This window comes from Pan paniscus, chromosome 16, assembly GCF_029289425.2.
Source record: "Pan paniscus chromosome 16, NHGRI_mPanPan1-v2.0_pri, whole genome shotgun sequence".
Taxonomy (NCBI): Eukaryota; Metazoa; Chordata; class Mammalia; order Primates; family Hominidae; genus Pan; species Pan paniscus.
In genome coordinates this window covers 63,984,404-64,219,006 of record NC_073265.2, presented here as the reverse complement: position 1 = coordinate 64,219,006, position 234,603 = coordinate 63,984,404, and the positions used below count along the sequence as shown (strand labels likewise).

General features: G+C 51.2%; 10 protein-coding genes across 22 annotated transcripts in view; 5 read left to right on the top strand and 5 right to left on the bottom strand.

Annotated features, from left to right (window-relative positions):
* The first annotated feature begins 33,350 nt into the window (after positions 1 to 33,350).
* On the top strand, positions 33,351 to 38,227 carry RPP25 (ribonuclease P and MRP subunit p25). The gene has a single exon (XM_063597126.1). It carries the CDS (start codon positions 36,058 to 36,060, stop codon positions 36,655 to 36,657), a length of 600 nt encoding a protein of 199 aa, XP_063453196.1. The 5' UTR covers positions 33,351 to 36,057; the 3' UTR covers positions 36,658 to 38,227.
* A 16,748-nt stretch (positions 38,228 to 54,975) lies between these two features.
* On the top strand, positions 54,976 to 73,051 carry LOC100988094 (cytochrome c oxidase subunit 5A, mitochondrial). Of its 2 annotated transcripts, XM_034938335.4 has the most exons (5): positions 54,976 to 55,306; positions 64,054 to 64,170; positions 66,414 to 66,535; positions 69,540 to 69,662; positions 72,884 to 73,051. In XM_034938335.4, exons 1-4 carry the CDS (start codon positions 55,207 to 55,209, stop codon positions 69,651 to 69,653), a joined length of 453 nt encoding a protein of 150 aa, XP_034794226.4. In that variant the 5' UTR covers positions 54,976 to 55,206; the 3' UTR covers positions 69,654 to 69,662; positions 72,884 to 73,051.
* Positions 73,052 to 86,373: 13,322 nt separating this feature from the next.
* Positions 86,374 to 93,264, top strand: FAM219B (family with sequence similarity 219 member B). Of its 4 annotated transcripts, none has more exons than XR_010109959.1 (7): positions 86,389 to 86,673; positions 86,895 to 86,982; positions 88,033 to 88,110; positions 88,552 to 88,600; positions 90,471 to 90,650; positions 91,191 to 91,304; positions 93,119 to 93,264. XR_010109959.1 is itself a non-coding variant. In XM_008963461.4 (6 exons), exons 1-5 carry the CDS (start codon positions 86,460 to 86,462, stop codon positions 90,633 to 90,635), a joined length of 597 nt encoding a protein of 198 aa, XP_008961709.1. In that variant the 5' UTR covers positions 86,392 to 86,459; the 3' UTR covers positions 90,636 to 90,650; positions 93,119 to 93,264. The 4 variants fall into 4 exon arrangements, 2 of the variants coding, with proteins under 2 accessions (XP_063452862.1, XP_008961709.1); XR_610569.4 differs by having other exon boundaries at positions 86,392 to 86,673; positions 90,468 to 90,650; XM_008963461.4 differs by lacking the exon at positions 91,191 to 91,304 and having other exon boundaries at positions 86,392 to 86,673; positions 90,468 to 90,650.
* Positions 93,265 to 95,030: 1,766 nt separating this feature from the next.
* MPI (mannose phosphate isomerase) lies at positions 95,031 to 101,771 on the bottom strand. 4 transcript variants are annotated; one of them, XM_003811086.5, is made up of 8 exons: positions 101,561 to 101,771; positions 100,996 to 101,123; positions 100,071 to 100,271; positions 98,842 to 98,983; positions 98,324 to 98,506; positions 96,934 to 97,107; positions 96,040 to 96,248; positions 95,031 to 95,747 (listed from the first exon to the last, which is right to left on the bottom strand). In XM_003811086.5, exons 1-8 carry the CDS (start codon positions 101,574 to 101,576, stop codon positions 95,529 to 95,531), a joined length of 1,272 nt encoding a protein of 423 aa, XP_003811134.1. In that variant the 5' UTR covers positions 101,577 to 101,771; the 3' UTR covers positions 95,031 to 95,528. The 4 variants fall into 4 exon arrangements, with proteins under 4 accessions (XP_003811134.1, XP_008961711.1, XP_034795036.1 ...); XM_008963463.5 differs by having other exon boundaries at positions 100,996 to 101,212; positions 101,561 to 101,622; XM_034939145.3 differs by having other exon boundaries at positions 101,449 to 101,589.
* Positions 101,772 to 117,532: 15,761 nt separating this feature from the next.
* Positions 117,533 to 147,495, top strand: SCAMP2 (secretory carrier membrane protein 2). 2 transcript variants are annotated; one of them, XM_055099077.2, is made up of 10 exons: positions 117,533 to 117,742; positions 136,590 to 136,658; positions 137,120 to 137,218; positions 137,744 to 137,872; positions 139,052 to 139,169; positions 139,757 to 139,885; positions 140,560 to 140,719; positions 142,529 to 142,630; positions 145,640 to 145,760; positions 146,016 to 147,495. In XM_055099077.2, the coding sequence occupies exons 1-10, from the start codon at positions 117,686 to 117,688 to the stop codon at positions 146,148 to 146,150; spliced, it is 1,119 nt and encodes a 372-aa protein (XP_054955052.1). In that variant the 5' UTR covers positions 117,533 to 117,685; the 3' UTR covers positions 146,151 to 147,495. The 2 variants fall into 2 exon arrangements, with proteins under 2 accessions (XP_054955052.1, XP_003811141.1); XM_003811093.4 differs by lacking the exon at positions 137,744 to 137,872.
* Positions 147,496 to 148,027: 532 nt separating this feature from the next.
* Positions 148,028 to 155,131, top strand: ULK3 (unc-51 like kinase 3). 5 transcript variants are annotated; one of them, XM_003811090.5, is made up of 16 exons: positions 148,028 to 148,221; positions 148,825 to 148,965; positions 149,050 to 149,170; positions 149,736 to 149,840; positions 150,602 to 150,745; positions 150,929 to 151,011; positions 151,532 to 151,687; positions 151,872 to 151,977; positions 152,195 to 152,235; positions 152,501 to 152,603; positions 152,742 to 152,806; positions 152,902 to 152,980; positions 153,054 to 153,094; positions 153,448 to 153,495; positions 153,815 to 153,881; positions 154,006 to 155,131. In XM_003811090.5, exons 1-16 carry the CDS (start codon positions 148,120 to 148,122, stop codon positions 154,020 to 154,022), a joined length of 1,419 nt encoding a protein of 472 aa, XP_003811138.1. In that variant the 5' UTR covers positions 148,028 to 148,119; the 3' UTR covers positions 154,023 to 155,131. The 5 variants fall into 5 exon arrangements, 4 of the variants coding, with proteins under 4 accessions (XP_003811138.1, XP_008961712.1, XP_063452859.1 ...); XR_004666589.4 differs by having other exon boundaries at positions 148,045 to 148,221; positions 152,902 to 152,976; positions 154,006 to 154,039; XM_008963464.6 differs by having other exon boundaries at positions 148,069 to 148,706.
* A 4,886-nt stretch (positions 155,132 to 160,017) lies between these two features.
* CPLX3 (complexin 3) lies at positions 160,018 to 164,677 on the bottom strand. Its single transcript, XM_008963468.4, has 3 exons — positions 164,376 to 164,677; positions 163,121 to 163,208; positions 160,018 to 161,123 (listed from the first exon to the last, which is right to left on the bottom strand). The coding sequence occupies exons 1-3, from the start codon at positions 164,537 to 164,539 to the stop codon at positions 160,899 to 160,901; spliced, it is 477 nt and encodes a 158-aa protein (XP_008961716.1). The 5' UTR covers positions 164,540 to 164,677; the 3' UTR covers positions 160,018 to 160,898.
* Positions 164,678 to 165,488: 811 nt separating this feature from the next.
* Positions 165,489 to 187,927, bottom strand: LMAN1L (lectin, mannose binding 1 like). Its single transcript, XM_003811094.5, has 14 exons — positions 178,206 to 187,927; positions 174,926 to 175,080; positions 174,703 to 174,810; positions 174,547 to 174,605; positions 172,425 to 172,524; positions 171,970 to 172,090; positions 171,143 to 171,198; positions 170,475 to 170,607; positions 170,016 to 170,167; positions 169,342 to 169,413; positions 168,535 to 168,602; positions 167,563 to 167,686; positions 166,765 to 166,892; positions 165,489 to 165,767 (listed from the first exon to the last, which is right to left on the bottom strand). Exons 1-14 carry the CDS (start codon positions 178,417 to 178,419, stop codon positions 165,638 to 165,640), a joined length of 1,620 nt encoding a protein of 539 aa, XP_003811142.2. The 5' UTR covers positions 178,420 to 187,927; the 3' UTR covers positions 165,489 to 165,637.
* Positions 187,928 to 188,070: 143 nt separating this feature from the next.
* On the bottom strand, positions 188,071 to 208,982 carry CSK (C-terminal Src kinase). Its single transcript, XM_003811096.6, has 13 exons — positions 208,333 to 208,982; positions 192,951 to 193,030; positions 192,535 to 192,648; positions 192,325 to 192,437; positions 191,772 to 191,991; positions 190,744 to 190,837; positions 190,502 to 190,567; positions 190,326 to 190,425; positions 190,146 to 190,236; positions 189,648 to 189,721; positions 189,353 to 189,548; positions 189,159 to 189,245; positions 188,071 to 188,911 (listed from the first exon to the last, which is right to left on the bottom strand). The coding sequence occupies exons 2-13, from the start codon at positions 192,963 to 192,965 to the stop codon at positions 188,729 to 188,731; spliced, it is 1,353 nt and encodes a 450-aa protein (XP_003811144.1). The 5' UTR covers positions 192,966 to 193,030; positions 208,333 to 208,982; the 3' UTR covers positions 188,071 to 188,728.
* A 24,171-nt stretch (positions 208,983 to 233,153) lies between these two features.
* Positions 233,154 to 234,603, bottom strand: part of CYP1A2 (cytochrome P450 family 1 subfamily A member 2) — a 7,749-nt gene continuing 6,299 nt past the window's right edge. Inside the window, exon 7 of the mRNA XM_003811098.5 lies at positions 233,154 to 234,603. This exon is cut by the window's right edge and continues 364 nt beyond it. The gene's annotated coding sequence lies outside the window, so the exon portion shown is untranslated.

The following is a 234,603-nucleotide window of genomic DNA, read 5'->3' as shown; positions in this document are numbered from 1 at the left end:
TAATACATGCAGACACATGTAACATATGGGACTGCCTGGTACACAGTAAGTATTTAATGATCTGTAAATAGATGGATAAAACAATTTTTAAAAATTAAAAATAAAGTATTTAAGCCAGGCACGGTGGCTCACGCCTATAATCCCAGCACTTTGGGAGGCCAAGGCAGGCGAATCACTTGAGGTCAGGAGTTCAAGACCAGCCTGGCCAACATGGTGAAACTTCATCTCTGCTAAAAATACAGAAATAGCCAGCCATGGTGGCGTGCACCTGTAATCCCAGCTACTCAGGAGGCTGAGGCACAAGAATCCCTTGAACCCAGGAGATGGAGGTTGCAGTGAGCCTAGATCACGCCACTGCACTCCAGCCTAGGCGACAGACCAAGACTTCCTCTCAAAAAAATAAATAAATAAAGTATTTAAAGGTGCTAGCTCAAACTGCGTGGCAGGCACTGGAGACATGTCTTTGTTGTAGTGGAGGGCAGGGGTGAGAGAGCCTGTGCCAAACCATGCAGTAACACATTTCAAGCTTCTTTGCAGATGTGGAGAATGTCACATCTGCTCATATGCCATTACTCAAAGCAAGTCACATGGGTAAGCCCAAAATTAATTCATGGGGGTCAGGGAGGTATGCTACCCATACAGGATGCCAGATAAGTCAGATGACAAATGGTGGGGACATTTAATCCCATTGCAGAGGGAGCAAGTAACTGGGAACAGGAACCCAATCAATCAGTGTCCCACAGGGCCAGCTCCAGGCTGCTTATCTTTCCCTGCCTAGCTATGCCTGAATGAGGCATGTCCATCCAAGAGTCTCTGGGAGAATATTTATGTTACAGGCCAGTAAACGAATAAAAATAGAAGTATTTACTGAACTTTTAATGTCTGAGTGAAATGCTAAACTGCATGACCATCCTAAGAAATAAGTGCTATTGGGCCGGGCGCAGTGGCTCACACCTGTAATCCCAGCACTTTGGGAGGCCAAGGCGGGTGGATCACAAGGTCAAGAGATCGAGACTATCCTGGCTAATACGGTGAAACCCGGTCTCTACTGAAAATACAAAAAATTAGCCGAGCAGCGTGTGCCTGTAGTCCCAGCTGCTGGGAGGCTGAGGCAGGAGAATGGCATGAACCCAGGAGGCGGAGCTTGCAGTGAGCCGAGATCCCGCCACTGCACTCCAGCCTGGGCGACAGAGCAAGACTCGGTCTCAAAAAAAAAAAAAAAAAAAGAAAGAAAGAAATAAGTGATACTATCCATATTCTATAGATGAGCCAAGTGAAATTCAGAGAGGTAAAGTGATCTGCCCAAGGAAATTGGATGGATAGATCTAAGAAATAAAAGAACCACTATCTTTAGGCTGGGTATCCCCAGAGGCAGACACTGAGATAAGGATGTTCATATAAATGGTCCATTTGAGAGATGATTCCGTGGAGCACTAGTAGGAGAGAGGGGGAGTGAAACAAACAAATGAAGAAAAGCAATATAGGGTGCAATAATTAGCAGATTACCACTGTGGACAAATGGGGCTTGCTTGTATTGGGCATCTCTGGGAGAGTGAAGAAGACAAGGTACTCATCCCACTGAAGGAGTGATGACACTGATGGTTTCTTCATTAGTTGAGAGCTGTTCCTGGCACCTCCAGCCTGCCGGAGTGCCTTCTGAGCAGAGAGCACCCTCAGGCAGAAAATCCCAGGGGCTTATAGTAAAAAAACATCAGGAGTGGCTAAGGGGGTATGGGAAGGGCACTGTGTCGTGACATCTACCACAGCCAGGACCTAAACCCATCAGCCTGGCTCCTGAGCCATCTTATGTCACCTCCATGATAATCCTGTTAATCACGTTATTATCCATGCTGTTAGTCCTGTGGAAGTTTACAATATGGAGTCTTCTTTCTTAACAAAGAGCCTCCCCTGACTGGCGCGGTGGCTCATGCCTGTAATCCCAACATTTTGGGAAGCCAAGGTGGGTGGATCACCTGAGGTCAGGAGTTCGAGACCAGCCTGGCCAACATGGTAAAACCCCGTCTCTACTAAAGATACAAAAATTAGCCGGGTGTGGTGGCGGGCGCCTGTAATCCCAGCTACTTGGGAGGCTGAAGCAGGGAAATCGCTTGAACCCGGAAAGCAGAGGTTGCAGTGAGCCGAGATTGTGCCATTGCACTCCAGCCTGGGGTACAAGAGTGAGACTTCATCTCAAAGAAAAAAAAAAGTTTTTTAAATTAGCTTGACATGGTAGCATGCTCCTGTAGTCTTGGTTACTTGGGAGGCTGAGGTGGAAGGACCACATTAAGCCTGAGATATTGAGGCTACAGTAAACCATGTTCTTCAACCACTGCACTCCAGCCTGGGCAACAAAGTGAGACCCTGCCTCAAAAAAAAAAAAAAAAAGAAAGAAAGAAAGAAAGAAAAAGAAAAAAAGAAAGAAAGAAGAGAAAGAACTTCCTGCTTCCCCCAGTCTCCCCCATGCTCCTGGTCTTGTGAGATGCCACCTCCCTGACACTTAGCATGTATGCTTGATTGCACAGCACCGAGCATACAGGGACACACATACTTGCTACAGAGCCACAGAAATGTCAGATCAGCTCATCCAGCAGTGAGCAACCCTGAGGCTCAGAGAGCTCACCCTAGACCTCCCTGAACAGTGCTTCTCCTCCTTACACTGCTCCACACTGCCCTGTCCCTGTGTTTGTCCCTTCTCGCCCAAACAGACTGGAAGCTCCCCAAGACAATCCACAGATTGCAAGAAGATACTTGCAAATCATATATATGAAAAGAGACTTGCGCCCAGAATATATGAAGAATTCTTACAACTCAATAATAAAAAGACAAATAACCCACTTAAAAATGTACAAAAGATCTGAAAAGAAATTTCTCCAAAGAAGATTTACAAATGGCCAATAATCACGTGAAAACATGTTCAACATTATTAGTCATCAGGGAAATGCAAATCAAAACCACAATGAGATACCACTCTATATGTACTAGGATTACTATAATTTAAAAGATAGATAATAATAAATATTTGCAGGGATGTAGGGAAATCAGAACTTTCATACACTGCTGGTAGAAAGTAAGATAGTGCAGCCACTTGGGAAAACATTTTGGCAGTTGCTAAAAAATTTAAACTTTTTTTTTTTTGAGATGGAGTCTCGCTCTGTCGCCCAGGCTGGAGTACAGTGGTGCTATCTCGGCTCATTGCAACCTCCGCCTCCCAGGTTCGCGCCATTCTGCTGCCTCAGCCTCCTGAGTAGCTGGGACTACAGGCGCCCACCACCATGCCTGGCTAATTTTTTGTATTTTTAGTAGAGACGGGGTTTCTCCGTGTTAGCCAGGATGGTCTCGATCTCCTGACCTCGTGATCCGCCCGCCTCAGCCTCCCAAAGGGCTGGGATTACAGGAGTGAGCCACCACGCCCGGCCAGAATTTAAACATTTTTAAACAAGTTATCATTTGACCCTGCAATTCTACTCCTAGGTATATACCCAAGAGAAATGAAAACATATTCACAAAATGGCCAAGAATATTTATTATGATTTTATTCCTAGTAGCTAAAAACTGGAAACAACCATCAACAAGAGAATGAATAGACAAATCATTGCATATTCATACAATGGAATATGACAACAATTAAAATGAATAAACTGCTGATACAGCACATGGATAAATCTCAAAAACATTATGTTGAGCAAAATAAGCCAGACCAAAAAAATGCAAACTATATGATTCCACTTATATAAAGTTCAAGAACAGGAAAATTAATGTGATGGAAGTCAGAATAGTGGTTGCTGGTTGGGGAGGTGTGTGGATTGAATGGAAAGGGGCAAAAATAAAAGTTGTGGGGAGAGTGGGGGGTGATAGAAATATTCTTGATCTTGGCTGGGTGCGGTGGCTCACGCCTGTAATCCCAACATTGTGGGAGGCCGAGGCAGACTGATTGCTTGAGGCTAGGAGTTTGAGACCAGCCTGGCTAACATGGTGAAACCCCATCTGTACTGAAAATACAAAAATTAGCCAGGTGTGGTGACATGCACCTGTACTCCCAGCTACTTGGGAGACTGAGAGGGACCACTTGAACCTGGGAGGCAGAGGTCGCAGTGAGCTGAGATCGTGCCACTGCACTCCAGCCTGGGTGACAGAGCGAGACTCCGTCTCAAAAAAAAAAAAATTCTAGATCTTGTTTAGGGTGATAGTTACAAATGTATGAAATTATCAGAACTCAGCTGGGCATGGTGGCTCATGCCTGTAATCCCAGCACTTTGGGAGGCCGAGGCAGGTGGATCACCTGAGGTCAGGAGTTCGAGAGAAGCTTGACCAACATGGTGAAACCCTATCTCTACTACAAATACAAAAATTAGCTGGCTGTGGTGGCAGGCACCTGTAATCCCAGCTATTTGGGAGGCTGAGGCAAGAGAATTGTTTGAACCCAGGAGGCAGAGGTTGTGGTGAGCCAAGATCGTACCACTGCACTCTAGCCTAGGTGACAGAGCAAGACTCGGCTCAAAAAAAAAAACAAAAAAAAAAAACAGAACTCATCAAACTGAAAACTTAAGATAGGTGCAATTTATTGTATGTGAACTAGAACTCAGTAAAGTAATGTCATTTTTAAAAACTGGGGGGAGGCCAGGTGATGTGGCTCATGCCTGAAACCCCAGCACTTTGGGAGGTTGAGGCAAGCAGATCACTTGAGCCCAAGAATTCAAGATGAGCCTGGGCAACATGGTGAAACCCTGCCTCTACAAAAAAAAAAAAAAAAAAATCATTCTGGCATGGTGCCACATGCTGGTACTCCCAGCTACTGGGAAGCTGAGGTGGGAGGATCGCTTGAGCCCCAGCAGTCAAGGCTGCAGTGAGCTGTGATGACACCACCGCACTCCAGCCTGGGTGATAGAGTGAGACCCTGTCTCAAAATATATATATAAGGATCCCTGGGGCAGCCTGAGTCTAGGGAATAAGGACCCCACCTTCTACCTCTTGCAATATATCTAAAAAAAGACTTGCATTTAGAATATACGAAGAATTCTTACAACTCAATAATAAAAAGACAAATAATCCACTTAAAAATGCACAAAGGATCTGAATAGAAATTTCTCCAAAGATTTACAAATGGCCACCCTTCACTGCTTCCCTTCCAACAGCAGGGCCTCCAATTGAACACCTGGGGGCACCCACACCCACAGAGTTAGTTCTCCACCAGCTAGGTGGCTCTGTCCACAGCTGGAAGTGCTGGGGCCTAGGCAGCCTGCTGGCCTGCACACAAGCCAATTTCATTGTCACCTCTTGCAGCTTAGCCAGGAGTTCTTAACACAGAATCCAGAACACTGCCCACTTCTCACTGGTTGAGTTAAATCAGAAGTAGTGAGCTGGGCTCAGTGGCTCACACCTGTAATCCCAGGACTTTGGGAGGCCTAGGTTGGTGGATCACTTGAGCCCAGGAGTTTGAGACCAGCCTGGGCAACATGGCAAACCCCATCTCTACTAAAAATACAAAAATTAGCTGGGTGTGGTGGTGCACACCTGTAGTCCCAGCTACTCGGGAGGCTGAAGGGGGAGGATCACTTGAGCCAGGGAGGTCAAGGGTGCAGTGAGCCATGATCGTGCACTGCACTCAAGCCTGGGCAACAGAGTAAGACCCTGTCTTAAAAAAACAAACAACAGCAACAAAAACAAAAACAAAAACAAAAAAACCACACACACACAAAGGAACAGTGCGGCCAGGAGTGCCCATCCAAATCTGCTCCAAGTAACTGCCCAGAAAGAAAAAATGCCCTCCACAAGTCCCAGCCTGGGCCTGGCCCTGGTGAGCACTAACCCCAGCACTGGCCAAGCCTCTGGATGCCAAATCCACAGGACACATTCCCATCCTCGCCCACCTGACCACTTGGATACAATGCAAAGCCAGTCTTGCTTCCACTTCCACTGTTTCTCTTCCTTCTGACACCCTCTGCCCTGGCAACCTTGCCCCCTCCCAAGTCCTCAGCTACCTCCGTGGTGCTGAGTGTTCCCAAAGCCATGTCTCTGATCTGGATTCTCTTCTGCACTCCAGCCCCATCCCAAACCAGAACACTAGGTCTTTTCCCTATAAGTGTACCTCCTTCTGTGACCCTGCCCCCAAAGATGACTCTATCATCAGTAATAAGACATGGGTATATAATGTACCTCCTGGTAGGATTCACTGATCTGTGTGATATTTGTGCATAAAATGTGTAACCTCAATCTTTTTTTTTTTTTTTTGACAGAGTCTCACTTTGTCATCAGACTGGAGTGCAGTGGCATAATCTTGGCTCACTGCAACCTCCACCTCCTGGGTTCAAGTGATTCTCCTGCCTCAGCCTCCCAAGTACCTGGGATTATAGGTACCCACCACCATGCCCAGCTAATTTTTGTATTTTTAGTAGAGATGGGGTTTCACCACGTTGGCCAGGCTGGTCTCGAACTTCTGACCTCAAGTGATCTGCCCTCCTCGGCCTCCCACAGTGTTGGGATTAAAGGCGTGAGCCACCATGCCTGGCCAACCTCAGTCCAATCATGAGAAAACATCAGACAAACTCCAGTGGAGGGACACTCTACAAAATAACGGATCAGTGCTCTTCGAAAACGACTGCATCAGCCCTCAATCACCCATGCCAGACTCCTGGAAGTTAAGTCCTTTCAATTCCGCTCCCCCATATCTTTGGCATCAATTTTCCTTTTTTCCTTCTCCACATCCACTACCTTATTTCATCATCTCTCACCTACGTGACTGCAGTATCTTCCCAAAAGTATCACATCCTCCAGTCTTTCCCTACCTGACACCCACTGAAGCCATTCTCCTTCAAGCAGCCGTGGGGATCTTAATCATGTCACTCCCTACTCAGGCCCCTCCTAAGGCTCCCCACAGCTCCTAAGAACTCACACCCTCTCTCGGGCTTGGCTCTCAGTCCTCCTGGCCTCAGCCACGGCCACTTCTCCAGCCTTGTCTTTTGCACACTCTCCCCGACAGGCACTCCAGCCACCCAGAACTGCCTGCAGATCTATGTATTCAGATTCTCTTTCACCTCCTTGCTTTTGCTCATGTGGTTCCTTCTGCCTAGAATACCCTCTCTTCCCATCACCTGACTCCCATCTTTGTCCCTTTGTCCAGAAATGTTTACTCTTCTTAGATCGAGGGTTCAGAAAACCCTTTCCAGTACAGGCTGCTCTTTCTCCACTCTCCAGGTGCTCCAGGAGGAGCACCCCATGGCCACTGCCCTCAGGCACATCATAACCTGTTGTGGGTTTTTTGTTTTGTTTTGTTTTTGGTTTGTTTTTGTTTTTGTTTTTGTTTTTGAGATGGAGGCTCGCTCTGTTGCCCAGACTGGAGTGCAGTGATGTGATCTTGGCTCACTGCAGCCTCTGCCTCCTGGGTTCAAGTGAATCTCGTGCCTCAGCCTCCCGAGTAGATGGAATTACAGGCGTGCACTACCATGCCTGGCTAATTTTTGTGTTAATAGTAGAGACAGCATTTTGCCATGTTGACCAGGCTTGTCTTGAACTCCTGACCTTTGGTGATCCACCTGCCTCAGTTCCCAAAGTGCTGCGATTACAGGCGTGAACCACCGCACCCGGCCTGCCTCCCATTGTTTCTGACGACAGCTGGGCCTTTGCTCATGTTTTTCCTTTGGCTGGCTGATTCCTACTCATCCTTTGAGTGCCTACATAAATCTCACTTGCTTTGAACACCTCCCTACCTCTACTTGGTCTCAGTTCCTTCCCTCCCTGCCACCCAGTGCTGTATTGTTACCTCGGTTCCTGACTCCCCATGAGACTGTGAGCTCAGGGGCAGGAGGGAGAGTCAGCCCCACCATGATGGTATTGCTTACCATCACCCCAATGCCAGTCTCCGGGAAAGGAGTCCTTGGCTGAGCGATGTGTTCGTAAATGTTTAACAACCAGCTCTTTAGGGAAAAATGTGTGTGTGTATGTGTGTGTGTGTGTGTGTGTGTGTATTTACATATATATGTGTATATATATAATGTGCAAATATATTTACTATAAATTTTACTGATAGAAAGGATGCTTAACACAGAACTTACACATAATATACAACTCCCTTTATTGTAAATTCCATATAACCAATTGATTCTCACAGAATGCTGTCGTTTTTTGCTGAACTCATATCTATGATTGCAGTTGATGAATGAGTATAGGTATTTCACAAAACAATAACTCAGTGGGCTGGGCACAGTGGCTCATGCCTGTAATCCCAGCACTATGGGAAGCCGAGGCAGATGGATCATGAGGTCAGGAGATCCAGACCATCCTGGCTAACACGGTGAAACCTCGTCTCTACTAAAAATACAAAAAAATTAGCCGGGCATGGTGGTGCACGCCTATAGTCCCAGCTACTAAGGAAGCTGAAGCAGGAGAATCACTTGAACCCAGGAGGTGGAGGTTTCAGTGAGCTGAGATTGCGCCACTGCACTCCAACTTGGACGACAGAGCGAGACTCTGTCTCAAAAAAAAAAAAAAAAAAACTCAGTAACTCAAGCTCTGTATCTGTAGTGTTGGCTAATTTCCATGGCGTAAATATTTCCACCGGAGCTGATTTTGAGTTAATAACACGATGCCACTGAATGCAGAGTTGGGCAGAGATGCACCATAGCACACCATTATGCAGTATTTCCATCATACAGATGCAAGAAGCAGAAATTAACTCCAAGAGCATGAATAGTAGTAAGATGTAGGAAAGTTATTAGAAAGTAATGAGTTTTGAATTTTCATTACCTTTGTTTTAATATACTTTACTTAATTGTAAGTTTATATAATTACTTTTTTTTTTTTGAGACAGGGTCTCACTTTGTTACCCAAGTTGGAGGGCAGTGATGTGATCTCAGTTCACTGCAAACTCCGCCTCCCAGGCTAAAGCGATCCTCCCACCTCAACCTCCTGAGTAGCTGGGATTACAGTGCCCACCACCGCATTCGGCTAATTTTGGGTTTTTTTTGTTTTGTTTTGGTGGTTGCTGTTGTTGTTGTAGAGGTTGGGTTTCACTATGTTGCCCAGGCTGGTCTCAAACTCGTGGGCTCAAGCGATCTGCTTGCCTTGGCCTCTCAAAGTGCCAGGATTACAGGCATGAACCATTGCACCTGGCCTTTATAATTATATTTTAATAATGGCAATGTGTAACAACCAGCCCACAAAATTGAAAATTTAACAGTTGGTTTTCCTGAGCCTATACGAGCTGCTTCTAGCACACTACTGCTTGGACACCTGCCCCCAATTTCCTCTCCAAGCCCAATCTTGCTGCCAGTCTAGTAGACTTCTGAGTTCATAGGATGACTCACCCAATACCTGGGGTTTGTGATTCCTCCTCAACTCCAGTGACCTTTGTCTCTCCTTCAGTCACCCACCTGCTCCCCTGGCCTCACCAGAGGTTTTGTCATCACCAAAAACTGTTTCACCCACTGAATCACAGTTTCCTCTCTTGCTTCTTGACTACAGCCTCCTCTTGTTCCAGCCCTCTCAATACCCCCGTGCATGTCCTTCCACCTTGAAGAACACCGGTCTCCAACCCCTCACTTAGTCTCTGTTTATTATTGACTTCCTCCTGATACCTGGAACGTCCCTCCTCCCTGCCTTTCTTCTACTGGATTGACACTTGACACTCGAGACTTTCAGCCATGTGTATAGTAATTACACAATAAAGCAATTCACACTTACTATTATTTCAGTAGAAGCTTTCTTATTTGATGCAATTGAGACCAGAAGTTGGTCAATTAAACAAACAAAAAAAAACCAGTAAGTTTAAAAGGATCATTAAAAATGATATGTGAGTCCGAGGCAGGCGGATCACGAGGTCAGGAGATTGAGACCATCCTGGCTAACACAGTGAAACCCCCGTCTCTTACTAAAAATACAAAAAATTAGCCGGGCGTGGTGGCAGGCGCCTGTAGTCCCAGCTACTCGGGAGGCTGAGGCAGGAGAACCCGGGAGGCGGAGCTTGCAGTGAGCAGAGAACAAGCCACTGAACTCCAGCCTGGGCGACAGAGTGAGACACTGTTTCAACAACAACAAAAAAGATATGTGGGCTGGTCCGAGTGCAGTGGTGTTTACAAGTATTTGATTATAACTAGTTACAGATTTCTTTGTTTCCTTCTCCACTCCCACTGCCTCACTTGACTGGCCTAAAAAAAAAGTGATACGTATTTGTACATTTTGCTTTAAGGTAAAACATATAAATATATACTAACTCGCCAATCTTTTGATGTAACGCCAAGGCTTTTTCTTTGAGTACGGGTTTGCTGATTGGAATTCCATATTTCTTTCTTTCTTTCTTTCTTTTTTTTTTTTTGAGAGGGTCTCCCTCTGTTGCCCAGGCTGGAGTGGCAGGACCATGGCTCACTGGAGCCTCGAACTCCCAGGCTCAAGCAATCCTCCCACCTCAGCATCCTGAGTAGCTGAGCCTAGGGGTGCCGCCACCATGCCTGACCAAGTTTTTATTTTTTGTAGAGAGGGGGTCTCACCCCAGTGTCTTGAACTACTGGGCTCAAGCAATTCTACGGCCTTGGCCTCCCAAAGTGCTGAAATTACAGACATGAGCCACTGCACTTGTCTTTTTTTTTTTTTTTTTTTTTTTGAGACGGAGTTTCGCTCTTGTCGCCCAGGCTGGAGTCTCCGCCTCCCAGGTTCAAGCGATTCTCCTGCCTCAGCCTCCTGCGTGGCTGGGATTACAGGCATGCGGCACTATGCCCGGCTAATTTTGTGTTTTTAGTAGAGACAGGGTTTCTCCATGTTGGTCAGGCTGTTCTCAAACTCCCGACCTCAGGTGATCCACCCGCCTCGGCCTCCCAAAGTGCTGGGATTACAAGCATGAGCCACCACATCTGGCCCTTTTATTTATTTATTTATTTTTCTTGAGATGGGGTCTTGTTCTGTCATCCAGGCTGGAGGGCAGTGGTGCAATCATAGCTCACTGCAGTCTCAAACTCCTAGGTTCAAGTAATCCCCCTGCCTCGGCCTCCTGGCGTATTTCTTTTCTTGCATAACAATACCCATGACAAATTGTCTAGACTTCCACATCCTATAAAGTGCCTAAGTGCTTTAGGATGCTTGCAAAGCAAGATTGAGAATGGCCTTGAAGAACACCATTTCTCAATCCTCAAATGGTCTCTTTATCAGCTTCCTCCTGATCCCTGGAACATCCCTCTACCCTGCCTTCCTTTTCCTTCTACTGGATCTACGCTCGAGATCCAGTGTGAGTGCAGACTATAGCGTTTCCCCAACCTTTTCCGGTAGTCTTTCCAAATCAAACAGCTACTTTGTAAGTTTTTATGTTTTACTTTTTTTTTTTTTTTTTTTGAGATGGAGTCTCGCTCTGTCGCCCAGGCTGCTGGAGTGCAGTGGTGTAATCTTGGCTCAGTGCAACCTCTACCTCCTGAGTTCAAGCGATGCTCCTACCTCGGCCTCTTGAGTAGATGGGATTACAGTCACGTGCCACCACACCCAGCTAATTTTTGTTTTTTGTTTGTTTGTTTGAGATGGAGTCTCACTCTGTCTCCCAGGCTGGAGTACAGTGGCGCAATCTCGGCTAACTGCAAGCTCCGCCTCCCGGGTTCACGCCATTCTCCTGCCACAGCCTCCCCAGTAGTTGGGACTGCAGGCGCACACCACCACGCCTGGCTAAATTTTTGTATTTTTAGTGGAGATGGGGTTTTACCATGTTAGCCAAGATGGTCTCGATCTCCTGACCTCGTGATCTGCCTGCCTAGGCCTCCCAAAGTGCCGGGATTACAGGCGTGAGCCACCGCACCCGGCCTGTTTTTGTTTTTTGAGATGCAGTCTTGCTCTGTCGCCCAGGCTGGAGTGCAGTGGCGCCATCTTGGCTCACTGCAACCTCCACCTCCCGGGTTCAAGCGATTCTCCAGCCTCAGCCTCCCAAGTAGCTGGGATTACAGGCACCCACCACCACACCTGGCAAATTTTTGTATTTTCAGTAGAGATGGGGTTTCACCATGTTGGGCAGGCTGGTCTCAAACTCCTGACCTCAGGTGATCTGCCTGCCTCGGCCTCCCAAAGTGCTGGGATTACAGGCATGAGCCACCGCGCCCAGCCTATTTTTATTTTATTTTATTTTAAAGACAGGGTCTTGCTCTTGTTGCCCAGGCTGGAGTGTAGAGGCATTATCATGGCTCACTGCAGGTTGCCCAGGCTGGTCTCAAACTCCTGAGCTCCTGCCTTATCCTTCCAAAGTGCTGAGATTACAGGTGTGCCAAACGTACCATCTTAACCATTTTTAAGTGTATGGTTCAGCAGTATTAAGTATATTCACATTGTTTTACAACAGATCTCCACAACTTTTTCATCCTGCAAAACTGAAACTCCATATCCATTAAACAACTCCCATTTCTCCCTCCCTCCAGTCCCTTGCACTGTGGCCCAGGCTGGAGTGCAGTAGCACAATCACGGCTCACTGCAGCTGAAATCTCCTGGGCTCAAGCGATCCTCACACCCCAGCCTCCTGAGTAGCTGGGACTACATTCTCGCTCCACCACACCCAGCAAATTTTTGTATTTTTGTGGAGATGGGGTTTCGCCATGTTGCCCAGGCTGGTCTTGAACTCCTTAGCTTAAATGATCTGCCCGCCTCAGCCTCCCAAAGTCTTAGGATTACAGGCATGAGCCACCACACCCTTATTTGTCTTTTTGTAAAAAGACCTCGTTTGTCTTTTTGTGAACAGCTTTTTTTTTTCTTTTAAGCAAATACCCTTTTCAAAACTTTCTAAAGCAGTCTACTTGGTTTTCATAGAAATAACAACTCACTTTCCTTCTGTGTCCATATTTCTATGGTTTAGTTATGGCTTAGTTAAATTATGTAATTACAGTAGCACCTGCAACAGGCATAAACAGATTTGGGGATGTGTTAGTCCAGGTCCTCAGAGAAGGTGGGATCCCAGGATAAAATTAAATATGCAAGATATTTATTAGGAAACCAACTGTTAGAGAAAATGAGGAGGGGCTGGGCATGGTGGCTCATACTTGTATTCCCAACACTGACAGGCTGAGGCAGGATTGCTTGAGGCAGGAGTTCCATAGTAGCCTGGGCAAGATCCAATCTCTATTTAGCCATAGCAAGATCCAATCTCTATTTTATTTATTTTATTTTATTGTAATTTATTTTATTTTATTTATTTTGAGACAAAGTCTCACTCTCTCATCCAGGCTAGAGTGCACTGGCGTGATCTCAGCTCACTGCAACCTCCGCCTTTTGGGTTCAAGCGATTCTCGTTCCCCAGCCTCCCGAGTTGCTGGGATTACAGGCGAGCCCCACCATGCCCAGCTAATTTTTGTATTTTTAGTAGAGATGGGGTTTTGCCATGTTGGCCAGGCTGGTCTTGAACTCCGGGCTTCAAGTGATCCACCCAACTCGGCTTCCCAAAGTGCCCATCTCTATTTTAAAAAGAGAGAGAGAATGAGGAGGGAGCTAAGAAAGGTTGGGAGAGACATCAGAGCATGATAGAAGTCTGACTCTTGAGTGCAGAAGAGAGGGAAGGAAAGAAGTTAATGGACACCTCTTAAACTGCAGTGCAGCTCTAAGGAAAGTTTTCAGCAAGTCCACTGCGGCATCCTTCACTTAAAGTCACCCAACTTTCACCCTTCTCCCAAGAATGAGACTGCCTTAGTATCCCATCCATGCTCAGTCATTAGCCGGGAGCAGTCCATGGAAAATCTGGCCTTGGCATAAATGCAGTGATGCATTTCAGAGGCAGCAGCTGGAGTCCTTGGTTAATTATACTTCCTGCAGTCAGAGATTTGAGAATCCATTCTCATGGCTGCCACAGGTAACAAACACGGCTGATTCTTTGCATATCAAGTATGGCTTAAGCTTGGCTGCATATAACAGAAAATGCAAATATTAAATAGCAATGCCTTAAACAAGATACCTCTGCTTATTCTCACACAATGAGAAATCCAAATAGGTGACTTGGCTCAGTGACTTTAAGATACAGGGTAGAGGTCTCTGAAATTCTCTTGGCCTTTTCCTGAGAAGTTTTTTTTTGGGGGGCAGCGGGGGCACAGGGAGACAGAGTGTCACTCTGTCATCCAGGCTGGAGTGCAGTGGCATGATCTCGGCTCACTGCAACCTCCACCTCCCAGGCATCAAGCAATTCTTCCACCTCAACACCCCAAGTAGCTGGGACTACATGCTCATGCCACCAAGCTCGGCTAATTTTTGTATTTTTTGTAGAGACCGGGTTTCACCATTTTGCCCAGGATGGTCTCAGACTCCTGAGCTCAAGCAATCAGCTTGCCACGGCCTCCCAAAGCACTGGGATTACAGGTGTGAGCCACTGTGCCCAGCTGCCCTCAAGAGTTTTGAGAGGGCTTCTCAACTCCAGCCATCATGGCTGCATTGCAAGAAGCTGGAATAAGGAAGGGCAAAGGGACAATGGGCATGCCAGCCAAGTCTGCATCCCCATTTAATTAGCTCCAAAAAGCCCTATCCAACCATTTCTGTTTATCTCCCATTGGCCTAAACTGTCATACAGTCACTCCTATTTGGCATGGAAGGCTGGAAAATACCTTTTAGCTGGGCACATTGCCTCTGCCAATAAAATCAGGGTTGTATTAGTAAGGAAGAAAAGGAGAATGGATGCTGAGTAGGGCACCAGTGGTGTCTGCCACACTAGGGCGCTCCCTAGTTACCTGTTACCAAGTGAGTGCTTTCAAGTGGCTTTGAGCTGCATTTCATGTGCTGGCTGTAGAGGCAACGGAGAGTTCAGCTCCCCCGGTGACTCAGTGCCACGGTGGGGGAGGGGGGGCAGGGATGCACACACACACTTTGTTGTTTTCGTCTCACTGAAATGTGACCTCCACAAGCAGAAACAACTTTTGTGCTGTTCACTGCCATATCCCCAGCACCCACAACAATGCCTGTCATGTGATACAGACAATTAATATTTTGAATGAATTAATATAGAAAATTAAGCTCAGGGCTTTAAAACAAACAAAATAAATGAATAATGATTCATTATTGTATTCCACATTGTACCCTATGCATCCTCTTAATAAACTCCTATCACCTGTTGTCCTTCAATGTGGAACCTGCAAAAAGCCCGCTAGGGATAATTCTTCCCCAGTATTGCCCATTCTGTTCAGTCTCTGCAGGCAACCTCAACCTCTTCAGGGAGATGCATTTACTAATGTACTCCTGTATCCCTTCCTCCTTCCTACCTGTCTCAGAGGAAGAGATGTCTCCCCTCCCTCCTCACAGGCTCAGGCCAGCCCCACAACTGTGCTCTGATTCTCATCACTTCTTATCTCCTCAGGGGTTTTGATCTATCAATTACCCTTTTTCCAAGGTGCTATCAACTTCTCCTTGTTTCTTTTATTTATCCTTCAAGCATCTCCCAATAGAAACACAAAGAACTGTTATCCCTCTATTCACCCAAGTCATTCTTTAACTCCTATGTCTGGAATATTTCAGCCATTCCCAAGGCAGTAAGTACCCACCATGTGCTAAAGATTGTTTGATAAATCAGAGTTCTTGGTTATTAAATGTGAAGAAGCCACCTCTAGCTAACGTGAGCAGAAATGGTATTTAGAAAATATAAAACTAGCTCTCCCATTCTGACTCAAGATCCATTAGTCATAACTCTGGTCGTTACGTGGCCTCCCATGGCCCTTGCCTAGGTCTGTAATCACTCAGAGGATGTGATTGCCAGGCCCTTTAACAGTTTGTGTCTGGTTTATCCATCTGTCTCTTGTGCGCTAATTGGCTATACATCAGCCTCTGTTTTGTGAGTTGTTAATTTTGTGACCTTCATACTTTAATAAGAAAAAAAAATTACTTTCCCTGCTTGGCTTTCAATTTTAGAAACTGAAGCTAATATTCACCAGTGTTATGTTTTTCATTTTTTTATTTCAAGGATCTGGATGCTGTATTCTATTATTATTACATGCAACTTACTCTTTGAATATGTGTTCTTGTGGGGGAGAAAGATATATATAACAATATAACATATTATATATGTTATATATTATATAACATATATAATGTGTTATATTGTTATATATATTATATGTTATATATAATATTATATATTATATATATATATTTATAAAGTTTGCTCAAAGCCTTCAGTCCTTTGCAGAGCAGCAAGCTGGATGCCACTGTGGGGCTCTAAGAGTCCTGAATTCTTACTGGGTTGATGAAGATTCCACATAAACATTTTTTGATGTTATCCTCATTGATCCATTCCATAAAGCTATCAGAAGAAATCTTGACACCCAGTGGATCACCAAACCCGTCCACAAGCCCAGGGAAATGTGTGGGCTGACACCTGCAGGCTGAAAGAGCCATGGCCTTGGAAAGGGCCATAAGTTCCACCACACTATTGGTGGTTCTTCCCCTGAAGCTTGGAGAAGGCACAATACTCTCCAGCTCCACCGTTACCACTGGTATAACTAAAGTTTATAAAATTCATACCTAATAAACAATCTAGGACAGTCAAAAAATAAAAATAAAACAACAAACAGTCAATATTAAACATGACTGTTCCTGGAGCATTTTTGATCATCTCTGAACCCAGAGATTGCTGCACTGATATTATTCCTCAATGAGTGCACAGGCATCATGTTGTTGGACTCCTTTGCATACATCAACTCTTCCCTGGGTCTGAGTCTCTCAGCCTCCTTTCAATCCTCACCTCTTTTATATATATATATTTTAGACAGAGTCTCACTCTACTGCCCAGGCTGGAATAGCATGATCTGAGCTCACTGCAACCTCTGCCTCCCAGGTTCAAGCGATTCTCCCACTTCAGCCTTCCAAGTAGCTGGGACCACAGGCGCATGCCACCATATCCAGCTAATTTCTGATTTTTTGCAGAGATGGGATCTTATCATGTTGCCCAGGCTGGTCTTGAACTCCTGGGCTCAAATGATCCTCCCACCTCAGCCTCCCGAGTACCTAGGACTACAGACCCATATCACCGTGCCTGGGAAATTTTTTTTTTTTTTTTTGAGACAGGGTCTTGCTCTGTCACCCAGGTTGGAGTGCAGTGGCGTGATCTCGGCTCACTGCAACCTCTGCCTCCAGAGTTAAAGTGATTCTCAGGCTTCAGCCTTCCAAGCAGCTGGGAACTATAGGCATGTGCCACCACACCCAGCTAATTTTTGCATTTTTTATAGAGACAGGGTTTCACCATGTTGCCCAGGCTGGTCTTGAACCCCTGGGCTCAAGCAATCCACCTACCTCAGTCTCCCAAAGTTCTGGGATTACAGGCATGAACCACTGTGCCTGGCCAATTTTTTTATTTTTTATAGAGAGGGGGTCTCACTATGCTGCCTGGCTGATCTTGAACTCCTGGCTTCAATCAGACCTCCTGCCTCAGCCTCCCAAAGTGCTAGGACTACAGGTGTGAGCCACCACCCCGCAGAAATATTTATTATTAATTCATACATTTTTGTTTTGTTTTTTTGGAGGTTTTTTTTTCTTTTTCTTTTCTTTCTTTCTTTTTTTTTTTTTTTTTTTTGAGACAGGGTCTTGCTCTGTTGCCCAGGCTGGCTGGAGTACAGTGACATGATCACGGCTCACTGCAGCCTTGATCTTCTGGGTTCAAGCAATCCTCCCACTTCAGCCTTCCTAGTAGCTTGGACCACAGGCGTGCACCATCACACTCGGTTAATTTTTGTATTTTTTTGTAGAGACGAGGTCTTACTTTGTCGCCCAGGCTGCTCTTTAACTCCTGGCCTCAAGCATCTGCCTGCCTCAGCCTCCCAAAGTGCTAGGATTACAAGCATGAGCCACCACACCCAGGGAAAACATTTATTATTAATTCATTTTTTAAAATTAATAAACTCAGCCAGGTGAGGTGGCCCATAATCTCAGCATTTTGGGAAGCCGAGGCAGGCGGATCACTTGAGGTCAGGAGCTTGAGACCAGCCTGGGCAACATGGTGAAACCCTATCTCTACTAAAAATACAAAAATCAGCTGGGTGTGGTGGTGCACCCCTCTAAGCCCAGTTACTCGGGAGGCTAAGGCAGGAGAATCGCTTGAACCAAGGAGGTGGAGGTTTCAGTGAGCTGAGATCATGCCACTGCAATCTAGCCTAGGCAACAGAGTAAGACTCTGTCTCCAAAAAAAACCAAACAAACAAACAAAAAAATTAATAAACTCATTACACGTTAACATAAAAAACATTTTATTTAAATTAGTTACATTAAAAAAAAACAGTGAGAAGAGTGGCATCATTTTATAATTTTGCAGATCTCTTTAATGTCTGGCTTAATAGAAGACAGCTGGATTCCCATATCTGCTCCTTTCCTTTCCCTCCTTTCCTTTCTGCCTCTCTCCTCTTCTCCCTCCCTTCTTCTCCCCCCCTTCCCTCCCTTCCTTTTCTTTTCCTTTCTTTGTTTAATAAAAGAGATGAGCTGGGGCGCAGTGGCTCATGCCTGTAATCCCAGCACTTTGGGAGGCCAAGCTGGGTGGATCACCTGAGGTCAGGACTTCAAGACCAGCCTGACCAACAAGGTGAAACCCTGTCTCTACTAAAAGTATAAAAATTAGCTGGGGGTGGTGGCAGGCACCTGTAGTCCCAGCTACTCAGGAGGCTGAAACTGAAGAATTGCTTAAACCCGGGAGGCGGAGTTTGCAGTGAGCCGAGATCACGACACTGCACTCCAGCCTGGGTGATGGAGTGAGACTTCATCTCAAAAAATAAAAATAAAAATAAAAGAGATGAAGTTCTGCTATGTTGCCCAACTGAATTGAACTCCTGGACTCAAGCAATCCTCCCATCTCAGCCTCCCAAAGTGCTGGGATTATAGGCATGAACCACTGTGCCTGGACCATATCTGCTTCTGCATTCGATCTGTTGAAACATCACATGCTCTACAGCCTTTGAAAAACTCCACAGTACACTCATGAAAAAATAAGAATGAAAAAGGCAAATGATATTTCCGTATATTTATAAAAATAGTCTTGACCCACTTTGGGAGGCTGAGGCAGGTGGATCACCTGAGGTCAGGAGTTCAAGATCAGCCTGACCAACATGGAGAAACCCCGTCTCTACTAAAAATACAAAATTAGCCAGGCATGGTGGTACATGCCTGTAGTCCCAGCTACTCGGGAGGCTGAGACAAGAGAATTGCTTGAACCCAGGAGGTGGAGGTTGTGGTGAGCCAAGATTCTGCCATTGCACTCCAGCCTGGGCAAGAAGAGCAAGACCCCATCTCAAAAAAAAAAAAAAAAAAAAAATAGTTTTGACCTTGCAGATCCTCTCACACAAAAGGGTCTTGGGGACCCTCAAAGATCCTGGATCACACTTGAAGGACCACACTTTATAACCACTGTTCTAGATCATGTCCTAGGCATGGGTTACTGACTTTTCTCACCCAAAGAAGCCTATCCTTCGTTCACTCCACAAACATTGATTTGAGCACTTACTGAGTGCCAGACACGTTCTAGGTGCTGGAAATGAAGCTAGGAACAAAACAAGGTCTCTATCCTCCTGGACAGCTGACATTCTAGTGGGAGGAGACAGATAATAAACAATAAGCAATTACAGTTATGCCAGATGATGGTAAATGCCATGAAGAAAAAGAAAACCAAAGAAAGGAAAAGAGATGGAAGGAGGGGACTGTTATATTAGGATGGTTGGGTGGGCTCTCTGAGCAGGAGACATCTGAGCAGAGACTGAAGGCTACAAGGGAGACAGTCAGGGAAATACCAGGGGGACCCACATTCCTAGTGGAAGGAGCAGCCAGCGCAAAGGCCCTGCAGAAGCGTGTTCATCACGTTTGAGGGAACGCAAGGAAGCTGGTGCAGCTCAGGCAGAATGGAAGACGGGAAAGGTGTGGGGAATGAGGCCGGAGGAGGGAGGAGTGCTCAAGTTCTGGGTATACTTTGAAAGGCTATTGATGATTTCATTGAATTAATGCTTCTCTTTATTATTACTTTTTTTTTTTTTTGAGACAGAGTCTTGCTGTGTCACCCAGGCTAGAGTGCAGTGGCACGATCTTGGCTAACTGCAACCTCTGTCTCTTGGATTCAAGTGATTCTCCCACCTTAGCCTCCTGAGTAGCTGGGATTACAGGCGTGCACCACCACACCTGGCTGGTTTTTGTATTTTTTATAGAGATGGTGCTTCACCATGTTGCTCAGGCTAGTCTTAAACTGAGCTCAAGTAATCTGCCCACTTTGGCCTCCCAAATGCTGGGATTGCAGGCATGAGCTACCATGCCCAGCATTAAATCATTAATAATAATAATAATAATAATAATAATAATAATAGGCTGAGTGTGGTGGCTCACAGCTGTAATCCTAGCACTTGGGACCATTGCTGTGGTCATTTAAAAAAATTTTTTTAACTTTTATTTTTTTTAGAGATAAGGTTTTGCCATTAATTCAGCCTCAGCATTCAAGCTGAAACCTCAGACATTATTGAGAAGAAACAAAGCCATCTCCAATGTGCCCTGCCTAAATTCCTGACCCACAGAATCTGTGAGCATAATAAATAATTGTTTTGGCTGGGCGTGGTGGCTCACACCTGTAATCCCAGCACTTGGGAGGCCGAGGTGGGTGGATCACCTGAGGTCAGGAGCTTGAGACCAGCCTGGCCAACATAGTGAAACCCCATTTCTACCAAAAATACAAAAAAATTAACCAGGCGTTCTGGCACAGACCTGTAATCCCAGCTACACGGGAAGCCGAGGCAGGAGAATTGCTTGAACCCGGGAGATGGAGGTTGCAGTGAGCCGAGATCGTGTCATTGCACTCCAGCCTGCGCAACAAGAGCGAACCTCTGTCTCAATAAATAAATAAATAATAAATAAATAAATAAATAAATGTTTTACACAACTAGATTTTTGATAATTTGTTACGCAGCGGTTGATAACTGGAACAAAGGCCCCTTAGCAACCTATGTGAACATTCTGAAGTACTAATCTAATCAAGATAGGCCTGATTAAAATCCTGCAATGACTCCTCAGGCTAAAGTCAAAGCTGGTGAGCACTACAGGATATTAAAAGAGATCTTAGGGGCCGGGCGCGGTGGCTCACACCTGTAATCCCAGAACTTTGGGAGGCCGAGGCAGGCGGATCACGAGGTCAGGAGATCGAGACCATCCTGGCTAACACGGTGAAACCGTCTCTACTAAGAAAATACAAAAAAATTTAGCTGGGCGTGGTGGCGGGTGCCTGTAGTCCCAGCTACTAGGGAGGCTGAGGCAGGAGAATGGCGTGAACCCGGGAGGCTGAGCTTGCAGTGAGCCAAGATGGTGCCACTGCACTTCAGCCTGGGCAACAGAGCGAGACTCCGTCTCAAAAAAAAAAAAAAAAAAAGAGATCTCAGGGCCAGGTGTGGTGGGTCACGCCAGTAATCCCATCACTTTGGGAGGCCAAGGTGGGCAGATCACCTGAGGTCAGGAGTTCGAGACTAGCCTGGCCAACATGGTGAAACCCCGTCTCTACCAAAAATACAAAAATAAGCCAGCTGGACATGGTGGCACACACCTGTAATCCCAGCTACTCAGGGGGCTGAGGCAGGAGAATCACTTGAACCCAGGAAGCGGAGGTTGCAGTGAGCTGAGATTGTACCACTGCACTCCAGCCTGGGCAACAGAGCAAGACTCTGTCTCAAAAAAATAATAAATAAATAAATAAATAAAAGAGATTTCAGACCAAGCACAGTGCCTCACAGCTATAATTCCAGAGCTTTAGGAAGCCAAGGTGGGAGAATCACTTGAGGCCAAAAGTTCGATACCAGCCTGGGCAACATAGCAAGCCCCTGTCTCTATAAAAAAATTCAAAAATTAGCCAGCATGGTGGCTCATAATTGTAGTCCCAGTTACTCAGGAGGCTGAGTCAGGAGGATCCCTTGAGCCCAGGCAATCAAGGCTGCAGTGAGCTATGATTGTGCCACTGCACATCACCGTGGGCAACAGAGTGAGACTCTTTGTCTCCAAAAAATAAAATAGGCGGGGCGTGGTGGGTCACGCCTGTAATCCCAGCACTTTGGGAGGCAGAGGAGGGCAGATCACTTGAGGTCAGGAGTTCAAGACCAGTCTGGCCAACATGGTGAAACCCTGTCTCTACTAAAAATACAAAAAAGGTAGCCATGCGTGGCGGCATGTGCCCGTAATCCCAGCTACTTGGGAAGCTGAGGCAGGGGAATTGCTTGAACCAGGGAGGTGGAGGTTGCAGTGAGCTGAGATCACGCCACTGTATTCCAGCCTGGGCAACTGAGCAAGACTCTGTCTCAAAAAAATAAAATAAAATAAAATAAAATAGGCCAGGCACGGTGCTCACGCCTGTATTCCCAGCACTTTGGGAGGCCGAGGAGGGCAGATCACTTGAGGTCAGAAGTTTGAGACCAGCCTGGCCAACATGGGGAAACCCTGTCTCTACTAAAAGGGTGTGGTGGCATGCGCCTGTAATCCCAGCTACTAGGGAGGCTGTGGCAGAAGAATCAGTTGAACCCAGGAGGCAGAGGTTGCAGTGAGCCGAGATTGCACCACTGCACTCCAGCCTGGGTGACAAAGTGAGACTCCCTCTAAAAATAAAATAAAGAGATCTCATTAATCACCTGGTCTTCTTTTCCGGCTAATTTTTTTATTATTAGTAGTAGAGATGGGGGTTTCACCATGTTGGCCAGGCTGGTCTCAAACTCCTGACCTCAGGTGATCCGCCTGCCTTGGCCTCCCAAAGTGCTGGGATTACAGGTGTGAGCCACTGCACCCAGCCAATCACCTGGCCTTCTTCCCTTCAGGTTAGGAACTAGGCAGCTTTGGGATTCAGGCTGATGGGTGGAAACAATCCCAAAGTAGGATCACCTGAGGTCAAGAGGTCGAGACCAGCCTGGCCAACATGGTGAAACCTCGTCTCTACTAAAAATACAAAATTAGCCAGGCATGGTGGTGCACACCTATAGTCCCAGCTACTTGGGAGGCTGAGGCAGGAGAATCGCTTGAACCTGGGAGGCAGAGGTTTCAGTGAGCCAAGATCACACCACCGCACTCCAGCCTGGGCAGCAAAGTGAGACTCTGTCTCAAAAAAAAAAAAGCCCCTGCATTTCCAGGTGAATTCCTTGAAAGTTTCAAGTAGAAGTTGCAACCTTGGCCCAGAGCAGTGGCTCACGCCTGTAATCCCAACACTTTAAGAGACCGAGGGAAGGAGTATTGCTTGAGCCCAGGAGTTCCAGACCAGCCTGGGCAACATAGTAAGACCCCTATCCCTACAAAAAAAAAAAAAATCTAAAAATGAGGTGGGAGGATCACCTGAGCCTGAGAGGTTGAGTCTGCAATGAGCTGTGATAGTGCCACTGCACACCTGCCTGGGTGACAGCAGTGAGACCTTGTCTTAAAAAAAAAAAAAAGTTGTGCTGGGCATGGTTACTCATGCCTGTAATCCCAACACTTTGGGAGGCTGAGGCGGGTGGATCACTTGAGGCCAGGAGTTTGTGACCAGACTGGTCAACATGGCAAAACCCCGTCTCTACAAACAAAACACAACAATTAGTTGGGCATGGCCGGGCACAGTGGCTCACACCTGTAATCCCAGCACTTTGGGAGGCCGAGGCGGGCAAATCTCCTGAGGTCAGGAGTTCGAGACCAGCCTGGCCAACATGGTAAAACCCCTACTCTACTAAAAAAAAAAAAAAAAAATACAAAAAATACAAAAAATTAGCCGGTGTGGTGGTGGGCACCTGCAATCCCAGTTACTCGGGAGGCTGAGACAGGAGAATTGCTTGAACTCAGGAGGCAGAGTTTGCAGTGAGCCCTGATTGCTCCACTACACTCCAGCCTGGGCGTCACAGCAAGATTCTGTCTCAAAAAAATAAAATTTAAATTAAAAAAATAAAAGGAGGCTGGGTGTGGTGGCTCACGCCTGTAATCCCAGCACTTTGGGAGGCTGAGGCGGGTGGATCACAAGGTCAGGAGTTCAAGACCAGCCTGGCCAAGATGGTGAAACCCCGTCTCTACTAAAAAATATATATATACAAAAATTAGCCAGGCATGGTGGTGGGCGCCTGTAATCCTAGCTACTTGGGAGGCTGAGGCAGGGAATTGCTTGAACCCAGGAGATGGAAGTTGCAGTGAGCCGAGATCACGTCACTGCACTCCAGGCTGGCGACAGAGAGGTACTCTGTCTCAAAATAAAAAAAGGAAGTTGCAACCTTGGGCTAAACTGACCTACAGATACGTTGTTTAAAAGCATGAGCTAGGCCAGGCACAGTGTCTCACGCCTGTAATCCCAGCACTTTGGGAGGCTGAGGCCGGCAGATCACAAGGTCAGGCATTTGAGACCAGCCTGGCCAACATAATGAAACCCCGTCTCTACTAAAAATACCAAAAAAAATTAGCCGGGCGTGGTGGCAGGCACCTGTAGTTCCAGCTACTCTGGAGGCTGAGGCAGGAGAATGGCGTGAATCCAGGAGGCGGAGCTTGCAGTGAGCCAAGATTGCGCCACTGCACTCCAGCCTGGGCGACAGAGCAAGACTCCGTCTCAAAAAAATTAAAAAAATAAAAAAAATTAAAAAAAATTAGCCGGGCGTGGTGGCGGGCACCTGCAATCTCAGCTCCTTGGGAGGCTGAGGAAGAAGAATCGCTTGAACCTGGGAGGCGGAGGTTGCAGTGAGCCGAAATCGTGCCATTGCACTCCAACCTAGGCGACAGGGCGAGACTCCATCTCAAAAACAAAAAACAAAAACACATGAGTTAGTTCATGTGGTAGATTGTCTGCAGAGATGGCTGTCAACAGTTCCTCCCATTCCTGTACATACATGTCAGGCCTTTCACCAAGAGGCACAGTTTGTTTCCTTATCCCTTGAATCTGGTCTAGACATGTATCTTGGTTTGACCAATGGAATGTAGACGACATGATAATGTGTGACATCTAGGTCTAGGCCTTACAAAGCCTGACAGCTCCCATTTTCATTGTTTTGGGATCAAGCCACTCAAGAAAGAAGCTTAGGCTAGAGTCCATGAAAAGAGAGGCCCAGCCAGCACCCCCAGCCTTCCAGCCACCCCAGCAGAGGCACTAGACATATGAATGAAGCCATCTTGAGTGTTCTGACCTCTGTCAAGCTCCCAGCTGAATGAAGCCATGTGAGTGACCACAGCCAGTATTAAGTGGAGCAGAAGAACTAACTGCCCAGCTGAACCCAGCCAAAACAGTCATTAGAAATAATACATCATTGGCTGGACATGGTGCGTCATGCCTATAATCTCAGCTCTTTGGGAGGCATAGGTGGGCAGATCACTTGAGCCCAGGAGTTCAAGACCAGCCTCGGCAACATAGTGAGACCCCATCTCTTTTTTGTGTGTGAGATGGAGTCTTGCTCTGCTGCCCAGGCTACACTGATCTCAGCCCACTGGAACCTCCGCCTCCTGGGTTCAAGCAATTCTCCTGCCTCAGCCTCCCGAGTAGCTGGGATTACAGGTACCCACCACCATGCCTGGCTAATTTTGTGTTTTTAGTAGAGACAGGGTTTCACTATGCTGACCAGGCTGGTCTAGAACTCCTGACCTTAGGAGATCTACCCTCCTTGGCCTCCCAAAGTGCTGGGATTATAGGCGTGAGCCACTGCACCCAGCCCATCTCTATTTTTAAAAAATATATAATAGTAAAAAAAATAAATAATACATCATTGCTATTTTAGCCACTAATTAAGGTGATGTGTGATTTTGTGTGTGTGTGTGTGTGTGATGGGAGTCTCGCTGTGTTGCCCAGGCTGGAGGGCAATGGCGCAATCTCCACTCACTGCAAGCTCCGCCTCCTGGGTTCACACCATTCTCCTGCCTCAGCCTCCTGAGTAGCTGGGACTACAGGCACCGGCCACCACCACGCCCGGCTAATTTTTTGTATTTTTAGTAGAGACGGGGTTTCACTGTGTTAGCCAGGATGGTCTCAATCTCCTGACCTCGTGATCCGCCCGCCTCAGCCTCCCAAAGTGCTGGGATTGCAGGCGTGAGCCACCGCGCCTGGCCTGGTGATTTGTGATTTTAAGGTGATTTGTTACTCAGCAATAGGTAACTGAAACAGTCGACAACATTTAAAAACCTGAAACTGGCCCACATGGCATGTGCCTGCGAATCCCTTGAGCCCAGGGGTTCAGGTCTGCAGTGAGCTATGACTGCACCAGTGCACTCCAGCTCTGGTCAACAAAATGAGACCTTGTCTCTAAAAGAAATTTAAAAATAAAAAATAGGCTGGGCGCAGTGGCTCACTCCTGTAATCCCAGCACTTTGGGAGGCCGAGGTGGGCGGATCACAAGGTCAAGAGATGGAGACCATCCTGGTGAAACCGCATCTTTACTAAAAACACAAAAATCAGCAGGGCATGGTGGCATAAGCCTGTAGTCCCAGCTACTCGGGAGGCTGAGGCAGGAGAATCGCCTGAACCCAGGAGGCGGAGAGGTTGCAGTGAGCCAAGGTCGTGCCATTGCCCTCCAGCCTGGGCAACAGAGTGAGACTCTGTCTAAAAAAAATAAAAAATAAAAAAATAAAAACCTGAAACTGTCACATAAAAACATGAGTTTGGGGACTTCTTTTTTGAAAACACTGGACCTGTGTAGCTCACTTGGACTTCAGGGCAGAATCTTTTTCTTTTCCTTTTTTTTTTTTTTTTGAGACAGAATCTGGCTCTGTCGCCCAGGCTGGAGTACAGTGGCGTGATCTCGGCTCACTGCAAGCTCCGCCTCCCGGGTTCACGCCATTCTTCTGCCTCAGCCTCCTGAGCAACTGGGACTACAGGCGCCCGCCACCAGGCCCGGCTAATTTTTTGTGCTTTTAGTAGAGACGGGGTTTCACCATGTTAGCCAGGATGGTCTCGATCTCCTGACCTCGTGATCCACCCGCCTCGGCCTCCCAAAGTGCTGGGATTACAGGCGTGAGCCACCGCGCCCGGCGCAGGGCAGAATCTTAAAGGTGTGCCCACAACCCCAGTGAACGAAGAAGATCTGTGGTTACAAGAAGACAACTGCTTCATCAGAGGGAAGAGTTCTGCCTGCTCCTGTGACTTCTCCCACAGCAGAAATGATGAGAGCTGGTGACATCCAATCATAACTCTATTATCTTTCCCAAGGCAGGTTCATCAGGCAGGTCATTCATCAGCAGGTACACATAATTTCTGGGCAGAGAGAGATAGAGAGTTCTCCCAGGAATTTTGCAAACAAAATATGTTCTCTTTCCTTGTTGAAATGTATAAAATTTATCTTCTGGGAGAATACATACAGGGTGCTTTGTGATTTACTTCAGAGTAGAAGGCAGGCACACTTGATTTACTTCATCGTTGGTTCAAGAGAAGGAAGACAATTATCTGGTTGTAATTATCCTCGTGGCCATAAAGGGAATTTGACTAAGTGTCTCCTGGAATTGAGAGGAACCCCAATTCATCCAGCTTGATTTGGGGGCTCTGTTCCAGGCTGGCAGGCTGGGGGATGGAGGTGTCAAGGGTAGCATGTGAAAAATGCTGTTTCCACTCTCACCACCATGGGAAGGTGGGAAAGGAACAACTGTCAGGAAGAGAGGTGACCCAGGAAAAAGGGAATAATTTCCTGGCTTCTTCCCAGTACTCCAGACCCTAGGGGACTCTACAGCAAGGAAATTACATTGTTTGTCATGAGCCTGACTCAACCGGATGTGAAGGAAGAAGGGTTCTATCTATGTAACATTCAGAAAAGCTGACACAGACAACTCTCATTGAAATGAAGCAGAAAATGTTCAATCACACACAATCAAAATAAAACCACTGGGCCTGCAGTCCTGCCTGTCAATGAACAGCTGAGGCCCAGCAGTGCTGGCTGCCACATGGAAGTCAACATCCCCCTTCTGCCTCCCTGTGTTTTTTTACCCCATCCCCCCACCACCACGGGTTTCCCTACAAGCTTTAATGCTCAGTAGCTGAATCTATAGACAAGGGATTTAGCCTGTCTCTGAAATCTGGGGTGACAACTCCATGGAAGTACTGGGGTATAACCTAAGACAATCATTTTTTTGTTTTTTGTTTTTCGGTTTTTTGTTTTGTTTTGTTTCTGCTCTGTCTCGCTCTGTCACCCAGGTGACACTACACTTGCTCTGGAGTATAGTGGCCCAATCTCGGCTCACTGCAAACTCTGCCTCCCAGGTTTAAGCGATTCTGCTGCCTCAGCCTCCGGAGTAGCTGGGATTACAGGTATGCGCCATCATGCCCAGCTAATTTTTATATTTTTAGTAGAGATGGGGTTTCACCATGTTGGCCAGACCCGTCTCAAACTTCTGACCTCAAGTGATCTGTCCGCCTCGGCCTCCCGAAGTGCTGGGATTACAGGCATAAGCCACCACGCCCGGCCTAACTTGAGCCAATTCTAAGAGATAAATACTATTGTCATTGTTTCTATTTCACAGGGAAAGAAATCGAGGCACAGAGACGTTCCATAGCTTGACCAAGGGCACAGCTAGTAAGTGGCAGACCTGGGATTCCAACACAGGCAGTGGAGCTCTAGAGTCCAAACTCGTAACCACTCCATTAGCTGCTTCTGGGTGTCAGATGGGCAAGCATTTTCTGAGTTGTAAACAAAAACCTCGGTCGGGCGAAGTGGCTCACACCTGTAATCCCAGCACTTTGGGAGGCCGAGGCAGGTGGATCACGAGATCAAGAGATGGAGACCATCCTGGCCAACATGGTGAAACCCCATCTCTACTAAAAATACAAAAATTAGCTGGGTGTGGTGGCATGCGCCTGTAGTCCCAGCTACTGAGGAGGCTGAGGCAGGAGAATCACTTGAACCCAGGAGGTGGAGGTTGCAGTGAGCAGAGATCACACCACTGCACTCCAGCCTGGTGACAGAGCGAAACTCCGTCTCAAAAACAGACAAACAAACTTCAGTGCACCCTGAAGGGCATATGATATGTTTCTAGGGAAGCAGACCCAACCAAGCTCCCTATCTCTGCCCCAGGTCAGTGCTGGAGAAGGACCAGCCCTGATGCCTTCCACACCAGGCAAATGCAAAGCAGAACACGCCCTGGAGTGCTGTGCCCTTCATTATGGATAGCCAGGGAGGTCTTGATAGCTAGTGGCTTTCTGCCCTGCCTTCCCTTCCTCCTGCAATGGTCTAGTGCCATGGTTAAGAGCAGACACTGGAGCCAGACCATTTGTCTCTGGATCTGGCTCTAATTTACGTATGAAGTGGGTAGCAGCTACCTCACAGTGCTTGTTGTATGTGATGAGTTTGTACATGTAAAGTGCTTAGGATAGTGTCTGGCACATAGTACGTGCTAACTAAATGTCAGCTGTAATTGATAATGATTCCTCACTTTATCAGCTCTATATCTTCCTCCCATCCCAAGGTTCTCAAGCATCCTGATTATTTTGTTTTGACCAATTCCCATTTTGGAGGGACCTTATCTTCAGAGGACAAAACTGATCCTAAGGAGGGAAGCAATAATGGAGGATTCTGGGCATCACAGCAGGCTCTTGGGAAGTCTTTCAGGAATAGGAGCTCTCCTGGGAAGACTAAAGTTGCCCAGGTGAGTGGCTTTTTGCTGCACTTGCCTCTAGAGTCTGGAAGGAAGATAGGGGAACTAGTGGCAGCATCCCGTCTTAAGGAGAATGAGAAGGAGGTCCCATGGATGCTTTTGCCTCTCCTCTCCTTTCCCCTTCCATAGACACCTCTCCTCATTCATTCTAGGCCCCACACACCCCTCTTCCTCTCAGGACTCCGGTGACTTGGCCTATCTGCTAGGAGAGCAATTGAATTTCATGCAAGATTAATGGTTCTTGTCCTCAAATGGCATCACTCACTGGGTCTGCAATGCAAACCCCCGTTCCCCATCTGTGGGGCCAGAGCCAGCACAAGAGGTAGAGTGGCCTGAAGGCGAGAGGCTTGGCCAATGGTAAGTCTCCTGGGTCCTGTCCTGACTGGCTGAAGGAGAAAAGCAATACCTAGAGCTGAGCCATGGTGAGGAGGTTGGACTGAGGGTGAGATAGAGAGCTGAGAAGGAGAGCTGGAATCAGAGCACTACCCCAGGGCCTGGGACTCAGTCTGACAGAAGAGATGCCTGGCCTGGGCAGAGGCTCTTGTATGGCAGAGCCCTCTCCCTGTCTCCCAGACCACATTCACTTCCAGGCATCATCACCCAGCACTATTACATTTACAGAGAGCTCTGATACCCATATCCCACTCAATCCTCAGGACAGCATGTGGGGTGGTAACTGCTATTATGTCTGTGAAAACAATCTCAGAAAAGTTGTCAATCATGCATTCACTTAAACATCTATTAAGTGCTTGCTGTATGCCGGGAAATAAACCTAGCTCTCCTGATTTAAGGTCAGTGCTCTTTCCACGTGTTTGCTTCAATATGTTGATTCCTTCTTCCGTCTCCTCCTAAATTTGCCTCCCAAACTCTCCCCTTCTGTTGCGATTATTTTTTTTGAGACAGAGTCTCATTCTGTCGCCCAGGCTAAAGTGCAGTGGCGCAATCTCGGCTCACTGCAACCTCTGCCTTCCGGGTTCATGCCATTCTCCTGCCTCAGCTTCCCAAGTAGCTGGAACTACAAGCACTCGCCACCATGCCCGGCTAATTTTTTATATTTTTAGTACAGACCGGGTTTCACCGTGTTAGCCAGGATGGTCTCGATCTCCTGACCTTGTGATCCATCCGCCTTAGCCTCCCAAAGTTCTGGGATTACAGGCGTGAGCCACCGCGCCCGGCTCTGTTGTGATTTTTGAAATGCCTACAGTTCTTTGATACCCTTCCCTTCAGGAAATGGAGTCTGAAACCCCTCCTTTTGAATGTAGGCTGGGCTACCTTCCAACTAATATAATAAACTGGAAATGATGGCGTGCAACTTCAGAGGAGGCTGGCCCATAACAGGCACTGCAGCTTCCTGCTTATTTTCTCTGTCCCTCTCTTTCTTTGTCTCTTTCTGATCACTTGCTCTAGGGGAAGCCAGCTGCCAGGTCATGATCAGACCAGTAGAGAAACAGAGGCCTCTGACCAACAGACATGTGAAGTAAGTTTGGGAGTAGATCCTCCATGCCCAGCTGACATCTTGACTGCAGCCTCATGACAGGCCCTGAGCTAGATGAGACCTCTTTAAGCTGTTCTTGGATTTCTGACCCTCAGAAATTGTGTGATCTCACAATAATAAATGATTGTTGTTGGGTTTTTTTTGTTTGTTTGTTTTGAGACAGTGTCTCGCTCTGTTGCCCAGGCTGGAATGCAGTGGTGCAATCACAGCTTACTGCAGTCTAAACTTCCTGGAGCCACTGCACCTGGCCAAATGTTTGCTGTTTTAAGCTGCTGAGCTGTGGGGTAATTTTTATGCAGCAATAGATCACCAACACATCTTTTCCACTATGGGAACACCCTCATCTCCCAAAGCTAACCCCTTTGGGAAGTTTGAGTCATTTAAAAGTTTATTTTTCTCATACATTCAGCTGAGATAGTAAAGGGAGTCAGAATTCTGGGTTCAAACATCTGTGGTTGCTTCTTTCTAGCTGTGGTACATAAGGCAAGTTATTTAACCTTTCTGGGTCTCAGTTTCACATCTGTCAAACAATGATGATACCTTCCCGGAAAGGAAGAGTGTGGAGATTAAACACATCTGACCCAGTGCTGGGCACTCGGTGGGTGCCTGCTAAATCTGAGTTCCCTCTGGCCCTGCTAATTTTCTTTTTTGTTGTTGTTGTTTTTGTTTTGTTTTGTTTTGTTTTTGAGACGGAGTCTCGCTCTGTCGCCCAGGCTGGGGTGCAGTGGCACAATCTCGGCTCACTGTAAGCTCCGCCTCCCAGGTTCAGGCCATTCTCCTGCCTCAGCCTCCTGAGTAGCCGGGACTACAGGCGCCTGCCACCACACCCAGCTAATTTTTTGTATTTTTAGTAGAGACGGGGTTTCACTGTGTTAGCCAGGATGGTCTCAATCTCCTGACCTCGTGATCCGCCCGCCTCTGCCTCCCAAAGTGCTGGGATTACAGGCGTGAGCCACTGCGCCCGGCCTGGCCCTGCTAACTTTCTAATTCCTGACTCTACTTGCATGCTCCCAAGACCCTGCCCAAAGAGGCTGGGACTAGGATCAGGGGTTTTAAGAGCTCCTCATCCTCCTCCTGCAACAAGAGACAGAGGAGAGGGGCTGTACCAGCGATCCCCCTCCAGTGTGAACTTGAGAGATTTGTCCACAGGAAGTAGGGTGTGCTGCTGGAAAGGTCCCAGGGAACCTTAACAGATATGTATTGGCTAGGCTTGGCCTCTAGCCCAACTACCCCAACACCTCCTCCCAGGGTGAAAGGAGTCTAGCTTGCCACTCACCAGTTCACTGTGAGTGAAAACTGCTATTATTTCTGAGTCTTTCCCAATTTCTTTTCCTTTTCACCAGTTTTCTTTCCCCTAATCCCTTTAAAATTTTTTTAAATTCACAAATAATATATGAAAAATAATAACAGCCAACATTTCCTGAGAACTTAGCAGCCAAGGTTCCAAGACGGCTGTGTCTCATAATCATTCTGTGAGGTAGATTACTATAATTAGCCCCATTTTACAGATGACAAAGCCAAGGCAAATGGGTTAAGTAAATTGTCCAAGGTCACACAGAGGCAGAAAGAAGCTAATAGAAGCTGAAGCTTCAGGGTCAGTAGCTCATTTATACAAGCTGCTCCAAGAGTCTGTATTCATATTTAATTGTCCTTTTCTTAAAGAAGGTAATGAAAACTTCATGCGGTAACAAGAGGTCAGTGTGCTGTTTTCTTGCAGATACTTTAAAAATACATTTACATCTATAAACACACACGGAAATAAATGTGCCCCTACTCTGTGTATGGCTGGCACCCAGCTCCTTTAACACAATGTCTTCACTCACTCCACTTTTCTAACCATTGTGTGGTGTGCACCACTGATGCTCTACTTTATTTACCAGCCTTTCTGAAGTTGAGCCCTGTGCTCCCCTCCTCTGACTCTGGCCCCTCCCTGGGGTTCCCACCCTCTTCGCAGCTTTTTCTCCCTTCGCCCTGTCCCCTACGCTGTTTCCCCCCTCATACAGCCCCTTTCCCTGTGTCCTCACTACTTCATGCCCCAATTCCTTCCTGCCTCCCGCGTTTCTCCTCTCTCCTCGCCACCCCGCCCCGTCCTTCACCGCCCACCCTGTTTTCCCCGCTCGCTGCCCGCTCTCTCCCACACCAGCTTCCTCCAGGCCTGCCACATTACCCTAATTCACAGCACCCCATCCTTCCGCCCTCACTCCCCGCATCTCCTGCCCCCACCCCCTACACCCCTCCACGGCCAGGAGGGAGCGCACAGCCGGCGGGCTGCGACGCGCGCTGACAGTGTAATGAATGGCTTCAGCTGTAATTAGCGACCCCGCGGCTAATCACGATGTACATTTACATTTTAAGTGCTGCAGAGGGAGCGCGGGAAGGGGAGGGGACCGGCAGGAGGGGATGCGGCCCGTTTCGGCGTTCTCCCTTCACCGACTGTGGAGAGCAGTGAATGCGAGGCTTCTACATCCGACAGCAGTTTAGGAGGTTGGGGACGGCTGGGTCCTCGAGGGCCAACCTGGCCGGACGCAGAACCGCCCCGTCCTCGCCCTACACAAACCTGAAGCTCCCAGGACCCTTTCTCCAAATGACAGAACTCCGCCCAATCCCTTCCAAGTGATTGTGCAGCCCAAACTTGCATACTCCCGGGGACGGAGAGCTCGCTCCTTCCACAACCAGCCCGTTCCAACGTAACTTCCAGCCTTTCGGGGGCTTTTTCTCAGGGCCTGACCTTACACAACCCTCGGTTCTCCACGCCCCGCTACGCGCTGCGGACAGTCTTTGTTTCTTCCCAAGGCTGCTGTGCCTCTAGCCCCCACCGCTGTGTGGGGCCCATGGAGACTGGAGCGAGACCGAAGTCCCGGTTCGGAGCATACCCCGAGGGTTCCTGATCCCACCAGGAGACGGGGAGGGGGTCAGCCATTCACACATTGCGGTGCCAAGGTCCAGGCGCCGCAGCCACTCCCAGGAAGTGGTAAGAGGGTAAACCCTGGTTCTGAACAGCAGGGACCGAGGGCCGCTCCCAAGAAGTGATAAGGGGGTAAACCCTGGTTTTGAACAGCAGGGACCGAGAGCTGCTGCAGATGCCCAGAGGGCGAGAACAGCGGGAGGAGGGAGAAGAGCGTCTGGCAGCCCCATCTCCAACTGAGGCCCAGCAATCCAAGGCACCGTCATGCCCCCAGCACTTTCCCGGTTGCCCGCCCGCCCCAGCTCTCTGTGTCCCTCCCCGCCACGCCCCGTCACAGTCCCCTGGCTAGGACCAGATCTGCCGCCCTCCCTCAGTCCTGACTGCGTAGGGCGGGTGGAAGGAGGACGGGCGAATCCCGAGAGCAGTTTTAGGGAGGGTCGGGCCCCTTCTCAGACCCCCTCCCTTCCATCAGTAGTCCTGACAGCCCCCAATCTCATCTTTCTCTAATGCTTCTCTCACCCGGCAGGAGACCCCGGGCCTCTCTTTCGGTCCCGTGGAGTTTCCGCCGGAGAGGCATCCAGTAGTTCCATAATGCCCCCAGGGCTTCAACTCCCCACCTTCCTCCCTTCTTTCTCTCTTTTATTTTTTTTTTTAAGTCTTTTTAATTTTTGTGGGTACATAATAGGTGTCTATATTTAGAGGGTACATGAGACGTTTTGATAAAGGCATGCAATGCATAATAATCACATCCTGGAGAATGGGGTATCCCTCCCTTCTCTTTTGTATTTTATTTAATTAATTAATTAATTAATTTTTTGAGACAGAGTTTTGCTCTGTCGCCCCGGCTGGAGTGCAGTGGCGTGATCTCGGCTCACTGCAGCCTTCAGCTCCCGGGTTCAAGCGCTTCTCCTGCCTCAGCCTCCCGAGCAGCTAGGATTACAGGAGCGCGCCGCAACGCCGAGCTGATTTTTGTACGTTTAATGGAGACGGGGTTTCACCATGTTGACCAGGCTGGTCTCGAACTCCTGACCTCAAGTAATCCGCCCACCTCTGCCGCCCAAAGTGCTGGGATTAAAAGCGTGAGACACCGCGCCCGGCCCCTCCCTTCTCTTTTTTAAAACCTGCGTTCACCTAGCCTCCTTTCGAAAAGGACCCCACTGGATCTCAAGGGGCCAGTGTTGCCTGAGCGAATTCCGCCTGGGAGGAAGGGGGCGGCCACGTTGGCAAGGCATCGTGCCTGGCTCACCCTAAAGCGCGCAGCTCTAAGGGTGGGCTCTTGGGCCTGGGTGGAGCGAGCCTACCGCCTTTTCAGAAGAGGTCACGCCCGCTTCCCCACGCGCCTCGGGGAACAGCCTGGCCCAAAGCCTCACTCTTCACGTCGCAGGGGTGGGCGGGGGTCCGGGAGCCTCGAGCTCCGGGCAGGCGTGGCGAGGCTGAAGTCTGGGTCTCCCGCGCCCCGCGAGGACCACGCCGCGACGTAATCGCCCGCGGGGAGGCGCGGAGTGGAGCCGCAGCCAGCTCCTCCCGCACTCTGCTGACCGCGCACTAGCTGTCCTTGAGGCAAGAATACTTGGGAGCGGAAAAAAGGTGGGGGTGTTCCCCGGGGCTGGGGAGGAGGGGCGAGGCCCCAGCAAGCCTCTTGGAAATCTCTCCCTGGGAGGGGACGAGGGGCGGCCTTCAGTTGCAAATGGGAAGGGCTCGGATACCGGATTTGAAGCAGTGTTTGCACCGCAAGCGCAGCTTTTATTTAGACTGCCGGTTTGTGAGGGTTGGCTCTCAGAGCGCTGATGGCGATTATAGTGGAACTTCACCTTCACCTGCTTATGCGCCCGGCAGCGCGCCCGCTCCCACGCCCGCGTAGCTGAGGACCCAGACTCGCCAGGAAAGGCTAGTGAGGCTGGGGCCCGGGCGGGCCGGGCCGGGCCGGGTCAGGGGAGGGGCCTGGCGGCAGGGGCGGGGCCTCAGCTAAAGGCGCGGAGCACCGGGCGCCGAGAGCGCTGAGTAGAGCGGCGCCCGCTCGGGAGAAGTGGGGCCGAGATCGCGCCGTCCCAGCCCGCCCGCCGGCGTCTGCGCTGCTCCGGCGCCCTTACCCCTGCTGGCCCTTGCAAGACGCGACCGGCGGCCATGCAGCCCCGGGGCTGAGGCCGCCCCATGGCAAAGCCGGCGGTCCCGGCGACGACGGCGCATGGAGAACTTCCGTAAGGTGCGCTCCGAAGAGGCGCCAGCGGGGGGCGGGGCCGAGGGAGGTGGCCCGGGCTCCGGCCCCTTCGCAGACCTGGCGCCGGGCGCGGTGCACATGCGGGTCAAGGAAGGCAGCAAGATCCGGAACCTGATGGCCTTCGCCACCGCCAGCATGGCGCAGCCAGCCACGCGCGCCATCGTCTTCAGCGGCTGCGGCCGGGCCACCACCAAAACCGTCACGTGCGCCGAGATCCTCAAGCGCCGCCTGGCGGGCCTGCACCAGGTCACGCGGCTGCGTTACCGGAGCGTGCGCGAGGTGTGGCAGAGCCTCCCGCCTGGGCCCACGCAGGGTCAGACGCCTGGCGAGCCGGCCGCTAGTCTCAGCGTACTTAAGAACGTGCCCGGCCTCGCCATCCTACTTTCCAAGGACGCGCTGGATCCGCGACAGCCCGGCTACCAGCCCCCGAATCCCCATCCTGGTCCCTCGTCCCCGCCAGCCGCGCCAACGTCCAAGAGGAGCCTAGGGGAACCCGCAGCTGGAGAAGGCTCCGCGAAGCGATCGCAACCCGAGCCAGGGGCTACGGACGAGGATCAGACGGCCTGAAACTCCGGACTGTGGGCCACCTAATCCGGCAGGATCTTCCGCCAGCGCCTCCACCTTCAGATGTACCTCCAGCCTTTCACTCCTCGGTCCTCCGGAGCCCACAACCTGGACACAGCTCCTCAAGACAGGTAGCATGGACCTTAAGGCGACAAGAGAGGGGCCCCAGAAGTGGCAGGAGAGGATCCCCGACCACCCTAGGGAAACTTCGTGCGATGATTGCCGCTTATGCCCGTGTTGCGTGAAGACACGGAACTTCACCTTTTCTGGGACCTTCTTTGGGGAAGAATGGTGGACAGTGGGATTCTGGAAACTTGTTTGGGACCCCCAAGGGTTAAAGCCACCCAGCATTCACGAAGAGCACCTGAAGTATGGAAGCTGAGAAGAGTTATTGGAATCACCCCCACCGTTGACAGAGAAAGGCAGGGGGTGAGAATTAACTGCTTGAGGGTAGGAGAGTCTGAGATGTGGGGGCCCTATTCCGCTCCCCGCCCTGGGACAGTTTTCCTTTCTAGTTTTCTTTCCCCTGCTTCAGAGGAGCATCTCTGAGGGTTCTAGCTCTTTTAACACCCCTTTTCCCCCTGCTGGCCCAGAGGGAGACCCAGGACTGAACTCTCCAGGCCTCCTCCCCTGAGCCCTGCAGCTGGCTGGAGTCTTGCTTCCAATAAAACAAGCACAAAAATGGCTCTGTCCCCCATTTTTTTTCTAACCACCCGCCTGTGCAGAGACAGCTCTCGCCTGGCCCCTTGTGTCTCCCCTCCCCTCCAGCCTTGCGTCCTGAGTCTTTGGAGTCTTCAGGGTCAGGCACAGAGACTGAACAGCTTCAAAATGGTGCAAGACACTGCCCAGTCCCTGGCTTCTTCCTCTCTCCTCCCCCACTCCGCCCTCCCGGGCTGTCCCTGGCCTCAGGGGCTGTTGCAAATGGGGGCCCGTGTCCCCCTGTATGTACATCGCCACTAAGGGACAGGGAGCGGCACATTGTTTTTCTGGGAGGGGAAGGAAGGAGTGGAAGGAGAGCATCGATGAACTCTCCTGGAGGTCACTGCAAAGGGTGGCAGACCCTGCTGAGGTCCCTGAATCTGCAGCCTCCAGACAATAAACTGAACCTTACCCAGAAGGCTGGCACAAAGCCCCCAGCTCTGTGGGTAGGATCTCCCCTTCACTGCCCTCTCTCTGAGAAAGGACAGCACACCCTTGGGAAAGGGGGAGGAGAGAGACTGAGCACAAATCCACTGCTGGAAATTACTATTCAGCAGAGAAGCTGGGTCTTGGGCTGTGAATCACTGCAGGCCTCCTGATAAGCTGCTGCCTCCAGCCCTGCACAGCTGTCTGTTGAGAGATAACAGCCTCATAAGCTTCTCTGCCCAACTCCAAGCCAGCTGGGGGGTGGGGGTGCTGCTGTGTGCTGGAAGAGCTCTGGTGAGTTGGGGGTGGCATACAGCCCCAGGATCTCAGAAGCAGATCTCATCCCATGCAACTCAGCAGCACCCCTGGAAAGGGGGAGATGCGGAAGAATGTATTTATAAGTCATTTTGCTGGCAGAACCCTGAAATAAATCCTGCTGGTGACAAGAGATACGTTCTGTGGCTGACTGGAGGGGCTCTTAGGGAGGTTTCCCTCCCCTGCAGTATCTCTGCTTGAGCTTTGGAGTGAGCTTTGTCATCCAGACTTTGTCCCTCATTGCTCTCTCCAAATTCCTGCTCTTGATGAGTCCCTGGAGAGGGCCAAGGGGTTTGGGTTTGCTTGTCTGACCCTCTCAGGGGTGGCCCAAGAAGCATGGAAGGAATGTAAACTGTCCTGACAAGATGGCCTAGCTTCTCCTGGACTTCAGCATCTAAAGGCAGTGATAAAACTTGGACAAGGTCCTGCATGGTAGAAGCTTAAGGGAGACTGGTCTTGGTTCTGAAAAGGGTCCAACTTTCCAAGACAACAAGTGACTGATTGCCGGGTTACCAGGACTATGAAAGCAGGGCCTGAGGCCGGGCATGGTGGTTCATGTCTGTAATCCTGTAATCCCAGCACTTTGGGGGGCCAAGGCGGGCAAATCACGAGGTCAGGAGTTTGAGACCAGCCTGGCCAACATGGTGAGACCCCTTCTCTACTAAAAATACAAAAACTAGCCGAGTGTGGGGATACACGCCTGTAATCCCAGCTACTCGGGAGGCTGAGGCAGGAGAATCGCTTGAACCCGGGAGGCGGAGGTTGCAGTGAGCTGAGATTGCATCACTGCACTCCAGCCTGGGCGACAGTGTGAGACTCCGTCTCGAAAAAAAAAAAGAAAGCAGGGTCTGCTAGTCTTGTCACGGAGATAAGGCTGCAATGGATTTCTTTTTTTATTTTTATTTTTTTTGAAACGGAGTCTCTCTCTGTCGCCCGGGCTGGAGTGCTGTGGTGCGATCTTGGCTCACTGCAACCTCTGCCTCCTGGGTTCAAGCGATTCTCCTGCCTCAGCCTCCTGAGTAGCTAGGATTACAGGCGTGTATCCCCACACTCGGCTAGTTTTTGTATTTTTAGTAGAGAAGGGGTCTCACCATGTTGGCCAGGCTGGTCTCAAACACCTGATCTCAGGTGATCCACCCGCCTCGGCCTCCCACAGTGCTGGGATTACAGGCGTGAGCCACCACGCCCAGCCTCTCTTTTTATTTTTTTTTAAATTTTTATTATTATTATTATTTTTTTTTTGAGAAGGAGTCTTGCTCTGTCACTAGGCTGGAGTGCAGTGGTGCAATCTCAGCTCACTGCAACCTCCACCTCCTGGGTTTAAGCGATTCTTCTGCCTCAGCCTCCCAAGTAGCTGGGATTACAGGCATGTGCCACCACGCCCAGCTAATTTTTGTATTTTTAGTAGAGACGGCATTTCACCATGTTGGCCAGGATGGTCTCAATCTCTTGACCTTGTGATCCGCCTGCCTTGGCTTCCCAAAGTGCTGGGATTAGAGGTGTGAGCCACCACGATTTTATATATATATGTATTTTTTTTTTTCGCCCGGCTGTAGTGTAATGGCACGATCTCAGCTCACTGCAACCTCTGCCTCCCAGGTTCAAGTGATTCTCCTGCCTCAGCCTCCGGAGTAGCTGGGATTATAGGTGTGCACTACCATGCCTGGCTATTTTTTTTTTTATTAGTAGAGATGGGGTTTCACCATATTGGCCAGGCTGGTCTCAAACTCCTGACCTCAGGTGATCCACCCGCCTCAGCCTCCTAGAGTGCTGGGATTACAGGCATGAGTCACTGCTCCCGGACTTTTTTTATTTTATTTTTTATTTTGAGACAGAGTCTCACTCTGTTGCCCAGGCTGGAGTGCAGTGGCACAGTCTTGGCTCACTGCCACCTCCGCCTCCCAGGTTCAAGCAATCCTCCAGCCTTAGCCTCCTGAGTAGCTGGGATTACAGGCGTGGGCAACCATGAGCAGCTAATTTTTGTATTTTTATTAGAAACGGGGTTTCACCGTGTTAGCCAGGCTGGTCTTGAATTCCTGGCCTCAAATGATCCACCCGCCTCGGCCTCCCAAAGTGCTGGGATTATAGGGGTGAGCCACCGCCCCCGGCCTGCAGTGGATTTCTCTTGATGGGTCAGAAAAGTTCCCTTCCAGCCCAGAAACCTATCCTGGGGGGTAGAGAAGAGAGGAACATGTTTATCCAGCATCAGAGCATTAACCTTCCCCCAAGCAGGTCATGAAACACTTTCTTTTCTGCACTCCCGCCCCACCCCGGCAAGTTTGGTTCCCAGGCTTTCAGTAGGTGTGCTGACTCACCAATGGAACCCAGCACGCATGAGCACCCCATCTCTGCCCTACTGATTTCTGGCCCCACTGACCTAGGAGCAGGCTCCAAAAGAAGGTGACAGATGTTCCTCTACCCGCCCCCTCCACCAAGGCTGAAGTGGGAACCTCAGAAGTCCTGGGATAAAGGGAGGGGTGGCTAGGGGAGCACCTCAGAGACAAGGCCCACTTCAGGAGCCGACTAGTGGCAGAGTGGGAGAGTCCCTCTTGTGAAACCCCATTTTTCCAATAGTGGTCTCTACCCAGGAGCTTCCTGGACCCAGCCTGGTGCTTGCCTTGGCCCTGCCTTGGGACACTTCCAGACTAGGAGTGGCAGTGAAGTCTCACACCTAGAAAACTTAGGTCACAAAAACAAAATCCATTTGGAAACTTAAAAGTATATAATGCAAGGCCCAGAGCTCATGGTCGAATGGGTGATGGACTTCCACCTGAGCCTTCATTCGTTCAACAAGTGTTCATTGTTGTACCAGGACCCAGTCTAGGAATGGGCTGGGGCTGGGTGTAGAATCACAGCATAATCAGACATTGTACCTCAAAGAGGGCCGAGTCTTGGCCAGGTGTGGTGACTCACGCCTGTAATCCCAGCACTTTGGGAGGCAGAGACTGGGGGAGGGGGGGGGTCACCTGAGGTCAGGAGCTTGAGACCAGCCTGACCAATATGATGAATACAAAATTAGCCGGGCATGGTGGTGGGCGCCTGTGATCCCACCTACTTGGGAGGCTGAGGCAGAAGAATCGCTTGAACCCAGGAGGTGGAGGTTGCAGTGAGCTGAGATGCACCATTGCACTCCAGCCTGGGCCCATCTAGCACAGTGTGATGATAGAAGATGGGAGCTCTGAGAAGGGGAAATTACCTTGCCCAGAGGTGCTGATGGAGCTGGTTCTCCAAGGATCAGGAGTTAGCCAGCTGACCAAGACTGGACAGGGAGCTCCAGGCAGAGCATAGAGAGCGGGTATGTATGATGCTGAGGCTGCCACAGGTGTCTGATGGATAGAGGAGATGGCAGAGGGTAACGTGTAGAGATGCAGGTGAACTAGAGTGCTAGGTGGGAGCCAGGTCACAGGGAAGTGAGGGAGCCACTGGGAGCCAGGGAGTGCTCTGAGCCCAGATCTGACTGGTATTTGAGAAGGATCCCTCTGACACCTGTGTAAGTGGGAGTGGATTGGAAGGGGGTCTGATTAGACCCTAGAGACAATGCAGGGATAAGAGATGAGACATCGGCAATGCGGAGGGAGATGGGAGCAGATGTGAGAGCTACCCAGGCTAGGTAGGATTTCACTGCTATTACAGCCAGGAAATGGGAGGGTTCTCCTTGAGCATTAACCCTGCCTGGCCAGGACTTGGTCTGCCTTTCTGACACCCCAGGGGACGTGCTATGTCAGGACCAAACAATGGAGTGATTATTTTTTGTGGGAGGTGGGGGTACCCAGCTTCAAATTGGTAAATCTTTAAGAGCTGTTGTCCATTGCCATGAATCTGCCAGAGTGTATTCACTGCACTGTTAGGGGCATACCTGGGCCAGACACACACACTGCCCACCCCCACCACCCCTTGCCCTTCATCTCCCAAGCTGATTAGTTCAGTTTTGGTCATTGCTATGCCCACACTGACCACTAGGTGATGCTCTCGTCCCTCTATTTCACTGAGATGTTGAAACACTCGCAGGTCTCCAAGAGAATAGTAGTTAGAAAGGCAAAGGAAAGGAAGGAAGGGAAGGAGAATGAAAGAGGAGGAAAATGCAGCCACAGGAGGGTCTCCTCGAAGGCATCAAGTTTCTTCCTTTCAGAGCACAGATACTGGTTTATAAGTGTGTCCTCATTAGTCTTATCTTTTGGCTATTGGTCACCCTACTAACCCATGAGCCCGTGATTGACTGGATCCTGCCTGCCTTGCTCCTTGCCCAGCTCCTGGCACATGAGAAGCTCTTAGAGAGTTGTTGATTGAATGGACTTGCTGTTGGCCAGGCACAGTGGGTCATGCCTGTAATCTCAGCATTTTGGTAGGCCAAGGTAGGAGCGCTGATCACTTGAGCCCAGGAGTTCCGAGTCTAGCCCTGGCAACATAGTGAGATACCATCTCTACAAAAAAAAAAAAAAAAATTTAAATAGTTGGATGTAGTGGTGTGTGCCTGCAGTTCAGTTACTCAGGAGACTGAGGTGGGAGGATTGCTTGAGTCTGGGAGGTCCAGTCTGCAGTGAGCCATGATCACTCCACTGTTTCAAAGCAACAAAAGACTTTCTGAGCCAGGTTTCTGAACTGTTCTGATGTCACATTACAATGCTTAACCATCCAACCAATGGCCAAAGCTGCCCCTATCTCTTCCACAGCTTCTCATCCCATCTGAGCCCTTGGGTACCCCTGTCTTTGGAGAAGCTAGGGTCACCATGGCAATTGGGTTTGAATATTCAGCTTGAGGATTCCAGTGTTGTTTCTGACACCTGAATATTATAGGTGCTATGAATTGAATTGCATGCCCCCCCACCAAGACATGTTGAAGTCCTAATCCCTGATACCTTATTTGGAAACTCTGGCTTGGCATGGTGGCCCATGCCTGTAATCAATCCCAGCACTTTGGAAGGCCGAGGCAGGTGGATCACCTGAGGTCAGGAGTTTGAGACCAAACTGGCCAACACTGTGAAACCCCATCTCTTCAAAAATACAAAAATTGGCCAGGCGTGGTAACTTATGCCTGTAATCCCAGCTATTCAAGAGGCTGAGGCAGGAGAATGACTTGAACCCAGGAGGTGGAAGTTGCAGTGAGCCACCAGATTGTGCTACTGCACTCCAGCCTGGGTGACAGAGTGAGACTCTGTCTCGAAAAAAAAAAAAGAAAGAAAAAAGGCTGGGCACGGTGGCTCACGCCTGTAATCCTAGCACTTTGGGAGGCCGAGGCGGGTGGATCACCTGAGGCTGGGAGTTCGAGACCCGCCTAACCAACATGGAGAACCCCTGTCTCTACTAAAAATACAAAATTAACCGGGCATGGTGGCGCATGCCTGTAATTCCAGCTACTCGGGAAGCTGAGGCAGGAGAATCCCTTGAACCTGGGAGGTGGAGGTTGCGGTGAGCCAAGGTCAAGCCATTGCACTCCAGCCTGGGGAACAAGAGCGAAATTCTGTCTCAAAAAAAGAAAAGAGATTCAGCAGATTTAATAAAGATCTCAATTAAGAAATTAGAATGAGGTCATATTAAGTAAAATGGGCCCTTAATCCAATACAATTTAATTCAATGAGGAGTCCTTATAAAATAGAGAAGAGACAGAGATTGATTACACAGAGGGAAGAATACCATGTGAATATGGAGGCAGAGGTTGGATTTATACACCTGCAAGCCAAGGAAGGTTGCAAATGACAGAAGCTAAGAGAAAGGCATGGAACAGATACTTCCCTAGAGTCTTCAGAGAGCATGGCCCTGCCCCACTTGATCTCAGACTTCTAATCTCCAGAACTGTTGGAGAATAATTTTTTTTCTCTAGGCTTTTTTCTTTTCTTTTCTTTTTTCTGCGATGGAGTTTCGCTTTTGTTGCCCAGGCTGGAGTAAAATGGCGCGATCTTGGTTCACTGCAACCTCCACTCCCAGGTTCAGGTGATTCTCCTGCCTCAGCCTCCTGAGTAGCTGGGATTACAGGCACCTGCCACCATGCCCAGCTAATTTTTGTATTTTTAGTAGAGATGGGGTTTCACCATGTTGGCCAGGCTGGTCTCAAACTCCTGACCTGAGGTGATCTGCCCACCTCGGCCTCCCAAAGTGCTGGGATTACAGGTGTGAGCCACCGCGCCCGGCCTCCTCTGGGTTTTAAGCCACCCAGCCTGTAGTACTTCATTATGGCAGCTAGGACTCTAATCCAACAAGTGTTCTCACAGCCTTCAGTGGGAATAGGGAAGAGGAATGTGGGGTGTTTGCCAAGGCCACTGTTACCAGAATTTCCAGCCCTGCGTGGTGGGAAGGTCTCTACTTTGCAGCCTTGTGCCAACAAACGTTATGTCTGATGTTGTATGGAAGAGATCATAGGCTTTGGAGGAAGTCAGTATGACTGAGGCTTTGGGCAAGTTAATTCTTCTCTGAGCCTCAGTTTTCTTGTTTGCGAAATAAACCAGATTGCTGTGGAGAAAAGGGAGATAATACTACCGGAACTCTCAACCTTGGCTCATTGTCAGAATCGCTTTGGACAGTTGTTAAAAATACAGATTACTATCACTTCTCCACCTTTTGGCTAAAATCAAGTGTAAAAATACGGATTACTGGCCGAGCTTGGTGGCTCATGCCTGTAATCCCAGCACTTTGGGAGGCCAAGGTGGGCGGATCACTTGAGGTCAGGAGTTCAACCTGGCCAACGTGGTGAAAACCCATCATTACTAAAAATACAAAAATTAGCTGGGACTTGGTGGCGTGGGCCTGTAATCCCAGCTACTCAGGAGGCTGAGGTGGGAGGATTGCTTGAACCCAGGAGGTAGAGGGTGCAGTAGGCTGAGATCGCGCCACTGCACTCCAGCCTGGGCAACAGAGTGAGACTCCATGTTAAAAAAAAAAAACAAAAAAAACAGATTACGGATTTCAAAAATTAACTGGGCATAGTGGTATGCACCTGTAGTCTCAGCTACTGGGAAGGCTGAGACAGGAGGACTTCTTGAGCCCAGGGGTTAAAGGCTGCAGTGAGCCATGTTCACACTACTGCACTCCAGTCTAGGTGACAGAACAAGACCATGTCAAAAAAAAAAAAAAAAAAAAAAAAGCCAGCACAATGGCTCACGCCTGTAATCCCAATACTTTGGGAGGCCGAGGTAGGCAGATCACCTGAGGCTAGGAGTTTGAGAGCAGCCTGGCTAACATGATGAAACCCTATCTCTACTAAAAAAAAAAAAAAAAAAAAAAAAAAAAATTAGCTGGGCATGGTGGCCAGTGTCTGTAGTCCCAACTACTTGGGAGGCTGAGACAGGAGAATCACTTGAACCCGGGAGGCAGAGGTTGCAGTGAGCCAAGATCGTGCCACTGCACTCCAGCCTGGGCACAAAACTAGACTCCGTCTCAAAAAAACAAAAACAAGCCAGGTGCGGTAGCTCACGCCTAAAATCTCAGAACTTTGGGAGGCCAAGGTGGGCGAATCACTTGAGGTCAGGAGTGAGAGACCAGCCTGGCCAACATGGCGAAATTCTGACTCTACTAAAAATACAAAAATTAGCCGGGTGTGCTGGCAGCCGCCTGTAGTCCCAGCTACTTGGGAGGTTGAGGCAGGAGAATCGTTTGAACCAGGGAGGCGGAGGTTGCAGTGAGCAGAGATCATGCCACCCCAGTCCAGCCTGGGCAACAGAGGGAAACTCCATCTCAAAAACAAAACAAAAACAAAAAAACAAAAAAGAAAACGAAACAAACAAACAAAAAACAGATTACCTGGGCTAAACTCTAAACCAACAGGATCAGATTCTCCCAGGAGGGACCTGGGAATACACATTGTAATAAGATCTTCAGCTGATTTTGATGGTTCATCAAGATTGTTTATTCTCTGAGATGTTATGTAGCCACATTTACAGTGGTAAGAGAGACACAAAATTAAATCCCCTTCTCTTGCTTTTCACCTTCAGTAATGGTTTGAACATGTTTCTGGAGAGAAACACTGTTAAATAACTGCCACAGCCTGGGTTGGTGGCGCAACCTGTAGTCCCAGCTACTGGGGAGGCTGAGGCAGGAGGATCACTTGAGTCCAGGAGTTCAACACCAGCCTGGGCAAAACAGCCAGACCTAGTCTCTTAAAAAATAAAAAGCAAAACAAAACAAAACTGCTGGGAGCTGCCTGCTAGAGGTCGTGCTGGGAAATAGAGGCTCTAGCTCTGGGCTCAGGGAGCTGGCAGGGAAAGGAGGGAGAACCTTTTAGGAGAGCAACTAGTGGACTCCAAGCATAAAGCTACCCCACCCTGAGCCCTGGTTCTCAGTGGAGCCTTAATGGGAGCCTGTAGCTCAAACAGCTACAAAGACCTAACTTGCTTTGTTAAGTGTGTGTGTGTGTGTGTGTGTGTATATATATATACACACACACATATATGTATATGTGTATATATATACACATATATGTATATGTGTGTATATATACATATATGTATATGTATGTATATATATACATATATATGTGTGTATATATATATATATATACACACACACACACACACACTTAACAAATCCTGGTAACAGGGGTCTTGGCAAACACCCCACATTCCTCTTCCCTATTCCCACTGAAGGCTATGAGAATACCTATTGTATTAGAGTCCTAGCTGCCATAACAAAGTACCACAGGCCGGGTGGCTTAAAAGCCAGAGGGGCCTGGCGCGGTGGCTCACGCCTGTAATCCCAGCACTTTGGGAGGCCGAGGCAGGCGGATCACGAGGTCAGGAGATCGAGACCATCCTGGCTAACACGGTGAAACCCCGTCTCTATTAAAAATACAAAAAAATTAGCCGGGCGTGGTGGCGGGCGCCTGTAGTCCCAGCTACTTGGGAGGCTGAGGCAGGAGAATGGCGTGAACCCAGGAGGCGGAGCTTGCAGTGAGCTGAGATCGTGCCACTGCACTCCAGCTTGGGCGACAGAGTGAGACTCCATCTCAAGAAAAAAAAAGGCATTAGGATATAGGATACAGACGTGTTCACACAGACGAAAGACCATGTGAAAACAGGGAAAAAAGATGTCCATTTATAAGCCACTCACAAGAAACAACTGGGCTGGATGTGGTCCATAATCCCAGCACTTTGGGAGACTGAGGTGGGAGGATTGCTTGAGCCCAGAAGTCCAAGGTCGGCCTAGGCAACATAGTGAGACCCTGTCCCAAAAATTGTCCAGGTGTAGTAGTGTTCACCTGTAGTCCCAGCTACTTAGGAGGCTGAGGCAGGAGGATCACTTAAGCCCAGGAGTTCGAAGCTGCAGTGACCTATGGTCATGTCACTACACTCCAGCCTGGGCAACAGAGTGAGACCCTGTCTCTAAAAAAAACAAGACAAAGAAACAAAAAATCAAACTAATCTCGAAATTTAATTGTCATTGTGTTGGTGTTGGGAGGTGGAACCCTTAAGAGGTTTTTAGGTCATGAGGGCTCTACCCTCATGAATGGACCAGTGCCATTATTGCAAGAATGAGTTCTTGGCCAGACGCGGTGGCTCATGCCTGTAATCCCAGCACTTTGGGAGGCCAAGGTGGGCGGATCACCTGAGGTCGGGAGTTTGAGACGAGCCTGGCCAACATAGAGAAACACCGTGTCTGCTACAAATACAAAATTAGCTGGTCATGGTGGCAGATGCCTGTAATCCCAGCTACTTGGGAGGCTGAGGCAGGAGAATTGCTTGAACCCAGGAGGTGGGGGTTGTGGTGAACCGAGGTCGAGTCATTGCACTCCAGCCTGGGGGGGGAAAAAAAAAGAATGATTTGTTCATCAAGGGAGTGGGTTCACCCCCTCTTGCATTCTCTGCCCTTCCACCATGTGATGCCTTCTGCCATGGGATGATGCAGCAAGAAGGCCCTCACAAGATGCCAGCACTTTGATATTGGACTTCTCAGCCTCCAGAAATATAAGCCAATACATTTCTGCTCATTATAAATTACCTGTACAAAAATTAGCTGGGTGAGGTGGCACATGCCTGTGGTCCTAGCTACTCAGGAGGCTGAGATGGGAGGATTGCTTGAGCACAGGAGGTCAAGGCTGCAGTGAGCCGAGATCACACCACTGCACTCCAGCCTGGGTGAGCCTGTCTCAATAAATAAATAAATAAATAAATTACCAAGTCTCAGGTATTCTGTTATAGCAACACAAAACAGACTAAAACATCCCCATCTCACAACTTGCCCTGCCCCGCTACAATTTTACAACAAGAAAATGCTCTTTTAGAGAGCAACAGTAAGCATTTATTGAGCTGTTACTGTATACCAGCCAGGACATAGTGTTTTATGTGCATTTTCTGAGGTAATCGTCCCAACAATCTATTAACCTATTAGGTAGGTTCCATTATTATCTAATTTTTTATTTGTTTTGTTTTTTGTTTTTTTGGAGATGGAGTCTTGCTCTGTTGCCTACGCTGAAGTGCAGTGGCGTGATCTCGGCTCACTGCAACCCTGCCTCCCAGGTTCAAGCGATTCTCCTGTCTCAGCCTCCCAAGTAGCTGGGACTAAAGGCGCGTGCCACCACGCCTGGCTAATTTTTTGTTGTTGTTGTTGCCCAGGCTGGAGTGCAATGATGCAATCTTGGCTCACCACAACCTCCACCTCTCAGATTCAAGCAATTCGCCTGCCTCAGCCTCCCCAGTAGCTGGAATTACAGGCATGCTGGCATACTTGGGAGGCTGAGGTAGGAGAATCGCTTGAAGCCGTGAGGCGGATTTTGTATTTTTAGTAGAGACAGGGTTCTCCATGTTGGTTAGGCTGGTCTTGAACTCCCAACCTCAGGTGATCCTCCTGCCTCAGCCTCCCAAAGTGCTGGGATTACAGGCGTGAGCTGCCACACCCGGCTATTCCCATTTTTTAGACAAGGAAACAGTGGTTCAGGGAATTGGAATAATTTTCCCAAGGGCATAAGGCAGAACTATAGTTTAATAGCGGTGAGGGTGTCATTCTCTTGGGTGACTTTTTTCATTAGGCTCTGTTTTCGAAGCAGTCTAGTATTGAGATCCCGTTCACTGGAGATGCTCCTCAAGTAGGGGCCTGAGGAAATGGAAACCATGTAGACTCAGTAGACTAATGGCCTCGGGGGCCACTTTCAGTCTTTTTTTTTTTTTGAGACGGAGTCTCACTCTGTCGCCCAGGCTGGAGTGCAGTGGTGCTATCTCGGCTCACTGCAAGCTCCGCCTCCCGGGTTCACGCCATTCTCATGCCTCAGCCTCCCAAGTAGCTGGGACTACAGGCGCCCGCCACCACACCCGGCTAATTTTTTGTACTTTTAGTAGAGATGGGGTTTCACTGTGTTAGCCAGGATGGTCTCGATCTCCTGACCTCGTGATCCGCCCGGCTCGGCCTCCCAAAGTGCCGGGATTACAGGCTTGAGCCACCATGCCCGGCCCCCACTTTCAGTCTTAAAATGGTAGGATTCTTTCATTTTTTCCCCCTTTTACCTGAGCACATGCTTAATTCCCACCAGAGAAACTAAGAGCTTTTCTAGCCTGGTGCGGTGGCTCATGCCTATAATCCCGGCAATTTGAGGGACCGAGGCAGGAGGATTGCTTGAAGCTAGGAGTTTGAGACCAGCCTGGGCAACATAACAAGACCCTATCTCAACAAAAATGTTAAAAAAATTAGCCGGGAATGGTAGTGCGTACCTGTAGTCCCAGCTACTTGGGAGGCTGAGGGGGGAAGATTCCTTTAGCCTAGGAGGTCAAAGCTGCAGTGAGCCATAATTCTGTCACTGCACTGTAGCCTGGGTGACAGAGCATGACCCTATCTCAAAAAAATAAAAAAGAAAAGAAAAAGAAAAGAGAAGAAAAAACAAAAAAAAAGAGCTTTTCTTGCACGTGAACTTAACCGTTACTAGAAATTCACATGGTGGAACAGTGTCTTTATCCTCACAAACTCCTCAGTAATGTCATTCCATCCCCCACACACATCAGAGGGACTGCCTTATCACAACTTTTCCAGAATGAAGGCCCTGAGCTGTAGCAGAAAGCTGATAGGCTGATCCACTGGTGATGATGACATTTCTGAGCCATCAGAAGTCCAGCTGTTGTGTTTTAAAAAAAGAAGAAGCAAAAGTCCAGGTGTGGCTTCTCCAGAGGGACAGCGAAGGATTTCAAGGTAGGAAATGGCAGGAAGAGATAAAAGACCCTGAAGACCTTGAGTAAGAACCAGGATGTCTGCTCTGAGCCCATCAGGGAAGGGGTACCCTCCAGAAGCAATGGGATGGGCTTCAACCTGTGGACACATCTGGGGGCCAACTAGGAAACAAGCAAGGGCCCCCGTGCCTTAGTGATATGGTAGGCTGAATTCAAAGATAGCCCCAGGATTCATGCCCCCTGTGTACATGCCCTTGTACAATCTCTTCCTCTTGAGTAGGGGGCAGAATCTGTGAATTTCTTTAGATATCATTCCCAAGACTAGTTTACTAGTCAGTCTACTTTGAGTGAATCAAAAAGTTACCCTGGTGGGCTTGACCTAATCAGGTGAGGTCCTTTTTTTTTTTCTTTTGACTGAGTCTTCTGTCCCCCTGGCTGGAGTGCAATGGTGAGATCTTGGCTCACTGCAACCTCTGCCTCCCGGGTTCAAGCGATTCTCCTGCCTCAGCCTCCCAAGTAGCTGAGATTACAGGTGCCCACCACCACGCCCTGCTAATTTTTGTATTTTTAGTAGAGACGGGGTTTCACCATGTTGGCCAGGTTGGTCTCGAGCTCCTGACCTCAAGTGATCCGCCCACCTTGAGATGAGGTCTTTAAAAGCAGGTAAAGTGTCAGAGAGACACTTTCCTGCTGCTTGGAATAAATAAGCTCCAGGATTGTAAGAAGGGCCTATGGAGGGAGCCACGTGGAGAGGACATCAGGGCACTCTCTAGGAGTTGAGAGTGTCCTTGGCTGACAGCTACCGAGAAGAAATGAGGACCTTGTCCCACCACTGCAATGAAATCAATTCTGCCAACAACCTGAATGACCTTAGAAGAGGCCTCTGAGCTCCAGATGAGATGTCTAACCTAGCCGTGATCTTGATTTCAGTCTTGTGATAACCAGTAGAGAATTCAGTTATGCTATACCTGATAAATTGTTAGGCAGCAACAAAAAATGAACGCAGGCAATTAGGGCTGTGGACTGCTCTCAAGGTAGCAGAGAATTCAGAACTGACTGAAAGATAAGCAAAACCTACCTTCAGCAGTGGTGGGGAAAGAACAATTTCTGGAGTCAGACAAGTGGGGACTAAAACCTAAGTACCACTATTTGTTAGCTGTATGATTTTTGGCAAGTATCCTTTAAGTCTATTCCTTTATCAATAAATTAGGGCTAGGCCGGGCATAGTGGCTCATGCCTGTAATCCCAACATTTTGGGAGGCCAAGGTGAGAGGATCACCTGAGGTCAGGAGTTCAAGACCAGCCTGGCCAACATGGTGAAACACCGTCTCTACCAAAAATACAAAAATTAGACGGGCATGGTGGCGAGCACCTGTAGTCCCAGCTACTCGGGAGGCTGACGCAGGAGAATCACTTGAACCTGGCAGGCGGAGGTTGCAGTAAGCCAGGATCACACCACTGCACTCCAGCCTGAGCGACGGGCGAGACTCCACCTCAAAAAATAATAAAATAAAATAAATTTTAAAAATATATTAGGGATAAAAACTTATCTCACAAGGTTGTTATGAGGCATAAATGGGATAATAGTTTGTGGCATGTAGTGGCACATTGTAAATTATAGTCATAATTGTATTTTAAAAAGAAAAAAAACACTTCAGCAGCCAATCTAAGTGACTGTAGGCAAAGTGGAGGGATTCTGACAGCAGGGAGACCAGCTGGGATTCAAGCAATATAGCCCAGTGCTTTCTTACTTGCTTTTCTTACTTTTCTTACTTTCTTACCCTGACCTCATCTTAAGCTTCCAGCCTTGGAGATTTGATGAACACTAATTGAACTGCACAGAGGTCAAAGGTTTCCCCGTTGCCCTTTGGCCAGTGTAGGGGCAGAAAGGGGTGATCCTTTTCCTCACCATCATAAGGGTCATGGCTGACACTCCCATAACAAAAGACAGGTTAAAAAGAAAAAACCATAACAAGTTTACTTGATCATAGTTTTATGTGACATGGGAGGCTTCAGATTGAAGACCCATAGATACAAGGAAAATCGTCCTTTATGCTTAGGTTCAATAAAGCATATGTAGAATTGTGATTGGACAAAAAGGGTCCAAGCTAATGGAAATGGATTGAGTGGGAAAACCCAGCAAAGCCTGTCTGTTCAAATCCTTCTGGCCTCTCTTTTGTAGCATTTCTTCCTCCCTGTCCTCCCTACTACTGGAACGAGTGTCTTAATTTCTCTTCTTTTCTTTCTTTTTCTTTTCTTTTTTTCTTTTTTTTTTTTTTTTTGGAGATAGAGTTTCACTCTTGTTGCCCAAGTTGGAGTGCAGTGGCAAGATCTCGGCTCACTGCAACCTCCACCTCCCAGGTTCAAGCAATTCTACTGTTTCAGCTTCCTGAGTAGCTGGGATTGCAGGCATGCACCACCATGCCCGGCTAATTTTGTATTTGCAGTAGAGACGGGGTTTCTTCACGTTGGTCAAGCTGGTCTCAAACTCCAGACCTCAGGTGATCCCCCCACCTCAGCCTCCCAAATTGCTGGGATTATAGGCATGAGCCATCGCGCCCAGCCTTAACTTCTTTTTTTCTTTTTTTGAGACGGAGTCGCGCTGTGTCACCCAGGCTGGAGTACAGTTGTGCGATCTCGGCTCACTGCAACCTCCACCTCGCGGGTCCAAGTGATTCTCCTGCCTCAGCCTCCAGAGTAGCGTGCGCCACCACACCCAGCTAATTTTTGTATTTTTCGTAGAGACGGGGTTTCACCATGTTGGCCAGGATGGTCTCGAACTCCTGACCTCAGGTGATCTTCCCGCCTCAGCCTCCCAAAGTGCTGGGATTACAGGCATGAGCCACCATACCTGGCCATGTTTCCTTTTCTCCTTATTTTATTTTATTTTATTTTTGAGACGGAGTCTAGCTCTGTCACCCAGGCTGGAGTGCAGTGGTGTGATCTCGCCTCACCGCAACCTCCACCTCCTGGGTTCAAGTGATTTCTGGCTAATGTTAGTAATTTTAATAGAGATGGGGTTTCACCATGTTGGCCAGGCTGGTCTCAAACTCCTGACCTCAAGTGATCTCCTGGCCTTGGCGGCTCAAAGTGCTAGGATTGTGAACCTCCGAGCTCGGCCTTAATTTCTTTATGGCCAGCTGTTACATAGAAAGGCAAAGAGAAAGGTTAGAGTAATATTTTTAGGCTTTATGGCTGGCTTTGGGGCAAAGGGGTTCTACTTTCTAGACCCCCTCTTGGGGAGGAGGGATTCTAGTTTCTGTGGCATGCCTGGAGGGAGAGTAAGGGGCAAGAGACAAGAGGGCAGAAGGTCAGAGAGAAACTGCTTCGTAGGCCTTCACTTTGTGGTATTGTTTTCTAAGCCCCAACACTAGGTTGGTGGGAAACGGTGAGGGCAGGTGCTTTGAAAACATTTTAAAAATCCTTTTCCCCGCCAGGTTCCTACCCACTGAAGCCACACTGCTAGGGAGGAAAAAGAGAAGGGCAGATGCTGAGGCCCTGGAGAGTCGGCCTGAAGTGAGGAAGTGGCACATGAATGGCCACCTTTTCTTTCCTCAGTGTGCCCAGGGATAGAGAATGGGAGACAGCAAGACAGAATACAATGTCTCATTAACTCTGGGCAGCATCCAGATACTTCAGGCCTGGGAGAGGTGTCCTTGACTGCCCAGGGGCTCAAAGTTAGGATGTAGCTAGTGAGATAAGATGCAACAACAGTGGAACTTGATCAACCCTATTTCAGAGCCATCGTGGATTCAGGAGCCCTCCTGTAGGAGATGGGAAACATTCAGGTGAGAGTCCTCAGAACTGGGGATGTGGCGAAAAGATCCTTGACTGCCAGCAGCAACCTAATTTCTGAGCCTCTTTCCTAATCTGTGAAATGAAGTAGTTTAACTCATTTTTTATGCAAGCTGGTTTGTGATATAAGAATATGTACTAATAAAATCCCTTACGCATAGGCCTTTTTTTTTTTTTTTTTTTTTTTTTGAGATGGAGTTTTGATCTTGTTGCCCAGGCTGGAGTGCAATGGTGCGATCTCAACTCACTGCAACCTCTGCCTCCTGGGTTCCAGCAATTCTCCTGCCTCGGCCTCCCAAATAGCTGGGATTACAGGCATGCGCCACCACGCCTGGCTAATTTTGCATTTTTAGTAGAGACAGGGGTTTCTCCATGTTGGTCAGGCTGGTCTCGAACTCCCGACCTCAGGTGATCCGCCCGCCTTGGGCTCCCAAAGTGCTAGGACTACAGGCGTGAGCAACCGCGTCCAGCGGCATTCTTTCCCCCATTCGCTGTTTTATTTTATGCCACAATGAGAAGGCGGGGCTAAGCAAAGTAGGTTTTTGTTTTGTTTGGTTTTTTTGAGACGGAGTTTCGCTCTTGTTGCCCAGGCTGGAGTGCAATGGCACCATCTCGGCTCACCGCAACCTCCTCCTCCTGGGTTCAAGCGATTCTCCTGCCTCAGCCTCCCGAGTAGGTGGGATTGCGGGCATGCGTTGCGCCACCACGCCTGGCTAATTTTGTATTTTTAGTAGAGACGGGGGGGTTCCTCCATGTTGCCCAGGCTGGTCTTGAACTCCCGACCGCAGGTGATCCGCCTGCCTCGGCCTCCCAAAAGTGCTGGGATTACAGGCGTGAGCCACAGCGCCCGGGCGCAAAGTACGTATTTTTTATTATAGTTTGTTGTTATTGCTGTCATTCCTATTTTGAGGTGATTAAGTACCCTCCTGGGCCTGACTCGAACAAGATCACGGTCGGTTGCTCCTCCCTCGCCTCCATTCCTACTTACAGGATGGCAACTGCGCGTCACCTGACCAGAGACAAGGCGGGACGCGAGGCTAACAGTTTGTCCTCAGCGCGCCGCCGTAGCCCCCGCCGCCGGCCGCGCGGTGGCCCCTCCCGCCCACGCGCCAGAGTCGCAGTGGGCGGGCCTACGTGCTCCGCCCGCTGTGAGCCTGTCCGGCCCCCGCCCGCTCCGGAGCAACCCGCGAGCTTACACCGGCTTCTCTCTGTCCTCAGCCTGCGCGCCGCCATCGCCGTCATGCTGGGCGCCGCTCTCCGCCGCTGCGCTGTGGCCGCAACCACCCGGGCCGGCCCTCGAGGCCTCCTGCACTCCGCCCGGACCCCCGGCCCCGCCGCGGGTAAGGCCCCTGCTTGCCACTGCCCGCGCCCTCGTGTCCTTGCGGTGACCTGGGTCCCCGCCGCCACTCCGGGGCGGGCTCTCCCCGGCCTAGCCCTTGCCCTACCCTGGTTACTGAACCCGGTGACCGCGGGCCGCCCTGCCCGCCGCCTCGAGTAGTGGAGGACCTGAGAGCGCGCCCCCGGGGCCTCCCCCCGCGCAACTTCCTGGCTGTGCCACCGCGGACAGGTCAGATGTGGACCTGCTGTGGGCACCGAGGAGGGGACGCAGCGCTCCCCTTCGGTTCCCGGGCCATGACCCTGCCCCGGCGCCGACCCTGCGGCCACCTGACCGAGAGTGGCCGCCGCCGGCCTGCAGCGCCTCGGCGAAGGTGACATTGAGCCTCCGGGCACGCCGCTTGGGGTCCGAGGACACAATATGCTTCCGTATGGGACACACGATTATACTTTTCAATCAGGCATTTCTCGGTTAGCGATTAGTGTGTCACCTTCACAGCCTTTTCCGTCATTTTTAGGGTCTGCTGTGCCACGTTCTAATTCTTCCACGTTTAAAATAGATGGAAGTGTGTGGTTGTTTCCTGATCTCCGGAAGATAGCCAGAGTTTTGATAGGGCTTATGATAAAAATATCACTCTTTTGAAAATTGAATGTCACAGACACAGGAATACTGGGTTTTACAAGCATAGGAACGCTTCGTGTTTTTTCCCTTTTGTAATAGAAGCCTGATTGCTGGAGTATGAGACGTGCTTCTGATTTTTGTCTATTTTCCTTCCCTTTATATGTGTGCTGGGAGGTTTTGAGTCCACCACCATAGAATAATTACAGTAATTGCACTTCGATCTTGGTCCGTGATGATTATATAAGCTACATTTTGAAATTTAGCTTCTATGCATGCATATTATATTTTATTTTTGAACCTGCATCACTGGCAACTATGCATGCGTATTTAAACATAAGAACTCAGAAACTCGTTTCAGGGTATGCTGAAGTTAAAAATTAAAAAAAGAACTCAGCCGGGCGCGGTGGCTCATGCCTGTAATCCCAGCACTTTGGTAGGCCGAGGCGGGCGGATCACCTGAGGTCAGGAGTTCAAGAGCAGCCTGGCCAACATGGTGAAACCCTGTCTGTACTAAAAATACAAAAAATTTAGCTGGGTGTGGTGGTGGGCGCCTGTAATCCCAGCTACTCGGGAGGCTGAAGCACAAGAATCGCTTGAACCTGAGAGATGGAGGTTGCAGTGAGCCGAAATCGCGCCATTGCACTCCAGCCTGGCCGACAGAGCAAGACTCCGTCTCAAAAAAAAAAAAAAAGAACTCAGAAACTCAAAACTAATAAGGTTGTTGCCTTGACTAAGTGTTTTAACACTTCAGAACCTAAAGAATATGTTTTGCTTCATTCATTTTAGACTTTTATCATTTGTCGTAGAACCATAAGGCTGGAGGGTACTTTATTTTTGTTTATTTATTTATTTTTAAATTAGAGACGGAGTGTCTCTATGTTGCCCAGGCTGGGCTTGAACTCCTGGGCTCAGGTGATCCTCCCACCTCAGCCTCCCAAAGTTTGGGATTATAGGCATGAGCCACTGCAGCCAACCTAGAGTGTACTTTAGAGATCGTGGAAGCCATTTTATTTTATAGAAAAGGAAACCAAAGTCCATCTTGGGAAACTGACTCCTTGTTTTTGTTTTGTTTTGTTTTGTTTTTTGTTTTTTTGGTTTTTTTTTCTTGAGACAAGAGTTTCGTTCTTGTTGCCCAGGCTGGAGTGCAATAGCACGGTCTTGGCTCAAGCGATTCTCCTGCCTCAGCCTCCGGAGTAGCTGGGGTTACAGGCACCTGCCACCACGCCCGGCTACTTTTTGTGTTTTTAGTAGAGATGGGGTTTCACCATGTTGGCCATGCTGGTTTCGAGCTCGTGAGGTCAGGTGATCCGTCTGCCTCAGCCTCCCAAAGTGCTGGGATTACAGACGTGAGACACCACACCTGGCCGAAACTGACTCCTTTTTAATGGTGGAACCATTTTTGTTTCTTATAGTTATGTTTGGGCCATCCTGATGTTTGTTTAGATTTTGTGTTTTGCTAAAGTAACAGTACAATTTACATTTTTCAGCCGGACACGGTGGCTCGCGCCTGTAATCCCAGCACTTTGGGAGGTTGTGGCGGGTAGATTACCTGAGATCAGAAGTTCCAGACCAGCCTGAACATGGCGAAACCCAGTATCTACTAAAAATACAAAAATTAGCCAGGTGTGGTGGCACGCACACGTGGTCCCAGCTTCTTGGGAGGCTGAGGCATTAGAATTGCTTGAACCCGGGAGGCAGAGGTTTGCAGTGAGCCGAGATCATGCCATCTCAAAAAAAATTTTTTTTTTAATTTTTTTTTTTTTTGGTGATAGTCTCACTGTGTTGCCTAGGCTGGAGTGCAGTGGCACCATCACAGCTCACTGCAGCCTTGACCTCCTGGGACTCAACTGATCCTCCTGCCTCCGCCTTCCAAGTAGCTGGGACCACAAGAGTGTGCCACCAGTTTTATTTTCCGTAGAAACAGGCTGGTCTGGGGACTCCTGGGTTCAGGAGTGCCTCCCTCCTCCCACCTTCCAAAGTGCTGGGATTACAGGTGTGAGCCACCATGCCCAGCCAAATTTTTCTTTTTCTTCTTCTGTTGTTTTGGTTTTGTTTTGTTTTTGTTTTTGTTTTTGAGACAGGGTCTCGCTCTGTCATGCAGGCTGCAGTGCAGTTGGCACAGCTCACTGCAGCCTTAACCTCCTGGGCTCAAGCCATCCTTCCACCTCAGCCTCCCAAAGTGCTGGGATTACAAGCGAGAGCCACTGCACCCGGCCTCAGTAACTCGTTAATGTGCCCTCATTCCTACAGTTACCACCACCAAAGTGTTCATTCTTTGGGCCTGTCAGGGTTGATTATTTATTAAATGGAAAACTATCCGATTTAACTAAATTTAAACCCAAAGGATCAATGAGCCCTTTTATTTTTCTATATATGTTAGCCTTTTTTGTTTTTAAATGGAGTGCTTAACTGAATGCCAAAAAGCAGTGTTAGAAATAGCTTTTTAGGATGAAGCCCTAAAAATGTCCTCATTTTTCACAGCTGCTGCTTTTTTCTTACTTTGGGACTTTCAGGTTACGTAAAAGCTCTGAGTAATTGTTTTCCAAAATAATTTGCCTTTCAAGCTTCAATACTAGGTGGAGATCCTGTTCTTAAGTGGGGTGGGGTGTGTGGGGCAGAGAATGCTAGTATAGTTTACCTAAAAAAAGTTAAGCATGTGGGGGATGTGTCCATAGCTAATAGAATAGATCCTGCTTTACCCATTATTGGATTTAACAATATAATTTAAATCATGGCCGGGCATGGTGGCTCACGCCTGTAATCCCAGCACTTTGGTAGGCTGAGGCGGGCGGATCACAATGTCAGGAGATCGAGACCATCCTGGCTAACACGGTGAAACCCCGTCTCTACTAAAAATACAAAAAAATTAGCCGGGCGTGGTGGCGAGTGCCTGTAGTCCCAGCTGCTGGGGAGGCTGAGATAGGAGAATGGCGTAAACCTGGGAGGCGGAGCTTGCAGTGAGCTGAGATTGCGCCACTGCACTCCCGCCTGGGCGACAGAGTGAGACTCCATCTCAAAAAAAAAAAAAAATTTAAATCACGTGGGGAGAGTCTGTTTTAGCCCTTCAGAAAGGGATGTATGGGTTTTTAAATTTTTATTTAATTTGTTTGATATAGAGTATTGCTCTATCACCTAGGCTAGAGTGCAGTGGCGCAGTCATAGCTCACTGCAGCCTTGTTGCCCTGGGCTCAAGGGATCCTCCCGCCTCAGCCTCCTGAGTAGCTGGGACCACCAAACCCCGCTAATTTTTTAAGTTTTTTGTAGAGAATGGAGGTCTGTCTTTGTTGCCCAAGCTGGTCTCTCAGTCCTGGCATCAAGCGATCCTGCCTTGGCCTCTCAAAGTTCTAGTTCTGTTTTATAAAAGACTTTTTGGAATACAACCAGTTTGTAATTTGGCTTCCAGAAGACATATGATCAAATCCTTGAAGGTGGTGATCTCCTTGACTTGGATTTGCTGTTGCTGGTCATCTTATTCACAGTTAGGAAACAAAGCGTAGCACTCATGTAGTCAAATCCATGCCCAGCAGTGAACAAAAGGAATTGCTTATCATGAAGCACTGTTGTGGATGGGACAGGTAATTACCTCTGGGGAAGGAGTACATAGACCTTTCATTGGGTAAATACTTAGGAGTGGAATTACTGTGTTATATGGTAGGTTTGTGTTTAACTTGATAAGAAACTGCTTAAACCGTCTTCCAAAGTGATTGTATCATTTTATACTTGCACTTTCAGTATTCAGTTAAGGCTAGCTTTAGTTTTTGAAGAGGTAGCTTATAATTTTTTCTTTTTTGAGACAGGGTCTCACTCTGTCGCCCAGGCTAGTGCCACTGCATCTGGCCCTAAGTTCTTGATAATAGTGCATTAGATGGTTGTTCTAATCTATGTTTTTACATAGATAGATAGATAGATAGATAGATAGATAGATAGATAGATAGATAGATAGATTTTTTTTTTTTTGAGACGGAGTCTTGCTCTGTCGCCCAGGCTGGAATGCAGTGGCACGATCTTGGCTCACTGCAACCTCCCTGGGTTCAAGCTGTTCTCCTCCTTCAGCATTCCAAGTAGCTGGGACTACAGGGGTGTGCCACCACGCCTGGCTAATTTTTTGTATTTTAGTAGAGACAGGGTTTCACCATGTTGGCCAGGCTGGTCTTGAACTCCTGGCCTCAAGTGATCTGCCTGCCTCAGCCTCCCAAAGTGCTGGGATTACAGGTGTGAGCCACCGCACCTGGCCTTGTTTTCTGATATATTAAATTTGAATATTAGTCTTGTAAGACTTATTAAATATCCATGTAGTTTTGATTAAATGTTTGTACTTACCAGACATATTTAGGTGTAGAGATCCATTTTTTTCTTGTTGTAGAAATTAAGGCTGGGAACCGTGGCTCATGCCTGTTATCCCAGCACTTTGGGAGGCTGAGGCAGGCAGATCATGAGGTCAAGAGTTCGAGACCAGCCTGACTAACATGGTGAAACTTTGTGTCTACTAAAGATACAAAAAATTAGCCTGACATGGTGGCGCATGCCTGTAATCCCAGCTACTTGGGAGGCTAAGGCAGGAGAATCACTTGAACCCGGGAGATGGAGGTTGCAGTGAGCCGAAATCGTGCCATTGCACTCCAGCCTGGGCGACAGGGTGAGACTCTGTCTCAAAAAAAAAAAAAAAAGAAATTAAAACGTGTTCACTTCTAGTCCATTTATGTACATGTTCCACTTCATTCTGGGCTTGGATTATGTAGGTAATTTAGGTTTCTGGGAAGATCTTTTCTGCTTCGTTTTTTTGCTACTCTTCCTCCTGCCAGTTACTGCATTAAAGACATATAGGATATTACTAATGTTTAAATTTCAGAGTGTTCTTAGAACAACAATGTTGAGAGGTTTCTGGGTGAAGTTTTTAAAAATATATATATATGTATGTTAAGGCTGGGTATGGTGGCTCACACCTGTAATTCTAGTATTTTGGGAGTGGTAGGATTGCTTGAGGCTAGGAGTTTAAGACCACCCTGGGCAACATATCAAGACCCCCATCTCTAAAAGTAAATAAATAAAAATATGTTAAGCCTTAAACAACTGGAAGTTACACCACACTTATCTAATACAGGTAGTAGGAAATGTGATTTGAGATAGGTTTCATCTCTTTAAGTTATGATTTCTATAAATAGACAACTAAGACGTTTTTAGATAAGGGTTAGTTTATAGCTACCATTTGTTTAATACTTACCAGTGCATAGTGTTAACCTACCTGTTTTCACATTTAATCTTCATAATCTGCTAAGGGGGGTAGCGTCCCCATTTTACAGATAAGGAAAATGAAACTTAAGTTAATTTTCCAGGGTCAAACAGAGAGAGCGAAGAGCCTAGAGGTATCTAAGTGCTAGGTTGTGCTGCATTCAATACCCAAAGATAAAATTTTCTGCCTCCGCCTATCCCCCTACCTGTTCCAGAGGCTGTTCAGAAGGAATTCAGATTTCCAGACTCAATTCAGTGTCCATTTGACAAGAAGAAAGAAAAAATGGGGCTGGGTGCAGTGGCTTGCGTCTGTAATCCCAGCACTTTGGGAGGCTGAGGTGGGCAGATCACTGGAGGTCAGGAGTTCGAGACCAGCCTGGGCAATGTGGTGAAATCCCGTCTCTACTCAAAATACAAAACTTAGCCAAGCTTAGTGGCGCTCGCCTGTAGTCTCAGCTACTCAGAAGGCTGAGGCAGGAGAATCACTTGAATCCAGGAGGCAGAGGTTGCAGTGAGCTGAGATTGTTCCACTGCATTTCAGCCTGGGTGACAGAGTGAGACTCGATCTCAAAAAAAAAAAAAAAAAATGGAAATGCTTTTCATACAGTACTCTATGTAAACATCATTTCTTTTTTTCTTTGAGACAGAGTCTTGCTGTGTCGCCCAGGCTGGAGTACAATGGCATCATCTCACCTCACCTCAACCTCCGCCTCCTGGGTTCGAGTGATTCTCCTGCCTCAGTCTCTCGCGTAGCTGAGATTACAGGCGCCCGTCATCACGCCCAGCTAATTTTTGTATTTTTAGTAGAGACGGAGTTTCACAATGTTGATCAGGCTGGTCACAAACTCCTGAACTCAGGTGATCCACCAGTCTCAGCCTCCCAAAGTGCTGGAATTACAGGTGTGAGCCACTGCGCCCAGCCCAAAATATTCCTAGTAAAACAGTATTATTTTGCATTAGGTATAGATTAGAGTGTACGTTCCCTTAGGGGATTTATCAGAATATTTTGGGAAGGGGCTGTAGTTTGATAAAGCAATTTGTATGTGTAATTTGTCAGGATGTGTAATTTATTTTGGAATATAATAACATGAGAATTTTTTTTTTTTTTTTTTTTTTTTTTTTGAGACAGAGTCTCGCTCTGTTGCCCAGGCTGGAGTGCAGTGGCGTGATCTCTGCTCACTGCAAGCTCTGCCTCCTGGGTTCACGCCATTCTCCTGCCTCAGCCTCCCAACTAGGTGGGACCACAGGCGCCCGCCACCACACCCGGCTAATTTTTTGTATTTTTAGTAGAGACGGGGTTTCACCGTGTTAGCCAGGATGGTTTCGATATCCTGACCTCGTGGTCCGCCCATCTCAGCCTCCCAAAGTGCTGGGATTACAGGCGTGAGCCACCAAGCCCGGCCCGAGATTTTTTTTTTTTTAATGTGTGAATGAAGTATATAAGTTTACTTAAGAACTTGAATGGTGCCAGGGCTGGTGGCTCACACCTGTAATCCCAGCACTTTGGGAGGCAAGGGAGGAAGGAATGCTTGAGCCCAAAGAGTTCGAGGCTGCAGTGAGCTGTGATCGCGCCACTACACTCCAGCCTAGGCAACAACAGAGCGAGAGCCTGTCTCAAAAAAAAGAACTTGAATGGACATTAGTATTGCTCTTAGTTTTTTTTTTGTTGCTTTTTTGTTTTTTGTTGTTGTTGTTGTTTATTGTCTTTTTTTTTTTTTTTTTTGAGGCAGAGTCTCGCTCTGTCGCCAGGCTGGAGTGCAGTGGCGCAATCTCGGCTCACTGCAACCTCCGCCTCCTGGGTTCAAGCAATTCCCCTGCTTCATCCTCCCGAGTTGCTGGGACTACAGGCACGCGCCACCACACCCAGCTAATTTTTATACTTTTGGTAGAGATGGGGTGTCACCATGTTGGCCAGGATGGCCTTGATCTCTTGACCTCTTGATCCACCCGCCTCAGCCTCCCAAAGTGCTGGGATTACAGGCGTGAGCCACTGCGCCCGGCCTAGTCTTAGTTTTTTAGTTTTAGTTTTTGTTTTTGTTTTTTTGTTTGTTTTTTGAGTCAGAGTCTTGCTCTGTCGCCCAGGCTGGAGTGCAGTGGTGTGATCTCAGCTCACTGCAACCTCCGCCGTCCAGGTTCACGCCATTCTCCTGCCTCAGCCTCCCGAGTAGCTGGGACTACAGCCGCCCGCCACCACACCTGGCTAATTTTTTGTATTTTTAGTAGAGACGGGGTTTCACCGTGTTAGCCAGGATGGTCTTGATCTCCTGACCTCGTGATGCGCCTGCCTCGGCCTCCCAAAGTGCTGGGATTACAGGCGTGAGCCACTGCGCCTGGCCTATTCTTAGTTTTTAGAAGTGGGGTGTCGCTGTGTTGCCCAGGCTGGAATGCAATGGCTATTTTATCAGGTTCTGTCATATTGTTAGCACCCTACGACCTTGAACTCCTGGGCTCGGGTAATCTTCCTGCCTCAGCCTCTGAGTAGCTGGCACTACAGGTGTGTGCCCCACTATGCCCACCTGGGACATTTTTACTTAGGAATTAATACTCTGGTTATGTGTAAACATTCAAACAATATGGAAGTATATAAAGTAGTTTTTACGTCCCATGATAATCACTGTTAATTTAAAATCAGAGGGAACCACTGTTAATAATTTCAAGCGAGTATTATACATTAGGGAGAAAAGTATAAACATGCCTATGTAATACTTTTTGTTCTACTTGATTTTATTTGCTTAATTTAAAATATATCTTTCTGTATCAATGTATACGATGTATTTCATTTGACCTGTTCAATATTTTTGCTGCCGCAACATATATAGTCAACTCAAAATTTAATGCATTAAACAAGATATATCAAGTACTATTTGTGTACATTGAAGTTATGGTTCTTTCACATTGTAGCTATCCAGTCAGTTCGCTGCTATTCCCATGGGTCACAGGAGACAGATGAGGAGTTTGATGCTCGCTGGGTAACATACTTCAACAAGCCAGATATAGATGCCTGGGAATTGCGTAAAGGTAATTGGAACATAAACATATTTGTCTATTTTGGTGTGTAAATATGAACTGCTTCTGCTCCTTTATTGAGAGCAACTGTTTCGAAAACATGCGTTGTTTAAACTGGTTACTTCATGCAACTTGCAGTTAGGAAAGTTTATGGCTACCTATAAAGCAGGATTTTAAGGCAGGCACTATTGACATTTTGGGCCAGATAATTCTTTGTTGTAGGGGACTGTCCTTTACACTGTAGGGTGTTTAGCATCACCTTTGGCCTCTACCTGCTAGGAGCCAGTATGCACACATTCGTACCATGTGACAACCAAAAATGTTTCTAGGCATTACCCAGTGTCTCCTGAGGGATGAAGTCACCCTTAATTGAAAACCACTGCTATAGCAATAAGGCTAGATGAGCAAAAGGTAACAGTTTTGTACATTTCAAACAATTTACACAGGACGGGCGCGGTGGCTAACGCCTGTAATCCCAGAACTTTGGGAGGCCAAGGCGGGCGGATCACGAGGTCAGGAGATCAAGACCATCCTGGCTAACATGGTGAAACCCCGTCTCTACTAAAAATACCAAAAAAATTAGCCAGACGTGGTGGCGGGTGCCTATAGTCCCAGCTACTCGGGAGGCTGAGGCAGGAGAATGGCGTGAACCCAGGAGGCAGAGCTTACAGTGAGCCGAGATCGCGCCACTGCACTCCAGCCTGGGCAACAGAGTGAGACTCTGTCTCAGAAAAAAAAAAAAAAAAAAAAAAAAAAAGAATTTACACAAAGCAGTCATTTGGTTCCCTTCCCCTTTGGGTGATGGTTTGGGTTTTTTGTTATTTTTGCATTGTTTTGCCCTGAATAAGTAAGTAAGTTAGAACTTGTCTTTCCTAAATTTGCAGATGCACACTTAACATGAAAAAATAGAATTAGGTGTAGGGTAATTTATCTCATACCAAAAATTCAATCTCAATGACTGCATCGTATTCACTGGTATACTTTGTTTAAATATTTTAAAGTAATAAAAGCAAGAAACCTAAGTGCTTTAAACTTCTCTGCAGAAATGTAATGATTCCCTTTTGCTACAACCAGTAGAATTCTTACTGAACAATCTGGAGTAGAAGTAATAAAAAGAACAATTATGTATTCCCATTAAGAGAATCTTAAATTTTATGATGTGTCATTTTGTGCAGATCTGAAAGTAATCATGCCCAATCATTTTCTGGTTGAATGTTTATGAGTCTGTGTACTAATGTTTCTCTATAATATCTCCTTAATGTCCTCATTTAGGCTTCATTAACTCTACGCATTTCTCTGGCTGTTTTTAGGCTGTTTTCCAGTTGAATCTCTTTTATTTTGGTTTTTTTGTTTGTTTGTTTTGTTTTGTTTGAGATGGAGTTTCTCTCTTATTGCCCAGGCTAGAGTGCAATGGTGCGATCTCAGTTCACTGCAACCTCCACCACCTGGGTTCAAGTGATTCTCCTGCCTCAGCTTCGAGAGTAGCTGGGATTACAGGCATGTGCCACCACGCCCGGCTAATTTTGTATCTTTAATAGAGACAGGGTTTCTCCATGTTGACCAGGCTGGTCTTGAACTCCTGACCTCAGGTGATCCACCTGAGCCCAGCCTTGAATCTCTTTTAAAGCATCCAAAATGTGTTCATTCTACTAAGAGTTAAAGATAGGAGGGCCGGATGTGGTGGCTCATGCCTGTAATCCCAGCACTTTGGGAGGCCGCGGCGGGTGGATCACGAGGTCAGGAGTTCAAGACCAGCCAGGCCAAGATGCTGAAACCCCGTCTCTACTAAAAATACTAAAATTAGCCGGGCTTGGTGGCACCCGCCTGTAATCCCAGCTACTTGGTAGGCTGAGGCAGGAGAATCACTTGAACCCAGGTGGCAGCGGTTGCAGTAAGCTGAGGTGGCACCACTGTACTCCAGCCTGGGTGACAGAGCAAGACTCCATCTCCAAAAAAAAAGTTAGGAGTTGAAAATGACCCTCTTGTTCTCAAAGGGGAAAAAAAAACTCAGGATTTTTTCCTTCAATCTGCGTGCTGTTGCATAGTTCTTTCTTTCCACTGATTCACTAAGGGAGATCCACTGTGATCTTATTATCTAGAATTTGTTAAAGGTAGATTTCTCTCATTTTATAGGTAAGAGAATGGAGACCCAGACAGATAAGATCATACATCAGTGATTCAGTAAAAATATAAATAACTCATAGTTTAAGTGAGGCTCTTCGAGGTTGACATAGCCCTTCTTTTTAATTTTGCAGGGATAAACACACTTGTTACCTATGATATGGTTCCAGAGCCCAAAATCATTGATGCTGCTTTGCGGGCATGCAGACGGTTAAATGATTTTGCTAGTACAGTTCGTATCCTAGAGGCTGTTAAGGTCAGTGAAATAATAATGCTAAAATTGTTCTGTAAATGAGTGGGCTATTGCTGAGGTATCAGAATATTCTATATTTTTGAATTTGTTAAAATGCCTAAAATGAGTCCTTATATAACTAGAAGGAATGTACATTGCAGTTAAAATCTTTCTAGAGGCTACTTTGGCAGCATTTATTCAAGGCCTTACAAATTGTACATGATACACTTTTGTTCAGCAATTCCATTTAAGAATTTATCTTTTTTCTTTTTTCTCTCTGTTTTTTTTTTTTTTCTTTCTTTTTTAAGAATTTATCTTGGCCGTGTGTGATGGCTCATGCCTGTAATCCCAGCACTTTGGGAGGCTAAGGCGGGTGGATCATGCGATGTCAGGAGTTTGAGAACAGCCTGGCCAACATGGTGAAACCCTGTCTCTACTAAAAATATAAAAATTAGGCCAGGCGCGGTGGCTCACGCCTGTAATCCCAGCTCTTTGGGAGGCCGAGGCGGGCGGATCACGAGGTCAGGAGATCGAAACCATCCTGGCTAACACGGTGAAACCCTGTCTCTACTAAAAATACAAAAAAATTAGCCGGGTGTGGTGGCAGGTGCCTGTAGTCCCAGCTACTTGGGAGGCTGAGGCGGGAGAATGGCGTGAACCCGGGAGGCAAAGCTTGCAGTGAGCCAAGATAGCGCCACTGCACTCCAGCCTGGGTGACAGAGCAAGACTCTGTCTCAAAAAAAAAAAAAAAAAAAAAAAATTAGCTGGGCATGGTGGCACATGCATGTAATCCCAGCTACTCGGGAGGCCCAGGCAGGAGAATTGCTTGAACCCGGGAGGCGGAGGTAGCAGTGAGCTGAGATCGCACCATTGCACTCCAGCCTGGGCAACAAGAGAGAAACTCCGTCTCTAAAAAAAAAAAGAAAGGAATTTATCAAGGAAATAATAAAGGATATATAAAGATTTAACTACAAAGTGTATTCATCTTCTTGCTATTTGTCATACGAAATGTTAGGAATTCTTGAGAGGGAGCTTCCCAGAACTGGTTATACTACACAACTGTTGATACTGTAGAAATGTGTTTGACTTTAAACATATTTGCGTTGGCTGGGCACGGTGGCTCACGCCTGTAATCCCAGCACTTTGGGAGACTGAGGCGGGTGGATCACCTGAGGTCAAGAGTTCGAGACCAGCCTGACCAAGATGGAGAAACCCCATCTCTACTGAAAATAAAAAATTAGCCCGGCGTGGGGGTGCATGCCTGTAATCCCAGCTAGTCGGGAGGCTGAGGCAGGGGAATTGCTTGAACCCGGGAGGCAGAGGTTACAGTGAGCCAAGATGGCACCATTGCACTCCAGCCTGGGCAACAAGAGAGAGGAACTCCATCTCAAAAAAATATATATACATTATATGAAAACATAGGAGGATATATACTAATTTTCCTCCCTCTTATTTGGTCATAATTTCTGAGTTTATTTATTTTTTCGAGATAGAGTCTCACTCTGTCGCCCAAGCTGGAGTGCAATGGCGTGATCTCAGCTCACTGCAACCTCCGAGGTCTCCTGGGTTCAAGCGATTCTTCTGCCTCAGCCTCCCGAGTAGCTGGGATTACAGGCTAATTTTGTATTTTAAGAGACGGGGTTTCTCCATGTTGGTCAGGCTGATCTCAAACTCCTGACCTCAGTTGATCCACCCGCCTCAGCCTCCCAAAGTGCTGGGATTACAGGGGTGAGCCACCACGCCCGGCCGGCACTTTCTTAGTTCTTTTGACTTCTTATTCGTTCCTAAGGAACCTTGTGACAGCACAGGTGTAACTATATATTACAGTGAAAAGTCTCCAGCCCTGGACATATGTATTCTCAAAGTACAGCTCTCCATGAAAAGATACTGTGGTCTGTAAGAAAGAAACTTAAGGTCCGTTAACAGCAGAAGTGTGACATTACTTTATCTATAATGGGTAAGATAATTAAGGGTTCTGTAGGCTATCAATCCATTCAGCACTGGTAGTTAATTCAGTTAGGGTCTCAAATTGGAGGCAAATGAAAAAACTTTTCCCGTTAACTTAATTATTCATGTTGCCTGCTGGGCATGTCTAATTGCCTTCACAAAATTCTGTCATCACTACCTTCTTTTCCAGTAATTCTAGACTTTAAGATTTTTTTCTGGATTTAGTCCAATTGCAGTTATTCTCAAGGTATTTCAAAAGCCTACCTTGAACAGTACATATATAAGTTGCCCTCTTTATTTTTATTTAATTTTTTTTTTTTTTTTTTTGAGACGGAGTCTCGCTCTGTCGCCTAGGCTGGAGTGTAGTGTCATGATCTCAGCTCACTGCAACCTCCGCCTCCCTGGTTCAAGCATTCCCAAGTAGCTGGGATTACAGGGGCGTGCCACCACACCCGGCAAATTTTTGTATTTTTAGTAGAGACGGGGTTTCACCATGTTGGTCAGGATGGTCTCGAACTCCTGACCTTGTGGCCACCCGCCTTGGCCTCCCAAAGTGCTGGAATTACAGGCATGAGCCACGGCACCCAGCAAGTTGCCCTATTTACTGAACAAATGTGTTAACTTAAAAGTAGATGACCTGTTTTGTTTTGTTTTGTTTTGTTTTGTTTTTTGAGATAGAATCTTATTCTGTCACCCAGGCTGGAGTGCAGTGGCGTGATCTTGGCTCACTGCAACCTCCGCCTCCCGGGTTCAAGCCAGTTCTCCTGCCTCAGCCTCCCGAGTAGCTGAGATTACAGGCATGTGCCACTACACCTGGCTGATTTTTGTATTTTTAGTAGAGATGGGATTTCACCATGTTGTCCAGGCTGGTCTCGAACTCCTGACCTCAAGTGATCCGCCCGCCTCGGCCTCCCAAAGTGCTGGGATTACAGGTGTGAGCCACCGTGCCCAGCTGATCACCTGTATTATTCTGTCCTACCTGCCTCTGCATAAGTAATTAAAGGCATTTTTAAGTTCATTTCATGAATTAATAGACATGGCTTTTGAGAAAGTTAAATGTGAATATTCTCTTTGCCATCAGGACAAAGCAGGACCTCATAAGGAAATCTACCCCTATGTCATCCAGGAACTTAGACCAACTTTAAATGAACTGGGAATCTCCACTCCAGAGGAACTGGGCCTTGACAAAGTGTAAACCCCATGGGTAAGCGACAAACCACTGAAGAAGGCAGGAAAACAATCCAGAGAGGTGTGGGTGGATGACATTTCAGTGTGCTATAGTAAGACCTTTCAGTGTTCTTGTTAGAGATAATGGCCGTGAGCATGAAGAGATTTTGAGAATACCAGTAATGGTAAATTTAAAGAACTGAAATGATTTCTAGTTGTTATCATTATTTTCTTTCTTTCTTTCTTTTCTTTCTTTCGTCTTTTTTTTTTTTTTGAGATGGAGTCTTATTCTGTTGCCCAGGCTGGAGTGCAGTGGTGCAATCTAGGCTCACTGCAGCCTCCGCATCCTGGATTCAAGCCTCAGCCTCCCAAGTAGCTGGGACTACAGGCCACATGCCACCATAACTGGCTAATTTTTGTATTTTTAGTAAAGACGGGATTTCATTATGTCGGCCAGGCTGGTCTCAAACCCCGACCTCATGATCCACCTGCGTTGGCCTCCCAAAGTGCTGGGATTACAGGCTTGAGCCACCGCGCCCGGCATCATTATTTTCTTACTGGTAGAAAGACAAATAAAAGCCACCTTAATTAAAGAAAAATCTTTATACAATATTCTAGGCATAAACAGTAGCATAGATGATAATATAGTGAGTCTGTGTACACATATCCAGATTTTCAGATACTTTTATTGTTGCCACATTTGCTTTGGTGTGTTTAAAGTATTTCTATTTGGGCTGGGCACAGTGGCTCACGCCTGTAATCCCAGCACTTTGGGAGGCCGAGGCGGGTGGATCACAAGGTCAGGAGTTCGAGACCAGCATGGTGAAACCTTGTCTCTACTAAAAATACAAAAATTAGCTGGGTGTGGTGGCATGTGCCTGTAGTCCCAGCTACTCGGGAGGCCGAGGCGGGAGAATCACTTGAACCCAGGAGGCGGAGGTTGCAGTGAGCCGAGACTGTGTCACTGTACTCCAGCCTGGGTGACAGAGTGAGACTCTGTCTCAAAAAAAAAAAAAAAAAAAAAGACTCAGAACTTGGCTGGCAGCAATGGCTCATGCCTGTAAGCTCAGCACTTTGGGAGGCTAAGGTGGGAGGATTGCTTGAGTTCAGGAGTATCAGGAGTTTGAGACTGGCTTGAGCAACATAGTGAGACCCTGTCTCCTTTAGTTAATTAAATACATACATACATAGAAAGAAAAATATTCAGAATTCAAGGAATTTTTATATTCAGTCTTCCTGTTGAGAAACTGAACAGAAAATGCTGAAAACTTTGTAATCTACTTTTAAGATTTTTTTTTTTTTTTTTTGAGACGGAGTCTCACTCTGTCACCTAGGCTGGAGTGCAATGGCATGATCTCGGCTCACTGAACCTCCGCCTCCCGGGTTCAAGCCGATTCTTGTACCTCAGGCTCCTAAGTAGCTGAGATTACAGGCATGCACCACCATGCCCGGCTAATTTTTGTATTTTTAGTAGAGACGGGGTTTCACCATGTTGGCCAGGCTGGTCTTGAACTCCTGATTTCAGGTGATCCACCCGCCTCAGCCTCCCAAAGTGCTGGGATTACAGGCATGAGCCACCACGCCCAGGTGGGCTCTCGTTTTAAAGCTTGCTTTAACGGAGTGGTCGTTTTGTTTGTTTTTGTTTAATTTATTTGTTTTAAATTTTGTTATAGAGTCAGGGTCTCACTATGTTGCCCAGGCTGTTCTTGAACTCCTGGGCTCAAGTGATCCTTCCACCTTGGCCTTCCAAATTATTTGGGTTTCAGGTGTGAGCCAAAAGCAATGGTCTTTTCATTTTATCTTTGTCCACCCTCTCACCAGCACAGCCTCCCTGAAGTAGCTCATCTTTATAATATATGCAATGGTTTTGACTTCTGTGAGTACTTAAAGAAAACTAGTTGTTCAGAATGGAAATTTTCCTAGTTATACTTTTGAAGCTCTTGTTTGTTTGTTTTTTGTTGTTGTTTTGAGACGGAGTCTCACTCTGTCGCCCAGGCTGGAGTACAGTGGCACGACCTCTGCTCACTGTAACCTCTGCCTGTCGGGTTCAAACAATTCTCATGCCTCAGCCTCCCTAGTAGCTGGGATTACAAGTGCCCACCACCATGCCCGGTTCATTTTTGTATTTTTAGTAGAGACCGGGTTTCGCCATGTTGGCCAGGCTGGTCTTGAACTCCTTACCTCAGGTGATCCACCTGCCTCAGCCTCCCAAAGTGCTGGGCTTACAGGTGTGAGCCACCGCGTCTGGCCCTGTGATTGATATTCTTTTTCTTTTTCTTTTTTTTTTTTGAGACGGAGTCTGGCTCTGTCACCCAGGCTGGAGTGCAGTGGCATGATCTCGGCTCGCTGCAAGCTCCGTTTTCCAGGTTCACGCCATTCTTCTGCCTCAGCCTCCTGAGTAGCTGGGACTACAGGCACCCGCCACCATGCCCGGCTAATTTTTTGTATTTTTAGTAGAGACGGGGTTTCACCGTGTTAGCCAGGATGGTCTCAAATCTCCTGACTTCGCGATCTGCCTGCCTCGGCCTCCCAAAGTGCTGGGATTACAGGCGTGAGCCACTGCGCCCAGCCCTGTGGTTCATATTCTATAATGAACTCCTAAAAGATGGTTTTAGTTTTCATTTTATCAAGTATTATTCCAAGGGGTCCAGAAGATCTTTTTTATGTAGGATATATTCTAGCTATACTAACTTTTTTTCTTTTTCTTTTTCTTTTTTTTGTTGGGAGACAGAGTCTTGCTCTGTCATCCATGCTGAAGTGCAATGAAGCGATCTCGGCCCACTCCAGCCTCCGCCTCCCGGTTGAAGAGATTCTCGTGCCTTAGCCTCCCGAGTAGCTGGGACTGCAGGCGTGGGCCACCACACCAGGCTAATTTTTTGTATTTTAGTGGAGACGGAGTTTCACTGTGTTGCCCAGGGTGGCCTTGAACTTCTATGCTCAGGCAATCCATTCGCCTCGGCTTCCCAAAGGGCTAGCGTTACGGGCATGAGTCACCGTGTCCGGCCCCAAAAAATTTTTTTTTGTTAAATGGCAGCTACTGGACACTTTTCTGATTGGGAAGGAAGTACCAGTGTATAAACAACAAAAAAGCCACAAAGCTAGTCGCTTGTGGGTTGACAGTAGGCAGGATTAAGTAAGAGCAGTAAAGGGTAGAGAGAGACAGTGATTTCCCTGGTTGTAGCACTAAGGGTTATTTTTAAAAGATTTCTACTTTTTCTTTATTCTTTCCTGGCTAATTCTTTGTGTTTTCTCTTACAGATGGGCTTCCCCAAGGATTTATTGACATTGCTACTTGAGTGTGAACAGTTACCTGGAAATACTGATGATAACATATTACCTTATTTGAACAAGTTTTCCTTTATTGAGTACCAAGCCATGTAATGGTAACTTGGACTTTAATAAAAGGGAAATGAGTTTGAACTGAAATTAGGTATTTGTTTCATGTGTTTGCATTAATAAGCAGAAAATTAAGTGCTGTATTGGTTTCACGGTTTTGCTGCCCTCTTACATGCTGAGAGAACTGTGTTAATTCTCTGGAAACCATCTGACATGAAAATCAGCTTCATTAATATGTTTGGGTGCCCTAGCTTGTAAATTAGCTGAAGGCTAGAAGTCATTTATATAGAATTTTCTTGTTGACACCCTAGGCTTAGGGGACTGGTTGTCTGTGGGGATAGATCAAATTGTGTACCTTTCCAAAACAGGTTTTAATGATGTTTAAAAGTGGTCACTGAGATAGTCTTGAGGATGTGCTATGCAGTAGCCAAGCCCTCTTACGGTGTGTTCCTCTCTTAGTGCCCCTTTCCTTTCCTACCTGTTCTTCCCTTGCAGTGGTGTATTAGCCTTGGACATTAAAACATTTGCTTTGTAAATTTGGAGGCATTCTGATTAAACAGCTGAGTAAAACAAATCCTGCTTGTCTTAGAAGCACCATAATACTAGAACCAGCTGCTGGATAAAGAGGTTCTAGATCTGGGTGACTTCTAGTATAGCCAGTCCAGACTGCAGTATCAGGGAAATTGAATTAATACTAGCTTGAAATTTAGATGTCTTCTCTCCTAGAGCCATGTAAGGGATTGTTATTAAAATCAGTTTTGGTGAAGTTCTAATACTAGTGAGACCTTTTATAAAGGCTGATCCGCTACCAGAAAACCCCCTGCCCAGTTTTTAGGAAGTAGAAATGTGAAACTAAAATGGCACATATTTTTAATGTATAGTTGGTAGGCCATGGTTCTTAGGTTTGATCCCACTGTGGGCCAGCGCTTTCCTCCTCACTACCATAAAAATGGTCTCGTTCCTCATGTCATGGGAGGAGCAGAGGAAGGAACATAGGGTCACAGTTATCTATGAGGGTGAGATAAATGCTGTGATGGTCTTCATGCTACAAAAATTTGTCGAACACCTACTGTATAACAAACATGCCAGGCACTGAAGGTAAAGCAGTGAACAGGAGAGACAGTGAATATTGGAACCTGGAGACACTGGAGGTAGGGATAAAAGTTAGGCACAGTGTGGTTATAACTTAATGGGGATTTTGAATTAGGGTAGTAGCCATAGGAATGGAAAGGGATGAATTTTGAGAATCACATTATTGAGGTGTAGTTAATAAGTAATTCGATGAGGGGAAATGAGAACTCTGGGAAGGCCATTTTTGAGATTTGAGTGGTGATGCCATTCATACAGGAGTCAGCAAAAGGAGGACCTTGGTGCAGAGTGGAGAAATTGCTACATTTGATTCTGGATCTGTTAAATTTCAGGCATCCGTGGGCTAGTTACGACAAGAGCTCTGAAAAGAGACTGAGACTAGAGAAAAGAATTTAAGGTTTGAAACAGCAAAAAGTAAGACTTCCAAGGAGGCTGTTTGGAGGCAGATGTGAACTACGTTGAAGGCCGAAATTGTGGAAGCAGGTACATTTAGAGGGAAAGAAGAGAGCAACTTTAGTAAGGTATAACTTACATGCAGCCAAGTGTGCAAATCTTAAAGTATGTAGCTTGAGCTTTTACATGTGTATACCTGTGAAATGCTGAATGGAGGACTTTTAAGAGCCATTTTTGTCAGGATTAAATGACACTAAGTGAAGCAAGTAAGCATATACAGATGCTCAGCAAAATTTTTTTTTTTTTTTTTTTTAAGACAGAGTCTCACTCTGTTGCCCAGGTTGGAGTGCACAATTGCGGCTCACTACAACCTCCCCCTCCCGGGTTCAAGCGATTCTTCTGCCTCAGTCTCCCAAGTAGCTGGGATTACAGGCATGCACCACCATGCCCTGCTAGTTTTTGTAATTTTAGTAGAGATGGGGTTTCACCATGTTGGCCAGGCTGGTCTCGAACTCCTGACCTCTCAGGTGATCTGCCTGCCTCAGCCTCCCAAAGTGTTGGGATTACAGGCGTGAGCCACCGCGCCCAGCCAGATGCTCAAGAAATTTTAATTTCTTGGCCATGTTTTTGTGGGCGGTTGAGGCCAAATTGCAGGAGGCGAAGGAGTGATCTTAGGCAATGAGAGTGATTTGAAAGATGGTGAGGGTTGAGGCATTGGCTTTTCTTTTACAAGCAGAAGATTTATTTGTAGCTGGATAGAACTAGTAGATGGAAAGTGATTCTTGTTGCCTTTGCTTTTTTTTTTTTTTTAAATGTGTTTTTGTTTTGTTTTGAGACTGTCTTGCTCTGACACAGGCTGGAGTGCAGTGATGTGATCATGACTCACTATAGCCTCGACTTCCCGGGCTCCAACAATCCTTCCATCTCAGCCTCCAGAGTAGCTGGGACCACGGGCGTGCACCTCCACACATGGCTAATTTTTGTGGTTTTGGTCTCATGTTGCCCAGGCTGGTGTCAAATTCCTGAGTTCAAGCTCTCTGCCTGTCTTGGCTTCCCAGAGTGCTAGGATTACAGGCGTGAGCCACCACAGCTGGCCTCCTTTGTATCTTAGGTAAGGTTGAGATTTCAACATTTTATTTTATCTGATTCACTCATGTATACCCTTAGAAGGAAACGGGTACTCTGGTAAGTTTTTGTTTGTTTGTTTGTTTTTCTAAGACGGAGTCTTGCTCTGTCGCCCAGGCTGGAGTCCAGTGGCACAATCTCGGCTCACTGCAACCTCTGCCTCCCAGGTTCAAGCGATTCTCCTTCCTTAGCCTCCTGAGTAGCTGGGATCATAGGCATGTGCCACCACGCCTGGCTGATTTATTGTAGCTTTAGCAGAGATGGGGTTTCACCATGTTGGCTGGACTGGTCTTGAACTCCTAGCCTGAAGTGATCCGCCCACCTCACCCTCCAAAGTGCTGGGATTACAAGCGTGAGCTACTGCACCTGGGGTGCTCTAGGAATTTTTACTTTTTTTTTTTTTTTTCGAGACAGGGTCTTGCTCTGTCACCCAGGCTGGAGTACAGTGGTGTGGTATCAGCTCACTGCAACCTCTGCCTCCTGGGCTCAAGCAAGCCCTCCTATCTCAGCCTCTGAGGAGCTGGTACTACAGATGCATGCTACCACACCCAGCTAATTTTTGTATTTTTTTGTAGACCATGTTGCCCAGGCTGGTATGGTTTTTTGTGTTTTGTTTTTCTTTTGAGACAGAGTTTTGCTCTGTCGCCCAGGCTAGAGTACAGTGGCACGATCTCGGCTCACTGCAAGCTCTGCCTCCCAGGTTCATGCCATTCTCCTGCCTCAGCCTCCCAAGTAGCTGGGACTACAGGTGCCCGCCACCACGCCCGGCTTATTTTTTGTATTTTTAGTAGAGACGGGGTTTCACTGTGTTAGCCAGGATGGTGTCAAACTCCTGGACTCAAACGATCCACCTGCCTCGGCCTCCCAAAGTGCTGGGATTACAGGCGTGAGCCACCGTGCCTGGCCTGGTATGTTTTTAAATGGTTGAAAAATCAATGAAAAATATTTCGGCCAGGCGCGGTGGCTCACGCCTGTAATCCCAGCACTTTGGGAGGCTGAGGCGGATGGATCACAAGGTCAGGAGTTCGAGACCAGCCTGGCCAATATGGTGACACCACGTCTCTACTAAAAATATAAAAATTAGCTGGGCATGGTGGCACGCACCTATAGTCCCAGCTACATGGGAAGCTGAGGCAGAAGAATCGTTTGAACCTGAGATGTGGAGGTTGCAGTGAGCCGAGATCATGCTGCTGTACTCCAGGCTGGGCGACAGAGCGAGACTCTGACTCAAAAAAAAAAAATTTTCATAATATATAAAAACTGTATGAAATTCAGAATATGGGCCGGGCATGGTGGCTCATGCCTGTAATCCCAGCACTTTGGGAGGCCAAGGTGGGCGGATCACAAGGTAGGAGATCAAGACCATCCTGGCTAACATGGTGAAACCCCGTCTCTACTAAAAATACAAAAAATTAGCCGGGCGTGGTGGCGGGCACCTGTGGTCCCCACTACTCCGGAGGCTGAGGCAGGAGAATGGCATGAACCTGGGAGGCGGAGGTTGCAGTGAGCCGAGATCATGCCTCTGCACTCCAGCCTGGGCGACAGAGCGAGACTCCGTCTCAAAAAATAATAAATTCAAATATGGTGTCCATAAATAAGGTTTTATTGGAACACAGTCACACGCCCTCATTCATTTACATATTATCTGTGGCTTATTTTTTTGCTTTTTAGTAAATTATGGTAAGATCATACATAAAATTTACCATCTTGACCTTTTTTTTTTTTTGAGATGGAGTCTCGCTCTGTCACCCAGGCTGGAGTGCAGTGGCGCGATCTCGGCTTACTGCAACCTCTGCCTCCCAGGTTCACGCCATTCTCCTGCCTCAGCCTCCCGAGTAGCTGGGACCACAGGCATCAGCCACCATGCCCGGCTAATTTTTTGTATTAGTAGAGACGGGGTTTCACCGTGTTAGCCAGGATGGTCTCAATCTCCTGACCTCGTGATCCGCCCACCTGGGCCTCCCGAAGTGCTGGGATTACAGGCATGAGCCACTGCACCTGGTCTCATCTTGACCATTTTTGAGTTTACAGTACAGTGGCATTATCTATAGCTGCTTTTGCATTAAAATGACATAGTGAGTAGTTGGACCAGAGAGTACTATTTGCCTGTTTACAGAAAGTTTGCCCACCTTTACTCTAAAATAATAGAAATAATTTTCACAAGAAGCAAACTTATAAAAATCACAAGGCATGTTACTAGAAGGCAAAAGTGACTAGATAAATTCAATCTACTGGTGAATTTGTCTCATCAAACTTTCTTCACACACACACCCATTAGGCAAATTGAATCAACTTCTTTGTTGTGCTGGAAAAAGTAGGTACATCTTGGCCAGGCGCGGTGGCTCACGCCTGTAATCCCAGCACTTGGGGAGGCTGAGGTGAGTGGATCACCTGAGGTCAGAAGTTTGAGACCAGCCGGCCAACACAGTGAAACGCTATCTCTACTAAAAATACAAAAAATTTACTGGGCATGGTGGCAAGCGCCTGTAATCCCAGCAGGAGGCTAAGGCAGAAGAATCGCTTGAACCTGGGAGGCGGAGGTTGCGGTGAGCCGAGATCATGCCATTGCACTCCAGCCTGGGTAACAAGAATGAAACTCCATCTCAAAAAAAAAAAAGTAGGTACATCTTTTAGCCTGATGGATCCTAGCTCTACTTAAAGAAGTAGATGGGCTGGGCGCAGTGGCTCACGCCTCTAATCCCAGCACTTTGGGAGGCTGAAGCGGGCGGATCATGAGGTCAGGAGTTCAAGACCAGCCTTCCCAACATGGTGAAACCCCGTCTCTGCAAAAATTAGCTGGGCATGGTGGTGCACGTCTGTAGTCCCAGCCACTCAGGAGGCTGAGGCAGGAGAATTGTTTGAACCTGGGAGGCGTAGGTTGCAGAGAGCCGAGATCGTGCCACTGCACTCCAGCCTGGCGACAGATCAAGACTCTGTCTCAAACAAACAAAAGAAGTAGATGGTAAATATGAGGATCCTTCCACAGCTTGACTTGGATGGACAGGGCTTCTACCCTAGCAGGATGGGTCTCTAGCCTTTTTCTTTCCTACAGTTTGTTTTAATTAAGTTTCAAAGCAGGCCAGGTGCGGTGGCTCACGCCTGTAATCCCAGCACTTTGGGAAGCCGAGGCGGGTGGATCACGAAGTCAGGAGATCAAGACCATCCTGGCTAACACGGTGAAATCCCATCTCTACTAAAAATACAAAAAATTAGCCGGGCGAGGTGGCGGGCACCGGTAGTCCCAGCTACTCGGGAGGCTAAGGCAGGAGAATGGCATGAACCCGGGAGGCGGAGCTTGCAGTGAGCCGAGATGGCGCCACTGCACTCTAGCCTGGGCGACAGAGCCAGACTCCGTCTCAAAAAAAAAAAAAGAAAGAAAGAAAATAAATTTCAAAGCAATTAATAGTTTGTCACATTTGTTTATATATCTACACACATCACTTCACCCCTGAATACTTCAGCAAAAATCTGAGAAAAAGGACTTTTGCCTCCTACATAAACACAATTCTGTTCTATTTCAAGAAGTTTAGCATCAGGCTGGGCGCAGTGGGTCACGCCTATAACCCTGGCACTTTGGGAGGCCGAGGCGGGTGGATCACCTGAGGTCAGAAGTTCGAGACCAGGCTGACCAACACTGAGACACCCTGTCTCTATTAAAACTACAGAAATTAGCTGGGCGTGGTGGCTCATGCCTGTAATCCCAGCTATTCAGGAGGCTGAGGCAGGAGAATCGCTTGAACCTGGAAGATGGAGGTTGCAGTGAGCCAAGATTGGCCATTGCACTCCAGCCTAGGCAACAAGAGTGAAACTCCGTCTCAAAATAAAAAAAAAAAAAAAATAAGTTTAGCATCAAATACATACAGTTCATATTTCTGAGGAGTCCAGGCCAGTTGTAGAATGTCCTGTAATCTGCCTGTGTCTGTTTCCTAATTATTCAAATCCAGCTAAACACTTTTGGCAAAAATACTATGTGAAATTCCAATTGTATCCCCTCAGGAGGGACATGATGTCAGTTTGTCTTCATGTCTTTTTATTACATACACCTACCAGCTGATGGAAGGCAGCATAATGTAGCAGTAAGATGAGAAAATGGGGTTTGGGTTCAGACTTGGGTATAAATCCCAGTCTACTGTATAACAGTCATATGACTGTGTATATGTTGCCTACACTTCTGTCCTTTTGTTTCCTTATCTGAAAATAGGAGCCACCTCACAAGGATATAACAAGAATGAAAGGTTAGCAGATTATGTTCTATTTGTTATAACCATTTTTTTGGTTGTGCTTGGGAAAATGGCTTAAGCCTAGTCATTCTCTCCTAAGTTTTGCTAACTATCACTTCAGTTTGTTTAACTGGATGCCAGAGAGCTTGTCCTTAGTAGCAGAGTCTATTAGTCTATAGTCACATTTTGCAGTAACATTGTTTAGTTTGCCATTTTGCTGCATTGGAGAAGTTTGGTTGAAAGCCAAGTGAGATGACTCTGTGCTGGGCTTGGCCTTTGTCTTATATGGGTTTAGTGTGTTGCTGTAAAGGGATACCTGAGGCTGGGTAACTTTTTTTTGTTTGTTTTGTTTGAGACTGAGACGGCGTCTCGCTCTGTTGCCCAGGCTGGAGTGCGATGGCGTGATCTCTGCTCACTGCAACCTCCGCCTCCCGAGTTCAAGCGATTCTCCTGCCTCAGCCTCCCGAGTAGCTGGGACTACAGGTGCCTGCCCCCACGCTCAGCTAATTTTTATACTTTTAATAGAGACGGGGTTTCACCATGTTGGCCAGGTTGGTCTTGATCTCTTGACCTTGTGATCCACCCGCCTTGGCCTCCCAAAGTGCTGGGATTACAGGCGTGAGCCACTGCACCCGGCCTGGGGCTGGGTAATTTTTAAAGTAAAGGGGCTCATGTCTGTAATCCCAGTGCCTTGGGAGGCCAAGGCAGGAGGATTACTTGAGGCCAGGAGTTCGAGACCAGCCTGGGCCACATAGTGAGACCCCCCCCCCCCATCTCTACCAAAAAAATTTTAAAAACTAGCCAGGTACAGTGGTATGTACCTATAGTCCCAGCTACTCAGAAAGCTGAGATGGGATGATTGCTTGGGCCCAGGAGTTCAAGGATACAGTGAGCTATGATCACAGCACTGCACTCCAGCTTGGGCAACAAGGCAAGACCCCATCTCTTAACAAAAAATGTTTATTAGGCCGGGCACAGTGGCTCACGCCTGTAATCCCAACACTTTGGGAGGCTGAGGCGGGCGGATCACCTGAGGTCAGGAGTTCAAGACCAGCCTGACCAACATGGAGAAACCCCATTTCTACTAGAAATACAAAATTACAGGTGTGGTGGCACATGCCTGTAATCCCAGCTACTCGGGAGGCTGAGCCAGGAGAATCGCCTGAACTGGGGAAGTGGAGGTTGGGGTGAGCCGAGATCGTGCCACTGCACTCCAGCCTGGGCAATAATAGTGAAACTTGGTCTAAAAAAAAAAAAAAGTTTATTAGCTCATGGTTGTTTTGGTTGTACAAGAAGCATGGAACTGGCATCTACTTAGCTTCTGGTGAGGGCCTCAGGCTGCTTCCACTCATGGCGGAAGGCAGAGGGGAGCAGGCTTGAGCAGAAATCACTTGGTGAGCGAGGAAGCAAGAGGAAGGGGAGATACCAGGCTCTTTAATATCTAACTCTCTTGAGATGATGGGGCCACCTTTTCCTGGCCAGTTTATCCTGACCTATTCTGAATCCACCAAGGCCCTGAATCTCAGCTCCATCTCCTCCTCTGCCTCCCACTATACCCCACAGACAAAGTGGTCATTCCTTTCTGAAGAACAGGCTGAGACTTTTCTGGGACCTGCTCTTTCTGGAGCCTCTGATGTTCCCTGTCTGGGTCTCCACGTGCCTCCTTCGTGGTTCTTTGAGGAATCAGCTTCAATGTCACCTCCAAGTGTGATCTTCACTGATGACACACCTCAGCACAGACCTGCCTGCTTCTCATTTATCTCAAGTAATTAACCAACCTACACCACGTGGCTGAATTCCCTCTCTCTGCACGTGTGTTTGTGTGTGTGTGTGGTCACACCATCTTATGTGACATTAATACCTAGTTATCTATACAGATAATATATATTCACACATAAATATATATCTAAGACTATCCCTATAACTAGTAAATTTCCACTGCTATGTTTTTATGTTTTTTGGCTCCTTGGCTAAATCCACACTTCAAGAAAGCAGAGATAGTTTTTGTTTGTTTGTTTGTTTGTTTTGAGATGGAGTCTCGCTCTGTTGCCCAGGCTGGAGTGCAGTGGCACGATCTCGGCTCCCTGCAACCTCCACCTCCTGGGTTCAAGCAATTCTCCTGCCTCAGCCTCCTGAGTAGCTGGAATTACAGGCGCACCCCACCATGCCCGGCTAATTTTGTATTTTTAGTAGAGATGGGGTTTCACCACGTTGGTCAGGCTGGTCTCAAACTCCTGACCTTCTGATCCGCCTGCCTTGGCCTCCCAAAATGCTGGGATTACAGGCGTGAGCCACTGCGCCTGGCCGCAGAGATAGTTTTTATGGCCCACTATATATATATAATTGATATTTTTTTAAAAACCCAGCTCTCTCAGGAACTTATAGAATAAGAACTTACCACCTTCAGAGAGAGCATTAATGTATTCATGAGGGATCCACCCCCATGACCCAGATACCTCCTATTAGGCCCCACCTCCAACACTGGGGATCAAATTTAAACATGGGGTTTGGTGGCGACAAGCCACAGCAGCCCGCCACAGCTGTGGCCATACCTTTGCATATAACTGTGAGGACAATGGTGGGTCTGGTAACGTGGGAACCCAGAAAGACCTGCAGATTCATAGGTCCTATCTAGTTATCTGTACTCTACCAATAATGAGAGAAGTTCCTTGGGCTAGAAGCCACAACCTGGTGAGACAGTGGCTTCTGAGATGGAAGAGAGCTTGAAAGGGAAGTAGCAGGATAAAAAAAAAATCTCTGTCCTCCATCCCTTTTAATGTTTAACCCCAGATACTTGCCTGTATGAAGGAATTCAGCTCCAGTCAACAGCAGAACCAGAATTCTCAACTGATGATGGAGATGTATCTGTCCCAGGACCAAGAAAATTTAGGGAATAACTTAGATTTAGAGCCAGGGATAAAGAGTAACTGCCCAATGAGGGTTCCAAAAGCCAGGGTAGTAGTCCTTGCTCCTAACAGCCAATAATCTCTCCCCGAGGATTCACTACCCCCCAATAACAAAGAAGACTGGGAACTGGGAGATACCTTATTTGTCATCATTAGGTTTGCAGGAGCCAGCATAGCACCTGTGACACAGTAGGAGATGAATAAAGCTATGCTAAATTGAGAAGCCCCAGGCCCAGCAAGGCAGGCGGCACAAGCACTGGGTTAAGGTCTGAGTAGTAGGGGCAAGGAAGAGGGGCTTTGCGCCCTTTCTGCTATGGCAATTCTTGCTCTGGAGACTCATCCCCTTGCAACCTAGAGTTGGTTGGGGGTATTTTTGGTGATGGGGTGGGTATTTATTTGTCTTAGGTTCCTAGTGAACATAATTTTTTTTTAAATTGTAAGTTATTTATTTTTTGAGACAGGGCCTCATTGTCATCTAAGCTGGAGTGCAGTGGTGCGATCACAGCTCACTGCAGCTCCACCTCCTGTCAGATCAGCCTCAACTGCCTGGGCTCAGGTGATCCTACCACCTCAGACTCCCAAGTAGCTGAGACCACAGGCACACACCACCATGCCCAGCTACTTTTTCTATTTTTTTTGTGGAGACGGGGCTTTGCCATGTTGCCCAGGCTGCTCTTGAACTCCTGGCCTCAAGCGATCCACTTGTCTTGGCCTCTCAAAGTGCTGGGATGACAGGCGTGAGCCCTAGTGAACATAATTTCTTAAGTGGAAAAGGGAACTTCCCACATCCAGGCCAGGATCATTGAGTACAACTATCACAAGACCACAATTTCTTCATTAATAATGACTTTATATAATCTCTAAGAGCTCTTCCAGGCCGGGTGCGGTGGCTCACACCTGTAATCCCAGCACTTTGGGAGGCTGAGGAGGGCGGATCACGAGGTCAGGAGATCGAACCATCCTGGCTAATATGGTGAGACCCCGTCTCTACTAAAAATACAAAAAAAAATTAGCCGGGTGTGGTGGCGGGCGCATGTAGTCCCAGCTACTCAGGAGGCTGAGGCAGGAGAACGGTGTGAACCTGGGAGGTAGGGCATGCAGTGAGCCAAGATCGCGCCACTGCACTCCAGCCTGGGTGACAGAGCAAGACTCTGTCTCAAAAAAAAAAAAAAAAAAAAAAAAAAAGATCTCTTCCAGCCCCAAAGTTCTATGATACTAGTTAACTAAAAGAGGGGAAATAGGATATTAATTCAACAAATACTTATTACTATAACCTTATGCTAAAAAGTGAATAAGGTCTGCCCTTGGGGAGTGTAAAGTCAAATGAGAGAATAAACACTAAATCCTTGTAATGCTGTATAAGGGTTGTGTAAATAATAGCATATATTTCTTGAACACTTACTATTTGCCAGGTGTCATTCTAAACACTTTACAACTGAACTTCACAATTCCACTTCCATTAGATGGGTTTTCTTATCTCCACTTAGCTAAAGAAACTGAGACATAAAGAGGTTTAATAATTTGCCAGTAGGTAACAGAGCAAATAATTTGGCTTCAGGGTCTATGTTCAGTCAGTCAGCAGTTAACAGCATTATTGATGGAAGATTGGGAGGAGCGTGCATGAAGGCTGTCACACTTTTGCTACAAGTTCCTAGTGATCTTGTGACATTAAGTGGGTTTAGGTCGGGGTTCCCAAGCCCCAGGCCATGGATGGATACTGGTCCATGAGTGAGCAAAGCTTCATCTGTATTTACAGTGGCTCCCCATTGCTCACATTACCACCTGAGCTCTGTCCGCCTCCTGTCAGATAAGCCGTGGCATTAGAGTCTTATAGCAGCATGAACCCTATTGTGAACCGCACATGCGAGGGATCTAGGTTGTGAGCTCCTTATGAGAATCTAATGCCTGATGATCTGTCATTGTCTCCCATCACACCCAGATGGGACCGTCTAGTTGCAGGAAAACAAGCTTGGGGCTCCTACTGATTCTAAGTTGAGTTGTATAATTATTTCATTATATATTGTAATGTAATAATAAAGTGCACAATAAATGTGCTTGAATCATCCCAAAACCAGCCCCCGCATTTCCACCCCATGGAAAAACTGTCTTCCACAAAACCACCCCTAGTGCCAAAAAAGCTGGAGACTGCTGGTTTAAATCACATTTTCTTTGGCCCTTGGTGAAGTCCCCATCAGCATAACCAGGAGAAAACCACTTCGTTGTTTTTTTTTTTTTTTTGGCTGGGGGGTGGTTGGTTGGTTGTTTTTGAGACAGCATCTTGCTCTGTTGCCTAGGCTGGAGTGCAGTGGCCTGATCTCGGCTCACTGCAACCTCCGCCTCCTGGGTTCAAGCGATTCTCGTGCCTCAGCCTCCTGAATAGCTAGAATTATAGGCACCCGCCACCACGCCCGGCTAATTTTGTATTTTCAGTAGAGATGGGGTTTCACCATGTTGGCCAAGCTGGTCTTGAACTCCCTACCTCGGGTGATCCGCCTGCCTCAGCCTCCCAAAGTGCTGGGATTACAGATGTGAGCCACTGTGCCCAGCCAGAAAACTACTTCTTTGGAGTCCACAGGCAACTGGGTACAAATTCCAGGTTTATCACTTAACTGGTAAACTTCACCAAGTCTAAGCTTCATTTGTTTAACAAGAATAACTATTGGCTTCATTGGGAGGTTATAACCATTAAATACTAAGTTGAGCTATATGAACCTGCTGTTTCTGGAGGCAAAAACAGTCTAACATCATGGGGAGTGGGGGGAATCTACCAAAATGGTAAGGATTCCTTTGTGCTTTTGATTTTTGAAAACTTCAGCCCTAAATTCTTCCTTTTCATCTCTCTTGCCCAAGGCATAGTGCCACCCAACGGTCTGCGTGGCCCTGGGAGCTTGGAGGTTGCACACTGTTGACCTACCCTATTGAAGCCAGTAAGTTAGTCAAGGGACAGCCTCATGAGATTTGGGAGTTCTACAAGGATCTGGAGTTTCTTTCCAGCCAGTCACAAGCACATCCCTTGGGGGCTAGAGAAGTCAAGAGCCCTGACACATAGCCTACCACACACAGACTCAGAGTGCACTTTCACCCTTCTTTTCAACGCCTATTTGCCTCACTGTACAATGAGTAGTGACATTGGCTCTATTTTTAAATGTGGAAACTGAGGCCTAGAGAGGGTCAGGTCCTGTCCAATGTCACAGGCACCAATTGGTGTTGGAAAGAAGGTGGGGTTTGGCGTCAGATGGATCAGCGCAAGCACTGCCTCTAGATGTGTCACATTCACAAGGTTCTTTAACTTCTGGGGCCTGTTTCTTTTGCTAGAAAAGGTCGCTGATAACGCTTGTCCTCATATGACTCTTCAACCCATGTCTGCTCTCTGGCAGCCCCATATGGGGGGAGACCCCCAAGGAGACACTGCAAGAAGCACAGAGTGCGGCGCGCCAGGACTCAAACCGTGGGCGCCCGACCGACGCACACGCGCAGCCCCACAACAGTATCAGTATTTAATTTCCACTAGAGACAGAACTAAGCCTAACCATCACTAGGCTCAAGCCGCCTACCCCAAAACCGAGAACGGAACTGCCTGGTACCCCCCGAAAAGAAGGGCGGAACATTTCGGCCAAGTCCTCAGACTACCGAACCGGAGAGCTCCGAAAGGGGACTACCTGCGCCTGCGCACCGCCATCTTGTTAAAAGAGCCCGCCTCTCCCTCAGCCGGTCACTCTTTCGCCACGGGCGGGGTTGCACCATCCGGCAGGGCGGGGCCCGGCCATGGCGACCGCGGAGCCCAGCGGGCGCGCGTTGCGGTTGTCTACCCCGGGACCCCGGCCCAGCGGGGCTCGGGACCGCGCGCCGGGAGCTGCGGGGCCACCCTCCGGGCAGATCGGTAATAGAGCCCTCCGTCTGGGGGAGCGCACCCCCGCGGCCGTGGAAAAGCGGGGGCCATACATGGTGACGCGCGCACCCTCCATTCAAGCCAAGCTGCGTGAGTGTGGCCCGATGGTCGGGGGAGGTCTCTCCCTGGGCGGGCGGCCGCGTCCCCAGGGCGGGTTCCGGAGCTCCGCTGGGCCTCGGCCCCGGAGGGAAGGGGTTAGCTGCAGCCTGCTCTCGCCCCTCAAAATCCGTTCGGAAAGAGCGGCCTCCCAGCCTTCGGGAGACGCGGCGGAGTGGGGAAGACCCGGCTGACCCGGGTCCTTTAACTTCCAGAGAAGCACCGGGACCTGGCCAAGGCCGTTCTGCGGAGAAAAGGCATGCTGGGGGCCTCGCCGAACCGCCCAGACTCTTCAGGGAAAAGGTCTCAGCAGGCGCCACCTCCTCTGTGCCAGCAGCTTTAGAGAAGGCTTTAATCCCCAGGATGGAGGCAGGGTGCTCTGGTTTAAGGCCGAGCTAGCGATTCCCCTGATGCAACCTGTCAGGTTCACTATCTTTAAAATGGGAAGAGGAACAATCTCTCTTTTCCTTTAAGGATGTGATAGGATCAGATAAAGGGCTTCGGAATAAGGGAGTTCTGTGAGTGCACAGGCTCATTCACTATCATTCTCCTCCTCTGTTAGGGAGGAGAATGGTGGCTGGAGTCCCCAGCAATGAGGACGAAGAGCAGTGTGGGAATGGCTAGACCTGTTTTTGTTTGTTTGTTTGTTTTTAATAGAATAGTAAACTCGGAGCTGCATAGAACCTTATTCAGTGCCTCCTTTTACAGATGAGGGTTGAAACTCGGAGAAGTGAAGGTTAACCCTAACCTTTTACCCAAAGACTTGCAGTTTTTGTGTCCTCTGATTAAATAAGTGGGGAGAGGGTGCTTTTCTTAGATCAGGCAAGGGGAGGTGTGCTTTTTTCCAAGACCTATGGGAGGAGTAGAATACAGGCCGGGCGTGGTGGCTCACGACTGTAATTCCAGCACTTTGGGAAGCCGAGGCGGGTGGATCACTTGAAGTCAGGAGTTCGAGACCAGCCTGGCCAACATGGTGAAAGCCCGTCTCTATTAAAAATACAAAATTAGCTGGGCACGCCTGTAGTCCCAGCTACTCAAGAGGCTGAGGCAGGAAAATCACTTGAGCATGGTAGGCGGAGATTGCAGTGAGCCGAGATCGCGCCACTGCACTGCAGCCTGGGTGACAGGGCCAGACTCTGTCTCCAAAAAAAGAAAAAAAGAATGAGGACATACACATTCTGAGGCACTGTAGCCAGGTACATGGAGCTGCAGGCAGTGGTGGCTGTGACCAGGGAGAAGGCAAGTCAGTAGTGCAGTCAATTCTTTCTCCTTCAGGGCGAGGACTCTGCCTATCCCTGTGAAATGCCTATGCTTTCATCTATGTTTGGTCTCTTCTCCCCCGTCTCCCCTCAGGTCAGTGAAGTTTAACAAGGGCTATACTGCTCTTAGCCAGAGTCCAGATGAAAACCTGGTGTCCCTCGACTCTGACAGGTGAGTGCTCCCCTTGGAAATACCCCCTTGGGAAGCAACTTGGCTGGGACTGAAGATCGCCTGATGCCTTTGCTTGTTCCCTGTCTCCTCCAAGGCCCTTCATGTATATTCCAGGGCCGTTCTCTTCTGAACAATATCCCTTCCCAGGATGGCTTGGTTAGAAGACTCATAGGTAATCATGCTGCTCTAGAATTCGGAGCACCAATGTCCGGGGGATCATCCTGCCCTGTTATGTTTGCATTGTTAGTGAGAGTGACCCTGTCCCTGCCAGAACCAACTGAGGGAACCAGTATTACTCAAGGCCTATTCGGACTTGAGTTCTGTTGTGTGTGGCCTTTGCTTCCAAAGTCTTCCAGATGCCCTTGCATGCTCTCCGCCTGATGATTTACAGCTGTGCGCCACAGGTACCTCCCGGAACTGACTGTTTTCTTCTTCTCCTAGTGATGGGGAGCTGGAATCCAGATACTCCTCCGGGTATTCATCTGCAGAGGCAAGTCCAGAACACCTTTCTGCGCAGGGCCAGGCTGCAGGCAGCATTACCACCACTGCCAAATGCTTGTTTGGTGCCCGCTGTGAGCACAGCACTGTGCCAGACTTCTGGTCTGTTCTACGATCTTCCACTCTGCCCTCTTCCCCCGGTGGAGGTATAGGTGACCAAGGAGGGCTGTTGAGAATCGAGGAGACCATTTAGACTCAGGGCTAGAAATGATCTCAGAAGTCATGTAAGCTGGGCATGGTGGTACATGCCTGTAGTCCCAGCTACTAGGGAGGCTGAGGCAGGAGGATTGCTTGAGCCCAGGAGTTCCAAGACCAGCCTGGACAATATAGCAAGACCCTGTCTCTAAAATAAGACTCTAAAATAAAAGTCTTCTAGGCCACAGCTTAGAAAAGGAACCCTTTTGATAGGTCCCAGCTAAGTGTTTACTAGTCTGTGCTTACTTGAATGCTTTTTGTAATTGGGTACTGACCACCTCCAAGGAGCCTTGCTACCCACCCTTCCCTCAACACACACAGAATTTTTTCTTTGAGTAGCTGTTAGAGAAATCTTCCTTATTAATCTGAATGGGTCCATTGGTCCTTGACCTGCTTTCCAGTGTCACACAGCAACTCTAGTTTCTCTGAGATCAGCATTTCCATCTCTCCCCTGCCCATCTTTCACCAAGCTTGCTTTCTTCCAGACCAAACAACTTCTGTTTCTTCAGTTGTTCCATCTATGAAAACTCAGGCTAAAACACTCCTAGGATAGCCATGTGGACATTTTTCTAGAGTGACTGTCCCAGATAGAAAAACAGGGATGTAAAATCCTGGCAAGTGAAGCTCATTCCCTTTGACAGAGGTGAAGTGCTGGGGACCTGACTCTACACCACTTGCTTTTCTTACTCTCCTGGAAATCTTGGCTAATCTCTGAGTTTCTGTCACAGAGAATAGAGCAGTTTGCAAATTTTGTCCTCCTGAAATGTCTGAGTGTCAAAGATTTTGTGTAAGAGGAAGTCTTACACTTTCCCCAGCCTCATATATTTTTCTTTTTCTTTTTTATTTTTTTGAGACGGAGTCTCACTCTGTGGCCCAGGCTGGAGTGCAGTGGCATGATCTCAGCTCACTGGAAGCTCCGCCTCCCAGGTTCACGCCATTCTCCTGCCTCAGCCTCCCGAGTAGCTGGGACTACAGGCGGCCGCCATCATGCCTGGCTAATTTTTTCTATTTTTTAGTAGAGATGGAGTTTCACCATGTTAGCCAGGGTGGTCTCGATCTCCTGACCTCATGATCCACCCGCCTCGGCCTCCCAAAATGCTGAGATTACAGGCGTGAGCCACCACGCCCAGCCTTATTTTTCTTATGTTCAGTGAACTGATGAAACCAACCAACAAATTCCACTTTGCAGGAACCCAGCTCTGTTGGCATCAAAGGATAAGTCTAACCAGCAGTGTGTAGACAAAGCTGCTCACCACCCCCTTCCACTGTAACCCATGCTCTACTACGCTAGCCCATTGTTCTGTTATTATCCCATATTCTTCAGCCTTGATAGGGACTAGTCTGGGCTCCCAGTGGGAACTGTCAGAGCACTGATTTTCAAACATATTGGGAACTTGATATTTACATGAATGCCTCAGGATTTAGTGAGAACAGATCCCTGGGGGTCAGTGACAGTGAAGTCTGGACAGTACTAAGGCTTACTGCTGGCTGAGGCACAAGTAGGAGAAGGTGGTACTTCCTCCTGTAGTCCAGGGATGTGTGGGGTTGGCCTGGGGTGGGACATGGACAGGAAGCCCTGGTAACGGAATGTGGTTCTGTCTTTTGGGTAGCAGTTATTTCTGCTTTGCATCTTGGCCTATAGTTCCCTCCTCTCCTTCTCTTAGCAGGTGAACCAGGATGTGAGCCGGCAGCTGCTTCAGGATGGGTATCACCTGGATGAGATTCCAGATGACGAGGACTTGGACCTCATCCCCCCTAAGCCCATGGCATCTTCAACATGCTCCTGCTGCTGGTGCTGTCTTGGGGACTCTTCTTCCTGTACCCTCCAGTAGACATTACCCTCCAAGGTGGGCCCTGCTCACCATGAGGCCTACAGAGCCCTGTTGGCCACTCATAGCTCACACAGTGCAGTGAGCACTGAAGTCACTGACCCCTAGAAAGTGACCTGCAGGTAGCCCTTACCTGTTGCTTCTCAGGCCAGGGGCCCCCATCTGGGCTGTGGGCTGATAGGTAGAATTCTGTAGTTTTCCTCTGCTGTTGGAGCAGAGTTTGGAGAAGTCATTTTAATAAGGGCAGGACAGAGAATTCTGGTTCTTATGGTGGGTGACAAAGGTGGCTAAGGAAAACACTTGCAGACAGCTTGATTGGTATTTGTCATAGTGCTTCAGGGAGGCAAAAAGGGAGCTCTTGTGCCCAGGCTGTGCTAGATAGTGTTGAATGGAGGCAGAAAATAGCACTTTATGGTTTACTATAGCTGGCAATCCAAAAAAGAAATTGTTTGAGACCAGTTCAAGAAATTCCATTTGCTCTATTCTTCCTAGCTCTAAGATGGTTTGCAGGCTTGACCTTCAAGACAGCATAAAGTGAGTCCTTTTGTCCCTCTTCAGGTTGCACCTGTCTAACTATGACAGGGATCATAGCAGGTTGCTTAATGATACAGCAGGATCCTGGCTTCCAGAATCCCTGGACCTGGGGCATCCCCAACTGGTCCAACCGTCCGGGTGAGTTTAGTGATTCTGGTTTGCCCTTCCCTAGTTAGAGAAAAACTGCTCTGACATGTTCATATTTATTTATTTGTATTTCCTTGGTCTGGGTGAGTTTGTTCACCCAGTCTTTGAGCTAAAGATTAGGTCGAAGGTACTGGGGCTGGCCCCAGAAGCCTGCAGTTTTTATTATTACCAGCAGAGGGAGCTACAGGGAGCAGTCCGGTGCCTTCCTATTTGTTTACTTTTTAAACTTTTGAGAAGTAGCAATGGACTCCTGAGAGTGGGTATACATCTGTGTGGGCTTTGTCCTAGACTGAGGCTTACAGACAGGAAGGGTAAGAGAGACCTAAGCCAGCTCCTAGACCCTTGCCTGAGGAAATCAGTCCACCAGTGTAGAGGGCCTCCCTTCACTCCAGCATGGACCATTCTATTGCCAGATTCTTCTGGTCACAGCATAGGCCTTACTGGATACTCAGGATTGGGCTTTAAGCAGACCTCTGGGTGTGACACAGCCTCTTTCAGCCCCCAGCCCAAACAGCAGAAATAGGCATAATTTCTGCTGTGACACCCCCTACCCGCAAATTGGAGAGTATATCTTGCTATACTCTATACCAAGCCTCTTTCTAGAATTTTTCCAACAGGTTTTGTTTTGTTTTTTGGCTTAACTCAGAACCATGGTGAGCGTTCTGCTTTGTTTTGTTGGAGACAGGGTCTCTGTCACCCAGGCTAGAGTGCAGTGGTGTAATCACAGCTCACTGCAGCCTCAACCTCCCAGGCCCAAGCAGTCCTCCCACATGGTGAGCTTTGAATGGGCATAGACAGGGTTCCCAGCCCAATAGTCGGGATTGGGGTATAGGTTCTACATGGGAAAGTATCCAGTCTCTTGCTTTACTTAGTGTCCTGTGACCGCTAGAGGCATGAGAGGGACAACACACTCTTTTCGCTCTACCACAAGGGGTGACTAGAAGATGAGCAAGTCTAATAAAAAGATACGGCCTTATTTGTTATTTGTCTGACAACCATCCTTACGATGGTAATCCTGTGAGTGCTTGATGGACATCTATCTTTGTGTTTTTCTCAAACCATGGAAGGTTGAGAGGAATATATAGTATCTGGGGGCTGACTTACTCTACTAGCTAGCAGCATCACAGCAGAGAGATAGGACAGAGACCAGAGTCATGCCAGCTTGGGGTCTTGGGAAGAGAGGCAGATGGTTACTCTGTTCTGGAATGGGACTCTGCAGCTCTATGCAGGTGGCCAACATTCTGAGCACTTTGTGCAAATGCTTGTAGAGCTCAAGAACATCTCCATCCAGAACCCCTTCCCCATCTGCAGAGACCATGTCCAGGCCTTTCTTGTGTCTGCAGAGGTGAAGTGCACATGTGGAAAGGGATCAAATGTAGCACAGTGTAAAGAAAGACAGCAACACAGGTAGAGGGACCCAGTGTGTGCTGGGAGGTGGCTGTGGAAGGTAAGTATAGACCTACATCTCTGTTGGGGAGGTGGTCAGGGCAGAATGGCCTGGGTGTTTAGCAGCTTCTAGGGGTGAGGGTGGCAGGACCCCAAAACCAAGGCCCTCTGCATAGTTGCTGTAATAATCAGCTCTGGCATATTCAGCTGCAACTGTCCCTGAAGAAGAGGTTTCTGAGCTGGCTGACCCCATGTAGGAGGGTGTTACCTTTTAGAAAAAGCTGGAGGGACCTGGTGGGACAGTGCAGTGAGGCAGGGTAGAAATGGTCAGTTGTTTAGGGCCAGTGGCCACATACCAAAATACCACCAATGTGCCCAGGGCCAAACTGCCTTAATTCTGAGTGCTGTGTGTTCTGCAGGTGACAGTTTCCTGAGGAGAGGGGTGTATCCAGGCTTACCTCCCAGCAGGAGTGGTACCATATGGTGTTTATGTACTACTCTATAGAACTCTTGGCTTGCACTTCTACAGCTCTGTACATTTATAAGAATAAATGCAATCACACTAGTTGAGCTGTGTCTGTGTTGCAGTGGATTTTAAAGGCCTTGGCCAGGCACAATGGCTCATGCTTGTAATCCCAGCACCTTCAGAGGCTGAGGCAAGCAAATCACAAGGTCAGGAGTTTGAGACCAACCTGACCTGACCTGCAATTGTAGATCCTGTCACCCCGTCTCTACTGAAACCCCGTCTCTACTAAAAATACAAAAACTTAGCTGGGTGTGGTGGCAGGCGCCTGTAGTCCCAGCTACTCAGGAGGCTGAGGCAGAAGAATCGCTTGAACCCAGTGGGCGGAGGTTGCAGTGAGCTATCGCGCCACTGCACTCCAGCCCGGGAGACAGTGCGAGACTCCGTCTCAAAAAAATAAAAGTTAAGAATATCCTGGATATCCTGAAATGAAGAAATAGCTTAACAGCTGACTACAGCAATTCCTTCTGGAAACTCCCTCCCCTTTCTGCTGTTCCCACTGGGCACCACTTTCGGGCCTGTTTCACTGGACAGCATGAGTGAAATAGGCTCTTGCAAGTCACTTCTGTAGAATGGGTTCCCTTTAGCAGACCTTTTCTTTCCAGCTCATCTTTATTGTTTTTTAGCTGAAGAAAATTTGGAGGCAAGAAAACCCAGGAGATTTTTGAAGGTGGTTTCCTGGAACTCCATTGTACAGGGGCTCTAGTGTGGGCAGAAGCCCAGAAAGATTCTTTTGCATGAATTTAAACCTTTATCCCACAGGAAGGAGCCAGTGGACTCAGTAATTAGTCTGTGTTGACAGGATCTACGATTGCAGGTCAGAAACCTCAGCAGCAGCAGACAGCCGACAGCCTCTTGCAGGTGTGTGCCACCCCTGGAGCAGGGCATCAGGAGATTCCCTCCTTCACACTTCCTGCCCGTTTAGGAAAGCTAACTGGGCTTCTCCTCGCCATGAAAATTGTCTAATTCGGTTCCTGAGTCCCTGTAATCTGCAACGGTTGAGTATGTTGTAGAGAAGTGGTTGACAGTCAATGGTTTCAGTTTTGCAGGCCGTACAGTCTAGTGCAACTCTTCAACTTTGCCACTGTGGCTTGAAAGCAGCCAGACAGTAAGGAAATGAACAGGTATGGCCAGAACTGGCCTGCCAGCCTGGTTTGCGGACCCCTCCTCTAGGGCCAGTTGAAAAACAGGAGCCGGGCCAGGCGTGGTGGCTCACGCCTGTAATCCCAGCACTTTGGGAGGCTGAGGTAGGCGGATCATGAGGTCAGAAGATCGAGACCATCCTGGCTAACACAGTGAAACCCCATCTCTACTAAAAATACCAAAAAAATTGGCCAGGCGTGGTGGTGGGCGCCTGTGGTCCCAGCTACTTGGGAGGCTGAGGCAGAAGAGTGGTGTGAACCCGGGAGGCGGAGCTTGCAATGAGCCGAGATCGTGCCACTGCACTCCAGCCTGGGCTACAGAGCGAGACTCTGTCTCAAAAAAAAAAAAAAAAGAGAAAAACAGGAGCAAAGAGTCTTGCACTGGTGACTGGTGTATCCTTTGAGTCACCTTCTCTGTAGGGCTGCTTGCAAGCTGTGCCTCTGGGCAGACCCAAGGCCTGCTTGCAAGCTGTGCCTCTGAGGCCAAAGCTGGCTTCCTCTCCCACTCCTTCCCATACCAGTGTTCTGGAATGTAGCCTGCCCACCCCCCCGAGAAGCTGTATGAAATAGGAATAAAGCAAAAACTGGGGCATCATGTAGGGAGGGCTCTTTTGGCCCACTTTAGGAACAGGTACCCCAAAGGCTGAGTGCTCATTACCCCACAGCCTCAACACAAGTGATCTTTAATTGCTTTGACAGAACAAGGGTGTAAACAGCGTTAGTCTACAGGCCTACCCTTTCCCTTTCCTCCTCTGCAGCTGAGGAAATGGGCAGTCCCAGCGCTAGAACCCTGTTCTTAGAAATTACCTGGTCTCTTGCTCTGACAGATGCTGAGCTAATGCTGGGTCACATATTTAACAGCTAGCCTAAAGCCATAGGCTGGAACACAGTTGGCAAGAGCCTGGCTCAGGTGTAGCGAGGAGTACAGAGGGAAGACAAAGGGAGTATCAGACCCCTCACACGGGCCTCTCCTCCCCAAAGATGGTTCCACCTGGGTGTGTTCAGGAGTCACTACCTTCACGCTCCCTCCTCCCCCACCCCAGCTCTTCCAGGGTATACCTAAGGGGTCCAGAGCAAGGAAGGGGGCTTGAGCTGGGCCCGAGGAGGTGAGGTTGGCTGGAATTTAGGGTGGCTGGCAGAGAAGAACTGGGGAGGCTGCAGCCTTTACAGCAGACAGCAGGCACGGAATATCAGCAGGTCCTTCGGCTCAGTAAGCTTCAGTGAGACACTCTCATTGGCCCCAATGAAGAGCACGCCACCACGTTGCAGAGGGATTGGTGTCTGGGTTGTGGGTGTGCTGGCTATTACTGTCCCCTGTACCATCAGGAGGATGCTGGCAGAGTCCAGTGCCAAGACCTTGTATTCAGTGACAGAGCCAGGGACCTGGGCAGGAAGAAACGATAAGGCAGTGCAGCTCAGACTCTGCTCTCATCAGCTCATGGGCCCAGGACAGTCCCCAGGGCACGAGGGAGAGCTCTGCCACCTTCTCCCACAACCCAGGCTCAGTCAGCATAGAGGCCTGGTCCCTGGTACAGGAAGGAATGGGCAGGCCCTGGGGCCACCCTCCACCAAGTGGGCTTCACAGGAAACCCAGCCCCAGGTGTCCTCCACATCGTGACCCTTGCCAGAGATTTTCATGGCACACGAAGGACACCCATCATAGCCCCTCACTCACCTCCGTCTTCATAATGGTGAAGTCTGGTACAGGGGGGTCATAGATTGAGAGGTAGGGGTCTTCCCGACTCCGTGTTGGGAGAAAGAGCCTGTCCTTGCTGGAGCTAGGGGTATAGCTGAGCATTTCACACAGGGTTGGCACATCAATGAACTTGGGTGTCAGGCCAGCACGAACTGTGTTGTCTGAACACGCCATGCACTCCACGCAGTCTGGAGAGACAGTCATCATGTGCTAAGCTGATGAAGTATGCCTTAGCTCTCCAGTTCTGGGCCTCCTAACCTGAGCTCCATGAACCCCATGCCAAGTTAGGTAAAAATTTCCATGAATTGTATTCTCTGGGAGAATGGGGTTAAGATATCAAATACCAAAAACAGGTGACAGGTCACCCATTATTGTCAGAGGGGAGTCATGTTAACCCCTGGCGGTTGGGGAGCCCCAACTCTGTAGTCTCCCACTTCTACCCCAGAATCCTGTGCATGAGGCATGTGTGGATAAGCAGCCAACAGTCGAAAGGTGGCATCCTTCCATGGCAACATGCATATTTTAGTGTAAAAATCCCTGGTAGGTAGGACAGACATACAAAGGCTGTGACAGAACAACAGCTTTGATCCAATATAGCCTGCGTTCAAATTGTGGTTCCCACACTGACTGGCAGGACTTAAAATCAGAGTAGCATGGCATCACAGGGTTGGTGTCAGGATTCAAGGCGTGTTCAATGCTAAATGCATTCATCATCCCTACCAGCTGTTGCTTGCTGAGCCCAGGAACCCTCAGAGGTCAGAGCTGCAAGGTCCTTGGGGGTCTCCTTGACCACCCTTCTCCTTCTTTTGTCCAGATAGGGAAACAGGGCCCAGCAGGGATGGCAGTGGGGCTCACTGCTGAAATGTGGCTCACCTCCTTTCAGGTAGGCATGGGGTACGTTGGCCTCCAGAAACATGGCCTCCCCAGGCTTCAGGGTAAGCAGGTTCAGGAAGTAGATGGCAAAGCAGCCGATATCACCTGGGTACTGCTGGTGCAGCTGTAGCAAAAGCTCCCCAAAGATGTCCTCCATGTTGTTTCCGGCAGCCGCTGAGGGTCACAGAGCACCCCAAGGTCACTTAGGGGGATACTCAGTGCTGTTCATAGCCCCACATTGGCCAGGGAGTCCTAGGAAAAGGTCCCTGCCACAGGAATCCAGAAGCCAAAGTGGCCCTGTCCTTCTGGCCATGCCTCCAGCCCTTTGGGGGTCGAGCCTTGCTTGATACTCCAGTCCATACAAATACCATCTTTCATCATATCTTGACTATTCATATGCCCAGGACTATACTAGCCACTAAAAGAGCTAGAGTATGGTCCTTTCAGGATGGGATTTCTCAGCCTTGGCGCTACTGACATTCGGGCTAGGTAATTCTTTATTGTGGGGGCTGTCCTGTGTACTGATGGATGTGTAGCAGCTTCCCTGGCCTCCACCCACAAGATGCCACTAGCAACCCCTCTCTGGGTTTTGACAATCAAAAATGGCTCCAGACAACAGCCAAATGTCCCCTGTATGAGAACCACTGCCCTTGGAGCTCAAAATCTAGGGAGATAACTCAAAAGAGTTTCATGAAGGGTAACCAACATGCCCGAGCTTTCCCTTTTTTTTTTTTTTTGAGACAGGGTCTCGCTGTCACCCAGGCTGGAGCCACCTAGAGAAGGGGCTGTGGCTGCCAGGCTAAGAAGCTGAGATCTCATCGCCTGCACCACATAAGCTCATTGCTGGGAGTCTGTTCTGTTTTGGGTTTCTTACTGCTTGTGTTGACTCCCCACCTTTGGGGTGACAGTGACCACACCCATCACAGTCATTCCTGAACTCTTCTTAGCACAAGGTTGGGCACACAGAAGGTAAAGGAAAGATCAAATGACTGAGTGCTGGAGGCATCAGGCCTTTCCAGGAGAGGGAGGATGCTCGTGTCCCCTTCCTGCCTCTTTAGCCCCGAGATACAAGTCCATCCATGGAGGGCAGCTGCAGGGCTAGGGAAAATCTCAGAATGCCTAGGTGGAAGGCATCCTAAGAGTCCTCTATGCCAGTCTGCCTCCAACCATCTGGAGAAGATGACCAGTTGGGAAGCAGCACTCAACTAAGAAGGGCCCTGCTCCACAAAGACTAGGCAAGCAATGCTAAGTTGCCAACAGGTCATCTAAGTGGGGCCCCTTTTAGTGTTCCACTTGGGCAAGGGGGTTGAGAACTGTCCCCAGAGTCTGGTGTCTGCTGGGAAGCCCAGGCCAGAGCATTGCACCCAACCAGGAATATAACCATGCCCACCTTGCTGGGAGATCCGCTTCACCAACAGGTTGAGCTGTTCCACCACCACCTTCTTCTCACTCTTCATCAGGTGGGAGAAACAGCTCTGCAGAGAGGAGGCCACAGCCTGGGAGTCATGGCTCATGGTCTGCTTCAGATGTGTTGCTGCCTCATCTCCAATCAGGAACTGAAACTCAGGCACCTCTACAGGAAGGCCAGGCCCAGGGCCCATATCAGGAATGGTAAGATGGAACCCACACAAGTGGGGAGTTGGAGGACACCTTTCCATCCCAGCCCTAACCAAAGAGCCGGCAATGCTAAGTAAACTTTGCAGTGGAAACCAATCACTCACCACCAGCCCTTGACAACCACACCTGAGCCTGGTCTCACTGGCCTGGCTCACTGGCTCCAAAAACTGCTTCATGAGGCCCTTCAGTTCCTGTGACATGTGACCCGTTTTCAGCCACTGTTCCTATCATCTTGGTTCCCCAGGTATCCCTGGCCCAATACTCATGCCTTCAGCATTCTGTCCAACTTACTCTTTAGAAAGGTTACAATCTCCTCAACTGGCCGGAAGCCACACAAGCCCTGGAAGGGGGTGAGGGCAATGGCCATCTCTGGCTTGTGGTTGGCATCGGGGTAGTGCTGCGGAGCCTGGAGGTGCAGCTTCTCTGCCAGCTCCTATGGGGTGGCCAGGGGAAGAGGTGGATGGTGAGGGTACAGCCATTACCTAGCAGGGACACCAGTGCCACCTAGCCCCTGCTGTCCACCCTCCCCAGTTGCAGGATGGCAGTGACTACCTACCTCTGGCAAGGAGCCCAGTCGAAGCATGTTGCAGAAACTTGGGGCTCAGCCAACCCAGGGCAGGGGCAAATCAGGGGCAACCCCAGGGCAAATCAGGGAAAAGCTGGGGCAGACTTTAAGAGGCTTGGCCTGTGAATCAGGAAACCCAAATACCAGACCAAGCTCTGACACTAACAAGCTGTGTGGCTTTGGGTAAATCCCTCCCTTCTCTGGGTCTTACTTTGTGTATCTAGAAATAAGGAGTTTTGGCTGGGCATGGTGGCTCACACCTGTAATCCCAGCACTTTGGGAGGCTGAGGCGAGCGGATTACGAGGGCAGGAGTTCAAGACCAGCCTGGCCAACATGGTGAAACCCCATCTCTACTAAAAATACAAAAATTAGCTGGGTGTGGTGGCGCGTGCCTGTAGTCCCAGCTATTTGGGAGGCTGAAGCAGGAGAATTGCTTGAATTGGGAGGAGGAGGTTGCAGTGAGCCGAGATCGCGCCACTGCACTCCAGCCTGGGCGACAGAGCAAGACTCAAGTCTCAAAAAAAAAAAAAAAAAAAAGGAGTTTTGATCCACAGTTGCTTAGGATGGGACTCAGGCTTGTGTAGGGAGACTCCATGGGGGTGGGGCTGAGGGTACCTGCCCTGCCTTGCAAGTTGAACTCTTCCTGAAAGCAGATGAGTAAATGGCAGATATGAATAGACATGGGTTGGATGAGGGAAGACCAGGAACAAGCCCCTTGGAATGAGCTTAGAGAAACTCCCCTGGCACAGGCCGGTGAGCTGTTTGCTTAGACTTAGTTGCTACATGTGTCACTACCATCTGGCTTTGCAGAGCTAAATTGGGAGTTGTCAGCCTGGATTTGGCCTTGGGCAGGAGCCTGGCATGGGTGGGGTAAAAGTGGCAGTAAAAGTCATGGGAGGGCCTTAGCATAAGCCCTTCTGTACCCTGACCTCTGCACTGCACTCTGTCCTTTACCTTGTTAGGGTGTGCCTGGATGGACAGGGGTGTTTCAACTGAGAGCACTTTGAAGAGGAAGGGCAGGTTGCCATTAAAGGTGTCCTTGACCTTTGAGCCCAAGCTGTCCTGGTTCTCAGCAATCCACTGGCTTAGGGTCTTCTGTGAGATGCGGTTGTCAAGGATCTTGGCATCCCCTCGGGGGTGAGTCCCCATCCACAACTGGAAAGACAGGAAACTTGGGAGGGGAAGGGGGAAGAAACCTGCCACCCTGAGTTGGCCTGTCCCAATCCGTTATGCTGTGCTCCCCACAGGGCAACTGAGTCCTGGGAAAGGCCTCCCAGGTCTGGATACAAATGTTCATGCCATCATGGACATACAGGGAGGCAGTAGACCCAGGCCCTTGTCCAGACTCGGCCTCTAGCCATCTATGAAGACTTGGACTAGTTATTTCCCTTCTTTAGATGTATCTTCTTTGTCTGTCCAAAGAGGAGAATGACATCTGCACTGTCAAGGTAGCAGAAAAACTATGACTCGTAAATGATTCTTTCAGGGGTTAACATACATCTTCCAGTTTCAGAAGCAGAGGCAAAAGCCTTCCTATGCTTTGGCTTTTTCTCCACTAAATAGGCAGGAGAAATATTTTAGGTTAATAAAAATGCAAAAAAATAGTCAAAGTAAAAAAACTTAATTGTCAAAGAGGGCTGAATTAAAATTCACTAAGTGCTAAGAGTGGTTGGGGGAAGGAGAGTGCTGGAAATCCCAGCCTATTATGACAAAACCTCTCTTCTTTTTGATAACACTATCTAGTCCATTAGCCTGAAGAGCCAAGTGGGTCTCCTCCCTCCTTGCTGCCTCACCCTTCCCAGCTGATTCTTATGACTTGCCTCAGGCCCTTTCTCCTGACCTGCGGGTAAAGTGGGCTGAAATACAGCCCGGGGCTCACCTCTGCATAGGGCTTGTCCTCTGCGATCTGGGCCAGTGGATCACTGCTGGCCAACAGCCGCGCCACTTCGCTGTTGGAACCCATCTTCCCCCAGGCATACTGCTGCACCGCACAGGAAAGTGGGAATACTAGGGGCACAGACAGGGTCAGCTGCCACTCCACTCCTCAGGCCCCACCCTAGTGTCCCGGGAAACCAGGCAAGAGCTGGGGGTGCTCACTGAGGACAGAGTCAAATAAGGGTTTTGTAGGCTGTTGGATGAGACCCCCCTCCGCTGCAGGCCTCGATGTTCCCAACTGTCAGATGGGCAGCAGTAAGGACCTTGTGCTGATCTGAGGCAGGGTGGCGGGGAGGGAGCAGAAGGTACCTATCCCACGGCACGACGTCTAGAAGGGCCCCCTCCCCTCGGAGGTCAATCCCCATCGCAGGTGGCCACACCTCTGCCCGGCACCCACCCATCTTTCCGCGGAATGCCAGGAGCGGACTCAACCTGGCCGATCATGCCGGGAGTCGTCCCCAGGACGCGCCCCACCAACACACTCGCCGACACCCCGGCCAATGGCTCACCTCGCGGAGCGGCCATGCTCGCCCCCTGCACCAGGATTAAGCACGTATGCCTTTCCCGGCAGCCCCCGCGGCCCTCTGCGCCCAGAGCTTCACGGGAAATGTAGTTCCCTGAGCGTTCCGCCAGGCTCCGGGGCACCCGTGCCCAGAGGCTTACGGCCGCGATCTTCGGTCTCACTATTCATTCTTTCCATCGCCGGGCACAGATGTACTGAAAACCTGCTAAGTACCACGGACTGTTCTAAGGGCTGGAGGATACATCAGAGAGCAAGATAGCCTTCCCTCTGCCTTTGTAGAGCGCTTACATTCTGGTGAAGGCAAGACAGACAAGTATTGTAAGCAAATCATGTAGTATGTTGAAAGGTCAAGGCCACAAAAAGTAAGGGGGCAGGTGGCAGTGGGAGGCAGTTTGCAGAGTATAAAAGGCGGTCTGGGCAAGCCTCTTGAGGAGGTGAGGTTTGAGTCCAGACTTGGCGGTGAGGAAGGCAGGAGTGTTCTGCGGGGAGGAAACAGCCACAGCGGAAGCCAGAGCAAGGCGGGAATGTGGGACTGTGCCGGGCGTGTTGGGGAGGGAACTGCTAGCAAGGAGGCCACTGTGGCTGGAGCAGAGTGAGTAAGACAGGGGCAGTGAGGAGGTCAGAGAAGAGAGGAGGGGGGCAGAGCTTTGCAGGCTATTGCTATTGTGAAGACTTTGGGTTTTACTTCGAGTCTCTCAGCAATTAGAGATTTGAGCAAAGAATTGCTGTGATGTGAGTAGGGACATACTAGTGATGATGATGGTAAATGTCACATGCAAGGCCCTTCACTGCTCTGAGCTTTGTAGAATGGGGTGAATAATGCCAGCCTGACACGCTTGTTGGAGGGTCAGATGGGATGACGTGGGACACCTATAAGGCAGTCAGCTCCCTGTGCTCCTCTGATCCTTCCCGTCCCAGGTGCTGTAGAAAGTCAGAACCCCAACTCCTACTCCAGGCTGAGCTGCTTACAAGTTGCACACACAGAAGTCAGGGGAATTACGAAGAGCTGTGCATAGGGAAGGATGGCCTTGGGCCTTGGCTCTGCAGTAATCTTGGCTATATCCTGTGGTGAAAGGCTTTGACATCCAGACCTTCTCAGTCAACAGCCTCCTAGGAGGAGGACAGTCAGTGGCTCAGGCCTGTAATCCTAGCACCTTAGGAGGCGGAGGCAGAAGGATTGCTTGAGGCTAGGAGCACAACAGTCAAAGCTCCGGGGAACCTGGAATGAGGAGTTACAGTCCTGACTCTACCCTCATCACCCCTGCAATACCCTCATTCCCACAGCCTCTACCACATGTGCCCAGGGGAAAGAGTGGGTGCCGTTTTCCCTGTAATCCTCTGCCCAGGTGTGGGTATCTATCTCACCTCCCCTGGGGTCCTCTGGCTCAGATAAATCAGCTTGCATTTTAAAGGAAGCTTTACCATGCACTAAGGAATAATAAAATGGATAATACAAGACTCATGAAACAACGTACTCAATACCTCCTGCTTTGGAATACCACTCCTTTCCCTCATCTCCACTACCCAAGTGATATGATTTGGCTCTGTGTCCCCACCCAAATCTCATCTCGAATTGTAATCCCCACATGTTGAGGGAGGGACCTGGTGGGAGGTGATTGGATCATGGGGGTGGTTTCCCCCATGCTGTTCTCATGATAGTGAGTGAGTTCTCCCGAGAGCTGATGGTTTTAAAGTGTGGCACTTTCTCGCTCTCTCTCCTACTGCCATCTAAGATGTGCCTCGCTTCCCCTTTGCCTTCTGTCATGATTATAAGCTCCTGAGGCCTCCCCAGCCATGTAGAACTGTGAGTCAATTAAACCTCCTTTTTTTTTATTTTTTCTTTTTGAGTATTGAGTCTTGCTCCGTTGCCCAGGCTGGAGTGCAGTGGCGTGATCTCAGCTCACTGCAAGCTCTGTTTCCCAGGTTCAAGTGATTCTCCTGCCTCAGCCACCCAAGTAGCTGGGTGCACACCACCATGCCTGGCTAATTTTTGTATTTTTAGTAGAGGCGAGGTTTCACCATTTTGCCCAGGCTGGTCTCGAACTCCTCACCTCAGGTGATCCACCTGCCTTGACTTCCCAAAGTGCTGAGATTACAGGCATGAGCCACCGCGTCAGGCCAAATCTCCTTTTTTTTTTTTTTTTTTTTGAGATGGAGTCTCACTCTGTCACCCAGACTAGGGTGCAGTGGCACGATCTTGGCTCACTGCAACCTCTGCCTCCCGGGTTCAAGCGATTCTCCTGTCTCAGCCTCCCAAATAGCTGGGACTACAGGCACGTGCCATCATGCCCGGCTAATTTTTGTATTTTTAGTAGAGACGGGGTTTCACCATGTTGGCCAGGCTGGTCTCAAAATCCTGACTGCAGGTGATCCACCCACCTCAGCCTCCCAAAGTGCTGGGGTTACTACAGGCATGAGCCACCATGCCTGGCCCAAACCTCCTTTCTTTATAAATTACCCAATTCAGGTAGTATCTTTAGAGCAGCATGAAAACAGACTAATACACCAAGCAATAGGAACCTTCTCAGATAAGAACGAGGGACTAATGAGGCTCAAGGAGTTCTTGGAGCACTCCCCACTACCACTACCACAGAAAACAGAGTCAGGGTTACTTGCTCATAGTATCCCTGCAAAGTGAAGGAAGAACTTAGATTGTTGGGAGACACAGACCACCCCCCAACCCCATGCCACCCTCCCCCAATACAGAAAAACTTATCTGTAAGGGAAACTAGGGTGTTTGGAGAACCTAGAACCTTCTACTTCTTCCCTCTTGCTGGTCTATCTTGAGAAAAGAGATTTTATCTGAGGAATGTGCATCCTTTTATATTATCAGGCCCAGAGAGACATTGATATGGAGGACAGACCCTTCTTAGGTGCCCGTCTGGCCCGCAAGTATGGAGATAAAGGGAAAATTTTGAGTCCCTTCAAGGGAGATTTCAGGAACTAGCTAGCCCTGCACCCAGCAATTAGGGAAGTAAATGAATAACCCACTAAGGAAGAAGGTAATAGTAACTTAAGCAGCCACCCAAGTAAGCCAGAGTCACAAGATGCTTAGTTCTCTATAAAAACTAAAGATAGGGGCTGGGCGTGGTGGCTCATGCCTGTAATCCCAGCACTTTGGGAGGCCAAGATGGGCAGATCATGAGATCGAGTTCAGGAGATCGAGACCATCCTGGTTAACACGGTGAAACCCCGTCTCTACTAAAAATACAAAAAATTAGCCGGGCGTGGTGGCAGGCGCCTGTAGTCCCAGCTACTCGGGAGGCTGAGGCAGGAGAATGGCAGTGAGTGGAGATCGTGCCACTGCACCCCAGCCTGGGCGACAGAGCAAGGCTCCGTCTCAAAAAAAAAACAACAACTAAAGATAGAGTGCAGCGGCTCAGGCCTGTAATCCTAGCAGTTTAGGAGGCAGAGGTAGAAGGATGGCTTGAGGCCAGGAGTTCAAGACCAACCTGGCCAACATAGCAAGATCTCATTACTATTTTTAAAAAAATGAAAATAATATCTTGGCCAGGTGCAGTGGCTCACACCTGTAATTCCAACACGTTGGGAGGCCAAAGTGGAGGATAACTTGTGTCCAGGAATTCAAGACCAGCCTGGGCAACATAGCAAGACCCTGTCTCTAAACATACTTTAAAAATTAGCTGAGGGTGGTAGCACATGCCGGTAGTCCCAGCTGCTCTGGAGGCTGAGGTGGGAGGATTGCTTGAGCCTGGAAAGTCGAGGCTGCAGTGAACTGTGATTGTACCACTGCACTCCAGCCTGGGTGACAGAGTGAGACTGCATCTCTAAAAACAAATAACACCTTGACATGTCTTCTGGTTTTGTTTTTTTTTCAGAGATGGGTTCTCTCTGTGTCATCCAGGCCTACTGCAGCCTCGAACTCCTGGGCTCAAGCTATCCTTTCATCTCAACCTCCTGAGTAGCTAGGACTATAAGCACATGCCACCACACCTGACTAATTTTAAAATTTTTTGTAAAGACGGGGGGTTCTTGCTATGTTGCCTAGGCTGGTCTTGAACTCCTGGGCTCAAGCTTTTCTTCTGCCTCAGTCTCCCAAAGTGCTGGGATTCCAGACTCCTACCAGATAGAAAATGCCCACTGCTGTCACATTGACCTCAGATAAGGGGGAACTGAAGACTGAACTCTGACCACCATCCTTTTTTCCAAATTATTCCTGAGGGATGTGGAGAGAGTCACACCCACGGGCCAAACCTTAGCATTCCTTTCTGCTGACACCAAGTTTTTAGACAAAGCCTTGCTTCCTTAGCCAATTACAAATCAAAGAATCTCTGAATTCACATGAGCCCCTGCTTCAAGATATCCCACTTTTTCAGGGCAAACCAATGTGTAACCTCTATGTATCGATTTACAATTTTGCTTTCCTGAAATGTGCCCCTTCTTTTAAAAACCCTTGCTTGTAAGCCATTGTGGAGTTCAGGTCTTAAGCATTAGCTGCCTGATTCTCCTTGCTTGGCACCTGCAATAAATTATCTCACTTTCTTTTGCTGCAAGTCCCGGTGTCACTGTTTGGCATTTTTGTTTTGTTTTTTTTGTTTTTACTTTGAGACAGAGTCTTGCTCTGTTGCCCAGGCTGGAGTGCAGTGGCACAGTTACAGCTCACTGCAGCCTCTACTTCCAAGACTCAAGTGATCCTCCCACCTCAGCCTCTTGAGTAGCTGAGATTATAGGCACATGCCATCACGCCCTGCTAATTTTTTATTTTTTATTTTAAGAGATTGGGTCTCACTATGTGGCCAGGCTGGTCTTGAACTCCTGGCCTCAAGTGATCCTCCTGTCTCAGCCACCCAAAGTGCTGGAAGTATAGGCATGAACCACTGTGCCTGGCCAGTGTTTGGCTTTTTCTGCACACTAGGAAAGCAGACCCAAGGTCAATTCAGTAACAACATTAAAATGAGACAGCAACCACATTCTACTTCCTTCCTTTTGAGCTATTTATTTATCTCTTGAAACTGCTTGCTATTGCCACAACTAGGTATAAATTAACCTAATAATACCACAATGGACACTGTAACCCATACCCTACAGCTTAACAATGTATCGCCAATCACTAATCGGTGCTAATTCAGTAAACCAATGAGAATTCCTGACAAAAGACTGTATCAGCCCACTCCTTGTCCCTGCATTTTACCTTTAAAAACATACTTGTGGCTGGGCACTGTGGCTCATGCCTGTAATCCCAGCACTTTGGGAGGCCAAGGCAGGAGGATTACGAGGTCAGGAGAGCGAGACTAGCCTGGCCAACATGGTGAAACCCTGTCTCTACTAAAAATACAAAAAAATTAGCTGGGCGTGGTGGTGCATGCCTGGAGTCCCAGCTACTCAGGAAGCTGAGGCAGGAGAATCGCTTGAACCCAGGAGGCAGAGGTTTCAGTGAGCTGAGATTGCACCACTGCACTCCAGCCTGGGCGACAGAGCAAGACTCCATCTCGGAAAAACAAACAAACAAACAAACAGAAAAAAAAACTTGAAACAAAGGCCTAACAGAGCTCATATCCAAGGTTACTTGGGTCTGAGTCTTATGGACAGCTGTCTCACTGTGAATCAAGTAACTTTAATTTTGTGACTCAGCCTCTTCCTTTTAGGTTAACAATCTCTAGTAGAACTGATCACACTCTATTATCTAGTGACAATACACTTTCCTCTCTCTCTTCCCTTCTAGACCATATGTCTAATTCAGCTTCACATTTCTGCCAGTGCCCAGCTGAGGGTTCAAGCTATAATAGCAGCATTTTTATTTGAGACAGTCTCCCAGACTGGAGTGCAGTGGCAAGGTCACATCTCACTGCAACCTCCACCTCCTGAGCTCAAGTGATCTTCCCACCTTAGCCTCCTCAGTAGCTGGCACTACAGGCACACACCACCACACTTGGCTAATTTTTGTATTTTTTATAGAGACGGGGTTTTGCCATGTAGCCCAGCTGGTCTCGAATTCCTGAGCCCAAGGAGTCCACTGGCCTCAGCCTCCCAAAGTGCTGGGATTACAGGTGTAAGCCACCGCACCTGGCTGCAGCTAACTTTTATTGTTATGATAGTGGCAGGAGGCAGACAAATCCTAGGCAGACAGGGACGGGTCCCCGGTGAAAACCAACCTTCAAACCAAAGACAGTTTAAAGCCTGAAAGCCAAGCTACAAGTCCTGGGTAAATCCACGGACTGGAGTGAGAACCTGTCTTCCACTTTGGTGCACTTTCCTCTGATTGATCCCCACCCCTCACCTATTTTACATATACCTACCCTTCCCTAATTGGTTTCTTACACTGTTGTGCCCACCTTTGAGTGATGCCTTTGTTTTAGCCTTTTTTGCATACTCACAAACCAATCAGCATGTACTCTGCCATTCTGAGCCTATAAAAGCCGCAGACGCAGCCACACCGAGTAAGAGACCACCCAACTTCAGGTGGGGGAAGCCCTCACATCCTCCTCTCCACTGAGATCTGTTTTGTCACTCAGTAAAGCTCTTTGTCCCCCTCACCCTTCAATCGTCAACATAACCTCATTCTTCTTGGACATGGGACAAGAACTTGGGACTACCGAACGTAGGTAAAAAGAGGCTGTAACACTGGTCCTCTGCCTTCCACTGGCTGAGGTCAGGTGCCTCATGTGATGGGAAGGAGTGGCAGGGCCAAGCCAGTACTGGAGCCATAGGCTGGAATGGGGCAATGGGACTGACAGAGCTGTTAACACATCAGCCGCTGTCCATCAGGCTGCAGACAGTGGGACCAAAAGAGCTATTAGCATGCTGTAATACCCACTCTGGGGCTTTGGGGTCATAGGCATCCCTGTTCATACACCACCACTTTCCCCTCAGTGCAACATGCCTGGTCCAGCCTCAAGCCCTGCATGGAACCCACTCCTGTGTCTGTGCTTGGTGTGGTGGCCAGACTCCACACTTGCTCACACCTCCTCCCTCCAGGGGCTGAGTGCAGGGATCTGCATTGGAGTGGAAGCCAGGCGTGGCCCAGTGACCTGAGTAGACGGGGCATCTCCTGCAGCAAGCCCAGGCCTGAGCAAGGCCCGGGCAGGGGTGTCGCCAGCTGAAGACCTCTGGCTGACAAAGGGGCTGAGAAAAATCCTGCCTCAGTTATACACTGGGTAAGGCCAGAGTTCAGTCCTCAGTTCCCCCTTATCTGGGGTCTATGTGACAGCAGTGGGTGTTTTCCATCTGCTAGGGGTCTGGGTTTCTGGAAGACAACTCAAGGGCATATGTCAGCCAGGTGCGGTAACTCACGCCTGTAATCTCAGCACTTTGGGAGGCTGAGGTGGGTAGATCACTAGAGCTCAGGAGTTCAAGACCAGCCTGGGCTACATGGTGAAACCCCAGCTCTACAAAAAAATACAACAATTAACTGGACATGGTGGCACATGCCTGTAGTCCTAGCTACTCAGGAAGCTGAGGTGGGAGTTTAGTCTGAGCCCAGGAAGGTTGAGGCTGCAGTGAGCCATGTCCCTGCCACTGCACTCCAGCCTGGACGACAAAGCAGACCCTGTCTCAAAAAAAAAAAAAAAAAAAAACCACCAAGGCTGGACGTGGTAGCTCACGCCTGTAATCCCTGTAATCCCAGCACTTTGGGAGTCTGAGGCAGATGGATCACTTGAGGTCAGGAGTTCGAGAGCAGCCTGGCCAACATGGTGAAACCCCATCTCTACTAAAATATTAAAAAAAGTAGCTGTGTGTGGTGGTGCGTGCCTGCAATTCCAGCTACTCGGGAAGCTGAGGCAGGAGAATCGCTTGAACCCAGAATGAGACTCCGTCTCAAAAAAAAAAAAAAGCTTCCAGATAGCTGAACACATGGTCCCTGGAGGTCACTGGAGGGTGGTCCTCCAGAAAGGGCATGGAAACACCACATCCCTTCCCACGGGTCTTGCTCCATGCATCTCTTCCATCTGGCTATCTGTATCATTTGTAATATCTTTTGTTGACCTAAAGAGAAAAGAAACTTAGACAAATTTAATATAAGTAGTGTTTATTTGGGCCAAATTTGAGGCCTGTGATCAGGAGCATGGATTCAAGTTGCCCTTAATATATGCTCCAATTAGCAACAGTTACTAATGGTTTTGTTTTTTTTTTTTTTGAGACAGAGTCTTACTCTGTTGCCCAGGCTGGAGTGCAGTGGTGCCATCTCGGCTCACTGCAACCTCCGCCTTCCAGGTTCAAGTGATCCTCCTGCCTCAGCCGCCCTAGTAGCTGGGATTATGGGCACACACCACCATGCCCAGCTAATTTTTGTATTTTTAGTAGAGATAGGGTTTTGCCATGTTGGCCAGGCTGGTCTCGAACTCCTGACCTCAGGTGATCTACCTACCTCAGCCTCCCAAAGTGCAGGGATTACAGGCGTGAGCCACCGCACCCAGCCACTAATGGGTTTTTAAAGGAAAAGAAGAGGCAGTTCCTATGTTGTTTACCAAGAATTTGCATTAGGCGGGGCATGGTGGCTCACGCCTGTAATCCCAGCACTTTGGTAGGCCAAGGTGGGTGGATCACCTGAGGTCAGGAGTTTGAGACCAGCCTGGCCAACCTGGTGAAACCCCGTCTCTACTAAAAATACAAAAATTAGCTGGGTGTGGTGGCGTGTGCCTGTAATCCCAGCTACTCGGGAGGCTGAGGCAGGTGAATTGCTTGAACCCGGGAAGTGGAGGTTGCAGTGAGCCACGATTGCACCATTGCACTCCAGCTGGGGCGATAGAGTGAGACTCCGTCTCAAAAAAAAAAAAAAAGAAGACAAGTATATTTAAAATTAAGCATTAATCAGGCTGGGCCGGGTGCGGTGGCTCACGCCTGTAATCCCAGCATTTTGGGAAACCAAGGCAGGTAGATCATGAGGTCAAGAGATTGAGACCATCCTGGCCAACATGGTGAAACCCTGTCTCTACTAAAAATATAAAAATTAGCTGGGCGTGGTGTTGCACGCCTGTAGTCCCAGCTACTTGGGAGGCTGTGGCAGGAGAATCACTTGAACCCGGGAGGCGGAGGTTGCAGTGAGCTGAGATCACGCCACTGCACTCCAGCCTGGTGACAGAGCGAGACTCCGTTTCAAAATAAATAAATAAATAAAGTAAAATAAAATTAAGCATTACTCAGGCTGCACTTAGGTCCACCTCCCTGTAACCAAAAGTCACTGTAGCCCTAGATACTGACCATCTGCATCCACACTGTTCCTATAAATAGGATGTCTGACATTAGAATCATAAAGCTTTTGTTTAAGAATTGCTTAAGATGGGCCAGGCGCGGTGGCTCATGCCTGTAATCCCAGCACTTTGGGAGGCCGAGGTGGGTGGATCACGAGGTCAGGAGATGGAGACCATCCTGGCTAATACGGTGAAACCCCATCTCTACTAAAAAATACAAAAAAATTATCCAGGTGTGGTGGTGGGCACCTGTAGTCCCAGCTACTTGGGAGGCTGAGGCAGGACAATGGCGTGAACCTGGGAGGTGGAGCTTGCAGTGAGCCGAGATCGTGCCACTGCACTCCAGCCTGGGCGTCTCAAAAAAAAAAAAAAAAAAAAAAGAATTGCTTAAGATGTTTTTCAGATCCTTAATTCTGGGGGAACAAGTGATGCCAAACAGTTTAAAGACTCCTGACCAGGTACAGTGGCTCACGCACCTTGGGAGGCTGAGGAAGGAGGAACGCTTGAGCCCAGGAGCTTGAGACCAGCCTGGGCAACATGGCGGAACCCCATCTCTACAAAAAATACAAAAATTAGCCACGCATGGTGGGCGTTCTCTTGTGGTTCCAGCTACTCGGGAGTCTGAGGTGGGAGGATCGCTTGAGCCTGTGAGGTTGAAGCTGCAGATTGCTTCACTGCACTCCAGCCTAGGCCAGAAAGCAAGAAAGACCCTGTCTCAAAAAAAAACAGAAAACAAACCAAGCCAGGCACAGTGGCTCACACCTATAATCCCAGCACTTTGGGAGGCCGAGGCGGGCGGATCACGAGGTCAGGAGTTTGAGACCAGCCTCCTGGCCAACATAGTGAAACCCCGTCTCTACTAAAAATACAAAAAATTAGCTGGGCCTGGTGGCGGGCGCCTATAATCCCAGCTACTTGGGAGGCTGAGGCAGGAGAATCGCTCGAAGCCGGGAGGCAGAGGTTGCAGTGAGCTGAGATCGCGACACTGCACTCCAGCCCAGGTGACAATGTGAGACTCTGTCTCAAAAAAAAAAAAAAAAACTTTAAAATCCCTAACCCGGTCGGGCACGGTGGCTCATGCCTATAATCCCAGCACTTTGGGAGGCCGAGGCAGGCGGATCACCTAAGGTTAGGAGTTCAAGACCAGCCTGGCCATCATGATGAAACCCCATCTCTGCTAAAAGTACAAAAGGTAGCCAGGCATGGTGGCAGGTGCCTGTAATCCCAGCTACTCAGGAGGCTGAGGCAGGAGAATGGCTTGAACCTGAGGGAGGCAGAGGTTGCAGTGAGTCGAGATCACGCCCCTGGGCAACAGAGTGAGACTCCATCTAAAAAAAAAGAAATCCCTAACCCTAAACACCTTGGGGAAATAGATTTGGGGTTTTCTCCCATCCCCTCTTTAGGTCGCCCTACAATTAAACCTTTTTCTTTGCTGCAACCCGGTGCCTCAGCGTATTGATTTGCACATCTGGCAATGAACTTACTGCAGTTACAATCTGACACTATCTCCAGGTAGAAAGTGTTAGAATTAAATTAAATTGAAGGACACCCAGTTAGTGTCTGCTGCAGAATTGCTTGATGTGTGGAGAAACAACCCACACACGTCAGGTATCAGAAGTATTGTGTTGAATGACGGTTAAGGGAGTCTGTAGTTGTGAGGGAGAAAAAAACACTGCTTTTTTCATCAATTCTCAAGACAACCCTGTGAGATTGTAACCACCTAACAGCTTCACCTTGCCTGCTGCCTAGACAGAGCCAATTTATCAAGACAGGGGAATTGCAATGGAGAAAGAGTAAATTCATGCAGCGCCAGCTGTGCAGAAAACCAGAGTTTTATTATTACCCAAATCAGTCGTCCTGAGCATTCAGGGATCAGAGTTTTTATTTTAATTTATTTGTTTATTTTTGAGACAGAGTCTTACACTGTTGCCTGGGCTAGAGTGCAATGGTGTGATCTCGGCTTACTGCAACCTCTGCCTCCCGGGTTCAGTCGATTCTCCTGCCTCAGCCTCCGGAGTAGGTGGGATTACAGGCGCCCGCCACCATGCCCAGCTTATTTTTTGTATTTTTAGTATATAGACACGGTTTCACTATGTTAGCCAGGCTGGTCTTGAATTCCTGACCTCATAATCCACCCGCCTCGGCCTCTCAAAGTGCTGGGATTACAGGCGTGAGCCACCGCGCCCGGCCTATTTATTTATTTATTTTAGACGGAGTCTTGCTCTGTCTCCTGTGCTGGAGTGCAATGGCACGATCTCAGCTCACTGCAACCTCCACCTCCCGGGTTCAAGCAATTATCTGCCTCAGCCTCCCGAGTAGCTGGGATTACAGGCGACTGCCACCATGCCCAGCAATTTTTTTTGTATTTTTTAGTAGAGATGAGGCTTCACCATCTTGGCCAGGCTGGTCTTGAACTCCTGACCTTATGATCCACCTGCCTTGGCCTCCAAAAATGCTGGGATTACAGGTGTGAGCCACTGCGCCCGGCCTCTGGGATCAGAGTTTTTAAAGATAATTTGGCCGGGTGTGGTGGCTCATGCCTGTAATCCCAGCACTTTGGGAAGCCGAGGCGGGCAGATCACGAGGTCAGGAGATCGAGACCATCCTGGCCAACATAGTGAAACCCCATCTCTACTAAAAATACAAAAATTAGCCGGGCATGGTGTCGCATGCCTGTAATCCCAGCTACTTGGGAGGCAGAGGCAGGAGAATCCCTTGAACCAGGGAGTTGGAGGTTGCAGTGACCCGAGATTGTGCCACAGCACTCTAGCCTGGTGACAGAGCAAGACTCCGTCTCAAAAAAAAAAAAAAAGAGAGAAAAAAAAAGATAATTTGGCTGGTAGGGGCTAGGCAAGTAGGGAGTGCTGATTGGTCGGGTTGGAGATGGAATCATAGGGGGTCGAAGTGAGTTCTTCTTGCTGTCTTCTGTTCCTGAGTGGGATGGCAGAACTGTCTGAGCTACATTACTGTTGGAGGTGGTGTCAGCTGATCCATCAAGTGCAGGGTCTGCAAAATATCTCAAGCACTGATCTTAGGTTTTACAATAGTGATGTTATTCTCAGGAGCAATCTGGGGAGGTTCAGACTCACAGCTGAAGGCTGCATGGTCCCTAAACCATAGTTTCTAATCTTGTAGCTAATTTATTAGTCCAGAAAGGCAGACTGGTCCCCAGGCAAGAAGGGATTTTTTTTTTGGAAAAGGGCTATAATCAATTTTGTTTCAGAGTTAAACTATAAATTCCTTCCCAAGGTTAGTTCAGCCTACACCCAGGAATGAACAAGGACCACTTAAAGGTCAGAAGCAAGATGGAGTAGGTTAGGTCTAATCTCTTCCACTGTCATAATTTCCTCAGTTATAATTTTTGCAAACGTGGTTTCAAGATCAAGATGAGAAAAATGGGTCTTGGAGAGGTGAAATAACTGGTTCAAAAGCAAAGAGCTGCATTCTCTATACCTCCTCTCTTGTAGAATAAATGAATGATGTCTCTCTTAGGGACAGACAGGGAATTAGACAGATAGATGGGCAGCCACCACATTGGTTGTAATTAAGTTTCATTCTTTCTTCACTAGCCCAGCATTGTACTTGGCTGCAGCAGACCCAGAGCAAGCAGGACTGCCTTGTGGGGTGTGGACTGTTCTCCTCTGAGGCTGCAGACAGCAGACAGCAAAGATCTGTCTGCTGCCCTTGAGGGGTGGCCATAGAGGCTTGGGGACAGGCAATTTCTAAGGGGATACAAAATGGATCCTTCCCCATCCTCCCACTTGTGTGCAGATATTTCCCGAAGTAAAGCTGAACTAAACCCTAAAGGATAGTCAGGATTTAGACGGGAGAGGAAGGTGAAAGAAACAGATGACCAGGCGCAGTGGTGTGTACCTGTAGGCCCAGTACTTTGGGAGGTGGAAGTGGCAGGATCAATTGAAGCCAGGAGTTCAACACCAGCTTGGGCAACAAAGTAACACCCTGTCTCTAAATAAACAAACAAAATAAATGGATGCAGGGAAACAGTAAAATAGTTACTAAATGCGTATGATGCATGTGGGCTGGGCACAGTGGCTCACGCCTGTAATCCCAGCATTTTGGGAGGCCGAGGCGAGCAGATCATTTGAAATCAGGAGTTCAAGACCAGCCTGGCCAAGATGGTGAAACCCAGTCTCTATTAAAATTACAAAAAAAAAAAAAATTAACTGAGTGCCTGTAATCCCAGCTACTTGGGAGGCTAAAGCAGCAGAATCTCTTGGACCTGGAAGGCGGAGATTGCACTGAGCTGAGATCATGCCACTGTACTCCAGCCTGGGTGACAGAGCGAGACTTTGTCTGAAAAAAAAAAAAAAAAAAAAACCCAAAACCCACAAAAAATAAATAAATAAATGTGTATCATGTGCTTTATACTATGTTAGTGACAGAAACACAACAGTGAGCAAAACAGACCTCAGCCCTACCCTCATGGAGCTTTCAGTCTAGTGGAGAATACAGGCATAAAGAACCACCTATACTATTATTAATTACAATCTGCAATGAGTATTGTGAAGGAAAAGTACAGGGCAATAGGAGAGCTTATGTTGGGTATGAGGTGATGATGTAACCAAGAGAGTGAAGGGAAGCTACTCCTGAAGAAAGGCATCTGAACTTGCATTTAAAGGGTAAGGAGAGGTTAACCAGAGGATGATAGTGGGGCATGGGTTAAGTGCATACCAGGTAGAAGGAACACATGTGTAAAGGCCCTGAGACAGGAGGGCACAAGGAAGGTTTGAGCAACTGAAAAGAACTTGCATGGCTGGAACAGTGGGTGGGGGTTGGGGGCTAGAAGGGGTCAGAAGGGGAGAAAGGTAGGGGCAGATCCTTTAGGACCTTGAAGACAAACTAAGAATTTGGGCCTTTATGATTTTTTTTTTTTTTTTTTTTTTTTTTAGACAGAGTTTCACTCTTTTTGCCCAGGCTGGAGTGCAATGTTGCAATCTTAGCTCACTGCAACCTCCGCCTCCCAGGTTCAAACGATTCTCCTGCCTCAGCCTCCCAAGTAGCTGGGATTACAGGTGTGCACCACCACACCCAGCTAATTTTGTATTTTTGGTAGAGATGAGGTTTTACCATGTTGGCCAGGCTGGTCTCGAACTCTTGACCTCAGGTGATCTGCCTGCCTTGGCTTCCCAAAGTGCTGCGACTACAGGCATGAGCCACCTTGCCTGGCCTGAATTTTTTTTTTTTTTTTTTAACTGAGACAGGGTCTCACTCTGTCACTCAGCTGGAGTGTAGTGGTGCAAAGATGGCTCACTGTAGCTTTGACTTCCTGAGCTCAAACAGTCCTCCTGCCTCAGCCTCCCAAGTAGCTGGGAGTACAGGCACAGGTCACCATGCCTAGCTAATTATGTGTGTGTGTCAGATATATATATATACACATATATATATACACACACATATATATACACACATATATATACACATATATACACATATATACACACACACATATATATATATATACACACACACACACATATATATATATATATATATATTTTTTTTTGTAGAGCCAGGGTCCTGGTATGTTGCCTAGGCTGGTCTCGAACTCCTGGCTTCAAGTGATCCTCCTACCTCTGCCTCCCAAAGTACTGGCATTACAGGCATGAGCCATGCACCCAGCCCTTTATGGAAATTAATTGAAAAATTTTAACAAAGTTCTGTGATAATTTTGCCCCCTTTAAACAGATCTTTGATTACAACATGAAGAACAATAGACCAATTAACAGCACTGTATTAGTTCAGGGTAAAAATGACAGTGGCTGGGATTCGGTGACAGCAGAGATGAATAATACCAGAGAGATCCAAATAAATAAGGTGGATTTGGCCAGACAGTGGTTCATGAGTATAATCCTAGCATTTTAGGAAGCCAAGGCGGGAGGCTCACTTCAGCCCAGGTGTTTGAGACGAGCCTGGGCAATATGGTGAGATCCCCATCTCTACAAAAAATCCATAAATTAGCTGGGTATGGTGGTGACCAGCTGTAGTCCCAGCTACTCAGGAGGCTGAGGTGGGAGGATTGCTTGAGCCCAGGAGCTCGAGGCTGCAGTGAGCCACGATTGCACCACTGCACTCCAGCCTGGGCGACAGTGAGACCCTGGGGGGGGGGGGGCGGGGGAAAGCGGAGCTGTGGAGAGTGAAGCAGCCACTTCCCCCATGATTGAGGCTGTGTTGCTGAATTCCTTCATTCACTTCATAAATGCTTGATGTCCAGGTTCAAGTCCCAACTCAGGTCCCAAAGCTGATGGGCCCAGGAACCCTCGTCCCTAAAACGATGAAACGACACCAGAGGGCAAGCAGCCCTAAAAGAAGCAGGCTCAGCTCGGGTGGAGGACTGCTGGATGGTCCTGGCACTTCTCTTTCCCCGAGCACGTTCTGCAGAAGAAGCGCTTTCCTAGTTCTCCCAAGGCCTCTGGCCTCACCTGTCACCCCTGTCCTTTGCCCAGGGATCAGTTTGGACTTCTTCCCAAACTTGGTCTACAGAGAAGTGAAGGGGCTGTTTCCTGTCCCACTTTTGAGAGTTTGCTTTAGAAACATAAAATTGGAAGGTGTCAGATTGATAGGCAGTTGGGAAGGACTCCGGCCACGCCTCTGGCTCCGTAGACGCTCCGCGCAGCCAAGACCCCTGAATCCCCAGCAGAGCGAAGATGTGGACGGAAGCCGAATGTCCACCCATCGCACTATTGTGGGCTGGGCGGGGGGGGGCGGGGGCGGGGGGGGAGGCGGGGGGCGGGGGGGGGCGGGGGCGGGGGGGAGGCGGGGGCGGGGGGCGGGCGGAGCGACCTCGGTGACGTATAGGGCCACGCCCTCGGGGGAGGGCACCGCGCCTGCGCCAGAACCGCTGCCTCGCTCCCGGAAGTGGAGGGTCTACTCGAAGCGCCGCTGGGTCTGGGTGCCCGGAGGCAGCAGCGTTCGCGGAGTTCGCCCGCTGGCCCCCGATCGCCATGTCGGCTTTCGACACCAACCCCTTCGCGGACCCAGTGGATGTAAACCCCTTCCAGGTAAAGCCCCTCTCCCGCCATCCAGCTCTCAGATTTCCCTAGGGCCCACGGCCGCCGCCCGGGCCTCTTTCGCTAGAGCCGGGAGACGTGGCGTAGGAGGGACGGGTCATCTGCCCAATGGGAGAGCGGGCTTTGAGGTCTGGCCTATCGTAACGCGTGAGGGGCGCGACTAGCAGCAGGTGGAACTGCAGAGGAGGCGGGGCGCTGAAGTCGGAGACAGTGGGGTCTTCTAGCACCCGGAGGCTGGGCTGTGCTAGGGAAGGGGACTGGAGCAGGTACGGTCGGACCCTTAGGGAAGTCTCCTAGCGTCAGGGAGAAGCGAAATGTGGCTATCACATTCCCTCATTCTTGGATAGACACCTGTCTTCAGTCACTTTAGAAGAGGGGGTGACAGCAACATATGAGGAGGTGGTGAAGCCTCTGGTGGAGGGGAAAAATGTGGGAAAAGCCCAGGACACCTGCCACCGCTCCACCACCAGCCAAACTAGTGTATAAAGTACAGGAGAGCCCCTGAGATTTGTCAGGGAAAGAAAGATGGGAGAGGGCGGGAAGGTAGCCCAAGTTGAAAAATGGCCTTGATAAGAATTCCACATTTTGGCCATGGGTCTAGTTTGGAGTGGGTTTTGACCAGATAGGAGAGCCCGGGTTAGGGAGGGAGGAGAGGTGCGGGGGACTGTGAAAAAGTCTGGACCCACAGGGAACGTTTGTCTGATGGAACTGTGTGTGGTGGCAACATAGTTGAGATGCACTGACGTGTGAGCTGGCCTGACTCTTTTTTTTTTTTTTGAGACGGAGTCTCGCTTTGTTGCCCAGGCTGGAGTGCATTGGCATGATTTCCGCTCACTGCAACCTCTGCCTCCCGAGTTCAAGCAATTCTCCTGCTTCAGCCTCCTGAGTAGCTGGGACTACAGGCGTATGCCACCACACCCAGCTAATTTTCATACTTTTAGTAGAGACGGGGTTTCACCGTGTTGGCCAGGCTGGTCTCAAACTCCTGACCTCAGGTGATCCATCCGCCTCGGCCTTCCAAAGTGCTGGGATTATAGGTGTGAGCCAGCACGCCTGGCCTGACCTTTTGAACAGCAATCAAGGAAGAAACAGTCTTCCTGCTTTCTTTTCCTTTTGTTTTGTTTTGTTTTGTTTTTTGAGACAATTCTTGCTCTGTCGCCCAGGCTGGAGTGCAGTAGTGCGATCTCGGCTCACTGCAGCCTCAACCTCCTGGGTTCAAGTGATTCTCGTGCTTCAGCCTCCCGAGAAACTGGGATTACAGGTGTGCACCACCACACCCGGCTAATTTTTGTATTTTTAGTAGAGACGGGGTTTCACCTTATTGGCCAGACTGGTCTCAAACTCCTGGCCTGAAGTGATCCACCCACCTTAGCCTCCCAAAGTGCTGGGATTACAGGGGTGAGCCACCACACCTGGACTCTTTTTTTTTGAGACGGAGTTTTGCTCTTGTTTCCCAGGCTGGAGTGCAGTGGCGCGATTTTGGCTCACTGCAACCTCAGCCTCCTGGGTTCAAGCAATTCTCCTTCCTCAGCCTCCTGAGTAGCTAGGATTACAGGCATGCACCACCACGACCGGCTAATTTTGTATTTTTAGTAGAGACGGGGTTTCTCCACGTTGGTCAGGCTGGTCTCGAACTCCCGACCTCAGGTGATCCACCTGCCTCGGCCTCCCAAAGTGCTGGGATTACAGGCATAAGCCACTGCGCCTGGCCCTCTTTCTTCCTTTTTTAAGGCAGGGTCTCACTCTGTCGCCCAGGCTGTAGCACAGTGGAGGTCATGGCACCCTTGACCTCCAGGATTCAAATGATTATTTGAATCCCACCTCAGTCTCCTGAGTAGCTGGGACTACAAGAATGTGCCACTGGGCCTGACTCCTTTTAAAAAAAATTTTTGTAGAGAAGGGGTCTCGCTGTGATGCCCAAGCTGGTCTCAAAATCCTGGTCTCAAGCAATCCTCTGGCCCCAGCCTCTCAAAGTGCTATGATTACAGGCATGAGCCACAGGACAGTCTTCCTACTTAAAGCCCACACCTTTCTGCCTTTCAGCTGAGAGCACAGGGATGATCTTTTTCCACCATGAGGGGCTGAACTGTTACCTCCAGAGCTCCTATGCCTCTTGTTTCACGTCTGCTCAAAACCCGTTCTAGGGAAGCTTGTTTGTGCTGACTGGTGAATTATGAGCCCTGATATTCTGCTCTGTCAGGATGTCACCAGGCACATTAACTCACCCTGCTTGTCCTTTATTTTGGTCATTGGCAGCTTTTAAGTTTCCTGCAGGTGTCAGAGAAGCTTGAAGGAGTCCTTCCTGTCATTCACAGCATGAGTTTTCCCACTTTGAATCGCTTCAAGGGTCAGAGCAAAATCAAAGGAGACTTGAACTAAATCATTATATGCTGTCAGGAGAGTGAAAATGTTTTGCTTCTTTCTTGGTCTCAAGGTGTCTTAGCCAACAGGAGCCCTCAGGGCAAATTCTGATAGCTTGTTCCTTAGAACATCAGGGAATTCTGAACATTCCTCTCGTAGCTTAATGTTTCTTGACAGAGCGTTTGCAAGGACCTTGTCTCTTATGTAAGGCAAACAGTCATCTCTATTGAGTAAAGAAAGAAGATTTGCATTTTTTTTTCTGCCAATGTCTTCTGGTAACAGACTTTAATTACAAAACTGCTGTATAATACTGGGGTTTGGGTTTTAGTAGGATCTTGTAGCCTTATGGTGTATGTTGTATGTGATGATTTTCCATTTTTTATGTGTGTTTTTTTGTCCTCTCAGAATCAGAAATAAAAAGTCTGCTGCTGTCTGACAGAGAGGAAGTCAGTTGTCTAAAAATGCAGAGAGCTTTGCTCCAGTGTTAGCAGAGGGCAAGATAGTTCTACCCTGTATTAATAGCTGCTTGAAAGTCTTAAACCTCATCTCTGGCTCCAAAAATGACTGTGCAAACTGTGGTAGAAGTAACTTCTGCATTCTAGCTAGACAGTCTGTCCATCAGGAAGCCCCAGGGTATGGCATGACAGGAAGCAGCTGTGGTCCTGTCAACCAGCCACATCTGGTGGGGAGTCCTGGGTGGGAAGAAGAAAGCTGGCTGGCTGGCTGCGATTTGCTCCTCCTCATCCTGGGCTGGGCTTTTCCTCTTGGCACACAGTGGTGTGGGGAGAAACAGCTTTGGATGTGAGGCCTCTGAACCTTCTCCTGGTCAGAGCTGCCCACCTTTTCCTTGAGATGGTGACGTCTGCTTCCTTGACTGCCAGGGCTAGGACGTTGGGAGGTGTAGCCCTTGGGTGCCTGGGTGTGAGCCCAGCTTCATTTACTCAGGGTGTTGGCACCAAGCTCAGGAGAGAGCAGGTGGAGAGGCGATAGACTCAGAAACTGTCACACCTAGTCACACTCCAGAACAGTCGTTTTTATTTCCGTCATGCAGTGACAGAAATGGTGGATTGCAAAAATATACCTAGTGTTCAGAGCCCATAGTTGACTGTTAAGAGCTGAGAACATTCTTAGAACTCTATTCTAACCTCTTCAGTTTAGAGATGAGGAAACCAAGACCTCAATGAGGATGGTATGTGCCAGAGTCATCAGTTGTTTAGCAGCAGGAAGGTGCTGACCTGGGTCTCATTCCCAGGACAGGGCTGTTTTAAAGGTTTTGAAGCTCAGACATTGGTGTTAAACTGCACTGGGGCTATTTTAGGCTGGCTAAGGAAAGAATGGAATGTAACATCGTCACAGTTGTCACCATTCTTGAGAGTACTGGGAGTGGTGAAAGTAACAAATTAGTATTAGCTAAGCTATCTTTTTTCTCCAGTGTGAGGGGATGGAATAATACAGATCTTGTGCTTTTGTTCTTTAATTTTTTTATTTTTTATTATTGGTTTTTTTTTTCCACTGGAGAACAATTCTTGGGCTTTTTAAGACAGTTCTTTAAAGCAATATATATTCTGAGTAATGCCAGTCCTGAAAGGTGCTCATGGTTCTGTGGTCAAATAGGTTGGGGAATTGCTACCTATTTCGTTTTTGTTTCTTTGTTTATGTTTTTTGAGATGGTGTTTCGCTCTTTTGCCCAGGCTAGAGTGCAATGATGCGATCTTGGCTCACTGCAATCTCCACCTCCTGGGTTCAAGCAATTCTCCTGCCTCAGCCTCCTGAGTAGGTAGGATTACAGGCACCCACAACCACGCTCAGAATTTCTGTATTTTTACTAGAGACAGGGTTTTACCATGTTGGCCAGGCTGGTCACGAACTCCAGACCTCAGGTGATCCACCCGCCTCAGCCTCCCAAAGTGCTAGGATTACAGGCGTGAGCCACTGTGCCCAGCCTGTTTGTTTTTTCAAAGATTCACAAGGCTTGGCCAGGCATGGTGGCTCACACCTATAATCTCAGCAATTTGGGAGGCCAAGGCAGGTGGATCACTTGAGGTCATGAGTTTGAGAATGGCCTAGGCAACATGGCAAAACCCCGTCTCTACAACAAATACAAAAAATTAGCTGGGTGTGGTGGCATGCACCTGTGGGCTCAGCTACTCGGGAGGCTGCGACATGGGGATCACTTGAGCCTGGGAGGTGGAGGTTGCAGTGAGCTGAGGAGTGCCTTTGCACTCCAGCCTGGGTAATAGAGTGAAACTCTATCTCAAAAAACAAACAAACCAAAATAAAGATTCACAAGGCCTGTTAGTTTATTAAAGGCTCTGAGAAATCCTACAAAAAGACATTGGCTCAGCTTTATTTGACCCAGCATTTCTCAAGGTCATTCGACCATGGAATCTGTTTTCTGCTCACTCGTTATATCCTTTGAAACTCCCAGTGCACCATTTAGTTGACTTCCTCATCCAAGGTTCTTTATTAAGTGCCTGCTTCCACCCCGCACTGTGGGCATGTGCTTTTATGACCTCTTCCTTGCGTGTGGTTATGATCGGAATGATTAGAAAACTTCCTGCACAGAAAGAGCTGTGAATGGGAAGTTAAGATATGAGTGTGCCACAGAGGTTTGCCCACCTCCTAGGAGGAAGCAGGAAACTGCAAGCCAAGTGTTGTTGATTTCACAGCCTCCACTGGCACACCCTAATTCCTCTGTTGGTTATGGCAGCTGCTTTGTACCCTCTGAGTATTTCGGTCTCTGCTTCGGAATGATCCAGGGTGTCTGCTCCCAAAAGTTTCTCATTAAGTCTTGTCAGGTGATGAAGGGGTGGAAAGCTAAAGGGAGTCATTGTACTGTCCATTTTTCAGCAGTCCACTAAAAATCAGACCACCCAGGCAAGTGCCTAGGGCTGCTTTCCCACTCAGCACTTCTGCCAGATTATCCCAGGCAGACAGCATTGATCTCAAGGAGAGGAAGTGGAATAGGTGGTGGCATTGAACAGAGAAAACCTTTCAGTGTTTGTAAGTTGCCAAGTCACACAATATCACTTTCACACATTGCCTCCTTGCAGTTAAAAGATAATCTCAGTGTTGTGGCTGCTTCCCAAGGATTTGAAATATTTCTCTCCTGTGGAAGGAGGAAGTGGTGGCAGAAACGTGATTTGGGTGTGAACAAAGTTACTTGAATTTCCCTGTGCAGACAGTGGGACCTTCCCAGAGAGGGTCGGCCCCAGCTTGACCATAACTTTGGGAATTCTTGGAATAACCAGATGGACCTGGTAGAACTTTCCTGTGTAACAGAGCATTGTCTCAAGAAATTTGAAAATGGCAGGGTTCTTACAGCTTCACTGTGACTGCAGACAGCTGCCCAGATAGGAGGATTCCTGCCTTTATGGTTGGCACCTGGAGCCAGGCTGGGTGTTAAAACTTGGGTAGAGAGATAGGTGAACTTTGACTCTTCCGTTAAGTCTTCTTTGGAAACACTTGGGGTAAGATAATCTTATGTTCAGAGAAATGGTAATATTTAACCAGGACAAACAAGGGGTACTTGCTGTTCATTCAGAGAAGAGTGCTGTGCACATTTGCAAACTGTGACCCATCCAGCAAGTGCTGCTTTGAGATGTTCATGTTAGTGCACATCACTGAGGTCATGCTGCTCTGCAGGCCTGTGCAGGAGACCATGGTAAATGAGCACAGTATGTGATCAATGGCTTCTGGCGGGAGAGCTAAGAAATACTCACTGAGGCCGGGGCGCAGTGGCTCACGCCTGTAATCCCAGTACTTTGGGAGGCCGAGGCGGGCGGATCACAAGGTCAGGAGTTCGAGACCAGCCTGGCCAATATGGTGAAACCCCATCTCTATTAAAAATACAAAAATTAGCCAGGCGTGATGGCGGGCGCCTGTAGTTCCAGCTACTCGGGAGGCTGAGGCAGGAGAATCGCTTGAACCTGGGAGGCGGAGGTTGCAGTGAGCCGAGATTGCACCACTGCCCCCCAGCCTGCATGACAGAGCGAGACTCTATCTCAAAAAAAAAAAAAAAGAAAGAAAGAAAATAAATGCTCACTGAGAGTGACAGCACATCACAAGTGGGATCAGGGCAGTGTCTAAAGGAGCTGGGAGGGCTCTCAGGAGGAAGGGCAGAGCCCTGTGGCACAGAGGGCTTGGGCTGAAAGCAGAAAGCCTGGCAGATGGGAACACAGGGTTATTCATTTATTTTTTGAGACAGAGTCTCACTCCCGAGTAGCTGGGATTACAGGCGTGCACTAGCATGCCTGGCTAATTTTTGTATTTTTCGTAGAGGTGGGGTTTCAACCACGTTGGTCAGGCTGGTCTCAAACTCCTGATCTCAGGTGATCCACCCACCTCGGTCTCCCGGAATGCTAGGATTACAGGTGTGAGCCACCACGCCCGGCCAGAAAACAGAGTATTTTTGGGTGAAGGAGTGCCAAGAACCAAAAGTCGCTCCTGCTTGCTGTCATCCCTGTACTCCTGTGTCCACTCTTACCCCTGCACCCCCAGGCATGTCCTCACTCTTAGATCTTAATGGTCTCTCGGGGAGTCATGAGCCTGGGATGCGTCTGCTGCTTGTGACTCACATGCTTGTTTGGCCAGTCTCTTGAAATTCTCTCCATCCTTGGCCTCTTTTATCCTGATAATTCTCACCTTCCTCAGCCTGTTTTCACTTCCTGTCTCATACATTTAGGAGTATTCCAGAGTTCTTTTTTTGTTTTTATTCATGCTATTGGAAGTTCAGAACTTAAACTTTGTCTTTCTTTTCTTTCTTTTCTTTTCCTCCCCTCCCCTCCCCTCCCCTCCCTCCCTCCTTTCCTTCCTTCCTTCCTTCCTTCCTTCCTTCCTTCCTTCCTTCCTTCCTTCCTTCCTTCCTTCCTTCGAGACAGAGTCTCACTGTGTTGCCTAGGCCGAAGTGCAGTGGCACAATCACGGCTCACTGCAGCCTCAATCTCCTAGGCTCCAGAAATCCTCCCATCTCAGCCTCCCAAGTAGCTGGGACTACAGGCAAACACCATCGTGCCTGGCTTTTTTTTTTTTTTTTTTTTTTTGGAGAAATGAGGTCTCACTTTGTTGCCCAGGCTAGTCTCGAACTCCTGGATTCAAGCAATCCTGCCTCACCCTCCCAAAGTGCTGGGTTTACCCTGTTCTCACTTTATACCTTCATTTCTATGGCTTCAGAATAGCATCCACATTTCAGCGATCCCAGATCTAGATCTCTAGTTCTCAGCTTCCTCCTGAGCTCAGACCACTATTTCAAACTCACACCTGCACCTTCCCAGTCCTTCCAACCAGAAATATTCCACAGCTATCTCCAACCTGACTCAATATCTTCTCGGATCCTCTCCCTACCCCACCACACCCACCCTTGAAAAACCTGTTCCTCCTCTCCCACAGTCACTTACTTTGGGCACTCCTTTCTTTCTTTTTTCTTTTCTTTTTTTTTTTTTTGAGACAAAGTCTTGCTCTGTTGCCCAGGCTGGAGTGCAGTGGTGCTATCTTGGCTCACTGCAACCTCTGCCCCCCGGGTTTAAGCGATTCTCCTGCCTCAGCCTCCCAAGTAGCTGGGACTACAGGCGCATGCCACCACGCCCGGCTAATTTTTGTATTTTCAGTAGAGATGGGGTTTCACTATGTTGGCCAGGCTAGTCTCAAACTCCTGACCTCAGGTGATCCACCTGCCTTGGCCTCCCAAAGTGCTGGGATTACAGGCGTGAGCAAATGTGCCTGGCCTTTTTTTTTTTTTTTTTTGAGATAGAGTCAGGCTGGAGTGCAGTGGTGTGATCTCAGCTCACTGCAGCCTCCACCTCTCCTGGGTTCAAGCAATTCTTCTGCCTTAGCCTCCTGAGTAGCTGGGATTGCAGGCATGTGCCACCACGCCCGGCTAATTTTTGTATTTTTAGTAGAGATGGGGTTTCACCATGTTGGCCAGATTGGTCTCAAACTTCTGACCTCTAGTGATCCACCTGCCTCACCCTCCCAAAGTGCTGGGATTACAGGCGTGAGCCACTGTGCCTGGCCTCAACTCTATTCTTTCCCTTCCCTTTCCTGCCCTGTAGTCTTTCCATTCCCAGGCCAACCCAGAGAGTTGCTGAGCCCGTGGGATTGATGTGAGGAAGGTCTCTGAAGTCCCTCTTGTTCCTCTTCTCCATCCCCAGCTGCTGTCCCTCAATTTGGTCCTCACTTCACCCATGTTGACAGTTGTGTCCTAGCCAGTCTTCCCGCTGTTGTCCTCCCATGCTGTTGCACTCCCTTCACTGCTGTTAGAATGATCATGTCACCCCTGACTGCAAATCTCTAGTTGTTCCCCGTTGCCTGTAGAGCAACATCCAAAGTCCTACAGTCTGGCCCCACCCTCTTCAGACTGGTTCCCTGATACTCCAGACTCTTCTCTCCACACACCCCTCCACAGCCTCCATAACCTTCTCTCTTCTGAACACATGCAAGCTCTTTTTAAAGATTCTCGGCCAGGTGCGGTGGCTCAAGCCTGTAATCCCAGCACTTTGGGAGGCCAAGGCGGACGGATCACAAGGTCAGGAGATCAAGACCATCCTGGCTAACACGGTGAAACCCTGTCCCTACTAAAAATACAAAAAATTAGCTGGGCATGGTGGCATGCACCTGTAATCCTAGCTACTCAGGAGGCTGAGGCAGGAGAATCACTTGAACCTGGGAAGCGGATGTTGCAGTAAACTGAGATCACGCCACTGCACTCCAGCCTGGACGACAGAGTGAGACTCCATCTCAAAAATATATACATATGGGCCGGGCATGGTGGCTCACGCCTGTAATCCCAGCACTTTGGGAGGCCAAGGCGGGCGGATCACGAGGTCAGGAGATCGAGACCATCCTGGCTAACACGGTGAAACCCCGTCTCTACTAAAAATACAAAAAATTAGCCGGGCGCGGTGGCGGGCGCCTGTAGTCCCAGCTACTCGGGGGGGCTGAGGCAGGAGAATGGCGTGAACCCGGGAGGCGGAGCTTGCAGTGAGCCGAGACTGCGCCACTGCACTCCAGCCTGGGCGACAGAGCAAGACTCCGTCTCAAAAAAAAAAAAAAAAAAAAAAATATATATATATATATATATACATATATAAAATAAATAAATAAATAAAGATTCTGTGGCTTTGCAAGTGTGGTTCTTGCCTTCCTCTTTACTGTTTGCTAGGTTTCTTTCATCTCTCAAGATCCAACTCAGATTCCAGCTCAGTAGAGCCTTCCCTGACTCTCCCAGACAGCTTAATTACTCTCTCCTCTATGATCACATTGTGTCTCACCCTGTGTCTGCCCTCACCCTGTTACAGTGCTGATCATGTGCCATCACCTCTTGCCCTGGCTTCTGTGTGATTCTCTGTACTATTTGCTTCTCAAAGGCAGGAATCAAGGCTCTTTCTTGATTTCCCTAGCCCAGTGCTTGGCATGGAATGGTTTGTGTATGGAGAGACTACACAGAGGTGGGAGGAGATAGTAAGTGTCCCATTTTGAGGGTAGATTCCTTTAGAGGATTGGTGCCAGGTCCTGGAAGGCCTTGAATGCCCAGCCAGGTGACTCAGACTTGCTTTTCTGAAGGGTTCCACACATTGCAGCCGGTGGCAGGAAGCGAGGCCTGAGAGTGTACCTTGCTCACTTACTGTTTTTTTTTTTTGGAGATGGGGTCTGTCTCTGTCACCCAGGCCAGGGTGCAGTAGCACAATCATGGCTCACTGCAGCCTCGACCTCCTGGGCTCAGGCAGTTCTGCCTCAGCCTCCAGTGTAGCTGGGACCACAGGTACCCACCACGAGACCTGGCTGATTTTTTTTTTTTTTTTTTTGAGACGGAGTCTCGCTCTGTTGCCCAGGCTGGAGTGCAATGGAGTGATCTCGACTCACTGCAATCTCCCCGCCTCCCAGGTTCAAGTGATTCTCTTGCCTCAGCTTCCCAAGTAGCTGGGGTTACAGGCGCCTGCCACCACACCCGGCTAATTTTTGTATTTTTAGTAGAAACTGGGTTTCATCATGCTGGCCAGGCTGATCTCAAACTCCCAACCTCAGGTGATCCGCCCACCTCAGCCTCCCAAAATGCTGGGATTACAGGTATGAGCCACTGCACCCGGCCTAATTTTCATATTCTCTGTAGAGACGGGGTTTCATCATGATGCCCAGGCTGGTCTTAACTCCCGGGCTCATGCGGTTCTCTCACCTCAGCCTCTTAGAGTGCTGGGATTACAGTCATGAGCCATGTGTCCAGCCTATTTTTTTTTCTTTCTCTTTTTAAAAATATGTGTGTGTGTGTGTGTGTGTGTGTGTATATGTGTGTGTATGGTTTTTTTTTTTTTTTTTTGAGATGGAGTCTCGCCCTGTCACCCAGGCTGGAGTGCAGTGGCACGATCTCAGCTCACTGCAACCTTTACCTCCCTGGTTCAAACGGTTCTGCTGCCTCAGCCTCCCAAGTAGCTGGGATTATGTATATGTGTTTTTAAAATCAAAATAACATGACCATATTATAGAAAATTTGGAAAACAGAAAATAAGTCTTCCATATTTCTACCAGTCATTTGCAACCATTGTTATTTATTTATTTATTTATTGAGATGGAGTCTCACTCTGTCCCCCAGACTGGAGTGCAGTGGTGTGATCTCGGCTCACTGCAGCCTCTGCCTCCTGGGTTCAAGCAGTTCTCCTGCCTCAGCCTCCCAAGTACCTGGAATTAGAGGCATGCACCACCATGCCCTGCTAATTTTTGCATTTTTAGTAGTGAGGGGTTTCACCATGTTGGCCAGGGTGGTCTTGAACTCCTGATCTCAAGTGATCTGCCCACCTTGGCCTCCCAAAGTGCTAGAATTATAGGTGTGAGCCATCGCACCTGGCCTGTATTTTTTTTTTTTTTTTTTTGAGACAGAGTCTCACTCTGTCACCCAGGCTGGAGTGCAGTGATGTGATCTCGACTCACTGCAACCTCTACCTCCCAGGTTCAAGCGATTCTCCTGCCTCAGCCTCCAAAGTAGCTGGGAATACAGGTGCATGCCACCACGCCTGGCTAACTTTTGTATTTTTTTTTTTTTTTGGGTAGAGACGGGTTCTCACCTTGTTGGCCAGGCTGGTCTCAAACTCCTGACCTCAAGTGATCCGCCTGCCTCGGCCTCCCAAAGTGTTGGGATTATAGGCATGAGCTACCGGGCCTGGCCATAATTTAGTATTGATGTAACAAAGCCTTTTTCTTTTCTTTCTTTCTTTCTTTTTTTTTTTTTTTTTTTTTGGAGACAGAGTCTTGCTCTGTTGCCCAGGCTGGAGTGCAGTGGCGTGACCTCGGCTCGCTGCAAGCTCCACCTCCTGGGTTCACACCATTCTCCCGCCTCAGCCTCCAGAGTAGCTGGGACTACAGGCGCCCGCCACCACGCCCGGCTAATTTGGTTTTGTATTTTTAGTAGAGACAGGGTTTCACCGCGTTAGCCAGGATGGTCTCGATCTCCTGACCTCGTGATCCACCCACCTTGGCCTCCCAAAGTGTTGCGATTATAGGCGTGAGCCACCATGCCCGACCAGAAAGCCTGTTCTGTATTGCCGCATCATCTTCATAGCTGTGATGCTTAGTGGCGTTGTGGGCCTTCAAGGGGATGCGAGTGGCGTTGTGGGCCTTCAAGGGGATGCGTACCAAAACATACCTGTGGTCTCTGTCATTGGATGTTTGTTTCGTGCTTTTTTCTCCTATTGTAAGTCCTGGTCCTATGAATATCATTGCAGGTACAGATTTTTACATGTTTTTGTGATATTTTCTTAGGACAGATTCTCAGGTATCAGGTCAGAGAGCACCAAGGTCAATTGTGGCTCTTTGTGCACTGGGACCCAGCTAGCCACTCTGGGGATGATTGCTTTTTCGTGCTCTGTGACACTCAGCCTCATCTCCAAAGCCAATAGGACTTCACAGAGGTTCCAGAGTGTTGCTGACTCTCTGCCTCTCAGCATGACCCTGAATTTTTAATTTTTTAAAATTTATTTATTTATTTACTTTTCCCTGAGTTGAGTCTCGCTCTGTTGCCCAGGCTGGAGTGCAGTGGCACGATCTTGGCTCACTGCAACCTCTGCCTCCCGGGTTCAAGTGATTCTCCTGCTGCAGCCTCCTGAGTAGCTGGGATTACAGGCACCCGCCACCATGCCTGGCTAATTTTTGTACTTTTAGTAGAGATGGGGTTTCACCTTGTTAGCCAGACTGGTCTTACACTCCTGACCTCAGGTGATCTACCCGCCTCAGCCTCCCAAAGTGCTGGGATTACAGGCATGAGCCACCGTGCCTGGCCAGAATTTATTTATTATTATTATTATTGTTTATTTTTTTGAGACAGAGTCTTGCTCTGCTGCCCAGGCTGCAGTGCAGTGCTGCGCTGTGATCTCAGCTTACTGCAGCCTCCTCCTGGGTTCAAGTGATTCTCCTGCCTCAGCTTCCCAAGTAGCTGGGACTACAGGCATGCACCACCACACCTGGCTTTTTTTTTTTTTTTTTTTTTTTTGAGACGGAGTCTTCCTCTGTCTCCCAGGCTGGAGGGCAATGGCACAATCTTGGCTCACGGCAACCTCCGCCTCCCAGGTTCAAGCGATTCTCCTGCCTCAGCCTTCCAAGTAGCTGGGATTACAGGCGCCTGCCACCATGCCCAGCTAATTTTGTATTTTTAGTAGATACAGGGTTTTGCCATCTTGGCCAGGCTGGTCTCAAACTCCTGACCTCAGGTGATCCACCTGCCTCAGCTTCCCAAAGTGCTAGGATTACAGGCGTGAGCCATCACGCCTGGCCAATTTTTGTATTTTTAATAGAGATGGGGTTTCACCATGTTGGCCATGTTGGCTGGTCTAGAACTCCTGGTCTCAGGTGATCCTCCTGCCTTGGCCTCCCAAAGTGCTGGGATTACAGGTGTGAGCCACCAGACCCAGCCAATTTTTGTATTTTTAATAGACATGGGGTTTTACCATGTTGGCCATATTGGCTGGTCTGAAACTCCTGTTCTCAGGTGATCCGCCTGCCTTGGCCTCCCAAAGTGCGGGGATTACAGGCCTGAGCCACCGCGCCAGGCCTAAACTTATTTTTTATTTTTACTATGAAAAAAAAGAGACAGGGTCTTGCTATGTTGCCAAGGCTGATCTCAAACTGGATTTAAGCAACCCTCTCACCTCAGCCTCCCAAAGTGCTGGATTATAAGCTTGAGCCACCGTGCCCGGCTGGCCCTGAATTTTTTTTAGTCTGTGAGATAAGATATTTATTTAATGTGTTTATTTGGAGCCTGAAATAAACCTCACACTGGGAGCCTGGGTGGAATACAGGAAGGGAAGGCAAGGAAAAGTCACAGAGAGCTCAGACAGCCAGCACCTGTGAAACGCATGGAATGAGGTTTCCAAACCAGTGACAAGTGTGGTTTTTAATTAGCCAGGCGTGGTGGTATGTGCCTGTAATCCTAGCTACTCGGGAGGCTGAGGCACGAGAATCGCTTCAACCTGGGAGGTGGAGATTGTAGTGAGCAGAGATTGCGCCACTGCACTCCAGCCTGGGCAACAGAGCGAGACTCCATCTCAAAAAAAAAAAAGTGTGGTTTTCATGGCCCTTCCTGGGAGAGCTGCAGCCTAACTCTGCCTGCCTCTCTTCCCTCACTGCCTTTACCCCCCCAGCTATGTGGAAGTGCCCCCCTGCCTTGCAGTGGTGGGGGGCCTTACTGATCTGGGCCTTTGCTGTCTGTCTTCCTTCTACAACCTGGCCTTTCTTGAAGCCCACTGAGGTGTCTCCCCTTCTTCCTGTTTTTTGCTCTGCACCTTGCCGTGGTCCCCAGCACCCCTTCAGGGGGTGCCCACTTGTCTCAGATACCAGATTGTGGACTCCAGAAGGGTGAGAGCTGTGTCTTATGCATTGTGGTATGTTCCTCACACTGTAGCTAGTTGCTGAATGAAAAGAACTGAGGTTAAGAGCCTTTTATTTGTTACAAATTCAGTAAAGGGCAGTAGCCACTCTGAGTGGCACTGCAGGGGAGTTTTAGGTTATTCCTCCTTGTAGGTGAAACTTAGCCCTCACCATCCTACTTGACCCATTTAAAAGCCAGTTAGGACCGGGCATGGTGGCTCACGCCTGAATCCCACCACTTTGGGAGGCTGAGGTGGGCGGATCACAAGGTCAGGAAATCAAGACCATCCTGGCTAACACAGTGAAACCCCATCTCTACTAAAAATACAAAAAAATTAGCCGGGCGTGGTGGCAGGTGCCTGTAGTCCCAGCTACTGGGGAGGCTGAGGCAGGAGAATGGTGTGAACCCGGGAGGCGGAGCTTGTGGTGAGCTGAGATCGCGCCACTGCACTCCAGCCTGGGTAACAGAGCAAGACTCCGTCTCAAAAAAAAAAAAAAAAAAGAACCAGCTCTTTGAAGGAAAGAAGGAAGCAAGGAAACAAGCAGAAGCCCTTGTCAGTGTCCTCCTGGAGTGGGGCTCATTCATCCCGCCACATATTCACTGAGCGCCTTCAATTTGTCAGGCTCCGTACCAGGCTTCGAGATGCTTTGCCCCACTCAGCTTTACCATCTTGTGTCCCTGGAGACAGATTTGGATTCAAAATCTGGCTGAGACACTACCCCTGAGATCTTAAGACAAGCTACTTCCCCTCTCTGAGCTTGAGCTTTTCCAGCTGCAAAATATAAATATTCCTTCCTCATAAGGCTGTTGTGAGGGTTAAATGAGGAGCTGTATTGTAGCTTTTCTCAGCCAGGGTCCCGAGCTGAGCCGCAGAACAGAGAAGCTGATTGGAGTGACTCAGCTCTCCCAAGTATGGAGTATAACTAGTACCACCCTAGGTACCAGGAGAGCAGTAAAGTCATTATAAATAGTGGATTAGGGGGTCATAAGTCTCTTGAAGAACCAGGTCAAGGAAGGCCAGTAAAACCCTCTTTTCTGACAACTCGACACTGGCTAGTTCTGGGGTGACTAGAATTTCACAGTAGCATCATTGTGTGGTGAGTTTGGCACACCGTAGACACTAAGTAAATGTCAGCTTCCTTCCCCAGTCCCTCCTCCTCCCTCCCTTTCTTGCCAGGGCTCAGCTTGTCTTGAAGCCACGCAGATCTTTCAGAAAGAGCCTAGGTTTTCTTAGATGGGAAAATATCCACTTGTCTCAGCGTTTTAGGTTGCTCTTCCTAGGCAACGTGCTTCCAGGCCCTTGGGCTACTGTTGTGATGCAGGTGCCTCCTGTTTGCTATGCCCTGGCACTTGGGCAGTGCTTCCTAAAAAGAGGGAGGCCCTACAGCGTGCTGCGTGTCTTCTCAAACCGCTGAGCTGCTGTGCTGCCACGGGCCCTTCACCAAGCACCAAGGAACTAGAATATGAACTAGACACAGATGCACATGGCTGCAGGGAGTTTCTAACTTAATCATGGAGATCAGATTTGTTTATGAGGAGTCCAAGGCCATGTCTTTAAGATTTTAGGAAAAAGGGAGGGATCAGAGTGGACAGGGCAGTCACCCTATGATCCCCATCACAGTCCCCTTCTGTCTGCCATTCATAAAGGAAATGGCATCTCTTTGTGGGCCTGGAGATCACCTATTAAACATGTGCACCTTGGCCAGATGTCTGTTTGCCATTACCTGAAACTGCTACCAGAGTGGCCCCTCTTCCTCTGTCCTCTGGTGACTCAGACTCGAGGAGCCACTTCTGTGGATGGTAGATCCGATTTCAGTGACTTCAGCGGTGGCTAGGTGTCTGCTGAGTCTGAGAGGGGAACAGATACCAAGTCCCAAATCTTCCTTGCAGGAAGCCAGATGATTCTGGTAGTAAACCACTGGTCATTCAGGCATGAAATAACCTCAAGGCCAATTCTTCAGCAACACAGAGCCTCCTGAACTTCACCTTGTCACTTTGTCCAAGTTGCAGGAGCCATCAGGGCAGAGGTGGTGTTCAGCAGGAAGGACATAGCCACAGTCTGTCGCAGAGGAGGTTGGAAGGGGTGGAGGCTGTAGTATGAGGCCCGTCCAGACACAGTGAGTTCTGGCTGTATGCCTGGAGGCAGTCAGACAGTCATACCCTCTATGAACTGGTGGCTCAGGTGGGAAGATAAGAGATAAGAGGAAGTATCTGTGATAAAACCAGAGAACATATTCAATGCTAACCTTCAGCTCTATAAATATTCAGAGTAAGGAGAGAGCTCCCATTTTGGGTCCTAGGATCATGGTGAATATCAGTTTCTACATCTGTAAACTGAGGGGGTCACTCTGTGGCTATGTCTAATATTAGCATTGTATTTAACAATTGGATCTGGACAGGGCAAGGTGGCTCACATTTGTAATCCTAGTGCTTTGGGAGCCCAGGGTGGGAGGATCACTTGAGCCTAGGACTTCAAAACCAGCCTGGGCAACAAAGCAAGACCCCATCTCTACAAAAAAACTTTAAAAATCAGCCAGGCCTGGTGGCTCATGTGTGTAGTCCTGGTTACTCCGGAGGCTGAGGTGGGAGGAATGCTTGAGCCCAGGAGTTTGAGGCTACCATGAGCTATGATTGCACCACTGTACTCCAGCCTGGGCAACAGAGTGAGACCCTGTCTCTAAAAAAGAAAAAGGAAAAAAAAAAAAAAAAGAACTGGAGGCCAGGTGCAGTGGCTCACGTCTGTAATCCCAGTACTTTGGGAAGCTGAGGTGAGTGGATCACCTGAGGTCAGGAGTTCAAGACCAGCTTGCCCAACATGGTGAAACCCCATCTCTACTAAAAATATAAAAATTAGCTAGGCGTGGTGGCAGGTGCCTGTAATCCCAGCTACTCAGGAGGCTGAGGCACGAGAATAGCTTGAGCCCAGAAGGCAGAGGCTGCAGTGAGCCGAGATCATGCCACTGCACTTCAGCCTGGGTGACAGAGCGTGACTCTGTCTTAAAAAAAAAAAAAAAAAAAAAAAGAACTGGCTCTGCAGAGGCTTCCGGTGGAGATGAGGCTGGGCCTGAAGTATGGGAGCATCTGGTTTAATAATTAGGGGTGTGGGGTGAGGTGTGGAACCCAAGCGGTGTCTCCACAGGCAGGAACAGCCCTGAATTTGGCCACCCTCAGGGCTGTTCCTCATGGAGCCCAGGCATGGCTGTGAAGCTGGACCTGAGCCCTGCATCTGTTACTAGGAAGGGGAGGGTGTGGAGGAGCTCTCCTTGGGGCAGGGCAGGGTGAAGACAACTGCCCCAGGCCAGCAGGGGCGCAGTAAAGAGGATGGCAGAGCCCCATGCAGAGATCAGATGGGAAAGGGAGACAAGGTTGTGTTCTGAGGACATTCTTGGATTTTATGAAAAGACTTTAAAAAACCCCTGAAACCCAAAAACATTTTCTTGAATTTTCACCTCAGCTCATCATATCTCTGCTCTTAGCAAGTGTGCCCGATTTAATAAAATCAGTACTGGCAGCCAGCAGCATGTTTTTGTTCTAGAAACTTAGACTATCTTTTTTTTTTTTTTTTGAGATGGAGTTTTGCTCTTGTTGCCCAGGCTGGAGAGCAATGGCACGATCTGGGCTCACTGCAACCTCTGCCTCCCGGGTTCAGGTGATTCTCCTGCCTCAGCCTCCGGAGTAGCTGGGATTACAGGCATGCGCCACCACGCCTGGCTAATTTTATATTTTTAGTAGAGACGGGGTTTCTCCATGTTGGTCAGGCTGGTCTTGAGCTCCCGACCTCAGGTGATCCACCCGCCTCAGCCTCCCAAAGTGCTGGGATTACAGGCATGAGCTACTGCGCCCGGCTACCTTAGACTGTCTTTTACAAAATAAGAGGAATGGCCAGGCATGGTGGCTCACGCCTGTAATCTCAGCACTTTGGGAGGCCGAGACAGGCGGATCACGAGGTCAAGAGATTGAGACCATCCTGGCCAACATGGTGAAACCCTGTCTCTACTAAAAATACAAAAATTAGCCGGGTATGGTGGCGGGCGCCTATAGTCCCAGCTACTCAGGAGGCTGAGGCAGGAGAATCGCTTCAACCCAGGAGGCGGAGGTTGCAGTGAGCCGAGATTGCGCCACTGCACTCCAGCCTGGGTGACAGAACAAGACTCTGTCTCGAAAAAATAAAAAAATATAAAATAAGAGGAATAAATGAATAATAAGTAAAACAGTACAGAAAGGTTATAAAGTCAATAGTAAGTCTCTACCCTCACCACCCCATTCACTTGCCCCTCAGCACCCCACCCCGCAAAAAAAAAAAAAAAAAAACCCACTCCCTAGAGGTAAATACTATGAACCATTTTGAATCTGTATAGGGCACCAACAGGAGCCTGTGTGGTGTGTACTCTCAAGCTTCTGGGTAAAGCTTGCTCTGGGTCTCTTCTGGGCTGAACCTTTTCCAGGAAGGGAGAAGGGACCGCAGCTGTGGTGTGGCAGAGGCAGGCACAGGACCCTTCCAGAGAGGCTTCTCAGGGTCCCGGGAGGGTGATCAGCTGCCCTGGTTCAGTCAGGCGTCACCGGCTCGCCCGCCGGCCCCTGGCCCGGGTTTTCTCCACTGTGTCTAAGGGCTTTTTTTCACCTTCTTAGGATCCCTCTGTGACCCAGCTGACCAACGCCCCGCAGGGCAGCCTGGCGGAATTCAACCCCTTCTCAGAGGTTGGTGAGCAGGCCCTCTTTCCAAGTCCCATGGCCCTCTGGGGTGGTGCTGGGGTGTCCGGGGCAGGGATCCTTGGCAAGGACAGAAGCAGTTCTGAGAAGCGGCAGTCCTCAAAGGGACAGTCCTAACATGAACCCGGGAGGCAGGGTAAGGATGGCAAAGCCACCAAACGCTCTGTAAAATTCTCCCCTTGGGATCTGTGACTGGGGCCCCTCCCCAAGGAGGTCAGGGCAGTGCCCAAGAGTGCTGGACCCAGCGAGCCCAGGGGTGCCGGGTTAGGGATCAGATGGCCTGAACCTGAGGCTTGTTGGCTGGGAAGCCACAGGGGAAGGCCCAGTGCAGGCCCCGAGGGAGTCCCCTCACAGGCAGGGGCACATCACTCATCCTGCTCTGGGTTTGCCCCCTCGTCACCAGCTAATGGAGTCCCACTCAATTCTGTCTTTTGATTTGTTCCATGTAGACAAATGCAGCGACAACAGTTCCTGTCACCCAACTCCCTGGGTCCTCACAGCCAGCGGTTCTCCAGCCATCAGTGGAACCAACCCAGCCGACCCCCCAGGTAGTGCTGACAAAGAACTCTGGCCTTTTCTCTCCAGTGAGGGAATCATCCAGACCAGTAGCTGAGCCCTGAGGCTGGGGGCAAGCAGAGAGCTTTCAGCCTTGGCCCCCTAAGGGCCCTCTTGCTAATTTGTTCGGAGCTGGTCACCTACAAGTAGAGGGGCTGCTCTGCCTATTAATATCCTTACTCCCTCCATCCCACCCACCACCACCACTGAGAAATAAGCTCTACTCACCAGGCCGGGCTCCTTGGTGCCTCCAGAGAGGGCATTTGTCCCTGTTGTACCCCTCCAGATCCTCCTCGGGCCTTTGGCTTGTTCTCTCTTCCTTGGGGCCCAGAATCTCTCTCTTTTTTTTTAACTTCATTAATTCTCACCTTCCTTCCTGTCTTCCTTTGTCCCTTCACCAAATACTGTGAATCTTGCCTGCTTTGTGCCTGGCGCTCCACTGCGCTGCCTCACTGCCCTCCCGCCGCGCCCCTCGCTGCCCCTATGAGCGTGACCCATGGTGGAGTTGTGTGTTGCAGCTCCTGCTTAGACAGGCCAGCAAGTTCCCGCCTGCCCAATTCCTGGCAGTGAGCGAGCTCTCAGAGAGGCAGATGCTCCTAGGAGGAGAAAGTATTCTCAGAGACAGCTACATGCGAAAGCTTCCGAAGGTAGGCCTAATGTAGATGAGCAGGAGGAAGGGCAGGGCACCCGGAGCCTGCCCCACACCCCTCCCAGGCCCCAGAGCCCTGTGGAGGTGAGGCAGGCCTTACATGCGGAGTTGCCTTTCTGTGCAGCTGGGTGGTGGGCTGTAGGGAGCTGGGTCCTTCTCAACTGGCGTCACAGACTTGGAGGAGGTCAAGACCCCCAGCGTGGCACAGCGGGGTCAGTTCTGCTCCTGCTTCCGCCCCCAGTGCCTGAAACTTGGCTCTCCAAGTCAGCCTTAGGTCTTTGAAGAGCTTTTGGAGAGGTTGGTGTGTGTATACGTGTGTGTGTACACATGTGCCTGGTTTGTCATCCTGTGAAATGACCAGTTTGAGATCTCTCCCTAAAAAGGACTGTAGTCTCATCCTTCAGGAGGAACCTGGCCCAAATGGCAGCAGCTGCCAGCAGGTACAGGGCCCCGGGGCCAGGTCTGTTCAGCCTCACATACAGTCAGTCCCTTACTGTTACTCAGAGGCTCTACCCCGCCTGGAGAGGAGATAAGTGTGGACTCTGCATGCCACTAAAGCCAGGCAGGGCAGGGCCACACCTAAGGGGCTGTCCTGGGGTGTAGCCAGTTGCAGTTTAGGGGGACCTCAGGAGGCAGCTCTTGGGGGCAGGCCATGGGGCAGGGTGCTTGTACAGATCCTGAGGCTCAGGCACACGCCATCTGCCTTCACGTGTCTCCCCTTTCCACTCACTGTTAGCAGGCTTGCACTGTTTTCCTTCTTACACATCCACCAGGCTCTTCAAATGAGGCTTGGGTCTGTGGGTTTCTTGTTATAGTTTAGTTTCTTGTGAGGTCTTTTTCCCAAAGGTCACAATCACTGAGCTCTGCCTTGACCCAGTATGGGGAAGAGGTGGAGAAGCCACTGGGGGTAGTTTTCCCAACTCAAGCTTAGGGATGAGGGGAGAGGACAGCTTAGTCATGGCCAAGGGGTCAGGAAGGTGTGGGGGCAGTGGAAGACAGGTTGGACTCTCTAAGGTGGTCTCTGGTACCTAAGACACTCTGTGGGGCGGGGACTGCTTCTGGGACTCCTTGCTGGCTGTCCCTGCCTGGGGCAAGGCCTCTCTGCCTGCCTACCCAGGCTGACACTGTTTCTGTTTGTTGTGTCTGGCTGTCCCTGTACCTCCCCTGTTCTCTCCAGGCCGTGGTGTCTGCAGCCCAGGCAGGCCTGCTCCGGCAGCAGGAAGAACTGGACAGGAAAGCTGCCGAGCTGGAACGCAAGGAGCGGGAGCTGCAGAACACTGTAGCCAACTTGCATGGTAAGGGAGGCTGCTGGGGCCTGGGGCTGCCCTGCCTGGCATAGAAGAGTGTCCTGAAACCTGTGCGGAGGGCCTCCCAGCATTCACCCTGAGCTGCCTTAGAGTTTTGTGGGGCTCTTCTCATCACAGGACGCTGGTCCTGGGAAGAGCAGTAAGTTGCAAGTCAGGAGACCTGCAGTGTAGTTGTAATGGCTGTAGATTACTTCTGCATTCCTTCCTAGCTCTAAAATTCCTTGATTCTTTGATAGCATAGGGGCATTGGTCCCACAATTCCTTGCTAATGATGATGAACTGAGTTCTCACACTTACGGGCTGCTTGTTAATAAAAATAATCACTTAGGCCATTTAGCTGTCTGTATTTCCCAGTGCATTTGGGGTCTGTTATCTCCATGTGAGCTTGTTGGTATCTCTTTGGGTTCCATTATCCTGTTCTGTCCCACTCCATGCTCCATGCAGACTCCAAGCCCTGCTTGCTGGAGCCCCTCTGGGAACCCTGGTTTGGCCCATACACTATGCTGGCGTGCACGCACCTCGATGCCCCTTCTGAGGCTGGGCCCTTACCTTGTCACTCTTTTTCCCCTACCCAGTGAGACAGAACAACTGGCCCCCCCTGCCCTCGTGGTGCCCTGTGAAGCCCTGCTTCTATCAGGATTTCTCCACAGAGATCCCTGCCGACTACCAGCGGATATGCAAGATGCTCTACTATCTGTGGATGTGTGAGTCCCACTCCTGCCTTCCAAGCGCAAGGGCGAATTGGGTGTGACTTGAGAGCCCCATCTTGGCCCTGGCTGCTCCTCCCTGGTATACAGGCTTTCAGCAGACTCCAGCCTTCCTCAGTGCCTGGGCTGGGTTGGGGAGATGCCTCTGCCCACAGGCTGCCCCCTGTCTGGAAACCTCCTTGAAAGGGGCAGACCACCGATCAGGGAGGGTGGGACTAACTAGAGGCTTCCAAGTTCCTTCAGAGCTCACTGCACTAAAAGGCCCTCCTTAGGTGAAGGCCTTCCCTGCCCACAGGCCTGTGAACTCTGAGGGGTGAGGAAGGAGACTCCCCCTGCAGCTCTATCAGGGGCCATCCAGGGCCAGGGAAAAGCATTGCTAAGAGAAAGACTTCCTTCCCCAAGGACCAGCCCTGGGTCTGCATCCTCCCTCCACACCCCTCAGATACCCGGGCTGTCCCATCACCTCTCAGGAACGTAGTTTGATCCCTGGTTTTGAGGTCCCAGAAAACCAGGATATGGGAATTATCCCTGCCTAGGTACAGAGCGGGCTCCTCTGTTTCAGCAGCTGCCTTCGCAGCATGAACCTCACCTCTCCTAGGGAGTGGCTGCCACATTGGAGCCCCTCAGCCACTGTGGCACAAGTCATAACTCTGTCCTGTCCCCTTCCCCAGTGCATTCAGTGACTCTGTTTCTGAACCTGCTTGCCTGCCTGGCCTGGTTCTCGGGCAACAGCTCCAAGGGAGTGGACTTTGGCCTCTCCATCCTGTGGTTTCTGATCTTCACTCCCTGTGCCTTCCTTTGTTGGTACCGACCCATCTATAAGGCCTTTAGGTGAGTGAGGCCGGGGCAAGGGGTGAGACTTTATGGCTGGCATCCCAGGTAGCAGGCTAAGGGCTATAGGCCCTGGGACCCCATCTGAGTCTTAGAGCAGAATAGAATGTAGGGAAATCCACTTTCCCTACATTGTGTTCCTCTGTTCCCACCCAGAGCAGAGATTGGGGGCCCCGTTCCTCAGTTTCTGTACCTGAGGTCTGCTCTGGGCCGTCCTTGGACCAGGCACAGGAGACCTAGAGAAGGGACCTGCCATCCCACTGCTCCCAGTCTGGCTGATGCCGTTACTGGGAAGAGGGAGGGGATGCTCTTTGGGAACTCCCTTCTGAGGCTCTAAGGTGTGCTTCTCTGGTAGTATCAGATGAGTGCTCTCCAGGGCTCTTTCTCCATGACTATTGATGCTTCCCAATAAAGAGTGCCAACACCTAAGCTAGATACTGGGAACATAGCTGGATACACCTTACAGACCCCCAGGGGTTCTGGAATTGTACCTCAGGGTTTATGCTTTCAGGGCTGGGAGCCCAGCAGGCCCTGGGAAGAGGGGTTAGGGTAGTGGCTGAACCATCCCTGTACCACTGGAGGCCCTGAACCCTCACTGTGATCTAGCCCTCAAGGACACAGAGATGGAAGTCCTCAGCTCGTGAGAGAGTTTTGTCTGGTGTCCCCTGTTTCCCAAATATTTTTTTCTTCCAGTCAGATGTACAGGTTTTGTTTTTTTCTCATTGTTCTTTGTTACCACGTATCCTCAAGTTCTATTGTTTTTGTTTTGAGAGGGAGTCTCGCTCTGTCACCCAGGCTGGAGTGCAATGATGTGATCTCAGCTCACTGCAACCTCCTCCTCCTGGGTTCAAGTGATTCTCCTGCCTCAGCCTCCGGAGTAGCTGGGCTTACAGGCACACACAATCACACCTGGCTAATTTTTGTATTTTTAGTAGCAATGGGGTTTCCCCATGTTGGCCAGGCTGGTCTTGAACTTGTGACCTCAAGTGATCCACCTGTCTCGGCCTCCCAAAGTGCTGGGATTACGGGTGTGAACCACCGTGCCCGGCCTGTTTTGTTTTTTTGAGACAGAATCTCACTCTGTCACCCAGGCTGGAGTGCAATGGCGCAGTCTCGGCTCACTGCAACCTCCGCCTCCCAGGTTCAAGTGAGTCTCCTGTCTCAGCCTCCCAAGTAGCTGGGATTACAGGCGCACACCACCACGCCCAGCTAATTTTTGTGTTTTTAGTAGAGACAGGGTTTTGCCATGTTGGCTAGGCTGGTCTCAAATTCTTGGCCTCATACAGTTTTATTATTAAGAGATTTGCTTAGTTTTACTTATTATTAGAGATTTTACTTATTATATAGAGATTTACTTATTATTAAGAGATTGGCTTAGTTTTTCTTGCCTGTTATGAAACGCAAGTACTCCAGGAGATGGAGTGTTAGGTTCTTTATTTTTTATTTACTTATTTTTCTGAGACAGAGTCTTACTCTGTCACCCAGGCTGGAGTGCAGTGGCGTGATCTTGGCTCACTGCAGGAGTGTTAGGCTCTTTATATTGTCCTTTGGGGAGCAACTTTATCAGCTCTTTGAGGAAGGGGTCAAGCACTGACCCCTTAAATTGGAAGGCAGTGAAAGGCAAGCTCTTCTTGATTATGGTGGGGGGTGTGTGCGTGTCCTTACGGGTGGTATGGCTGGGCCCCTGGAGCTCTGTCTCTTGCCCATGCTGCCTCCTGGCTCCTAGTGAGGAGGGATGTCACACCAAGTAAGGATGCTGAGGAACACAGCCCAAGCCCTCTTGTGACTTATTTCCCTCTCTCTCCACAGGTCCGACAACTCTTTCAGCTTCTTTGTGTTCTTCTTTGTATTTTTTTGTCAAATAGGGATCTACATCATCCAGTTGGTTGGCATCCCTGGCCTGGGGGACAGGTGAGACCTGGGCATCACAGAGGGAATTAGGCTTTGGATATGGGACTCAGCCTCTCTTGCCCTGTTTTCTAGCTCCCACAGAGCCCCGCCAGTGCCCTGCTTTTCCCATGGCGGGGAGTGAGTGAGTGGGCCAGCTCGGATCTGCTTTGGGCCTTCTCTCCAGTTCTTCATCAGTAGCCACTCACTTTTTTTTTCTCCTTGATACTAAAGGCATCAAAAGACACTATTGGTCAGGTGCAGTGGCTCATGCCTGGAATCCCAGTACTTTGGGAGGCCGAGGCAGGCAGATTGCTCAAGCCCAGGAGTTCGAGACAGCCTAGGAAACACAGGAAGACCTTGTCTCTACCAAAAATTAAAAAAATTAGCCTGTTGCAGTGGCATGCACCTATAGTCCCAGGTACTTGGGAGGCTGAAGCAGGAGGATCACTTGAGCCCAGGAGGTTGAGGCTGCAGTGAGCCATGATTGCACCACTGGACGCCAGCCTGGGTGACAGAGTGAGATCCTGTATCAGAAAAAAAAAAAGACACTATCTTTCCTTGCTCTCCACTTTCCAGGGTGTTGTGGGTGAACTTGGCTTGACTCTTTAGGCTACCATGACAGTGTCCTGCACTGGATTGCAGCCTCTTTCTTTTCTCCTGCCACACCCTCCTGAAAGCTGATGGATGCCCAGGCCTTTGCAGACTCTGAGCTGCAACTTTTTCCAGATGCCTTGTAACTTAAGGAGACGGTTCCCTCACCTCCCCTGGACAGGCTTCTTCTGGCTGCCCTCTTTGAGCATACGGCTGGTTTGAGTTTCCAGGGTACCTCAGTCCTCAGCTCAAAATTAATCTCAAAAGAAAAGCTGATGGCTGATGTTTTCCTTTCTGCCCCAGTGCACAGGGAGCATTGCAGAAAGGTCAGACTGGCACTTGGCTGACAGCCTGAGCCTGGAAGGGCGGTGCTATTTTGGTCCCCTCCCTCTGGCAGAGCTGGCAAGTCCAGAGCAGTGGGGAGAGAAAGGTTGCCTCCCCTTGCCCTCCAAATAAGTGCATGCTGCCCTCCCACCACCCCTCATGCTTCTTGCCCTGCTGTTGTTAATCTGGTCCCTTTTGACCAGTGACCCAATTTCATTACTTGTTACCTAAGTAAGACCCTGGTAGAAAAGCTGTGATTCATGACTGCCGTTTGCACCTGTACTGGGAATCAGAAGGCTTGAGTTGGCTGGGTGCGGTGGCTCACGCCTGTAATCCCAGCACTTTGGGAGGCCAAGGCGGGTGGATCACCTGAGGTCAGAAAGGAGTTTGAGACCAGCCTGGCCAACATGGCAAAACCTTGTTTCTAGAAAGAGTACAAAAATTGGCCAGGCGCATTGGTAGGTGCCTATAATCCCAGCTACTTGGGAGGCTGAGGCAGAAGAATCACTTGAACCCGGGAGGCGGAGGTTGCAGTGAGCTGGGATCACGCCACTGTTCTCCAGCCGGGGCTACAGAGCAAGACTCAATCTCAAAAAAAAAAAAAAAAAAAGAAAAGAAAAAAAAATTAACTGACAATAGGTGTATGGGTTTATTTCTGGAATCTCAGTTCTATTCTATTGATCTATTGATCTATATGTCTATGTTTATGCCAGTCCTACACTATTTTAGTGACTGTAGCTTTGTAGTAAGTTTTGATGTCAAGAAATATGAGGATATCCCTTTTACAGATGAGGACATGGGGCTCAGACAGGTGACAGCAAGTTGGCCAGTGATCCTCCTTCACAGAAGGTGGGCCTCAGGAGTGAGCAGCCACGCTTTCCATACTCCCCACCCCCAAAGCAGCAGAAAAAGGCCCGGCCCAGTGCTACCTTTTTAATTAATTATTTTTTGAGATGGACTCTCTGTTGCCCAGACTGGAGTGCAGTGCCGCGATCTCTGCTCACTGCAAGCTCCGCCTCCCAGGTTCACGCCATTCTCCTGCCTCAGCCTCTCAAGTAACTGGGACTATGTAGGCGCCTGCCACCACGCCTGGCTCATTTTTTGTATTTTTAGTAGAGATGGGGTTTCACTGTGTTAGCCAGGATGGTTTCGATCTGCTGACCTCGTGATCCGCCCATCTTGGCCTCCCAAAGTGTTGGGATTACGGGTGTGAGCCACTGTGCCCAGCCCTTTTTCTTTTTTCTTTTCTTTTTTTTTTTTTTTTTGAGACAGGGTCTCACTCTGTTGCTCAGGCTAGAGTGCCGTGGCGTGATCACAGCTCACTGCAGCCTTGAACCTCACGGGCTCAAGTGATCCTCCTACCTCAGCATCCCAAGTAGCTGGGAGCACAGGCATGTATGACCACAGCCAGCTAATTTTTTTTTTTTTTGAGTTGGAGTCTCGCCCTGTCACCCAGGCTGGAGTACAATGGCATGATCTCGGCTCACTGCAGCCTGCACCTTCCAGGTTCAAGTGATTCTCCTGCCTCAGTCTCCCGAGTAGCTGGGATTGCAGGCGTGTGCAACCACGCGCAGCTAATTTTTGTATTTTTAGTAGAGACAAGGTTTCTCCATGTTGGCCAGGCTGGTCTCAAACTCCTGACCTCAAGTGATCCGCCTTCCTTGGCCTCCCAAAGTGCTGGGATTACGGGCACGAACCTGGCCTTTTTTTATTTTTTATGGAGACAGGGCCTCCCTCTGTTGCCCAGGTTGGTCTTGAACTCTTGGGCTCAAGCGATCCTCCTGCCTCAGCCTCCCAAAGTGCTGGGATTACAGGTGAGAGCCATAGCACCCAGCCCAGTGCTACTTCTGACTCTGTGAAGGCAGCAACCACATCCTCCCTTTCAGACCGCACATAACCAGATTCCCCTTGTGAATGGGGTAGTGTGGGCCTGTCAGCCTTCACGGAGGTCTGGCCTCACAGGCCAAGGGCTTCTGGCTCACAGGGCTCCCTGTGCTGTGGGGAGATGCCAAGGTGATGGTCAGGACACAGCAGCCACTTGGAGAAGAGCCCCTTATGCTGACTTTTGGAGCCCACTCCCACTTTGCTCCCTCTGGCCTCTTCTTCCCTTTATAGCGGTTGGATTGCAGCCCTGTCTACACTGGATAATCATTCCCTGGCCATATCAGTCATCATGATGGTGGTGGCTGGCTTCTTCACCCTCTGTGCCGTGCTCTCAGTCTTCCTCCTGCAGCGGGTGAGTGGTGTGGGCAGGGCTGACAGCAAATGGGAGGAGGCAGGCAACCGTTTCCTGCCCTTGCCACGAGATGTTTTTCACCACTGCAGTTGGGCATCCTAGGCCCCCAAAGGTCCAGTACCTTTCTCCAGGGATCTGGGTGGGGGGTCAGGCAGTGCCAGGCTTCTGGTGACCCCTTTGGGAGTATAACCTGGATGGCTGGCTTCCTGGTGGGCCCAAAGGACAGGCTTCTCTCACCCCACCCCTCTTCGCCAGGTGCACTCCCTCTATCGACGGACAGGGGCCAGCTTCCAGCAGGCCCAGGAGGAGTTTTCCCAGGGCATCTTCAGCAGCAGAACCTTCCACAGAGCTGCTTCATCTGCTGCCCAAGGAGCCTTCCAGGGGAATTAGTCCTCCTCTCTTCTCTCCCCCTCAGCCTTTCTCTCGCCTGCCTTCTGAGCTGCACTTTCCGTGGGTGCCTTATGTGGTGGTGGTTGTGCCCAGCACAGACCTGGCAGGGTTCTTGCCGTGGCTCTTCCTCCTCCCTCAGCGACCAGCTCTCCCTGGAACGGGAGGGACAGGGAATTTTTTCCCCCTCTATGTACAAAAAAAAAACAAAGCTCTCTTCCTTCTCTGGTGATGGTTTGGTAGGATTCTTTTGTCTCTGGAAGCAGTGGGACTGAAGTTCTCTTCGTCCTGTGCACACACAGACACCCCCACACAGTTGGGATCACAGGCTGACCTGGGCCCACCCCAGCTGGAGCTTTCTGCCAGGGTCCTGGGCCTTGACTCCCCCACCCTGCACGCCTGGCCTGAATCTGGCTTCTCAGACACAGCCCAGCCCTTCCTGCCTGGGCTGGGAATAAGCCTCTCACAGGTTCTGGTGGACAGATCTGTTCCCCAGGTCACTCCAGTGGTCTCCAGGCTTCCAGAGAAGGCTGGTTGCCTCAAGCTCTTCTCTGCCTCATAAACGGATCCAGAGAAGGCTGGTTGCCTTAAACTCTTCCCTGCCTCGTGTTCCTGAGAAACGGATTAATAGCCCTTTATCCCCCTGCACCCTCCTGCAGGGGATGGCACTTTGAGCCCTCTGGAGCCCTCCCCTTGCTGAGCCTTACTCTCTTCAGACTTTCTGAATGTGCAATGCCGTTGGTTGGGATTTGGGGACTGGAAGGGACCAAGGACACTGACCCCAAGCTGTCCTGCCCAGCGTCCAGCGTCTTCTAGGAGGGTGGGGTCTGCCTGTCCTGGTGTGGTTGGTTTGGCCCTGTTTGCTGTGACTCCCGCCCAACCAACCAAGGGACGGCTGCCTTTGTCTCTGCCTCAGATGCCACCTGCCCCGCCCATGCTCCCCATCAGCAGCATCCAGACTTTCAGGAAGGGCAGGGCCAGCCAGTCCAGAACCGCATCCCTCAGCGGGGACTGATAAGCCATCTCTCGGAGGGCCCCCTAATACCCAGTGGAGTCTGGTTCACACCCCGGGGGGTGTGTCACTGTGATGGGACACGTAGGAGTCCACCCTTAAAACCAGCACCCTGTCCCTCGAGGCTGCCGAGTGGGTGTGTGGACTGGGGGGCCTTCCCACAAAACTAGCCTCCGGCTCTGGGCCCGAGACAGCCGCAGGCCCCAGCCACTGAATGATACTGGCAGCGGCTGGGGTTTTATGAACTCCTTTCTGGTATTTTTTCCCCTCTGTACAAATGTATATGTTACGTCTCAATTTTTGTGCTTAAATAAAAATAAAAACATTTTCAGACAACACTGGTCCACATGTCTGGTGGACTTGGGAGGACGGGGCAGCCCACAGGATTAGGGGCTGGGCGCTGCTGCTAAGATTGGAGAGCGGGGACAGTTAAGATGCAATAAATAGGTCAAGGCCCTTCCTCAGAAAAGTGAAAAGCAGCTGGGAGGCCTGGGAAGCCAACGCGGCCTCTTCCAAAGGCGCCTTCTCGTGCCAGTAGCTCTCCTTTCAGAGCTGCGGGTCCTGGGGAGGGGCCCTGGGAGCCTCCCGGACGCCGTCGCCCCCACACACGCCCGCTCCGCCGCCCGCGCCCTCACGTGGGCGATCTCTAGACGCCTCTGCGCCCGCTAGGAGTCCCCGGAGACCACGCCGGCCGTCCTCCGTTGTTAACTTCTAGGCTCGCGGGGCCTCCGTATCCCCACGTGGGCCCTGCAGGAACTGGCGGGGCGCGTGACCCCGCGAGGCCCAGAGACAGGGGAGGGGCGCCGGGAGCGGGGCGGATCCGCGTCCCCGATGCGCGCTGCATTTCCGGCGGGCGGCGCTGGGGGCAGCGTGGAGCCGCCCAGTGCTCGGCCCGCCCCGCAACCCGCCGGAACCGCCGCCCGCAGCGAGGAAGCGCCCGCGCGGGCGCAGGCGGCCGGGATGGCGGGGCCCGGCTGGGGTCCCCCGCGCCTGGACGGCTTCATCCTCACCGAGCGCCTGGGCAGCGGCACGTACGCCACGGTGTACAAGGCCTACGCCAAGGTGGGTGCCGGCCGATGGCCCCGTGCCCGCCCGAGCTAGCTCGGCTGGTGCCGGCCGGGGAGACTCTGAGAGGTTAGCGACAGTGTGGGAATAGTTAGGGGCGGGAGGCCGGCCTCGCCCCAGCTGACCCTCGGCGGAGGTTGGAGCCGACTGCCACGCTTAGGTCTTAAAGAGCGCACCTGCACCCACCTGCAGGGTCAGTGGCTGAAGAACAGGCTCAGTGGCTGAAGAACAGGCTCAAAACAGGTTACCTGGTGGGCTGGGAGGAGTCTGGGACTGGAGCCAGTTAGGAGGCAGAGTGGGCGGTTCTAGAACCCTGAGTGACATGCCTCTGCCGGGAGCACTCCAGAATGCAAAGAAATGGATCAGCTAGCCGAGGGTTGGAGAAGACCAGGCTGAGGCTGTGTCGGGAAGCCAGGATTCCAGAATCAGCATTCCTCACTGGCCTCACAAGGGAAAGCTGGGAAGCCCGGTGCTGGTGTGCAGTAGGTAGACCCGGGGAGGGGCGGGGTGGGGGAACAGAGGGAACCAGATAGAGCCTTTCCAGTCAGACAAGGGTCCTGGCCCCCTCAAGGCAGAGTCCCCAAATCTCCTGTCTCGCAGAAGGACACTCGTGAAGTCGTAGCCATAAAGTGTGTAGCCAAGAAAAGTCTGAACAAGGCATCGGTGGAGAACCTCCTCACGGAGATTGAGATCCTCAAGGGCATTCGACATCCCCACATTGTGCAGCTGAAAGACTTTCAGGTGTGAGCCTGGGGCGGGGCCGCTGCCAAAGGGAGCTGGAGAAGGGACACTCTCTTCAGGCCGCCTCTCTACCTCTAAACACAGTGGGACAGTGACAATATCTACCTCATCATGGAGTTTTGCGCAGGGGGCGACCTGTCTCGCTTCATCCATACCCGCAGGATTCTGCCTGAGAAGGTGGCACGTGTCTTCATGCAGCAATTAGGTAAAGGCCTGTGACCCCAGCCTGACACTCTGTCCCTTGTTCTCTGCCCTCCACCATCCCACCCCTCCCCCAGGCTTAGAGCCTTGGCACGCATTGCAGCTGCCTCCTGCACAGCCTGAAATTTTACGGTCCTGTTTATCTCATACACTCAACCCTTGCTCAAGGACGCTGTGGGAGAGATGAGGGAGTAACCCCTCTGTGGGGTGTTCAGGCTTCCATACATAGAACATAATATAAGGACCTTGTAGAACATTCCAGAGTCCTGTAGGTAGGACTCAAGTGCTGTGCCAAGGAAAAGAGCAGGATCTCAAGGGCTGGGGCATCCAGAGAAGCTTCTGAGAGGTGGGGAGACTTGTGAAGGGGCAGAGGGAAGGAGGGTGGGCACTCGGGTGGGGTGGCAAACTCCTAGAAGTGGTGTGATCTTGGTGCTTATATGGAAAACATTAGACCAGCCAGGCAGGAACTGGGGTTGTGCAGGCTTGAGGAGGCAGATGTGAGCCGGGGAGGCGAGAGGCAGGCGGGAATGGGCTCTGAACTGTCTCTCTTCGTGGGTCCTGCTCCTCAGCTAGCGCCCTGCAATTCCTGCATGAACGGAATATCTCTCACCTGGATCTGAAGCCACAGAACATTCTACTGAGCTCCTTGGAGAAGCCCCACCTAAAACTGGCAGGTCTGTGTCTGAAACAGCAGGGATGAGGTTTGGAGAGTGCAGAGGCCTCCCTCTGCCTGGGCTCACTCAGCAGCCCTGGTTCTTATGGAGCCCTCTATAGAGTCCTCAAAGAGTGACAGGCCGCGAAGTCTGGGGTTGGGCCCTGTCATCAAAAGGTGGAAGCTTTCTCAGGCTACCCATGCTCAAGTCCAGCAGCATAATGGGTGGAGTTAGGGCTCAGTCTGTGGCCAGAGTTGGGACTCACTGTGTCCAGGTTTGGGGGTCAATCTGGGAACAGTGCCAGGGTCCAGCGTATGACAAGCATCAGGGATCCCTCTGTGGGTAGGGACAGGACTTGGTCTGTCATCAGAATTGGAGCTCAAGTCTGTGACTCCATCTGTGGCCACATAGGAGGGGTGTGGTGGGGGAATAGGAGGTGGTGACCCTTGATAAGATTTGGATAATTGACACTGGAGGCCAGAGACTGTGATAGAACCTAAGCCTGTGGGGACAGTGAGAGGGTGGGGGCTTATGCATGTCGCTGGTGTGATCAGGTGGGCTTCCTAGGAAAAGGTGCCCAAGGGAGCTGGGAAGGATGGGTAGGTTTTATACCCCAGAGGCAGATATAGGAGGGTGTTCCAGCCTAATGATGAGCAGAGGCTTGGAAATAGGGTTGATCCTGGCGGGTCTGGAGGGTGGAGAGGAGCCTGGGGTGAGGCTTTACAAGTCAGGAGCTGAAACAGCTGGAATTCAAGCCCTGCTGCCTCTCCTCTTGCCTGCAGACTTTGGTTTCGCACAACACATGTCCCCGTGGGATGAGAAGCACGTGCTCCGTGGCTCCCCCCTCTACATGGCCCCCGAGATGGTGTGCCAGCGGCAGTATGACGCCCGCGTGGACCTCTGGTCCGTGGGGGTCATCCTGTATGGTGAGACCTCTTTTCCCTGCTTCTCACCCTGAGGCCTACACTGTTTCCTCAGGCAAGGCCTCTCTGGGCCACTTCTGAAGGGTTCTGATGAAAACTGACTGCTGGCCCAGGGCCCCTGCTGAGGGGCGTCAGGCCAGGCTTGACCCATTCCCTCCCAGCCTCCACTCTGCCTCCCTTCCACAGAAGCCCTCTTCGGGCAGCCCCCCTTTGCCTCCAGGTCGTTCTCGGAGCTGGAAGAGAAGATCCGTAGCAACCGGGTCATCGAGGTGTGTCTAGCAGGGCCTTAGCGACCACTGGGGGGCAGAGGGAGTCAGGGCCCTGAGGGTTTAGACCTCGTTCTGACCTGCAGAGACTGGAGTATGGGCTCCAGGCTGCCTTTGTGGTGGAGGGGCATGGTCTAGGCTGGAAGTCGAGGTGCCAGGCTGTCCCAGGGCCTCAGGTCAGCCTACAGCTGGCAGCACAGTGCCCATTTTGCAGGCCCTTGTGGGGAGAATGCAAAGCAGAGCCAGGCCCAGCCTTCCCAGGAGCATAGTCCAGGGAGGGAAATAAGGACCCAGAAACACGATTCTAGCTCAGCTCAGGGCTCCAGCGAGGGTGCACCGGGAGCCCAGGGATGGAGGCCTCGCTCCCCGCTGGCTCCATCATCCTGACCCATCCTGTTCCTCCTCGGTCTCAGGTTCCCCACCTGTCCAACGCGTACCTCTGGGGTTCCTCGCAGACCCCTGGGCTAGGGGTAGGGGTGGAGGAGCCCAGTGTGATCTGTCCCTGCCGTTCCCTTCCCTGCAGCTCCCCTTACGGCCCCTGCTCTCCCGAGACTGCCGGGACCTACTGCAGCGGCTCCTGGAGCGGGACCCCAGCCGTCGCATCTCCTTCCAGGACTTCTTTGCGCACCCCTGGGTGGACCTGGAGCACATGCCCAGTGGGGAGAGTCTGGGGCGAGCAGTGAGCAGACGGCTGGGGCTGGGGTGGGCTGAGGGTGGGCTGGAGGTCTCGTTGCCCCTGTTGGTGGTGAATTGGTGACTCACCCAACAGAGACAGAGGGCGGGCTCAGGGGAGCTGATCTCCCATCTTGGTGAGCGTGGGAGGGTAGGGAGGTGGACCTGACCCCTGATCTGCCCATCCCCAGACCGCCCTGGTGGTGCAGGCTGTGAAGAAAGACCAGGAGGGGGATGCAGCAGCCGCCTTATCACTCTACTGCAAGGCTCTGGACTTCTTTGTACCTGCCCTGCACTGTGAGTCCCAGGCCATGCCTGAAGCCCGTGGGTGCAGCAGGGATGGGAGTCATCTGTGGCTGCAGTAGGTGGATTCCAGAAGTTCTCTATCTAGAATTTTGTAGGCGATAAAGCAGAGCGTAAACCTGGAATATTGTGTTTTGAGGGATTCCAGAGGGTTCGTTGTGGGGCAGGGAGGGGTTCGCCCAGACTCCTCATATGACCTCACTTTCTGCAGATGAAGTGGATGCCCAGCGGAAGGAGGCAATTAAGGCAAAGGTGGGTGAGAGTCCCCATGAGGAAGTTGGGGGGGCAGGAGGTAAGGCCCGGAGATCTCGGGGGCCTCTGGGGAATGGCTCTCTTAGAATTGGAACTTCCTCTCCTGCAACACAGAGCTGGGAATGGGTCAGGCCAGCCACATTTGCCCCCTGACATGTTTATAGCTTGAGGCAGTCACTAACAATGCAAAGGGAGAACTTGGAGGTGGGTTCTGGCAAGGGTAGCTGGTGAGACAGCCCCTCCTCAGGCCCTTTCCCTGCTACAGGTGGGGCAGTACGTGTCCCGGGCCGAGGAGCTCAAGGCCATCGTCTCCTCTTCCAATCAGGCCCTGCTGAGGCAGGGGACCTCTGCCCGAGACCTGCTCAGAGGTAGACTCCGGTTTCTGGCTGACCCCAGGGCCCCCAGCAAACCTCCCCACAGCCTGAGGGGGAGGCGGGTGGGGAGAGGCATCCTACAGCGAACAGGCAGGTTGCTTCCCTCACCCTGAGCCTTTCCCCTCATCTCAGAGATGGCCCGGGACAAGCCACGCCTCCTAGCTGCCCTGGAAGTGGCTTCAGCTGCCATGGCCAAGGTTTGTGCCAGTGGGAGGGGTCCAGGTGGGTCGGGGCAGGGCGGGGAGATACCCAGGCCATGACCCTAAGCAGCCTGATGTCCTTGTGGCTGCAGGAGGAGGCCGCTGGCGAGGAGCAGGATGCCCTGGACCTGTACCAGCACAGCCTGGGGGAGCTGCTGCTGTTGCTGGCAGGTGAGGGCCCCCATTTATGCCCCCCACAGGGCCCCTGGCCACCCTGCCCTCACCACACGCCCTCTCTTTACAGCGGAGCCCCCGGGCCGGAGGCGGGAGCTGCTTCACACTGAGGTGCCCACTGAGCTTGAGAGGGTTGGGGGGCTTCCTCTTCCCCTTTCTCTGCTCTTACCTGTGGGGACCTCTTTGGGTTCCCTCTGGAATGTCCCACTGTCAGGGTGTTCCAAGTCTGGAAGTCAAACCATAGGGCTGGGGTGCTCAGACAGGGCAGTGGGGGATCTGGGAACCCAGCAGCAAAAAGTCTGGGAAGGCTTCCTGGAGGAAGGAGCAGATAAGGGACTCAGGAGGCAAGTTGTTCTGATGGGGCAGAGGGTTCTGGAGAGCATCAGGGGTGAGGAGGAGTTCCCTTTGAAACCCCACCCCCCGCCACTCTCCCCCACACCCAAGGGCATATCTTTCCTTGGCAGGTTCAGAACCTCATGGCCCGAGCTGAATACCTGAAGGAGCAGGTCAAGGTGAGCACATGGGGGCCACGCTGGGGCTAGGGTCTGTGGGTTCTGTTGCTCTCTGCTTGTGGCTGTCGTCCCCCCCTGCTGGTGTATGTCTGCTCTCCCGCCTCCTCTGCAGGCCTCCCTGTCCCTGTATCTGCCCTTCACTCTCTCTCTCTTGCTCGGCACTGCGCTGTGGCTCGTGTCCCCGTCCTTCACTCTCTCACTTGCTCGGCACTGTGCGCTGTGGCTCGTGTCCCCGTCCTTCACTCTCTCACTTGCTCGGCACTGCGCTGTGGCTCGTGTGTCTGCCTCTCATCCCTTGTGCTGCCTTCACATCCCACAGATGAGGGAATCTCGCTGGGAAGCTGACACCCTGGACAAAGAGGGACTGTCGGAATCTGTTCGTAGCTGTGAGTCCTGCCCTGGGGTCGATCCTCCATCCAAGGAGGGGTGAGGGCTGGGGGCCCTGGGTTCTGCCTCCCTTACCAAAGACCTGAGACTGACCCTCCCCCATTGTCCCCCTCCCCCCCGTAGCTTGCACCCTTCAGTGACCCTAGAAGAATGATTGGACAGATGTGAGCCATCTGGAGCAGAGGGGCACTAACCCAGGCTGACGCCAAGAATGAAGTGGCCCACTGCAGCCCTGGCGAGCAGGCTTCTTGGATGGACAGTGCTCAGACCCCCATATCCCAGAGTCCCCAGCCTCCCTCAGGTTACTCTGCACCCCACAGGTGGTTTGATGGCTGTGCTGTATACTGGAGGGGAGGGCAGGACTCTGGGAGAACAGCACTTCTTTCATGAGACCTTTGTTACTCGGTGGTTACTGGGTCCTGTGCCTGTCCGTTTTGGGGCATGCAGCCGTCTATCGTTTTTGGCTCCGAGAAGGGGGCAAGGGGCCCCTGCAGGGTACTTCTGTGCTTGCCCTCGCCCTGCCAGCAGGCAGCTGTGCCCCTGGCCTGCCCTTCCTGGGATCCCTTATTCCAACTCAGCTCCTCTTTGCACTGGAATGGGGCACTCCAACACCCCTCAGGGACCACCCTCCCCACAGTATGCACTCAGCCCCACAGAACCCACCAGTCTTTCTGGGAACTCACACCTGCCCGCCATCTTGGTACTTTAAGTTAATCCTTCAAGCATGGAAGTTGGATCTCTTGGGGTTTAAGAAGCCCAAGCCTTGTTCCTGCCCTGGCCTAGGGTGCACTCAGGAGGGTTCCTTGGTCCTCATCTCTCCCACCTCCGTTCCCTTTGGGCCCCACACTGGCCACAGCGCAGGCCTTGTGCTGGAGTTTGAGCCTGGGACAGGGAGAGGGAGGCCTGGAGACGGTCTGACCCAGTGCCCTCTAGGCTACCCACTTCTAGGCCTGCTCTGCCGCTGTGGAGCCCTGGGCAAGCTCTTTCCCCTTTCTGGGCCTGGGTCTCCCCATCTCTTCAATGGGGCTGATACCTTCACAGCCCACAGCATGGGCACTTATGAGGACAAAGTGAATTTAACCTGGAAAGAATGTATTTGAGAGTTTCTTTTAAGTAATCAGCGGGTATTGGTGATTTGTAGCCCTTCTGCCCTTAAATGCTTCCTTGGGCAAGAGCTGTCTGTCCTCCCTGCAGGAGGCTGAGTGTGAAGAGTATCATTCATTGTTTCTCTATTAAATTATTTTCTCTATTTGCACATCTCTTCTTGCCTTAAGAACAACAGGAGAGGTGGCCGCTGCCCACAGGCTGGGGCAAGAAGGACTGCAGCAAAAGCTGGGGAAGCTGAGGTAGGGCCGGAGAGGTCGCGAGATGGAGGGGAATGCTGAGAATGATAGCCACATCTGCCCTCAGCCCCCAGAGATCCAGGAGAAGGGCTGACCAGGGTCATTGCTGCCCACACCCAGGCGACCGGTGGGGAGAGGAGCACAGGCCTGGGAGCTGGGAAGGCTCAGCTCCAGGAGTGCAATCTTCCACCATGCTCTGCCCTCCACACCGCACACTGTCTCACCCCAGACAGGATCTCTTGGCTTCCTTCCCTCCCTTACCCTGGGCCACTGAGGGAGCAGTGAGCTGGACTGGAGGAAAGGGCATGTTTTGAGGTATCATGCTCACACCCAGCCCCCAGGGACTCCATTTCCAGCAGGCTCTGTACCCTGGCCTTCCCCCAACCCCATGTACACCCCAGGTGTCAATCTAATCAGCACTTGTTGGGAGTAGGAGGGGAGCACATCCCCTGGCAGCCAGCAGGGAAGCAGTTCCTTAGACTTACCCATGCCCCCGGGTTGCTCAGTCATCCCAGGGTTTCCCATACCTGGATGGGAACAGACCCTGGGAACTATTCTCCCTGAAGCCCCTGGCCTGGCCATCGGGGGGCAGTGTGGAGCAGTGTCCCAGAGGGCAGGAGGAACTGCTAGAATTCTGGCTCTGCTATTTGGCCTTGAAGTTTAGGATCCATCGATGAGCCTATTTCTTCATAGAATGAGGTTGAGGATAAGGGCCCCATGTGTAATGAGATATTGCACATGGGCATGGCATACAGTAAGAATACAATAAAATGTGACTTTCAGATCTAAGGAGAGAAATGTACTTCAGATTATCTCTGGAAATGGGCCAGACAAAAAAGCCTCAATATATAAAGTGAGGGAACAGGAGGGGGATGAATGGACCTGGTTGAGTGGATGAATTGAGAAGATGGGAGGGGCTGGGCGCGGTGGCTCACACCTGTAATCCCAGCACTTTGGGAGGCCAAGGCGGGTGGATCACGAGGTCAGGAGATGGAGACCAGCCTGGCCAACATGGTGAGACCCCATCTCTACTGAAAATATAAAAATTAGCCGGGTGTAGTGGCGGGCGCGTGTAGTCCCAGCTACTCAGAAGGCTGAGGCAGGAGAATCACTTGAACCTGGGAGGCGGAGGTTGCAGTGAGCCAAGATCGGGCCACTGCATTCCAGCCTGGTGACAGCGAGACTCTGTCTTAAAAAAAAAAAAAACAAAGATGGGAGGAAGAGTGGAAATGAAAGACGAGATGGAAGACTAGAGAGAATTGAAGGGCAATAGAGAAAGGGTTGGCCCATCGACTCCAGTTGCTTATTTGTGATCACTATATTGGCTGGCTGAGAACAGAGGCCTGAAGTTCTTAGGCAGGTAGGTGTGGAGAGCAGTGGGCCCCCACAGGGAGGATTCAGTACTCGAAAGGCCTGGGGACTGAGGCTGCTGGAGGAGCCCCTGGGAAGGGGCCCTTCTTGAATAACACATCTAGATGGTCTCTAGGTTGGTCCTGTGTCCAAGCCGCCTGCCAAGCAGGGAGGCAGCCCAGTTGGAGGCTGGGGCGAGGGGGGCAGGGCTTGCTTCTAACGGCAGAGGCCTGTAGGAAATGTGCAGATCCACTTTCTAAAGGTCATGTTTTCCTTCATAGGAGACAGAGTTGTTTTTGCCTCTCACTTTCAACACTCTGTAGGTGCCCAAAGTAGGATGGCTACCTCCTAGCAACGTTCAGGGGACTGCCCTGTCCTCCTACCTCCATCCCAGTCACCCAAGCACAGAGCCAGCCCTGGGCCAAGCTGGGGGAAGCACCCAAGCCTTCTCCCATGGGGCCAGCCCTGGAAGACGCAGATGGGCCTCAGAAGCAGATAGAGGGACCCAGGTGTCCAGCTGGCCCTTCTTTACCCTCTTTACCTGGGATGTGGGAAAGGACATAGAACCTTTGTTCCTGCGGAAAGTCATCTAGAAGGGCTTTTGTCCCCAGAGGCCGGGTTGCTGTCCCAGCCCTCCCTGAAAGGGCAATGGCCCAACACCGAGGCTGGGGCCCAAGGGAAGGAGCACACCAATGACAGCTTCCCCAGAGGAACTCATACTGCACCTACACACAGCAGATCCCACAGACACAAGACAGCCGTGTGCAGGCTCACAAACCCCCGCAGGCCCCACACACATGCTCATGAGCACACATGCAGGCGCAGCTCCTGCTGAATGAGGCTGAGGCTGCCTCAGTGCTGCTGCTGCTCCCCTGATCTCAAACCTCAAATGGCCTCTGGGGACAGCTGTGCCTGGCAGGCATTGGGTTGGAGGCACGGCAGTGGACCCTGTAACAACACCCCCAGCCCCACCTCAGGTCTGTGGGATAGAGGACAGAAGCTCCAGCCTCACGGCTGAGTGTCAGCTGGGTCAACAGGCAATGTCAGCAGCTCGGCTCAGCTAACAAGCATGTCCCAGGTGTCCTTAGCGCCTGCCTGGGGCCTCTGGTGTCTGAGGAGGAACCATCTGGCTGTTGAGGGAAAAGGAGATCCTCCATGCTGCAAACCCTGGTCACCCTCCCCAGTTCCTTCCTGGGGACCAGCTGGCCTTGGGAAAGTCACTTGTTCTCTTGGCACCCTCTTCCTGCTGGCAACTGGGCCTGAGCTGTCCGGGTGGGTAGAAGGTAGGAGCAGGGGACTGCAGGCTCCTTGGGCAGGGTTTCCCTGAAATCTTCTGCATTGTGGAACCAGAGCCCCTGAGGGTGAGAAGTGGTGGGACAGGCAACCCTCTCTGCCTCTTCCCTCCTGCTGAAGGGGTTTGGGGAAGTTGGAGGGGCTCTCTTAACTACCTTTTAACATTTCGTGTATGCTCAGACTGCCTGCAAGGGTATGAAGGAGAAAGGAAAGGGGAAAAGAAAAGGAGGGAGGGAGGGAAGGAAGGAGCAGGCCTGAAACATCAGAGTCCTAACTACGGGGTACTAACGGGGTTCTAGGCAGAGGGTGAAATGGGAAGTTTTGGTGGCAAATGACTCTGTGGCCCTCACATCACACCAGGTGGGTGGACCAGTCACAGGACAAATATGTAAATATCCTAGTTAGACATTGGATTGTCTAAATAAGAGAGGGTGGGAACAGCTTGGGAAGAGAGTAGTAGTTGATGTATTCAGGGCTTGAGGGCTTGGGAGTTAGGGGGCAGGTGCAGAAGAGCTCCACTTGGGCCAAGTCAGCCCCCAGCTGCGGGCAGATACAGGACAGGCACTGAGCCAGCAGAGCAGCGGGGCATGAGGGCACACAGGTGAGAGGGGTGCAGACTGACAGAGACCCAGATTGCAGGGCTGATGGGGAGGGGGAAGGAAGAAGGGAGGCCAGGCATGCCCAACAGAGCAGGGGACCCCTCAGCCTACCCTCATTGTCCATCTCTATCTGAGCCCCACAGCCTCCTCCACCCCATTCCAGGGATAGTGCAAACTGGTCAGGGCTTCTTGGAGTTCCGCTCCCAGGGTGAAGGGGAAACTGATGTGGGGGCTCACTCCCCTCCCGACCTTTAATCCAGGTTCCAACCAGCCTTGCTTTGACAGGGTTCAGCGAGTGCAAGTTCCCCAGCCCCCACTGCCCACCACCCCTGCCTCTCCTTCTCGGCCCTGCGAAGCACTGAGGGGGAAGGGGTCTGTCGAATCCCATTAGGCAGAAGGCCCCGGAGGGCGGAGTGCTGACGTGGGCCTTGCTGCTGATGCTGCAGAGGCAGCCCATGACCCCCCTACCCGGCTTGGGGCTCTGGCTTGGGTCTCCTCCAGCTCTGAGAAGGTCAGGAGGAGGCCCTGGCCTGGGGGCAGCCCAGGAGCAGCTCAGAGGCCCAGGCCCATTCCCTGGGGACACTCAGGAGAGTGAGACCAAGAGTGACAGCTTCAGCAGCAGACTCCAGGGCTGGGCCTGTGTCTCTCCCTGCCCTGTCTCCTCTCTTCCAGCTCCGCATGATCTCCTGTACAGGTTGTATATGCCTTGTTTTTGTTTTACAAAGACCTCATGGAAACTTTGCCCTTGAAACCCAATCCTCAGACAGCCGCTCCTGCCTGTGAACCTTGGCTGGCTTCCCCACAGGCCGGGCCCTGGACCTCGGGGTGGGGCACCTAGGGTTGGCCCCATAGCACCTTCCTCCTGCCCAGGCCCCGGGGGCAACCTGCTTGGGGAGCTTCCTGGCTGGTTTCTTAAACCTCCCCTGACCCCTGCCCCTCAGCCCCTGCCACAGGTGAGCGGGATGAGATCTGGGCTCTTCATTTTTTTAAAAGAATGAGTTACATTTATTGATATGGTTTGTCATATGCTTTATAAATGGTCACCCTTTGAAACATGTATTATTACCATTTGGGGGAGAGGGGGACTGTTCATTTTACAGGGGACAAGCAAGACAGGCTCAAGGAGGGAAAGGACAGGCTCAAAGTCATCACAGTGTGGGGCTGGAATGCAGTTGCCCTACCTTCTTTCTTTTTGCACATCTTCCGTCTCTAGGGTGAGGAGGGGTGTAGGCACAGGCACCCAAGACAGCTGCGGTCCAGCCCTGGCCCCACCTGTGGTCTCAGTGACGCCCCAGAGGCCCCATCTTCCCCAAATAATGAGGCTGCTCCATCCTCCTCAAAGCCCAGACCTATTTCATAGGCCCCAGACCCCACCTTCACCCAGGGCCCCAAGAGAACAGAGATGGAGACACTTCCACTCCTAGCACTGGATGCCTTCTCCCCTCCTGTGAAGCTGTAGGTGGGGGGTGGAGGACACCCCTTTAAGGCAGGCTCGGGGGGCTATGAACTCCAAGACTCCTGGAAGCCAGTAAGAAGTGGGAAGGTAGGCACACCATTTGGGGTTTTTATTTTTCACTGAGCTAAGAGAGGAGATTCCAGCTATGGAATCCAGAGAGCGTTCTACAGGAACAGAACAGAAATTGGCTGGGCCCTGGGCCCAGAGGAGGCCTGGAACCGCTTACTGTTCAGTGCCAGCTTCATCCTTGGCACTCTGCCTCTCACACAGCATCGCTCCGGCTCCCAGAGCCCACAGTGGCAGCCGTTGGAGGCTGTGGCAGCAGCTGCTGCCCTGCCCAAGGAGGGATGTGGGCTTGGCTCTGAGAGGTCAAGCCAGAAAGAGCCTTAGAAGTCATTCAGGCCATTCCCATTTTACAGATGATGAAATAAGGCTCAGAGAGAGCAGGGGCTTTCAAGAACAATAAAGGTGGAGACTGGAACTCAGGCCTCCTGTCTGCTGAGGGTGTCTGCCCACGCTCTCTCTCAGAGTTTCTGAGTGGTGGTGTCTGGAGGGGCTGGACACGCAAGGGAGCTGGCCTGTGCGTGCGTGTCTGTCTGTGCCGGGATGTATCTGCGGCTTCTGTCTCTGAACGTGCCAGGGGTTTTGTGTCCTGTGTGTGTCTCTCTGTGGGTGCTCCTGTGTGCAGGAACTTGGGGCCATGGCCAGAGAGGGATGGGCCTATTCCTACAATCTTGGGAGGCCTCCACAGGCTGAGCTGGTGGGGAGGGTCCTGAAGGGTAGAGTGAAGATGGGGACTTACTCCCAGCAGAGAGGAAGAAACCAGAAGATAGGCTTGGGGCATGGATGGGAAAGGTCTTGGAACTAGGATGGGGCAAGGAAAACAAAGCCCCAAATGGAGTATGGGTCCCTGGAAGTTGACACACTCTTAGCCCTCATGGGGGCCCAGCCCAGTGGGTAACCCCGGGGAAGTGGTCACATGACGTGACACTTCTCAGCTGATTGCTTGAGATCCCCCAGTGTGGCCTGGGCCTTGTCCTTGAGTGAGCCCAGGTCCAAGCCAGGAAGGCTGGCCAGCTGCCCAAGGACTGAGGCCTTCTCCTCCTCCTCCTCTGTGTCCTCCTCGATCATCTTGGCCAGCTCCCGGGGCAGCTCCACGTCTCCACCTGCCATCTGGATCTGGCTCTCATCTGTCTCGTTCTGAAGGGAAGAGGGGAAGAGGGGGTGGGGTGGAGTGGAAGTCTGTGAGGACCCAGAGTTGAGAGGACAGGGAGGAGGCTTGGACTGGGTTCCAGGCCCCTAGATTCTATTTTTTTTTTTTTTTGTAGAGACGAGGTCTCCCTATGTTGCCCACGCTGGTCTCAAACTCCTGGGCTCAAGTGATATGCCCACCTTGGCCTCCCAAAGTGCCGGGGGAATACAGGAATGAGCCACCGTGCCTGGCCCCTTAGATTCTTGAGCCCCATGTTCCAGTGAGCTCAGCTCCCACCCCCACATCCCAGGATCAAGCGTTTGATGCCTGGACATGGAGACCTTTTTATATTACCTTATTTCACTCTGAGATGCTGAAGGACCAGCACAGTGAGTAAAGACAAAATGAAAATACCTATGAGTCACACTGTTACAGTCAGCTAAGTCATGTTTTGACTCTTGTTATGCTTAAGGGTGTAACCAAAAATAGTGATGGGTACCATTTATCAAACATCTATTATATCTATTACATGGCAGACGTTGAGCTGGGTGCTTTTAATTCTCACAATAACCCTGTGAGGTAGGTAGGTATTGTTATTTCCACTTCACAAATAAGGAAATTGAGGCTTACAGGATTTAAGTAACTTACTTTAAATTTAAGTTACTTAACTAAAGTAACTTAAGTAACTTAAATTATCCAAGATCACACAGGCGGGATGTTGGGGAGCTAGATTCAAACCTATGTCACTGATTCCAACATCTGTGTTTTTTTGCATGGCACCTACGATGACCATTGCCCTTCACTATTCTTCTGGGGGGCGCCTTATGTCCTACTCAGTTGCATCCAAGTCTTGGCTCTTCTGCTCAACTCTGACTTTGCTGATGGCAGGTGTCTCTTATATGCCTAGCGCAAGCATCTGAGGAATGATTTTATTCCTAGGAGAGTTTCCAGTGAGGCAGGCTTTCTGGACCGGTTTTTCCCCGTGACAGATTTCCAAAAGATTGGTGCCCTGTGGGGAGTCAGAAGCAGCTGGGGACTCAGTAAATATCTGTTGAATGAGTGAATGTGATGTTCATATATTTGGTCATTCAATTCAAGTGGAAGATCAAAATCAGGAGCGCTATAGCCCTGTGCTGTTTTCCCCTGAGTCCAGCACAGTTCTGGATGCACTAGGGTGATATTCTGGGAGAGATTTGTGCTTCATTCCCCTCCTTAGACAACAGGAGCAGCACACTTACATGCCCATCTGGTGCTGCACTGCCCAGGGGAGCGTGGGGGCAGGGATCTCCTGAGATATACTCTCTGGCTGCTTGGCTGGCCAAGGGGGTACTTGGCTCTCTACGGGCAGACTCCATACCCTGGAAAGCAGCCTGGGGCCCTGGAGCAAAGGCAGGCTCATATTCACTGGCTTGAGGGCTGGTCCCAGCTCCATGGCTCACTGGCTGTATGATCTTAGCCAAGTCCCTCCATCTCTCTTAGCCTCAGTTTCATCTTTTGTCGCTGTGGGTGATAGCTGCCTGGCAGCATTATTGGGGGTTAGATGAGGACATGAAGGTCAAGTACTTGGCACACACAGGGCTTCTCTCCCCCACCTTAAGTAAGTTCTGCCCTTCAGTAGGTTCAGAAACCCCCAGAACACTCACCTCTGCAGTCAAATCTACTGATTTCTGCCTCCCCTGTGTCTTCCTCTGCCCAGGCCTGGCCCAGGCTTGGTGGGGATATGGGGGGTGGAGGAGAGAAGAGGCCTAGATTGACTCCAGAAATACAGACCTGTCAGTCTCATGAGGACTGGGGTCCCCTCAGCACAAAGCCCTGGCCCTTGGTGGGCACAGATTTAACTACGAGTGAGTGAATGAATAAAAGAACAAATGAATGAGAAGGATCTAACCAAACACCCTGTGAGTCTCATAGCTGAGGGCTGTGGTGCCCAGAATGGGGCGAAGGAGTCCAGAACCCAGAGCTCAGGGTCCCAGCCAGATGTGCCTCACAGCCGGGGCCAGCTTACCTTGGGTAGCCGGTATTTGTCTCGGAAGTGGCTCCGCAGTGTGGCCCGCTCTGCCTTCCTCTGTGTGAACTGTGCATCCCGCTCCATCCTGCAGGGTCACCGGAGGCAGAGTCACCACGAGGACTGAGAGAAGGGGGGTTGAGGTCTTCGAGGGAGGGACAGAAGGGGTCTCTGAGTCCTGGCAGCTGCTGCATTGGTCCCTGTGTGTAGCAAAAGCGCTCCAACCCGGACATCCAGGTTTCTGCTGCCTCTCCCCATCACAGTGCCCTTTGTCGTCTCTGCCACTGGATGGAACTAGGGAACGAGGGTGGCAGTCTGTCTGGCTCTCTCTGCAGATCCTAATTATTTGTCCCTCATGGCCTCCAACTTGGTCTGCTGTTCCCTCACTGACAAGCTATGTCATGTGGGGAAAAGTATTCAGGCCAAACTTGGGTTCACATCCCAGCTCCACTACCATTTTAGGTATATCCTTAGGTAAGTCACTTACCTTCCTCTTCTGTAAAATGGGGATAAAATTTTGCAACTCACAAAACTGTTATCAGGATTGAGCGAAATAACAGCTATCATTTATGAGACTTTGTCATGTGCCAGGTGCTGTGCTAAACAGTTTACATGCATTGGCATTTAATCTTCATAAATATACAAGGCATGTATTATGATTACCATCCCCATTTTCCAGAAAAGGAAACAGAGGCACAGAAAGGTTAAGTAACTTGCCTAAAGTTATCTAGCTAATAGGCAAAGCCAGGCTCTGAACCCAAGTAGCCTAGCAGCAGAGTCCAGCCCCAAACTCTGTCCCAGCACTGCGGGCACACAAGTGCTCAATGTTTGTGAGTGCCCCCATCTCAGGGTCTGCCTCCGCGACTCTGAGCGGCTGCACCACTTTTTTCAGAGCCTCAAGTTCAGAGGAGCCCCAGTTGGAAGACATAGGCGGCTGGGACCAGATCGGATTAAGGGATTATTGTTTCGTCAGAAACGCACGTGCACCCCCCTTCTCGTCCCAGGCTCCGGTCGGTCCCTCGTCCGGTCGCCCCTCCCCCCACTCCCCCTTGGCCGGAGCATGATGCTGGAGCGGGGTTTTGGGTTTCAGATAGGATGGGTCTGGGGGCAGTGTAGAGGACACCTCCCGGTCTCTTACCGTGTCTAGGAAAGTAGGGGAGAAGGGATTGGGACCTGAGGCTGGCCCGGGGATGGACTGAGCAGCTGTGGGGGTGGGGAGGGGAGGTCGTTGGAGCCAGGAAGGGATCCCACTCACTTCTCTTCCACCAGTTGCTTCTGATACTCCTCGTACTCCTCCCGGCTCATGCCCTGAGCTTCTGCTGCCGACTTGTCCCCATCTCCCTTGTCCTCGCCGCCTCCCAGGCTCCCAGTGAGGTTCTTCAGCTGGCCGCCCACCATGGTCTTCACCATGAACGCCATGGTCTTCGCCGGCCGGGGCACTGGGCGCCTGCTACCACGCGCCAGGCACCGGGCACGTCCGCGCCTACTTCAGCACTAGGTTTCGCGGACAGCTCCCGCCGCGGGCCCGCGCCCCACGCTTGGCGCCGCCCGCCGCCCGCCCCCGCCCGGGCCCGCCCCCACCTCCCCAAACCCCTCCTCACTGGGGGCGGGGGGCAGCACGGGGCTGAGAAGGCTGGACCACGTGCCCGCTCCCCACTCCCGCCTCCCCCACGTGCCTCCTTCAACGCCGAGCTCCGCTGGGCACTGCTGACAGAGGATTAGGGCCTGCGGTGGTGGGGTCGCTCTCCCGGGAGAGGGGTTGAGCTCATACACTCCCGGAACCCTGTTTCGTAGCCTCTTCCAACTTTCTCCTCTCCTGGGCCACTAATAACTAGGATTTCAGCTGGGAGATCCAGGTAGCAGCAAGGGGTAAAAACCCAGCCTTGGGTGCCCCCCATTCTCCCCACCCACCCAAGTCACTGAACCCAGCAGCTGCCCAGAGAGCTTGACGCTGGAAAAGGGAGGGAGACCTGAGGGCGCGAGCGGGAATCCCAGTTATGATTCCACGAGTTGGCCTCTCAGGGTTGCTCTGTCACGCGCCTCCCCTGCTGCCCCTGGAGCAGCTAGGAGTGGGGAGGGAGAGAGCTGCTCAGTGATGCTGGCTGAGCTGGGCCAGGAGGGACATTGGGAGACACTGCTCTCTGTTATGGGTGAGTTTGAGGACAGAATTATATACAGTCATGGCTCTCTTTCCCTCCATAGTCGAGGGTTCAAAGCCCGTGGGGTATCCGGTCTTTTGGAGGTTAAGCCAGGCCTTGGCCTCCTTGCCTGCTTGGAGCGCACTCCCAGCCAGGTACTCAGAAGGGGTGGAAGCCTTCACAGAGATTAGGGTGAGGCTGGAAAGAAGACCAGTATATCATAGCATGGGGAGAGGGAAATCACCTTTAACGAGGTGGGAGCATGCCGAAAGCTCAGGTGTGCGTGGGAGCTGGGCACCCAGACGGAGAGGATACTGACCAAGCCCCCACCCAAGACACTGCCTGCTTCCCAGTGATGCAAAGCAGGCTCTGAGGTGGGTCAGGCAGGCATGCTGGCAGGGAGAGGCTGCCTCCTCAGAATCCCCGGGGCCCTGGGGGTGTGTGGTGCAGGATCCAGAGGAAGGCTGCCTGTGGACAGACACTCCTGAAGGCTCTTGTTCAGCTCCTGCCTGCTGCCAGAGAGAAGGTTACAGGTTACTTGCGTCTCTCCTTTATGGGCTTTTGAAAAACCAGGACTCTCATGCTTGCCTTGCTACACTCACTGCACCACAACCTCTGCTGTTCTTGGACTTTCTGTGGCTCCTTTGGCCCGCTGCATATGGTCCACACTTTCCCCCCGGGCATGTAGGGTCTGTCCTAGTGGCTCCAGGCTGATTGCCGCCACTGCACTCCTGTGCATGCGCTGAAGCCTGTGAGCATTTCTACCTTGTGCTTTTTAAAGCTTAGCTCATTTTACTCCTCCTCCAGGACCATCCCAGCCCACACGGACTCTTCTTGTCTTGAAATTCCACCAACAAAGATTGTCAGTCTCATTGCTGAGGCCTTTAGCACACCCCACATCTCTAAATGGTGCGCGTTCATTCAGCAAACACACACCAAGCAAAACTAGTGACCTCCTCTCACTTTTTCAGATCTCTTTGCCCAGTTTCACAAACTCGTCCTGCCCTTTGCTCCAACACTACTGAACTTGCCACTTTTTCTCTAAAATATTATGTTTTTCTCATGCCTCCCTGCCTTTTCTCATGCTGTTCCCTCTGCCTCTGTGCCTTTACCTATCTTGTCAGGGTGGAAAACTCCTAGTCACCTTAATGACCATATCAAATGTCCCTTCCAGGTTGATTCCCTAACCAAGGGGGGTCAAGTGTATTCTCCTGCACTCTCGTAGCCCCTCAGCTTCCTGACATCATGGCATTGACGACACAGGGTCAGTTAGACCTGTGTGAGCGAGCTCCGTGAGAGCAGGACCCAGATGGGGCTGGGGGGCGAGCAGGTGGTCAGTAGTGCTTGGTGAGAGAATGGGCCCTATCCTGCACTGTGCTCTTTGTGATTTGGGGACTCGGCAGGTCCCCTCTGAGCTGAAGTGTCCCCTCTCCTAAATCCAATGGCTATAGCTGAGAACCAAGAGATGCCAGTGCTGTGGGAAGTCCTGCTCACGGGGTGGCCCACCTGAAGTGCACGTAGCCGAAGAAGCCTACAGTCTGAATGAGGAGGTAGAACAGGAAGATGCCAGGCTGCAGGCACGAGGAAGCCCTTGGGGGCTGGCCAGGTGGGCGGGGGGCCTTGGCCACTGCCTTCTGAAAGGGGAAAGTCTAAGGTCCTAGCTTAGCTTCTTACCCAGAAGGAGGGGGGGACCTGGAATCTAGGCCATGTGCATGCTCCGTTTCCTTTCCCCAGGCTTGGGGCGTCCTGGCTGTCATCCAGGGAACTTGGAGAGGGGGCAGTGTACAAAGCTGCCTCCCCAACCCCAGCTCCCATGGCTGCATCTGTGGGAACAGCTGGGAAGGCCTGGGGCCTGGGATCATCAAGGGGCCCAGGGCTCAAGAGAAGATAAGAGAGAAGTAAAGAGCCAAAGACAGGGTGAGCAGGGTGAGGGCGAGGGAACGAGCATGGGACAGGGCATGGGGAAGCGCTGACTACCACTGGACTCTGAGTGATCTTGGACACAGCCCACCCTGTTTCCCCTCTGGTCATTGGATATTGGATCGAGGGGTGTCCAGGGCCCTGCTGGTGCTGAGTCTGTGGGACTCTTCAGAGAGGAGAGAGGACAGAGAAAAGATGAGATGTGTGGTGGCATGTATGCACGCACACACAGACACTGACGCAGGCACAGATGTGCTTGCCAGCAGTCCTGGGAGGGGAGGGCAAAGGCAGGAGGGCTTGGGGCTGCTGAAGTGCTGGAAGAAGGGTGGCTGAGCCCAGACGTCAAGGTTGGGGACCCCATGCTGCCCACTACTTCCCCCTCACCGCCGGGCCCCGAAGCTCCTCCTGCAGGAGGCCCAGGATGTGGTCCAGCTCTAAGAAATGATGCTCAGTGCCCACAGGCAGGTAGGAGACCTGGGCTTCTGCAGCCATGCGGACAGCTGCATCCCTAATCGGGGGTGGAAACCAAGTAAGATGACTCATTACCTCTTCTGCTTCCACCCAGATGGCCTAATCATTTCCCATCTCCCCAAGGGCAGCACATGGATGGGGAACAGGTACCATCCATGGGGCCCCTTCTTGGGGGCTGGTCTTTTCACCTCCAACCTTCTTCCTAGATCCTGAGACTTTAGCTCAGATAAACATCTCCCTAAAGCTATCTGTGTCAACCCCAGGCTCCCCGGCTCTGCCTTCCATTCCCAGCCCCTGGGGATTTAACTCCTTTCCTTCTTCTCATCTAGGTGCCTCTCCACCCCCAACCCTAGGCATCTAGCTGTGTGTGTACAGGGGGGCTTTAGGCTTCAGCCTGGGATGCATGCCTCCTCCACAGCATCCCCAGGACTCCCCCAACCCCCAGGGCTCCAGAGGCCTGGCCTAGAGTGGGATACCGGGAAGTTAATGGGGGCACAAAACCAAGTCAGGGACTGTCTCCTCCAACTGGTCTGATCTTGGCTGTGCTCCCTCTCCAAGAGCCCCCAACAAAACGCCCCTCATCCCAGGAGCTGCCGTTGAAGGAATGCTCAGATTTCTTAAGCCTCCTGAGGGTGGGAGTGTCTGAGGGGGCCTTCATGATGGGCTTCTCCGGGAGAGAATTGCTTTTCAACTAGGACTTGCAAAACATTAAACTTGATTCAATTAAATTCAAGTCAACTCAACAAACCTAACTCCACCGGTAGCCCTTCCAATTGACAGGCTGTGTGCTGGGCGCTCAGGAAATGATGGAAGGAATGAAGGGCTAATGGAGGAACTTCAGGCAGAGAAACAAGGTGGTGGAGGGGTCCCCACCCAGTCCCTTACCTCATCTCTTGCAGGGCCTGGAGCAGAGTCCACTGTCCATGGAGCAGGGCACCGACCTTGGCAGAGTCCTGCAGAGGGGCAGCCTCTTGTCTAGGGCCCAGGACATAGCTACTCTCTTCTCAGAGCCCACCTTCCCAGCAGCACTGCAGCCTCTTCCTTCCAGAGGCCTTCCCAGATTACCAGGGCCTCCTTATTTGGATACACTGTATTTCTGTGACCTCATCCATAAGGGCTTCCGCATTCCCCCTCCACTCACGCCCCTCTCCCCAGGGGTGGTTGTTTCCTCCCAACAGTGGCCACTTCAGGGTTTTCTCAAAATACTTCTCCCTTCTTATTTATTTATTTGAGATGGAGTCTTGCTCTGCGGCCAGGCTGGAGTGCAGTGGCACAATCTCAGCTCACTGCTACCTGCCTCCCGGGTTCAAGTGATTCTTCTGCCTCAGCCTCCCAAGTAGCTGGGACTACAGATGCATGCCACCACGCCCAGCTAATTTTTGTATAATTTTTGTATTTTCAGTAGAGACGGGGTTTCACCATGTTGGCCAGGATGGTCTCAATCTTTTGACCTTGTGATCTGCCCGATGGTCTCAATCTTTTGACCTCGTGATCTGCCCACCTTGGCCTCCCAAAGTGCTAGGATTACACGTGTGAGCCACCATGCCAAGCCAAAATACCTCTCCCTTCTAAAAGTGGTTCTGTCCCCTGAAGGAGGCAGAGGCCCAGCCCAGTCCTCTCTGCCCTGGTTCTCCCAGAGCACCAGCCAAGCTGGGGCCAGTGCTGGTCAACACCCAGTGTTTGGGTCCCTGCCTTATTGAGTGACATGGAGAGGTGGCCACCCCTCCCTGGGGTGGATGGAATCTGGCAGGAAGCATCCAGGGCCTGGGGATAGGATCAGAGAGGCTTGGCCCTGGAGTGTAAGTCCCCTCCCCTCTTCCCCACACTAGCAGCCCAGCCTAAGCTGCTCTGACACAAGATTAAAACCTCGAGCTGTCAGAGCCCAGCAAAGCCCACAAGAGCTGCTGGCCTCCTCTGCCCAGTATCTAACACCTTGGCTGAGTTTAGCTCTCAGGCCCCCAGGCTGGGCATGACCCGAAGCATGACTCCCTGGGGGAGGAGCCAGATGGCAATGGAGATGCAATGAGGCTTCTGGTGCAACTAAGCATTAAGCAAGCCCTATGCAAATCGCATGTGAAGCTACATGCAAATTAGCACCTAGTCTATTTCTGTCATTCATCTACAGAGCTGAGTCCAAATAGCTGGCATCTCCTCTCCCCAGCCCCAGCCTCAGCCCCAGCCCCGTGCGCATTTGCTTGTGCAGAGATGCCATCCTGCATGCTGCCCTGCCCCATCCTGTGACCTGCAGCATTTCATCCCTGCCTTCCTTTCCCTCCAGGCCTTAGGGGAGACTAGTTGCTGACTACAGTGCTTGCTCCTCTTTCAGGCCCGCAGGTGGAGCCTTGGATGCCTGTAGGGCTTCTCACCCAGCCTCCGTCAGGCCTGGCTTGGCCTAGGGGCCCCAGCTGCTTCTTCCATTGTCTCTCAGCCTGGGCCAGCTGCTTGGAGAGACCCCACAGAGCCTGCAGGATCCCACGGTGTCTGCCCAGTGTCTCCTCCAGGTCGAAGAGCCTTTCCCCTGGGGATTAGGGCAGAGCTGGGATGGGCAGCCAGCCATGGTGGGGTAACACAGCCTATCTTATCTTTGGGGTGGCTTCTTGGAGAGGGGTGCCAGAAGGTGTGGCTGCTGCCTCCAAGACCCTCTCCTGGAAGATGAGTCTAAGTGGTAAGGTGGGGATAGCACAGAACACTTGGGCCCAGGGCCTGCTTAGATGTGGCCTCCTCAGGTCTCAGCTTCCCTACTGATTAAAGGACCCCTGGTCATAAGGGTGGAGGATGCTGTGACACTCAGATGGGCGCCACCTGCCCGCTCTCTCGGTCCCTACCTTCTCCTTGAGCTTCAGAGTCTGACTTTGGAGTTACATCCTCCCTGGTGCCCAAGCCCAGCCTTGCCCGCAGCCCTTCCAGCTGCCTCGCCAGGCGGAGCTGCTGCATCTCCAGGAAGGGCTGAGGGGGAACCTAGGGGAGGAAGACAGAAAGTCGGGCCCCAAACCCATGGGAGATCCAGAAGCAAGGGGAGCCTTCCCACAGCCTTCCCCACGAGCCCAGCCTTCCTCCCTGGCCAGCTGGCCCTGCAGTTTCCAGCCCTCTGAGTTCTGCCTTCACGCAGATCCCCACCATCTTCCCTCCCTGCTGTGGCCTCAAGCCTGTATGTGCTGGTCCGCGGCTCCTTTAAGCTCATCTCCTCCAGGCAGCCTTCCTTGACCCCCTGGCTGGTTGGGACTCCTCCTCTGTGCTCCCACAGCCCCCTGCACCTTTTGAGACCTGGCACTGATCGCTCTGAACTGTAATGTCACAGCCTGAGCCAGCCAGCCTGCGAGACCTCACAGACCAGCCCTGGCCTGCAGCACTGCCCTGCACAAGGTCTGGCCTGAGCAGAGCTCAGAGGCCAGGTGGAGGTAAGGGCTGGAATGGCAGGTCTGAGGGCACCATGACATGGGTGAGGGCAGGGTCCCTGGGCTGCCATTCCCAGGTAGGCCAGGGCTGGCATCACCTCTGGGCTGGGCTCACTCAAGCTGAAGGTCAGGAAGGACAGGACATCATGATCATCTGGAAGGGGACAGATGAAGGAGAAGTAAGACCCCTCCACCCAGCAGCCCCCCCGCTCAGCCTTCACCCTCACCGCCATGATATCCCACCGAGGCAAGAGGGGTGACTTTGGGCCACCATCTGATGCTTGTCTTGCTTACTTCCTAGGAAAGGTGTGAGGGTTGACAGGTAGATGGGTGGGTGGTGAGGGTTGAACCTCACACTCAGTCAGAGGCAGGCCCCTGTGGCAGAACTGGACGATCCCAAAACATCCTGGGCTAGAGCCATGGCAGCAGACCATCTGACACTCTTAGGCCCCCAGAGCACAGCTGCTACTGGTAGTAGCAACTGCACAGTGGCCACCTTTCCAGCATAGCTCTGACCATGTCACTCTCCTCCTCAGAAACCAGACCAAGGTCCTAGCATTCAAGGACTCCCACGCTCTGGTTGCCCTCGGCTTTCCCGCTGTGGGACCCTCCGTGGACTCTCCATGGCATCACATTTCTTTGCTCCATTTTCCTAAATGCCCCTCCTTGCTGTCTGTCTTCCACTTGTCCCACAACTCACAGCTAGGGGCACTTATGTGGCCAGCACTGAAATCAAAGCTTCTCTTGTTTTATCCCATTTGAGACTTGCAAGTCTCAAGGCAGACATGACTTCTCCCAAGGGTCACAGAAGCCCAGGTCATGTGGTGAAGTGGCTGACGCCACCCCAGTGCTCTTTAGAAGGTGTGCTGAGGGTGATTTATTCATCACTGCCCTTCTGCTCTTACCTGCCCAGTGGGATCCTCACCTGCCAGGGTGCCAGTGGCTGCTGAGACCCCAAAGAAGCCTCCAGGGACCAAAAGCAGGGGCCCCACATCCACACAGAACTCATCTGGATCACTGGGAGTGAGGCCACTGTTCAAGGACACCTGAGGGACATGGAGAGAGTGAGCAGTGGGGGGGTGTCCCTACCTCTGACTGCCTGACTCCCCTGGCTGTGGGATGGCAGGTGGCCCTAGGGCTTCGTATCAGAATGGCATGGAGGTGACCCGCACTCCTGGTCTCATGTGAGCCCTTACATGTATGTGCTCTGGGTGAGTGTTAGGATTCTGTGTAGGGATGGAGGATCCCCTGTGGATGTTGGCCCGTGTGTGCCAGGGACTTCACGTGGTGTCACAGGCACTGGTGTGTTGGGGCCGTGGGCACGCACACATAGCAGCTCTGTAACTCAGAGCCCTGTCAGAAGCAGGAAGGGTGACTCACGCGCAGCCTCTGCCCCCAGTAGGTGATCCGTGCTCTGAAGGGGTGTGGCCGGTTCCGGAAGTCCCAATGACAGGAGCCCAGCACTTGGCTAGCTCCATCCCTGTGGGCAGTTTGTTCATTTGTTTGTTTTTGAGAAAGAGTCACTGCCCAGGCTGGAGTGCAGTGGTGCAGTTTTGGCTCATTGCAACTTCTGCCTGCTGGGCTCAAGTGATCCTCCCACCTCAGCCTCCCAAGTAGCTGAGACTACAGGCATGCACCACCATGCCCGGCTAATTTTTGTATTTTTAGTAGAGATGGGGTTTCACATTGTTGGTCAGGCTGGTCTCAAACTCCTGACCTCAAGTGATCCACCTGTCTTGGCTCCCAAAGTGCTGGGATTACAGGTGTGAGCCACCATGCCTGACCCTTGTGGGCAGTTGGAATCCAGCCAGGATATACAGGACTCAAGGCCTGGACAGTGAGGGCAGTCCCAGAAGCCACTCTGCCCAGATTTGCTGTGCCACCTCCCTTTCCGCTGGGCGAGCTGGCATGGGACATGTACCTTGTCTAGCTTGAGTCTCCCTTGTTGTAGCCTGCCCCCTTGGCAGAAGAGAGAGGGGCAGGGGAAGCAAGCCCTGCCTGACGGAGTGTTGGGACTTGGATTTACAGAAGGGGCCAGGGGCCTCCCTGTGGCCCTTCCTTAAGGGGACAAAGGCCTGGACCAACAATGCAGTTTCTGCCCTCCATTCCCCCGACCCACCTATCACCCTCGTCCTATCACCCTTACGTCCCTCCTTCTTCTCTCTTTTTTTTTTTTTTTCCTGAGACGGAGTCTTGCTCTGTTGCCCTGGCTGGAGTGCAGTGGCGCGATCTCAGCTCACTGCAACCTTTGCCTCCTGGGTTCAAGCGATTCTCCTGCCTCAGCCTCCCGAGTAGCTGGGATTACAGGTGCTCACCACCACACCCGGCTAATTTTTTTAATTTTTAGTAGAGACAGGGTTTCACCATGTTGGCCAGGCTGGTCTCAAACTCCTGACCTCAGGTGATTAGCCCGCCTTAGCCTCCCAAAATGCTGGGATTACAGGCGTGAGCCACTGTGCCTGGCCTCTCCCTCCTCCTTCTTTTAAACTCCAAGTCCTCTGTGCCTCTGGCTTCCTTTTCCTCTCCCAGCTGCCAGGGCTCAGAATGCAGCTGACTCAGGACGGATGACCTGGACATGTCCCGGCAGCCAAGGACAATGTGACCAGGCTGCCTCCCTGACAGGTCGGCTCGGCAAGCTCTGGGGAGTCAGGAAAAGAGTGTTAAACGCTGTGTCTCTGGACACCTCAGGCTACTCACAGCAGAGCGTCTGACAGTGCCGCCTTCCGCCAAGAGGGAGGCAGCACAGGGCAGGGGAGAAGCCAGCACCAGAGCAGCCACCTGGGTTTGTGCCCCGAGCTGTGTGACCTTGGGCAAGCCATCTCATCTCTCCAAACCCCAGTGTTCCCATCTCTAAAACGAGGACGGTAATTGGAACGACCTCATAACAATGTTATGAGGGTTAACTAAGACAGTAAATGAGAAGGGCTTGGTGCTGTGCCTGGCATACAATCAGCTCACTCCATAAATGCAGGCAATTACTCTAATTGTTATGAGCCGAGAGAAGGTTGCTGAGAGACACTGACAAACCGGCCCAGCTACTGAGGAGGCAGTAGGGCCGGGGAGGGACAGAAGCCAAATCATCAGGGGAAAGGGAAGGGACAGCTATGCAGGGAAGGGCGGGGACCCTCCAGGGGTAAGTCTGGGCTCAAAGTTCAGCTCTGCGCACGGCACATCCCTTCCCCTCTCTGGGCTCAATGTCCTGACCTGTAAATGGGACGAATAACCCCCCACTTATGGAGGGTGTTGGAGATGGGATGAGATCATGGGAGCAAAGATACTCATCACAGGCCCCAGCCTGTGTCATTTCACCTGGGGCTGCTGGGTCGAAGGAATCAAGCCCCAGGGGGGCGGACGTCGGCTGAGTGAGAGAGTCCAGCAAGTATGGCGGCCCGGCAGGGTGGGCCCCCTGCTGGAGGAGGCTGGGGCAGGGGCTCGGATGGGGGGGATGGGCCCCTCCCAGTGCAAAAATGGAGGTGAGTGGTCAGTTCAGACAGGCCCTTACCCAGGCTGCTCAGAGGGGATGTGCCCGTCGCTGGCCAGCACACGGATGGCAGGACTGTCCTGCAGGGAGGTGAGAAGCAGCCTGAGCCGCGGGCATGGCGGGAGGGGGAGGGTGTGAGCGGGCAGGCGGGCTGGCAGGCAGGAGACCACTACGCACCTGAGTATCCTCTGCCAGAGAGTCAAAGAAGATCCCGATGCCGTCCCACGAGGCCAGCCCCCCAAGGACAGAGCCTACATGGCCCCTGCCCCGGGTGTACCACAGGGCCTGCAGGTCCCCAGCCCCTCAGCTCAGGGAACCGTGTGGGATACTGGGACCCCGGGGCTCATCACCCGCCTCCCTGACCCACCCCGCTCTGTCAGCTCTGGGAGAGGACACTCACCATGCCCTGGGCTCCCCGGCGCCCCAGTCCCGTCACCCTCATCTGCACCTCTACTTCCCAGGCAGAGAAGGGGACAGAGGCCCTGCTCCACACGGCGCCACTCCGGTTCCTCATGGATGGCGTCAGCCGCACTTCCTCCAGGCCCAGGATGGCGTCTGTGGACCAGGGCAGCTCAAGCCCCAGGCTCCACTACACCCCATCTCCCCCTTCACTCTCTCACTGGCCCGGGCTGGGCTCCCGGAAGAGAAGGCGACAATGCCAAGGCCTGCCATTAAATAACCGGCCAGCCAGGGAAGCAGGAGTCAGAGCCCAGCACAGCTGGAGGGGCCTTTGCTGGGGAGGGCAATGAATGCCAGCACCATCCACGTCGTCAGTGAAGCCTCACCGCAGTGTGTGCTGTCTGTTTTTATAAGACCCCATCTAACAGATGAGGAAAGTAAGGCTCATAAAAGTTAAGGAACTAAGTGGATTGGATGGAATTCAGCTCCATATGACTCCAAAGCAGAAGCTTTTTCCACCACGAGAGAGATTTGTGTCTAACCCTTCCCATTTCTCAGATGACGAAACTGAGGCCTTGTGACAAAAAAGGAAGTGCCTGAGACCACAGAACACAGGAGAGCACTTTAGGAGGGAGTAACTGCAAGAAGGCCCAAGACTCTAGGCTGTGGCCAAATGAGGCCAGAGCTTCCTGGTGGACAGGACCTAGGGGGCATTCCAAGGTGAGGAAAGCAGGAAAGCAAAGATGTGAAGGTGAGAACCGGCCCACAGGACGGCGATGAAAGAATGCAGGATGGAGTATGTGTGTGAGAATTGTCACTGGCGGTGGTGGGGCGGGGAGGAAGGAGCCCTGCATGGTAGGAAAAAGGAATGGGAGAGAAACTGAGGCAGTCTTGGCAGGAACTGGGGGCAGGGAACTCAGAGGCCCTACTTGAGCTCACTCCCCACCCTCCAACCTGCCAGCCTGGAACCTGGCCCAGGGCCCAGACTCTGCCAGGACGTTCTGGAGGCTGCTAATCCAGCCTGTTTGCTCTATAAAGGCCAGGGATGGGGGTAGGGAGGCTCAGAGCTGCAAGGCCACAAGTCCCAGGGCCTCTGGAAGCTGTCACTGCCTCTGAAATCCTTGCAGAAGGCTTTCAGCCTTACGAGGCCTGTGGGTGAGACCTTGCCCCAGACCATGGGCTCCTTCAGCCTAACTCTGCCTGGTATCTCTGGGCTGGGCACAGAGGAGCATCAGGGTGAACGAATGAATGAATAGACAATGCACACATCACTGGGTGATCTTGGAGAAGGTGCCTCTGCTCCCTCACATGATCTGTGACACCCAGACTTGGCAAGGCCCAGAGCAGTGAGTGTTGTATAAGTTTTGCCATTCTGGTCCTGAAGCAGGGCCCAGCTTGGTGCTGTGAGAAACAGCCCACCTTTTTGTTACCTCCTGTGTCTCTATGAAGGAGGACTGGAAGAAACCCTACTGACAGGGCCTACCATCTTAAAGGATTATTTTGGGCTGGGCGCGGTGGCTCACGCCTATAATCCCAGCACTTTGGGAAGCCGAGGCAGGCAGATCATCTGAGGTCAGGAGTTCAAGACCAGCCTGGCCAACATGGTGAAACCCCGTCTCTACTTAAAAAATACAAAAATTAGGCTGGGCGCGGTGGCTCGCCTGTAATCCCAGCACTTTGGGAGGCCAAGGCGGGCGGATCACGAGGTCAGGAGATCGAAACCATCCTGGCTAACAAGGTGAAACCCCGTCTCTACTAAAAGTACAAAAAATTAGCTGGGGGTGGTGGCAGGCACCTGTAGTCCCAGCTACTCGGGAGACTGAGGCAGGAGAATGGCATGAACCCAGGAGGTGGAGCTTGCAGTGAGCCGAGATCACACCACTGCACTCCAGCCTGGGCAACAGAACGAGACTCCGTCTCAAAAAAAAAAAAAAACAAAAAAAACACAAAAATTAGCTGCGTGTGGTGGCACACACCTGTAATCCCAGCTACTCAGGAGGCTGAGGCAGGAGAATCACTTGAATCTGGGAGGTGAAGGTTGCAGTGAGCCAAGATCACACCACTGCACTCCAGCCTGGGCAACAAGAGTGAAACTCCATCTCACAAAAAAAAAAAAAGGGATATTTTGTCCTGGCTTTAGTTAGGAATCGTGCCATTTCTCAGAACTCACATCTCTTTTTTTTTTTTTAGCCAGAGTTTGGCTCTGTGCCCAGGCTGGAGTGCAATGGCAGGATCTCAGCTCACTGCAACCTTGGCCTCCCAGGTTCAAGCAATTCTCCTGCCTCAGTCTCCTGAGGAGCTGGGACTACAGGCGCGCGCCACCACACCCAGCTAATTTTTGTATTTTTAGTAGAGTCAGGGTTTCACCATTTTGGCCAGGATGGTTTCGACCTCTTGACCTCGTGATTCATCCGCCTTGGCCTCCCAAAGTGCTGGGATTACAGGCGTGAGCCACTGCACCTGGCCAAGAACTCACATTTTATAGACAGAAATCCACAGCCGATCTGCTTTCTATCTTTGCTTTGCCTGCTAAGAGGCTCAGAATTAAATCCATGGCCCAACTCTCAGGTGGACAGACCTCACAGCATATGTTTTGGAAGCCATGCTCCTAGACTATTTCATGCTCCACTCTAATCCTCATTGTTCTTGCTCACTCCCTCTATCGTGTAGTTCCATCATCACAAACCCTTTTTGGAACAAGATCTGGTAGAAGACACACTCTTTGTAGGTCTGGGTTTGGAAGTCCCTGAACACAAACCTATGGGCTAAGATGCTCTCATGCCTGCTTCCACCCACAACACACATACAGGGAAGGGCTGGTGCCCACTCACCTGGGATGAGGATGCTTCCCTCCAGGTAGCCCCCAGTTCTCATGGCCAGCCACAGGCCCGCTGGGATGGAGCCGGGAGAGTGGAGGTTTGTGCTGGTCCACATTGCCTTCTGTGTGCCTGGGACTTAGTGTGTGAGCATGTGTCTGTGTGTTCACAGGTCAGAGGTAGAGGAAGGGCAGGGGTCCAAGGAGAGGCAGAGGAGAAGCGAGAAGTCCTAGGGCAGGGAAGCAGAGAGGCACAGGAGAAACAGCTTGGGCAGGGGTGGGGGGTGTTGAGGCGGTGGAGCAGGAGACAAGCCTGGAAGGGGTCCTGGGGTGCCTGGCACTGTCCCAGGCCTTGCCCCACCCTGGACAGAAGATGGCTGTGACAGACCCACTCCCTACCAAGTCACAGCCCCTCCAGCACTTTGAGGGACCCTGGGCATAGCTGGTCCCCACCCCTGCCCCTCACCTCCATGATGGCTCCAGAAGGGTATTCCAGCCCCAGGCAATGCCAGCCTTGGGCCTTTGAAGCTGAGCTTGTACTCAAACCTGCGTAGAGGAGGACACCCCGTCTCAGGGCTGTGGGGGTCCAGGAGCAGGAGGAGAAGGCAGAACAAGGGACCTGGACCACTGACCGCTGGCATCGTGAAGGCCCCTGAAGTCTGGGCCCCGGGGTAGATCATAGCTGGGAGGCCGGGGAGGGGATCCTGGGATAGGGCCAGGCAGGGAGGAGCTGGGGACTGGCCAGGAGCTGGGTTTTGGCACTGTCCTCTCCCTCCATCTCCAGCGTAGACATCCTGTTCCTTCCAGGCCTGCTGTCAGGCCCCGCCCATCCCTCACCTCCAGTCTGACGTGGGCAGCGGGACCCCACCACAACCTGAGCTCTGCCCCTGCCCCTGACTCAGGCCATCTTTCTGTCTCCCATCACTTCCAGCAGTTGGATGCGGCAGGGGGGAAAGGGGGGTGCCCAGGGTTGGGCTCCACCCTTCAGCAGCCCTGGCCTCCCCTCCCAGTTAGGGAGACAGGCCTCCACATTCTGCCTGTGTCCCCCAGCATGGATGGCACATCTATCTGGACACCCATCCTTCTCTCCTCCCTGCCCCCTCTCTCCCTCTCCCGAATTCCCCCAGGCTCATCCTTCCAAGCAGCCTGGTTTCCTCAACAAAAGCATTACATGGAAAAAAGAAGGGAGTCTTTAGAGACAGCACAAAAACGCAACGTGCAGACCTTGTTTGGAGCCAAATTTTAACCCAACTGCAAAAAAAAAAAAAAGATATTGGGGAAATTTGAACAATGGATATTTTTGAACAATGGATATTTGACTATATTGAGGAATTGTTAAAAATTTTAGGGCACCGTGGCTCATGCCTGTAATCTTAGCACTTTGGGAGCCCAAGGCAGGTGGATCACCTGAGGTCAGGAGTTCGAGACCAGCCTGGCCAACATGGTGAAACCCTGTCTCTACTAAAAAAAAAATACAAAAAATTAGCCAGGCGTGGTGGTGCATGCCTGTAATCCCAGCTACTTGGGAGGCTGAGGCAGGAGAATCACTTGAACCTGGGAGGCAGAGATTGTAGTGAGTGGAGATTGCACCATTGCACTCCAGCCTGGGTGATAAGAGCAAAAATCCATCTCGAAAAAAAAAAAAATTGAGAACTAATATGGTATTGTGGTTATGTTTTTTATTTTTTATTTTATTTTATTTATTTATTTTTTGAGACGGAGTCTCGCTCTGTACCCGGGCTGGAGTGCAGTGGCGCGATCTTGGCTTACTGCAAGCTCTGCCTCCCGGGTTCACACCATTCTTCTGCCTTAGCCTCCCAAGTAGCTGGGACTACAGGTGCCCGCCACCATGCCTGGCTAATTTTTTGTATTTTTTAGTAGAGATGGGATTTCACCGTGTTAACCAGGGTGGTCTCGATCTTCTGACCTCGTGATCCGCCTGACTCGGCCTCCCAAAGTGTTGGGATTACAGGCGTGAGCCACTGCGCCTGGCCTTTTTTTTTTTTTTTTTTTTTTGAGAGGTGGTGTCTTCCTATGTTACCAAGGATGGACTCAAACTTCTGGGCTCAAAGGATCCTCCTGCCTCCTGAATAGCTGGAAATAAAGGCATGAGCCACCACGCCTGGCTTGTGGTTATGTTTTTAAAGTGTCTTTTGGAGAAACATACAAAAGCTTTACAGATGAATTGCTGTAACATCGGGGATTTGCTTCAAAATATTCCAGGGCTTGTTGGTGAGCAGGTGGGGTAGAGACCTTGAGTTGGTAAGTGCTGAAGCTGGATGGCAGGATGCAGGGGTTCCTTATATCTTCTACTTTTATTTTATTATTTTTTGAAACAGGGTCTCACTGTCACCCAGACTGAAGTGCAATGGCAGGATTGTAGAGGAGCTAGGACTACAGGCACACACTACCGTGCCTTGCTAGCTAATTTTTTTTTTTTTTTTTTTTTTTTTGAGACGAAGTCTCACTCTGTCACCCAGGCTGGAGTGCAGTGGTGTGATCTCGGTTGACTGCAACCTCCTCCTCTCAGGTTCAAGCGATTCTCCTGCCTCAGCCTCCTGAGTAGCTGGGATTACAGGCACCCACCACCATGCCCGGCTAATTTTTGTATTTTTTTTTTTTTTTGAGATGGAGTCTCCCTCTGTTGCCCAGGCTGGAGTGCAGTGGCACAATCTCCGCTCACTGCAAGCTCTGCCCCCACTGGGTTCATGCCATTCTCCTGCCTCAGCCTCCAGAGTAGCCAGGACTACTAGGCGCCTGCCACCACGCCCAGCTAATTTTTTTGTATTTTTAGTAGAGACAGCATTTCACAGTGTTTGCCAGGTTGGTCTTGATCTCCTGACCTCGTGATCCACCCGCCTCAGCCACCCAAAGTGCTGGGATTACAGGTGTGAGCCACCGCGCCTGGCCAATTTTTGTATTTTTAGTAGAGACAGGGTTTCACCATTTTGGATCAGGCTGGTCTCGAACTCCTCACCTCAGGTGATCCGTCCACCTCAGCCTCTCAAAGTGCTGGGATTACAGGCATGAGCCACAGCGCCCAGCCCCCAGCTAATTTTTTAATTTTTATTTTTGTAGAGATGGGGGTCTTGTTTTGTTGCCCAGGCTGGTCTTGAACCCCTGGCTTCAAGTGATCCTTCTGCCTTGGCTTCCCAAAGTGCTGGGATTACAGGTGTGAGCCACAACACTGGCCTATTTTTATATATTTGAAAATTTTCATTAAAAAATTTTTTTAGAAAGAAAGAAATCCTATATTTCAAATATTTTCATCCAAATAAAAGTTGGTTTTCCAGAATGACTCATTTGCCAAGAATCCTGGATAGCTGAAATTTTACTGTGCTTTGGAGGTTCCCAATAGGAGTCAGTGACTGAAGCTTTACAAATGGATTAAAATCAAAGTTGTACATGTGAAATGTTAGAACATGCTATAAGAAATCATTTCACAGGCCGGGTGCAGTGGCTTACACCTGTAATCCCAGTACTTTGGGAGGCCGAGGTAGGCGGATCACCTGAGGTTGGGAGTTCAAGACCAGCCTGACCAACATGGTGAAACCCCATCTCTACTAAAAATACAAAATTAGCCAGGCGTGTAATCCGAGCTACTCAAGAGGCTGAGGCAGGAGAATCGCTTGAACCCAGGAGGCAGAGGTTGCAGTGAGCCAAGATCGCGCCATTGCACTCCAGCCTGGGCGACAAGAGTGAATCTCTGTCTCAAAAAAAAAAAAAAAAAGCATTTTGCAACACCAAGCCCTCACCTGCCTCCATCTGCTCCTCCTACCTTCACAGCCACACTGGTGGACAGGTTGTCCATTCTGTCCCCGCCTCCTCACTGGATCCTCAAGCCCCTCAAGCCCACTGGATCCTCAAGCCCTTGGCTTCCCGATCCTGTCCCCACCACTCCATGGAAAACGCCTTCGCAAAGGCCTGAGCAGCTATGCCTGCTCTTTGGTCCTAGGAGACTCTTCTCAACCCAGTCTCTGCCGCTTGAAATGCTGCTGACATCCACCTGCTCTACCCGACCCCTCCTGTACCCTGAGTCCCCCCAAGGCCCACCTGCTTCTCCCCCTGCCCCTGGCTGCTCCCTTCACTAATCCCTTGCCAGCTGCTCTCCCTCCCTACCCCCATAAGCCTCAGGGCTTGCTTCTCCTCAACCCCACACTCCCTGACCAAGCTCCTCCATGCCCATGACTTCAAGCACATCCCTGGGCACGCACACTCTCAAATCTACTTCTAGCCAGCCTCTCCTGGAAGACTTGAATGAATGTGTCTCTCTGCAGCGGACATCTCTGCTTGGATGTCACTAAGGCCCCCAGGAATTCCAAACTGAATTCCTCTTCTCCAGCCCCTTCATCCTCCTCCAGGCCTCAGGTCTCCCAGGTGGCACCGCCCCCTTACACCAGAGAGTGGAACTGCTCCCATATCCTTCCCTCTGCCTCATCCCCACATCTAGCCATAGGCAGGTTCTTACATTTGTTCTTGCCATTCATACCGTGTTACCTGGTTCCTTAATCTTGCCAAGCCTTAGTTTTCTTATCTGTAAAATGGGAGCATTAATGGTATATGCCTCCAAGAGTTGTTTGAAAAGTTACATGGAACGTATTTAGAACAGGGCCTGGCAGACAGTGCTCAGCTCAATAGGACAGCAGCCCCTTTATCCTCCTCTTCCCCACTACCTGCTGACTGCAGCCTCCTCACCGTCTCCCAGACTGCAGTGAAAAAGGTCTTTCTAAAATGCAGATCTGGGCTGGGTGCGGTGTCTCACGTCTGTAATCCCAGCATTTAGGGAGGCCAAGGCCGGTGGATCACCTGAGGTCAGGAGTTCCAGACCAGTCTGACTAACATGATGAAACCCCGTCTCTACTAAGAATACCAAATATGCATGATGGTGCATGCCTGTAATTCTAGCTACTCGGGAGGCCGAGGTAGGAGAATCGCTTTAACCCGGGAGACAGAGGTTGCAGTGACTCGAGATTGCATCATTGCACTCCAGCCTGGACAAGAGTGAAACTCTTTCTCAAAAAAAAAAAATAAATAAATAAATACAACAAAATAAAATACAGATCTGGCCAAGCCACACCTCTGTCCTAAGCCCTTCAATTGCTTCTGGCTATCTTCCCATAACGTTGAGCTCCTCATTGGGCCTACAGAGGCAGGTGAGGTCCAGGCCCCTGCTTTCGCTTCAGCTTCACTGGCTTCCAAGCCACACCCCTTGGCGTCTGAGCCCCAGCAAGCTGGTCAGCTCGCTGTCGCACCTCACCACCTTTGGCTGGGCAGTGCCCTTCCTTTGCCAGGAATGCCCTTGCTGTCCCTGCCTGTTGAGTGTCTGAGGAGCCGCCCTGCACTTCCCACCGCCTCTGCCCCATTGGTGGGGTGCTGGTGGCAGGTATTCCCCCACTTTTCCGGACAGCAGACTGAGTCCTGAGAAGATTCCCCATCAGTTCACAAGCTCCTTAAGGGCAGGATCTATGTCTTGCTCATCTGTGATGAGCCAGTTGCCAGGGCAGAGAAGGGAGAGATGAGAGAAAAGAAAGAGGAAAAAAACAAGCAGAAACAGAGAGGCTGGGTGCAGTGGCTCACACCTGTAATCCCAGTACTTTGGGAGGCTGAGGTGGGTGGATCACTTGAGGTCAGGAGTTCGAGACCAGCCTGGCCAATATGGCAAAACCCCCTCTCTACTAAAAATAAAAAAATTAGGCAGGTGTGGTGGCAGGCGCTTGTAATCCCAGCTACTGGGGAGGCTGAGACACGAGAATCGCTTGAACCCAGGAGGCAGAGGTTGTACTGAGCCAAGATCATGCCACTGCACTCCAGCCTAGGTGACAGAGCTAGACTCCCTCTCAAAAAAAATAAAAGGAAAGATGAATGGGAACACCCAGCCATCTGAGCCTGCAACCCTCAGGGTCCCATTGGCTGAGCCCTGTCCCTTCTCTCCTGTTGTTTTATGCCTGGCCCATCTCTGTTGTGTTGCTTGGCTGGCCCCTGTTGTGACCCTATAGCCACGGGCTTCACTGTGGGTTTCTGAATCCTAGCTGGCTTGGACCAGCTGTGAGAGCTGATTGCTGGAATCCCCATCCAGCGCTGTATTCAGTGAAGTCAGATTGGTGCTTGAAATTGACCACAATCAGAGTATTAACTCCGTGGATATCAGCAAATGCTATGAATCAGAGCTACCCCACCCAGCCCATGTCCTAGATTTGGATATTAAACATTCATCAGTGCACCACTGCCTGAGTCTCCCTCCTTCTCTGCACTTGCGGAGGGACTATCCCTCTCCCATCTCAGGCCGGTTCCCCCATGTTCTGGGTTCCCACCACCCACCCCCTGCTCTAAGGAAGGCTCTACCATCTACATACCACCCCTCCTGTCTATATCTCTTGCCTCACTCTCAGTACTCAGTACAATTTAAAGGTCAATGTCCTTCCCTTTGGCAGCCAAATTTGCTCAAGACTCTGCTGTCTTAAATCTACCAGCCGGGTGCGGTGGCTCATGCCTGTAATCCCAGCACTTTGGGAGGTCAAGAGATCGAGACCAGCCTGGCCAACATGGTGAAACCCTGCCTCTACTAAAAATACAAAAATTAGCTGGGTGTGGTGGTGGGCACCTGTAGTCCCAGCTACTCAGGAGGCTGAGGCAGGAGAATCACTTGAACCCAGGAGGCTGAGGTTGCAGTGAGCTGAGATTGCGCCACTGCACTCCAGCCTAGGTGACAGATCGAGACTCCATCTCAAAAAAAGAAAAAGAAAAAAACCCTAAATCCACCACATCCTCCTGTCACTCTTCCTCTCTCATCTCTCCATTACAACTTCATTTCTCAGACTGTCCACCTCTTGCGTTGCTCACACCCTTCTCTAGTCACCGTGATCTGGAATCAGCCCTTATCAACACAGACATTGTGGCTAAAACCAAGGGGCAGTTTGGCCAGGTGCAGTGGCTCATGCCTGTAATCCCAGCACTTTGGGAGGCCGAGGTGGATGAATCACTGAGGTCAGGAGTTCAAGACCAGCATGGCCAACATGGCGAAACCCTGTCTCTACTAAAAATACAAAAATTAGCCAGGCGTGGTGGTGGGCACCTGTAATCCCAGCTACTTGGGAGGCTGAGGCAGGAGAATTGCTTGAATTTGGGAGGTGGAGGTTGCAGTGAGCTGAGATTGTGCCAGTGCTCTCTGGCTTTGGCGACAGAGCGAGACTCCATTTCAAAAAAAATAAATAGCCAGGCATGGTGGCTCACGCCCGTAATCCCAGCACTTTGGGAGGCCAAGGCGGGTGGATCACGAGGTCAGGAGATCAAGACCATCCTGGCTAACACAGTGAAACCCCGTCTCTACTAAAACTACAAAAAATTAGCCGAGAGTGGTGGCAGGCGCCTGTAGTCCCAGCTACTCGGGAGGCTGAGGCAGAGAATGGTGTGAACCTGAGAGGCGGAGCTTGCAGCGAGCCAAGATCGTGCCATTGCACTCCAGCCTGGGTGACAGAGCGAGACTCTGTCTCAAAAAATAAATATAAATAAATAAATAAATAAAAACCAAGGGGCAGACTCAGCCTCCATCTCTGTGCCTTCTGGGAGGCGGGGACCCTGGTGGCTTCCTCCTCTTGAAGTTCTTTTTCCTTGGCTTTTACGACATGGCACTGGCATGGTCAACCTCCTCTTCTTGACCTTTTTTTTTTTTTTTTTTTTGAGAGATGCAGTTTTGCTCTTGTTGCCCAGGCTGGAGTGCAGTGGCATGATCTCGGCTCACTGCAACTTCTGCCTCCTGGGTTCAAGCAATTCTCCTGCCTCAGCCTCCAGAGTAGCTGGGATTACAGGTGTGCACCACTGCGCCCAGCTAATTTTATATATTTAGTAGAGAAGAGGTTTCACCATGTTGGTCAGGCTGGTCTCTAACTCCTGACCTCAAGTGATCCACTGGCCTTGGCCTCCTGAAGTGTTGGGATTACAGGCGTGAGCCGCCGCGCCCAGCTTCTTGGCAGTTTCAAAGCCTCACTTAAAACTCAATGTGTGGCTTGGTGTGGTGGCTCACGCCTGTAATCCCAACACTTTGGGAGGCCGAGGTGGGAGGACTGCTTGAGCCCAGGCGTTCAAGGCTAGCCTAGGCAACATAGGGAGACCTCGTCTCTACAAAAAATTTAAAAATTAGCCAGTCATGGTGGCAGGCACTTGTAGTCCCAGCTACTTGAGAGGCTGAGGCAGGAGGACTGCTTCAGCCTGGGAGGTCAAGGCTGTAGTGAGCTGTGTTTGCACCACCGGACTCCAGCCTGGGTGTCAGAACGAGACCCTGTCTCAAAACAACAAAAACCTTAACATGTCCTTAACAGAGCTCATGATACTCCCTCCTAAGCATGAGTCTCCTGTCCTCACTCAGCAGATGCCCCCTGCTGCCCTCCCTGCATCCGTTCTGCTCAATCAGGCCTTGCTACGGCCTTTCCCTCTCCTCCACTCTCACACTGAATCCATAGCCAAGTTCGGTCAATTTTAGCTCTGGAGCTAAATCTCTCTGGAGACCGTCTCTCATCTGGACCAGTCCTCACTGTACTCTCTGAAACTCCTCTACCAGTAGCTAGGGTGATTTCAAAAACACATATCTGGGCCGCGTGCAGTGGCTCACGCCTGTAATCCCAGCACTTTGGGAGGCCGAGGTGGTGGATCACCTGAGGTCAGGAGTTTGAGACCAGTCTGGGCAACACGGTGAAACCCCGTTTCCACTAAAAATACAAAAATTAGCCAGGCATGGTGGCGCATGCCTGTTGTAATCCCAGTTACTTGGGAGGCTGAGGCAAGACAATCGCTTGAACCCAGGAGCTGGAGGTTGCAGTGAGCTGAGATGGCACCACTGCACTCCAGCCTGGGTGACAGAGTAAGACTTCTTCTCAAAAACAAACAAACAAACAAAAATTATCTGACATGTCACCCTCCTGATCAAACTTGTCATTGGCTTACCATTATTCTCTGTTTGATAAAAGCTAAGTCTTTGCCACAGCCACAGCCTCACCTCTCAGGCCTGGCTGTTCGTCCATCCTCACCCACTTTCTTGGAGATCTGAGACAAAGCTGCCCTCCCTCCAGTCTCAGCATCTCTTCCTGGAATGCTGCTAACTCCTGCCATACAACCCGTTCATTCTGCTTCTGATCTCAGCTTAAACGCTGCTTCTTTCCAGAAGCCCTCCCTGATCTACAAAGATTCCCATGTTTTGTGTTCCTCATGTAGCACTTAAGTTTGTCACTGTCTATATGTGACTATTTGATTGTCTTCCCAACTGTGGACTCCACAGGGTGTGTTTTGCTTACTGATGAACCTCAGTCCTAGCAAACAGCAGGTATTCAAATATTTGTTGTTGAATGAATGGTGTAGTTTTAGAAAAATTAGTCTGGCAGTATGCAGAGAAGATGGAGTGGAGGCGGCGAGGAGGCTGTTGCACTGGGCCAGGAGAGATCATGGTGGATGGAACTACAGTGGGGCTGAGGAACAGACACAAGGTAGACTTCGAAGTCAGATCTCCCTGGATTTCAGGTCCTGTTGGCTGGTAGAGGAAGGGTCGGGGCCACAACAGGACAGGGGAACACCCCACCTGCCTGCCTCAGGGAATACATGAAGCCTCACACCTTCAGAGGTTCTGTACTGACCACTGCCCCTGGACAACCTGAGTGAGGGGAGAAAATCTCATGGCTGGTCCACATTCTCTGTATGTTCCCCGACAAGGTGGGGTGGGGAGGGACTCCCCCTGACTGGAAGGTGCCAGGATCTCCCCTCTGCCCTGCATCCTCAGCCCCTGCCAAGTCTGGTATGACCTAAGGCCTGGCACATGGCAGGGGTGGGGACAGGGCAAAGCTGTGACATCGTGGGTGAAACTGGAGAAACACCAGGAGCTTTCCCGTTCCCCTCCGGGTCAGCATCTTCTCAGGCATGAGACACTTCTCCTCCTGCCAGAGGAAGCCCACCGGGCCCACCATTGCTTTTTCTCTCTCTTGCACAGGGGGCTTGACTAGAACCCCGTTCCCATCTGTGCAAGCCTGGGCTCCCTCCCATCCCTAGCTGTAGCCCTCCTTGTGCTGCAGGCTTGAAAACAGCAGGGGAGGCAGCTGGAACCCCCAGGCAGCATCCTGTAGGTGGGGCCCTGGAGCTGGGCCTGGCGGCAGCAGGGCAACTAGTGAGCACTTCCCCGAGGGCAGACACAAGGACACTCACTCGTGCAGCTGACACAAAGCGGCGGCTACATCTCCCAGCCATGCTCCCCACCCAGCCCCACTCACAGACACAGGGGGATGGACAAGATGGCATGGGAGGGACGACCGGGCAGGACAGGCAGGCTCGGTGGAGGAAGCACCGAGGCGGGCGGCGGTGTCCTCATGGCGTGGTTTATTACGATTCCATCTCACAAGGCGGGTGGGCGGGTGGCAGCGGCACATGAAATCCAAGCCCCTGACAGACGTCTGCCTCGGGCGCATGCAAACAGTGCAACATGGTCAAGCGCAAACACGGGGTGACCGAGGAGACACGGGACATGGGACACGGAATGGGGAATGAGGCTGGGGCGAGGGGTCCCTAGAGAGGGGCCCGGTCCCCCCCACCCTCACGGGCAGGACAGGAAAAATAAGATTCGTACTTCTTGTAAAATGCCCATTTGCTGGGTACTTTCTTTCTCCTTATCTTGAAAAATAATAAAAAATAAACACACGGAAAAAAAATCTCAAAAAAGGAAAGGAATAAAACTCTAAGAAGGCGAGTGGCGGGAGGCCAGGGAAGCCCGACGTGGTGGGGCGCTGCCTCCCGCTCCGTGGCCTCCTTCCTCCCTGGCCCCTCAGTGGGCTCCCCAGGCCCCACAGGTGGGTCCAAGAGAGACGGGGCCGGAGGGGTGCAGGCTGGGACGCAAGAAAAAGGCCCGCCAGCCCGCTGGGGCTCAGTTCAGGCTCGGGCCCAGTGAGCAGGGGCACCAGGTCCATGATCTTCCAGGTTCAGTCCCCACAGGCCCATGACCCAGGCGGAGGCCAGCCGTCACAGGTGCAGCTCGTGGGTTTTGATGTGCTCAAGCTGCTCTCGGAGCTGTAGGAAGGAGGGCCGCATGGCGGCGTCCAGGTGCCAGCAGTTCTTCATGACCTCATAGACTGCGGGCGGGCAGCCGTCGGGGGCATCCATCTTGTAGCCCTTCTCCACCCGAGGGACGACGTCCTTCAGGGGCTGTGGCCAGGGGGAGGCAGGAGTCAGTCCAGGGCCTGGCCTCAGAGAGGACATCTACCCAGCAGCCTCTCAGGGATGCGCATCAGCTTTGCCGCAGACCCAGGCCCGGAGAGTGGCCTGTGAGCTCCCCAGGGCAGGCCTGAGGCTTCTAGGCCTTGACTGGGGAGGCGGGGCCCAAGGAGGCTCACGCCCCTGCCAACCCCTCCGGTGCTCCAAGAGCCACCCTGATCCCAGTACCCATACTCACAATTCTTGGATAAGGCACTCGCCCAAAGGAGTAGATTTCCCAGAGAAGGATTCCGAAACTCCACACGTCAGACTTAGTGGAGAATTTCTGCCATGTGGATGGAAGAAGCAGCGTCAGATCCTGGGACTCCAGGGGTGGGGAGTGACCCAGGACTCCTGCCCACCTCTGTAGGCCCCAGGGGAGGCCAGCCCCACCTTCTCTCTCAGGGCCTCAGGGGCTGTCCACTTGACTGGCAGCTTGCCCGTGTCCTGGGTGCTGGACGCCTCCTTGGTGAGACCAAAGTCGCTGACCTTGGCCACGTTGTCCTCAGACACCAGCACATTGCGGGCAGCCAGGTCTCGATGCACGAAATTGTTGCCCTCCAGGTATTCCATGGCCTCGCAGACATCTCTGGGGGTAGGCCAGCCACATGTCCCCTCAGACTGGGGCTCCCATAGCAGGGCAGGGTACCCCTCGAACCCTACCCATCCAAGAGGCTGCTTCACTCACAGCGAGAACTTGAGGAGACAGTCTCCGCCCAGCACTGACCGACCCCGAGACCGCAGGTAGTCCACGAGGCTCCCCTGGGGGCAGGAAGGACAGACCAGGCCGAGGTCAGACGTGCCCTGCAGCCCTCTCACACAGCACGCTGGGGCCAGGTGGGTGTTGACACTCCAGGGAGGTGTGAGACAGGGAAGGAGTGGGGAGGGGCCAGGACATCCGTGCCGGACACTGCTCTGTGTTATTCATGCCTTATCCCTTGACTCTCACAAATCTCTGAGATAAGTTGTTATTATCTCCATTTCCCAGATGTGATGCTGAGGCTTGGAGATGACATGATTTGTCCAATGTTACAGTCAATGAACGGTAAACCAGGACAAAAGCCCAGCCCTGGTGACCTAAAAGCTCACTTGGGGTCGGGGCACTGAGGGAGCAGGGGCCCTAGAGCACAGAGGGGGTTTCGGGGCAGTTGGAAAGCCTGAGTGCCGGGTCTCGGCAGGTGCCCACCTTGGCCATGTACTCAGTGACGATGTAGAGCCCGCCCTTCTCCTCCACGATCACGCCCAGGAGCTGCACCAGGTTGCTATGCCGCAGTTGCCTGGGGCAGGACGAGAGTGGTCAGAAAGGGGAAGCTGGTGCCTCACTCCTAACCTAGGCCAACCTCCCCCCTACCCCGCCCCCACTCACGTCATGACTGAGGCTTCAGCCAGGAAGGCCTGGGCAGTGGCGTCGTTCTTAATGCACTTGACAGCGACTTTGTTCCCTCGGTAATCGCCCAGCATCACGTCTGGGGGCAGAGAGGTGGTCTTGTTCCCAAGTTCGGAGTCCCTCAGAACCCCCCCAGGCGGCCCGGCCCAGCTCACCTCCGAACTCCCCCTTCCCGATGGTCTGCAGCAGCTTCAGCTCCTTCATGTTCAGGGCCCAGCCGCCTGTGGGGAGGGGCCAGTGAGGGCCTGGAGGCCACTAGGGACATGGCTGGGATGACAAAGGCTGACTGGACTATCAGGCAGTGGGGTTCTCTGGAGGTTCCTGGATGGGGGCAGTGCCAGGAAGCCTGCGTGGGAGGAGGTGGGTGGGCAAGAGGTCTGGGGTGGGGTGCACTCACTGCGGTAGAACTCATCCTGGGCCGCCACTGTGCCCTCCATGACCTTTGGTTTAATGAGGCGCGTACAGAGTCCATCTGCGTCTGAGGTGTAGTGCTGCAGGGTGTGGGGGGCAGGGTGCTCAGAGACAGCCCAAGGTGCCCCATATGCACCGTCCAGGCCTGACCACCAGAGGGCGGCAGAGGCCAGCCCCGCCTAGCCTGGAGTCACTGAGTGGGGAGGGCTCCCCATTTCTGGTAGGGCAGGGGTTAGGGAAGTCCCAGATTATGACGTATGGCCCATTTCCCATGCCACCCTACATGCGGTTGCTGGACACTCAGCTGCTGCTACCACTCTGGGCCCCATGGGTATCTGATGCAGAGGGCAACCCATGGCTCAGTCCTGAAAGCAGCCTCTAGCCAGGAGTGCCCAGGACCCCACCCTCACCTGCCACAGGCCAAGCCAGGCCAGTAGGGGAGGGAGATGAGAGTGAATACAGAGGGACACGGGAGGCTTCCTGTGGCTACCGGATGCCAGGTGTGGCCTGGCCAGGGCTGGCAGAGCTGGCCTGGGAAGCTGCAGGGACCCGTGGGCATGTCCGTGCAGGTGCGAGAGCCTCAGGGGCCCTGGCGATCAAGGCGCATGGCTCATGTTTCTGCACACGCTTCTGGGCATTGCAGGTCTGTGAGTGGCTGGAGGAAAGTTAGCTCTGGGATCAGACAGACTCAGATTCTAGTCCTGGCACCAAATTATATCTGTGGGACCTCAGGTGGGTCCCCTAACTGCTCTGAACCTTCAACTCCTGGTCTATAAAATGAGGATAAGGCTCCCCTCCTCATGGTGGCACTGTGGGGTCAGAGGTGAGTCCTGGCACACAGCAGCTGCTCCACCAAGGTGTGAGGAAACAAGGGCTCACAGAAGTTGCCCCACATGGCTGGTCACCACGCAGAAGCAGTGGGGCTGGAGCTAGAAGCCAGGGCTATGTGCAAAGGCCCCAGATGGGTTTAGGGTGTGTGAGGGTGGGAGCAAGGCTCTGTACCCCCCAGCTCACCTCCACCAGCTGCATGAGGTTCTCAAAGTACACCTCCTCGTCGATGCTGAGCTTGCTGGCATGGTACATGATGCGGTAGTGCTCCACCTTGCCGTCGCAGCTCACGCACAGCGTGTAGTCTCCGGGGTAGTTGGTGCTCTCCCGCACCAGGAACAGGCCTGTCTCCGGCGGGTACAGAAGCCGCTCAGCCTGCTCCCGTGTGATCTTGCCGTGGAACCAACTGGGGAGCAGCAGGGCTGGAGGTCATGGTGGCCCAAAGGTACTGACCCTGGCTCCCCTTTCTGAAGGGGTTCCCTCTGCTTGGCACCCGTGGCTCGCACTCGCTCAGTCAGGCATTTGAGGCCCTCCTCTTCTGCTCCCTGTCCCTTCTTTGCCACCCTCCTGCCTCTGCCCCCAGCCCTGCTCTGTGAGGTCCTGCACCCGCACCCTGCACCTCCTCCTGAGGCCCTCCCCAACACCCAAGCCCCTCACTCTGGCCTCCCTGCTTGTTCCTGATGCTCCTTCAGGAGGACCAAGGCCCCTTCCCTCCCCAACCCCTCCTCGTGGTACTCACGGCATGAGGCTGAGTTTGGTACCCGCCTTCACGCCCTCCCGCTTCTGGACGTAGTTGGCTGGGATGATGCCCTCACGGCCCACCTTGTTTTTGGCTTTGTACCAGTTGGGGTCCTGGGGAGAGGGCAGCCCAGACATGCTCTCAGGCCCACCTCCCCCTGCAGAGGGAAGGCCCAGCAGTGGGATGGTGGGGTGGGCGTCACCTGATTACCTTGGTGACGGCCACAATGGTGAGCACGTCTCCTTTGCAGAAGGGCAGGTCCTGCTCGGCAGTGCCGTGGAAGTTGTACTTGGCAATACATTCTGTACCGGATGGCCAGGCGGCCTGCAAGGCAGGTGACACGTGGGCGGGTGCAGCCTGGGCCCCCTCCAGCCACCTGCTGGCGCACCCTCGTGGTCACAGCCTCTGAGCTGGCCTCTGTGAGCCTGGGTGAGGTGCTCTGCCCGGAGAACGAGCCCTGGGTCCCTTCCTGTTGAGACTCCCCCACTTCCCCAGGCCTGTACCTGACTGAGTGCTGGGAAAAAGGGGAGTGGGTTGATCTAAGCTGCATCCTCTCTCCTCTGCTAAGCACCCCGCTGGGGCTGGTGGGAATGCTTGCATGTGCCAGACCCTCACCCCTGTGGTACCTGTATTGCTGACATCTTCTCAGGAGCTCTGGCGTCCCCGAGTCACAGTAAAGCCAATCTGTCACTTGGTACCATTAGAGCTGTGGGGAAGAGCATGAAGACTGAGGAGGGGTGTGAAGAAATGCCCCCCAACTGCTGAGATCTGGCTCCTCACTGGGCATGAACAGGTGCCAAGAGTGTCCTGCGCTGGGATTTGACACACGGGCCATTCTCTCCAGTCCTGGCAGGCTGACGGTACTGGGTAGAGGAGCATGAGGGCTGAGGACCCCCAGGGGCAGAGGGAGCCACCAACCCTAAGGCCACAGGGGGCCTTCCAGGACTGATAGAAAGGAGCAAAGGGGGCTAGTGGGACTATGGACACCTGACCATCAGCCCCAGGCCTGGTTCCAGCTACTGTTCTGTGGGGAAAGGGGCCCCGGAGCAGCTCTGAGAAGGGGCTATGTGATCTGAGAAAGTCCCTTATGCTCTGTGGGTCCTTGGGTCCTTCACCTGCAAAATCCCGCCCAGGTAGCATCTCTAAACATATACCAACCCCACTTCTAGGTACACACCGAGAGGACACAGGGCATGTGTCTGCCTAGACAGGCATAGGAGGGCTACAAGTGGCATGCTTTGTAATAAACCTCAAACTGGGAGCTGCCCAGATGCCGATCCAGAGGAAAATGGATAAACAGTGGCATATTCACAAAAGGGACTACGTACGGCAGTAAACACCAACCATTAAATAAACTCCAACACAAACTCCAACCATTAAATAACACTGATGAATTTCTTTTCTTTTCTTTTTTTGAGATGGAGTCTGGCTCTGTCACCCAGGCTGGAGTGCAGTAGCACAATCTCGGCTCATTGCAACCTCCACCTCCTGAGTTCAAGTGATTCTCCTGCTTCAGCCTCCTGAGTAGCTGGGATTACAGGCATGCACCACCACAACCAGCTAATTTTTGTATTTTCAGTAGAGATGGGGTTTCACCATGTTGGCCAGGCTGGTCTCGAACTCCTGACCTCAGGTGATCCACCCACCTCGGCCTCCCAAAATGCTGGGATTACAGGTGCCAGTCACCGTGCCTGGCCAATCCCGATAAATTTCAAAACATAATGATGGCTAGGCACAGTGGCTCACACCTGTAATCTCAGCACTTTGGGAAGCTGAGGCAGACAGATGGCTTAAACCCAGGAGGAGTTCAAGACCAGTCTCGGCAACATGGCGAAACCCGGTCTCTACTAAAGATACAAAAATTAGCCGGGGGTGGTACTGTGTGCTTGTACTCCCAGCTACTCAGGAGGCTGAGGTGGGAGGATCGCTTGAGCCTGGGGAGGTCAAGGCTACAGTGAGCCGAGGTCACACCACTGCACTCCAGCCTGGGCGACAGAGTGAGACCCTGCCTCTAAATGAATGAATAAATAAATAAATGAAATGTTAACCAAGAAGCCAGACACAGGAAAGTACATATTATGTAATTCCATTTGAATAAACTTCAAAATCTGGCCAAACTAATCCATGCTGTCAGGATAGCTGCTCTTGGGACAGGGAGACTGGAAGGAATGCAAGGGGACCTCTGGGGTTGGTTTTCAGACTGTCTGAGCCCAATCATGAAGTGGGTCCACTCTGTGACAATTCACTGAGCTGTACCCTTGCGATCGGCACACTTTTTGGTGTATAGTGCACCCTTGAACAACTCGGGTCTGAACTGCGCAGGTCCAGTTACACATGGATTTTTTCTTTTTCTTTTCTTTTTTTTTTTTTTTTTTGAGAAAGGGTCTCACTCTGTTGCCCAGGCAGGAGTGCAGTGACGTGATCATAGCTCACAGCAGCCTCAAACCCCTGGGTTCAGCCAATCCTCCTGCCTCAGCCTCCTAAGTAGCTATTACTACAGGCATGCGCCACCACACGTGGCTGGATGTTTTTCAGTAAGTTACACTGAGTGTGCCTGCCTTTTCTGCCTTCCTTTCCACCTCCTCCGCCTCCACCTCTGCCACCTCTGTGACGGCAAGACCAACTCTTCCTCTTCCTCCTCAGCCTACTCAATGTGAAGGATGAAGACCTTCCTAATGATCCCCTTCGACTTAAAGAATAGTAGATATATTTCCTCTTCCTTATGATTTTCTTTCTTTCTTTTTTTTTTTTTTTTTTTTTTTTGAGACAGCAAGACTCTGTCGCCCAGGCTGGAACGCAGTGGTGGGGTGACTCATGGCTTACTGCAACTACCTCCGCCTCCCAGGTTCAAGTGATTCTCATGCCTCGACCACCTGAGTAGCTGGGATCATAGGCGTGCGCCAACACAGCAGACCAATTTTTGTATTTTTAGTAGATGCAGGGTTTCACCATATTGGCCATGCTGGTCTTGAACTCCTGGCCTCAAGTGATCCGCCTGCCCCAGCCTCCCAATGTGCTGAGATTACAGGTGTGAGCCACTGCACCCGGCCATATGATTTTCTCATTTTATTTTCACTAGCTTACTTTATTGTAAGAATACAGTATATAATATATACAACAAACAAAATGAGTGTCAATCTACTTTATCTACAAGGCTTTCTGACAACAATAGGCTATTAGTAGTTAAGTTTTTGAGGAGTCAAAAGTTAATATATGATTTTTTGACTGCAGGGAGGAGGTTGATGCCCTCAACCCCTGTGTTGTTCAAGGGTCAACCGTATATTTACTTCAATAAAGTTGACTCCCCAAAAAAGCTACCCTAGCCAACCCCATTCCCTGAGAGCAGCAACCCACCCGTCTGCACACACATACTTTGTAATCCCAGCCCAGAGCCCCCTTGGACCTGTCTCAGGAAGCAGAGGGGCTGGAACTACTGTTTCCTTTCTACGGGTGAGGAAACTGAGGGTGAGAAAGGGCCAGTGGCATCTTCGTGGTCACAGTGTGTTGGAAGAGAAACTCCTCCATGAGCCTCTTTGCTGGGCTCTTTGATACAGTGGACGAGGTCTGGGGGCTAGGCTGACAGTCACAAATATTGCCACCTACCCCAGTGGAAGGAGACATTTTATTTTATTATTATTGTTATTATTGCGACGGAGTCTTGCTCTGTTGCCCAGGCTGGAGTGCAGTGGCGCGGGAGAAGACATTTTAGTGCAAAGTGCTGGGGGTGTGAAGTAGGCACGGACTGCAGAGCTCAGACAGGCTCCCTGGAGGAGGGAGCTCTGGGGCTGAGCCCTGAAGATTGCAGGGCTTAGACAGGCAGAGGGCGGGCCAGGGAAGGCACCCCAGGTTGGTGTAGCAGTCTGAGCAAAGGTGTCAGGCAGGGGACTGGCATAGTATGAGAAACTGGCCCAGGTGGAAGCCGATGGTGAGGGAAGCGGGGAGGCAGACCCTGCCCATCTGGGGCTCTAGGACCCCACACACTTCCAGAGTCCACCCTGAGCACCGCTGCTCAGGGGACACTGTAGGGGATGGTTTCAAGTGGGCCTGGCATAAACTCTGCCAGGCAGCAGGGGGACTTCCACTGCCAATGTGAGGAACCAGGGTTTGACTCTAAGGGCGATGGGGCCTCAGCAGGGGAGCATGTGATCGTGGAGAGCAGAAGGAGCTGGGGAGGAGACAGCCAGGGAGAACCAACACTTCCAGGCCGCACACCTGGCTCTATAGTCAGGCCTGGGCTTAATACCTGGCTCTGTTGACTGTGCGACTTGGGGTGAGTGACTCAACCCTTCTAAGTCTTGCTTACCCTGAAGGGGAGGACAGGTATCTCCTGCAAGCTGGCTGAGGAGGGGCTGGAATGAAACCCTGAACTTGGAAACGTCTGGTGCGCCCCTGCCCCATCCCCTGGATGAAAGAGCTTCCGTTCCTCCCAGAACACAGGGCCCTTTCTATCCCCAGAGGCCAGGCCATCAACCCTGCTGTTTAGGCAGGGACACTGAGGCCCAAGGAGGATGAGCCTGAAACCTGCCTCCATCCACATGACTCAGTCACCACTAAGTACAGGAACCATCCCTTGCCCCTGCCTCCTGTGGACTGTAAGCTGTGGGGGTGGGGGTGGCGGGGAGGGAAGGAGGATTGTGAGCTCTTCTAACCCTCTTACCCCCATTTTACAGAAGCGGAAACTGAGGCTCAACTGGTTGAACAATTTGTCTGAAGTCACATAGCTAGTTAGGGGTGACAGAGCTTGAATTAGGGTCCCACTAGGGCTGGCTGGGCCCCCAACCTTTAGGTCCTTCTGAATAGGGGCCCTGCTAGCATTCCACATCCCCATGCCTCCCCCTTCCTCCCCAAACTCCCTGCCACCACAGGGGGGCGCGGAGGCTGCTGCGCTGTTAGTCACCCTTCCAGCTGTCAGTTTGCAAACACTCCCTTCCTGGCCTACAGCTACTGCCACCGCCGCCTCCCCACTGCCTTGATTATTATAATAAAAATAATAACAGGCCCTGTTTTCTGAGCACTTATTCTGTGCCAGGCCCTGTCCTTGGCACGTTATGGCTCATCACATCCTCTAACAACTCTGAGACAGAGAAGCTATTATTATCCCCATTTTGCAGATGAGAACCCCAAGTGAGGCCCACAGGGGCAAGGCGGGGGTCCCTAGGGCCACACCTTGAGTGAGCATCCTGTCCCCCTCAGGTGTCAAACTCCTGAGCTGCTGAGCCAGCCCTCCCCATAGCCCCGTGCCTCCCTGCCGGACAGGCCCCAGGAGTTGCCATGGGGACCACACTAGCCTAGGGGCAAGGGAGAGGAGGGAGGAGGGAGGAGGCAGAAGCAGCTATGAGGGGCACAGGGGCGGTGCTCAGGGAAGGGTAAGCCTAGGAGCGGTCGGGGTGGGCTGCCTCAAGGAGCTGGGCTCTGAAGGCCTCAGAGGGTCTGGAAACAGGGAAGAGGGCTAAACTCATCACCTTTACTCTGCTGGCTGTGACTCTAGGACCCAGCTTCCCCATCTGTGCAATGGAGTGGTGATATTCCTTGGCTCTGGGGGCTGCTGTGAGGACTGGAGTTGAGCTATCAGCACCAGAACAGTGCCTGCCTTGCCACAGACATCTTGCAAGTGGGAGCTGCTAACTCTCTTGGACGGCTCCTCTCTGGTGGGGTCATGAGACCCCTGAATGAATGAATAAATGAACAAACAAAAGGGGGAATCCAGCCTGGCTACATCACACTGAGGTCCCATAACCAATGGGACTATAGTTAACCCCAAAGGGACTATAGTTAACCCCAAAGCGATAGCAGCTGTCACCCCACCCCCACAGAGCTAGGGGACAAGGGGCTTGGGATGTGGCAGGACCAGTGCTTCACGCTGACTTCCTGCCCCAAACCCGGCTCCCAGTAGCCCTTGTGCTGGGGTCCTGGGAACAGGCTGACATTGTGCCCAAGCACTGACGTCAGTGGCCGCAGACAAGATGGCTCAGTGGCTTCCCAGCTAGTGCCTAGGCTGGGGTCCCCTCCTTAAAACATCTCCAGAAGGTGAGACCCTCCCACTGCAGGTCAGAGGCTGACAGCCAGAGTGGCTGTCCCACAGAGTGGGAGGAGCTACTGCAAACTTAGGCCTCTACAACCCAGCAGGGGTCAGGCACAGAGAGGGGGTCCTTCCTGGGGTTATTTAAACTTAAGAGTCGGGCTACTCTATGGAACAGTGCAGGAACATCGTCCTGGGTGTCAGATGCTCTGAGTCCTGTACCCAGCTCTGCCATCAACTTGCTGTGTGACCTTGGGAAAGTCACTTGACCTTTCTGGGACTTGTTGGCTTCTGGTACCTTAGCCAGACCTGTTTCCCATCTGCTGTTGCCAGGACACCTGTGCCCTGTCTCCCTCCCCGCCTTGCCATTCCCTTCCCACTCTCTCCTCCTCCTTTACCGAGGGACTTCCACTCAACCTTGGGGGTGCAGCTGAGCAACTGCTTCTGGAGTACCCATGCCTTAAAAAAACACAGCAGGACAGTCCCTGCAGTGCTGTCTGTAGTAGCAGGAGATGATGGGGAGACAGCCTTTATGTCCATCAGTGGGGGGCTGGGTGGATAAATTACAAGATGCCCCTGAAAGGGGACAGCATAGCTCTAGCTGTGATGGGGCCAGGGGAGATCTCTAGATGCCGATACTGAACACTCCCCATGATAGAGTATGGAAAATGGCAAAACACCAGCTCAAGTCATTGAAGAAAAAGTTGCCAGGGGAGCAGAACAGACACAGCTTCCAAGTCCCATCCCACAGGCTAATTGGAAAGAGGAAGGAGCACCTGCACTACAGGGAGACGTGCGGACAACCCCGGAACCAAGTGATCCAGTGAAGCATCACCAGCAAGGCGACGCATGGACACTAAGTGCCTCCTGGAGGAGGACTCCGCATTGCCCGGGGGGCGTTCCTGCCAGAGCTGTTCCACCTGACTCCAACCAGGGAGAAGCAATCAGACAAATCCAGAACAACTGGCCCGGACTCTTCATGTCAATGTCATAAAAGAGCAAAACAAAAAAAGGGCTGGAGAATGTTCTAGATTGAACAGGACACTAGAGAAACATGACAAGATTCAATAAATGATCTTGAATTGAATTCTATATCAAGGGGTGGTCGGGGGGACAGCTATAAAAATCACTCGGGGAGAGGGGAAATGGACATAGTAGATAATATGGAATTAATGCCAATTTTCTTAAGTGTGATCATGACATCGTGATTATATAAGAGATACACGCTAAAGTTCTTAGGGTGAAAGATGCAATGCCTACAACTAACACTCAAATCAGCAAAAAATACATACACACATATGTCTATGTAGATAAAAGAAGAGATAGAGTAAATGTGGCAAAATGTTAAGAACTGGCAAATCTGCATGAAGGATATATGAATATTCATTATACTATTACTTCAACTTTTTGGTAGGTTTCAAATACTCAAAATAAAAGGCTGTGAAAAAAAGCCAGGTGCAGGTTCTCTACGGAATACTACAAGTTGTGTTTTTAAAGAGGTATTAATACAACACCTCCCTAAACTCAAATATGCCTCGATTATCTTTGGAAAGACAGAGGAAACTGGTAACAGAGGTTGCCTCTAGGATGAGAAGGGAAAGTGAGATCAAGTTCAAGGGAAACTTACTTTTTACTGTTCATTTGCTATTTTGTCCTTTTGGGCTTTTAAAAAAATTATTATTATTTTTTTAAAGCCACATGCATCTATTACCTTCCCCCTTAAAACTGGAAATAAGAAACTTTTTGTAAATCACCTCTCTCTGGAGAATTCCTTGGGTCCCCAGCTGTGTTGGCTGCCGAGGCCTCCAAGGCCTCTCACACATCCCCGTGCTCCAGTGAGAACCTCACTGGTTGTGGCCTGTGGTTTAGGGTGGACTGGGAGCTCTGCAGGGGGAAAGTGAGGGTCTGACTCACGTCTGCATGGGCTGGGCCCAAAGTGGCTGCTCAGTAAATGAGTGCTGAATGAATGAATGAATGAACGAATGAAAAAAAGGGGACACCAGGCTGGCTGTACCACACCGAGGTCTCATAACCAATAGGACTATAGTTAACCCCAAAGGGACAGCAGCTGTCACCCCATTCCCGCAGGGCTAGGGGACAAGGGGCTTGGGATGTGGCAGGACCAGTGCTTCACTCTGACTTCCTGCCCTAAACCCGGCTCCCAGCAGCCCTTGTGCTGGGGTCCCGGGAACAGGCTGGCATTGTGCCCAAGCGCTGAGGTCAGTGGCTGCAGCCTCAGGCAGCCTTTCTTGTGAGCCCAGGCTGACAAGGAGTGGGGAGAAAGGAGAACTGGGAGCCCAGAAACTCCCAGGCTGCCCTTTTCCTACCCTGGAAGCAGCTGTAGACCCCCAAGGCCAGGCACGTGCTGAGGGCCAGGGGAGGTCAAGGGGCTCCCTTGCCCTTCCCCCTTGCCAAAACTCTGCTGCCTAATGGGGCGTGGGAGCCTTCAGTAACTGTTTACGCCCAGCTAAAAATACCCACTGAAAAGGGAAGTGCACAAAAGACCTGGGGGAACTCAGGGCCATGGCCCCCGGAGATTCTGGTGCTGCCACAGGACCTAGCTGGATGCTCTGGGGGATGGGGACAGCCACTGGAGGCAAAACAGGCAACAGCAAGGTCCACCTTGCCTTCTCATTCTTTGAGCCAGTGTTTTAGAAGCCTTCCTGTGTGCCCAGAGCCATGCTTGGTAGGCCAGGATATCCGGGTGGAGAAGGAAAGGACTCAAGAGGTCCTGCCTTTGGGGACCCAAGGTCACCACTCACACACCTCTCCTCTGTGCACAAGCCAGGGCTGGATGCTGGGAACCACCACAAAATGCAGACCCGGCTCCTGTCCTCCTGGTTACTGGATGGTCAGCCATGGCCTGGTATGTTCAGTGCCTCAATAGATTGTGAGACAGGGGCCACCCGGGAAGGCTTCCAGGAAGATGGGTGAGGGGAACAGGAGCTAGAAGGATTTTAGGGGAAAGTGACTGAGAGAGGGGCGCCTTGAAGTAAACCAGGATTAAGACTGCAAACTGTGGTACAGAGCGAGTTAATGAAGACTGAAGAAGGTTCAGGATGGGGGCCCAGGGAGCCTCCGAGCAGGGCCTACAGGTCATAGTACAGATACAGGCAGAATTAAGTTTCAGATTTGGGCCCGCCCCTCCAAAGGGCAGTGCACCTGAGGAGGGCGGGGCACCCACCAGCAGTTGGGCAAGTTTGGCAGCAATAAAATCAGCTCCACCTCTGGTTCTGCAGAGGACACCAGGCTGAGGCACTGTGACATTCCCCACCACACATCAGGCAAGGAAGGATGCCGGAGGGCTTCCACTGACCCCCGCAGCCTGAGCTGGTGGTCCCTCAGCACCCCCACTGCACAGGTGTCTCAGGGTGAGCAGCAGCAGAATTGGGCGCCAGGGTCTTGGAGATGCCTACACCTCCCGGGGCGGTCACGAAGGAACAGAAGAATGCCTGCTCTGGCTCCAGGGCACGCTGCCCTACCCCCATCCCGGGGCTCCCGTCAGCACCCTGACCTAAGGAGAAGGGCGGATTTAATGGATAAATACCAAATTATAGCAACACACTGGCTTTTTTTCCCCTGCCCCCAATGGTTCAGTGGGACCGGAAATCCCGTCTAGTGGTTTGGGAGAGGTGGGGGCTGGGGTTAGAGCAGGCTAATGGGGAGCCTACTCCCCAGGCACCGCTGCGGCTTGAGGCTGCCATTCCTGGCCCAGAAAGGTTTCTAATTACCGCTCAGGAGCCTAATTACCTACGTGCGCTGGGCAATGGGGACTCTGGGCCTCCCCAGGGCCCTAACCCAGGCCTCTGCTCCCCCACCCCCTTAGCACAGGATGTGGTCTTTGCATCTTCATTTGCCTGCATTTGCATATAGCCTCTCAGCACTAGCCTTCAATGGACCCTTCAAAGTCATGTTCTTGTCCCTCACCCCGAAGTCTCCTGGCCACATTCTAGGTGGGGAGACTGACGGCTGGAGGCCCATAAGCTGTCTAAAACTTTGGCCCCCAGATTTCTGGTCTCCCCACTTCAGGACCAGGATCTGCAGAACACACAGCTCAGAAGGTAAAGCTGTGGGGATCAACACAAAGGACAGACTTGCTACTACTTAAGGGAGATGGAGGTGTTACCAACACACTCCTCCAGCAGGATGGGCTGCAGAATGAGAACACGGGAGTTACAGCTGACTGACCCAACCGGGTTTGGGGCACTGCATTAGTTACTTAATCCTTCAAACACCCCATAGGGCAAGGACTGGTGATCTCTGACAGAGGAGGAACTAGCTGTGTGGGTACTTGAGCTCAGAGTTGTCTGAACCTTGGTTAGGGGACCTTTCTTCCCACCTTTCCTTGTGCAGGACAGATGACACCCTGAAAATGGACAGGTGGGGGGCACCGAGGGGAGGTCTGCCCAGAGCTTGGCTGTTCTGCTCTGGGAAGCAGAGGTACTTCTGTGCCCACTTCTTGCTTGTCTGCATACCCCAGCCTCTCAGAGAGGCCAAGAGCCTGTCGAGGGACACACAGAAAAGAGCCAGCAGCCCTAGAGAGGGCAGAAGCTCCAAACAAGGACCTCTCCTCCTACCACGCTTCTTCTTCAAACACTTCTCAACTTTCACAGGACCTTCCCCTCCAGGAGGCCCTCCAGGCTGCCCCAGCCCACGCAGAGCCCCAGCTTCAGAGCTCCTACCAGCTCTGCCAGGAAGTGAGAACCACAGGCCTCCCCTCACTGACTCCTCGTCTCCTCTACCCGCCAGCAGAGGCGCTCTCAGGGTTTGCTCTTCATCCTTCCCTCCTGTCTCCCTGCAGCACGGACAGCACAAGCTGCAGATAGATAGATGCGCGAGTCTGCATGAGGACCAGGTGTCAGGCTGGGCTGAGAAGCAGCGGCCAGGGTCCAAGGGGGGCAGATGATGCCCAGGTTTTCGCCTGCCCACGAGGCTTACAACCATGCCATGATCAGGACAGCCAGGGGGGCACCAAGCAGCCTCTCTTCTACTTGTTCCTTCGACTCTGGGCCCAGACCACAGAAGGAGGGGTGGAGGGAAGCTGCGGTTGGAGGGTGTGTGCACAGCTAGTGTGTGATGAGAAGCTGACTTCATCTTAGCACCTCAAAACCAGGAAGAGAAACTGAGCAGGCAGAAAGGGCAGGCTGGGCTGCACAGGGCCCTCCAGTCCCTGGGGGTCTGCTGAGGGGAGCTCTCAAATAGTCGCTTGACAAACCACTTCTCCTTTCTGGGCCTCAGTTTCCCCATGGGAAAAATGGGATTTTTTTTTTCTAATGGGTCCTGCCAGTCTGCCCTGAGTGGTGCCGTCTACACTTAATGGGCCACATCATGGCAGATAAAAGAGCACCCCCCCAACTGGTGGAGTACTTCTGATCCCGAGGAGCAGGGGCTCAGCCACCCAAAGCCAGCCTCTCCCTGCTCACTTCTCCCCTCAGCCATGCAGGGAGCACCAGCTCTTCCTTCACCAGCTCTTTATTTTTAGGTCTGAATTTGACTTTAATCATTACTTAGCGGATTCTATTTCCAGCCCTTGGATGAAGGGACCCAGAGGAGAGGGGGAAGGGAGGCAGTGCTCCCTGCCGGGCGTTGGGGGTGGCCTGCTCCTCCACCCATCCTGTCCCCAACCAAGGGCGGGGGAAACTGAGAAACACCCAAAGGGCTCTCATCTGAGCCAGGCCAGGCCAGCATCTTGGGGCGGACCCCACCCTGTGACCTCATCCCATCCCAAGCTGTGGGACAGGAGGGCAGTTGTCATGCCCACTTCCCTTACACTAAGACCAGGGAGGAGGAGATACTCCACAGGCCAAAGTTTGGCAGCTGGAGTCTGAAGTCGTGTGCCCAAGGGACCTCTGCACTGAATGGGCCACCTGGGGGAGGACTCCTTCCTTAGGTTAGTCCTGGGCCACCCTAGGGTCATCTGGGGCTACAGTCTCTTAGGCCCAGGGTTGCCAGGAAGAGACTGGTGTCCTGCTACTGCCCACGGGGTGGCTGTAGGAGGGCACTCCCAGTTACCCTGGTCTCCACAAAAGTAGAACAAGAGGAAGCAGGTGTGTCACAGTGATACACACTCAGGTTAGACCTGGGGAACACCTGCTGAGGAGGGGGAGGCTAACATGAGTTTCCCGATGCGTCCAACTCCCTCCTGGGAAGCTCTGGGAGGCTCCAGAATCCCCCTACCCTCAATCTCCCAGCTTCTTTCCCTTCCTTGGCTACTGGAACAGGGTGCGAAGATGAGGCTGGCATGGCTGTTCTTGGGCTGGGGCTCAGGATGCCTGGGTTCCTTGTCTAAGTCTCAGGCTAAGCAGGCCTCTATTTCCTCTGGGAAAATGCCAAGCTGGGCTGACCTAGCCAGAGCTGGGAGGCAGGAGGCAGCCAGGCTCTTACAGAAGAGGCGCAGTGGCTCACGCCTATAATCCCAGCACTTCAGGAGGCCGAGGTGGGTGGATCACCTGAGGTCAGGAGTTTGAGACCAGCCTGACCAACACGGAGAAACCCCATCTCTACTAAAAATACAAAATTAGCCAGGCGTGATGGCACATGCCTCTAATCCCAACTTGGAAGGCTGAGGCAGGAGAATCGCTTAAACCCTGAGCCGGAGGTTGTGGTGAGCCAAGATCGCGCCATTGCACTCCAGACTGGGCAACAAGAGCAAAACTCCATCTCACACACACACACACACACACATTAAAAAAAAAAAAAAAAAAAAAGAGAGAGAGAGAGAGAAGAGGCCTTGTCTATTTAGCTCTGATGCTGGGAGACCGGAAGGGGAATGGGTGGAGTCAGGTCCCGGACCCTAACCAGCAGCCCATCTTCCCAGGGCCAGCCCCATGTCCTAGGCCAGCCAATCATATGGTAATGGGGAGAAGGGAAGGCAGGCAAGGGCACTGGCCATAGTATTCTAGAACCTCAGGGCCAGGGGGTTTCACAGGGGCTCCTCAGGCGGAGACCACCTCTTTGCCAGGTGAGTGGTCAGTCAACATTGGCCCGTGGCTCAGGCACCTTCCCCACAGGTTGAGGCAGCCAGCAGTGGGCACTCCTTCAACAATGCCAATCCTACTCACAGAGGGAGTGAAGAAAGGGCTGTGCCAGGCACTTTAGAGTCCCTTGGTTAGTTAGTTGACACTGTCCTTACACCTTCCTCTGAAGTAGGTGTTACCATCCTGTTATTTATATAAACGAGGCTCAGCAGGTCAGTGACCTGTCTAAGGTCCCTCTACCCTGGGCCTAAGTGGCATGTCTGGGCCTGGAACCCACATTCAGTTGGGTGCCAAGTTGCTTGTGCCCTCCAACACCCCGGCTGCTTTTGGGACTCATAGTAACGACAACCACAACAGCAACAGAGGGGAAAAATGCACACGCTCCAGTGTATGGGTGATGGCGCTGCAGCAGGCCAGCCTAGAATGTTCTGTAGCTTTTTAGAAGCAACGTTACTTAGACCGCGTAGCACCATGAGAAAATGCCCACAGACGCAGTATTAAATGAAAAAAGGTGTCACGGCACACACACTCCAGTGACAACGACAATGAAGGAAAAGGATGGGGAAAAGACTGGCAGTGAACTCCAAAATGCTAACACAGTCACTGCCTGCTGAAGAAATAGTGGGTGATTTTTGTTTCATTTTCTAAATTTCCTGTAGCGCTGTTTTGTTATTTTCTAAATCAAGAAAATGAGTACGTTCATAGTTTCCCTATAATGAGCTCAGATTCACTTCCCTGGGACCCACCTGCTCCCTAGCTCTGGCCCACGTGTCTGGGACAATTTCTGCCATGGGATGCCTTTCTCATTTGGGACAGTCCCTCAGACATATGAGAATCTGTCCCTACTTTCTCTTTCCCAGACTCAGTCAACATCCCTGGCTCTTTGAAGATGACCTGTCAAGGTTTTAAAGTCCTTCAAAAGATGGAGCCCAGAACCACACCCAGGTGGGTCTGCCCCCTTTGTGGGGCAGCCATGTCACACTGTGGATCCTGGGTCTCAACCCCTACCTATACTTGTTTGGAGGAAGCTGCATTCTGTCCCTGAAATTTCCAACCCTTGCCGAGGGCCACTCTGTGTGGCTCAGCCTTTTGGGGTCTGGTCCCCCTGCGGTGGTGAATGGGAACATTTTCTGCTTTTTCTTTGCCCCTGACCCAATGCAGAGAGAAGAGCAGCTGCTTCTGAGAGGGAGGAGGGCACCAAGCTCACCAATGAAAAGCACATCCCTGCACACGTGCCAGCCAGAAGCCAGACTCCTTTCTTCAAAGGCCCTGGGACCCTGGATCACACCTTCACAGCTCCCAGTTGGTAAAAAAATAAAATAAAATAAAATAAAATTAAAATTAAAAAGGCTGACTGGGGTGGGAGGGAGCTAACCATGTCAGGCTCCAGCCCCAGTCCCTCAGGCTGGAAAGGAAGTTAGGGCTGGGTGTGGGGCCATGTGAGGGGAGTCTCACAGGCCCAGGACATCTGGGTCCCCTCCACTGTGCATGTCAGGACAGCCAGAAAAAAAAGTGAAAAAACAAAAAAACCCTAAATTGTGAGCAGGGACCCAGCAGGACAAAACTGCCAGCAGCTCCAAGGGAGCCCAGACACTGCTCAGCACCCACCAGGGCACTGCCTGCTCTCCTGGGCCAGAGGATCCTGCCAGGCCTCAACCTCACCCCTGCTGTCCTTGCCCTGTTCCTGCTGTGGCCACAACCAAGAAAGACACTGGAACCGCCAGGGTACTAGGAGCTTGAAACAGGCCCCCTGGGTGTCCCCACTCTCACAATGCTCCCATGTCCCCAGTCTGTAGCCTGCTGCCAGTGGAGACAGAGCTTCCACGGTTCCCATGTGACCCCATTTATATTCTGAACTTGGCTGCTCCTGTGCCAGCTGGGCCATAGGTGTGGCGAGCGCTGGGTCAGGACTGACCACCAGGTTGTTTCAACTCAGAGCCGGGGCCAGGACCGGACCTTCCTGCCACACCACACAGATGACCATACACCACACATTCCCCACATCTCCTGCTAGCCGACCCAGCCACAGCTGGAGCCGGAAGCCCTTTCACTCCCTCCAGCCCTCTGCAGGGAAGCACGTGCTCAACCAACAAGGTCCCTCTGGGGCCGGGCTGGGGGCCTGTGTCCCCAGTGGGTGAAGGTGCCTGCCTGGTTTCCTTCCACCCACAGCCATCCAGCCCTGTATAGCTGGGGATGAAAGGACAGCCAGCCTAACTCCACTAGAGGCCTGGGGTAGCAACTTCTCCCTTTGAGCCTCGGTTCCCGGGTGTACAAAATGGGCGGGGAAATGAACTGGTAGTTAAGCTCCAAAAAATCTGCTGGCTGGACACGCCCCTTCCTGACACCTGGTCTGGGCCACAAAGAGCCTAGGAGAATGGGCTGCCCAGGGTGCCAGAAGGTGGGGGCATGGTGCTAATGCTCAGTTACCTCCACCCGGGCGGAAGGCCTGCCCAGTTTCCCACCCAAAGATCCCTTGGCTTAGGCCTGGTCTTCTGAGAGGCCAAGGGTGACAGGCTCAGTCCTAGGACCTGGGCTTCTAACTGCTCACCCGAGGTGGCTGGGCCCTGGGCTTGCTTGCAGCCCGCAGGGTCATGGTGGGGTAATGAGGGAGGGGTCAGAACCAAGCAAGCCAGGGCACCTGCGGGGAGGCCCTGTACAGGGAAGGGCAGGGGAGTCCAGCACTCTCTCTAGGGACCTGGCCCATACGGATCCTCTTCCTCCAGACTCCAGCCACCTCCTACTCTGAGCTCCACAGAGGCGGGGACTCGGGATGACCCGAGAAGACGAGTCCGTGGAGCTGCAGGGCAGTACCTCCCTCATGCACTCCCTTCCAATTTGGGTTCTGACAGTGGCTCCTGGGAGAATTCGAACCCGTGCAAGGGAGTAAAGGAGAGAAGGGAGAAGTGGGAGAAGGGAATGGGAGTGGACGCGACAGTGGCAGCAACAGAGACTAGACGCGCGACCTCCACCCTCTTCCCTCCAGGGGACACTCCGGGACGGCCAGGCACTCACCTCTCTTGGGGCACTGCGGTCCGGGCCACCTCGCCGCGGGCGGCATCAGCGGCCTGCGGGACGGTCCATGCGGTCAGGGGGGAGGGGAGGGGCGCAGGGGTCCCCAGGGGGTGCGGTACAAAGAGGTACGGGTGCAAGGAGAGGGGAGGAGGGACCGCCAGGCAGAGGCAGGGGGACGGACGCAAGGCCCGGGTCGCGGAGGGAAGAAAGGCGGGGGAAGGGGGCGGGAGGGAGTCGGGGGGAGGAAACAATGTAGCCGGCGCGGCCCCGGCAGAGTTCCGCTTCCGAGCGCCGCCACTGAGGTTCGATTTTGGAACGTCGCGCTGGCTGCCGGGGGCCGCCCCGGACGCTCGATCGGGGCCGCGGGGCTCCTCGCGCTCCACGCCCCGCGGGCTCCGGCGGCCAGAGGCTGGCTGGGGCGGGAGGGACGGCGGGCCGGTTTACGGCCCCGACGGCGGCGCAGCCGGGCGGTCGCCCGGCTCGGACCCCACCCCGGCAGAAGCCCCCGGGCAAGGCGCGGGTGGGGCAGGAGCGGGAGGGCGGCAGCGGGCTCGGCGGCGGCGGCCAACCTCGGCTCGCCCAGGGCTCCGCTGGGAGGAAGCTCGCAGGCCTGGCGAGAGGAAGCGCGGCCCGGATCCTCCGCCCGCGGCAGCGCGCCTGCGCGAGGGGGCCTGCCCGGCGCGCGGCGGGGCGTGGGCCGGCGGGGCGGCGCCCCCTGCCGGGCGCCGGGGGCACTGCGGGGGGTGTGTCCGCGCCCACGCCCTGCCCCCACTTGCCGCCTGGCTGCGTTGAAGGCTCCGAGGGTCTCTCCTCAGCCGGCCTGGGAGCAACCTCCCAGCCTTCTCTGGACGCAGCTTTCCCGCTGCAGAAGCGCTGGGGGCCGGGCCTGGGCCCCTCTCCTCAGGTCTGTTTGTGGAGAGTGGGCCTGACTCGCAGCAGAAAGCCTTCATTCATTCATTCACCAACATTTCCTGGCGCTGACATCGTGGCGGAGCCTGCTCTGGAGTCTATTGGCAAGACCATTTCACTACCGTCAAGGCGTTCTCGATCGGGTGGGGGTAGGCTGACAGGCCGACAGACAACGGCAAGGAAATAATTGATCAAAGTGGAGAGGTGGCGGACACGGTTCCCAGGAGGCAGAAAGAAAACTAGGGCTAACGGGGAGACCTCACACCTCACAGAGCCGGGACCAGGCAGAGGGAACAGCATGCACAAGGGCGGGGAGTGCGGAGGGAGCTTGGTGGCTTCTGGGATCTAAATATAGCTCAGGCGGCTGCCGCTTGCAGTGTGGGTGGGGGAGAGTGGTGGGAGATGGGTTCCTGCAAACAACAGGGGCAAAAGAGATCCAAAGAGCCTCATGGGACTTTCTTGGAGTTTATGTTCAGCCTGGAGGCAATAAAGAAGTTGTCAGCAGCTCTGTGACCTTGGGCAAGTTACTTAACCTCTTTGTGCTTTAGTTTCCCCATTTGGTAAAATAGGTGATATATAATGGCACCGACTTCTTAAGTTTTTGTGGGGAGGGGAGGAAATGAGTTAATACGTTTAAAGTGCTTAGTATGCAGTAGCTGGCACGTGAGGAGCCCTCCGTTAAGCAAGGGCTGTTACATCACTGTTACAAAAAAAAAAAGCAGGGAGATGACCTGCTCTGAGCCACAGGAGAGGACAGCGTGCTCAGGCATGACAGGGGTGGGAGAGTGCAGGGTGGCGGGGGAACAGAATGGGGATGCAGTGATGAGGGTGAGACCGGGGAACAGAATGGGGGTACAGTGATGAGGGCGAGACCAGAGACTCCAGCGTAGGAAGGAGGTAAAGGTGGGGGACTTTCTAGGGACTAGACCCTGAAGCAAGGGTCAGGCTTAGATGGACAGAGGGAAGAGGCACTCTTGGGGTTGGGGGGGAGGAAGTGGGGCATGCTGACAAAGTCTTGGAACACAAAATAAGCATGAAGAGGCCCGAGGGAGCGAGAAGGCAAACAGCCCTGTGGGAGACGGAGCTGGGAGACAGTGTGGCTGCAGATTGTTTTAAAGAGCCTCGGATGCCAGGAGGAGTTGCCCCCAAAACCACAGGTCGGCCCTCTGACCCAGGGCACCCTTAGGCCGGTTTCCCAGCTGGAGCCAGCCCTTTGGAGAGGGATGTCCTTTGAGGAGACAGCCAGTAAGTTTCAGAGATAGGTGTGGTGTAACAGAAAAAAGATGAATTTGGGGTTCAAGTCTCCAAGTTAAATTTCAACCCGTCCACTTACTAGCTGTGTGACTTAGGGCTAGTTACCTAAGGTCTCTGAGCTGTTTCCTCTTTTGTAAGATCAGGCTCAAAATATACTTCTCTCATGATAGATAGTGCAGATTCAGCAAGATAACGGCCTGGGGGTGAGGGAGTGGAAAGGGTGCTCAGCAGAGCTGGTTTCCCTTTCTTTCCTCTGAGGTCAAGATGGAATGATAATATGGGGCCGGATGGGGGGCCGCCTCTCAGCCTAAAAGAAAGCACTTCAGCAGCTCTGCAAAGGCTTCTGGGAGGGAGAAATTGACATCTCCCCTCCCCTGGCTGAATCAGCTAGCAGAATGGGAAAGAAAAGACTGGGGATTTGGGGAAAATACTCTAATCCCTGTTCCAGTTTTGTCACCAACCTTTCTTTATCCCCAAATGCACTTGACTTTTTCCCCTGGGTGTGCTGTGGCCCAGCTGTGAACTTTGGAGTCAAATAGACCAGCATTTGAATCCTGGCTCCACCTCTTCTCAGCAAAGTGAAATAAATTTTTTAATCTTCCTGTACTCCAGGCACTGGGGATAAAACCATAAACAAATCGATAAAGGGCCCCACTCCCACAGACCTGTCCTCTGGTGGAATTATTGGGCTGGGCGCCGTGGCTCACACCTATAATCCCAGCACTTTGGGAGGCCAAGGCAGGCGGATCACAAGGTCAGGAGATCGAGACCATCCTGGCTAACATGGTGAAACCCTGTCTCTACTAAAAATACAAAAAATTAGCTGGGCGTGGTGGCGGGTGCCTGTAGTCCCAGCTACTGGGGAGGCTGAGGCAGAAGAATGGTGTGAACCCAGGAGGCGGAGCTTGCAGTGAGCCGAGATCACGCCACGGCACTCCAGCTTGGGCGATAGAGCAAGACTGTCTCAAAAAAACAAAACAAAACAAAACAAAAAAACAAATGCTTATTGAGCACCTACTAAGTGCTAGGTGTGAAGTGCTAATTAGGGAAAGGGAATCAGGTCGGTGGGAGCAAGGGAAAGCAAAAAGAGAAATTAGATAAGCTGTGAGTCTGCCTTTCTTCATGTCTAGGACATATAGCTCTCCTGTGCAAATAATTCACAATCTTCCTGTGCCCAACTATCACCAGATTCCTGCAAGTTAGCTCACTGTACCCTTGGCAAGTTAGCTCACTGTACCCTTGGCGTTTGATACTGCACAAAAACCTCCTCAACAGATAGCATAACACTAATTCTATAAAATCTCCAACAACCTTTTGTTTCCTGGCAGTCAGCTTCTCTTCTGCCTTCTTGCAATGTATTTTCCTACTTTTTCTAATAAATCTGCCTTTATCTACAACTGTCTTAGTAAGTTTTTGTTTTGTTTTCTTTTGTTTTTTGTTTGTTTGTTTTGAGACGGAGTCTTGTTCTGTTGCCCAGGCTGGAGTGCAGTGGCATGATCTCGGCTCACCGCAACCTCCCGCTCTGGCATTCAACCATTCTTCTGTCTCAGCCTCCCACGTAGCTGGTACTATAGGTGTGTGCCACCATGCTCAGCTAATTTTTGTATTTTTAGTAGAGATGGTTTTCACCATGTTGGCCAGGCTGGGCTCAAACTCCTGACCTCAAATAATCCACCCACCTTGGCCTCCCAAAGTGCTGGGATTACAGGCGATAGCCACCACGCCCCAGGCCAGTGTTGGAGGAGTGGGGGAGGGTATTGCAGGTGGGGAGGAAGATAGTGAAAGACCCTGAGGCACAGAAAGCCTCAGTGGCTCAAGGGACAGCCAGAAGGCCAAGGTGATGAGACCGGCAAGCAGGGGAGAGTGGTGTTCGAGGAAGGGACAGATTCTATAGGGTGTTGTGAGCCAGAGATTTTTATTACAGGAGTTTGGGTTTTATCATATGAGCAATGGGGAGCCATTGAAAGATGTTTATAAGCAGGGTAGTGATATGATAAAGAGTGAAGGTCGGCTGGGCCCTGTGGCTCTCGCCTGTGATCCCAGCACTTTGGGAAGCTGAGACAAGAGGATCACTTGAGGCCAGGAGTTTGAGACCAGCCTGGGCAACAGAGCAAGACCCTGTCTCTACAAAAAAAGATTTCTAATTAGCTAGGCATGGTGGTGTGTGCTGGTAGCTAGCAATCTTCCCATCTCAGCCAGGCTGAGGTGGGAGGATCACTTAGGGTGGGAAGATGGAGGCTGCAGTGAGCCACTGAACTTCAGCCTGTGCAACAGAGTGAGACCCTGACTCCAGAAAAAAAAGAAAAAAGAGTTAAGGTCAAAGGTCAAAGCCCTAGTGAGGAGGCTGTTGCATGGCCTGGACCAGGGCTGACGGGTCTAGCCCTGGTGGAAGCAGCGGGATAGAGAAGTGAATGGACAAAGGCAAGTCCCAGGGCAGCTCTCCGTGAGGGGTTGTTTGTGGGGAGTGAGGCCGCAGGAGAAATCAGGCATGACTCCTCAGTCCTCAGGTGTGGCTGGAGCACCTGGGGAGATGGTGCAAGATGGGAGAACCTGGGGAGAGTGCCAGGCTGGGGGAACACTCAGGAGTTTGGTTTTGGACAAAATGAGCTTGGGATGCCTGTGAAATGCGGAGTCAAGGCAGTGTTGGGAACTGAGCACTAGCTCTCTGAGGCTGGGCCACTCTTGCCTGGCTGTTGGGCCTGCCCCAGGGGAATGGAGAAGAGAGGAGAGGTTGGAGACCCACCCCTGGATGTGGGGAACCAGAGAGAAGCTTCTGGCTGCATTTTGATGATGCAAGCGCCAAATGGGATAGCTCCATGCAAAGTTGGGTTGGCCTCCAGCAGTCCAGAGCTTATGCACATGTATGTGCATTTATACCCTTATGGGGTCCCCTGGGAAGGGAAGGGCCACTCCTCCCTCCACCCAGCCTCCTCCCCTCCCCCAGCCTCTTTGCACAGAGATGACAGTTTAGAGAAGCTGGTGTGAAATAGCTTGAAACTCAGACCGTCTGGGCAGTCCCCCAGGGCAGAAAACAGGAAGCCAAGATTAAAGGCAGATTTCCAGCAAAGTCCCCTTCTATTTCCTGCAGAGCAGGTGCTCAGGCTGAGTTGGCTGCTAGCAAGAGGGGCCGGGCAGCTTCCCTTGCTGACAGCACCTCCAGGCCCCCCCGCAGTGGCCGGCTTTCCAGCTTTGGGAGCTGTCCTTTGGCCCTGTCATCACCATCCCCACCAGGCCCTTAAGGAATGCGCCTCCTCCGGAAAGAGGCTGTCGCGGGAGTCATCACTAGGAAAGAGGCTTAACGGTGGCACAGACAGGAAGCAGAACTTGGGGGCACCCGTGAGGCAATGGGACCAAGCAGAAAAGGCATGGGCCATGGGTCACTCAGGCCTGGCATGAATCCAAGGTGCAGGATGCAGGGTGCAGGGTCTCACTGAGCTGTGGGGATGGGTTGAGAGGTGAAAGTAGGGGAAAAGGGGCCTTCAGGGAAGGTGGCCAGGGAGATCCGGCCAGTGCTGGGGCTGAGTGTCTCTAGGGAGAAACAGGGAGAAGCCAAGAGGCCACAGCAGCCCTTGTCATCTTAATGCCAGAGGCCTGTTGGCTGAGTGCCAACTGACGCCCACAGATAGCAAAGACTCAGGGAACCAGGGGCCAGGACAGGCCTCCCCTGTGACCTCTGCCCCTTCCTGCCTGACCTGCGGGAGAGCAGGCTCTTGGGGATTCCATCAAGTCAAGCAGCTGAGACTTCCTCCTGCAGAGATAAACCTTGGCCTTCCCAATAACCCCTCTCGCCCTCCTGAGAAGGCCTGAGCTCCCATCCTTCCAAAGCTGTCCTTTGGAGGAAACATGTCTGCCTGAATCTAGGCACTGAAAACCTCCCTCCTAAGGCTGGAAAGTTTATTATGAGGATGAGGCATTGGCCCAGGAGACCCAGGGTCTAGAGACAGAGACTGCTTCTTTTTTTTTTTTTTGAGATGGAGTCTCGCTTTGTCGCCCAGTCTGGAGTGCATGGCGTGATCTCGGCTCACTGCAACCTCTGCCTCCCAGGTCCAAGCAATTCTCCTGCCTCAGCCTCCCGAGTAGCTGGGATTACAGGCGCCACCACCACGCCCGGCTAATTTTTGTATTTTTAGTAGAGATGGGGTTTTACCATATTGGCCAGGCTGGTCTTGAACTCCTGAACTTGTGATCCGCCCGCCTTGGCCTCCCAAAGTATTGGGATTACAGGTGTGAGCCACCGCGTCCGGCCGACACTGCTTCTTACTTTGGGCCAGTCCTTCTCCTCTAGGCCTGTTTCCCTACCTAGGAACTGAAGGGTTTGGATTTGGTGATCCATAGGTCTGAATCCCTGTGTACAAGTGGAGGACCTTGGGACTAAGGTGGGGAGGGGCTGCTGACTGCCTCTAATTTCTGTCCCCCTGGGACCAGAGAACTATCATTTACTGAACACCTACTATGTGCCAGGTACTTTATTATTATCATTGATAATAGCAGCTAATATTTATTGAGCACTTACTATGCACAACCACTTTTCATGTCAGACCAAGGTTGGCTCTCTCCACTGCACCAGTTTGCTCCAAGAGGATTTCCTGGGAAGTTAGTTTTTGTTTCTGGTCGCGATGATGGTAGAAGTCTTGATTTGTTGGCTTGGTGGCTTGAGTGGTGTGGTGGTGACCCAACTGAGAGGCCACTGGGAACTGGAGGACCCCACCCTCGGGGCCTGAGGCAGCCAGCACTCAGGGGTTAACTGGCAGACCCCTGATCGCAAAGGTTTTGGGTCCTGGGCTTCCTGGTTTGATATCTCCCTAGAGAGGGCAGATCCAGAGCCAAGTCTATGATAAGAGTTGGCCAAGGTGCCTGGGATCCCTGCAGGCTGTCCCAGCGCCTCCCCCACGCACACGATTCCCTCCTCCTGGGTCCCTATCTTCTTGGAATGTTCTGTCTTGTGGGGGCAGAGGTGTTCAACAAGGCGAGGCAAGTTCCCAGAGGGTTGTGCAAGTGCAGTGTGAGTGCGGAGCAGAGACCTCTCCTCACCTGAGCACTCAGACCCTGCAGGAGGAGAGGTGGTGCCTGGGGGCCTGGCAGAGGGGGCAACAGGAACAGAGGCCCTGGAACTGGAAGGGATTGAGCTTTGGGCAAAAGGAAAACAGGCCAGGATGGGATGGGGTCAGAGCCTTGGAAGCAGAGGCGCAAATGGCCAGAGCCTGTAGGATCCCCTGTGGAATAGGGGAGTCTTTGGACTTCATCCTTAGGGCATCGGGGCCCCGCCCCCATGCTATTTGAGGGTTCACCACAGCCTCAGCTGATCAGATTTGCATGTTAAAAATATTACTTCTGCTTCTGGTTGGAGAATTGACTGGCTGTCCTCGGGAAGTTTTGATGACCTCTTCCCACATCCCAAGGCTGGAAGCCTCCCCTCTGCTATTGTCCCTCACTGGCCCACTTCTTAGTATTATAGCACTGACTACCCACTTCGTATTTGTGTCCTGATCAGCTGCTGGAGGCTGAATCCTGGTACTCAAACGTTTGTTGAATGAATGAGTGATATGAATTTCAATTAATAATAATAATAATAGGCAATGCTAATGTAGGTGTTGCATGTGCTAGCATCATTCTAAGCATTTTACATGTCTTTTTGTTTGTTTGTTTTTGAGACAGAGTCTTGCTCTGTTGCCCAGGCTGTAGTGCAGTGGTGCGATCTCATCTCCTGCAACCTCCACTGCCACCCCCCTCCCCCCACCCTGGGTTCAAGTGATTCTCCCACCTCAGCCTCCCAGCAAGTAGCTGGGACCACAGGCACATGCGTGCCATCACACCCAGCTAATTTTTGTAGTTTTAGTAGAGACAGGGTTTCGCCATCTTGGCCAGGCTGGTCTGGAACTCCTGAGCTCAAGTGATCCACCTGCCTTGGCCTCCCAAAGTGCTGGGATTACAGGTGTGAGCCACCGCACCCTGCTGTTTACTTTTTTTTTTGAGAAAGGGTCTCGCTATGTGCCTAGGATGGTTTTGGAACTTCTAGGCTCAAGCAATCCTTCTGCCTCAGCCTCTCAGAGTAGCTGGGACTACAGGGGCCTGCCTGGCTATTCTACATGTCTTAAGTTTCATTTGATCCTCCCAATCTCTTTACAATGTAGATATTATTATTACTTCTATTTGCAGATAAGAAAACTAAAGAGGGATTTAAGGAGGACACAGTCACCAGATCCCAGCTGGGGGAAAAGGGACCCGGGATGCCACCACATCATTCTTGCTCAATTTATTACAAAGGCTTCCAGGTTGGAGTCCTGGCTGCACCCCATCCCAGCCTTGTGACCTTAAGCAAAAGTCACTGAACCTTTCTGAGCCTCAGTTTCCTCATCTCTAAAGTGGGACTGAGAGGACCCATGTCACAGGGGACTTATGCTAAACCGAGATGATGTAAAGTTGCTTGCTTAGCAGGGTTCTTTGACACAAGGCAGACTTTCACGCCACGGCAGTTAGATGAATATTTTTTCTCTCACTCCTGAAACAGGCTTTGTAGTTCTGGCTCTCCCCTGCTGGGTTCAGTCGGGCTTTCCAAGGGTAGGGCCAGGCCTTTTGTCTGTTCCTAGGCCTACAGTTTCACAATGGCTGATGAATTGAAAACCCTCATTCATCCATTCACTAAATATTGAGGGCGTGTTTACTACCTTCCAGGCACTGGAGCAGCTGGAATTGGGCAGAACCAGAGCTACCTGGTTCCCACCTGGAGTCCTGGGCTCACAGCAGGCTGACACATCTCCCTCAGTGCTGTCAGGGGTCATTTTTGTGCTGAACCCAATAGTCCCCAGGCTCTGCCTTGCTGACTGGAAGCCGCAGTTGGCACTGTTCTGGCTTTCCTCCTGGGAACTCTTTGGGCGAAAGCAAGAAATGAGGCCCTGGGGTTCTCTGCAGTGCAAAGGTTAGAGACCTGGCCCAGGGTGGGGCAGGTGAGAAGGAGCAGGAGGTCTGCTCTGCGAGGGCTGGGAAGAGAGAGCAACTGGGCACTGGTGAGCCTCAGGCCCAGCTTTTGCAAAACCCATGCAAATGCCCCCGCCCAGGTGTTACACCTGTGAAGAAACCTGTGTGCCAACATTGTCCCTGTCAGAGATCAGAGGAGCTTTTGAAAGACCTCCTTGCCTGATTGGGGGTGGGGTGGAACTGGGCTGGGGGCTGGGGCCAGGGATAGATACTCCCTGAGCCGGAGGAGACTTTGGAAGCCCCTGTGAGTCAGGGATGAGGCCTGGAGGGCCTTTCGTCAGGGGACTCCAGAGGACCTGGAGGGAAATGCCCCTTCCTTTTGGCCCGTAAGACCCCCAGAATTTCCTTCTAGAGAGTGTGTGTTTGGGTGAGGTGAGCTCCGTGAGGACAGGGACTGGCTCCCTTTCTTCTGTCTCTCCATGGGAAGGCACAGAGCCTGTAGCCATAAATGTGTGCTGAATGAATACGTGAGTGACCAAATTTTCCCCGGGGGTCTCAGGGCTCCCGTTCCAAGGAGAAGCTCCTTGCCTGCATCCCTATTGCCCGCGCCCCAGTCTATCTTCTTGAATCCCTAACTGGAAGCTTTGGGTCTCCAGGAGTGCTCTCCTGACATTGAAGTAGCCCCGGGAGGTCCCAGTCACCTCTCCCTCCAGCCAGGGTCAGTTCCTTCTTTTCTTTTCTTTTTTTTCTTTTTTTTTGAGACGGGAGTCTCACTTTGTCGCCCAGGCTAGAGTGTAGTAGAGCGATCTTGGCTCCCTGCAAGCTCCATCTCCCAGGTTCAAGTGATTCTCCTGCCTTAGCCTCCTGAGTAGCTGGGACTACAGGCGTGTGCCACTATGCCTGGCTAATTTTTGTATTTTCAGTAGAGATGGGGTTTTTCACCATGTTGGCCGGGTTGGTCTTGAGAAATCCTGACCTCAAGTGATCCACCTGCCTCGCCCTCCCAAAGTGCTGGGATTACGGTGTGAGCCACCGAACCCAGGGCCGATCCTTTTTTTTTTTTTTTTTTCTGAGACAGGGTCTTGCTCTGTCACCCAGGCTGGAGTACAGTGGTGCGATATCAGCTCACTGCAACCTCTGCCTCCTGGGCTCAAGCAATCCTCCTACCTCATCCTCCCGAGTAGCTGGGACTACAGGTGCATGCCACCACGCCCAGCTAATTTTTGTATTTTTAGTAGAGACGGGGTTTCACCATGTTGGCCGGGATCGTCTCGATCTCTTGACCTCATGATCTGTCTGTGTTGGCCTCCCAAAGTGTTGGGATTACAGGAGTGAGCCACCGCGCCCGGCCTGGGGCCAGTTCTTATCCCCTAAAGATTCCCACCCTCACCCCGCAGCCAGGTTGGCTCCTGCAGCCTGCAGCCCTCAGCGATTCCAAGTCCTCTGCAGCTGGTGGTGTAGCCAGCTCTTAATGCCTGTCTCCACCAAGCGACCAGCCAGCAGTGTGTTTGGCAGCTCACTGAGGAGGCCCACCAGGTGGGCTGCTGCTGGGAGCCAGCCCCTTGCGTGGGGCCTGGCGCGGGTGCTGACACCCACCTCCACCCCCCGCTTTGCTGAATGAGTGAGGATAGATGTTGGGGAGACAGGACCAAAGCTTGGGATGAGTCAGGCCGGCTAGGGCCAGGATGTGTGACTGGGGCCCAGGGAGATGATGTTTGCTGGCAGTGCCCTGTTCCAGCCGCACTGGAGCCCTTACTTTCCCTGGGTGACTGCCCTATTCCCAGCTTGGTTCTCTGTCTTTGTGAGCGGGGCATTTATTTTCTGCTAATGTTAGCTGGAGGTCAGTCTCTGTTGTTTGTGACTTAGAAGCCTGACTGGTGCCCCCTGACCCCACCCCCATCATGGCGGGTGGGAGGATGAGGTCAGGTCTTGCGTGGGAAGTGCCAGATTCACAGCGATTAGACAAAGGCCATTGTCTTCCCTTGCACTCTGGGTGATTACTCGCCTCCTGCCTCTTTCAGAATCTAGAATCCAGGCCTGGCTTGGTGGCTCACACCTGTAATCCCAGCACTTTGGGAGGCCGAGGTCGGCGGATCACTTGAGCTCAGGAGTTTAAGACCAGCCTGGCCAACGTGGTGAAACCCTGTCTCTACTAAAAATACCAAAAATTAGCCAGGCATGATGGCGCACACCTGTAGTCCCAGCTACTCAGAGACTGAGGCAGGAGAATCGCTTGAACCCAGGAGGTGGAGGTTGCAGTGAGCGGAGATTATGCCACTGCACTCCAGCCTGGGCGACAGAGCGAGAGTCCATCTCAAAAAAAAAGAGAAAATCTAGAATCCAGTCTGGTCTCTGGTGGCGCTGGGCTGTTGGTCTACTCGGGTCTGAGGGGGAACAGCGCCTCCTGGTGGCCACAGCACAGAGCCCAAGGGGAAGGAATGAGAGAGCGACAGAGAGGCAGGCAAGGTCACACTGCCCTGTTGGGCAGGCTCAGAGGCACGCCTGGAGAGCAGGCGCATGTCTGCTCTGGGAAAGATGAGCCGTTTGGCTCCTGGGAGGACCATGTCCCAGGCTTACCTAGGGCTGGAGCCAGAGCTGACTTCCCGATTGCGAGCATCACAGGGCAGGTCCTGGGTGGATGAGGGCAGGGAGCTGGAAGGGGCCCCATTTGGCTGTGGAAGAACTTTTCTAGATGAGGTGCTGGGGGGTGGGTGAGCCAGATCAGCACATGGCTGCTGGGGCCCCACAGGGCCCCCTACCGTGGGCTGCTCCCTGATTTGAAGGCCACCACCACACTGGCCCCTGGGGATCCTGGATTGGCCTCAGTGTTGCTGACATCCTCAGATTTTCCTGAGTAATAAGAGCAAAGTGAGGACAGGTAGGAAGGCACACTTTGTTGAACACCTACTGTGTGCTGGGTGTTTGCACATTTGCTCTCATTTGATCATCTTCCTTCAAGGAAAACAGTAGCATCTAGATCTTAACTGTAGGGCAAGGGAGACCCACAGAGGGTGATTTACAGAACCACCCCAGAGCCTGAACTCTTTTTCCTGCCCCATGAGGAGGTCACCAGATGGCAGCTGCAGAGACCCCAGGCCCCAGGTCCTAGGTTTGCTCGGCAGTGAAGGGCTGCAAGTTGGGGGAGATGTTTGCCTTCTGCCTGCCAGCCCTCCATGTAGACCTTCAGAAGCTTCTGGTGCAGGGACCATTTCCTGCTGGACATGGTTGGGGTAGGAGGGTCTGGTTGCAACAGTCCTGGACCTTGAGGTGGGAGGCAGAGATAGGGCACAGGTGGAGGCAGGGCCAGGAAGGAGGAGCATGACATAGCAGGCTGGGGTCAAACTCCTGACTTCACAGTTTGCCCTGAGCCTTCTCCGCAGCTTTTGGCTTGGTCCAGGCCCTTTGAGGGGAATGCCAAGTTGGAGTGTCATGTGTTGCCCCAGTCACTTCTGCATGGGCTCCAAGAGCCACCAGCAAGCTTGAGGCCAGATCCAACTCCGCAAATGACTAGAGGTGTCATCCTGGGCAAGTGACCTCCTGCGCCTCTGTCCCCATCTGCCCAGTGGGCATTAGCACATTGCTATCACAGCGAGCTTTAAGGACTAAGTGGGACAAAGTGCCAGGAGGGACCTGGCATGGAGCAGGTGCTCGGGGAACTTCGGCTGATTCTCAAGTGAAAGCAGAAGCAAGGGGGCAGCTGGACTGCAGCCATCTCCAAGATCCTGGAATTTAATCCCTTTGAATATAAGATCCCTGAGAAGAGGCAGGTGGAGGTGTAGGTCCGTGAAGAACTGGCTGCTCTCATCCCTGTGCCTTTGGCGCACCTGCAACCCTCGTTTTCTCACCTGTTGCTCCAGCTAAGTGAGCAATGTGAGAGTCCCAGGAGGTTACAAATGGATCTGCACCATCAGTGTTCCCAGTGCCCCAGCACAGAAAATATAATGAATCAGCCTTGAGGGTAGTGAGCTCTCTGTTCTTAAAAGTATGAGAACAGAAGTTGAACTCCTGGCAGGGAGTTAGATGAGGAATTGGTGTTTTTTTTGTTTTGTTTTGTTTTTTTGAGATGGAGTCTTGCTCTGTCACCCTGCCTGGAGTGTAGTGGCGTGATCTTGGCTCACTGCAACCTCTGCCTCCTGGGTTCAAGCGATTCTCCTGCCTCAGCCTACTGACTAGCTGGGATTAAAGGTGCCTGCCACCATACCTGGCTATTTTTTTTTTTTTTTTGTATTTTTAGTAGAGACGGGGTTTTACCCTGTTGGCCAGGCTGGTCTCGAACTCCTGACCTCATGTGATCAGCTCGCCTCAGCCTCCCAAAGTGCTGGGATTATAGGTGTGAGCCACCACGCCTGGCCTGCACGAGGAATTTCTACTCCAGGTGGGTCTATGAGGACCAGGCTGGGGAATGAGAGGAAGTGGGGGGCTGTCCTCTGGCCACTCTTAGTGGCTTCTCTAGAATTTCTGCATAGGACTGACTTGAGACTTGTCTTGAAGTTGTATTTGCAAAACAAAGTCGCTTATTCCTTAGGTTGCCTTTTTATTTGGGGTGGGGTCCCCAAGACAGTGGGTAAAGGCTAGCAGCTATGAGAAATATGTGTTTCTCTAACTGCCCACGAGGGGGCAGCCTACACTGCATTTTCGGCTCCAGTTCTTGGCTGGGGAGAGTGACGGGGGCAGATCCTGACATGAGGACAGGGCTGGGGGCCGATGGATTGGGAAGAATTGGGCATCAGATGGGTGTGGGGCGGGGGCTATTCTTCTCCCCATAGATCACAAGCCCGACTTTTTTGGGGTTAGGAGGAACAGGCAAGGTGGGAAGCTTTCCTTTCAACAGTGAATCCTGCCACTGGAAAAATTTAGTAGAATTTGAAGACCACGGTTGTAGCAAGTGTCCAGGAAGCGTTCCAGCTTGACATTTCAGGACAGATTCCTGCCTCTCCGGGGCAAGGAACACGTGACAGCATGGCTGCTGGGAGGAAGGGAGCCCCGCACATTGTGCACATGTACCCTAAAACTTAAAGTATAATTAATTAAATAAATAAATAAATAAATAAATAAAAGAAAAGCACCCAGAGGGTGGCCCTGAGCTCACATAGGACAGTTAAGCAGGGGACTTGAGGCACGGTGGTGAGCTGGAGCTCCTCTGTCATCCCCTGGGTGGGAGGACCCTGGTGCTGGCTTGTGTGTAGTGTGTATCTACCCACTTCAGCCTCCCAAAGTGCTGGGATTACAGGCTCATTGCAGAGCTCCTGGCCTTTTCCCCAGGCAGCCACTCGCAGCAGGCCCAGTGACATCCTGGGTGGATGAGGGCAGGGAACCGAGAGCAGCTGGAGGGGAAGGAGATGGGATAGGACCATTTCTGGAAAGAATGGGTGGATTGGTCACTCAGAGAACAGCAGAACCCAGCCCTTCCAGGAACCATCCCCAGAAGCCCCTTCTGGCTCTGGATGGGCTTTTCTAGATGGGGTGCTACAGGGGTGAGCCCGATCCATATGTGGCTGCCAGGACTCCCCACAGTCCCCTGAGTCTGAGCCCCTGTGCATCCGCAGCTTATGCATGTAGCATTATCAGCGCAGGATGCTCACACTGGTTTAGCACAGTGCACCTGTAGGCACCGGGAAGTTCTGACTCTCCCTTGGAGTGGGGCCTGGAGTCCCTCTCTGGGTGAGGGGATGGCCTCACCTCTCTCTGGGTGAGAAGGCAGCCCCTTCTCAAACTCATCGGGTGCATCCCTGGGGACACAGGGCAGAAAGACTCATGACCCCCTTTGGGCTCCAAGTTGGGGGTGCAGGGCAGAGGCCAGAGAGCTCAGCCAGAGCCTAGCAGACCCCAGGAGGGCGAGGAGAAAATTGTACCGAGTCCCACCCACTGCCTGTTTGCCCAGCTGCAGGGGAGCCTGGCAGGAGCCAGGATAGGATTCTGCAGCCCTGGGGCAGCAGGGACTAGGAGGGGACTGGCCTGGCAGAATGAAGGCTGGGTTTTCAGCCTTGCCCGTACACCACCTTCCTGGAAAGAAGACCTTCTTCCCAGGAAAAGAAAAGCCCCCGGAGGGTGGCCCTTTCCTTCCCGTCCTGGTCTTTACAATCTTGCAAAAGGTCCCCAAATGCATACCTGAAATACCTCTGAGTTCATAGAGCCAAAAAGATCTAGGTTTCAGTTCTGGCTCTTCTGCTTTCCTGAAGAAGCCATCTTCCCTCTCTGAACCTCTGTCTCTCCATCTCTAAATTTGGGTTATTTCACAGGTGAGGCTATGCCTTTCCTAAGAGGGGTGATAATTTGCCTTCAAGCACACAGTAACCCCTTTCCTGCCTCAGGACCTTTGCACAGGTTGGTCCCTCTGCCTAGAACTCTTTTTCCTCTTTTTTTTTTTTTTTTTTTTGATTTTTTATTTTTTGAAGCAAAGTATCGCTCTATCTCCCAGGCTGGAGTGCAGTGGTCTGATCTCGATCTTGGCTCACTATAACCTCCGCCTCCCGGGTTCAAGCGATTCTCCTGCCTCAGCTTCCCGAGTAGCTGGGACTACAGGCATCTGCCACCACTCCTGGATAATTTTTGTATTTTTAGTAGAGGCAGAGTTTCACCATATTGGCCAGGCTGGTCTCGAACTCCTGACCTTGTGATCCGCCCGCCTCGGCCTCCCAAAGTGCTGGGATTACAGGCGTGACCCACCGCGCCCAGCCTCCTCTTTTCTTTTCTTTTCTTTTTTCAGATGGAGTCTCGCTCCTTCGCCTGGGCTGGAGTGCAATGGCACAATCTTGGCTCACTGCAGCCTCCGCCTCCTGGGTTCAAACAATTCTCCTGCCTCAGCCTCCCGAGTAGCTGAGATTACAGGCATTCACCACTATGCCTGGCAAATTTTGTGCTTTTAGTAGAGACGGGGTTTCTCCATGTTGAGGCTGGTCTCAAACTCCTGACCTCAGGTGATCCACCCGCCTCAGCCTCCCAAAGTGCTGGGATTACAGGCGTGAGCCACCGTGCCCGGCATGCCTGGCTATTTTTTTTTTTTTTTTTGAGATGGAGTCTCACTCTGTTGCCCAGGCTGGAGCGCAGTGGCATGATCTGGGCTTACTGCAACCTCTGCCTCCCAATGCCCAGCTAATTTTTGTAGTTTTAATAGAGACAGAGTTTCACCATGTTGGCCAGGCTGGTCTTGAACTCTTGACCTCAGATGATCCTCCTGCCTCAGCCCCCCAAAGTGCTGAGATTACAGGTGTGAGCCACTGTGCCCAGCCAACCTTTTTTTTTTTTTTTTTTTTTTTAATGGGCTCTCGTTCTGTTGCCCAGGCTGGAGTGCAGTGGAGCCATCTCAACTCACTGCAACCTCTACCTCCCAGGCTCAAGCAATCCTCCCACCTCAGCCTCCCGAGTAGCTGGGGTTACAGGCACCCGCCACCATGCCCGGCTAATTTTTGTATTTTTAGTAGAGATGGGGTTTTCACCATGTTGGCCAGGCTGGTCCTGAACTCCTGACCTGAAGTGATCCACCCACCTCAGCCTCCCAAAGTGCTGGAATTACAGAAGTGAGCCAACGTGCCCAGCCTCCATCTTAACCATTTTTAAGTACACAGTTTAGTGGTATTAAATGCACTCATAATGTTGTGCAGCCATCACCACTGTCCATCTCCAGAGCCCTTTCCATCTTGTAAACCTGAAACCCTACCCATTAAACACTAACTCCCCATTCCCCCTTCTCCCCAGCCCCAGGCAACCACTGTTCTGTCTATCTGTAGGGTTTTGACTATTCTAGGTATTTCACAAAAGTGGAACCATACGGTATTTGTGTTTTTGTAACTGGCTTATTTCACTTAGCATAATGTTTAAAGCTTTACTTTTCTTTTTTTTTGTTTTTCTTTTCTTTTTTATTGATCATTCTTGGGTGTTTCTCGCAGAGGGGGATTTGGCAGGGTCACAGGACAATAGTGGAGGGAAGGTCAGCAGATAAACAAGTGGGCGGATCACCAGGTCAGGAGATCAAGACCATCCTGGCAAACACGGTGAAACCCCGTCTCTACTAAAAAATACAAAAAATTGCCAGGTGCGGTGGCTCACGCCTGTAATCCCAGCACTTTGGGAGGCCAAGGCGGGCAGAACACGAGGTCAGGAGATCGAGACCATCCTGGCTAACGCGGTGAAACCCCATCTCTACTAAAAATACAAAAATATTAGCCGGGCGTGGTGGCGGGCGCCTGTAGTCCCAGCTACTCGGGAGGCTGAGGCAGGAGAATGGCGTGAACCTGGGAGGCAGAGCTTGCAGTGAGCCGAGTTTGTGGTGGAGGCACTGACCCAGAGCGCAGCCTGTCTGGTGTGCGATGGTTGCTGAAATTTGCCCAACTGTGCTCAGCTACTTGTTTTATCACTGTGGACCCCCAAAACTCTGGGCAGGGCCTCAGCTTCCCACCCCCCACTACTGCTGTCCAAGGAGGTAGAGTTACCAGTCCAGGTCTCCCAGCCCTCAGATGTAACCATGGCCCGCCAGCAGGAGCAGAAGCATGCTTCCCAAACCTGCCTGATTACCCAGCCAGCCACCTCCCCACTCCAGCCCCCACCTTGGAGGAAGCACTAATCTGGGGACTTTGAGATTCCATGATTCTCACGGCAAGAAGGACTCTCAGACACGCGAGCCAGCGGCTCCCTTGGCCCTGAGGGCACAGGAGATAGAGGCACACCTGTAAACACACGCCTGGCTACAAACACGCACATACCTGGCTGGCGTGCTGAGCCACCTGAACTGACACCTGGAGAACTCACGCACAGGCATCCACCTGACCACTCCAGGCCACATCTACCCATGCGCATGCACCCGCTGAGAGCTGGCACTCACGTCTGTTGTTGCCTTATCGACACACCCGAGACTAGGGTTCAAAATGCGTGCCCACGCCTGCTCCCAGCCCCTGCCGGCCCACTGGCACTTTCAGCTGGGCCACCCCAGGTCAGCAAGGCCCAGGGCAGGGTCAGTTTCAGCCAGGCCCCCCAACTCTTCATATTTTCTAGCTGGGGAAATTGATGTCCAGAGTTTCTGGTCAGCAGCCAGCCTGGTGGGGACCCTCTGAGCTATCCTGCTAAGTGTGGATAGGCACGGTGCAAGAACAGCTCCTCATCTGCTCCTGGCCTCCTCCCTGACCCCTGCCTTTAAGAGCCCCCATCTGATGGTGGAGCTGCTGAGACCGCTGGAATGAGTGTGATTGTGCATGAGAGAGAGAGAGGAATGCGGGCCTGTAAGGGAAGTGTCACTACACAAATGAAACTGAGCTGAGTGTTCCAAAAATTTGGGGGGAGAGCATCCCCCAGCCCTCAACAGCATGCCCTGTGCTCTCCAGAGGCATTTCTGGGACCACACCCCTATCTGCAGCATAGGCGTTTTGGCCACTCTGAGCTGGGCCCTTCTCTCTCTCATGTTTTCTGGCTCAGCTGCTGGGTCCCTGATCACCCCTAGTCTGGCTCCTTTCCCTCAGCCTCTCATGCAGTTGGCCAGCATTCCTCGAGACGACTCCGGAACAGGCTACACACGGGGGACACAGAGATGAATGAGAACAGGGCCCTAGACTCTTGGGGGGAACCCAGCCCAGCCCCAGAGAGAGGGTCTGGGACCATCTTCTCTGAAAGAGGGGGCGGGGGAAGCCAGTCCAGGTGGTGAAAACAGGATGTCCCAAGGGTGGCAGGCCTGGAGTGCACAGAGGCCCGCCCCTTGAGCAGCATGGGGGTCTCCAGACTTCCCTGGGGCAGACGTCAGGGGGGCGGCGGCCTGTCCCACTGGGAGGTGAGTTTCCTTCCGGCAGCTCCTTCTCACGCAATGGGTGGGAAGGGGTTGGGGGCCCATTGTTCCCTGGCACGCTACCACCCCCAGCCCTCCCCAGCTTCTGGGTGGGGGGAGCAGTGGAAGGAAGTGGGCTGAGCCCAGGCCCTGGCAAGACCCCAGTGAGAGAGCGCAGGGTTTGGGGAAATGCTGGCTCACATGTGGGCCTGGTGTGTGCACAGCTGCACATGCCACACATGTGTCGGGGGTCCATCTTGCCCTGAGTCCACCTTTCTCAGGATTTCTGGTGTGTGTGTGTGTGTGTGTGTGTGTGTGTGTGTATGTTGTACCCTGACCTGTAATTTGGCACTTTACACACATTTATCTCATTAAACCTCCCACCCAACCTGTAAGGTAAGATTATCATCCCCAGTTGCGAGATGAGAAAGTCTAGACTCAGAAAGTTTATGTCACAGGCCCAAGGTTAGTGGGTGAGCTGGGATTTTCTTCTGGATCTGTGAGCCAGCCTCTGGTCTCATCCCTTTTCCCTTTCCCAAGCCCTGTAATTATCTTAATACTGGCCTGGGGTGGAGGGGTAAATACAGAGGTGAAGGCCTGGGGGAACCTATTGAGTATCACCTATGCCACTATGTTATCTTAAACCCAGAAAAACCCGCTGGGCTGCAGGGCCCACAGGGAGAGTGCAGGTCCCTCAATGCAGAGCAGAGTCTGCTTCCCTTATTAGTGCAGGGTGATGGGCATCGGGCAGGCTCCTTGCCCAAAAGTGCCCCCCTCCGCCCCATTGCACTGCCTGAGAGGCTCCATCGCAGCTGTACTCCAGAGGACTCTAGTGAACCTGGTGTTATGTCATGGCAGAGGGGTGGACAGAATGCAGGGTCTCAGAACTAATTTTGAGGGGGATCACTAAAGAATGAGGAGCTTGGCTCAGGGTATGGCTACCTCTGGTGGCAGTCCCCTCTCAGGGACAGGAGCCAGTGATAGGGATAAGGTATAGGGCAAGCTCATGGACTGACGCTGAACTGCATAAACCCTGGTCTAGTCAGCCTCTGCTTGGTTCCCCCACCCAGATGGTATACTCACTACCATTCTTTCAGACAGTCTGCACCCTCCTCAGATTCCTTTGTCAACTGGAAAATCCTTCCTTGGGGGGCAAGTTACTTTAAGACTGAGATTTGGCTGGGCATGGTGGCTCATGCCTATAATTGCAGCACTTGGGGAGACCGAGGTGGGTGGATCACCTGAGATCAGGAGTTCGAGACCAGCCTGGACAACATGGTAAAATCCCATACTCTAATAAAAATACAAAAATTGGCCGGGCACGGTGGCTCACGCCTGTAATCCCAGCACTTTGGGAGGCCGAGGCAGGCGGATCACAAGGTCAGGAGATCGAGACCATCCTGGCTAACACGGTGAAATCCTGTCTCTACTAAAAATACAAAAAATTAGCCAGGTGTGGTGGCGGGTACCTGTAGTCCCAGCTACTCGGGAGGCTGAGGCAGGAGAATGGCGTGAACCCAGGAGGCAGAGCTTGCAGTGAGCTGAGATCGCACCACTGCACTCCAGCCTGGGCGACAGAGCGCGACTCCATCTCAAAAAAAAAAAAATTGGCTGGGCATGGTGGTGCATGCCTGTCGTCCCAGCTACTTGGGAGGCTGAGGCAGGAGAATTTCTTGAATCCAGGAGGCGGAGGTTTCAGTGAGCCGAGATCGCACCACTGCACTCCAGCCTGGGCGACAGAGCAAGACTCCACCTAAAAAAAAAAAAAAAAAAGAGAGAGAGGCTGAGATTTATCTGGGCAGATCTGGGTGAGGGAGACCCCAGTGACTGAGTTCATTTGCATAGGGACTGAGTGGAATCCTGGGAGGGAGGTCACCCTTAGGGTAAAAAGAGCCAGGCAAGACCACCTGACCCAGTGTTCCAGCCTCAGTTAGAGCAGCGTGAGCTGGTTTACAATGGGGTCTGTGATAAAGCTTTCTCTAATTTGTTGTTAAGAGGCCTCAACCTGGGAGTCATGGGGAAGGATGAGAGCAAGGATGATTTTCTTTGTAGTGTGGGTGTGAAGAGAGGTGGGCAGGGCAGAAAAGTGACAAATGGAGGCTTTTGTGTGTTCTGCTAGCTTTTCGTTGTGCCATTGTTTCTTCCAGGACTTGTGTGCAGGGGTCCCTTGCTGAGGTAGCTTAGACGCTGTGACCCTCACTCTGTTGCCTGTGGCTATTTACCAGGGTAAACACTGCTCCAAGGGGACCCAACCACTGACTGACTGTGGTCTCTGACCTGTGTAGCCTGGCTGAAAAAGATGAGCTGAGCCAATCAAACCCCTCTCTCAAGAAGCTGAACTAGGCTGGGCGCGGTGGCTCACGCCTGTAATCCCAGCACTTTCACGAGGTCAGGAGATCGAGACCATCCCGGCTAATACGGTGAAACCCCGTCTCTACTAAAAAATACAAAAAAATTAGGCGGGCATGGTGGTGGGTGCCTGTAATCCCAGCTACTGAGGAGGCTGAGGCAGGAGAATGGCATGAACCCAGGAGGTGGAGCTTGCAGTGAGCCAAGATTGCGCCACTGCACTCCAGCCTGGGCCACAGAGCAAGACTCCATCTCAAAAAAAAAAAAAAAAAAAAAGAAGCTGAACTAGCTCGGCACGGTGGCAGGAGACTGAGAGACTGAGGCAGGAGGATATTGCTTGAACTCCAGGAGTTTGAGGCCGCAGTGAGCTATGATTTGCCAGTGTACTCCAGCCTGAGCGACAGAGGGAGACCCTCATCTCTTTAAAACAACAAAAAACAAACAAACAAGAAAGACCTGTACTAAGATATAAACGAAAGATCTGGTATCTGGTTGGTGGTAGATGCTTGACATAAAGGGAGTTGGGGATCTGAACTGAACAGGTGGGGAGGCCTAGAGAAGTCTCTTAATTTTCCCTACCAGGCAGAGGTGGGATTCCCAGCTCAAGGTTTTTCCCACCATTCTACCATCTTTCATTCCACCATCTTTGCCAAAAATCACCCCTCACCGGGTACACTGCACTTCGAAATTTGCCAGGCCCTCACTGGATTTGCCCACAGCCTTATTAAGCAAGAGGCTGGCAGAGCAGGGGTCATTGCTAGTGGCCTGAACTTCAGGCTAATGGTGCTGGAGAAGACCTCACAGAAGGCTGAAGATGGGGTCGAGGCCTGTGAGGGGTGGGACTTGCCCAAGGTCACCCACACTTGGAAGCTGAGTGCAGGTCTCCTAGCCCTCTGGCCAAGAGCTCTTTCTAACTCTCCATGCCGTTCCTTGATCATGTTGTGTTTCCAAGCTTCCTGTTCCAGTCCCACAATCCTGACTCAGGGAGAGACACAGGTAGGGAAGAGACCCTGGAGGTGGTATAGGGCAAATGGTGCAGTCCTGAATCTCTCCACCACACATGCCCTCCTCATGCTTCCTGAGCCTCAGGCTTCTCATCTCTAAAGTTGGTATAACAGTACCCATCTCCTGTGGTTGTTGTGAGAATAGCCTGAGATGATGCGTGTCCAGGGCCTACCAGGAAAAGATAGAACAGGCTGGTCCCACCTGCCTCCTGCCTGCTGTGGGAGGCAGGAATGGCAAGCAGCGGGGCGAAGTCTCCAATTCCTCCTACCTTGGCTCTGGCCAGAGGGGAGCTCTAGGCCAACCAGTTAAAGATTGGCCAGGTGTGCGTGAGAAGCTCAAGCCATCTCCAGACCACAGTGAGCCAGATGGGGCAGTGGCCGTATGGTGACCATGGAGCCACCTCAGATCGGTCCTGAAATTACCTCAGGGAGCTGGGCCCTGCTGATTCTTAGATTGGCAAAGTATGGCAATGCCTGCTTGCGGCTTGCCGGGAGGTTTTTTTTGTTTTGTTTTGTTTTTTGTTTTGGGACAAAGTTTCGCTCTTGTCGCCCAGGCTGGAGTGCAATGGCGCGATCTCGGCTCACTGCAAACTCTGCCTCCGGTGTTCAAGTGATTCTCCTGCCTCAGCCTCCAGAATAGCTGGGAATACAGGCACCTGCCACCATGCCTGGCTAATTTTTGTGGTTTTAGTAGAGATGGGTTTTTTTTCCTAAGCTGGAGTCTCGCTCTGTTGCCAGGCTAGAGTGCAGTGGCGTGATCTCGGCTCACTGCAACCTCCGCCTCCCAGGTTCAAGCAATTCTCTGCCTCAGCTTCCCGAGTAGCTGGGATTACAGGTGCCTGCCACCACGCCTGGCTAATTTTTTGTATTTTTAGTAGAGATGGGGTTTCACCATATTGGCCAAGCTGGTCTTGAACTCCTGACCTTGTGATCCACCCACCTCGGTCTCTCAAAGTGCTGGGATTACAGGTGTGAGCCACCGCCCCCGACCTTTTTTTTTTTTTTTGAGACAGAGTCTCCCTCTGTTGCCCAGGCTGGAGTGGAGTGGCGCAATCTCAGCTCACTGCAACCTCCGTCTCCTGGGTTCTTTTGATTCTCCTGCCTCAGCCTCCCAAGTAGCTGGGATTACAGGTGTGTGCCACCACTCCCGAATAATTTTTGTATTTTTAGTAGAGACGAGGTTTCACCATGTTGGCCAGGCTGGTCTCGAACTCCTGACCTCAAGTGATCCACCCGCCTTGGCCTCCCAAAGGGCCAGGATTATAGGCGTGAGCCACTGTGCCTGGCCAGGTTTTACTCTTAAAAATTTTTTTGGCTTGGCGCAGTGGCTCATGCCTGTAATTCCAGCACTTCAGGAGGCTGAAGCAGGTGGATCACTTGAGATCAGGAGTTCGAGACCAGTTTGGGCAACATGGTAAAACCCCATCTCTACAAAAATTAGAAAAATCAGCCAGGCATGGTGACCTGCATATGTTGTCCCAAGGTGGGAGGATCGATTGAGCCTGGGAGGTTGAGGCTGCAGTAAGCCAAGATGGTGCCACTGCACTCCAGCCTGGGCGACAGAGTGAGACTGCAAACTCTGTCCCTGGGTTCAAGTGATTTTCCAGCCTCAGCCTCCTGAGTAGCTGGGATTACAGTCGCCCGCCACCATGCCTGGCTAATTTTTGTATTTTTAGTAGTGACAGGATTTCACCATGTTGGCCAGGCTGGTCTCAAACTCCTGACCTCAGATGATCCACCTGCCTTGGCCTCCCAAAGTGCTGGAATTACAGGGGTGAGGCATCGTGCCCGGCCAGGAGTTCTTTATATATTCTATATATAAATGCTTCAACAGCTATATGTTTTGCAAATATTTTCTCTCATTCTGTGGGTTGTCTTTTCAATTTTTTTTTTTTTTTTTTTTTTTTGAGACAGAGTCTCACTCTGTAGCCCAGGCTGGAGTGCAACAGCAGGATCTCAGCTCACTGCAACCCCTGCCTCCTGAGTTCAAGTGATTCTCATGCCTCAGCCTCCTGAGTAGCTGGGATTCCAGCCTCCTGATCAGCTGAGATTACAGTCTCCTGAGCAGCTGAGGCTAGCCACTACATTCAGCTAGTTTTTGTATATTTAGTAGAGATGAGGTGTCACTATGTTGTCCAGGCTGGTCTCAAACTCCTGACCTCAAGTGATCCGCCTGCCTTGGCATTCCAAAGTGCTGGGATTACAGGCGTGAGCCTCTGTGCTTGGCCTCCTTTCAATTTCTTGATAGTGTCCTTTGATGAGACCTGGGCCTTTTTCAAATAACCCAAGCACTTCTGGGAAGCTTATCCCCTCCCGGGCTGTGAATGAAGAAATCAAGGCCTTGTGAGAAGTCACGTGTTCTGCCTTTTGAGAATGGGACAGGAGGGATCCCCATCCACCCAATTGGGTTTGGCCCCTGAGACTGGATCCCTTTCTCCTTGTTCCCTTCAATTGTTAAAAAAACTTGGGTCAAACAAGATGAAAGGAGAGGAGAGGAGTGAAGGAGGTGCCTATCAACGACTTAAGAGAGCACAGACCTAGACCCGGTCTCAGGACTCAAGCACCAAGAGCTTACTGACGCACACCACAACACACATAAGCCTTGAAAACATTGTGCTAAGTGAAAGAAGCCAGTCACAAAAGACCACTCATTGTGTAATTCCATTTATATGAAATGTTTAGAGAAGGCAAATCCATAGACACAGAAAGTAGATTAGTAGTTGCCAGGGCTGGTGAGGCAGGGGAGGCAGGCTAGGGGGAAATGTGGAGGGACTGCTAATGGGTGCAGGGTTTCTTTTAGGGGTGATGAAAATGTTCTAAAATTAATTGTGGGCCGGGCGCCGTGGCTCACACCTGTAATGCCAGCACTTTGAGAGAGGTCGAGGCGGGCAGATCACTTGAGGTCAGGAGTTTGAGACTAGTCTAGCCAACATGGTGAAACCCGTCTCTACTAAAAATACAAAAATTAGCCAGGCGTGGTGGTGTGTGCCTGTAGTCTCAGCTACTTGGGAGGCTGAGGCTGGAGAATCACTTGAACCTGGGAGGCAGAGGTTGCAGTGAGGTGAGATGATGCCACTGCACTCCAGCTTAGGAGACAGAGGAAGACTCTGTCTCAAAAAAAAAAAAAAAAAACAAAAAGGCTGGGCACTGTGGTTCATACCTGCTAATCCCAGCACTTTGGGAGGCTGAGGCGGGTGGATCACGAGGTCAAGAGATGGAGACCATCCTGGCCAACATAGTGAAACCTCGTCTCTACTAAAAATACAAAAATTAGCTGGCCATGGTGGCGCATGCCTATAGTCCCAGCTACTCGGGAGGCTGAGGCAGGAGAATCGCTTGAACATGGGAGGCGGAGGTTGTAGTGAGCTGAGATCGCGCCACTGCACTCCAGCCTGGCAACAGAGTAAGACTCTGTCTCAAAAATAATAAGAATAATAAAATTAATTCTGGTGATGGTTGCACAATTCTACACTAGAAGTCATTCGACACTTTAAGAATGTAAGTTAGGCTGGATGTGGTGGCTCACACCTGTAATCCCAGGACTTTGGGAAGCCAAGGCAGGTGGATAACTTGGGGTCAGGAGTTCGAGACAAGCCTGGCCAACATGGTGAAACCCCATCTCCACTAAAACTACAAAAATCAGCCAGGCGTAGTGACTCATGCTTGTAATCCCAGGTGCTTGGGAGGCTGAAGTGGGAGGATTGCTTGAACCTGCGAGGAGGAGGTTGCAGTGAGCTGAGATCACACCACTGCACTCCAACCTGGGTGACAGACTGAGATTCTGTCTCAGACCAAAAAAAAAAAAAAAGAAGGGGAATTATATGGCATAAGAATTATATCTCCATAAAGCTGCTATATATATATGTATATATATTGGTTTTTTTGTTTTTTTTTTGAGATGGGGTCTTGCTCTGTCACTCAGGCTCTTGGCAAAATTTTTTTTTTGTAGAGACAGGGTCCCACTATGTTGGCCAGGCTGCTTTCCAACTCCTGGGCTCAAATGATCCTCCAACCTTGGCCTCCTAAAATGCTGGGATTACAGGCCCTGCACTTGGCTAAAGCTGCTATTTTTTAAAAAAAGAAAGGAAGAGA

Excerpts from the sequence above, each read along its gene's own strand:
- RPP25 (XM_063597126.1), top strand. The coding sequence starts at position 36,058 with ATGGAGAACTTCCGTAAGGTGCGCTCCGAAGAGGCGCCAGCGGGGGGC.
- LOC100988094 (XM_034938335.4), top strand. The coding sequence starts at position 55,207 with ATGCTGGGCGCCGCTCTCCGCCGCTGCGCTGTGGCCGCAACCACCCGG. Across the intron at positions 55,307-64,053 it reads GACCCCCGGCCCCGCCGCGG|CTATCCAGTCAGTTCGCTGC; the intron begins GTAAGGCCCCTG and ends TTCACATTGTAG. Across the intron at positions 66,536-69,539 it reads GTATCCTAGAGGCTGTTAAG|GACAAAGCAGGACCTCATAA; the intron begins GTCAGTGAAATA and ends CTTTGCCATCAG.
- FAM219B (XM_008963461.4), top strand. The coding sequence starts at position 86,460 with ATGGCGACCGCGGAGCCCAGCGGGCGCGCGTTGCGGTTGTCTACCCCG. Across the intron at positions 86,674-86,894 it reads CTCCATTCAAGCCAAGCTGC|AGAAGCACCGGGACCTGGCC; the intron begins GTGAGTGTGGCC and ends TTTAACTTCCAG. Across the intron at positions 88,111-88,551 it reads GTGTCCCTCGACTCTGACAG|TGATGGGGAGCTGGAATCCA; the intron begins GTGAGTGCTCCC and ends TTCTTCTCCTAG.
- MPI (XM_003811086.5), bottom strand. Across the intron at positions 97,108-98,323 it reads GAAGCGGATCTCCCAGCAAG|CGGCTGCCGGAAACAACATG; the intron begins GTGGGCATGGTT and ends TGTGACCCTCAG. Across the intron at positions 96,249-96,933 it reads CCATGCCTACCTGAAAGGAG|ACTGCGTGGAGTGCATGGCG; the intron begins GTGAGCCACATT and ends CTGTCTCTCCAG.
- SCAMP2 (XM_055099077.2), top strand. The coding sequence starts at position 117,686 with ATGTCGGCTTTCGACACCAACCCCTTCGCGGACCCAGTGGATGTAAAC. Across the intron at positions 139,170-139,756 it reads CACTGTAGCCAACTTGCATG|TGAGACAGAACAACTGGCCC; the intron begins GTAAGGGAGGCT and ends TCCCCTACCCAG. Across the intron at positions 145,761-146,015 it reads CAGTCTTCCTCCTGCAGCGG|GTGCACTCCCTCTATCGACG; the intron begins GTGAGTGGTGTG and ends CCTCTTCGCCAG.
- ULK3 (XM_008963464.6), top strand. The coding sequence starts at position 148,572 with ATGCAAAGAAATGGATCAGCTAGCCGAGGGTTGGAGAAGACCAGGCTG. Across the intron at positions 148,966-149,049 it reads TGCAGCTGAAAGACTTTCAG|TGGGACAGTGACAATATCTA; the intron begins GTGTGAGCCTGG and ends CTCTAAACACAG. Across the intron at positions 149,841-150,601 it reads GCCCCACCTAAAACTGGCAG|ACTTTGGTTTCGCACAACAC; the intron begins GTCTGTGTCTGA and ends TCTTGCCTGCAG.
- CPLX3 (XM_008963468.4), bottom strand. The coding sequence starts at position 164,539 with ATGGCGTTCATGGTGAAGACCATGGTGGGCGGCCAGCTGAAGAACCTC. Across the intron at positions 163,209-164,375 it reads AAGCAACTGGTGGAAGAGAA|GATGGAGCGGGATGCACAGT; the intron begins GTGAGTGGGATC and ends GTGACCCTGCAG. Across the intron at positions 161,124-163,120 it reads ACAAATACCGGCTACCCAAG|AACGAGACAGATGAGAGCCA; the intron begins GTAAGCTGGCCC and ends TCTTCCCTTCAG.
- LMAN1L (XM_003811094.5), bottom strand. The coding sequence starts at position 178,419 with ATGATCTACCCCGGGGCCCAGACTTCAGGGGCCTTCACGATGCCAGCG. Across the intron at positions 168,603-169,341 it reads TCTCCATGTCACTCAATAAG|GACTCTGCCAAGGTCGGTGC; the intron begins GCAGGGACCCAA and ends GCCCCTCTGCAG. Across the intron at positions 167,687-168,534 it reads CAGGCCCTGCAAGAGATGAG|GGATGCAGCTGTCCGCATGG; the intron begins GTAAGGGACTGG and ends ACCCCCGATTAG.
- CSK (XM_003811096.6), bottom strand. Across the intron at positions 190,838-191,771 it reads ACCTCATGCAGCTGGTGGAG|CACTACACCTCAGACGCAGA; the intron begins GTGAGCTGGGGG and ends CACACCCTGCAG. Across the intron at positions 189,722-190,145 it reads TCACTGAGTACATGGCCAAG|GGGAGCCTCGTGGACTACCT; the intron begins GTGGGCACCTGC and ends TCCTGCCCCCAG.